The 288,358-nt window shown below is 37.9% G+C and overlaps 10 protein-coding genes and 2 pseudogenes across 16 annotated transcripts in view; 7 read left to right on the top strand and 5 right to left on the bottom strand.

Annotated features, from left to right (window-relative positions):
- The window catches only part of LOC308521132 (olfactory receptor 4K3-like), a 10,959-nt pseudogene extending 7,085 nt beyond the window's left edge, over positions 1-3,874 (bottom strand). The window contains exon 1 of the transcript in view: positions 3,818-3,874. The product of the transcript in view is annotated as an olfactory receptor 4K3-like (transcript). The remainder of the gene's footprint in view (positions 1-3,817) is intronic.
- A 4,414-nt stretch (positions 3,875-8,288) lies between these two features.
- On the top strand, positions 8,289-9,374 carry LOC308531329 (olfactory receptor 4K2; the record flags this gene model as incomplete). Its single annotated transcript, XM_081108296.1, has 1 exon — positions 8,289-9,374. Exon 1 carries the CDS (start codon positions 8,421-8,423, stop codon positions 9,372-9,374), a length of 954 nt encoding a protein of 317 aa, XP_080964422.1. The 5' UTR covers positions 8,289-8,420.
- An 18,679-nt stretch (positions 9,375-28,053) lies between these two features.
- Positions 28,054-28,992, top strand: LOC308531406 (olfactory receptor 4K1; the record flags this gene model as incomplete). Its single annotated transcript, XM_081108347.1, has 1 exon — positions 28,054-28,992. Exon 1 carries the CDS (start codon positions 28,060-28,062, stop codon positions 28,990-28,992), a length of 933 nt encoding a protein of 310 aa, XP_080964473.1. The 5' UTR covers positions 28,054-28,059.
- Positions 28,993-50,823: 21,831 nt separating this feature from the next.
- Positions 50,824-51,765, top strand: LOC308521048 (olfactory receptor 4Q2; the record flags this gene model as incomplete). Its single annotated transcript, XM_081093856.1, has 1 exon — positions 50,824-51,765. One exon carries the CDS (start codon positions 50,824-50,826, stop codon positions 51,763-51,765), a length of 942 nt encoding a protein of 313 aa, XP_080949982.1.
- A 14,530-nt stretch (positions 51,766-66,295) lies between these two features.
- On the top strand, positions 66,296-67,234 carry LOC308531383 (olfactory receptor 4L1-like; the record flags this gene model as incomplete). The annotated part of the gene is made up of 1 exon (XM_081108328.1): positions 66,296-67,234. The coding sequence occupies one exon, from the start codon at positions 66,296-66,298 to the stop codon at positions 67,232-67,234; it is 939 nt and encodes a 312-aa protein (XP_080964454.1).
- A 22,189-nt stretch (positions 67,235-89,423) lies between these two features.
- On the top strand, positions 89,424-120,747 carry LOC308520990 (uncharacterized protein; the record flags this gene model as incomplete). The annotated part of the gene is made up of 3 exons (XM_081093719.1): positions 89,424-90,342; positions 104,035-104,954; positions 119,836-120,747. 3 exons carry the CDS (start codon positions 89,424-89,426, stop codon positions 120,745-120,747), a joined length of 2,751 nt encoding a protein of 916 aa, XP_080949845.1.
- A 1,806-nt stretch (positions 120,748-122,553) lies between these two features.
- Positions 122,554-180,462, bottom strand: LOC308531476 (olfactory receptor 4F3/4F16/4F29; the record flags this gene model as incomplete). 2 transcript variants are annotated; one of them, XM_081108408.1, is made up of 2 exons in its annotated part: positions 122,554-123,405; positions 180,310-180,393. In XM_081108408.1, 2 exons carry the CDS (start codon positions 180,391-180,393, stop codon positions 122,554-122,556), a joined length of 936 nt encoding a protein of 311 aa, XP_080964534.1. The 2 variants fall into 2 exon arrangements, with proteins under 2 accessions (XP_080964534.1, XP_080964535.1); XM_081108409.1 differs by lacking the exon at positions 122,554-123,405 and having other exon boundaries at positions 179,455-180,462.
- Positions 151,760-152,689, top strand: LOC308531417 (olfactory receptor 4F17-like; the record flags this gene model as incomplete). Its single annotated transcript, XM_081108356.1, has 1 exon — positions 151,760-152,689. The coding sequence occupies one exon, from the start codon at positions 151,760-151,762 to the stop codon at positions 152,687-152,689; it is 930 nt and encodes a 309-aa protein (XP_080964482.1).
- A 22,988-nt stretch (positions 180,463-203,450) lies between the features above and the next one.
- LOC308531372 (olfactory receptor 4F6-like) lies at positions 203,451-204,389 on the bottom strand (the record flags this gene model as incomplete). Its single annotated transcript, XM_081108319.1, has 1 exon — positions 203,451-204,389. One exon carries the CDS (start codon positions 204,387-204,389, stop codon positions 203,451-203,453), a length of 939 nt encoding a protein of 312 aa, XP_080964445.1.
- Positions 204,390-214,995: 10,606 nt separating this feature from the next.
- LOC308520910 (endonuclease 8-like 2) lies at positions 214,996-216,629 on the top strand (annotated as a pseudogene). The gene is made up of 3 exons: positions 214,996-215,061; positions 215,643-215,829; positions 216,069-216,629. The product of its transcript is annotated as an endonuclease 8-like 2 (transcript).
- Positions 216,630-233,816: 17,187 nt separating this feature from the next.
- LOC308531322 (olfactory receptor 4F3/4F16/4F29-like) lies at positions 233,817-234,770 on the bottom strand (the record flags this gene model as incomplete). The annotated part of the gene is made up of 1 exon (XM_081108285.1): positions 233,817-234,770. The coding sequence occupies one exon, from the start codon at positions 234,768-234,770 to the stop codon at positions 233,817-233,819; it is 954 nt and encodes a 317-aa protein (XP_080964411.1).
- A 10,282-nt stretch (positions 234,771-245,052) lies between these two features.
- LOC308531450 (olfactory receptor 4F6-like) lies at positions 245,053-283,570 on the bottom strand (the record flags this gene model as incomplete). Of its 4 annotated transcripts, none has more annotated exons than XM_081108377.1 (2): positions 245,053-245,626; positions 265,863-266,227. In XM_081108377.1, the coding sequence occupies 2 exons, from the start codon at positions 266,225-266,227 to the stop codon at positions 245,053-245,055; spliced, it is 939 nt and encodes a 312-aa protein (XP_080964503.1). The 4 variants fall into 4 exon arrangements, with proteins under 4 accessions (XP_080964503.1, XP_080964505.1, XP_080964504.1 ...); XM_081108379.1 differs by lacking the exon at positions 245,053-245,626 and adding an exon at positions 283,243-283,570 and having other exon boundaries at positions 265,307-265,908; XM_081108378.1 differs by lacking the exon at positions 245,053-245,626 and adding an exon at positions 283,496-283,567 and having other exon boundaries at positions 265,307-266,155.
- Between the last annotated feature and the right edge of the window lie 4,788 nt (positions 283,571-288,358).

The raw sequence follows: 288,358 nt of genomic DNA, 5'->3' as shown, positions 1-288,358 counted from the left end.
TCACCGCCCCAGTGTCTGTGTCCATTGGTTATGATAATATGCATGCATACAAGTTCTTTGGTTGCTCTCTAACCCTTCCCTTCCCCTGCCATTTGTCTCTGGATCTATTCTTGTTCATCAAATTATGTTGATCATTATATCCCACATATGAGTGAGATAATGTGATATTTATCTTTCTCTGACTGGCTTATTACGCTTAGCATAATGCTCTCAAGTTCCATCCATGCTGTTGCAAATGGTAAAAGTTTCTTCATTTTTATAGTGGCAGAGTATTCCATTGTGTAGATGTGCCACAATTTTTTAATCCACTCATCAGCTAATGGGCACTTAGGCTGTTTCCAAATCTTCGCTATTGTAAATTGTGCTGCTATGAACATAGAGTTGCATATATCCTTTCTGATTGGTGTTTTGGTTTCTTGGAATATAGTCCTAGAAGTGGGATTACTGGATCGAATGGGAGTTCCATTTTTAACTTTTTGAGGAAACTCCATACTGTCTTCCATAGTGGCTGCACCAGTCTGCATTCCCACCAGCAGTGCACGAGGTTTCCTTTTTCTCCACATCCTCGCCAGCACTTGTTGTTTGTTGATTTGTTAATGATAGCCAGTCTGACAGGTGTGAGATGGTACCTCATTGTTGTTTTGATTTGCATCTCTCAGATGATTAGTGACCTTGATCATGTTTTCATATTCTTGGCCTTCTGTATGTCCTCTTTTGAAAAGTGTCTATTTAGGTCCTTTGCCCATTTTTTGATTGGATCATTTATCTTCCTCTTAAGTTGTATGAGTCCTCTGTAAAATTTGGAGATTAAATCTTTATCTGAAATATCATTTGCAAATATGTTCTCCCATGCAGCGGGCTTTCTTGTTGTTTTGTTGATGGTTTCTTTTGCTGTGCAGAAGCTTTTTAGTTTGATGTAGTCCCATTTGTTTATTTTCTCCTTAGTCTCCATTGCCCTAGGAGCTGTGTCTGTAAAGATATTGCTATGACATATGTCTGCTATTTTGCTGCCTATGGAGTCTTGTAAGATTTTTATGGGTTCCCGTCTTACATTTAAGTCCTTTAGTCATTTTGAGGGTTTTTTTGTGTGTATGGTGTAAATTGGTGATCTAGGTTCATTTTTTTTACATCTATCTGACCAAATTTCCCAGCACCATTTATTGAAGAGATTGTCTTGACTCCATTGTATGCTCTTGCCTTCTTTGTCAAATATTAATTGAGCATAATGGCTTGGGTAGATTTCTGGGTTCTCTGTTCTGTTCCATTAGTCTATATGTCTGTTCTTGTGCCAGTACTAGACAGTTTTGAGAACCGTGACTTGGTAATATAGCTTGATATCTGGTATTGTGATCCCTCCAACTTTGTTCTTCTTTCTCAGGATTGCTGTGGCTATTCAGAGAAATTATTCCAGATAGATTTTTGAAGAGTTTGTTCTAGATCTTTGAAGTATGCTGTGGGTATTTTAATGGGGATTGCATTAAATCTGTAGATTTCTTTGTGTAGTATGGACATTTTAATGATGTTGATTCTACCAATCCATGATGGTATGTTCTTCCATTTGTTTATGTCTTCCTCTATCTCTTTTTTCAATGTCCTGTAGTTTTCCAAGTACAGGTCTTTTACCTCTTTAGTTAAGTTTATTCCTAAGTATCTTAATTTTTTTGGTGTAGTGGTAAATGGGATTGTTTTTTTCGTTTCTCTTTCTGTGAGTTCATTATTGGTGTATAAAAAGGCCATATATTTCTGGGTGTTAATTTTGTATTCTGCTACATTGCCAAATTCATTTATTAGGTCTAGTAGTTTTTTGATGGAGTCTTTGAGTTTTTCTATGTATAGTATCATGTCATCTGCGAATAAGGACAGTTTTACTTCTTCTTTTCCAATTTGGATGCCTTTTATTTCTTCTTGTTTGATCACTATGGCTAGCACTTTCAGTACTATATTGAACAGGAGTGGTGAAAGTGGGCATCCCTGTCTTGTTCCTGTTCTCAGGGGAAATGAGTTTAGTTTTTGCCCATTGAGTATGATGTTGGCTGTAGGTTTGTCATATAAGGCTTTTAGTATGTTGAGGTATGATCTCTCTATTCTCACTTTGCTGAGAGTTTTTATCAAGAAAGGGTGCTGGATTTTGTCAAATGCTTTTTCTGCATCAATTGATATGAGCATGTGATTTTTGTCTCTCAGTTTGTTTATGTGATGTATCACATTTATTGATTTGTGGATATTGTACCATTCTTGCTCCTCGGAATAAATCCCACTTGGTCATGGTGTATGATCTTTCTAATGTATTGCTGAATCTGATTTGCCAGAATTTTGTTGAGGATTTTAGCATCTATGTTCATCAAGGATATTGGCCTGTAGTCCTCTTTTTTTTTGTGGTGTCTTTATCTGGTTTTGGAATTAGGGCAATGCTGGCTTCATAGAAAGAGCTTGGAAGTGTGCCTTCCTCTTGAATTTTTTTGGAATAGTCTGAGGAAGATAGGGTTTAGTTCTTCTTTGAATGCTTGGGAGAACTCCCCTGTAAAGCCGTCCAGAACAGGGCTTTTGTTTGTTGGAAGATTTTTGATCCCTGTTTCAATATCTTTGGTAGTTATTGGCCTATTCAGGTTTTTTTATTCTTCCTCATTGAGTTTTGGGAGCTTATATTTTTCTAATAATATGTCCATTTCATCTAGGCTGTCCATTTTTGTTGGAATAGAGTTTTCATAGTATTTTTCCATAATCCTTTCTATTTCTATGGGATCAGTTGCTACTTCACCTCTTTCATTTCTGATATTGTTTATTTGGGTCCTCTCTCTTTGCCTCTTAGTGAGCCTGGCTAGAGGTCTTCAATCTTGTTTATCCTTTCAAAGAACCAGCTCTTGGTTTTGTTGGTCATTTTGTTTGCTTGTTTGTTTGTTTGTTTTGGTCTCTATGTTGTTTATTTCCTCTCTGATCTTTATTATTTCCTTCCTTCGGCTTACACTGGGCTTTTCTTGCTCTCTTTCTAACTCTTAGAGTTGTAGGGTTAGATAATTTATTACCATTTTTGCTTGTTTTTTGAGATAGGCCTGTAGATCTGTGAACTTCCCTCTCAAGACTGCTTTCACTGTGTCCCATAAATTTTGGATTGTTGTGTTTTCATTGTCGTTTATTGCCATGATGTTTTTTATTTCTTCTTTGATCTCTTTGGTAACCAAATTTTCTTTATTTCTTTAAAGTTTTTAAAGGAGAGTGGCTCATTAATTTTATTACCTTGTTGATCTTGTATAACTGGGCAAGCCAAAAGCTTTCCTTCTAACATGACTTGCCTGACACGGGACCCCATTACTGAGGATTTAGTTGATGAGCCTTCCCACATCAGAGGTGGAGGATTGGGAAATACTTCCTCCAATGGAAGGACTTTAGGTATTACAGGCTCTACAGGCTCTGCTTTAGGAGGAGGGGGCAGTAGTAAATCCTCCTGGCATTCTATAGGCTTTTGATTCTCTATATGAAATGGGCATTGTGCAGCTCGAACAAGAGCCCACATAGTTCATGATGATAAGGGCACTCATTTCCCCTGGGCCTGATTTCTTTTTAAAGTCCTGCCCAGTTGTTCCCAGAGATTAAGGTCTAGTGTTCCAGCATCAGGGAACCAAGGATTATAAATTATAATAATTTTTAATAAGTTTTTAATTGTTCTTCTGTAATAGAGGCACTATCTGCTTTTAACAACTGTTCCAGCACTGTGATATATTGCTGCTGTACTGAAGACAACTATTGTCCCATTATGAAACCTTAGTTGAGAAAGGATTCCCTCGAACTTGGAAATCCCAAGCGGGCTCTAATGACTTACTTTGCAGTTACTTTCATTTTCTTCATCTTTGTTTTCGAGGATTCTTCTGCATTTCATTGCATTCCTGACTCCTCACACGGGGGCACTAGCTGCCGGAACTGACCAGGAGACCCGGAGTGACGGATGAATAGATTACTCTGACACACATTTCTGTGAAAGAGAGGCTAAGGGGCTGGTTGTCATTAGGCACCAAAAATAGTCTTGATTGCCTGTCTTGTTAGCCTTTTATTGTAACAACAGCTTGAACTAAAATTAATCTCTTAATCAGCAGGGTAAGTATCCTTGAGAAAGCATATGCTTCTATAAGGTTTGGTGTAGAAGACTAAACATAGAGATTCTAGCAAAACACCCGGGAGTCGGACTTGTTTGGAAAAGTCAAGGTAGGAGCTGCTGCCTTCTGCAAGTTTTCCCCAGAGACCCCTGACCTTTCAGAGAATCCTCCTTACAGACTTTCCAACCAAGTCCCATGCTTCCCCACAGAGTCTTTAGGGTTTTCTATGTACAATATCATGCTATCTGCGAATAGTGACAATTTTAATTCCTCCTTTCCAATTTAGATGCCTTTGATTTTTGCTTCCTACTTGATCACTGTGGCTAGGACTTCCAGTGCTATGTTGAGTAAGAGTGGTGAAAGCTGACATCCCTGTCTTGTTCCTTTTCTTTTAGTTTTTGTCTATTGAGTATGATATTGGCTATAGGTTTGTCATATATGGCCTTAATTATGTTGAGGTGTGATCCCTCTATTTCTGCTTTGCTGGGAGTTTTTATCAAAAATGGGTGCTGGATTTTATCAAATGCTTTTTCTTGCATCTGTTGATATGATCATGTGATTTTTATCCTTTATTTTGTTAATGTGATGTAACACATTTATTGATTTGCATATAATGTACCAATATTTTGCTAATATTTTGTTGAGGATTTTGGCATCTATTTTCATCAAGGATATTGGCTTATAATTATCTGTCTTTGTAGTTTCTTTATCTGGTTTTGGAGTCACGATAATGCTGGCTTTGTAAAAAAAGCTTGAAAGTGCTTCTTCCCCTTGGATTTTTTGAAATAGTTTGGGAACGGTAGGTGTTCTTTGAATGTTTAGTAAAACTCACGAGTGAAGCCATCCAGCCAGGACTTTTGTTTGTTGGCAGTTATTTATTTATTTTTTTAAATTACTGCTTTGATTTCATCAGTTGTTATAGGCCTATTCAGGTTTTCTGATTCTTCTTGATTCAGTTTTGGAAGTTTGTATTTTTCTAGGAATTTGTCCATTCATCCAGGTTATCCAGCTTGTTAGCATATAGTTGTTCATAGTATTTTCTTACAATCCTTTGAATTTCTATTGTGTCAACTGTTCTTTTGCCTCTTTAATTTCGTGTTTTATTTATTTGGGTCCTGTCTCTTTGTTTCTTGATGAGTCTGGATCAAGGTTTATCAATGTTGTTTATCTTTTCAAAGAACTAGCTTTTGGTTTCATTGATATTTTTTATATAATTTTTATTCTCTATGTTATTTATTTCCACTCTAATATTTATCATTTTCTTCCTTCTATTTATGCAAGGCTTTTCTTGTTCTCTTTCTAATTCTTTAATTGTAGGATTAGATTGCTATTTGACTTTTTTCTTGAGGCAGGCTTGTTTATGAACTTCCCTTTCAGGACTGCTTTTGCTGTGTCCCACAGATTTTGGGTTGCTGTGTGTTAATTTTTATTTTTTCCTAGGAAGTGTTTTTTTTTTCTTATTTCTTCCTTGATCTCATTGGTAATCCATTCATTGTTTAATAACATGGTACTTGCCCTCCATGAGTTTGAAAGTTTTTGAGTTTTTTAATTATAGTTGATTTCTAGTTTCATGCCATTGTGATCTGAGATGTTTGATATGATTTCAATCTTTTTGAATTTATTAAGGTTTATTTTATATTCTAATATATGGTCTATCTTTGAAAATGATCCACATGCTCTTGAGAAGAATAAACATTCTGCCACTTTTGGATGAAACATTCTGTATATATCATTAGATCAAACTGTTCTAGTGTGTCATTTAAGGTCATTGTTTCCTTGTTGAATTTTTTTTTTTTTTTGTCTGGAAGATCAAAAGTGATGTCAGTGGGATGTTAAACTTTCTGAAATTTTAATCTTATTAACTACATTCACATTACTAATACCTAAAGAGTCAATGTGAACTTCTTATACCTATTTAAAAATAATATATTGTCTTAACTTTTCTCTTCTCCAAACAATCTGTATCCTTACAAAATACCTATTTTACATCATCATAACCCTGCCTACAATCTTACAATGGGTCTTTGGTAACATTCACATCAAGTTATATTTTAGAGTAGCGTTCTTGTTCTTCTAACCTTCTAACTGAATAACTTACTCATGCAAAGAAGTTCCACTATTTTATTACATACATACATTTTTCCCTACCAATAAAAACTTTAGTTCTTTTTGCAGGTCAAGTTCATGACATTTGTCTTGCAAGAACACTTTCTGATTAAGCATATTATACATTTTTCTTTATCTAAAATCCAGTTCACTCATTGTCTCTGACAATTGATCAAACACTTGATTGATGTCACAATGTGAGTTTTTTTTTTTTACCAATTGTTTTATTTATAGGTACTCAATGTCTTCTAAGAAACTATAAATTCCTTGAAGCAGAAGTGAATGTTTCTGAATTTTATTCTCCACTGCCTCTAGAACAAGGTTAGATAACCAAGATAAATTTTTTTTATTTAATACTTCATGATGCTTCTTAAATGATGGCTTCCCAAACTTCTGTTCCCTGAATCACTCCGGTCCAGGTGAAAACAATCATTGTAAATTCCCATAAGACTCTTGAAATATCTTTCTGTTGTGAAACAAATAATATTATCTTTGTTGTTTAATAAATCCCATTGCAGGACTATTTCTTGGTCAATTCCCAAGTCCCTGGCAAATCCATTTTATCTACAGCTGCTAAATAACTAATGAGTCATCTAGGTCATTTATTTATATTTAAAATTGTCTCCTATATGTGCTCTGTCAGAGCCTGCTTAACACTCTGAATAATCTAAAACACTGATTCTGCTATAGATCTGGTAAGCAAAGATGTTTCACCAATGGTTTCTACTAAAAATTTTTGTGTGTCTGCCCTTCCTACTTCTATCTCCTAACCCTTATCCCATGGAGCTAAGATCAATATATAGCTTGCATGTGTTGGTATATATGAAAGGAGAATTCAAACAGGTGTGAGACTAAAGAGCTTGTTCCCATAAAACTTATGCTATATTTTCTAGGAGACAAAGTAAAATTTTAAGTCATAGAATTATAAATATTTGTAAAAGGAACAGATTTCTATTTTAACAAAACAAAAATTGAGAAGAAAAAACATTAAATGCCATTCCCTGGACTATATGGTTGGCTATATTGTAGTATAGTTGACAATAACAGTCTTCTTCTGCTGGATAAATGTCAGCAAAACTAATTTTTTCTGTATTTCTGTTCAGTTTCAGCCAGGAATCTTCTATCTGTGTATATATTAACATTTCTTCTCTGGAAACTTATGAGTTCTTGCAACTGTTTGAAGTCTTTCTGTAATGTTGCTTAAGAGCCTATATCATTTGTATGTGATATAATTTTTATATGTTCTTTTAATAAGGATATTGTTATGGATAAAATCTAAATAATTAAATGTGTGTGTTTAACACTTCATCAGCCCAGAGTAAGGGCTCACTTAATGTGTAAGTGATTCAGGATTGTATAAACAAATGGATGGGCACATATGTGGATAAGTAGATCTGTTCAAGATGATATTATCTCAATTTGATTGCCCATTAGTACCAGAAAAGAGTGTGATTTTCAGCACCTATGACTTAAATGGTATCACATTATGATCCCTAATACCCTAGAACTGTGATCAACAAACTGCGGCTCTCGAGCCACATGCGGCTCTTTGGCCCCTTGAATGTGGCTCTTCCTAAGCCTTAGGAGTACCCTAATTAAGTTAATAACAATGTACCTACCTATATAGTTTAAGTTTAAAAAATTTGGCTCTCAAAATAAATTTCAATCCTTGTACTATTGATATTTGGCTCTGTTGACTAATGAGTTTGCCGATCACTGCCCTTGAACAGTGGTTCTCAACCTTCCTAATGCCGTGACCCTTTAATACAGTTCCTCATGTTGTGGTGACCCCCAACCATAAAATTATTTTCATTGTTACTTCATAACTGTAATTTTGCTACTGTTATGAATTGTAATGTAAATATCTGATATGCAGGATGTGTTTTCATTGTTACAAATTGAACATAATTAAAGCAGAGTGATTAATCACAAAAAACAATATGTAATTATATATGTATTTTCCGATGGTCTTAGGCGACCCCTGTGAAAGGGTCGTTTGACCCCCAAAGGGGTCGTGACCCACAGGTTGAGAACCACTGCCCTAGAATTATCTTTCAAATCAATATACCAAATGAAGTTGGAAAGAATATTAAATATAAGTTTTCATAGAGGAAATAAAGCTATGAAAGTGAATTCTTGGAAATGTATATTTTGCTGCAATAGACTCATACTTTCTCTTGACTTTTTTTTTTTTTTACTACAGGCTTCCACCTATCATTCAGGACAATGGATGTGGCCAATAAATCTACTGTTTCTGAATTTGTTTTGCTGGGACTCTCTGATTCCTGGGAACTACAGATGTTTTTCTTCGTGGTGTTTTCATTGTTTTATGTGGCAACAATGGTGGGTAATAGCCTCATAGTCATCACAGTCATAGCTGACTCTCACCTACACTCTCCCATGTATGTCCTGCTTACCAACCTTTCCATCATTGATATGTCTCTTGCTTCCTTTGCCACCCCTAAGATGATTACAGACTACCTTACTGGACACAAAACCATCTCCTTTGATGGCTGCATCACTCAGATTTTTTTTCTACACCTTTTTACTGGTACAGAGATCATTTTACTTATGGCTATGTCCTTTGATAGATACATTGCAATATGTAAGCCTCTCCGCTATGCTTCAATCATAAGTCCCCAGGTATGTGTTGCCCTCGTGGTGGCTTCCTGGGTTGTGGGAGTCATGCATTCAATGAGTCAGGTCATATTTGCTCTCACTTTACCATTCTGTGGTCCCAATGATGTAGAGAGCTTTTTCTGTGACCTTCCTGTGGTGTTCCAGTTATCTTGTGTGGATACTTATGTCCTAGGACTCTTTATGATCTCAACAAGTGGCATAATTGCCTTGTCCTGCTTTATTCTTTTATTTAATTCTTATGTTATTGTCCTGGTTACCATCAAGAATCATTCTTCAAGAGGGTCATCTAAGGCTCTTTCTACATGCACAGCTCATTTCATTGTTGTCTTCATGTTCTTTGGGCCATGCATCTTCATCTATATGTGGCCACTAAGCAGTTTTTTAGTAGATAAGATCTTGTCTGTGTTTTATACCATCTTTACTCCCATTCTGAATCCAATAATCTATACATTAAGAAACCAAGAAGTGAAGACAGCCATGAGAAAATTGAAAAATAGACTTCTAAATTCCAACAAGGCAGCTCCTTTGCATTCTTTTTAGTTAACTTCTAGTTTGGTTATCTTTTAGTTTTAGCATCCTAGGCATTAAGTACCACAATTTGTGTATACACAGCATGTGCTATGCTCTTACTTCTTATTAAACCGTAATTGACAAAATTTGTGAAAGTACAAGGTAAGTTCATATTTAAATATGAATATTTTTAGAATACATTTTAAATTTTAGAAAAGCAAGTTGACAAAAGCAACTTCTTCTAGAAGCAAAGAATATTTATAAAAATGCTAAGAGTGCTCTGGCCAGAGTGACCCAGTTAGTTGGAGCATTATCCATACACCAAAAAGTCACAGGTTCAATTCCTAGTGGCCATATACCTAGGTTTCACATTCTGTCCCTGGTTGAAGTAACCACATTTTACAAGAGGCAATCAATCAATGTTTCTCTCTCACACCAATGTCCCACCTCTCTCTCTCTCTCTCTCTCTCTCTCTCTCTCTCTCTCTCCTCTCCTCTCCTCTCCTCTCCTCTCCTCTCCTCTCCTCTCCTCTCCTCTCCTCTCCTCTCCTCTCCCTACCTTCCTCTCTCTAAAATCAATAAACAGATCCTTGGGTGAGGATTAAAAAATGCCAAGAGTGACTTTTCCAATTAGGAAATTCAAGATTAATATCTTGTTCACTGATAAAAGGAAAGAAAATGAGAAGAGGAAGTATAGATTAAAAGGAAACTAGGAGCCCTGACTGGTTTGGCTCAGTGGATAGAGCGTCGGCCTGCAGACTGAAAGGTCCCAGGTTCGATTCCAGTCAAGGGCATGTACCTTGGTTGCGGGCACATCCCCAGTGGGGAGTGTGCAGGAGGCAGCTGGTCGATGTTTCTCTCTCATCGATGTTTCTAGCTCTCTATCCCTCTCCCTTCCTCTCTGTAAAAAATCAATAAAATATATATTTATTAAAAAAAAGGAAACTAGGAGATAACATTTACATAACACTAACAACTGAGTTACTCAGAGAATTGAGTAAAATTAGTAAATTTCTATATCTATAAGTCTTAGAAACTCAATACTGCCATAGGAGTAGCTTCTGACAAATTGTGATTTTCTACATATATCTCTGTTACTACTTAACATTTAAATCATTTTGTGATCTCTTCTATTAAAGAAAGTCCTTGCTTTATTTCATTACAAATGTTGATGAGTTTCAAAGGAAATGGTATAAGTAGAGGAATCTCCACCGCTCACTTTTAGTTAGCAAGGAAATAAACACAGCCATAACTCCTTCTAATAATGCAGAATGCATAAAGAGCCTGGAGATTTCAGCAAATCAGAAAATATTTTGAAATGAGTTTCAAAGCAGTACAATTTGTTTTATACAAAAACCATGGTTCCTTAATGTCTGGGAAGTTAAAGCTAGAATTAAATTACGAGATACCATTTATGATAATAAGTAAAATTATGGGGAGCCTATGCTTTCATTTAAAAGTATTATATTGCTTTACACTTTGGTTAAACCACATTTTAATTTTAATATTTGGATGCAATCAGGTTTTTTTGTTATTTTTGTTGTTTGTTATCATTTTAAATGCTAGGTTCAAGATTAGTTTTAAGGTACACAAGGTATTACTACCACCTGCTGTTTAGTACTGGAATTGCAAGCACTGAAGGTCAAATAATTGTGGATGCCTTGTTTCACAGATTATCTTCTTTAAATGATGGTAACCATTAAAGAATTAACTGTTATTTAGAATTTGGTAAGTTATATTGATAAAGTATGAGGTCCAGTATATTATACAACTCATATCCACAAGAGTGAGGACCTGTTTCAACCATAGTGTTTGATAAATATCAAATTGTTATTTTTTTCTGGCATTATTGAGTAAAAAGAGAAAACCAAGAAGTATATATGCACTAATTATCACTGATGAGAAAGAAGTTAAAGAAATTCCTTACTTTTCATTTTAAACTATATGAGAAAAAAAGTGTTTTTTCTTAATCAGTGTTTTTCTTTTCTTCATTAATGTGTTAAGCAAACAAGGAAACAACTTTACAGTTTAAAAGTTTTGACACTGTATTTCAAAACTAGTCATGTTTGACTGAACAGACCATCCAACCTCAGAGAGAAGGCAGGAGAGGGGGGTAAGAGATCAACCAAAGGACTTGTATGTATGCATATTAGCATAACCAATGGACATGGACACTGGGACAGCGGGGGCTTGTCCTGGGGAGCAGATGTGGCAAGGGGGGTCTTCAATCAAGGAAAAAGGAGACATATGTAATACTTTAAACAATAAAAAAAAAAACTAGTCGTGTTTGAAATTGTTGGGTAAAATGTCTACAGTATTAATTTGAGAATGAAAATCGTTGGGTAAAATGTCTACAGTATTAACTTGAGAATGAAATGTGTTTATATCCTCAAAATAAAAGTATAATTCTTCTGGAAATAGTGATATTAATGGACCAATTTAGGTTGTGTGTGTGGACTTTATCTTAATTTTAGTTACATGTGCAAAAATGTTCAAGATCATTTATGTAGAAATGTTGAACTGCTGTGTTATAAATCCCCCCAGTAATTATTTCAAATAACATTTATTTGAAAAGGAAATGTATTCTTTAATGAATTGAGGTATGTGGGTTTTTGTTTGTTTGTTTTGCAATATAAAACTGGAGTCTTTTTAAAGGGATATCATCAGTCTTCAGTGCTTGTGTGGAGATTTATAAAAGTCAAGGACATGTTTGCCAAAACCCTCAAAGGTATGACTGAACGGCAGACAACTCTGTGAAGCAAGTCAGCAATGAGACTGAGTGTTTAGATTCATAGTGAGGTGCTGTAGCTGAGAATGAAAAGGACCATGGACAGTCTTTGTAGCACTTCCATTTATAAAGCAAACTACCTACCAGCTTCGCCAATGGCTTAGGATGGAGAGTCAACACACAAGACAGCACCACATCTATATATATAAACGCCTAAGTGACGGTTACAACCAGAACAACTGGAACAACCAGTCGACCAGTCGCTATGACGTGAACTGACCACCAGGAGGCAGATGCTCAATGGTGGTCAGTGTGCTCCCACTGCCAACCTCCCATGGCCAGCCAACCTACCCTGTTCCCTCCCCCTGGCCGGGAAACCTCCTGCAGTCCCTCGCCCTTAATCCTCTCCCTATCCACCAGGCCCCGTCCAGCAGCCCGCAGGACCCGATAGGCCCTGATTGCTGGCCAGGCCTAGGGACCTCACCTGTGCATGAATTTCATGTACCAGGCCTCTAGTCTATATATATAAAAGCCTAACCAACTGCTACAACCAGTCGACCGAACAACTGGTTGACCAGATGCTATGATGTGCACTGACCACCAAGGGGCAGATGCTCAATGCAGGACCTGCTCCTTGGTGGTCAGTGAGCTCCCTGCTGTCTCTCTCTCCCCGGCCAGCCCCGATCAGCCCCCATTGAGACTGGGTAAGATGGCCCCAATCGCCAGCCAGGCAGAGGGCCCCCCCCCCCAACATGAATTTGTGCAACGGGCCTCTAGTTTTAAATAGACACCTAAAACTTACCTAATCAGGAGGTACAGATGGATGATTTTATCACTATGTCATCTCAACATGCTGCTGATCCTCTTACTAAGGATAAATGCAGTGACATGGCCATCGGCTACTTAAACTGCGGTAAAGATGGTGTTAATTGCCACCAGGGCATCTGAAGGTAGAATAATGTTTTGCAAAGCATGCCAGATGAACATACCAGGTAGAGGAAAGCTTTAAATGCTCTAAATTTCCAATAACACTATTGAAGGAGTATTGAGATACTAAGAATTTACAAAAAAAACTATGTTGATAAGCAACTTCAGCTTCTTTTAGATTTTTGGGAACCATGAAGTTTAGTAATGCCAAACCTATGAGCTTTTAAAAATTGTGAAAAACTGTCTTGTAAAATTAAGCAGAAGAATTGAAAAATCAGGAGTGGGGTGGGGGTGGGGCAGAGGGGACCAATGGGGAAATAAAGGGACATCTGTAATACTTTCGACAATAAAGATAAATTTTTTAAAAATCAGGTATTCATAAAAACAGATAAAATATCATTGTAATTATGTGATGGAATTATGTAAATACAATGGAAATAAAAACTATAAATGATGTATACTTCCAAAAATGTTTGAGGAAAAAAAATGTTATACGTTTCATATTCTCTTCTTTGCATGAGTTTCCCCCAGGATCATGGGATGGGCCCTCACAACCTTTTATTCATTATTTTAACTCTTTTTTCTTTTCTTACAGAAGTTCTCTCATAATTTATAAGTTTTAGGTTCTACAGAACCTCACCCCACACAGAGTGTAGTAAAATCTTAGGCCCATGTATCTTTTTACCAGTGTTTAATGCCAGTACTACAGATTATTAGTGGTGTAACTTGGTAAGACACTTAATGTCTCATAACGTGGAAAGGGAGATAATAATGATACTTATACCACAGAAAATCATATGAAGGACATAATATATATGTTTAATAAATATTGTTTTAATAGCATTCTGACCAACTCTGGACATCTTTGTTTAAGGGGGTTGATATTTTCCTAAGCTAACAATTGACATGTTTAATTTTAAAGGTAAATTTTTTAAAAAAATTTTTGTGAGTTTATTTGAGCCAAACTGTCTAAATATGCCCAGAAGCAGAACCTCAATAAAATGAGATAATGCTCCCTTAAAGGTAAATTTTTATTTTATAAATTTTAACTAGAGGCCCGGTGCCCAAAAATTTGTGCACTCAGGTGGTGGGGGGGGGGGGGGGGGAGACACCTCGGGAGATAATGACCTGCTCGTTTAGGCCTGCTCCTGGGTGGCAGAGTGCAGGCCCAATCCCTAGGTGCAGCCTCTGGTCGGGCTCAGAGCAGGGCCGATTGGGGAGTTGGGGCACTGCCCCCTGTCATGCACAGAGCAGGGAGGATTGGGAGGTTGCGATGCCACCCGCAGTCACGCTCAGGGTAGGGCCGATTGGGTGGTTGGGTCACCGCCCCCTGTCACACTCAAGGCAGGGTCGATGGGGAGTTTGCGGCGCCACCTCCTATCACACACAGAGCTGCTGGGCGATCATGGGGTTGGGGAGCTCCCCCCTATCAGGCACAGAGCAGGGCTTATCAGGGGGTTGGGGCGCCTTCCCCTGTCACGAACAGAGCCGCAGGGTGATCAGGGGGTGGGCGCTGCCCCCTCTCATGCTGATCCCAGTGCCGGGAGGCCTCACGGCTCCGCTGATCCCGGTGCTGGGAGGCATATTACCCTTTTACTATATAGGATAGAGGCCTGTTGCACGGGTGGGGGCCAGCTGGTTTGTCCTGAAGGGTGTCCTGGATCAGGGTGGGGGTCCCCACTGGGGTGCCTGGCCAGCCTGGATAAGGGGATGATGGCTGTTTGCAGCTGGTCACACACCCTTTAGGGTGGGTGTTCCCACTGGGGTGCCTGGCTAGTCTGGGTGAGGGGCTGAGGGCTGTTTTCAGGCTGGCACGTGACTGAAGCTCCCAACTGCTCCTTTTTTTCTTTTTTCTTTTTTTATTCTGGGCCAGCTTTAGCTCTGAGGCTTGGCTCCAGCTCTTAGGCCTCTGCTGCTGAAAGCAGGTATCTGGTTTGTTTAGGTTCTATAATCAAAACACTGTTTCAACTCCAGCTCTGAGATCCTGGTTGGCTGAAAGCAGGTTTCTGGGGTTTTGTTTATCTTCTATATTTGTAACAATGTTTCAAACTGCAAGCTCAAAGGCCGGCAGCAGCAGGCAGGGAACGTTGGCGTCCTCCGTCACTGAAGCAAGCAAGCCTCATGTTCGCTTCAAGCTGCCTGGCTGCCGGCCACCATCTTGGCTGGCAGTTAATTTGCATATCGCCCTGATTAGCCAATGGGAAGGGTAGCGGAGGTATGGCTAATTACCATGTTTCTCTTTTATTAGATAGGATAATAAAATGCTTTATTAATTGATGATTTTACAACTTTTTTGAATTAAAAATATGGTGTTTTCTCTGCTTTAAATGTATTCTACAACATGTGAAATGTATTCTTCTAATTAGACTCTCATTGGCAAAAAAAAATAAAAAGTATGTTTCTCTTAAATCCACCCTAATTATTTTGAAATGTATTTATTTGTTTTTTATTTTTTAATTATGTTTGACATACAATGTTATATTAGTTTTGAGTGTACAACATAGTGATTACACATTTATATAACTTAGGAAGTGATCATCCCAATAAGTCTAATACCCACCTTACACCAGACATAGTTATTATATTATTGACTGTATTCACTATGCACATTTACATCCCCATGACTATTTTATAACTGCCAATTTGTACTTCTTAATCTCTTCAACTTTTTCGCCCAGTTCCCCAACCTCCCTTCAGTCTGCAAACCATCAATTTGTTCTTCTGTTTGTTTCTGTTTGTTTATTTTCATTTTTAGATTCCACATATAAATGAAATCATATGGTATTTGGCTTTCTCTGTCTGACAAATATTTCACTTAGCATAGTCCATCCATGTTGTCACAAATGGCAATATTTCGCTTATTTTTATGGTCAAATAATATTTCATTGTATATATGTACCACTTCTTTATTCATCTGTCAATAAATTGTTTCCATATCTTGGCTATTGTAAATTATGCTGCAATGAGTATAAATATGCATATAACTTCTTTTTTAAATCGTTATTGTTGAAAATATTACATATGTCCCCATTTTGTTCCCATTGAACCCTTATAGCCCACCCCCACGCCACACCCCAGGCTTCCACCATCCCATTGTCTGTGTCAATGGGTTATGTATATATGCATACAAGGTTTTTGGTTGATCTCTTTCTACCATCCACCTACCCTGGCCTTTCCTCTGAGATTCAACAGTCTGTTCCATACTTGTATATCTTTGGATCTATTTTGTTCAACAGTATTTTGTTCATTAGATTCCACATATGAGTGAGATCATGCGATACTTGTCTTTCTCTACTGGTTTATTTCGCTTAGCAAAATACTCTCCAGGCCCCTCCATGCTGTCTCAAAGGGTAAGAGAGCCTTCTTTTTTCCCCCATTGTTTTTACTTTTTAATTTAATTTAATTTTATAAATCTTTATTGTTGAAAGTATTAAATATGTCCCCTCCCCGACATTGTGTTTTAAATTTCTTAAGATAAATACCCAGAAGTGGAATTGCTTGGTCATATGGTAGTTCTATATTTACTTTTCTGAGAAACCTCCATACTGTTTTACCAATTTACAGTTCCACCAATAGCAAATGAGGGTTCACTTTTTTCCACATCCTCGCCAACAGTTGTTTCTTGATTTATTTATTTATTTATTTATTTATTTATTTATTTATTTTATTTTTTTTACCAAACTGAAAAATTGACAAATGGACAATTCTGGTGGAAATGGATAACTGTTATTTTCCTTTTTGTATTTCATATACACATATATATGCTGGGGTCCAACCACAGCAGATCCAGGGGTCCCCAAAGGTGTGGACGGAGTCGGCAAAGAAGGAATGACACAGAGGCAGCGTTCAGTTGATCAGCATGGTTGGGTTCTCTTGCCTGGTTCTATTGCCAGGTTCTGTAGGTTCTCCAGCCAGGTTCGGTCACCAGGTTCTAGTCAGGTTCTCTTGCCATGTTCTATCCAGGTTCTGTAGCCAGGTTCTGTCTCTAGGTTCTTCAGCCAGGTTCTCTCGCTAGGTTCTGTCTCTAGGTTCTGTTGCCAGTTTCTGTCCAGGATCTTTTGCCATGTTCTCTCCAGCGAAGTTCTTCTGTCTCTAGGTTCTGTGTAGGTTCTGTCTTCTCTTGATTTATTGATAATAGACATTCTTACAGGTATGAGATGATATCTCATTGTTGTTTTAATTTACATTTCCCTGATGAATAGTCATATTGAGCATCTTTTCATATACCTATTGCCCATCTGTATGTCCTCTTTGGAGAAATATCTATTCAGGTCCTCTGCTCATATTTTAAAATCAGATTGTGTGTGTGTATTATTTTATATTTTTTGAGTGTTGAGCTGTACAAGTTTCTAATGTATTTGTATATTAATCCCTTATCAAATATATGATTGGTGAATATGTTCTCCCATTCAGTGTATTGTCTTTTTATTTTGTTGATGGTTTCTTTAGCTGGGCAAAAACTTTTTAGTTAAATATAGTCCCGAGAAACCAAGATGGCGGCATAGGTAAACACCGGAAATTGCTGCCTCATACAACCGCTTCAAAAATACAACTAAAAGACAAAACGGACATCATCCAGAACCACAGGAAGGCTGGATGAGCGGAAATTCTACAACTAGAAGGAAAGAGAAAAGCACACTGAGACTCAGAGGAGGTGCGGAAGTAAAGTGCAGAGGTACGGAGGCGCACGTGGCAAGGGCTGGTAACTGAGGACGCAATTATCTTTTTCAATCAGGAGGGAGTCTCAAGCTGCCAACTGCTCTGAACTCCAGTTCTGGGCGAGTCTCTGGGGACCCAGACTCATACGGGGAGAAACTGGACTGTCTGGCCACGGGGGGAACTCGAGAGCGGCTTTCTCTCAGAGGTGCTTGCAGCAATTACCGAGTCACTGAGACACGGGGCCTCTTAGGGTAGAACTGAGGATCAGCCATAGCTGTTTGCTCCACCCTGTTGATTCCCTGAGACCCCGCCCCACCCAAGCTCTGCACAGAGGCTTTTGCATATGAAAGGCCTGGACCTTTGCAATCTGAAAATTACCTAACAATCTGCAGCTGGGTCAGAGTGACCCAGAACTTCCAAAAGAAGGCCCAAGGCCCCACAGCAGCTTGCATTGCTTCACAGCTGGGCCTCATCTGGGCACCTCCAAAACCCAAACAAAGAAGAGGAACCTGCAGATCTCTCCGTAGCTCCTGCTGGGTAGCCTCAGGCAGAAGCTGAATTAGCACCTCCTTAGAGATCCAAGAGCCAGTGTACCCAGTGGTCAGAGTGGGACCATCCCGATTACAACTCCTCAGATCCATAAGGAACACACTCAGAGGGCAGACTCAGTGAGCACCAAAACCCCACTGAAGCAAGTCTTGCCCCAGAAGGGTGTCTTCAGCACAGAAGTTCTCCAGTAGACACAGCTGATTCTCACAGCCAATTGGCCTGGAGGTAAATTCCTCCCAGTGATACCTAGAACAATCAAGGCTTAACTACAACAAGACTGTGCACAAAGACCACAAAGGGGTGCACCAAGAGTGTCCACCTCAGGTAATTGGGGAGGCTGAGCCACTGGGCCCTATAGGACACCTAGCACAGAAAACCACTCTATCAACACAGGGAAGCATAAAAAATGCGAAGACAAAGAAACACTTCCAAACTGTTTCTATGAGGCCTGCATTTCCCTAATTCCAAAACCAGATAGACACTACAAAGGAAATTACAGGCCAATATCCCTGATGAACATAGATGCTAAAATCCTCAACAAATTCTAGCAAACTGGATCCAGCATTACATTAGAAAGATCATATACCATACCAAGTGGGATTTATTCCAGGGATGCAAGGCTGGTACAATATTCAAAAATCAATAAATGTGACACATCACAATAACAAATTGCAAGATAAAAATCACATGATCATAAAAATTGGTGCACAAAAAGCATTTGACAAAATCCAAGACCGTTTTTTTTAAATAAAAACTCTCAGCAAAGTGGGAATAGAGAGATGATATTTCAACATAATAAAAGCCATATATGACAAACCGGCAGCCAATATCATATTCTATTGACAAAAACTGAAACCATTTTCCCTAAGAACAGGAACAAGACAGGGATGTCCATTTTCACCATTCTTGTTCAACATAATAATGGAATTGCTACCCATAGTGATCAGACAAGAGGAAAAAATAAAAGGCATCTAAATTGGAAAGGAGAAAGTAAATCCATCAGTATTCACACATGACATGATATTGTACATAGAAAATCCTAAGGATTCCATAAAAAACGACTAGACTACTAGAATTAAATAATTTGGCAATGTAGCAGAATACAAAATTAACACTCAGAAATTGATGCCATCTTTATACACCAATAATGAACTAACAAGAAAAATCCCATTTACCATGAACAAAAAAAATTAAGATACTTAGGAATAAACTTAACAAAGTGGGTTAAAGACCTGTACTCAGAAAACTACAGTACAATGAAAATAGAGATAGAGGAAAATATAAACAAGTGGAAGAATATACCATGTACATGGATTGGTAGAATCAACATCATTAAAATGTCTATACTACCCAAAGCAAGATACAGATTCAATGCAATCCCTATAAAAATATCAATGGGCCCTAGCTGGTTTGGCTCAGTGGATAGAGCATCAACCTGGGGACTGAGGGGTCCCAGGTTCAATTCTGGTCAAGGGCATATGCCTATGTTGCAGGTTCAATCCCCAGTATGGGGTATACAGGAGACAACCAATCAATGATTCTCTCTCATCATGTTTCTATCTCTCTCTCTCTCTCCTTCTGCATTCCTCTGTGAAATTAATAAAAATATATAAAAAATAAAATATCAATTGCATATTTCACAGATCTAGAACAAACACTCCAAAAATTTATGTGGAATGAAAAAAGACCACAGAGAGCCACGGCAATTTTGAGAAAAAAGAATAAAGTTGGAGGAATCATAATGCCACGAATTAAGTTATACTACAAAGCCACTGTGTTCAAAATAGCTTAGTATTGGCACAAGAGCAGGTATATCAATCAATAGAACATAACAGAGACGCCAGAAATCAACCCAAGCCATTTTGCTCAATTAATATTTGAAAAAAGAGGCAAGAACATACAATGGAGTCAAGACAGTCTCTTCAATAAATGGTGCTGGGAATATTGGACAGGTACATGCAAAAAACTGATACTAGACCACCAAATTACACCATACAAGAAAATAAATAAACTAAATATAGATAAAATACTTAAATGTAAGTCATGAAACCATAAAAATCTTAGAAGAAATTATAGCCAGACATAATTCATAGCAATATCTCTATGGATACATCTCCTAGGGCAAAGGAAACTAAGGAGAAAATAAACAAATAGCTTCTGCACAGCAAAAGAAACCATCCACAAAATGAAAAGAGAGCCCACTGCATGGGAGAACATATTTGCCAACGATACATCCAGTAAGGGGTTAGTTTCCAAAATATATAGGGAACTTATACAACTTTAAAAAAGGAAGACAAACAATCCAATTTAAAAATGGGCAAAGGACCTAAATAGACACTTCTCCAAAGTGGACATACAGAAAGCCAAGAGACAGGAAAAAATGTTCAAAGTCACTAATCATCTTAGAGATGCAAATCAAAATGACAATGAGATATCATCTCACCCGTCAGAATGGCTGTCATTAAAAAATCAACAAATGAAAAGTGCTGGTGAGGATGTGGAGAAAAAGGAACCCTGGTGCACTGTTGGTAGGAATGCAGACTACTGCAGCCTCTGTGGAAAACAGTATGGAGTTTCCTCAGATATGAAAAATGGAACTCAGTGATTCCACCTCTAGGAATATATCTTAAGAAATCCAAAACACCAGTGAGAAAGAATATATGCACCCTTATGTTCATAGCAGCATTATTTATAAAGGTAAGATTTGGAAATAGCCCAAGTGCCCATCAGCAAATAAAAAAGCTATGGTAGATTTTTCCAAGATGGCGGCCGGCAGGACCACAGTGAGGGAGAGTGTGTGAGTGAGTGAAGGAGTAAAAGGAGAGTGTGAGTGAGTGAAGGAGTGTGTACATGTGTGGTGTATGTGTGAGTACATGGTGTGTACGAGTGTGTGTGTGTGTGCATGTGTGTGTGTGAATGAGGGACAGTTAGATCCTGCAGGAGTCTTAAAAGCTGGAAGACTGGGCTCTACAAGATGGGAGCCCTTGATACCACTGCAAGCACTCCCAGTGTGACTGGCTCTGGCACAGAAACCATACCACCTTGAAGGAGAGACTGTGACTAGGAGCCCAGCCTCAACACCACCCAGACTGGCCTCAGACACTATACCAAACACTACAGCCATTTTGGCCAAAGACCTGCTACCTTATCTGCAGACCCACAGACACTGGAAATCCAGCATCCCTGGCTACAGCTCCTGTGAGACCCAGAGTGTGCTCCCCTCCTTCCAACCTTGCTGCTTCAGCCACAGGCCCCATGTGACCTGGCATCTGGGCCCTTCAGTGAGTCTCAGAGTGCATGACTCTCCAGCCAAGGCTTCCACTTCAGACACAGGTCCTGTGTGACTCAGCGCCTGGACCTTTTGGTGAGAGCAAAAATGGGGAGACAAAGAAACAACCCCCAAATAAAAGAAAAGGAGGAATTTCCAGAAAAGGAACTAAATGAAATGGAGGGATGCAATAAGTCAAAAAAATAATTCAGAGTAAGGGTCATACAGTTCCTAAACCGGCTGGATGAGAAAATCAACAACTTATGTAAGAATCAAGAGGAATCAAAAATTATATAGCTACAGTAAAAAGCACAATGGAAGGTTTCAACAGTAGACTAGAAGAAGCAGAGGACTGAATTAGCCAGTTATAAGACAGGGCACTAAAATACACCCAATCTGAACAGCAATTGGAGAACAAAATTAGAAAGTAGGAGGAGAACCCAAGGGAGCTTTGGGACAATATGAAATAACATATGTATAATTGGGGTAGCAAAAGGACAATGCAATCTCTATTAAAATACTAACGGCATATTTCACAGACCTAGAACAAACTTTCCAGAAGTTCATATGGAATAATAAAAAAAAAAGACCCTGAATAGCTGCAGCAATCCTGAGAAAGAACAAAATTGGAGGGATCACAATACCAGATATCAAGCTATACTACAAAGCCACTGTTCTCAAAACTGCTTGGTACTGGCACAAGAACAGACATATAGATCAATGGAACAGAACAATGAACCCAGAAATCAACCGAAGCCATTATGCTCAATTAATATTTGACAAAGGAGGCAAGAGCATACAATGGAGTCAAGACAGTCTCTTCAATAAATGGTGCTGGGGAATTTGGTCAGATAAATGCAAAAAAAAATGAAACTAGACCACCAACTTACACCATACACAAAAATAAATTCAAAAGGACATAAATGTAAGACAGGAAACCATAAAAATATTAGAAGAAGCTATAGGCAGCAAAAGAGCAGACATTTGTCAAAGCAAAATCTTCACTGATACAGTCCCTAAGGCGATGGAAACTAAGGAGAAAATAAACAAATGAGACTACATCAAAATAAAATGCTTCTGCACAGCAAAAGAAATCATCAATAAAACAACAAGAAGCCCACTGCATGGGAGAACATATTTGCCAATGTTATATCTGATAAGGGTCTAATCTCCAAAATTTATAGGGAACTCATACATCTTAACAGAAGGAAGATGAACGATCTAATAAAAAAATGGGCAAAGGACCTAAATAGACATTTTTCGAAAGTGAACATACAGAAAGACAAGAGACATGAAAACATGCTCAAAGTCACTAAACATCTGAGAGATGCAAATCAAAACAAGGAGGTGCAATCTCACACCTGTCAGAATGGCCATCCTCAACAAATCAACAACTGACAAGTACTGGCAAGGATGTGAAGAAAAAGGAACCCCGTGCAGTGCTGGTAGGAATGCAGATTGGTGCAGCCACTGTGGAAAACAGTATGGCATTTCCTCAAGAAATTAAAAATGGAACACCCATTTGACCCAATAATCCCACTTCTAGGACTATATCCCAAGAAACCAGAAACACCAATTAAAAAGGATATATGCTCCCCTGTGTTCATAGCAGCACAATTTACAATAGCTAAGATTTGGAAACAGCCTAAGTGCCCAACAGCAGATGAGTGGATTAAAAAACTGCTACATCTACACAATGGAATACTATGCCACTATAAAAAAAAGAACTTTTACCATTTGCAACAGCATGGATGGAACTGGCGAGCATTATACTAAGCAAAATAAGCCAGTTGGAGAAAGATAAATATCACATGATCTCACTCATATGTGGGATATAATGATCAACATAATTTGATGAACAAGAATAGATCCAGAGACAAATGGCACGGGAGGTGAAGGGTTAGAGAGCAACCAAAGGACTTGTATGCATGCATAATATAACCAATGGACACAGACACTGGGGCAGTGAGGGCTTGCCCGGGGTGGGAACGGCTGGGTGGAGGGGGGGAGGGTCAAGTAAGGGAAAAGGTGGCATATTAAAACTTTAGACAATAAATAAAAATACATTCAAATGTTAAAAAAAATGAAATAAATAAATACATTAAAGTTTGAAGCAAAAAAACCCCACCAAAACGGTGGTACATCTACACAATGGAATACTACGCTGCTGTGAAAAAGAAATAACTCTTGCCATTTGCAACAGTATGGATGGATCTGGAGAGCATTATGCTAAGCAAAATAAGCCAGTCAGAGAAAGATAAATATCACATGATCTCACTCATTTGTGGAATATAATAAACAACATAAACTGATGAATAAAAATAGTCCCAGAGACAGTGACCTCAGAGGGAAAGCAGGAGGAGGTGAGAAATCAACCGAAGGACTTGTGTGCATACATATAAGCCTAACCAATGGACACAGACAGTAGGGGGGTGAGGTCATTTGCTGGGGGGTGGGAGTGCCGGGGAGAGGTCAATGGGGAAAAAGGCGACATATATAATAATTTAAACATTAAAGAATTAAAGAAAATAAAAACACTGGCAATGAAAAATAAATAAACTGATGAACAAAATAGATTCAGAGACATGGAAGCATGGGACAGAACGAATTTCAGAGGGTAGGTGGGGGAGGGTGGATGGGAGGGAGGGGAGTGATTAACGCAGGAACTTACACTCATACTAGAGGCCCTGTGCATGAAAATTCATGCACTGGAGAGGGGGTCCCTTCCCTCAGCCCAGCCTGCCCCCTCTCACAGTCCAGGAGCCCTCAGGGTGGGAGGCGACCTGGTGATCAAGGGAAGGCGATGCCCCCATACACCTCTACTGTTGCCACTGCCGGCAGCACAAGCCTCAGACGGTCCTGGTTACCTGAGCCTTGGGGGGCCCTGGTGGCTGGGCAGTCGCCATCCAAGGCTTGCCTGTGCCTTGGGCCGGCCCTGGGTGGCTGGGCAGCTGACATCCGAGGCTTGCCTGCACCTCAGGTGTTGGCTGGGCAGCTGCCATCTTGTGACTGTGGGTGCCGCCATCTTTGTGACAGCATGATGGTCAATTAGCATATTCCCTCTTTATTAGATAGGATATGCATAACCCATGGACACAGACAAAAGAGTGGTGAAGGCCTGGGAGAGGCAGATGCAGGGTGTAGGGGGCTCATGGGGAAAAAACAAACAAAGGGAACATTTGTAATACTTTCAACAATAAAAATAAAATTTTAAAAATATGCAATATCATTAATTCAGTTTAAGTCCCTTTTATACAATTTTTAACTCCTTCCTTTGTATTTTTCTTACGCTGTGCAGAATGTATACTACTCCTCTGGATATTTTAAAACTTTTCTTTAACAAATGTGCCTATATTTTTTAGGCTTATAAAAATGTGCACAATATAATTTTACCAATCTCCCATTTTTCCTTTGACATTATGTTTTTAATCTTACACACATATTCATATATAAAATTAATAATTTTAAACATGGAATGTATTCCATCAGTAAAATATTTTTCACTCTCAAATTTATAAATATTTTTTTAAGTATCTATCTCTTTCAAGCATATGCCATTGTTATATGAATATTTACTAGGAGATATAAATATACATAAGTGGTTAGAGAATTTTATTTTCAGTTTTCTTTTTTAAAGGTGACCATTTGAAAATTACATCTACATTACAACCTTTGGAAATCTAGAAAATTTATTACATAAAATACAGTTGAAAAGACTGTTGACATATTTTGAGGGAGAAATAGGAGATTTATTATGGAGAAAAAGTGAGAGCACCTTTAAAAATTTGAGGAATCATTATATTAAAATGAGAATAAATTTATTCTATTAAACCATAGATGGCAGAACTTGTTGAGCACTCTAACTAGATTCATCTGATTTGTGAAGTAGTGGGTTCTTTATGATTGGAAGTAAGCATCCTGAGGCTTTGATCATTTTGTAAGATTGTGTAATTGTTTTTATTGATAGGAATGTGGGTGCCAAAAAATTATTTCACTTACTGAGAATCTATGAAAATCAAATAATCGATTGTTCTCATATGTACCAACAAATTGGTTAAAAAAAAAAAACCACACACAACTTTTTTCTTGTCTATTTCTGGAAAAATTATTTTTAAAAATATAATTACTCTCACTGCAGTGTGACCTCAGATCTCTAAAGGGTGATTTCTCACTTCTCCAATGAAATTATTTGCTTGGAATGAGGATGGAAGACTTTATATTGCCTTCCCTTAGGAAATTGTAATTTGATGGTCACGGACAACAGGACCAGAGACCTCACTACCTCAGGGAACAACCTGAAGAGCTTGTTTCTGCACAGCTTAGTGCAGGGACCAAGGTAAAATGCATCAAGTCAAGAGTATATTGCAAATATTTCTGGTATGAAAACTCATAGCAGAAAGTGGGAAGCTTAGAAACAAACTGAAGGAGACCAAATTTGGAGAAAATAAGGAAGAATCGAAAGACTGGGAGAAATTACTAAAAGTAATATAAATGTAAGTATTATATATGCACATGACGATATTGTTTGAACTAGATATGATGGGTAAATTGCCTTCTAGATGCAAAATCAGAAACTAGAAGATAGCAAAAGAGAAAGTATTCTTGTCTCAGTCAAATTGGAAACTCCTTTTGGTTGAAGCGAATATCTGTTCTCCACTTCTCTGTCTATGTGACTCTCGCACTGCATTGGTTTAGGGCAGCCCTGATAAGAATAGGATCAGCATCTGACAAAGAAAGGGAAGTATGCTATAGGATTATCTCTTCCTTCTCTGCCCCTTTTATGCTTTCTAGTCAGGGAATACTTAGCCATCTGTTAAGCAAATATTTATTGACTATCAAAATTTGCCTGGACTAAAGAAGGAGCAGCTACACAAGGTAGTGTCATGGTCAACAAGGATATCCTTTATTGCTTTTTACTATTAGGCTTATAAGACAAAATAATAAAAATAAAAGTATGCTTGTTTATGGTTTGGGAGTTCTGTTGAGATACTTTATAGATGGATATTAATATAACATCACCTTCTAAGTATCAAAGTTGGTCTTACACCAGGAATAGGGAAATTCTCTTATGCTGTATTTTACAATTTAAAAACACTTCTATATTGAGGTACATTAACAATAAAAAAGTTAATGATTTATTAATGAAGAAGCTTCTGGATGCTCTGTGTATAGTCCAAGGAATTCTGAGTGACTTGTAAAAAATACATATTTTTTTGTAACATAACTACCTTTGTACTTTAAAGAATTTTTTTTTAAATCCTCACCTGAGGACATGCTTAGAGAGAGGAAGGGAGAGGAGAGAGAGAGAGAGAGAGAGAGAGAGAGAGAGAGAGAGAGAGAGAGAGAGAGAGAGAAAGGATCAAACACAAAACCAAGGTATATGATCTGACTGGGAAACAAACTGGCAACCTTTTGGTGCACAGGATGATGCTCAACCAACTGAGCAACTCCAGCAGCCAGGCACTGCCTCTGCACTTAGAAGTTTAGAGATAAAAATAGCTTTGGAGATAATTTAGTTCTATCTTCCAAGGTCAGTCATACAGCTATTGAAAAATATAGGGTGCATATCTTTAATCAGTATAAGGACAAATAAATGACTATCACACATTGTTGGGTATACAGGGCTAAAGCCAAAAATGTTTTCTGAAACATTGGAGGTTGCATAGGGATTTTTTCTGGGACCAAGTGGCCATATGGTGTCCAATGTGCTAAATAAAATTTCAAAAAACATTCAAGAGGCAACTTACACACTACTTAACTTTTCTCTTTTGAAAAGCCATCATGTGTTTAAAATGCATCATGTAAGGACTGCTTCTGAAAGGTGTTGCAGATTTTTATAAATCCAGGTGTGTCAGGAGTGTTTACAAGGAGACACCACTGCCCTTTCTTCCTAAACAAATTGCTTCTATTAAGTTCTTAGAACTATCAAGCACTTTATGATTCTTAATTTCAAGAACATTAATCTAGTCCACTTAGCCTTGCATTCAAGCCTAATTGCATCCACAATTTGCTCCTGAGCTACCATTCCCAACTTTACTGTCACTGCTCCTCAGCATGACCTCTTCCCCAGACAGGCCACTCAACTATAGTTCCCTGAGTATATCTTTCACATTTTCACCTTTGTATCTTTATTCTCATTATTCCCCCACCAGAGATAGCCTTTCCTTCAGGTTTGGCTAGCAAATTCCATACTTTTAAAAAGTTTTAACTTAAAATAATACCTACTCCATGACACCTTACTTTATCACTTCGGCATAATTTCTTCCATCTTGATAATATTTATGGTATTAATGTACCACTTACATTTGCTCATTTCCAATTTTATATTTTTATTTTTAACGTGTGTGTCTTATGTTCCTAGTTATGATAGGATCCATATCTAATCCTTTTTTTTCACACTATCCCTCTTTTCACAGCAGTTGGATGTTAAATATTAGTCAATTTTCTATACTACTTCATTAAATTAAATTGACTTTTAATTGAAAGCTGGTTATGTTTCTTTTGTATCTTTCCCAGATATAGTCGTAATCATTGTGTAATATTTCCCTGATGTTTTTTAAATTTAGGTAACTGTAGATTGGATACATGGCTCACTCAAATGAATCAGTGGTGTCTGAGTTTGTGCTCCTGGGACTCTCTAATTCTTGGGATCTTCAGCTTTTCTTTTTTGCCATCTTCTCTATGGTGTATGTGACATCAGTGCTGGGCAACCTCATGATTATTGTTATCATTTCCTCTGACTCCCATTTGAATTCTCCTATGTACTTCCTGCTCAGTAACCTTTCTTTTATTGATATCTGCCAATCTAACTTTGCAACCCCCAAGATGCTTGTGGACTTTTTTGTTGAGAAAAAGACTATCTCCTTCGAGGGTTGCATGGCGCAGATATTTCTTCTTCATAGTTTTGTTGGGAGTGAGATGATGTTGCTTGTAGCTATGGCATATGACAGATTTATAGCCATCTGTAAGCCCCTACACTATAGCACAATTATGAATCGGAGACTATGTATAATCTTTGTGTTTATTTCCTGGGCTGTGGGTATTCTTCATTCTGTGAGCCATTTGGCTTTTACAGTGGATCTGCCATTCTGTGGCCCAAATGAGGTAGACAGCTTCTTTTGTGACCTTCCCCTAGTGATAGAGCTGGCTTGCATGGATACTTATGAGATGGAAATTATGACACTAACTAACAGTGGCCTGATATCATTGGGCTGTTTCCTGGCTTTAATTATTTCCTACGTCATCATTTTGATCACTGTCTGGCGCCGGTCCTCCAGTGGGTCATCCAAGGCACTTTCTACATTAACAGCTCACATCATAGTGGTGATTCTTTTCTTCGGGCCTTGCATCTATTTCTATATATGGCCTTTCAGCAGACTTTCTGTGGATAAGTTCCTTTCGGTGTTCTACACTGTTTGTACGCCCATGTTGAACCCCATCATCTACTCTCTGAGGAATGAAGATGTTAAATCAGCCGTGCGAAGGTTGAGAAATCGTAACGTGAACTGGAAAAACTAGAGATCACCATGAAGGCATGTAATCCTGAATGAGAATGGAGAGCCTCCACTGGATCACAGCATCATGCCAATTACTGTTGCTAATGACATGGGTTATTGAGATATAGAATTGGACTTTTGTCCTAAGTGCAATGAAATTGCATAAAATCAGTTTTTGGTTTCATAGTATTTAAAGAGAATTTAAAGCAATTTTTTATAATTCTAATGTACAAATTCTCTTAAAATATTTAATAATTCCTTTAGATATTTTATAACAATTTAGAGTCTAATCTACATAAAATGCTACTTATGTTATTAACCTGTTATTATCTTCAATTGCAGTGATATTTTATACCTTGCAATCACACTGTTTAAGTAAATCGAGTTTCTAATATCTTCATTCAACTTAATCATAACATTTTAAGTATATTGACATAGTAGAAGAAATATTGTGTTTTACAACATGGACTTTACCTCATTGATACACATTTACTAGCTCATCTTTTCCTTTGTATTGAATATTTGGTTGCTATACATTTGGTTATATATAATTTTCCTTACTGCTACTCTGTTCCAATAAAAAAAGTTTTGTTTTCTTTTAGATTGATATTCATCTGTACTCATTATAAAACTTTTTCTAGCTATTTGTTGCTATCAGCGGCATATATATTTTTAAGTCTACTTATTTTAAAGTAGAATAATTTGTTACAATAAATTCTGTTATCCATAGAAAATTGCAAATATCTTTGAAATTGATTGCAAATATGGCAGGTGTTGAATAATTAAATTCAGAGAAAACATTAATTTTATATGTTTCTAAAACATACAAATGCACAAAGTGACAAAAAATTATTTGCAACTAAAGATCAAATCTGGAATCTATTTTCATATTTCTTGGAAAACAGAAAGAGAAGGCAAAATTCATGTACCTCTAATAATAAGAATTTTAAAATCTATTAATTGTTTTATTTGCTGGTCAAAAGTTTTACTATGTACTTCTTTCTGGATTTATATTATAAAAAAGGCCTTATAAAAGAGAGGCCAAATGTATTCTAACAATGCAAAAGAGACTTGCTCAACAGAAAATAGAAAGCCTGCATTCAGTACTCTCGATTCAGTTTTTAAATATACTACAAGACATATGTTAGTGCTATGTGCATAGGTATTAACTCTGCATGATAAGCCTTAGTGCAAGCTGAGTTTTAGATAATGACATACAGTCTGTTTGAACCATGATACTATTTGCTTAAATTTTCTTAGAACTTAGTTTTTAGGTCAACTTCATTTGTACAATGTCAAACATGATAATGATCTTTTAAATTTGAATACCTTTTATATATCTTTATGCAGTGCCAAAAATATTTTAATTATACAATAAAAATTAAAGCAGCCATGGTATTGTTGTTAGTATTTTTATTCCCTTTTAACTCTGTCCTGCCGGTAAAAATGGAGAGGTTGTAGTACCCTTGCAAAATTGAGTCATTTCACTTCTCTGATCCTCAAAATTCCATAATGAAGGAGAGGAGGGGCAGAGGAATAGGGGAAATGAAGGGAAGAGAGAGGAAAACAGCAGAAGAAAGAGGGGGGAAATTAGAATTTATGAGGGGCTGTTTAATTTGGTCAATTATTTGTCATGATTCTGATTCTTAATTTACCACTGTTCTATTTGGGTTTTTACTGATCAGACATAGCCATAACCTATCACATTAAGTTTGGCAAATATCCAAAAATCATAAAGTAAGAGAAGCTGATATATCTAACTATATAATTTTATTTTCTTTTTTCTGTCATGCATTTTTATTTTTAAATTAAGCTTATTGGGGTGAGAGTGATTAATAAAATTATGTAGGTATGAAATGTACAATTCTGTAATATATCATCTCTATATTGCATTGTGTGTTTACCACTTAAATTAAATCTCCTTCCACTATCATATAATTTTCCACAGAGGTTTCTATTTTTTATGTTTGTTTTTTGTTTTAAAGCCTATCACAAATAAAGTCAAAAGGAAAAATAGGTGAAAAGCAGTATTGTTCTTAGAGGTAACATCTTTAATTTGTCAAGAGCACTTACAAAACAATAAGTAAATTACCAAAAAAGCTAATAAAAAAACTATCAAAGTATATGAATAGGTAGTTTATTATTAATGTAATGCAAGTTACTCATCAATATATGAATAAATGCTAAAACTAACATATAAGAGAATGTAAGTATAAGTGCAGAGATTCCCTTGTTCTGTTGTATGATTGAAAAAGATCCAGATGAGGAGAACCAAGATGGCGGCATAGGGTAACGCCGGAGTTTGCTGCTTTGAACAACTACTTCAAAAGTGAAACCAAAAAAAGGAAGGGACATCACCCAGAACCACAGGAACGCTGGCTGAGTGGAAGTCCTACAACTAGGAGGAAAGAGAAACACATACAGACACTCAGAGGAGGCGCAGTGCTGAAGTCAAATTCTGAGGTGCGGAGTGCCCGGAGCGGGCTGGCGGCGGAGGGCGCGGTTGGCGTTTTCAATCGGGAGGGCGTCACAGACTCTGAGCTCCAGATACAGGTGAGTCTTTAGGGACCCAGACTCAAACGGGAGAAGCGGGACTGTCTGGCTTCGGTCAGAGCGAGTGCAGCTTTCTCTCGGAGGTGTGCAGCGGGGCTGGGACTCAGAGAGGCAGAGCCCCTGGGGACAGGACTGAGAGCCACCATAACTGCTCTCTCCGGCCCACCCTATTGATCCTGTGCTACTCGCCCCGCCCAAGCCCTGCACACAGGCATTTGCCAGATAGCCTCAGGCAAAGGCTAGATTAGCACCTCCCTAGAGGACAGAAGTTCAGACCACTAGGGGGTGCACCAAGGAAGCATAACAAAATGCGGAGACAAAGAAACAGGACAAAATTGTCAATGGAAGATATAGAGTTCAGAACCACACTTTTAAGGTCTCTTAAGAACTGTTTAGAAGCCGCCGATAAACTTAATGAGATCTACAAGAAAACTAATGAGACCCTCGATCTTATATTGGGGAACCAACTAGAAATTAAGCATACACGGACTGATATAACGAATATTATACAGACTCCCGACAGCAGACTAGAGGAGCGCAAGAATCAAGTCAATGATTTGAAATGCAAGGAAGCAAAAAACACCCAACCGGAAAAGCAAAATGAAAAAAGAATCCAAAAATGCGAGGATAGTGTAAGGAGCCTCTGGGACAGCTTCAAGCGTACCAACATCAGAATTATAGGGGTGCCAGAAGATGAGAGAGAGCAAGATATTGAAAACCTATTTGAAGAAATAATGACAGAAAACTTCCCCCACCTGGTGAAAGAAATGGACTTACAGGTCCAAGAAGCGCGGAGAACCCCAAACAAAAGGAATCCAAAGAGGACCACACCAAGACACATCATAATTAAAATGCCAAGAGCAAAAGATAAAGAGAGAATCTTAAAAACAGCAAGAGAAAGAAACTCAGTTACCTACAAGGGAATACCCATACGACTGTCAGCTGATTTCTCAACAGAAACTTTGCAGGCCAGAAGGGAGTGGCAAGAAATATTCAAAGTGATGAATGCCAAGAACCTACAACCAAGATTACTTTATCCAGCAAAGCTATCATTCAGAATTGAAGGTCAGATAAAGAGCTTCACAGATAAGGAAAAGCTAAAGGAGTTCATCACCACCAAACCAGGATTATATGAAATGCTGAAAGGTATCCTTTAAGAAGAGGAAGAGGAAGAAAAAGGTAAAGATACAAATTATGAACAACAAATATGCATCTATCAACAAGTGAATCTAAGAATCAAGTGAATAAATAATCTGATGAACAGAATGAACTGTTGATTATAATAGAATCAGGGACATAGAAAGGGAATGGACTGACTATTCTTGGGGGGAAGCGGGTGTGGGAGATGCGGGAAGAGACTGGAAAAAAAATCTTGCACCTATGGATGAGGACAGTGGGTGGGGACTGAAGGTGGAGGGTGGGGCGGGAACTGGGAGGAGGGGAGTTATGGGGGGGAAAAAAAGAGGAACAAATGTAATAAGCTGAACAATAAAGAATTAATTTAAAAAAAAAAAAAAGAAAAAGATCCAAAAGTCTGATAGTTTATTGTGCTGAAAAGGCTTTGATAAAACAGGAAACCCCAAAGATTGTTATTAAATCTCTAAAATTGTATAACTATATGAAGGAAATTTTTCAATATCATCAACATTTTAAAAATCTGAATTGGTAATTTACTTATAATATTTTATCTTACAGATATTCCCATGCATATGTAAAATAAAATATATGCATGCTATTTATTGCAAGCATCGCATTTAGGAACAAACTATGAATAATTATACAAAACCTAAATGTTTATTAATGTAGACACCTGAACTGTATTATTGGTATGTCCATTTAATAGAAAGCTGTGCAGCTATTAAGATTAATTAGTGATCATGTAAGGCTTTCATCAATTTACAAATAAAAGAAGTACTCCAGATTAAGGGAGGACTAGAGAATAGTTTATCATGGACTTTTGGGTTAGGAAGTGGTGTTAGAGATAATTTAAGCCAGACTCCTCATTCACTGAGGAAATTCAAGACCAGAAAAACAAATGATCTGTCCAAATATTTCCAAAAACTAGTGACACAGACAAGATTAATATACCTCAATCTTTCCTTCTACCAAGTTGCAAGGTTATGGAATTATAGACCTGTGTATGGGTTGCAGTTTTAGTAGGCATTTCATGAATATGGAGACTTTAATGGGACTATTCAAGTTGAGGAGGTATTATAATTATTAGACTCAATGATTTTTCTAACTATATTTAAATATTTCTGGAGAACAATTTTGTTGTAATTTGATGATGGGTTACTCTAGATATGCATCCTTTGATATTTGTGTAATAATTATTTAAAGATTTTTTCTCTTTATAACATAATAAATTGTGCTTTGATTTTATAGTCCAAGAAAATATACTCTCATAAGCTAATAGCTCTGATCCAGGTGGTGTTGTTTTCTTAAATACTCTTGGGCAAAGAATAAATCATTACTGATATTATTCCACTTAGTATGTATTCAATCACATCCTCTATATTGAGCAAAACAATGCTTTCTTTCTGATTTAGAATGATCCTAAATTAATAATGGTCACTTTTTGAATATCTAATAAGTGCCAATGACTTTCAGTTTTACATTTGACATTGCTCATAGTGGCATTGTATGGTAGGTAACATAGCTTATGCCATTTTATAGATGATGAAACAGAGAGGCTAAGTGAAAGTCAGTATTTTAATGCATTTTCTATTCATTAAAACATCACAAGTGAAAGCAGTCTTAGCATCTGAGAACTTGTTCTGAGATCAACAAAATTATAGCAGCAACCAGAAATGCATAAGTCAGAAAGAGTCTCTGAGAACTAAAACAAATATCATAAAGGTTAACCACTAAATCTCATATTCTTTAGTCCAGAGTGTTAGGGATGGCTGGAATTTCCAGGTAAAAATACTGGAAAAGAAACAACTACAAAGATATATAGGAACAGGAGGTCATAGGGGGCTCCTCTCAAGTATTTGACTACATATTCATCAGTGCATATGTGGGAGGAAGTTATCTGGAACCAGGGAAAGGACCAGCAGAAAAGAGATGGGCTAACAATCCTCTCACAGGCCAAGGGAAAGTTTATGTTTATGTTTCCTCTATCTAGAGTAGAGGATTTTTTGTGTTTTTTAAAAAATACATTTTATTTATATTTTACAGAGAGGAAGGGAGAGAGAGAGGGATATAGAATTAGAAACATCAATGAGAGAGAAACATCGATTCAGCTGCCTCCTGCACACTCCCTACTGGAGATATGCCCGCAACCAAGGTACATGCCCTTGACCAGAATCGAACCTGGGACCCTTCAGTCTGCAGTCCAAGGCTCTATCCACCGAGCCAAACCAGTTAGGGCTCCCAATTAGAGTTTTAGAAGTGTTTTGCTTTTGTAGTCCTGAAAGAATTGCCATAGACTAAAGACTAATCTGGATCTTCACAAACAAGGCTAAGAGAGAAGCCTGAACACTTCAAATGGATCCCAAGTAACTTCACTATTAAATCCAATAACATTTACAGGAATGAGTAGAGAAGGGAAAAAGGAACTAACATTGCAAAATTCACAGTGCATTCACAATGAAAAATTACAACATGCAAAATAGCAAAACGGTGTGACCTAAGCAGAAGATAATACAATCAATAAAAGGAGACTGAGGAATAACATATGCAATAAAATTATCAAGCAAGACTCTTGAAATAGCTAATAAATATGCTTCTTATGCTCAAGAAGGTAGAGACAAAGATGGATATGTTATGTAAAAGATGAAAAAAGATAAAACAGCCCTAAATAAAATTTCTAGAGAAGAAAATGGCAATGCCTGAATGCAAAATACACAGAAGAGATCGGACCCTGTACATTATTTGTGTTTCTTTTTTTCTGGATGATTATAACATGTTCTTATTTTGCTGATATTCAGCAACTAGGTTATGATGTGCTTGGGTGTGTTTCTCTCTTTTTTTTAAAAAAATCTTTTTATTGATTTCACAGAGAAAGGGAGAGAAAAAGAGAGATTGAAACACCAATGATGAGAGAGAATCATTGATTGGCTGCCTCTTGCATATCCCACAGCAGGGATGGAGCCTGCAACCTGGGCATGTGGCCTGACCAGGAATCGAACCCATGACCTCCTGGTTCATAAGTTGACTCTCAAACACTGAGCCATGCCATCCAGGTGGTGTGTTTCTCTTTAAATTACTTTGACTGGGTTAGTTGAACTTCTGAGATTTCTGGATTTATAATTTTTTTAATGTTTGGGAAATTATTGTGTATTTAGCAGTGTTGCTTAATAAAGTTTCATTTTCCCCAAATTGATTTATGATTCAATGCAATCCTACTAATATACTCAAGGAAATTGGCATGCTAATTATCCAACTTACATAGAAATGCAAAAAGACAAGAATAACCAACAGACTCTTGAAGGAAGACATACTGCCATATATTGAGACTTTTAATATTAATGTTGTATTAAAACTAGTATTAAGACTGTATATTAAGATTTAGTGGTATTGGTAAAAGAAGAGAGAAACATGCTAATGGAATCTAATTGAGAATTCGGGAACAAAAAGCATATATACAGTCATCTGGTTTACAAAAAGAGATGATAATCAGAGCAGGGGCAAAATGATGGTGTTTGGTCAAATTGTATATTTATATTTTTAAAAAACTTGGTTTTAACCTCACAGTTAACAAATATTAATTCCAGATTTTTATGTATATACTAGAGGCCTGGTGCATGACATTTGTCCCCCAGCCTAGCCTGCACCCTCTCACAATCTGGGAGCCCTCAGGGATGTCCGACTGCTGTGGAGGCAGGAGAGGCTCCTGTCACTGCTGCTGCATTCACCAGCTGTGAGTCCAGCTTCTGGCTGAGTGATGTTCCCCCTCTGGGAATACACTGACCACTAGGGGGCAGCTCCTTTATTGAGTGTCTGCACCCTGGTGGTCAGTGTGCATCATAGCAACCGGTCATTCTGCTGTTCAGTTGATTTGCATATTAGCCTTTTATTATATAGAATTTTGTATCAATTGTAAAAAATAAATATTTTAGACCATGGTATAGGACAGGGGTGGGCAAACTTTTTGACTCGAGGGCCCCAGTGGATTCTTAAACTGGACCGGAGGGCCAGAACAAAAGCATGGATGGAGTGTTTGTGTGAACTAATATAAATTCAAAGTAAACATCATTACATAAAAGGGTACGGTCTTTTTTTTCAATAGTTTTATTCATTTCAAACAGGCCGGATCTGGCCCACGGGCAGTAGTTTGCCCACGGCTGGTATAGGAGGATGTTTTTATGTTGCATAGAGAACATGAAATCCTAGTCAAGGATTTTTAAGATAGGAAGCAAATTACTTTAAATTTAAAAGAAGCATGACAAACCAGACTTTATTAAAGTACATCATCAATAGTCATTGAAAGACATTAAGAGAGTAAAATACAAATCATAATTTGGAAAAGGTATGTACTATGCATATATGCAACTTATCCTATCTAATAATAGACAAACATGGTAATTGACCATACTTTCGCTATGCCTCCCATTGGCTAATCAGTGTGATATGCAAATTAACCGCCAACAAAGATGGCGGCTAATTTGCATATGTAGGTGCCAAGCGACAGAGTGAAGCCCGCTGGCCCTGGGCAGAAGCAGTGAGCAAAGGCCGGCATGGCGAGCGAAGAGCAAAGCCCGCCGCACCGGCCCCGTCCCCAGGGCCCGAGCGGCGAGCAAAGAGCTAAGAGGGAAGCCATGCCAGCCTCCGCTCGCTGCTCCTGCCCAGGGCCTGTGGGCTTCACTCCGTCACGTGGAGCCTACATATGCAAATTAGCCATGGCGAAAAGTGAAGCCCACCACGCCAGCCCCTCCCGGCGAAGAGCGAAGACCTGGGTTCTGGGGGCTGGAGGAAAACTGATGCCAGCTACCAGGGGAGCAGCCTCTGAGGGGCCCCAGACTGCGAGAGGGCAAAGGCCAGGCTAAGGGACACACCGAGTAGAGTGCACAAATTTTTGTGCATCAGGCCTCTAGTATCTAGAATATTTTTATTAGCACATTGTATGCAGAAAACGTATTTATAGGTTTTATGTATTTATACGTTCTACCAGTGTAGTAGAGCGCGGGACACGTATTAATACGTTTTTATAGACTAGCGGTAGAATGCGGGTAACGTATAAATACGTAAACTAAAGTTATCGTAATTTTACTGAACGTTGCCATTTGCGCAAAAAATTAGCAAAAATGGCCCGCGCCACCTGTTAGCACGCGATAAAAGCTACCCGCAAACAATGTGTTAAATGAATACAAGTTAATTTTTAAAAAGCAGACTAATAAGAAAAATGGGCAAAAACTTGATCAGCTACTTTACAGAGGAAGATATTCAAATGCTAAATAGCCTATGAAAGTTTGCTTAATTTCATTAATAATTAGGGATATGATCACTGAAACTACAATGTGAAAGAAAGCATTACTATTCTGGGTATTAGTAAGAATGTAGAGCAACAGAAACTCTCAGACACTACTGTTGAAGGCATACATTTGTACAACCATTTTTGAAAACTGTTGTCAGTATCTACTAAAGTTGAACATACACATACTTTACCACACGCTAATTCTATTAATTCTTTCCTATTTACCCAATATATATAACAGATCCTTACTAAAAAGTACGTACAAAAATGTTTATAGTAGTCCCATTTTAGTAGTACCATACTGTAAACAAGCCATATACCCACTAATAATAAGATGAAGAAATAAATTGAGGTATAGCTATCTATATAAAAGCCTAAGCAACCGGTTGACCACTTGACTGCTTGACCGGTCCACCGGTAGCTATGATGCACTAAGACCACCAGGGGGCATTTGCTCAACACAGGACCTGCCCCCTGGTGGTCAATGTGTTCCCACAGTGGGAGCGCCACTCAGCTGACTGACAGGCACCAGAAGCAAGGCTCACAACTGTTCGCCGCAGCTGGAGACCACAGCAGAGCAGCAGCAAGCCTACCAAGCAGCGGTGGTGGCAGGCACAGTGGGATGAGCAGGAGCAGCAGGCAGGAGGGGCAGGCAGTGTTGGACTGCTGGTTTTGGCCGATCCTTGCAGGCCATGACGAGGGAGCCCACCCGTGCATGATTCCATGCACTGGGCCTCTAGTTAATAAAATAAAATACTATGTAGCAAAGAAAACAAAAGAACTATAATTGTACACAAAAACATGCATGGATATTGAGCAAAAAAATCAACCAAGGTAGTCACTGGTAGAAAGGCAAAAAGGAGTGCATGTCTGGTTTTCTGGAAATATTTTATCTTGACCTGTGAAATAGTCATGTGGATGTGTTTATGTTATAGTCTGAAAGGCTGAGGATGGTTCCTCAAAAGGTATCTATGTGCTAATCCCTGGAATATTCAGATATTACTATCTATTTGAAAAGATGGATCTTTGTAGATAGGAGTATATTAAAAATCTTGAAATGGAGAGATTATCCTGGATTATCCAAATAGGCCCCAAATTCAATCACATTTATTACTATAAAGTAGAGGCAGAGAAAGATTTAAAACATGCAGAAGAGAAGGTGATGCAAGAAGGAGCACAGAAAGATTAGAAATGTTGGCCTTGAAGATTGGCGTGATGTACCAGCAAGCCAAGGAATGCTGGCAGACAGAGAGCTGGAAGAGACAAGGTGTGGAAGCCCCTCTAGAGCCACTGGAAGGAGGGTGGCCCTGCTGACATTTTGATTTTGGCCCAGTGATACTGATTTTGGATTTCTGACCTCCAGAACTGTGAGACAATAAAAGTCCGCTGTTTTGAACCATCAAGTTTGTAATAATTTTTTACAGCAGCTATAGGAAATGAACATATATGGTAATTAATTAATCAAGCTATATACTTATGATTTACCAATTTTATGTGTATGCTACACCTCAGAATAGTTTAATAAAAATTAAAAGCATGAAGACTAGACTTAAGTAAAGCATGAATTTATTCAACAAACATTAATGAAATGCCTAATCTCTCATATCCTAGGCACTATACTTACTGGGAATACAATGAAGAGCAAGATGGGAAAGACCCCAGGCCTAGTGGGAAGGTCAGATTAAACAAATACTAACTATCAAGACTGAATTACTCTGATGGAGAATTAAGTGTTGGCAAATGGATGAGATGGAGTGAGTCAGAGACAACTAAATATCCACCAAATGTCATGCTTCCTCCTCTAGTTATCATTAGAAAAATGGCTGTCCAGTAGGGAATATAGTTCCCAGCCACATAGGGTCATGTGTCTTACACTTGCCAATAAAATGTAAAAACATCAAATAGTTTGAACAAGGTAATAAATACTTGAGTATGCCTTAATACTCTACTCTCCCCTGCCAAGTGAATACAGAAGATTCTGAGGCCCTAAGGGATGTTAGATCAAGAAGATGGAAGGGACCTGGGCTGCTTAATCATGTGTGGATGACCAGCAGAAACACCACTGTGCATAGTTACATAAGCATAAATGTAATTTCATAATTAAGTGTCTGGATTTTCATGATGTATTACAGAAGTTAGAGTTACCCAAACTAATACTAAAAGTAGGGAGAGTGAGAAGTCTGGGGAAAGAAAACAATTTTTGAAAGACTTTATAAGTCATATTAAAGAATCTGACTTTTTGAAAGGACAATCAATGGAAAGCCTTTGAAGTGTTTTTGATGCTTTGTTATTAAGCATTTAGAAAGATCAATCTGAATGATTAAGAAAATAGGTTAGAAATAGAAAACCTTAAAGACAAAGAGTTAAGCTGGAAATCTATTGCATCAATCTAGTGTAAGGTGATGTTGGGCTACCTGAAGATGAGGGCAGAATAGATAGAATTGAACAGATTCAAAGATATTTAAAGACTAGAGGCCCAGTGCACGAATTCGTGCACTAGTGGGGTCCCTCGGCCTGGCCTGTGGGATGGGGCCAAAACTGGCTCTCCGACATCCCTCGAGGGGTCCCAGATTGTGAGAGGGTGCAGGCCAGGCTGAGGGACCCCACTAGTGCACGAGTAGAGCCGGAGAGGGATGCGGGAGGTTGGCCAGCCAGAAGGGACCATGGGAGGGCTCCAGAGCATGTCCAGCCCATCTTGCTCAGTCCTGATCAGCTGAACCCCAGCAGCAAGCTAACCTAACGGTCAGAGCGTCTGCACCCTGGTGATCAGTGCACATCATAGTGAGCAGTTGAGCGGCCTTAGCATATCATTAGTATATTATACTTTGATTGGTTGAATGGATTACTGGACACTTAGCATATTAAGCTTTTATTATATAGGATAAGTACTATTGATTGGCTACATCAGAAGGTATGGGACAATAAAAATTGCCTCTCAGATTTCTTGGTTGGGGAACTAGCAGGAAGATACATACTCAAGAGCAGTTTATTCATTCATTTTCAACACATTCATTATGTGTCACATATGGGGAAGATGATGAATTCAGTATTGTACATAATGGCTTTGAAGTGGAGATGCTTAGTAGGTAATTGTATATACATGAGAGAGAAAACCTGCTATTTAAATTCATAACTATCTTTAGCACTTTCTTCTCACAAGCGAATAATATAATTCCTCTTGAGATCAGAGGCCTTTTTATTTTTAGTGAACTATCTCAGCAGGCCACTTTTTTTGCATGCTTTAGCAGATTGCTAAAACAAGAGACAAATAATAGTCGTTTTAATAGAATGAAGAGGTCCAAGATCAGATTAGAATAGGTCAAGAAGTGTATTAATTACAGTCACAGGAGGAAACTGAAAGTACATTCAGCAGAGCTTTTGAGCATAAGAAGCAACTATTTATAAAAATCTTGGAAGAATAATCTCCAGGTCCATTCACGTTGACACAAAGGGTAAGAGACCCTTCTTTTTTACAGCCACATAGTGTTCCATTGTGTAAATCCACTCATCTGCTGATGGGCCCCTGGGCTGTTTCCAGATCTTAGCTATTGTAAATAACACTGCTATACACATAGGGGTGCATATATCCTTTCTGGTTGGTGTTTCAGGATTCTTAGGATATATTCCTGAAATTGGGATCATTGGGTCAAGTGGCAGTTCATTTTAAGTTTTTTGGGAAACTCTATAACTGTTTTCCATAACGGCAGCACCAGTCTGCATTCCCACCAGCAGTGTACTAGGGTTTCCTTTTCTTGCCAGCACTTATTGTTGAATTATCCTGGCAGGTGTGAGGTGATACTTCATTATAGTTTCAAGCTAAGCAAAATAAGCCAGTCAGAGAAAGGCAAATATCACATGATCTAACTTATATGTGGAATCTAATAAACAAAATAAACTAACAAAAAATATAGGTCCAGAGGCCGGATTCATGGAACAGACTGACAGATATCAGAGGGGAGGGAGGATGTGAGGGGATAGAAAGAAATTAACCAAATAATTTATACACATACTAGAGGCCCGGTGCACAAAAATTTGTGCACTCGGGGGGAAAAAGGGTCCCTCAGCCCGGCCTGTGCCCTCTCGCAGTCTGGGACCCCTCGGGAGATAATGACCTGCTGGCTTAGGCCTGGTCCCGGGTGGCAGAGGGCAGGCCCAATCCCTAGGTGCAGCCCCTGGTCGGGCTCAGAGCAGGGCCGATTGGGGGGTTGGGGCACCGCCCCCTGTCACACTCAAGGCAGGGTCGATAGGGAGGTTGTGGCGCCACCCCTGTCACGCACAGAGCAGGGTCAATCAGGGGGTTGGGGAGCTTCCCCCTGTCATGCACAGAGCAGGGCCCATCAGGGGGTTGGGGAGCTCCCCCCTGTCACACACAGAGCAGGGCGGATCAGGGGGTTGGGGCACCGCCCTCTATCACCCACAGAGCAGGGCCGATCAGGGGGTTGGGGCACTGCCACTGTCACACTCAGGGCAGGGCCGATGGGGAGGTTATGGCTCTACCCCATCACACACAGAGTAGGGCCTGTGGGGGGAGGGGTGGTTGGGGCCCTGCCCTCTATCACCCACAGAGCAGGGCCGATCAGGGGGTTGGGGTGCTGCCACTGTCACACTCAGGGCAGGGCCAATGAGGAGGTTATGGCTCTACCCCATCACACACAGAGCAGGGCCTGTGTGTGTGTGTGTGGGGGGGGGGTGTTGGGGCACCGCACCCTCTCACACACAGAGCTGCAGGGCAATCAGGGGGTTGGGGAGCTCCCCCATATCATGCACAGAGCAGGGCTGATCAGGAGGTTGGGGAGCCTTCCCCTGTCACGAACAGAGCAGGGCAGATAGGGAGGTTGTGGACCCACCCCCTGTCACACACAGAGCCACAGGGCGATCAGGGGGTTTGGGCGCTGCCCCCTGTCACGCTGATCCTGGTGCTGGGAGGCATATTACCCTCTTACTATATAGGATAGAGGCCTGGTGCATGTGTGGAGGCCGGCTGGTTTGCCCTGAAGGGTGTCCTGGATCAGGGTGGGGGTCCCCACTGGGATGCCTGGCTAGCCTAGGTGAGGGGCTGAGGGCTGTTTGCAGCTGGTCACACACCCTTCAGGGTGGGGGTCCCCAGTGGGGTGCCTGGCCAGTCTGGGTGAGGGGCAGAGGGCTGTTTTCAGGCTGGCAGGTGACGGAAGCTCTCAACGGCTCCTGTTTTTCTTTTTTTTTATTCTGGGCCAGCTTTAGCTCTGAGGCTCCAGCTCTTAGGGCTCCGCTCCTGAAAGCAGGTATCTGGTTTGTTTGGGTTCTATAATTGAAACTCTGTATCAACTCCAGCTCTGAGATCCCAGCTTGCTGAAAGCTGGTTTCTGGGGTTTTGTTTAGCTTCTATATTTGTTACAATGTTTCTTAAACTGCAGGCTCAGAGGCTGGCAAGGCAGGCGGGGAACGTTGGAGTCCTCCGTCACTGAAGCAAGCAAGCCTCATGTTAGTTTCCAGCTGCCTGGCTGCCGGCTGCCATCTTGGCTGGCAGTTAATTTGCATATCTCGTTGATTAGCCAATGGGAAGGGTAGCGGCCGTACGCCAATTACCATGTTTCTCTTTTATTAGATAGGATATGCATAGCCCATGGACATGGACAATAGTGGGGTGAAGCTCTGGAGGGGAGGGAGGGCAGGGGCTGGGTAGAGAGGAGGCTGGTGAGAGAAAATCTGTAAGACTGTAAACAATAAATAAATAAATAAATAAATAAATAAATAAATAAATAAATAAATTCAGTCTTGGCAGAATTAAATGAGGCATTCCGGAACCAACAGCAGCATCAGGAACCTTATCATCCTTAGCCAGAAAGGACAAGAGAAGGGAATGATAATAGGTCAGAGCTGGAGCCACAAAGGGACTATAAGATATTGAGTAGCCAAGTCAGTAATTATGCCAGAATTTTAGGCATGTGGCAGGGACGAGAAGTAAAGAAATACCCAGACCTCTCTCTTTTTCTTCTCTCTAATCTCAATAGATGCAAAAAAAAAAAAAAAAAAAAAAGGAACCCAGATAATGTAGTTCTTGGTGGTCCTCCCGCAGGGTCACAGTATACACAAAGAGTACAAAATGGAGCAAATGTAGAAAAACAAAGCAGTAAGAGAAGCGGGCAGGGAAAATGGAGCAGGGACAGCTATGAGAGTATCTCTGCAAGAATTGTGAGCATAAATGGGAAGAGATAAGTCTGTGGTTGGAAGAAGGTACCCTAAGAAAGCAAGGTACTTAACAGAATAAATGGAAGGAATCTAGACCTTGGGTAATAGGACTGGTTTTAGATAGGAGAGAATGAGTTTACTCAGTACATACAGTTTCCTAAAAACCCATATAAAGAAGAAAATTCAAATGGCCTGTTTTGATGATGATCAAGGCCATTTTCTGCACTTTTCCTTTTCCATTGTATAGGCTCACGACGGTTAAATATCTTCATTAAACAACTGTGCAAGAAGGAATTTAACTTGGGGGAGTCTATTTTTATTCACTTTTATGCAAGTCTGGCATAAAAATTTAATTAAAGAAAGTTAAATCCTATTTTGCCACCAGGTTCTGGGATATGGACTGATTTCAATTGTTTTGTCTTAAAAGAAGGCAAGAGGAATAGGACATCTCTAAATCTTCATATTTCAAATATTTGGCTTTATTTTAGGAATTTTGGCTGAAATCTGACCATTAAAATTAACATATTTTATTACAGAAAACTTGTGTGAGACTTTTTTTGTACCTACATGCTTCAAAAAAGCCACAGTAAAATAGGATGGAGAAATGAAACAAGGAAATGTCAACTGAAATGGGAAGCTAATATTAACAGGTAGTTTATATTTCTGCTATTGCAATCTATATATTCCAGTTTTAAATAAATAATTCATTTGTTTATATTATTTAAGAAATAATTATGATAATCTGGAATAAAATAATAGACAATTTTATCTAATATATTTTGCTGCATGTCAAGCCACCTCAAAATTTGTTGTTTTAAAGCAACACTGATTTTATATACCTTCTATGGACTGGGCCAGAATATCTGCTCTCTGCTGAACTGCTTGATGAGCCTGGAAATTGGGGTATCATCAATTATTTCACCCATATATCTGGTGGTTGGCAGATAGGCAATAGGAATTAGCTATCAGCTAAGGCATCTCAGTTCTTTACATATGGCCTGCCATCTGTTTATACCAGCCCTTGAGTGCCAATCATTAAATCACTCCTGTATCTAGGAATTCAATACAGTATTATGTCAAGTGTTCTAAGAATCAGGAGGACAGGCCAAGGTGAATGCCTGAAGTAAACTTGAACACAAGAGGCTCCTAAGAAATAACACGCACGTTTGTGGTGGCTCCTCAAAACCAACTCGTTCCATTGTATAATTTTACCTGCAGCCTTTTCTGGTTTCTGATTCTATAATTGGCCTCTTCTGAAAATTCTGGAGTCATGGATTAGATATAATCTGTGATTATATGTCAATTGATTCTTTGGCCGGTTTTCTGGAGAATTGGAGATTTAAGCTATAGGGTGAGCCCTCGAATTTGGTTCCTGAAAGTTCAAATTATTTAGCACATGCCCTGACCTTATGTGTAAATGCTCAGATGGAATTCAAGGAGACCCTAGGTAATTTTCAAGTTAAGATTTAAGACATTCATATAAGCAATTGTGGATGATTATAAATCAGTAAAATAAAAGACACTCTCTCCCAAGACCTGAGTTAGATGTACAGGAAGAGTCTTTAAATGCTCATGCTTCTTTACATTTCACCTTTGATTTTTCTTATTCACTACATACTTTTTGGCTATTATTAACAAGGTAAGTAATAACAAGTGTTGGAGAGGCTGTGGAGAAAAGGGTTGCATCCTCTCATTCATTGCTGGTGGGAATGTAAAATGGTACAGCCGCTATGGAAACAGTATGGAGGAAAATTCAAAATAGAGTTATTATATGACCCAGAAATCCCTCCTCTGGGTATCTACATGAAAAATTTGAAAACATTTATTTACAAAGATATATGTTTACTGCAACATTATGTACAGTGGCCAAAACATAGAAACAATGTGTGCTTTGATAGATGATTAAATAAAGAAGAGGCGGTACATATATTATACAATGGAAAACTACTTAGCCATCAGAAAAGATGAAATATTACCATTAGCAAAAACGTAAGTAGATCGTGAGCCTATCATGCTAAGCGAAATAAGTCAGACAGAAAAAGTCAAGAACTGTATGGTTTCATTCATACGTGGGATATAACAACTGAAAGCAACAAATGAAAAACTAAGACAAACAAACAAAAACTCATAGACACAGACAATAGTGTGGTGGTTACCAGAGGGAAAGAGAAGGTGGGAAGGTAATAAAAGGTAAAGGGGGTCAAATATATGGTGATGGAAGGAGATTTGACTCAAATTGTAAATTTAGGCTAGGATTAAATATTTCAAATATTTGCATCCTGTATTATCCTTTAGGTCTAGAGAACCTCTATATATTAATAATCTATAATAATAAAAGTGTAATATGCTAATTAGACCAGACAGCTGAATGACCTCTGACTGCCATTCCAGATGTCCTTCCAGATGAAGCTGTGGCAGTGGGCCGAGGCAGAGGCAGTTAGGGGTTATCAGGCAGGCAGGTGAGTGGTTAGGGGTGATCAGGCAGGCAGAGTGTTTAGGGGTGATCAGGCAGGCAGGCAGAGGGGTTGAGGGCGATCAGGTAGGCAGGTGAGTGGTTAGGGGTGATCAGGCAGGCAGGGGAATGGTTAGGGGCAATCAGGCAGACAGGCAGGTGAGCAGTTAGGAGCCAGTGGTCCCAGATTGCGAGAGGGATGTACAACTGCTAGTTTAAACCAGCAGTCGGATATCCCCCGAGGTGTCCTGGGGCTGAGGGACCCCACCCCCCCCCCCCCGCACAAATTTTGTGCACTGGGCCTCTAGTAAAAACATAATAAACTATATAAAGTGACAACACAAGGATGACATTTCCAAAAGCAAAAATATGTAATTAATGAAGACTTGAAATGTTCATACATACTGCTGATGAGGCAAATGCAAGTTAGGATAACAAGCTATCATTTTTATCCATCACATTTGCAAAATTAAAACCAGATAACAGTACAAGTTGATATTACTCAGTGTTGGAAAGTGTGTGAAATAGCTGCACGTATATTGTTCATGGGAGTTTAATTAGTCTAGCTTTTGAAAGAAAAAAAATTGTTGACAACATTGTCTCAGAAATTTTACTTTCAGGCCTCAATTCCTTACAAATACTCAATAAGTGTCTAAAAAACTATGAGAAAATTCAAAAACGCTCATTATAGCATTATTTGTAATACTGATAAAATAATAAATGATCTACATGTCCACCAATAGAATATTTATTTCATTATAACATACCCATTTTTTAAAATAATATGTATCAATTAAAAAATATTTAGAGCTGTATGCAATTCATGGAAGTGTGCCTACTAAGGTCTCCCCCTTTTTGTCTCTTCTGTCTTCTCTCTTTCTCTATTCTTTCTTTTTTCCCCTCTCTCCTTTCGTTCTTTGCTCCTCCCCACACCCCGCACTGGTATGGAGGCGGCAGTGGAAGAAAGGGGCGATTTTCATTCTTACTTTACATATTTCTATAATTTAAAAAATAAAATAATATAAAATCTAAAGCTGAAAATTCTGATCAGAGAAGGCTCTTGATATGGAGAAAGTGGAACAAACAAAGGTGTTGGCAAGGCAACTGCAGCCAAATTTTCTTTAATGTTTCAGTATCTTTCCCATCAACCTCAGTCCTGGGAACACTTGCCTCTCAATGTAACCCAGCTGACATTATTGCAACTATCACATCTTTTATCTTTTTTCTGTCCATTGCCTCTTACCCTCATATCCCGCAATCACGCCAACACATATATTTCTATGTTGTGTAATTTCCGTCAAAAGGTTGTAATTAACATTTTAAAATAATTCCCTTTGTGATTTGACTGTGAGTACCTGAGTTTCTAAATCCCTAAACATCAAACTTGCCTAATGATGGCCAGTGTATCCATGGGGTTCCAACGAATTTATTTATCTTCTGGGTTCTGTTTTGTCTAGGATGGTTTTATAGTATTAGAGTGCCAGTATTCTGTGATTGCAGGACTTATGAATCTATACTCTACAGATAAAAGGTGTGTAAATTGACTTAAAATTTATTCTCCTGAAAGCCTTTCTTCATGCTTCTGTCATCTGTACTCATTTTTAGGACCAATATTAATTGTCATTGTGGTATTTTTCAGTGCAATATTATATTAATTATATGAATCAAACAAAGCATTTAGCATGATTTTTAAACTATATGACTAGCTCCCTCGCTGGTCTGGCTCAGTGGATAGAACATCGGCCTGCAGACTGAAGGGTCCCAGGTTTGATTCTGGTCAAGGGCACATGCTTGGGTTGTGGGCTCGATCCCCAGTGTGGGGCATGCAGGAGGCAGCCGATCAATGATTCTTTCTCATCATTGATGTTTCTATCTTTTATCTCTCTCTCTTTTCCTCTCTGAAATCAACAAAAATATATGAATATATATATCAGTACTTCACTGACACTTCCAAAAATACGGAATATTTAAAACTTCCTAAGCAAATACTCTCAAGGTTTTATTTTTATTATTATTTGCATAACTAATTCACTTCATTGTACTGATGGGGTAGTCATAATAATCTGGCCGGTCATAATAATCTGGCCACTCAGTATATATATATATATATATATATATATATATATATATATATATATGACTAGCTAAAGTTAACAGTGTTTACCTTTGATATTGGAAGAATAATTATTTTCTTTATGTTTTCCATGCTTCCAAATTTCAGCAGTAAGCACTCATTATTTTTGTAATCAGAAAAAAAATATGGCCGAAACCGGTTTGGCTCAGTGGATAGAGCATCGTCCTGCGGACTGAGGGGTCCCAGGTTCGATTCCGGTCAAGGGCATGTACCTGGGCTGCGGGCACATCCTCAGTGGGAGATGTGCAGGAGGCAGCTGATCGATGTTTCTCTCCCATCGATGTTTCTGGCTCTCTATCTCTCTCCATTCCTCTCTGTAAAAAAATCAATAAAATATATTTTAAAAAATAAAATAATAAAATACATCTTGCAAAACAAATCCATTGTTAAAAACTTGCTTCTGAAAATCTGGGTTTGATGTTATCTATACAGCAACTATTATCTAGATGTTTTCTAGACAGCAACTATTATTCTCAAAAAAAGTTGCATGGATTATAATTAAGGGTGATTTTTACCTGAAATATAGTAACTATAAGTAAATAATAGTTACATTGAAGAAAGAGAACAAATTTCAAATATTCATTTTTCATATAAAAATAAAATAGTAAGTCATAAGATAAGTGGATATGCATAACCACAGAAATTCACAGGTTTATATATTTATCATAAGTATAATTGAGTTTATTGCAGAAAATTAAAAACTATCAATAAGTAAAGAAGTCCCAATTGCCAAAGTCAAAATTTATAAGTTTTTATTGTCTTTAGTTTTAAATTACTATATCTTAATACTTCAAAATTTGCTCTGTATGTGTTAGAACTGTAAAACTTGAGTCAATAGCAGCTCTCATAAGTCTTCAAAAGACTATCATCCATTTAATTTAATGCAGTAGTTTCTTCTAGCCATTGCTCATATGAATGGGTAAAATACACATACACATACACACACACTCCCTGGATTGCTAATATTTATTTTACCACGGAGAAATAATTTACTTTTGGCAAATTTGATAGGATAGTCAAAAGAAAAAAATCACGTAAATGCATGAATAATTATTTTATGATTCTATTTAGTCATTAAAAGCATAACCTACGCCTATATGTTCACAGCTGACTTAAGAAGAGAAATGTATTGTAGACAATAATAATCTGGACAGAAATGTGTTATAGACGATAATAAGCTGGACAGGTATTTAGGAAAGTTAGGTAAGGGTCATTGAACTAGCAATAAGCCCAAAGTGGAATGTGGTCCTTTCTCCAGCCCTTTGCACAGGGCAGAGACCCACAAGAGTTATCTTGATAGAAAAGAGTGCAGGGTAATTATTGTAGCCTGATCATCTACATAGTGTGATTTGCTATCCCAAATACAACCTCTACAGAGCTTATGCCTATTTAGTCGAATCTTAAATTCTAACTTCAAGTTTTATTTTTTCTTAAGGTTTTGGGGGTTAAGGAGGTAAGAAGAGATTAACCAAATAACTTCTATGCATAGCCCATAGACACAGACAATAGTGTGGTGAAGGCCTGGGGTGTGGTAGGGGCTGAACAGAGGGAGGCAAATTGGGGGACATCTGTAATACTGTCAACAATATATATATATATATATTTAAATTATGCTAATATTGCCACATGAGACTTGCAATTACAGTTTATATTCTATTGGAGAAGATAACATTTTATTTTCATAATTTGTTGGTTCATTTTAAAATTTTAAATAAAAGCCTCACTTAAAATTTAATAATCTTAATATATACATATGTACATATGTTAATATAGTACATATGTATATATTACTATCTCAGGGAAATGTAACCTATGTTTAGAGACAATGTTAAAAAAGAAAAGTAAAATTGTGAATTATGGAAGAGAGATTCATCAAGTTGAAGCGAAAGGCTGGGACCAGGCAACTTCATGCTCTAAGAAAATCTTGGCTGTCTCAAAGTTGGAGCTGGTTGGAGAATATATTTTTATATTAGCTAAGGAGAGAATTTCTTCCAGCTAATCAAAATATTCTAGGGAAAAATATCTCTTGAAAATGAAAAGTTTCTTGTATTTTGTGTAAAACATCTCATCCATTTTTATTGCTAATGTCCCTTGTTTAATTTCTTGAATCTAGGTGGAGCCAGGTCAAATGGATGAAAACCAGACAGAAGTGGTGAGAGAATTTGCCCTGGCAGGCTTCTCACAGAAACCATCTATTGAGGCAGGGCTATTTGTACTATTCCTCTTCTTCTATGTGTCCACATGGATAGGCAATGTCCTCATCATGGTCACAGTGGCTTCTGATAACAATTTAAATTCATCACCCATGTATTTTCTTCTTGGCAACCTCTCTTTTCTGGACCTTTGCTATTCAACAGTAACTACTCCTAAGCTTCTGGCTGACTTGCTTGATAAAAACAAGCTCATTCTCTATGTCCAATGCATTGCGCAACTCTTTTTCCTGCATTTTGTAGGGGCAGCTGAGATGTTCCTGCTCACAGTGATGGCCTATGATCGCTACGTTGCCATTTGTCGCCCCCTGCACTATACCACAATCATGAGTCGAGGATTATGCTGTGTGTTGGTAGCTGCCTCCTGGATGGGAGGATTTGTGCACTCTACTGTCCAGACCATTCTCACTACCCGTTTGCCCTTTTGTGGGCCAAACCGGGTGGACAACTTCTTTTGTGATGTCCCCCCTGTCATCAAACTTGCCTGTGCAGACACATTTGTCATTGAATTACTAATGGTATCTAACAGTGGGTTGATCTCTACCAGCTCGTTTGTGGTGCTGATTTCTTCCTACACCGTTATCCTTGTCAAGATTCGCTCCAAGGAGGGAAGACAAAAGGCACTCTCGACTTGTGCCTCCCACCTCATGGTGGTAACACTCTTTTTCGGACCCTGTATTTTCATTTATGCTCGTCCCTTCTCCATTTTTTCTGTGGACAAAATGGTGTCTGTACTCTACAATGTTATCACCCCTATGCTGAATCCCCTCATCTACACCCTTCGGAACAAAGAGGTCAAGTCAGCCATGCGGAAGCTGTGGGGTAGGAGTGGGCTTCCTTGGAAAAAGCAGAGGCCCTAAGAATTTGAAGTGAGTTTCTGAAAGCAAAGAATCTGAGGTTAAAATGATTCATTCTGTATTAATGAGTTAGGAGATGAGAGCCTAGTTGTTCCGTTTTCTTTTGTAATACTTCTAGTTATGGCTTTATAAGTACATTAAACTCAGGAAAACTCCTTCCACATTGAATTTTCTTATCTCCTGCTTCCTTTTCTTCCCTGAAGCAAATCTGTTTTCTGTTTTTATCAGTCTGTGTTCTTTCATTCTATCCTTTCATTTGACCAAATTTTATTCTATTCTTTCTTTCTATTCAGTTTGCTATTACACAGTGGCACAAACTACCCTTTCCAAACTCTCACAGCTTTTTCTTTGCCTTGCCACAGTTTTTATTTTCTTCTTGAATTTTAAGCTTTCTAAAAATTAGATGTCTGAATAAAACTAGATGAATTGAATAAGGAATTTATATATGTTTTTATTCCCACAAAATATTTAAAGGGTATCAGTTAGATGAATTAGGGTGAATCAAATTTATATGGCTGTTGAATAATAAACTAGTGGGACACATTAGTTAGTTTTGTCACTTCTCCATACTGCTAACAGCCATGTAGTAGTATAATTGACAGATCAATCGCCTAATAGTGTGGGTTCAAGTACCCATCTGTGAGTTACAAGCCAATTGAATCTAGACAAATGAATGAAATTATTGGAACCATAATTTCCTTATCTGTAGTATTCACAAAATGATGCCTACCCCTCAGTGCTCTTTTGGAGGGTAAAAATTACAATAGATATGAATATATCTAGTTTGGTGCCTAGCTCATAACAGAGCTTTACTATTATTTATTTATTAAAGTTGTTTTTTTCAATGACAGACGATACAGATGGTGATATTTGAAACTGGTTGATTTGCTTTAGTGAAACAATGGCATGGTCTATAAGCAATTTGTGAAGGATGTTAGAAAGTGTATAAAAATGAGTCATGATATTTTTCCTGTATGAATTATTGAACACAATTTATATTCTGTCACCATTATCATAAAAAACAAATTCTCATTGACATAGGTTGTCTTCAGGGTTATAGTAAGACTAATTCATAAGCTTGTGTACTGCTTACTAAGATTTTATAATCAAGGGCAAGAAAATTAAATTAGCAGTCAAGTTTATGACAAACTAGACACAAATAAAATGTGAATGTAAAATACTAACGTACTATAAATTATTTGTATTGCTTTAGCTTTTTCTTAGTTGGTGGATTATAGAAGCCATTTCAGCAACTAATTTAGGTGATGAAGACAGAAGCCACAAATGTTAGGTAAATTCATTGAAAACTGAGGTTTTTTCTTTACTATCTTAATGTTCCCACCACTTTTTAAAATGCTTAAAATAAAATAAATATGTATTGAACAAATGAAGGAGCCCTTTATATATTCTCTGATCAATGTGGTAATGATTAGGAAAGAGATATTTCACAGCTGTTTTCTTTCCCCATACTTGGAAAGGTAACTTGTAAATATTTCATTGAGACTTAGAAAACATTTTGAGAGATATTACAGAAGCAAGAACAAATCAAAACACTTACTGATATACCACCACTGTTAGTGAAGTCAGATAGATATCTCAATATAAAGGAGATAATTAAGAAATTTAATTCATAATAAAGCAACTATTACTCATGTGCCTTCATCTATAGAGACTTGACTATGGAATCAGAGAAGCCTATATTTGAATTCTCAGTCAGTACTTTATTAACAATATTACCAACTGATGAGGTAATTGAGGATCAAAATTCAGCAGAATTGAGGCAACTAATCATAAATAAATAATCCAGTTGGTTTTTCACTAGAGATTAATATTGATGCTGGACATTTCCCACTAATCAATGATATATGAAAAAAGTAATACTTAGGAATTTTATAAAAATGATGCAACATTTTGGAGTAGAGGGAGAAGACAAATAGCCTGTAATATAAAATCATTATTCTTAGGAAATGTAAGAAATATAGAAACAGATATAAATATAAACTCTACAGGCTAAATGAAATATGTGTTTAAACACTTGTGCACTGCTGGTGGGAATGCAGACTGGTTCAGCCACTATGGAAGACAGTATGGAGTTTCCTCAAAAAACTAAAAATGGAACTCCCATTTGACCCTGTGATCCCACTTCTAGGAATATATCTCAAGAAACCAGAAACAACAATCAGAAAGGATATATGCACCCCTATGTTCATAGCAGCACAATTCACCATAGCTAGAACCTGGAAACAGCCTAAGTGCCCATCAGTAGATGAATGGATTAGAAAACTGTGGTACATCTACACGATGGAATACTATGCTGCTATAAAAAAGAAGGAACTCTTACCATTTGCAACAGCATGGATGGAACTAGAGAGCATTATGCTAAGTGAAATAAGCCAGTCAATGAAGGAAAAATACCACATGATCTCACTCACTCATGGATAATAGAGACCATTATAAACTTTTGAACAATAATAGATACAGAGGCAGAGCATCCTCAAACAGATTGTCAAACTGTAGCAGGAAGGCCGGGGAGGGGTGGGGGGCAGGAGGGAGGGGTGTAAGAGATCAACCAAAGGACTTGTATGCATGCATATAAGCATAACCAATGGACATAAGACACTGGGGGGTAGGGGAGGCCAGGGGATTGTCAAGGGCGGGGGAAAAAAAAGGGACACATATGTAATACCCTTTGTAAGACTGTAAGCAATAAAATAAAAAAAATAAAAATAAAATTTAAAAAAAGAAATAAATATCTCTAGAAATTCTCAAGAAAAAACAGACATATTAAAAAAGTATTACTTGCATATATATAAAAATACTAAAAATACTCAGAAATTGTTGATCATACTAGCAATTTTAAATTGCTTTTTTTTTATCCTTTTCGAAGGCTACTTTCATTTTTTTTTTTAGCAGATGAAACAATTTTATTTCACAGTTGTCTTTAAAACAAATGTTCTTCATATTAAAACATTAATACAGATAACTATACTTCCTAGAAAATGATTACATATACCCTCCTCCCCCCCAAAAAAAATCCCATTATATGGTTTCAGTGAAAATGCTTAGAATTCCAAACCACACATTTGGACTGATTCCTAAAACATACCATTCCACCACTGCAACTTTGGGTTCAAAGTATAGATTATTGTCATCAGCACATGTTCCTGCATTCTTACACCTTTGATAATACACATGTAGACTGGGGAATTATCATTTAAAGCTCCATTGCTTCATCAGCCTTTTCTGCAGGTTCATCAGCTGGTTGAATGGGCTGTGCCTTCCTCTGTAGCCTTCCTTCAAGACCTTCCAGGAATGGAGACATATCATCATCATCATCATAAGTCATCATCATAAATCGTAAACTCCAAATCATTTCTGTTGGTTTCTAGAATTCAAATTCAGCAGATCAATGACACAATCACATCATTTGCACCTTTAAAGGCTTCCTAGGTGGTTTTAATATAGGCAGTCTTCAAATTATATTTTGGAAACTCTGTATTTAACTTATCTTATTTCTAAATAAGAAAATGACTTTCATAAATGCTTCCCCAAATTTAAGGAAGTTCCTCTATTTGGAATCTATGACTTCCTGCAAAAGCCAATAGTTTGTGGAAAACAGAAACTGGCAGCTCCTCTCACTCAAGTCTCACTAACATATCAGGCTTTCAGATTGTTCAGTCCAGACAGCTAAACCCCAGGATTTCTGCACCTAAACAGATAGTGCAGTGGGCCACATCCATCTTCATGGATCTGGCCAAAGAAAGGTGGAGAGTTGAGAAGAAATTAGGGATGTGACATAAACCCACTGGGTAGATATAAAAAGTCAGAAACACCTTGTGGGATCTAACACCTATTTAGGCACTTATATATAACTGCTTCTATGTTAAACACTGCGGTGTGTGTGTGTGTGTGTGTGTGTGTGTGTGTGTGTGTGTGTTTACAGGACAAAATATAGAACCCTAGGAAATTGGGCACAAATTAATGTAATAAGGGAAGTTTTTCCTAACCATCAGAACTAATTAGGTTTCCCTCTCATGTGCTCTCAGAACATATCATGTTTACTTCTATTATAGTTCTCGCTGCATAGCATATTTTGTAATTTTATACCTGCTTTTATTCCACTAAACTGGGAATAAATACTCTTTTTGCACTCCTTGCTGGGTACAGAATCTGAAATATAGTAGGTCCTTAACAAACATTTGTTATTTGAATAAATAAGTGTATAAATAATATTAGTTATATTTTGAGGATAAAGTGGCTATGTCCAAAGTATATAAAGTAAATAATCAGTTTTACATGAATAAAAACTAAGTTATCCAAAAGCAGATATTTATTTCCTTTCAAGCTCTTTAAATGTTCACATATGTGGATGTGAATGAGCATAAAAATTGACTATGTCCAAACTCTATAAAATCAAAACACAATATTATCACAATAGTAAGCAAGTGAACTCATGACAAACTTATCTTAATGCAGAGTTCTTCTATGTCAGTGGTCAGCAAACCACGGCTCACAAGCCACATGCAGCTCTTTGGCCCCTTGAGTGTGGCTCTTCCACAAAATACCACATGCAGGTGCACACATACAGTGCAATTGAAACTTCATGGCCCATGCGCAGAAGTCGGTTTTCGGCCTGAGCAAGTCTATTTTGAAGAAGTGGTGTTAGAAGAAGTGGGGGGTGTCGGTCAGTCGGGCAACGGGAGACGCAGCGCAGGCGGGCCGCGGGATACGCAGTGCAGGGAATGCGCCCGTGATTCATGCAGGAGTTGAGTGAGCCAGTCAGTCAGCAGTCTCATGTGCAGTGGTTAGTGCTAGTCGCGTCCGCAAATCGTGCGCGGGTGACAAAAGTACCTACTCGAAGCATAAAGTTACCTGTATTTTTCCAACCAGCTGCAAATCCCACAGGTATTTTTGTCATCAATTTAAGAATTGCAATTCTTTTGTGTTGGTGGCTTTATTATTATAAAATGAAACTTTTTTTAGGTGCCCTGTTTGAGATGGCTACAAAGAAGAAGCAAAAAAGAAACCGGAAGACGAAAACAGTGAATTTAAAATTGAATGTACCTACCTATATAGTTTAAGTTTAAAAAATTTGGCTCTCAAAAGAAATTTCAATTGTTGTACTGTTGATATTTGGCTCTGTTGACTAATGAGTTTGCCGACGACTGCTCTATGTTAATTTAGTGTTTGTGCCCATTTGTGGAATTGCAGTCATAAGGGAAGTCAGAAGTACCTAGAAGTGTGCTTTCCCTGGTTGAAGACATTGCCCCAAATAACTAGAAGTTTCATCCAGCTGCTCAAGTAATCCAATCATTTCCCATTCCTATCCTTTGTTTTGATGTTTTACAATCAATGTTGAAGAACACTGCTTTCACTCCTTGACCATTAATTTAATTAATGTAAAATGTAACTTGTTTGTGATTCTCTTTTCAGGATCCAAAGAAATTTTTAAAAACTCATAGTTTTAAAAACTATGATTTCAACCTGTGGTACTCAAATACACTTTCTAAGATGATTCCCAAAGTAAGAAATAAACTCAGTAAAATACAGTGTTTGTTTAAAATCTACTGTGGTGAAAAAAATAAAAATAAAATCTATTATGGGTGAAAATAATCTATATAATAAAAGCTTAGGTGGTGTCACGCCCCTGTGCAACACCCTGTGCGACATCATCACAAGATGGCCACCACAAGATGGTCAGCAGAGGAGGGCATTTGTGGGTGATCAGGTCGGCAGGGGAGGGCAGTTGGGGGGGACCAGGCCTACAGGGGAGGGCAGTTATGGGCAACCAGGCTGGCAGGGGAGAGCAATTGGGGGTGATCAGGCAGGCAGGCAGAAGCGGTTAGGGGCAATCAGGCAGTCAGGGAGGTGAGCGGTTAGGAGCCAGCAGTCCGGATTGTGAGAGGGATGTCTGACTGCCAGTTTAGACCTGATCCCTTTGGGATCCCAAGAGGTCCCAGTTTGGAGAGGGTGCAGGCTGGGCTGAGGGACACATCCCCTGCATGAATTTTGTACACCAGGCCTCTAGTTAACAATAAGTAGTAACATTATAGCTTCAGTTTACACCATGAAATATTTAGCCATAAAGTATTTTCCCATATTAAAATTAACTTCTGTAATTTATTATAATTGGCATGCATTCATTTTTTAATAAAATGATTAAGCATAATGCACATTCAAAAAATATATATATACTTTTAAAATCAATGGGATCCTGAAATAGTGTTGTATTTGTTTGTTTTCTTCTCCTCTCAGGCTTTTAAAAGCAGAACAAAAATTCACAGGGTATTATTTACTCTCATGTTAGCTACCCTGTGCCAAATGTCTCATGTCTTACTGCCTATAAACTGATAGTTCTTCCTGTCTTGAGCTATAATTAGGAAATAAAATTTCACCTTTATATCATTTTTATATATACTTTTATTGATTTCAGAGAGAAAGGGAAAGGGAGAGAGAGAGAAATATCAATGATGAGAGAGAATCATTGATTGGCTGCCTCTTGCACACTCCACAGTGGGGATAGAGCCAACAGCCCGGGCATATGCCCTGACCAGGGATCAAACTGGGATCTCCTGGTTCATAGGTCTATGCTCAACCACTGAGCCACACTGGCGGGGCACTTTTATATCATTTTTTTTTTACAAAATAAGCTAATGAGGAAAAATCTTGTTTTAGAAAAAGAAAGAAAATTGCTGAGTTCATTCCAAGGTGTATGTGTGGTGTTTAATATACACTGAGTGGCCAGATTATTATGACCACCCCCATCAGTACTTCATTGGGCCACCTTTTGCCTTCAATACTGCATGATTCTTCTTGACATTGACTCCACGAGATGTTGAAAGGTGATGCAAGGAATCTGACACCATGCCTGATGAATAACACTGTCTAGTTCTGTGAGATTTGTTGGTTGTGAAACCAGCTGCCTGATGGCTCTTTTAACTTCATCCCACAAATGCTCAATTGGATTGAGATCTAGTGATTGTGGGGGCCACCTAAGCAAGGTAAAGTCTCCCTCATGTTCTTGAAACCATTCCTGCACAACATGAGCACCGGGGTATGGTGCATTGTGTTGTTGGGAGAAGCCATCTCCATTGGGATACACCAGCAACATGATAGGATGAACTTGATCAGCAACGATACTTAGGTATGTTGTGTTATTCAGACGTTGTTCCACATGAATTAAAGGGACCAAATCATGCCAGAAAAACATGCCCCAAACCATAACACTTCCCCTACCAGCTTGAAGGTTTGTACTCATGCATGTGGGGTGCATGCTTTCATGCTGTTTCCGCCAAATTCTCACTCTGCCATCTGCATGATGCAATTGGAAACATGATTCATCGGACCACATGACTTTTTATGTTGTTTTCCGCAGTGTTTGCATCAGTGCACTAGGGTTCCCTTTCTGCACATCCTCACCAGCACTTATTGATGGTAGTCACTCTGGCAAGTGTGAGGCTATATCTCATTGTGGTTTTAATTTGCATCTCTCTGATGATTAGTGACATTGAACATTTTTTGCATGTTTATTGGCCATCTGTATGTCCTCTTTGGAGAAGTGTCTATTCAGGTCCTTTGCCCATATTTTAATTGGGTTATTTGTCTTCCTGGTGTTGAGTTGTATAAGCTCTTTATTCATTTTGGAAATTAACCCCTTATCAGATGTATCATTGCTAAATATTTTATCCCATACAGTGGGTTCCCTTTTCATTTTGTGGATAATTTCCTTTGCTATGAGAAGCTCTTTAGTTTGATGTAGTCCCATCTGTTTATTTTTCCTTTGTTTCTTTTGCATTGGGAACTATATCAGCAAAGATATTGCTGCAAGAGATGTCTGAGATTTTACTGCCTATGTTTTCTCATCAACTGTAATGATTCATAATAAAAGCAATGTCTATGAAAAAAATCCACATCAATCCATGGGTTAAGTGGTGAATTTGGAATTTTAAAAATGTTTGGAGTTAAGTGACAGAGATGTCAACCAATTTAAAATTTATTCAGACATGCTTTCTTGCCAAGTTATTGAAATGCACTTTGAAGCCTGTGATGCAGAGTAACACCACCTTGTAAAATGAAACGTCATTATAATATTTTATAGTGAAAGGTGTAATGATTATGTTACTATTTTGTGCCATAAAGATAATCTCTGAAAATCTCATAGTTTTAGGTAAAGAAATAGAATATTGGGGACTAGATATTAGTTAGAAGAAATATTAATCATGCTCCATTAACCGTGATTGTTTTGTTCTGATTTAAGAAAGCACATTCTAGCGCAGCCACCATGGCTCAGTGGTTGTGAAGCATAGTAACCTCCATCTTGTGTAAAAACTGCTGTTTGAAATTTTAACCCTGCTATTTTGGCTTCTGTAAACGCTTGTTTGCTTAAATAATAGGGAAAAATAAGACTACTCCCCATTCCAGAGAGGCCATAAACCATGCATGCCCCAGACAGAGTTGTCAATGCTGGCGCCAGGCTAGGCCTTGAGATATGGTCTCATGGCCCAGTCCCAGCACATAGGACTTTTTTCTCAGAAGGTCTGGAAGTCTCATTCCCACTTTGGAGGCAAAGAGCTGAAAAAGGTATAAATAGAGAAGACTTCCACCATGTTGGGGCCCAGAATTTGACAGACATTCTACTCTGAGCCTGCTAGTGCTAGCATAATAATAAAAGACTCCAAACTATTTTGGCTTATTGATTAAGGCATCTTCTGATTTACAATATAACAGTTGCACATCGACCTGTGAACTGGGAGATCACGTGATTCACCATCAGGGTGCATGCCCCGGTGAGGGCTCCATCCCCAGTGTGGGTCATGCAGGAGGTAGCCAATCAATGATTCTCTTTCATCATTAATGTTTCTATCTCCCTCTCCCTTCCTCTCTGAAATCAATTTTTTTTAAAAGAAAAAGAAAGCACATTCTAATCTGGCTGGGAGTTATATGGGACCTGGGAGCTCACCTGGAAATGTGGCCCATTTTCCCCAAAAGAGAGCTGCCTATTATCATGGAAAGATTAACAACTTTGTTGTGGAAAGGAAACAATGGAGTCCCTGGATGCCACCCCGGCCCTTTGCAAACTCCCAGCCCACATTACCTATAATGTATAACCATTATATCCATTCTTATTCCTTTTGCCCATTTCCCCCTGTAATCTTTGTCCTTGTACCCCATATAAGCAGTTGGTTTATGGGGGGAGGGATAGAGAGCAGATTTTTGTGGATGACCTGCTGCTCTTTCATACTGCCAGCATTATTGGGATAACTATTCATCTATTATTCAACCCTGTCTCTGCTTAATTGGCTCAAATAGTGAAAGGTAGCCTTGACCCATTGGTTGTCTGATTTCAATAGCAGGATACCTAAATAAAACATTATTATTAATAATTTAGTGAGCATAAAACTGTTCATTGTACCATTAATGTATATCACATTTTAAATTACTTAACATATCTTAACTTTCTCTTTATAACTTCTAATTTCTGAATATGTTAATGTTGTACTTAAAATATGCTTTTAGTAATGAATCTATAACATATGCAGAACAATTGTTATATTGAGATGTTATGCTCAGAAAATTTTGGATATTATTCATCTAATAAATTACCCACAAAGTTGTCAGAAGGAGGGGAGATGATAGTTTGGGAGTCATGTGAGGGTAAGGAGGGGTCCATTAAATAAAAAATGTCTACACTTACTATAGTGCAATGAATCATCCAATATTCTCAGGCCTATTTTAATCATGCCGATGCTCAGAGACAACAGCAGCATATTACAGGGCCCAGAATTAAGTATAAAACTCTCTCCTGGTCATGCTCGGGCAGCAGCTTCAGTGTTTTAACAACTCCCACTGAAATTTGGATTCCCAGAGCTCCAACAGATATGCCTCCAAAGCGGTTCACATCTTTATAAAAGAGGCAGATCATAGTATGCAGAGTAGCATACAGTGCGCCGCAGGGTGTGAAAGGTAGATTTGCAATATTAAATAATCCTGTGAACATGTCGTGCCTCATACTATGCCTTTAGAACAGGTAAGAGAAAATATTCTAGAGAGTTAATTCATTAGGTGTTTAATGTACTGTAGATGCTGTTTTAATTAATTTTGTGTTTGCTGGAAGAAAAGGATGTGATTTTGAGATATGAAATCTTCTCACTGGGAGGTCACATACTATTTCACAATGAGCTATAACCAACAATTTTTATGAAAATTTAAAGAATATATGCTCTCAAAGTGACGTAGCAGAGTAAAATTTGACAGTAGGTGGTAAGTTATTAGGAATGATGAATAAATTTAAGAAAAGTAAATCCTGAGCATCCAGATAACTCATACCATCATCAAAAATAATGGAAAAGCTAGAAACTCATAATTATTTACAGAATAGGAATATTTTTCTCTTTATCAAGTTTCAGGTGTTGACAGAACATGTAAGTAAGCATATTAGAGAAGGAGCTGATGAGGGAGAATTAGTGACTAGAGCTAGATATTTGGAAAAATCTCTGTATAAAACTTACCATTAGACCATAAATGTAAATGTGATCTTAAATGAGTAAAGAGAGAGAAGTCCTTACAAGATGTTCAAATTTAGGGAAATGCAGGGAAATGTAAATTAATTCAGGACACTTATTATGAGTATTTTAACTAGTCGGGAAAGTATTAACAATACTGCTAAACAAAACCAGAGACTAGCAAGTTTCCTTAAACATAGGTGAGTAAAAAACATAAATTTAAATAGGGAACACTAAGAAACTTTAAAACTAGATTGGATGGGATTTGCAGTATGTTGTTGATTGCCTTCTACTGCAAGATATTTGAGTACAAGCTGCTGGACCGTTCTAGAAAGCTGAATTTAAAATGCTAAAGTAATATATCAAAAATAATGTTTTAAGGTTTTATTTTTTTATTATTATCATAGATTTTTTTTTCTAGCTCAAGCTCTGGTATGCATAAATAATTTTAACGTAAGAATAAGAGCAAAAGTAAAATAATAGTCCAAGTTTTATTGAATATAATTCACATGGTATAAAATTTACCTGTTTTAAGTACACATATTAATGATTATTACATTTGCATAGTTATCCAACTATTACTACAATCTTATTTTAAATAATTTTCATCATCACAGAAAGAAAAATCGTGCCCTCAATCCCCAACTCACTCAATCCCCAACTCACTCAATCCCCAACTCACTCAATCCCCAACTCACTCAATCCCCAACTCACTCAATCCCCAACTCACTCAATCCCCAACTCAAGGTGACCACCACTATACCTCTGTCTCTATGAATTTGTGTTACCAAGGCCAATACATGAAATTACACCACATGTGGTCTATTATGCCAGGCTTCTTTTACTGAGCATTATGTTTTTGAAGTCCATCTGTAACTTAGCATAACTATTTATAATTTTTTTAAAACCATAAAATCAAATAAACATCAAAATTGTATTGATTTTCTTAAATTGCCTATAATGAAAGAGGAAGGAAATAATGACTTGAATAAGTTGCTTGTATATTAATGCATGAACAAGAAGAAAAATGTTCATATCCAAGTACTTAATAAAACAAGTATTGGCTCATACCTTTCCTAAAAGAGATTTATATGGAAAATTCTCAGGATTGTAATCTTGGATTTTCATGAATGAGTCAAATTCAACACAAACCCTCTCGGCACTCATTCTGAGCCTGACCAAGAGCTTATACATGTATTATCTTGCTTATACTCACCACATCCCTTTGTGGTAGTCCTGTCTCTAAGACTTGTGAGGACTTACTTAATTATATGGATCTTAAATTTTTACTTACTAAATAAGGGGTGGAGAATAAATATTACTAATTTCATTCCTAACTCCAATATTATTATCCAAAGTGCATCACAAATCGAGTAAAAGTAATTACAATAAAATGTGCAATTAATTATTCAAGAGAAAGAAATTTTTCTTCCCTAATAGAATTTTTGTCTAAACTGTATGATTATTTCTTTCCTTCTATTTATATTGCCTTTGTATACTGATAGTATAAGAATAGGCATATAAAGTGTAGAACTAAAGAAATATTTTTAGAAATCTTACTTGACAAAGGAAGGAGAGGAGTAATACAAACAAATGCTGGGAAAGCCATCACATAAGTGAATGCCAGCTTTCCCTCCTAAGTAAAAGGGCACAATAAAATATTTCTTAATTAATTTATACTTAATTGTATTAATTATTGTTCTTAATCCTCACCCAAGAATATTTTTTACTTTGATATTTAGAGAGAATGGAAGGGAGGGAGTGAGGGAGAGAGGAGAAGTAGGAAGAGTAAGAGAGAAAGAGAGTAAGGGAGACATTGATCTGAGATACAAATTGATTGGTTGCCTCTCCTACATTCCCCGATTGCGGCCTGGTTCCCACCTGCAACCCGGGTAGGTGCCCTTGACCAGGAATTGACCCACAACTCTTTGGTGCTTGGGCCCATGCTCCAGCCAATGAGCCAAGTTTTTCTGTTGTTGTATCACGGGGCATAAAATTCCATGTAGCAAAGGTATGCATTCCCAAATTATAACTGGCATATTCATTCCATCTAATAGTTATCAAGACTTTCATTCCCTAATTATTGCAATCACTGTCACAAAAGTCTCAACATCAAAATTTCTGCTCACTCACATGATAATAATGTAGCACAACCCTTCAGAGAAGGCGTGGTGTGATGGCGGTCCTCTCTGTGCTCCCCCAGACCCACAGTCCATCATTCAGCATCCACTCCGCATACTCCTGAAGGGTGTCCTACGGGAACCACATCACCTTCATCTTTATTTTCCCTAATTTATAGGCATCATCTACTTGTTAAAGTATCTAAGTAAGAAAAGTAATTAAAGGAATTAAGTTTGGAGAATGGTGATACGATATTTTTGACAAGAGCCTGAGTAGAAATGAAAATAGGGTGAGAATTACAGGTTATTGGAGAAAAGAGAACAGACACTTCCTATGCATCTTTATGTCTTAATTCAGTCCCTTTTCTAAATACACCATTCTTTCTTTTCACTGCTTTTAATTATTTTCTTCCTATAAATTCTCACACGTTCTCTAAGCCTGTCCTTTTTGTTTATTGACCACGAGAATTGTTTTTACTTTTAAAATGTTTTGAAGATAATAACCTAAAGCCATATCTGAAGTGTCACTTGGAATTGCTCTCCATTATTTTAAAATTCATACATGTTCCAAACCCTTGTAATAAATTTAATACTTCCTTATATTTTTTATTGCTATTTTTGTTTGATAATTATGTCTCTCTAGATTATAAATTTTCTAGACCATAGGGCATCGATTTATTCTATATAAGAAGAAATAGTGAAGTTTAATTACAACATAGAGGGATTCAAATATACTTATTGAGTCATATCTCCTAAAGAATTCACATGGAACATATGAATTCAATAAATATGTAGTAATATAGTAACTTAACCATAAATACACATTTCTTTAATTTTGGAGGCAATGTGGTATATTAATATGAGCCCAGATTCTGATGTCAGACTGACTGGGCTTGATACCAGCTTTGATGCTTGTTAGCTGTGTACCCATGAGTAAAGCATTAAATACTTCTATGCCATAGTTTCCTAATGTGCAAAAATTAGGACAATAATAATACTTGGGATTGTTATGAGGCTCAAATGTGTTAATGTATGTGAAACAAAACAGATCTTAGCACACAAAATTCACCTAATGTTACTGATCTATTTTGATCATTCTAGATCCCATGAACAATGACTAAAAAGTTAGTATGATATATTACAATTAAAGACAATTTAGTATGATATATTACAACCTGGCAAAATCTATATGTTAGGATTGAATTCTTTCATTATATATTCCTAAAACACCACATATGTACACGTACACATATTACACACACTCTTCACTGAAAACAAGTTCAAAAATATCTGAGTCTGAGCCCTTGTTTCTCAGTATACTACACAACAGAAACTAAAAAGCAAAATTATTTTTAATGAATTCAAAGACTCATTTACATATATAAATTAGTTTCTAATTTTGTGTGTGTACACTTGTTTATTTTAGAATGATAGAATAACCTTAGCAAATTACTTCAAAGATATAGGACAATACAATTCCCTCAACTCCAAATCCTAATATCATTTATTGAGTACCATAAACTCAAAGGTTGACACATAAAAAAGATTATAATTAAAAAGGCAAAATAAATATTAATCTAGTTACTTATCTAATTTTTTCACATGAACACATTAGTGACAAAGTCATGATCAATTGATGAGTATTATTTGATAGAATACAGTAGAAAACAAAATTTCACTATTTCAAATGCTCTTTAATTACTAACTATAAGAATATTGTTACTAAGTGATGCGACCCATAAACTAATCTCTAATTAAAAATAGTGATGTGCTGATATATTTCAGATGCCCTCCAATCACCAACTATTATTCATTAACTAGAAATAGAAAAACATTGGTGCTCACTGTGGCTTAATTTTTTTTTAATTCTTTTTGTAGAAAGAACTTCTGGGACTTTTCTGATTTGAGTAAATGGATCTCAAAAATGAATCTGTAGTGACTGAGTTTATTTTACTAGGATTTTCTGGACAATGGGAACTTCAGATTTTCTTCTTTGTGACATTCTCCTTGGTCTACAGCGCTACTGCATTGGGAAACATTCTCATTATAGTCACAGTGACTTTTAGCGCCACCCTTCATTCTCCCATGTACTTCCTCCTTGGAAACCTCTCTTTTTTGGACATGTGTGTCTCCACTGTCACCACACCCAAGATGATCACAAACTTGCTCGCTGAACACAAGACCATCTCCGTATGGGGCTGCATGACCCAGATGTTCTTTATGCACTTCTTTGGGGGGGCTGAGATGACTCTTTTGATAGCCATGGCCTTTGACAGATACGTAGCCATATGTAAACCTCTGCATTACAGGACAATCATGAGCCATCGCTTGCTGAAGGGGTTTGTGATACTTTCGTGGATAATTGGGTTTATACACACCATGAGCCAGATGGTACTAATAGTGAATTTGCCTTTCTGTGGCCCCAATGTTGTAGACAATATATTTTGTGACCTTCCCCTTGTGATTAAGCTTGCTTGTATCCAAACATATACCCTGGAACTATTTGTCATTGCTGACAGTGGGCTGCTCTCACTTATCTGTTTCAGCCTCCTGCTTGTCTCCTACGCTGTCATCCTGGTCACTGTGTGGCAAAGGTCATCTGGAGGGCTCTCCAAGGCTCTGTCCACATTGTCTGCACATGTCATTGTAGTCACTCTGTTCTTTGGACCTTGTATCTTTATCTATGCCTGGCCATTCAATAGTTTTGCAGGCAATAAAATCCTTTCTGTATTTTACACTCTTATCACACCCTTCCTGAATCCGATTATTTATACCCTGAGAAACCAGAAAATGCAAGTGGCCATGAGAAAATTACGGTTCCTACTTGTTAGCTCTATGCAGAACTTCTAAATTTAAGCACAATACAATTAATAGTACTTTCAAATACTATGCTAAAAGAACTTGAATAGATTATACATAACACATGCTTTCACTATTCTTGTGTTAAAATCATAACCAGTAGAGAAAAAATTAATAATAAAATATTTTTGATGATCACAATGCAGTTATAGCATATAATGATAATTAGCAGCCTGCAGCAAAACAGGCATAAAATCATTGAGTACTTTTACCTAGGCATTCAATATATATTTACTAATAAAGAAATAAATATGACTAATTAGAGCTTTAGTCTTCTTATTTGGCAAGGTAATATGTCAAACTTTTGAGCAAAATAGATTCATGTCACAATTCTATATAACAAAAGCCCAGCAAATGAATGGCGGAACAACCAGTCACTATGTTGGGCACTGACCACCAGGGAGCAGATGCACAATGCAGGAGCTGCCTCTGGTGGTCAATGTGTTCCCACAGCAGGAGAAGCCGCTCAGGGGGCGGGTTCAAAATGTCTTGGCTAACCAGAATGAGTGGCTGCTCCCGCAGCAGGCCCCCCAGTGCACAAATCCCGTGCACTGGGCCTCAAGTTTCATTTTAAACAAAGATGAATGCTAAGCAAGAAGAATCCCAGAGTTCCCATTTACCTAAATATATTCTAATTATATTAATTGAGAACTTAATTTGCATCTCATGCTCTAATGTGGAATCGTGGTAAACAAGATTTCTTCTTTTTAAAAATTTTCTTTATTGTTGAAAGCATTACAGATGTTCCTCTTTTTCCTCCCAATTGACCCCCTTCCTTCCTACTCCTGCCCCCTTTCTAGGCCTTCACCACTCTATTATCTGTGTCCATGGGCTAATCATATATGCATATAAATTATTAGGTTGATCTCTTCCCTCTCCACCACATTCCCTCTGAGGATCCTCAGTGTGTTGCCTGCTTTCATGCCTCTGAATCTATTTTGTTTGTCGGTTTATTATGTTCATTAGATTCTACATATAAGTGAGATCATGTGATACTTGTCTTTCTGTGACTGGCTTGTTTCACTTAGTGTAATACTCTCCTAGTACCTCCATGCTGCCTTAGAGAGTAACAGATCCTTCTTTTTACAGCTGCATAGTATTGCATGGTGTAAATGTACCACAGTGTTTTTATCCACTCATCTACTGATGGACACTTGGACTAATTTTAGACCTCAGCCACTATAAATTGCACTGCTCTGAACATAGGGTGCATACATTCTTTCTGATTGGTGTTTTGGGTTTCTTAGGATATATTCCTAGAAGTGGGATCACTAGGAATATGGCAGTTCCATTTTAAATATTTTTAGGAAACTCTACATTTTTTTGCATATTGGCTATATCAGTCTGTATTCCAACCCGGTAGTGTACTGGGATTCCCTTTTCCACATCCTTCCCTGCCTTTATCATTTGTTGATTTATTGATGGTAGTTATTCTATTTAAGTCTCATGCCTATTTTTTATTGGGTTATCTGCCTTCCTATGTTGAGTTGTATATATTTTGGCTATTAACCCCTCATCAGCTGTATCATTGACAAATATGTTCTCCCATACAGTGGTTTTCCTTTTCATTTTGATGCTGGCTTATTTTGCTGTGCAGAAGCTTTTGATTTATGGAGTCCCATTTGTTTCTTTTTTTCTTTGTTTCTTTTTCCCTCAGCATTGTATCAGTGAACATTTTGCTACATGAGATATCTGATATTTTGCTGCCTATGTTTTCTTAAAGGATTTTTATAGTTTTTCAGCTTACATTTATCCATTGTGAGTTTATTCTTATGTATGGTGTAAGTCAGTGGTCTAGTTTCATTTTTCATGCAAACACCATTTATTGAAGAGACTGTCTTTCCTCCATTATATGCTCTTGCTTCCTTTGTCAAATGTTAATTGAGCATAGTGGCTTGGGTTGATTTCTGCATTCTCTGTTCTGTTCCATTGATCTCTATGCCTCCTCTTGTGCTAGTACCAGGCTAAGGTTTATTCTTGTTATGATGATTTGCTTCATTCTTCAGCACTAAGGTGACTTTTGTTTTAAGAACTTGAAGGCTGGTTTTGAATTATGATTTAATTAACTTATTTATTATTAAATTGAGTTATTATTGAACTGACTTCTCCTTACCTAGAAATGGAAAAATAATTGACTTCTCCATAGGCTCAAACATCCATCTAATTAAACAAAGAGAATGAACAAAAGGAAAAATAAGTGCATACATATAAATAATAAAATTTTGGGCTCTGCCTTTGTCTTTTTACCTAATATCACATCTCCATATATAAGCAAGATAGACTACTATTTATTTTGTCACCCTGTATTTCACTTAACTAGGATTAAATTCCACTGTCTGACAGAATTATCAAACACCAGTGTATATAACTACAGAGAAATTGGACTTAAAATTTTTTGCCTACCCTGGTGTGGCTCAGCGGTTGATCATCGATCCAGGAACCAAGTGGTCATGGGTTTGATTCCCAGTCCAGGTTACGCGCTCAATCCCCAGTAGTGGGCATTCAGGAGGTAGCCAGTCAATGATTCTTTCTCATCATTAATGTTTCTATCTCCCTCTCCCTTCCTCTCTGCCATCAATAAAAATATATTTTAAAAATGTTTCCAACTTGCACTAAACATGAACAACATAATTTTAGAGTAATGAAATCTTACTAATTTCACAATTACATATGGATTTAGGAACTTAAAATAGAAGAAGGAGAAGGAAACTTTTCGAATGCTAAAAGTAGTAAACCAGCCTGAATCATGTAGGACATGACAGGAATAGAAATGTTGATAATAATTTGCTATCGATTGAATAATAATCAACCATATAAAGAGTTAAGAAACTCCATAAGCATTAACATGGAAAATTCCCCAAGATACATGGAAAGTTAAAAATAAGGTGCAAGGTATTGTGTATGATATTGTTAAACAAAATCTTAACTTCCATGGCTGAAAGTCTTTTTATTTTTTAATTTTATTTTTCTTATTGACATTATTACAGATGTCCCTATTTCCCCCGCCTTTGTCCACCTCCACCGAACCCCAACTCCCCCTTTCCTCTGGTTATCAGCACACTGTTGCCTGTGTCTAGGATTTATAGATGGACAATAGACATTATGAAAAAAATGCTCAACATCACTAATCATCAGAGAGATGAAAATTAAAACCACAATGAGATATTACCTCACACCTGCCAGAATGATTACCAGCAATAAATCAACAAACAATTGCTGGCAAAGCCTTTTTAAAAGAAAGGATTTATTGGGCCATGAAGGACCAGGTCCTGGGACATGAAGTCTAAACCAGAAGCAGCAGCAGTAGGTAGAAAAGGCAATGTGTCCATTGTGAAAGAGTTGAGGAGCACTTCAAATTTTTTATTGATTGACTGATTTTGAGAGAAAGAGAGGGAGAGAGAGAGAGAGAAATCAATTTGTTGTTCCACTTATTCATGCATTCATGTTTTTATATGTGCCCTGACTAGGAATCAAACCACAACCTTGGTGTATCAGGATGACGCTTAACCCACTGAACAACCTGACCAGGGCGGAGGAGTGCTTTTTATACATTATGTTTTGGAGAGGAAACATGTAAATTGCTTTGAAAGAATTTATATTTGCTACAGATGAGGAGATGGGATAAGGTAAAGTGTGGTCAGTTCTATAATGGAAACACCGTCTGTAAGGAAGGAATATTTATTACTTTTGATTGGTTACAGGCAACAGTCCTGAAAATTTATGCAAATGCAGTATGCAGTGGTGGTCTATTGGTGGGCCACTAGACTCCTGGATGTTGATTCAAAGCTCCAACACCCATTCAGGAATGTGAGCAGTCTTTTTTGTCAGCTGGCCCTCAGTAATTAACAGGCTAACTGCTCACTCTCTCTCTCTCTCACTCTCTCTCTCTCATTCTCCAGGTGCTGTAATTTAATTTAGAACATAGACTTTTTTCTTGTCAATATGATTTAAAGGTATGTTCAAATGGTGGGGAAAGAATGTACATAAAAATTTACCTATAACTCTGAGTGGTGGACATACAGTGCAATATACAGATCTTGTAATATAGAAATCCACTCCTGAAGCCTATATATTCATGTTGACCAAAGTCACCCCAATCAATTTAATAAATAAAAATAATAATTAAAAAATTTACTTACATAGTCATAGTTTTGAAATTTATGCATTAAAATATAGGCAAAAAATAATAAGCTAGACTCTAAATATGGTAGCAAAGTCCAAAAACAAAAAAAGGAAAATATCTCATTTTATGAGTTTCACTTATATGCAGGAAAAATACCATTTAAGAGAAAATAGTTAGTATTGAAGAATGAATTATACATTTTTATTTTATACACCAAATGTTTAGAATGGAAGATGGTGGGAAGCACACATATTGCTTGTAAGCAATCAACCATAAAGTTTGTTTTGTTTCTGTTTTTAGAAATGATGACAAGATAGGCATGGGATATAATTGAGGAGCAATGAACATGAGGACAAGTGGAAGGAGTGAAAAACTTTCAGAGTGGAAGAACATGATTAAATGATAGGGAGAGGAAAGACAAAATGATAGAGCTAGATTTAAAGAAAACAAAACAAATAGAGAAAGAAAATTAGGGGACTATAAGAGACAATAAATCAACAGGGAAAATATAACCAAACAAACATAAAAATAAATTAGTAAAATATAGGCTTATTGATGAGTGAAAGGGAAGAGGAAAAATTAGAAAGGACACATGAAGAAATGTTTCACAGAAATGAAGAAATGTACTCCTTGGGTCTCATCTAAACACCTGGTTCCAGGAGCTGGTCTGACCACTGTTTGTACTCCAGGTATGCACAGTGTTGCCTGAAAATGTTTTTGTCTCCATCCTAAGAATAAGGAGAGCCCATTTCTCTCACCTTTCTACTCCTCTACTGTATCATTATTGCCAGAGTCAGATGAATCTCTGAATTAGCTTAAACGGCAAGGAAAATTAGAGATGTAGTATCAAGGATTTTAATTTCTGTTTCAGCCTTTTCTGACAACACTTTTCCCACTAATTTTATAAAAATTGTATATTTTAGTCTGAAGAGGTATATAATTTGTCAACTTTTTAAAAGAAACACTTTATTTTACCTAGAAAAATTCTCTCTATGACAACCACCATTTCAGAATCACAGGTACAGAAGGTGAGCATGGGAGGTGGAAAGAAAATAAATCAAATATGTTAGGTAGTATGGAATCCCATTGGTTAGATAGGAGTGGAAAAAACAGGTGAAAGATAGGGAAGAATGCAAGAGCCTATAACCTTCAATTGCAAAGCCCTTCAAAAATCCTCTGACATCTTAGAGATATTATTAAACACAAATACACCATGAAATACCAGTCTGAATGAGCTTATAGAATTCACAAGAAGAGGGCTCTTGACTATCATTTTGAGTGTGTTTTTATAGGCAGATAATGGAACAATGTTGAGAAAAATGGCTGTCTCAATGGAGAAAAGAAGTAAACAGAGGCCTAATTGGAGAGCTAATAAAATATTTTTTAATTAAAATTTAGTGTAGGGTTCATTCCCCCCCCCCACCCCCGCCTTGTGTGTGTGTGCGCACGCACGTGCCTGTAGTGTTTATATTCATATCTGTTGATATGTTGAGGTATAACTTTCATAAGTTCCTCTGGTTGCTAGTAGTAGTACATGGGAACATATATTAACCACTCTATTCAGAACTAGGGATAGTTAATGTAGATACTTTTAATGTTTTCTAAAAGTTGTAACTTTAACAATGCACTGTACAGACTTACTGATGTTTTTTTCTTTAAATTTATTTCTCTTCCTTCTCACTCTCAGCCTTCTCTTTTTCTTTACTTTCTAAATACTAACTCAGTAACATTTTCTGTCAAAGATTTCCCTCCTCTTTTCACCCCATGTTCCACAGAACTTACTTAAAACAACTGCACTATTTATTAAATAGTATGGGGAACATTGGTATACATTATATTGTATTTTTCTGTAGATTATCAATTTGCAAACTTTAAGAACATTTCATACCCATAACAAAAAATATTTTGAGTACATACCTGATATATATGCATACCTACTTATAAAGTATATATATATATATATCATTATAACTAATATATATTATGAATATTTAAAAAGAATAAAATTAAAATACCCTGATTTGCATGTATGTGATTAACAATATACATGTAATAAATATTTATAAAACTAGAGGCCCGGTGCACAAAAATTTGTGCACTCAGGGGATGGGGGGTTCCTCAGACCGGCCTGTGCCCTCTCATAGTCTGGAACCCCTCAGGGGATGTCCACCTGCTGGCTTAGGCCTGCTAACTGGGGGATCAGACCTAAGCTGGCAGTGAGACATCCCTGTGGAAGCCCAGGAGCCCTTGGGGGATGTCCACTTGCCAGCGGGGTGCAGGCCTAAGCAGCAGTCGGACATCCTTAGCACTGGTGAGGAGGCAGGAGAGGCTCCGGCCACGACCATTCTGCTGGCAGCCATCAGCCTGGCTTGTGGCTGAGTAGAGCTCCCCCTGTGGGAGCGCACTGATCACCAGGGGGAAACTCCTGCATTGAGTATCTGCCCCCTCGTGGTCAGTGTGTGTCATAGTGACCAGTCATTCCCAGTCGTTTTGCTGTTAGGGTCAATTTTCATATTAACCTTTTATTATATAGGATAGAGGCCTGGTGCATGAGTGGGGGCTGGCTGGTTTGCTCTGAAGGGTGTCCCGGATTAGGGTGGGTGTCCCTCTGGGGTGCCTGGCCAGCGTGGGTGAGGGGCTGATGGCTGTTTGCAGGCTGGCCAAGCTCTGCATCAGGGACCTTCACCCCATGGGGTTGTGGCCAGCCTGGATGAGGGGCTGAGGGCTGTTTTCAGGATGGCCACAGCTGCTTCAGGGTCGGGGGGGTCCCGCTGGGGTGCCTGGCCAGCCTGGGTGAGGGGTTGATGGCCTTTTTCAGGCTGGCCATGCCCCCAGGCGACCCAAGCTCCCTGACTCTTTTTTTTTTCCTGGGATTTATTTATCTTCTATAATTGAATCTTTGTAGCCACTGCCATCTTTGTGATTGAGTGACAGAGTGCTGGTTAATTTGCATATTACTATTTTATTAGATAGGATACTATTTTCTTTCAACCCATCAGTGGATAATCATGTGGCCCTTCTGGAATTAGCTCCCAACTAAACAGACTGAGCCTTAAATGTGAATTTTTCCCCACAATAACTAGTGTTCTATTTTTCAGACATGGTTCAACTTCTAATTCTAAGCTCTATAAAGAAGTGATTTTAGACTAGTAATATTATTTTTAGTTATTTAAATACACAAAAATCATCAATTAATAAAGCTGTGTAAATAATTTCTGTATTTGTTCAAACTAAACAGTAAACACCTGCATTCTTCTATTACTGGTCAATATAATGAAAAATATCTCATTCTAGACTTAAATAATGTAACCACAGTCATCTTAGTTTTCTTTTCTTTGAAAGGAATGGATTAAACAACAGGTCCTTTATTGTTACTTTCACTTTTTTTATTCTATAATTTTTATGATTTGAGATAATTAATTTAATATTTTTATACTGAAAAATTTTATATTATACTAAATGGTTTGTTGAAAGACTCTCCCTTGGGTACCATACTGCGACTCAGAGAAAGAAGATTTGGAGTACAGAATAACTGATTGAGATTCAGATAGTGACCATTAAGCTGCATGAACAAGTTATGAAATGGTTACACGGTGGTACTTAACCAGGGATACAGATAGGTTATTACCTCTAAGTTAGGTGAAAAGTAGAGTATTTGTTGGGATCCTGATGATCAGTTTCAAGTTAGGGTAATACAAGGATACCAGAAGAAGGGCAATAAGAGTATTACAAAGAGAACACAGAGAGCAAAGCAAAGAGTTAGCTGGCAGAAACTTGGAATTCAGAGGAAATACTTAGTAAAAATTTTGAGTTAATGAATGTGGGTTGTATTTTCCAAGAAACTGGCTAGTTTCATTTTTTCGTAACACCATTTATTAAAGAGACAGTTTTGACTCCATTGTATGCTCTTGCCTCCTTTGTCAAATATTAATTGAGCATAATGGCTTGGGTCAATTTCTGGGTTCTCTATTCTGTTCCATTGGTCTATATGTATGTTCTTGTGCCAGTACCAGTACCTCTTTGGGTGTCTGGTTATGTAGCTCTCTCTCTCCTGCATTGACTTAAAGGTACAAAATACAACACAGCAAGGCACAATGCACAAGGCACTGAACACAAATGTATTCACGATACTAATAACCCCAAATAAAGGTGACCACCAAAGAAAAGAGAATTTGGGGATTAAAAAAAAGAGTTCAAAAATGATATTGAGAAAAGGAAAAAAAGTAAGAGAGAAAAGAAAGAGAATAAGAAAGAAGTGGGGAAAAACTATTTATATGGGGAGAAAACTCCAATAGAACAACTAATAAAAAACAATGCAGGGGAGAAACCAAGATGGCAGCATAGGTAAACACTGGAGTTTGCTGACTCAAACAACCACTTCAAAAATACAACTAAAAGACGGAACGGACATCATCCAGAACCACAGGAAGGCTGGCTGAGTGGAAATTCCACAGCTAGAAGGAAAGAGAAAAGCATACCGAGACTCAGAGGGGGTGCAGTGCAGAAGTAAAATACTAAGGCGCAGAGGTGCATGCGGAGCTGGCTGGCGACTGAGGGCACGGTTGTCGTTTTCAATCGGGAGGGAGTCTCAGGCTCTGAGCTCCAGTTCCGGGCGAGTCTCTAGGGACCCAGATTCATATGGGAGAAGCGGGACTGTCTGGCATCGATCGGAACTCGAGGGCAGCTTTCTTGGAAGGGCTGGCAGCGATTACCTGGACATTGAGAAGCAGAGCCTCTGAGAGCAGCCATAACTGCTAGCCCACCCTGTTGATCCCATGGGACCCACACCGCCCAAGCCCTGCAGGGAGGCTTTTGCTGGATAGCCTAAGGCAGAAGCTAGATTAGCACCTCCCTTGAGATCCAGGAGCCAGGAAACCCAGAGGTCAGAGTGGGAACATCCAGTTTGAAGCTCCATGGAACCATAAAGGACACAATCGGGGGCAGACTCAGTGAGCACCAAAGCCCCATTGAAGCAAGTCTTGCCCCAGAGGGGTGTCTCCAGCACAGAAGTTCTCCCACTGCAGACACAGCTGATTCTCCCAGCCAATTGGCCGGGAGGTCAAATCCTCCCAGTGATAACTACAACAATAAAGGCTTAACTACAACAAGACTATGCACAAAGACCACAAGGGGTACACCAAGAGTGTCCTCCTTAGGTAATTGAGGAGGCTGAACCACTGGGCCCTAGAGGACACTCAGCACAGAAAACCACTTTATCAACACAGGTAAGCAAAAAAAATTCAGAGACAAAGAAAAAGGACACAAATGACAGAAATGGAGGAAAGCAAACTACTGGATATAGAGTTCAAAACCACACTTTTAAGGTTTTTCAAGAATTTTCTAGAAACTGGTGATAAACTTAATGAGATCTACAAGAAATCTAATGAGACCCTCGAGGTTGTGATAAAGGACCAACTAGAAATTAAGCATACACTGACTGAAATAAAGAATATTATACAGACTCCCAACGGCAGACTAGAGGATTGCAAGAATCAAGTCAACGATTTGAAATATGAAGAAGCAAAAAACACCCAACCAGAAAAGCAAAATGAAAAAAGAATCTGAAAATATGAAGATAGTGTAAGGAGCCTCTGGGACAGCTTCAAGCGTACTAACATCCGAATTATAGTGGTGCCAGAAGAAGAGAGAGAGCAAGATATTGAAAACCTATTTGAAGAAATAATGACAGAAAACTTCCCCTACCTGGTGAAAAAAATAGACTTACAAGTCCAGGAAGTGCAGAGAACCCCAAACAAAAGGAATCCAAAGAGGACCACACCAAGACACATCATCATTAAAATGCCAAGAGCAAAAGACAAAGAGAGAATATTAAAAGCATCAAGAGAAAGAAACTCAGTTACCTACAAGGGAGTACCCATACGACTGTCAGCTGATTTCTCAACAGAAACTTTGCAGGCCAGAAGGGAGTGGCAAGAAATATTCAAAGTGATGAATACCAAGAACCTACAACCAAGACTACTTTACCCAGCAAAGCTATCATTCAGAATTGAAGGCCAGATAAAGAGCTTCACAGATAAGAAAAAGCTAAAGGAGTTCATCACCACCAAACCAGTATTATATGAAATGCTGAAAGGTATCCTTTAAGAAGAGGAAGAAGTAGAAAAAGGTAAAGATACAAATTATGAACAACAAATACACATCTATCAACAAGTGAATCTAAAAATCAAGGGAATAAATAATCTGATGAACAGTATGAACTGATGATTGTAATAGAATCAGGGACATAGAAAGGGAATGGACTGACTATTCTTGGGGGGGAGGGGTGCCAGAAGAAGAGAGAGAGCAAGATATTGAAAACCTATTTGAAGAAATAATGACAGAAAACTTCCCCTACCTGGTGAAAGAAATAGACTTACAAGTTCAGGAAGCGCAGAGAACCCCAAACAAAAGGAATCCAAAGAGGACCACACCAAGACACATCATCATTAAAATGCCAAGAGCAAAAGACAAAGAGAGAATCTTAAAAGAAGCAAGAGAAAGAAACTCAGTTACCTACAAGGGAATACCCATACAACTGTCAGCGGATTTCTCAACAGAAACTTTGCATGCCAGAAGAGAGTGGCAAGAAATATTCAAAGTGATGAATGGCAAGAACCTACAACCAAGATTACTTTATCCAGCAAAGCTATCATTCAGAATTGAAGGTCAGACAAAGAGCTTCACAGACAAGGAAAAGCTAAAGGAGTTCATCACCACCAAACCAGTATTATATGAAATGCTGAAAGGTATCCTTTAAGAAGAGGAAGAAGAAGAAAAAGGTAAAGATACAAATTATGAACAACAAATACACATCTATCAACAAGTGAACCTGAAAATCAAGTGAATAATCTGATGAACAGAATGAACTGGTAATTATCATAGAATCAGGGGCATAGAAAGGGAGTGGACTGGCTATTCTTGGGGGGGAAAGGGGTGAGGGGGATGCGGGAAGAGACTGGACAAAAATCGTGCACCTATGGATGAGGACAGTGGATGGGGAGTGAGGCAGGAGGGTGGGGTGGGAACTGGGTGGAGGGGAGTTATGGGGGGAAAAGAGGAACAAATGTAATAATCTGAACAATAAAGATTTAATTAATAAAAAAAAAACAATGCAAACAACTAATACCCAGATATGAATGCAAACTACAAATAACAACTAATATCAAGTGAGGAGAGGAAAAACAGAAGCAAAAAAAAAAGAGAGAGAGAAACAATCACACAAACAAAACAAAAAAAACCCCATTCTAATCAACAATCAAACTAACAACAATAGGACAGAGAGAAAGAAGGGTAAAACAAAACAAAAAATAAATAAATAAAAACAACAACTAAAAAAAGCAACAACAAAAAAGTGAAGAGAGAAAAATTTGGATAGTTGAAGGAAGAGAACAGAGAAGTGTGTATGGACTGGGAGCAGGGGATCGGAAATTAGATGTATAACTATAATGAATTTTTAACAGGGGGTAAAAAGAAGGAATAGGGAAAATCTAAAGCAGGAATGGGGTAAGGAAAGCAGGACCACAGAAGGGGAAAAGTGAAGAAGAGAGTGTTGGCATAAAGGTAAAGATGAGATAGAGTAAAATGATGCTAATGGAAAAATGATAATAGAATGTAGAACACTAATTCCAAAATAAAATAAAATAAAATAAAAGAGGAAAATAAAATGAAACTTTTAAAAAAGGTAAAATAGTAGTAGCAATAATACTGATTACAAATAAAAAGTGTAATAATTAAAAGGGTAAAATCAATTGAGAAAAAAAGAAAAAAAATTTAGTTTCTTAAGTAAAAGATAAAAAATAAAAATGTGCAGGGGTGAAGGTCATTCACTTTCCCTACTGTTCTGTTTGGCATGCCTGTTTGCTCTTAGGTAGTCAGGACAGTACTGAAGTTCCCTGCATTCCACAGCTCCTCTGTGTCTCAAGCCACAATCTTGTTTTCAAGCAGGCTGTATTTCTTTGTTACTCAGCCTGCCTGTGGTTGTATTTCCACAAGAGTCAGTTTGTGATTCAACCCCTGGGTGGCAGTGTTTCTGTTTTGACATCTGGGGCTAGAAGTCCTCTCTACCCAGTATTTAGAATTTGTTTACAAATACTGGTTTGGGGGTATGGACTGCCTCAGAGCTGGTTTTCTGATCGTTCCTCCCCACTCTGATCCCCAGGTTTCACAAAAACAACTTTCCCCTGCAGTCTCTGAGAGTGTTTTTAATTGGGTGATCCTATGTACTAGGCTTAGTAATCAAAAGCAAGGATTTAAAGAGAAAAAAAGAGCCAGATTAAGTGCGTGAACTTGCAACTTTTTCCGCCCCTGCACTGAGCATGACTCTGCTCATGTCTCTGTGCAAGTCTTTTTCCCCTGGCACAGAGCAGCCGGTTTCCTGATAAAAGCATAATATGCCTTTTTGTGCCCAGTCCAGCTATAGGCTGATTTCTAGAGTTCCCTTCTTCCAGCAGCCCTGTGCACCCCCTTCCACATTTGCAGATTATGCTGGCCCCTACGTGTGTAGATTTTGTGGGCACAGACTTCCTCTGAACCTCCAGATTCCACTGAGCACGTTTCTCCCTTCAGCCTGGACCACAGACTTCACCTTTCTCTGGGCAAAATCTGACCTTTCCCTTAGAAGGTGCACAGTTCGTCCGAGTCTGTGTATTCGCGCTGCTTGAGACCGGGTGTTTGTGGGTTCGCAACTGGTCCCTGGGTGTTGTGGTTGTAATGTCCTAGGGGGTATCCGATTCTTCCCAATTAAAGGTAAGGCTAGGCTTCTGATCACAGCCACTCTCCCCTTCAAGATGGCACAGTATCTGCAGCGGAGCTGGTTGCTCCAGGAGAGATTTCTGCAGCAGTGGAGGCTGCCGGGTCAGGGGAGCCTGGTCCAGCAGTCCCCATCAGTCCCTTGGAATATAGATGTCCCTCACTCACAAATGGACACTCCCTGCACATCCACACACTCCCCTTTCGTTCTCTCACTCATACATTATCTTGCAGTCTGCCTTCCTGTCAGCAGCCATCTTTGATCCCTTTCCACAGCTTTTTTTATCCATTCACCTACTGATGGGCACTTTGGCTGTTGACAGATCTTAGCTATCTATAATAATAAAAGCATAATATGCTAATTAGACCGGACAGCCAAATGACCTTCCGGACGTCATTCCAGATGTCTTTCCAGACAAAGCTGCGGTGATGGGGCCAAGGCAGAGGTGGTTAAGGGCGAATTCAGGCAACAAGGCAAATGGTTAGGGGTGATCAGGCAGGCAGGCAGAGGCAGTTACAGATGATCAGGCAAGCAGGCAGAGGTGGATAGGGGTGAGCAGGCAGGCAGAGTGGTTAGGGGCCACCAGGCAGACAAGCAGAGTGGTTAGGGGCGATCAGGCAGGCAGGCAGAGGGGTTAGGGGTGTTCAGAAAGGTAGGCTGGACAGCGGTTATAAGCCAGCAGTCTCAGATTGAGAGAGGAAAGTCCGGCAGCCAGACATCCCCTGAGGGGTCCCGGATTGCAAGGGGGTGCAGGCTAGGCTAAGGGACCCTCCCAACCCCTCTGCCCCTGCCACCCCCCCCCCCATGCAAGAATTTCATGCATCGGGCCTCTAGTTGTAAATAACACTGCTATGAACATAGGGGTGCAGATATTTTTTCGAGTTGGTGTTTCAGGATTCTTAGGCTATATTCCCAGAAGTAGGATTACTGAGTCAAAAGGCTGCTCCATTTTTAATTTCTTGAGGAAACTTCATATTGTTTTCTGCAGTGTTTGCATCAGTGCACTAGGGTTCCCTTTCTGCACATCCTCACCAGCACTTATTGATGGTAGTCATTCTGGCAAGTGTGAGGCTATATCTCATTGTGGTTTTAATTTGCATCTCTCTGATGATTAGTGACATTGAACATTTTTTGCATGTTTATTGGCCATCTGTATGTCCTCTTTGGAGAAGTGTCTATTCAGGTCCTTTGCCCATATTTTAATTGGGTTATTTGTCTTCCTGGTGTTGAGTTGTATAAGTTCTTTATTCATTTTGGAAATTAACCCCTTATCAGATGTATTATTGCCAAATATTTTATCCCATACAGTGGGTTCCCTTTTCATTTTGTGGATAATTTCCTTTGCTATGAGAAGCTTTTCAGTTTGATGTAGTCCCATCTGTTTATTTTTTCCTTTGTTTCTTTTGCATTGGGAACTATATCAGCAAAGATATTGCTGCAAGAGATGTCTGAGATTTTACTGCCTATGTTTTCTCATCAACTGTAATGATTCATAATAAAAGCAATGTCTATGAAAAATATCCACATCAATCTATGATTTAAGTGGTGAATTTGACTGGAATTTTAAAAAGGTTTGGAGGCGTTAAGTGGCAGAGATGTCAACCAATTTAAAATTTATTCAGACATGCTTTCTTGCCGTTATTGAAATGCACTTTGAAGCCTGTGATGCAAAGTGCACCAGAGCAACACCTTGTAAAATGAAAATTCATGCACTGGAGGGTGGTCCCTCAGCCAGGCCTGCCCCCTCTCACAATCCGGGAGCCCTCAGGGGCGGGATGCAACCTGGCAATCAGGGGAAGGTGATGCCTTCATCACACCTCTGCTGCTGCCACTGCTGTCAGCACAAGCCTCGGCTGACCCTGGCTACCTGAGCCTCGGGCGGCCCTGGGTGGCTGGACAGCTGCCATTGGTGGCTTGCCTGCACCTTGGGCTGTCCCTGGGCGGCTGGGGGGTTTGAGGGGACTGGGTGCCTCTGGAGGCAGGCACACAGAGTGGTTAGACCCTTTTGGGGGTGGGTCCGGCCGTGTCACGCACCTGCTGCCCTGGCAGGGCTGAGGGGACTGGGTGCCACTATCTTGTGGCTCTGGGCACCGTCATCTTGGAGGGTGTGGCAGTCAATTAGCATATTCCCTCCTTATTAGACAGGATTTTATAGTGAAAGGTGTAATGATTATGAAACTATTTTGTGCCATATAGATATTCTTTGAAAATCTCATATATTAGGAGCAGAAATAGAATATTGGGGACTAGATATTAGTTATAAGAAATATTACTAAGGAATATTAATCATGCCCTGTTAACTATGCTTGCTTTGTTCTGATTTAAGAAAGCACATTCTAGCTCAGTGTGTGCTCAGTGGTCGCACATCGATCTATGAATTGGGAGATCACGTGATTCCCCGGCAGGCGGGGAAGAGGCAGCTCGGCTCCTCCTCCTCTCCCTAATCCCGTGCCTTTCTAACCATGGGCCTCACTGGGAACTTAACTTTCTTTGTTAAACAAGGGAATTCTGGACAACAATTGCCTGACCTCTGCAAACCCAGCGGGAGAACACGTCAGGAGCCGGGCTGCCCCCGCCCACCCAGGGCCAGGCAGTGACTGTGCACAAGCACACACCTTTCTTCCCGCGGAAGATGGACGGCTGCTCAGAGAACTCTGTGGAACAGCAGGGATCCGCTGAGCAGTTCCCAGGCATCTGGCGACGAGTCGCCTGCGAAGAGGGTCCTGGAGGAGGGTGTCTCTGCCACAGGCGCTCCTGGCCAACCCCTCTGACACCCCCAATGGCATGGTTTCCCACGGAATCCGCAACGCAGGATGAGACCTGCATTTCCTCACCACCGAGCTCTCTGAGAAACTAAGAGGCTTCCAAAGCTGTGACTGTGAGCGCTTCACGCAAACCCACACGACCGCCTCCCCAGCCAGCACCCTGCGCCTGCTATCACCCAGGGGTCTTCCATGTTCCGTTCACCCAAACCTATGACAGCTCTCCTCCATCGCTGCGAGCTTAGGGGACCGTGACGGAAGAAGGCACCATGACTGCTCCAGGGACGCAACAGTGGGGCGACTCAGGGTGCAGAGAACTGGCCGCATTCCCAATGCCCGGATCTGGTTACTGCACGGGATCAAGGCTCCAACTCCCTAGTCTGTGCCTTCCCTGTAAGCTGCACACAGCCCTGACGCGCAGCACACTCCTGGGCAGTACAGAGTAGATGCATGAAAGCCCCCAGCCCAGGAACGAGCCAGTATCAGGCAGCTGGTCATGAACTGGCCACTGCAGGAATGGCTCTGCTGGCCGTCCCCACACTCAAATGCGTGCCGAGGTCCTGACCCTATGGTTTGGTTCACTCCTCTTCCTCCAGAGACCCGAACTTGTGTGTGTGTGTGTGTGTGTATAATCATTTGAAGAAAGAATGACTCAAAAATTTCCAAATTTGGCAAAATATAGTAAAAAATATAAACCCACAGATCAAACAAGCTCAGTGAATAGCAAGCACAGGACATAAAGAAAGCTACATCAAGACACATAAAGATCACATTGCTCAACACCAATGATGAAAATAAATATCTTTTGAGTAGTCAGAAGAAAAGATACACTCTATACACAGGAATAAACATAAGGATTACAAAAGATTTCTCATCAGAAACAGTGTAAGGGAGAAGATAGTAGAGCAACATCATTAAAGTACTCACCAGGGGGGGAAAAATCCTCTCAATTTATAATTCTAGACTGAGTGAAAATATTTTTTAAAATAGTTAAAATATATTTTTCATATATAAAAGATGGAATTTTTTTTTATCACCAGCAGATCTGTCGTGTAAGAAATCTTAAAAGAAGTCCTGAAAGCAGAAATAAAATTTTGCCAGATAGAAATAATGATCTATGCCAAGAAATGGAAAACACCAAAGACAGTAAACGCATGGGAAAAAATATAATAAAAGTTTCTTATTATTTAAATATATTTAAAGATAATTAACTATTTAAACAAATAATAATGTCATGTCAGTTTTATAACATCTGTGAAAGTAAAATACATGACACCAATAGCACAAATAATGCCCAGGGAAAATGAAATTTTGTTACAGTGAAGTTTCTATACAAGATGTGGAGTGGTATAATATCCACTTGAAGATAGACCGTGACAAGTTAATATCGAATATCGTGCAATGGGCCACTATTAGTGTAAGCATTATATCCATCCTTATTCCTTTTGCCCATTTCCCCCTGTAATCTTTGTCCTTGTACCCCATATAAGCAGATGATTTATGGGGGAGAGGTAGAGAGCAGATTTTTGTGGATGACCTGCTGCTCTTTCATACTGCCAGCATTATTGGGATAACCATTCATCTATTATTCCACCCTGTCTCTGCTTAATTGGCTCAGATAGTGAAAGGTAGCCCTGAACCATTGGTTTTCTGGTTTCAATAGCAGGATATCTAAATAAAAAAATTATTAATAATAATTTAGTGAGCATAAAACTGTTATGGTACCATTAATGTACATCACATTTTAAATTATTTAATATATCTTAAATTTCTCTTTATAATTTCTAATTTCTGAATATGTTAATGTTGTACATAATATATGCTTTTAGTAATGAATCTATAACATATGTAGAACAATTGTTATATTGAGGATGCTTACACTTATAGTGCAATGAATCACCCAATACTCTCATGACTATTTTAATCATGCCGATGCTCACAGACAACAGCAGCATATTACAGGGCCTGAAATTAAGTATAAACCTCTCTCCTGGTCATGCTCGGGCAGCAGCTTCAGTGTTTTAACAACTCCCACTGAAATTTGGATTCCCAGAGTGCCAACAGCTATGCCTCCAAAGTGGTTCACATCTTTATGAAAGAGGCAGATCACAGTGTGCAGAGTTTTATACAGAGTGCCACAGAATTGAAAGGTAGATTTTCATATTAAATAATCCTATGAACATGCCGTGCCTCATACTATGCCTTTAGAACAGGTAAGAGAAAATATTCTAGAGAGTTAATTCATTAGATGTTTAATGTACTGAAGATGCTGTTTTAATTAATTTTGTGTTTGGTGAAAGGAAAGGATGTGACATTGAGATATTAAATCCTCTCATGGGAGGTTACATAACTATTTCACAATGAGCTATAACCAACAATTTTTATGAAAATTTAAAGGATATATGCTCTCAAAGTGACGTAGCAGAGTAAAATTTGACAGTGGGTGGTAAGTTATTAGGAATGATGAATAAATTTAAGAAAAGTAAATCCTGAGCATCCAGATAACTCATACCATCATCAAAAATAATGGAAAAGCTAGAAACTCATAATTATTTACAGAATAGGAATATTTTTCTCTTTATCAAGTTTCAGGTGTTGACAGAACATGTAAGTAAGCATATTAGAGAAGGAGCTGATGAGGGAGAATTAGTGACTAGAGCTAGATATTTGGAAAAATCTCTGTATAAAACTTACCATTAGACCATAAATGTAAATGTGATCTTAAATGAGTAAAGAGAGAGAAGTCCTTACAAGATGTTCAAATTTAGGGAAATGCAGGGAAATGTAAATTAATTCAGGACATTTATTATGAGTATTTTAAATAGTTTGGAAATTACTAACAATACTGCTAAACAAAACCAGAGAATAGAAAGTTTCCTGATACATAAGGCAGTAAAAAACATAAATACAAATAGGGGACACTATGAAACTTTAAAACTAGATTGGATGGGACTTGCAGTATGTCATTGGTTGTCTTCTACTGCAAGATATTTGAGTACAAGCTGCTGGATAGTTCTAGAAAGCTGAATTTAAAATGCTAAAGTAATATATTAAAAATAATTTTAACAAGAATAAGAGCAAAAGTAAAATAATAGTTTACGTTTTATTGAATATAATTCACATGGTATAAAATTCACCTGTTTTAAGTACACATTTTAATGATTATTACATTTGCAAAGCTATCCAACTATACTACAATCTTATTTTAAATAATTTTCATCATCACAGAAAGAAAAATAATTCCCATTTGCACTCAATCCCCAACTCAAGGTGACCACCACTATACCTCTGTCTCTATGAATTTGTGTTACCAAGGCACTTCATATAAATGAAATTACACTACATGTGGTCTATTATGTCAGGTTTCTTTTACTTAGCATTATGTTTTTAAAGTCCACTGTTACTTAGCATAACTATTTATAATTTTTCAAAAGCATAAATCAATAATGATTGAAATTATATTTATTTTCTTAAAATGCCTATAATGAAAGATGAAGAAAATAATTACCTGAAAAAGTTATTTGTATATAAATATATTTTATATTATATTAATGCATGAGCAAGAGCAAAAATATTCATATCCAAGTATTTAATAAAACAAGCATTGGCTCATTCCTTTCCTAAAAGAGATTTATGTGGAAAATTCTCAGGATTGTAATCTTGGATTTACATGAATGACCCAGATTCAACACAAACCCTCTCAGCACTCATTCTGAGCCTGACCAAGAGTTTATACATGTATCATCTGCCTAATACTCACCACATCCCTTTGGGGTAGTCCTGACTCTAAGACTTGTGAGGATTTACTTAATTATGTGGATCTTAAATTTTTGCTAACTAAATAATGGGTGGAGAATAAATATTACTAATTTCATTCCTAACTCTAATATTATTATCCAAAGTGCACCACAAATCGAGTAAAAGTAATTACAATAAACTGTGCAATTAGTTATTCAAAAGAAAGAAATTTTTCTTCTCTAATAGAATTTTTGTCTAAAATGTATGATTATTTCTTTCCTTCTATTTATATTGCCTTTGTATGCTCACTATATAAGAATAGGCATATAAAGTGTAGAACTAAAGAAATATTTTCAGAAAGCTTGCTTGAGAAAGGAAGGAGAGGAATAAGAGAAACAAATTAGGTGAGGGCCATTCCATAAATGAATGCCAGCTTTTCCTCCTAGGTAAAAGGGCACAATAAAATATTTCTTAATCAATTTATGCTTGATTGTATTAAGTGTTGTTGTTGTTAATACTCAGCTGAGAATATTTTTTACATTGATTTTTAAGAGAGTGGAAGAGAGGGAGTGAGGGAGAGAGGAGGAGGAAGAAGAGGAGGAGAGAAAGAGAGACATTGAGGTGAGATTCAAATTGCTTGGTTGCCTCCCCTACATTCCCAGATAGGGGCCTGGTTCCCACCTGCAACCCAGGTAGGTGCCCTTGACCAGGAATTGAACCCTCAACCTTCGGTGCTTGGGCCCATGCTCCTGGCACTGAGCCAAGGTTTTCTGTTGTTGTACCACGGGGCATAAAATTCCATGTAGCAAAGGTATGCATTCCCAAATTATAACTGGCATATTCATTCCATCTAATAGTTATCAAGACTTTCATTCCCTAATTATTGCAATCACTGTCACAAAAGTCTCAACAGCAAAATTTCTGCTCACTCACATGATAATAATGTAGCACAACCCTTCAGAGAAGGAAGGCATGGTGTGATGGCGGTCCTCTCTGTGCTCCCCCAGACCCACAGTCCATCATTCAGCATCCACTCCGCATACTCCTGAAGGTTGACCTATGGGAACTACATCACCTTCATCTTTATTTTCCCTAATTTATAGGCATCATCTGTTTCTTAAAGTATCTAAGTAAGGAAAGTAATTAAAGGAATTAAGTTTGGAGAATGGTGATAGGATATTTTTGACAAGAGCCTGAGTAGAAATGAAAATAGGGTGAAAATTGCAGGTTATTGGAGAAAAGAGAACAGACACTTCCTATGCATCTTTATGTCTTAATTCAGTCCCTTTTCTAAATACACCATTCTTTCTTTTCACTGCTTTTAATTATTTTCTTCCTATAAATTCTCACACATTCTCTAAGCCTGTCCTTTTTGTTTATTGACCATGAGAATTGTTTTTACTTTTAAAATGTTTTGAAGATAATAACCTAAAGCCATATCTGAAGTGTCACTTGGAATTGCTCTCCATTATTTTAAAATTCATACATTTTACATACACCCAGTACTAAATTTAATACTTTCTTATATGGTTTCTTGCTATTTTTGTTTGATAATTATGTCTCTCTAGATTATAAACTTTCTAGACCATAGGGCACCGATTTATTCTGTATAAGAGAAAAATAGAGCAGTTACTTACAACCTAGAGGGATTCCAATATACTTTGAATCATATCTCCTAAAGAATTCACATGGAACATATGAATTCAATAAATATGTAGTAATATAATAACAACCAAAAAATACATATTTCTTTAATTTTGGAGGCAATGTGGTATATTAGTATGAGCCCAGATTCGGATATTTGAGGGGGTTGATACTAGCTTTGATCCTTGTTAGTTGTGTACCCATGAGTAAGTCATTAAATATTTCTATGCCATAGTTTCCTAATATGCAAATTTAGGATAATAATAATATTTGGGATTGTTATGAGGCTCAAATGTGTTAATGTATGTGAAACAAAACAGATCTTAGCACACAAAAATCACCTAATGTTACTGATCAATTTTGATCACTCTAGATCCCATAAACAATGTCTAAAAAGTTGAGTAAGACAATTTAGTATGATATATTACAACTTGGCAAAATCTATAGGTTAGGATTGAATTATTTCATTATTTATTCCTAAAACACCACATATACACACTTACACATAATACACACACTCCTCACTGAAAACAAACTCAAAAATATCTGAGTCTGAGCCCTTGTTTCTCAGTATACTACACAAGAGAAACTAAAAAGCAAAATTATTTTTAATGAATTCAAAGACTCATTTACATATATAAATTAGTTTCTAATTTTGTGTGTGTACACTTGTTTATTTTAGAATGATAGAATAACCTTTGAAAATTATTTCAAGATATAGGACAATACAGTTCCCTCATCTCCAAATCCTAATATCATTTATTGAGGAAACATAATCTCAAAGGGTGACACATATATGAGATTATAGTAAAAATTCAAAATAAATATTAATCTAGTTACTTATCTAATATTTTCACGTGAACACATTAGTGATAAAGTCATGATCAATTGGTGAGTATTAATTGATAAATACAGTAGAAAACAAAATTTCACTATTTCAAATGCTCTTTAATTAGTAACTATAAGAATATTGTTACTAAGTGATATGACACAAAAACCAATCTCTAATTATAAATAGTTATGTGCTGATACATTTCAGATGCTCTCCTATCACCAACTATTATTCATTAACTAGAAATAGAAAAACATTGGTGCTCACTGTGGCTTAATTTTTCTTTATTCTTTTTGTAGAAAGAACTTCTGGGACTTTTCTGATTTGAGTAAATGGATCTCAAAAATGAATCTGTAGTGACTGAGTTTATTTTACTAGGATTTTCTGGACAATGGGAACTTCAGATTTTCTTCTTTGTGACATTCTCCTTGGTCTACAGTGCTACTGCATTGGGAAACATTCTCATTATAGTCACAGTGACTTTTAGCGCCACCCTTCATTCTCCCATGTACTTCCTCCTTGGAAACCTCTCTTTCTTGGACATGTGTCTCTCCACTGTCACCACACCCAAGATGATCACAGATTTGCTCGCTGAACACAAGACCATCTCCATATGGGGCTGCATGACCCAGATGTTCTTTATGCACTTCTTTGGGGGTGCTGAGATGACTCTTTTGATAGCCATGGCCTTTGACAGATACGTAGCCATATGTAAACCTCTGCACTACAGGACAATCATGAGCCATCGCTTGCTGAAGGGGTTTGTGATACTTTCGTGGATAATTGGGTTTATACACACCATGAGCCAGATGGTACTAATAGTGAATTTGCCTTTCTGTGGCCCCAATGTTGTAGACAATATATTTTGTGACCTTCCCCTTGTGATTAAGCTTGCTTGTATCCAAACATATACCCTGGAACTATTTGTCATTGCTGACAGTGGGCTGCTCTCACTTATCTGTTTCAGCCTCCTGCTTGTCTCCTACGCTGTCATCCTGGTCACTGTGTGGCAAAGGTCATCTGGAGGGCTATCCAAGGCTCTGTCCACATTGTCTGCACATGTCATTGTAGTCACTCTGTTCTTTGGACCTTGTATCTTTATCTATGCCTGGCCATTCAATAGTTTTGCAGGCAATAAAATCCTTTCTGTATTTTACACTCTTATCACACCCTTCCTGAATCCGATTATTTATACCCTGAGAAACCAGAAAATGCAAGTGGCCATGAGAAAATTACGGTTCCTACTTGTTAGCTCTATGCAGAACTTCTAAATTTAAGCACAATACAATTAACAGTACTTTCAAATACTATGCTAAAAGAACTTGAATAGATTATACATAACACATGCTTTCACTCTTCTAGTGTTAAAATCATAACCAGTAGAGAAAAAATTAATAATAAAATATTTTTGATGATCACAATGCAGTTATAGCATACAATAATAATTAGCAGCCTGCAGCAAACAGACATAAAATCATTGACTAGTTTTACATAGGCATTCAATGTATATACTTACTAATAAAGAAATAAATGTGACTAATTAGAGCTTTAGTCTTCTTATTTGACAAGGTAATATGTCAAACTTTTGAGCAAAATAGATTCATGTCACAATGCTATATAACAAAAGTCCAGCAAGTGAATGGCAGAACGACCAGTCGCTATAATGGGCACTGACCTCTAGGGGAAGATTCTCAATGCAGGAGCTCCCTCTGATGGTCAGTGTGCTCCCACAGCAGGAGCAGCCGCTCAGAGGGTGGGTCCCCAGCGGCTTGGCTAACCAGGATGAGTGGCTGCTCCTGCAGCGGGCCCCACCAGTGCACAAATCCCGTGCACTGGGCCTCTAGTTTCATTTTAAACAAAGATGAATGCCAAGCAAGAAGAATCCCAGAGTTTCCATTTACCTAAAAATATTCTAATTATATTAATTGAGAACTTAATTTGCATCTCATGTTCTAATGTGGAATTGTAGTAGACAAGATTTCTTCTTTTTATAAATTTTTCTTTATTGTTGAAAACATTACAGATGTCCTTCTTTTTCCTCCCCATTGACCTCCTTCCTTCCCACTCCTGCCCCCTTTTTAGGCCTTCACCCCACTATTGTCTGTGTCCATGGGCTAATCATATATGCATATAAACTATTAGGTTGATCTCTTCCCTCTCCCACCACATTCCCTCTGAGGATCCTCAGTGTGTTGCCTGCTTCCGTGACTCTGAATCTATTTTGTTTGTCAGTTTATTATGTTCATTAGATTCCACATATAAGTGAGATCATGTGATACTTGTCTTTCTGTGACTGGCTTGTTTCACTTAGTGCAATACTCTCCTAGTACCTCCATGCTGCCTTAGAGAGTAACAGATCCTTCTTTTTACAGCTGCATAGTATTCCATGGTGTAAATGTACCACAGTGTTTTTATCCACTCATCTACTGATGGACACTTGGACTATTTTCAGATCTTAGCCACTATAAATTGCACTGTTCTGAACATAGGGTGCATATATTCTTTCTGATTATTGTTTTGGGTTTCTTAGGATATATTCCTAGAAGTGGGATCACTAGGAATATGGCAGTTGCATTTTAAATATTTTTAGGAAACTCTACATTGTTTTGCATAGTGGCTGAACCAATTTTCATTCCACCAATAGTGTACTAGGATTCCCTTTCTCCACATCCTTGTCAGCACTTATCATTTGTTGATCTATTGATGGTAGTCATTCTAGCAGGTGTGAGGCAGTACCTCATTGTTATTTTAATTTGCATCTCTCTGATGATTAGTGACTTTGGGCATTTTTTCATGTCTCTTGGCCATTTGTATGTCCTCTTCAGAGAAGTGTCTATTTAGGTCTCCTGCCTATTTTTATTGGGTTATCTGCCTTCCTATTGTTGAGTTGTATATATTTTGGCTATTAACCCCTCATCAGCTGTATCATTGACAAATATGTTCTCCCATACAGTGGTTTTCCTTTTCATTTTGATGCTGGCTTATTTTGCCGTGCAGAAGCTTTTGATTTATGTAGTCCCATTTGTTTCCTTTTTTTCTTTGTTTCTTTTGCCCTCAGCATTGTATCAGTGAACATTTTGGTACATGAGATATCTGATATTTTGCTGCCTATGTTTTCTTCAAGGATTTTTCTAGTTTTTCAGCTTACGTTTATCCATTTTGAGTCTATTCTTGTGTATGGTGTAAGTCGGTGGTCTAGTTTCATTTTTCATGCAAACACCATTTACTGAAGAGACTGTTTTTACTGCATTGTATGCTCTTGCTTCTTTTGTCAAATATTAATTGAGCATAGTGGCTTGGGTTGATTTCTGCATTCTCTGTTCTGTTCCATTGATCTATATGCCTCCTCTTGTGTTAGTACCAGGCTAAGGTTTATTCTTGTTACGATGATTTGCTTCATTCTTCAGCACTAAGGTGACTTTTGTTTTAAGAACTTGAAGGCTGGTTTTGAGTTATGATTTAATTAACTTATTTATTATTAAATTGAGTTATTATTGAACTGACTTCTCTTTACCTAGAAATGGGAAAACAATTGACTTCTCCATAGGCTCAAACATCCATCTAATTAAACAAAGAGAAAGAAAAAAAAGGAAAAATTAATGCATACATCTAAATAATAAAATATAGGGTTCTACTTTTGTCTTTTTACCTAATATCATATTTCCATATATAAACAAGATAGACTCCTATTTATTTTGTCACCCTGTATTTCACATAACTAGGATTAAAGTCCACTTTCTGATAGAATTTTCAAACACCAGTATATATAACTACAGAGAAATTGGTCTTAAATTTTTTTGCTTGGCCGGGTGTGTTACAGCAGTTGATCATCAACCCAGGAACCAAGAGGTCACCAGTGTGATTCCCAATTCAGGTTGTAGGCTCAATCCCCAGTAGTGGCCATGCAGGAGGCAGTTAATCAATGATTCTTACTCACCATTAATGTTTCTATCTCCCTCTCCCTTCCTCTCTGAAATCAATAAAAATAAATTTTAAAAATGTTTCCAACTTGCACTAAATAAGAACCACATAATTTTAGAGTAATGAAATATTACTAATTTGAAAATAACATATGGATTTAGGAACTTAAAATAGAAGAAAGAGAAGGAAACTTTTGGAATGCTAGAAAGTAGTAAGCCAGCCTGAATAATGGAGGCCATGACTGGGGAAGAGGTGTTGATAATAATTTATTATTGATTGAATAATAATCAACCATATAAAAAGTTAAGAAACTCAGTAAACATTAACATGGAAAATTCCCCAAGATGTATGGAAAGTTAAAAATAAGGTGCAAGATATTTCCCCCTCCTTTGTCCACCTCCACCAAACCCCAACTCCCCCTTTCCTCTGGTTATCAGCACACTGTTATCTGTGTCTAGGATTTATAGATGCACAATAGACATTATGAAAAAATGCTCAACATCACTAATTATCAGAGACATGAAAATTAAAACCACAATGAGATATTACCTCACACCTGACAGAATGACTACCAGCAATAAATCAACAAACAATTGCTGGCAAAGCATTTTTTAAAAGAAAGGATTTATTGGGCCATATAGGACCAGGTCCTGGGACATGAAGTCTAAACCAGAAGCAGCAGCAGTAGGTAGAAAAGGCAATGTGTCCATTGTCAAAGAGTTGAAGAGCACTTCAAATTTTCTATTTAAAGAGAGAGAGGGAGAAAGAGAGATCAGTTTGTTGTTCCACTTGTTCATGCATTCATTTTTTTGTATGTGCCCTGACTAGGAATCAAACCACAACCTTGGTGTATCAGGATGACGCTCTAACCCAATGAACAACCTGACCAGGGCGGAGGAGTGCTTTTTATACATTATGTTTTGGGGAGGAAACATGTAAATTGCTTTGAAAGAATTTATATTTGCTACAGATGAGGAGATGGGATAAGGTAAAGTGTGGTCAGTTCTATAATGGAAACACCGTCTGTAAGGAAGGAATATTTATTACTTTTGATTGGTTACAGGCAACAGTCCTGAAAATTTATGCAAATGCAGGATGCAGTGGCGGTCTATTGGTGGGCCACTAGACTCCTGGATGTTGATTGAAAGCTCCAACACCCATTCAGGAATGTGAGCAGTCTTTTTGTCAGCTGGCCCTCAGTAATTAACAGGCTAACTGCTCTCTCTCTCTCTCTCTCATTCTCCAGCTGTTGTAATTTAATTTAGAACACAGACTTTTTTTTGTCAATATGATTTAAAGGTATGTTCAAATGGTGGGGAAAGAATGTACATAAAAATTTACTTATAACTCTGGGTGGTGGACATACAGTGCAATATGCAGATCTTATAACATAGAAACTCACACCTGAAGCCTATGTTCATGTTGGCCGAAGTCACCCCAATCAATTTAACAAATAGAAGTTAATAATTAAAAAATTTACTCACATAATCATAGTTTTGAAATTTATGCATTCTATTGATAATTTCCTCTCTTAAAACATGGGTATTGGATGGGAGACTATGATGGGAAGATTTCTCACTGAATATACAGGGTGTTCCCAAAACACTTTAGCAGTGATAGCTCAATTTTGAAAATGAAATATATTTTCATAAACAATGCCTTTATAATTATTCAAAGTGTGTGTATACATTTGGACGGGCACTCTATATTTTTTACTTTTATTTTTTATTAAATTTATTGGGGTGATATTGATAAATAACATTATACAGGTTTCAAGTGTACAACTCTATCATTCATCATCTGCATATTGAATCATGTGTTCACCACCCAAAGTCAAGTCTCCTTCACAAGAAATTGATCATTTCTTCTCTTGAATCATGAGTAATAGATGGGAGACTAGGCTGGGAGGATTTCTCACTGAATATCTAGATGATAGATAGATAGATAGATAGATAGATAGATAGATAGATAGATAGATAATAGATAGTAAATAGATAGATGATAGATGATAGATAGATGATATTCTTTTTCACTTTAAAAAAATGTTTAACTATGAAAATATATTTCCTATAAAAATTAGATGTATATTTAAAACAGCATGGTTTGTTCTATCATCTTATCTTGTCTGAGTCATTTCCAGCTCGTTCCTCACTCATGGTTATTGTTTTTGCTCTTCTTCTTGCCTGGAATACCTCTCTGTGGTATCCCATAGCTACATTTGTTTGGTTATTCAGACCTCAGCTTAAATGTCACCTCCCCAGAGAGCATTTTTCTAATAATAAAAAAGAATGCCCTTCTTGTGTCCATTTATTCTCCAAAATATCACTGTTATAGTAATTTATTCCCTGGCAATTTTTTGCCCATTTTCTTTGTTGACTGGCTCCTTTCACTAGAATGTAAAATCCCTGAAACCAAGAACCTTAACTATCATAATCAGTGCCAAATTGCTCACCCACCTATTCAGTAGGTCTTCCAAAGAATAAATATTCAAACTTTTGTGAAATGAAGAGAATTTATGGACAGAGACAACAGTGTGGTGGTTGTGGGGATGGATGGAGGTGGTAGAGGATAAGGCATTATGGGAAAAATAGAATTAAATTTAATTAAAAAACAAAAGTAAAAAGAATAAAAAACAGAAATACATGAGTGGGCAAAAGTAGGTTTACAGTTTTTAATATGTAAAATAACAGAACAAATAAATAATAATACAAGAACAAACTCTGTTTCACATACTCACAACTGTAAACTACTTTTGCCAACCTCTGTACATTTCCGATTTTTCAGATTGGGAATCATCTGAGGAAGCATGTAACATTTTCCCAAGAAATAACCCTCATGGGTGGGGCCAGAACTATAATCTTGCCTTTTGAGTTCCATTCTTGTGATATTTTCACTATTACTGGATGTCTTGCTTAATAAACTAGCATGGGTCAATCTGAGCTCCACCCATTAAAACACAGACGTCTTTCTTCTTAATGTTATGCAATTGCCTAAGATGAAAAAGGTTTCTCGGCAGAGAGTAGAGGGCTACTGTTGACTAGTAGTTAGATCTCATTACTTTTAATGAATTATAAAGCATTATGGTGTGGTAAATTATGAGAAGTGAGATCCCTGAGAAGTCTGTAATTATATAAAACACAACAAACACAAAACAATAAACTTTCACATAAACAAAATGACATATGTTCGAAGTTATTTATTTGCAGCACAGATTATAATAGGAATAAAAACTACAATACCATTATCGCCATCTCTTTACTTCTTTCTTCCACTTTCCCACATCTTCCACTGCATTACTGTCTGAACTGGACATAGATTTGAATAAAAGTATACTTGATAGTATATTGTATTTCTTTTGTGAAAGCTGTTTGTTACTTTAATTTTAATGTGACTCATATTTATTCCATTTTTCTTTTTAATGTATAAAAACTGAATGAAATGGATTTTTGTATAATTAAATAATTTTCCCTTGGCAATATTTTTTAATTTAGAACAGAAAGGTCTTCATTTTGCTATAGCAGAACACAGAACTAACATATTCAGAAAGTGAATGATTATGAATAGCAAGATCATACCAGAGTAATTTTTCTGTTCTTTGAGAGGGCACAGCCTTAGAGAGTTTATAACAGGGGTCCTCAAACTTTTTAAACAGGGGGCCAGTTCACTGTCCCTCAGACCGTTGGAGGGCCGGGCTATAGTTTAAAAAAAAAAATGAACAAATTCCTATGCACACTGAACATATCTTATTTTGAAGTAAAAAAATAAAACGGGAACAAATACAATATCTGTATTTGCATGTGACCCGCGGGCCGTAGTTTGAGGACCCCTGGTTTATAAGAAAGCATGAAGTTCTTTTACTCAGGAAGAATTATTCCTGAAAGGTATTTTTGAGAATAACATATTCTTTCTCTTGCTAACATTTCTGCACCAAAAATATGCAGATCTAAACATACTTACCATTAACTTAATCTCACTACTTTAACTTCTTAAATATCAATGACTTCTCATCATTTATATGAATCTATACATATAAAAGCCTAAGCGACCAGCCAACCATTTGACCAGCCTACCATCCAGTAGTTATGATGTGCAATGACCACCAGGGGGCAGACGCTCAATGCAGGATCGGAAACCACAGGCATGGAAACATGGAACAGACTGATGAATCTCAAAGGGAAGGGGGGAGGGGGAAGCGTGGAAGAGATTAACCAAAGATCTTATATGCATACTAGTGGCCTGGTGCATGGATTCATGCACCAGTGAAGTCCCTTAGCCTGGCCTGTGCCCTCTCACAATCTGGGATACCTCAGGGGATGTTGGAGAGCTGGTTTCTGCCTGATCCCCACAGGCCAGGCTGAGGGACCTGCACTTGGGCCTTTATATAGAGAGACTAGAGGCGTGGTGCACAGATTTGTGCACCAATGGGGTCCTTTGGCTTGGCCTGCACCCTCTAGCAATCCAGGACCCCTTGGGGGATGTTGGAGAGCTGGTTTGGGCCCAATCCCTGCAGGCCAGGCCGAGGGACCCCACCGGTGCATGAATCTGTGCACTGGGCATCTAGTTATTTAATAAGATCACTGTCACTGATAAAATGTCAAAATAAAGCCCTAACCGGTTTGGCTCAGCGGATAGAGCGTCGGTCTGCGGACTCAAGGGTCCCAGGTTCGATTCCGGTCAAGGGCATGTACCTGGGTTGCGAGCACATCCCCAGTAGGGAGTGTGCAGGAGGCAGCTGATCGATGTTTCTCTCTCATCGATGTTTCTAACTCTGTATCCCTCTCCTTTCCTCTCTGTAAAAAATCAATAAAATATATTTAAAAAAAAAAAATGTCAAAATAAAGATTCTAACATGACCCAGTAAGGTCTTAGCTGACCTATGTTTTGAATATTTAATCCTTAAAATTTTCTAACTTTAATTGACATTCTAATAATTACCATTGGAAAGACTCTGCAGGCTTAAGGTTGCTGTAAAACCCCAAGGCATATTCTCTATTGCATCACAAATTAGTAAATTTCATAATTTATGATTACCCACCATGAGAATATATATTTAAAGAAGAATTCTGGAATAATCAGTTAATCTTTTTATCAGAAGAAAGAAGAGCTTAGCTATTTGATTGAGAGGAGCAAGGTGAAATTTTTGGTCATTGTTTGGATTTCTTTTTTTTTCTGAGAAGAAGAAGAAATAGAACAAAATTCATACTATTTGTCTGGGACATCTGCTTTAAAATGCATGAGGATAGGATAATGCTGCAGAAACAGAGAAAGGGTAAGATCAAATTCACACATAGAGCACTTTCTTTTCTGCTTATCAAATACACCACCTGTCAAGTCTTCCTGATGCTTAGTATTATTTTAAAGGGCCTAAAATATTTCACTATTATAAAAAATGGCAATAACTTTCGAAGATTCACCATTTGTATTTAAATTTGGGTATCACACAAATGACTGATTTCCCCCTCTCGCCCTCCATGAAAAATCAGAGATAAAGTGGAGGAGGAAATCAGGATTCGCAAGTCAGAAGGAGTAGGCTGAGTTCCAGAAACAAACCTCACTAACTTTATAAGTTGGCAAACCCGTTGGTCCCCATACTCAACTGTCATAAGTTTCTTGCATATGGTTCTATTATACACCAATATAAGGCTCAGAGTTAGGGATCTTAAAACAAGACAATTCAGAAACCTTAGCTGAATTAGATAAGAAAACTTTACATGGACCCTTCCTTGAACCTCCACAAGTTCCTATCCTGAAGTGTCCCATTTAAGCAGTCACCATCTCCTCTGGGATTAACTGCAGAGCAGTGACAAAAGATCTAGTGACATAGTGTCTACTTAGCATTTTTTTTCTAGAATTTATTTAATCACTGAATGTTTTCTTAGTCTATTTTAAGTAGATGTGAATTGACTACTAATCACCTAATTTGATCTTTATATTAATGCTGTGAAGTAAAAAGAATGAATATATTATTTCTCCTGCATAGACTTAAAAATCAGGTTTCAAAGGACTAAATGACGTTTAAGTTTATAGTTTCCAAATTGTAGAATAATTCCCAAACCAATGCTCTTCCTATAATATTCATGATACTGTCTAAAACCTTTAAGTATGAAAGAACTATAGAGGTTTCCATCATCTAATTTATCTATCCCATTTATTTGATAAGTAATTGTCTGGGTGACGATTTGTGCAATTGAATGAAATTTTATATAATTTTCAACTCTAGTATCAATTAAATATTTTTTATGTTCTTCAGCCTGATCCACATTTTTAAAAACTTGTAGGAATGGGTAACAGTATATTTTAACAACTTAACTCAGCCTACCCCTTCTGAATTGTGAATTCTGATTTCCTCCTCCATTTTATTTCTGATTTATCATGGGGGAAAATCAGTGTGTGATACCCAATTTAAATACAAATAGTGAATCTTCCAAAGTTATTGCCATTTTCATTTTTTATAATAGTGCAATTAAATATTTTAGTGCAATTAACTATTATTTATATATTTTAACAACTTAAAATATAGAAATAAATACACTATCAGAAAAGACATTATCACTTTCAAACTTTTATTAACTGTATCCCTGTTAGCAGGAATGATATTAAGGAGATTAATTTTAAAGCACAAAGATAAGTGACTTTGTTTTTATCAGAATGAGTTAGAAATAGACACTATACGTGAGAGAATTAGAAGTCACTAACGTGAGGTTGAGAATGAGCACATTTCAAGGGTGTTAATATTCAAGAGGAAAGGCTTAACACTGACGTGCAGGTTAAAATTTTTCAATCTGCCGAAAAATCCATTGGGATGGACCACTTAAGAAGCACCTACAATGCTCAGTCCACTATGGAATGATAAAAGCAATCTATTGTCTCAGAATTAATGGAAAGACAGGCATTGAACATAATGAGGTAGAATACATGTAGAGAACACAGTGAAAAAGACTTAAGACTGAAAGAATGTAGGTGAATGAGAGAAAGAAGAAAGCGATAAGGAAGAGAGCAATAAAGAAGGAAAAGCCAGGGATAAAATAAGTGAGAGAAATTGCAAGAAAAAAATAAAAGAATAAAATAAAAAATAAAAGAAACTAAAGCACATGTAAAAAGAATAATTAAAAAAAACTGAGTGTGTTGTTGGGGAGGTGGAGGCATTGGAAAAAAAATTAAAAAGAGAAAGAACTCATGGACATGGACAGCAGTGTCATGCTTGCAGGGAGCAGGGGGTGGGTGGCGGTGGAAGAGGGTATAGGGGGGATAAATAGTGATGGACAAAAATAAAGAGAAAAATAATTAAATTAAAAAGAAAAAAACTGAGTGTCTGAAGGTAAAATTATCAGGAAGATAATAGGAAAAGGTGAAAAATACAATAAAAAGAAACAAAAGGAAATGAATGGGGAAAGATGAAAGGATGAGATGACGCTACATTGGTGATCAGGTCTCCAAACATCCGCTCCAGGGGTTGGTCTGCTAGCAGCTGGAATCCTGGCAAGCTCAGTGCAGCCTGCAGAAGCTGGGTGTCTGCACTCTGACATCGGCACCCTTTCTACCTGTGCATCTTGGATGTCAGATGTGTGTTTGTATCAGTTGAAATAACAAAGAAGGTTAGAGATGAAACGTTCAAGTTTCTATCTTGCCTACACTAACAATACGTCTTTGCCTCATCTGACTAGAACAAAAAACTTGTTCCTAAAAACTCCGTTGCTTTTGTCCCCTCCCCCCCAACCCTCCCCACCCCCGCCTCCCGCCGTCCAGGAATTCCTTTTGCACAGAGTAAAGTCCACCTGAGGCATATCTGTCCTCAACCACTGTGATGAGCACAATTTGAGAATCACCAGAGCAGAATGTACATAAATGAGAATGGGAGGAGGAAAGTGGAGTAAAGACGTTTGTGGTAAGCAATTCCACCTGTTCATAACAGACAGCATATAGACATGGATGATAGAAAATAAAAACAAAGGAGGATTGGGAGACTAACTCTCAGAGAGTCACCTGGGTCTGGAATTGTCAACCCAAAGAAGCACGAAATAACTGAAAACCCGGAATGCATCAAACTTCAGAAAAGGTAATGGGAACTATTGACTTACCTTCTTATGAGCAGGTTTCTGTAGGCAGATTGAGGAATGAATATGGAAGCCAATAATTGTCTAGGACTGGATAAAAGACGGAAGGACGTTCCTAAGCTAATGTGAAGGACTCCAAAGATATTTTTTTCTATTCCAATTTGCTTCAAATCACTATGTGTGTGCTTACATGTATGAATATGTATTTGTATGCACAAATATGTGCCCATGTGTTATAAATTCCTGTTCCATAACATTTGGCTGCTGGTTACAAAGATTACTAATCACATAGGACAAACGTTCTGATGTTTAGGTGTGCCTAGAACACCAGTGTATTGCTTAAATTTCCCATGAGTTCTCCATTGACTTTCTAAGCCTGACTTTTCTTTATTCTTTTCTTCTTTCCTCTCTTCCTAGATTCTCTTTCTAGGGATGCTAACTATCATTTCTGTCAAATTTCAATTGGGAATTTTTCCCTCGATGATCTTCCCCGCCCCCCACCACACACACACACACACACACACACACACACGCAATAGTACTTTTTTTCTCTTTTTATCCCCAAGAAAAACTATTTTAAATATAATAATGTTACATGCAATAAACATTAATATTTCAAGAAAACAAGATTTTAAATATAATAATATTACCAAAACTGTACTAACATAGTATAATATCACAAAAGTTTTAGGAAATATTAAAAATATGCAAATAACAGGATTACTTCTATTATATTCTACTTTTAAAAAAGATTTATTAAGATATGATCAATATAACATAAATTCTACCATTTAAAAAGTACAGTTCAATGGTTTTAAGTGTTTTCATAGAGTTATGTAAGTATCAACATGACATAATTTTAGAACATCTTCATCACCTAAAAAGAAACCTCATACTCATTAGCCGTCCCTCCCACATTCTACTTTTAGCCCTAGGCAGCCACTCCTCTATTTTTTTGTCTCTACAGATTTGCCTTGTTCAAACATTTAGCATAAATTGAATTATACAATATGTGGTTCTTTGTGACTGACTTCATTAATAAAGCATAATATTTAGAGGTTTATCCATGTTGTAGCATGTATCAGTACTTCACTCCTTTTTATTGCTAAATTGTAATACACTGTATCCATTGTACTTTAGAAATACAAGTATTACATGTAATTAAAAATCAGGGAAATGTTGTATGTCACATTATATTATTTTATTATAATTAGAAATTTTTCACTTTTAAAATGATTCCTACAGTCAAACATGCCCAGATATCACAATACAACATATGCATATCTTATATAATAAAATGCTAATATGCAGATTGACCGAACGGTGGAATGATCGGTCACTATCACGTGCACTGCATTGAGGGGGCATACACTCAATGCAGGAGCTGCCCCCTGGTGGTCAGTGTGCTCCCACAGGGAGAACACCACTCAGCCAGAAGCCAGGCTCACGGCTGACAAGCATGGTGGCGGTGGCAGGAGCCTCTCCCTTCTCAGCGGCAGCTCTAAGGGCTCCCTGACTGCGAGAGGGCACAGGCCAGGCTGAGGGATTCCCCCACCCCCGAGTGCACAAATTTTGTGCACCAGGCCTCCAGTTTATTTGTAAAATGTTTCAACAATTGTAGTAATATAAAAAGTATAAGACAATCACAAATATAAAACATTGTAAATGCATATTTATAATAATACATAGAGAAAGTCTACTATTTTTATGCACCTTCGTTTATTATCTTGTGAATCTCCTGGGGTGAACACAAGCAACCCCTTTGGAGGCCACTACATAGACTAAACCTTACATCTGAATGTCTCCAACATGAATAGAGTTCTTATTTAAGCTAGATTATTCCCCCCAAATGGGATATACTTACACAAGCAATATCATGGTTAATTATTTAAGTACTTAAATAAAACAATACCAGTTGATGGGACACTAACAATTTCTTAATCAATTTAAACTAAGGAAAACATGCCATTTTTTCTACAATTTTTTAATGAGAATTGAGAAGAAAACTCATTGCAAATTGAAGAATCTTAACTGCAATTGCTTTATTTTTCTCATCTGCCAAGTGAGTATATTAGACTATATGTGATATATGGCCAATTCCAGCTCTAGTGTGCTTTGATTTTTATTAGAGATAGCAAAAATATTTTACATATTGTAATAATGTTATATTATATAAAAATATTTTTGTGAAGGATCATTTGGCTATCATTATGAGATCTGAGGAAGAAGTGGGCTATGGATATATAGTGAGCAAATGAGACTGGATTAGTGTTAAGATTTAAGAACAGTGTGGAGCAGATGCAGGATTGGGACTCTACCAGGGGTGTAATGGGAGGATACCTTTAAGTTTTGTAAAATGTAGATATCTTGCTTGAGATCCTGGTGACCAGCTTGGATTAAGGGTGCATAAGAGTACCAAAGAAGCACAATGTAATAAGAACTATTAAGGCACAAATCCAGAAAAAGAAAAGCATATAGCTGCCAGCTGGGAACTAGGCATTCGGCAGGAACTGACGGAAAGAAGCACCTGCAAAAACATTTTGCTCTGTTGGAATAAAGACAGAGGACCAAAATCCAGCAACTAATCTAAACATTGCAGGTAGTAATATAACCACTAGCAGTAACAACAACAAAATCTGATCATTTTGATAATGGTTAAGTTTTGCTTTAATCAGGAAATTTTTAATATACCTCAAGCATAGTAGCCCAGAGTCCTAAGGGAGCACAGTTATATAGATGCACTTAAATGGGAACAATAGTGTGGTCATAAGAACAGTGTCTAGGGGAATCCGGAAAATGAAGGGTAGAAAGGTTGACTCAAAACATATGAGAGTTATGAGGCATAAGCTGTTTTCAGCTAGGGAATGATGGATGTGGTAAATATTGTTTTTATTTGGAGAAGAGCTCTGGAACAGATGAAAAGAAGGTTATAACAATATTTTTTTGCTTTGTTATTCTGTAGATTGAGGAGCTATGGAGAGCGAAAACAGCACAGTGGTGACAGAATTCATCCTCCTTGGTCTGACCCAGTCTCAAGATGCTCAACTCTTGGTCTTTGTGCTAGTTTTAATTTTCTACCTCATCATCCTCCCTGGAAATTTCCTCATCATTCTCACCATCAGATCAGACCCTGGCCTCACAGCCCCCCTCTACTTCTTCCTGGGCAACTTGGCATTCCTGGATGCATCCTACTCCTTCATTGTGGCTCCCAGGATGCTGGTGGACTTCCTCTCTGAGAAGAAGGTAATCTCCTACAGGGGCTGCATCACTCAGCTCTTCTTCTTGCACTTCCTTGGAGCAGGAGAGATGTTTCTTCTTGTTGTGATGGCCTTTGACCGCTACATGGCCATCTGCCGTCCTTTACACTATTCAACTGTTATGAACCCCCGAGCCTGCTATGCCTTGCTGTTGGCTCTGTGGCTAGGAGGCTTTACTCATTCCATCGTACAAGTGGCCCTTATTCTCCGCTTGCCCTTCTGTGGCCCAAACCAGCTGGATAACTTTTTCTGCGATGTGCCGCAGGTCATCAAGCTGGCCTGCGCGGACACCTTTGTGGTGGAGCTCCTGATGGTCTCCAACAGTGGCCTGCTCACCCTCCTGTGCTTCCTGGGCCTCCTGGCCTCCTACGCAGTCATCCTGTGCCATGTAAAGGGGCGCTCCTCTGAAGGGAAGAGCAAGGCTTTCTCCACATGCACCACACACATTATCATCGTGTTTCTCATGTTTGGACCTGCCATCTTCATCTACACTCGCCCCTTCAGAGCCTTCCCAGCTGACAAAGTGGTCTCCCTCTTTCACACAGTGATCTTTCCTTTGATGAATCCTGTGATCTATACCCTACGCAATCAGGAAGTGAAAGCTTCCATGAGGAGGTTGCTGAGTCAGCACGTGGTTTTCTGAACGGAACAAAAGAATGAGAAAAGAGAAAAGGTCCAGTTTGATTCATTAAATAATGTATTCATTATGCACTGAATCAGTCAACCATGTAGCAAATATTGTGCTCATTAAGCACTTCCAATTTCCAGGCACTATTATAGTTGTATGAATAAGACAGGTAAGATTCGCAATCTCCTATGGTTACATTCAAGTACATAAAGACAGATTAAACTGTTCAATTTAAAAAGAAAACACCATAATATTAAAATGAGATAGTGCTCTGAAACAAATCAAAAGCAATGCTATGATAGAGTTTGACTGGAAATGATAGTTACTTTACTTTTGGTTGTTAATCAAGGTCTTGAGTGGTATTTAACTGATATCCAGAAGACTTGAAAGAAACATTCATGCAATTACCTGGAGACAGAAATATCTGGGCAGAGATGATGACCAGTACAAGTACACAAAGATCTTATGAGCGTGGTACATTTGAAGACCATAAAGAGATATAGAGTAGCTGTAATGCAGTTAATGAATGTGAAAGTGGCAAGAAATGAAATTGGAGAAGTTGGTATAGACAAAATCTTGTGTTTTAGGTGATGGTAAGAATTTCAATTTATTCAAATTTTAAAGCGAAACCATTAAAAGACATTAAGCAAAAATCACTACCTAATGTTTCCTATTTGACTTAGGCAACAACCTGAAGATTCTGAATAAAGGGATATATGTAGCAAAATATCTTTAAGTAGAAAGTATCATGCCATTAAGTACTTTTTTATGGACACTTAAAGGTCCAGTAACTTTTTCCTAATTTAGTGGAGAGAGCAAAGGAAGGCTGTTATTAGTCCATGGGACACTGTTATTAAACTATTTAACTTTCTATTTTAAAGTTTTGGAGAATTTTGTGGTTATTCCTAATAATTACTTTTAAATACTAGAGAGGAATTTGAGTTTACTCAAAAATCTTTTCACCCTGAATGCAATGATGATAAGGATTTGGTGTGACAGTCATTATTTGGTTACACATAACTAAATCACTCTAGTTATTTTTAAAATTGGAATAATATTAGGCATTTACAAAATCATGAAAATACCATCAAAGAGTAGCCTTTGATGTGGCAACCAATAGCAAACCTCAAGAGATAACCAACAAATTGGTATACATAGGGAGTTACTGTTCACATAGCAATTTTGGAGCTAAGAAACACAGAAGTCCTTTTTTTGTTCCTGCTAGTTCCAGGGTCACAGCACCTGAAAATACTCCAGAGCTGCTTTAGTACCACTAGATATCCCCATAAAAATGGAAGCCTTGCATTCTGTTATCTTTATGCCCACGTCCATTATTCCTAAATTTAAATCTCACATAAGTGAATCAGAACTCCTGAGAATACATCAGGGTTCAAGTTTAATCCTAGAGGCCTGTGGATGAGCCAGAGATAGACTGAGTCTTACGAAGGCTGCAAATCAGCTAAATCCAAAGTCTGTCTGGACTGAGCAGAGTGTCTCAACCTTGGCATTATGGACATTTTGGGCCATACAATTCTGTGCTGTGGGAGGTTTTCCTGTGCACTATAGAATGCTTAGAGCAATCCTGACTTCCATTGACTAGCTGTCACTAGAATCTCCTCCGCTGTAACACCAAAAGTATCCCTACATTTTGCAGTCCTCTAGAGGGCAAACTTGCCCCCGCTGAGACACACTGGATTAAGAGAATGAACCTCTGCTATATAGATCTAGTAGTGAGAGGAATGAACTATCTTTTGGGGAAGCCTATATACCTTTAAAATGTTAATGATATGTCCATAATTTAATAGAAAATCGCTAGAAATAGCAAAAGATAGATATATGTTATCAAAAAATAAGAGAAAAATAACTAAAATATAAGCACACGTTATCCTGACTATGAAAGCAAATAAAAATAACATTATAATTACAATAATCAGTGTGTTCCAAATAATAGAAGAAAAAATGTAGTAGATAGGTTAAAAAAAGAATTTGAACAGAGAGTTGGAATCCATAGAAAGAATTCAATGAAAATTCTAGAGCAGAAAAAAATCTAAATTCATTAGATGAGTTTAAAATTAGATTAAACACAGGAGACAACTAAAGAATGAACTGGAACTTAAGTCAATAGAAAATGATAAAATTGAAATGTAAAAATGGAAAATACAGAAAAGGACATTAGAGATATGTGAGAGAGAATGAAAATGTCTTATAGATATACAATTGAAGTCCAAGTAGTCTAGGGAAAAGAGGGAATGGAAGAAATGCAATATTTGAAAAGATAATCATAAAGAACATTTACAAATTGATAAAAGACATAAATCCATTGGTTGATCCCTTCCCCCCTCCAACTTCCTCTGCCTTCCCTTCGAGGTTTGACAGTCTGTTCTATGTATCTGTGTCTCTGGGTCTATTTTTGTTCATCAGTTTATGTTGATGATTAGATTCCACATATGAGTGAGATCATGTGATATTTATCTTTCTCTGACTGGCTTAAATGCATAACCCAAGGACACAGACAGTGTGTGGTGAAGGCTTCAGGTGAGAGGAGGGTGGGAGAGGGGAATGGGGGGAAAAGGAATATATGTAATAAATACTTTCAACAATAAAGATTTATTTTTAAAAAATACATAAATCCACATATACAAACACTCTGTGTACCACAAGCAGAATAAAGAACAATAAAACACACAAACACATCAATGTAAGAAAGATAGAGGAAAATCTCTGCTCTAATTAGCATATTATCCTTTTATTAGATTGTTTTAAATTCTCTTTATACTTCATTTTATATACAGCAGACTTCCCACCTCTGACTCCTTGAATAGCATAATTTATTCAAGGCCATTTTATTATAACACTAGAGGCCCAGTGCATGAAATCCTGTATGGGTAGGGTCCCTAGGCCTAGCCTGCAATCAGGGCCATCTTCCCCCCACTCGCCAGTCCCCAGTCCTGCCCGCTACCCCCCACTCCAGTTCCCCATGGTTCCCCGTTCACCTGATCAGAGTCTGTGGGCCAGGGGGTGGGAGGGCAGAGGGACCAAGAGGTGGTCAATGCACCTCATAGCAACTGGTCAAGCAGTCATTCTGGTCATTATGCCTCTATTAATCTGTATATTAATAGAGGCTCGGTGCACGAAATTCATGCACAGCGGGGGGGGGGGGTGGCGTCCCTCAGCCTGGCCTGCACCCTCTCCAATCCGGGACCCCTCAGGGGATGTCTAACTGCGGGGATTGGGCCTAAACCGACGGTTGGACATCCCTCTCGCAATCCAGGACCGCTGGCTCCTAACCTCTCACCTGCCTGCCTGATTGCTCTTAACCTCTCTGCCTGCTGGCCTGATTGATCCTAACTGCTCTCCCCTGCCGGCCTGATTGCTCCTTGTGCAGCGTCAGCACAGCCAGGTTCAGTGAGCTTGAGAAGAGGCAGTGAAGGATTAAGAAAAGACAGACAAGAGAAGAAAGCTGGGGCTGGGTGGGATGCTGCTCTCTCTGATGGAGATGCAGTGCCACAGCCTGCAAGCCTAGTCTTTATTTTATAGCCAGATTCCATGAGGCAAAATAAGGTCGTGGTTACAACTTTCTTGTGGGTTTCAAATCTACTCAATTACATGCACCTGATCAAGCTTTTTTTACTTGGTGCACCTCCAGCAGCTTATATTTCTTAGCCACATGGGACCACAGGTTCAGACCATAACCTGCCCAAACACTGTAGCTGCTCTCCACAGCCCCAAACTATTCTTTCCTTCCAGCCTGATCGCCCCTAACCGCCTCTGCCTCAGCCCCCGCCACCATGACTTTGTCCGGAAGACATCTGGAAGGATGTCAGAAGATGTCTGGTCTAATTAGAATATTGCCCTTTTATTAGTATAGATTGTGAGTAAAAAAATAGATTCTGGGCCCAATCCACTGTCTGTGTAGAGCTTGCACATTCTATTCTCCTCACATCCACATGGGTTTTCTCTGGGCACTCCAGTTTCCTCGCGCATCCTTTTAAGTGAGTATGGGTGTGGGTGTGCCCTCTGAGTGAACCCTTTTACATTGCAGTTGTAGTTTATGGCCCAGAAGTGCTCTAGCTTAGCAAATGTTTCATGTGTACTTGAGAAGAATGTATATTCTACTGTTGTTAGATGAAGTGGTTTATAAATGTTAATCAGATCAAATTGACTGATGCTTTTGTTGAGTTCAATGATGTCCTTACAAATTTTCTGCCTGCTGAAAACAGAGTGTTGAAGTCTCCAACTATACTAATGACTTGGTCTATTTCTCTTTGGAGTTATATCAGTTTTGACTCATATATTTTCAGGCTCTATTGTTAGGTGCATACACATTAAGGAATGTTGTCTTCTTGGAGAATGAATGTCTTCTCTCGGTTTTTCTCTATCCTTAACTGTTGAAGGATAATGTTACACAACATAAAAATCTAGGTGGATTTTTTTAACACTAAATATTTTACTCTACTTTCTTTCTAGTACATGGTTTATGACAAGAAATCTGATGTAATTCTTATCCTTGTTCCTCTATAAGTAATATGATTTATTTCTCTCTAGAGTCTATCAAGACTTATTTTCTCTTTTCTTTAGTTTGATCTTGAATATAATCTGTTCTGGTGTAGATTTTTGTTATCCTGGTTGGTGTTCTTAGAGCTTTCTGGAACTGTGATTTTTTCTGAAGTTCCACTTGTTTTACATCTGTTTGTACTTGAAGATCTAGGTCTCAACTGTTAAGAGGCTTCTCTGAGTTGCAAATCCAAACTATTCCCTTTATAAATCTCTCACACATTATATACATTTTCTTCCACAAAAGTTATTTATAGCTTTCAATTATTTATGTATTTACATAAATATTTGTCTGATATAGGGTCAAATTTTAAGTTCTGGTCAACCTAGTTGGTTTAGTCAAACTACTATTCCATTAGTAGACCACAGTTGTGTACATTGTAGGCAAATCACGTAAACATTTTCTCTACTCAGTGAACTAAAAATGTACATTCATATTGGTTTTTCCTTCTTCCCTCACTCATCTCCCTTGCTCTCTCTCTCCCCTGCTTCCAGAGATCCCCTTCTCACATAAACTGACTACACATAATTCTTTAACTCACGCTCCTCTTTGGGACAGGAAACTTAAATAAGACAGGAGCCAGAGGTGGGAAGTCCAAGGTGAAGTGCTGGTGAGAGACAAAACAATGTTTTAACATGCCTGAGAGAAACTGAGGGACCTATAGAAGCAACCACATTGGGCCCTTGGCCATGTAGCAGAGTCAAAGGCCGTCATTGTTCTGGATACTCCACCTAGAAAGAAGGCAAAAGTGTGTATCTGGTGTGATGTATAAACCAAATCTAGTATAATATTATCACCATTTAACAGATTACACATTATTTTGTTTGTGCTATTTTGTTTAGATACTGTCCAGAGAGATAAAAAAAAAATAAAGAAAGAAAAAAATGAAATCAACACTAAGTAATAATACAAAGAATAATTTTATTATTTTTTTTTAATATTTTTTATTGATTAAGATATTACATATGTGTACCCTCTACCCCCCCTCTCCCCGCTCACCCCCTCACCCCCCCGTTGTCCGTGTCCATTGGTTAGGCCTATATGCTTGCATATAAGTCCTTTGGTTGATCTTTCCCCCTTGCCCCCACCCTCCCCTACCTTCCCTCCAAGGCCCGACAGTCCAATCAATGCCTCTCCGTCTCTGGATCAGTCCTTGTTCATCAGTTTATGTTGTTCATTATATTCCACAAATAAGTGAGATCTTGTGGTATTTATCCGCTCTCCAGTTCCATCCATGCTGTGGCAAATGGTAAGAGTTCCTTTTTCTTCTTCCTCTTCTTAAAGAATACCTTTCAGCTTTTCATATAATGCTGGTTTGGTGGTGATGAACTCCTTTAGCTTATTCTTATCCGTGAAGCTCTTTATCTGACCTTCCATTCTGAATGATAGCTTTGCTGGATAAAGTAATCTTGGTTGCAGGTTCTTGCTATTCATCTCTTTGAATATTTCTTGCCACTCTCTTCTGGCCTGCATGGTTTCTGTTGAGAAATCAGCTGACAGTCGGATGGGTACTCCCTTGTAGGTAACTGACTGTCTTTCTCTTGCTGCTTTTAAGATTCTCTCTTTGTCTTTTGCTCTTGGCATTTTAATTATGATGTGTCTTGGTGTGGTCCTCTTTGGATTCCTTTTGTTTGGGGTTCTCTGCGCTTCCTGGACTTGTAAGTCCATTTCTTTCACCAGGTGGGGGAAGTTTTCTGTCATTATTTCTTCAAAAAGGTTTTCAATATCTTGCCCTCTCTCTCCTTCTGGTACCCCTATAATTCTGATGTTGGTACGCTTGAAGTTGTCCCAGAGGTTCCTTACACTATCTTCATATTTTTTGAATCTCTTTTCTTTTTTCTTTTTCGGTTGGGTATTTTTTGTTTCTTTGCATTTCAAATCTTTGACTTGATTCTTGGGATCCTCTTGTCTGCTGTTGGAGCTCTGTAAAGTATTCTTTATTTCAGTCAGTGTATGCATAATTTCTAATTGGTCCTTTTTCATGACCTCCATGGTCTCACCATACTCCTTGAGGGATTCATTAAATTTATCGGCGGTTTCCATAAAATTCTTAACAAACCTTATAAACGTGGCCTTGAACTCTATATCCAGTCGTCTGGCCTCCTCCGTTTCTGCCAATTGTGACCTGTTTCTTTGTCTCCGCATTTTGGCTGCTTCCCTGTGTTGATAGAGTGGCCTGCGCGCCAGGTGTCCTGTAGGGCCCAGTGGCTCAGCCTCCCCAGTTACCCGGGGTGGACACTCTTGGTGCACTCTTGGTGCCTCACTTGTTGTAGGATCACTGGGAGGAATTGACCTCCAGGCCAATTGGCTGTGGGAAGCAGCTGTGTCTGAAGTGGGAGAATGGTCCCCCTCTGACCACTGGGTACAGTGGCTCCTGGATCTAAGGAGGTGCTAATTCAGCCCCTGCCTGAGGCCACACAGCAGGAACTATGAAGAGGCTCAGCTGTGAAGCAATGCAAGCCGCTGCGGGGCCTTGGGCCTTCTCTTGGAAGTTCCGGGTCTGGCTGGCCCGGCTGCAGTTAGGTAATTATCAGGTTGCAGAGTTCTGGGGCATTCACATGCAAAAGCCTCTGCCGCAGCCCGGGTGGGGCGGGGTCTCAGGGAGGCAAAAGGCCGGAGAAAGAAGCTATGGCTGATTCTCCGCCCCCGGAGTCGCGCGTCTCAGTGTCCCGGCAATGGCTGCAAGCACCTCCGAGGGAAATCTGCCCCCAAGTTCGCCCGCTGCCGCCTGAGAGAGCAGCCTCTGCCCGTATGAGACCTGGGTCCCCAGAGACTTCCCGGAACCGGAGATCAGAGCAGTCGGGAGCTTGTGATTCAAAAAGACAGCCGCGTCCTCAGGTGCCACCCCCTTTCCGCGCGCGCGAGCCGCCGCCGTACCTCTGCACTCAGCCTCCGCAGCTCCTCTGGCTCTCAGTGTGCTTTTCTTTTCTTCTAGTTGTAGAAATTACACTCAGCCAGCCTTCCTGTTGTTTTGGACGATGTTTGCTCCGTCCTTTGGGCTAATTTTCAATTGTTGTGGGAGGCGACTATTTCCCGGTGTTTATCTATGCCGCCATCTTAGTTTCTCCTCAATTTTATTATTTATTTATTTATTTTTAATGGTAAGCAAGACTTTTTATTCAAGACTATAGCAATAGGGGAATGAAATTGGACTTGGTTCTGAATACAGCAAAGACAGTGGGGATTTATTTATAGGAGCAGGGTGAGGGATGAATGGATGGAAAATTACTAAGAGGAGACATCAAGGGTAGGAAGATTCTTGCTAAGCTGACCTAACAGAATTTTTTCTTGTTGTGCATTGGTTTAATATGATTTCACATCCACTTGTTTATGACTTCAATAAAACTGTTTTAAACTGCTTGTTTATGACATAGACCAAAAAAAAGTTGCTTTGAAATAAAAATGAAGTTGTGTCAGCATGACATCATTCTATTTCTGTTGTCAATAATAAGCAGGCAGCAGACCAGCTGCTGAGAAGCCCTGTTGGGGGCTTACTAATAAGGATCATACGGAGAAGCAACTATGGCAAGGGGACATTTAGACTATAAATAATGAGAGATCATGAAGACTATTTGAAAGTTTCAGTTTGGGTAAGGCGACTCTTCACTAACCTAAAAGCTCTCTAAATGATACTGTTAAAATTACATGGTTATTATTTAACAGGAAAGGACTAAAGGGGAGACTAGATAATATAGGCATGCCATTTATACAGCTTTGCCAGGAAACTGCAGTTAATATTCTCCAAGTCTTTTCCCTGGAGATTCCTGGGGGAAGAGACTGGACAGTAGACACATGCCCAGTAAGGTCTGGGTGATGTGGAAAGGTGCTTACCTATCAGTCACACCAGGGAGTGAGTCAGTGGCCAGAATATGTGTGGACACTGCAAGGGCGTGAAACCTGAATATTTAAACTGCTGGATAGAGAAGTGCACTCTCTTGACTCTTGGCCTGCTAGCTCCCTTGGGACTCCTGTTACAGGGGGCACAATTCCCTGCATTTGCCCATGTAGCTTGCGGCCATCGTTTTACATACTAAAATACATGAGGCTCAGAGTTTATAACTTGATTGAGTTCCCATAGTTCATCAGTGACAGACCCAAGTCTCAGACTATAGCTGCCTAGCTTCAAAGCCTGGGCTTTTTGTTTCACATCACTCACTATCCTCTTTCATGCACTATGCTGATAGGGTTTCCACTATTAGAAATTACATTCCTTTACCCCTACATCTCTGTAGAGTCTACCTATTATTCAATCAAATTGGTCCTGTCCTTGTTGATCCTTTAATCCTCTGTATATTATAGCTCTCAACTGTATACTAACTTTTGCTGCTCAATGTTTTATTTCTTAATCTTAATTTACCAACCTAATAGTACATTCTTTAAGGTAAGGAATACGTGTTGTATGTGTTTCTATCTAGCAGTTCTTCTAAAACAGAGTCCTATGTCAGCTTCTCCCCTGAGCAGACTGCCAGAAGAAAGATGCAGAGCAACCAGGCAGTGATATCCAATTTTTTAAAAATCATTTTCCTTTGAAAACAGCAGGTTGAAGAAATCATAACTTTATAGATCTCTAGGTTCCATAACTGCCTGGGAAGAAGTTGAAGGTAGGGATAAAACAGAAAGTACCATTTCTTAAGTCTAAGAAGAGATCATCAAAATACTGCTGTTGAAAATGTGGGAAGAGAAATACATTCAATACTCCATCACTCAATTCTTTTCTCCTCATTACCCTTGCAAAATAATTTTTAGCTCATAGATGTCTTGGCCTTATTTAAAATTATATTCATGACACTAGCCTACTACTTTTTACACCATCAGTCTGGGAGAGGATCCAGACCAACATTCAAAAAGTCTATCTATTACCTTATTTAAAGGTTTATTTTCCCCCAATGATGACTTAACTCCAAATTATAATTCTTATTTAGTTGGTGGTCTTAGAGTAGCCCTTTCTACTATAATTCAGCATCCTGGTTTGAGACATGGATGTTTAACTATCTTTCTCAGCCAATTACTAACAATCCCTCTGACATATACATATGTAAGTCTTTTTAAGATGGTAACTCATTTTAATTTGCATATCTCAAATGATTAGTGACTTTGAACATTTTTTCATATGTCTCTTGGCCTTTTGTATGTCCCCTTTGGACAAGGGTCTGTTTAGATCCTTTGTCCATTTTTTAATTGGATTGTTTGTCTTCCTTTTGTTAAGTTGTATGAATTCCTTATATATTTTGGAAGTTAACCCCTTATCAGATGTATCATTGACAATTATGTTCTCCCAGGCAGTGGGTTCTCTTTTCACTTTGTTGATGGCTCTTCTTGCTGTGCAGAAGCATTTTACTTTGATGTAGTCCCATTTGTTTATTTTCTTTTTAGTTTCCTTTGCCCTAGGAGCTGTATCTATAAACATAGTGCTATGAAATATGTCTCAGATTTTACTGCCTATGGCTTCTTCTAAGATTTTTATGGTTTCATGACTTACATTTAAGTTACATTTAAGTCTTTTATCCATTTTGAATTTGTCCTTGTGTATGATGTCAGTTGGTGGTCTAGTTTCATTTTTTTGCATATATCTATCCAATTTTCCCAACACCATTTATTGAAGAGACTGTCTTGCCTCTATTATATGTTCTTGCCTCCTTTGTCAAATGTTAATTGAGCATCATGGCTTGGGTCAATTTCCGGGGTCTCTGTTCTGTTCCATTGATCTACATGCCTGTTCTTGTGGAGAGCACTTTTAAAAGGTGTCTACTTTTCAACAAAAAATAAGGTGTGTTTTAAATATATTTTATCTTAATTTTTTTATTTCTCTAAAGGCAGCCATTATTGTTAAATGAATGTATTTAAGCATACATTTATTTTAAATAATCTGCAAGTTAAATTAACCTTCTATATGCTATATACTCAATAGCAAACAAGACTCCTCCAACTATATATGTGGACACATGCTTTTTGGAAAAGTAAATGCATATAAATTATGTAAATGCATTGAAAGGAAATGGAAACAATAGCAACCAAAATGTGGGCAAATTATTTTTTTCAGTGAAAAGAAAGTAGTAAAAAAGGGAAAATAGAGTCAGACCATAATATTTCCTTCTCAAACCTATAAGGTGTTGTCATCTTAAAACACTGAATTTACATAATACTTTGTACAAGTATTACAAATAATAGCTAGGTTTCTATCATTGTTTTGTTATTTAGAAGAATATGAATAGTGCTGCTTTTTACTAAATGTTAAACCTAGAACATTGCTCAAGTAAACACAGAAATTTTTGAAACTACAAAATATTTTCTACTCTTCATGAAAACCCTACAAAACCAGCAATTCAAGGCACCATTGGAGTATATCAGTGACTGGCTCATTTCTCTCTGCTAGTCATCTCCTGCCTACTCATCCAAGTCAGCTGAATTCTGCTGGGACTAGAAATAACAACTGATTTCTGAAATAATGTTCTTCTTGAAAAAAAGTAACTGAAGAAATATTTTAAAACTGTGTTTAAATTTCATCATTAGAACTTATATAATTGTACTCACCAAGTCTATCTTTGACCATGGGCACACTTTCAGGTAATACTATTAATTCAGAGAAACTCAGAAATTAAAAGGTCCCAAAAGAGCATAGCATGACTAGCTTGAACGTTTCCTATCCCAGAGGCTACTCTCTATAGTGAATATATGCCTCACACTCCCACGATCACTGGTCACAACAGAAAATGGATTGTTTTGCTGAAATAAGACTTTGTTTCAGATTCTAGTTAGAATATGAACAATGCTTTATCCATGGGAAAAAATGTGGTGAATTATGGTGTCTCGGGTAAGAAAATATAATTTATACTCTGTAAATTTCTTAATTTCTCCCTTAATTACCTTCCCCTGTCACACTGAAAACAACTTCAAAATGTTTTAATACCATATATCCATACATATTAATTAGGATGGAAGTTGTGCATACATTGCTTCATAGATACCAGAAATATCAAAGGTTTTTTGTTTCTCTCAGCTACATCCTGGTACTTCTGGACTTCCTATAGCATCCAAAGATATGTCTTCTATACAGTCACATAGTGCCTTCAATGCCCTCGTTGAGGAAGTTTTCATATTCTCACAGCACCACAATCATCAGGTTCCACAATTTTCATGGGTTAAGTAACTCTTCCAGGCACAGATATGTACTATAATTAAAAGAAAGTTCCAACATGGAGAAAACTGATTATTAATGATTTAGCTCAGAAAGAAGCCTAGTAGAAAACATGGAGGAAAATATCTCGAAAGCTATTAACAGTCAATAGTTACCATGGAAATGGAATGAATGCTCTTGGAACAGCAGGAGATATAGAATGCTATCACAGAAGGAGAAGGGCTAAAGTCAGAGAGTACTGGGTGTGCATCCCTGTCATGCTATCAGCCCTGAGACTTCTAACAGGTTGCACTGAGAACCAACCCAGAATAGTAAGACATACTTCATGGGGTTATTGTGAAGATTAATTTAGACAATATAAGTGAAAGTTTCTAGCACATAGGATGCATTCAGAGAGAGACAGAGAAACACACAGAGAGATAGAGAGACTTAGTTTGGGCATGATCCTGAAACTAGCAGCTCCAAAAGGAAAACTGAAAATTTTTTCACATTTTTTTTCTTTTTTTCTTCTTTTAAGTTTTGATTCTCTTTGGTGAGTTCTGCTTTCAAGTCTTTTGATTCTACACATACTCTTGGAAACTGAAGATTTATCTCTCCCACCTAGAACATGCTTGAAAATTTATTATAACGGTATTATTAATATGGATATTAACATAATTATTTTAGCAGTAATATTTTACTTTAGTAACTCAACTAAAACAATATTAACAATTTTTAAAGCCAGTATTAGGTAAAAAAGAAGAAATAGACTTTTACTTCTTTGATATAATCTATAGCACCTTGGGTCTTTTTCTTTTCTTTTCTTTTCTTTTCTTTTCTTTTCTTTTTTTTTCATCTAAAGAGCCCAGAAGGGATGAGTGTGCAGTAAGAAAATATTCTATAAATTCTTGTTGGCCATATTAGAACAAATTAAAAGCTTCTTGTACACTTAGCACTTTCTAATTTTGTTTTTATTTCATCCTTGATATCTGATAATCATGTGCTAAATTAAAAAAAATCAATAAAAATTTCAATTATAGACAACAGTGAGGGTAAGTCCAGACTAAATTAGAGGAAACCCTGAAGCAATTAGTGCCAAGAAAAATAACAGAATTATTATAGATACAGAGAATATATTTCATACAACTATTGGTTATTTATATTTCTTCTTATGTCAATGCTTTTTCATAGAACATTAATTCTTAAGGAGCATCTTTTTTCTTGACTCATAGAAATCATATTTCTTCTTAACAAACTAAACTCTTCCCTAAACCAACACTCTTTCCTAATTCTAATAGGTTCTCTGTTAACTGTGTTTGGCCATTTACCTTTTGTTGACAAAATGAGTATGATTGCTATTGTGAGTGATTAAAAATGTTTGTATAGCTCTGAGTTATATAGAAAAAAATTTAAAGCTATATAGCTGTTCCCAACTTTGATAGAGGGCTAGGAACACCATCAAGAACTTAGTAATGGCTGTTAGAGATAATTGATCTATATGGCAAAGGCTGAGATCCAAATATTTGTAAACGAAGGAAGAGGAGGAGGAGAAGAAAAGAGGAGAAGAAAAATTGGGAGGAGAGAGAAAAATGTTTAAAAGAGACATATATAAATTTACTTTTCAGCTTAATAGGAATTTTAGATCTTTTTAAAGTAATTTAAATAGCAAAAATAACTCTTTTAGAGACAAACTTAAACTTTCTCTAACTTGTGATAAGAATTCTAATTAATTTGTGTATGTAATTTACTCTGCCAAAGATTGTTTGGGAGAACATGTATTTCAAAAATCATGATAAAGCATATGATACTGAATGAAAGTAGCTTCCTATGGACATGTTGAGAATGGAAGAATTTACCTAACTCTAAAATTACAGCCAGATCCTCAGGACCCAAGGACCCTCTCATATGTAACACAAAAATAATCTTTCAAGAACGTGACGCAGTCTCTCTCCCAGTGTTCATCACAGCTTTTGGATCACTTTAGACATTGCCGAGAATTCCAGATTTTAGTTTCTCAGAAGCTATCTTGTTTCAAATGAAAAACTTAACACCAGATTCTGTACTCTGTAGTCCTTATTAATCTCTAGCAAAATAAGCTTTCAAACATATTTTAGAGTTCGATATTCAAGACTCAACTTCAGGACTCAATTGTGGCGGAGGTATACTTCAGGCTTTGAGTAATTTCTTGCAGGTTACAAAAGATTTGAGTTTTATGAACAGAGAATATTTATTCCAGATGCTCATGATTTATCCTTTCTTTGTGCCTAGAACATTTATTCTTTCACCTTCTCCTTGATTTATCTGCTTCTCTACTTAGTTAACTCTGTGAAAAAGTTTCGTCTCTTTGGCAAGACTAGTATTAATATCTCTTTTTTAACTGATTGATTCGTGTATTTAAGCATTAATAAAAAATCATTAACCTTTAGTCATGTGCTAAATATTATTTCAATTTTTCAAATTTACATATAAAAACTATTTTTCTAGCATATATCCGCTACGCAAAATATCATTTTATTAAAAAGTTGTTTTATCTCAGGTCCACAGTATTGAATTGATTATAATCCTTGATTCAAAACATATTCTCACCATTTTTCCATGCCCATGTTGTATTTGTCTATTTACTAAAAAAATTGCACCGATGAAAACATGACTTAATACAAGAGCTAAACAATTGATAATAACATACAACTGCGATGTGTTCATCCTCATGCTCACCCTCAGCTTTCCCACACTTGAGGTTACTTACATTTTAGCATCTTCTCTTTTTGTACATAGTTTTATCATTTATACAGTTCCTGCAAAGTATAGTTATTTTTCTATTTGTTTTTTACCTTATTAAAATGATGCTGAATGGATCTGCTTTGGATTTTTTCCCCTTTATTATTATATCTTACCAAGATATAACTATATCAGTATATAAGCTGTATTTTATTTGTCACAATAATATTGCATTGTCCAGCCTACGGGTATTATTATAAATTTCTCCTTATATACATATGCAAGAGTTTATCTGGGGTATTTAAATGGAATGAAACGGCTAGGTCGTAGAATGTGTGAATGTTGAAGTATATAAGATAAGGCGCAAAGTGATTATATCAGTATACCCTCCTGTTAATAATGTATAAAAGATCCTCTTCTCCTGATTCACATACTGTTTACTCAAAAGTTGAATTTCATGTTTTTTCTTCAGATGAATTTAAAACAAACTGGACTAAATGGAAGAAGTTAACCAGTCTGTGGTGTCAGAGTTTATTTTCCTTGGGCTATGTAACTCATGTGAGCTACAGGCCTTCCTCCTAGTGATATTTGCTTCACTTTATTTGATCACCATTTTAGGCAACATCTTCATTGTGCTCCTAATTATCACTGACCGTCATCTGCACTCCCCTATGTACTTCCTGTTAGCCAATCTTTCATTCATTGATTTCTGCCTTTCCTCAGTCACCACCCCTAAAATGATCACAGACTTTCTCAAGGAAAACAAGACCATCTCCTTTGGAGGCTGCATGTGTCAGATTTTCTTTGGACATTTCTTTGGAGGGGGTGAGATGGTGCTGCTTGTGTCAATGGCCTACGACCGTTATGTGGCCATCTGTAAGCCACTTCGTTACTCCAGCATCATGAACAGACGCATGTGCATTCTGTTAGTGATGACATCATGGATCGTTGGCTTTGTGCATTCAATAAGCCAACTAGCTATGATTATAAAGCTCCCCTTCTGTGGACCCAGGGAATTGGATAGCTTTTTTTGTGATATTCCATTGGTAATAAAGCTAGCCTGCATGGATACCTATGTTCTAGAAATGTTGATAAATGCTGACAGTGGGGTACTGGCAACCATCTGCTTCACACAGTTGCTGATATCTTACTCTTATATTCTGTTTACTGTCTGCCTTCACGCTAAGGATGGAGCATCCAAGGCGCTCTCCACCTGTACTGCCCATATCACAGTGGTGGTGCTGTTCTTTGGGCCTTGCATCTTCATCTACCTGTGGCCACTCAGCATCACCTGGGTGGACAAGTTTCTCGCTGTATTTTATGCGGTCATTACACCTCTCCTAAATCCAGCTATTTACACTCTAAGAAACAAAGAGATTAGAAATGCCATTAAGAGACTACAATGTTAGCATGTGGATTTCTGTGATATTTCGGGTCTTACAATATCAGAATGTCCACTGTAAGATCCCTAAATTAGCCACTCTTGCCCTGTTATGTGGGACTGGGAAACATTCCCCAATTCTCTTATAGTCCACAATCATTTATTGATCGTTGAATGCAAAATGATTTGGGAAATTTGGCCAGTCTTTATAATTATGATTTTGGTTGTGCTCAAGGATAAATTGAAGTTAATAACAATGTTAATGTTATTATTACTGTTGGTGTTGTTACTTCAACACCCACCACATATCTTGAAATTCTTTATTATGCTAAGCATTTTCTTGAGCAAGGAATTTCACATAGATCTTCTCTAAATTTTTGTCAATATGTCAGTGCATTGAATATTGCTATATTTGTTCATTAATGGATAAATTTATTTCTCAATTAGTTAACATTCTAACTACCTATCTGAAAAGATGGTATAAAGGTAATCATTATTCATTTTACATCACATTCAGATAAAAATTGAATTATAACTATAATCTGGATAGAATGCTGTTCCCTCAACTTCATGTTTTAGTAATTTGTGAAAACTATGTAATTGTCTGTGGAAGATATACATTAAATAGAATGATGGGTATACTAACAACCTTTAAGTAGTTTGCTACTTCTCTTTATATTTATAAATGGATGAAAGGGTTTAATATCTACACCAATAAAAGTTACAATAAACTATTTGTTTAAGTCATTGTAGTGTTCAGGTGCCCTGTACATAATAAGCAACTAGATTATGTACAATATTTGTGAATTGTTCATTACTACATATAACAAAACTTTTAAGAATTCTTCCTACACCTTGCCTCAAAAAGATATACATGTTTATATCCCCTCATTTGAAATTCATGGCACCAGATGTATTTCAAATTTCATATTGCCTTTTAGAGATAACATGGTCCTGCTAACTTAGATAGAGTCTGAGGCATAGACCCTTAAATAAAACAATCACTATTTCTGCAAATATATGTATATGTGTGTGTGTGTATACACACGCACACACACACACACACACTCACACACACACACGGTGTCCCCAAAAATTTATGCACACTTTAACAGCTGACAGCTCAATTTTGAGAAAAAGAAATTATTTTAATAAATACTGCCTTTCTAATTATTCAAAGTGTATGTATACCTTTTTTGCAGACACCCTATATTTATCTGTTCTGATTTTTAAATTTTCCTAATTTCTGTACATCAGTTTAGATAATACCTATTGACTTGTCTGAATCTACTGATCCTTTCTTCTGCTGTGTCCAGTCTGTTTTTTGAGCTTACTTGAATTCATAATTTCATATGTTTCCTTTTCAGTTGTAAAATATCACTTGGTCCTTTCTTTAAACCTCTCTCACACATTTTTTATGTTTCAGAAAAATATATAATTTGATTATTCATATCCTGGGTTTGATTCAGAGGAAAGTTGCACATTTCATAGTTTCCTCAAAAGTTTGAGTATATTAGCTCTAAGTTAATTCACTTGAATCCAGGAAGGCTAATGTCTGAGGTCATACTCTCAGCAGATTCTAAGTCTTTAATCTATACTTTTTCATTAACTTCCCATAAACATTTTTTTGGACTTTAATCCAGTTGCCAAACAAGTTGTTTAAAAAACAGATGCTGTGATAATTGAATGTAACAGCATCATAAATTATCTATTGTGAATATTACAGAGTGGTGCCTTTGGAAAAAAACAGCCCCAAATTTTATAGTTATTTAAGCATTTGTATTACTTGAAGTTGCTTGAAAATTTACAAAGTCATTTATGGCGTATGAGTTATTTAGATCTTCCTCAAACTCAGGAGTTGACTAATTAGTCTCCTCATTGCCATCTTCATATCCTTGTTCCTCAATGTGTAGATAATAGGATTCAGAATGGGTGTAATCAGAAAGTCCAAAACAGGAAGAAACTTATTCACTGCCACTGTGGGCAATGGCCATATGTAAACAAAGATGCATGGTCCAAAGAACAAAACCACCACAGTGATATGAGCTGAGAGAGTAGAAAGAGCCTTAGACAAACCACCTAAAGAGTGTTTCCATACAGTGGCCAGGATGAAGATATAGGAGATAATCAACAAGAATAAGGTGGCCAAGGAAATAAACCCAGTGTTGCCGGTAACGATGGATTCCATTCTGTAGGTGTCTGTGCAAGCGAGTTTGATAAACCAAGGAAGGTCACAGTAAAAGCTATCTATCTCATTAGGACCACAGAAAGGCAAATGAACAACAAAAGCTATCTGAACCCCTGAGTGAATGAAGCCTATAACCCAAGCACCAGAAACAAACAAAATGCACATTTGTGGGCTCATGACAGTCAGGTAGTGGAGGGGCTTACATATGGCCACATATCTATCGAAGGCCATGGCAATGAGCAGCACCATCTCAGATCCCCCCAGGGTGTGAAGGACAAACATCTGGATGACACATCCCTGGAAGGTTATGGTTTTGTGCCCAGAGTATAAATCAGATATCATCTTAGGAACTGCTAAAGTTGAAAGACAGAAATCAATCAATGAGAGGTTGGCTAAAAAGAAGTACATGGGGGAATGTAAACGACAGTCGAAAGTCACTGTAAGCACAACAAGGAGGTTTCCTAGAACAATTGTTACATAAAACACTGTAGAGAAGGCCAGGAGGAAATGCTGCACTGGTTTGTAGGTAGAAAGTCCCAGGAACACAAATTGAGACACTTCAGAATAATTTGCTTTATTCATTGACTTTGTGTTACCTGAAAAACAAATAAAAATAATTATAAAAGAATGCACCAGAGATATTGAAAGAAGAGTTGTTACTGGGTTTTAAATTCTGATATTAAAGAGAAATCTTCACTACCCATCACGAAAATCCTTTGAAAAGTCATACAATAGTTTATTAATTTAACATGTATTCACTGAGCAACTACCCGGAAGGCCTTCTAGATACTTGCATTGTGCCACATTCTAGAATAAAACAAACACCCTATCTTTCTGTAGTTTGTAGTCTAGTTGTGAAGCTAGGCATTAAATAACTAATTGTATAATTAGATGATAATAATAACTTCAAGTAATGCAAATGCTTAAATAATTATATAAAATTTGGGGCGTTTTCTAAAGGCACCACTTTATAATATTTAGAATAGATAATTTATTATGAGGTTACATTCAATTATCACAGTATAGTGGGGCCTTGACTTACGAGTGTCCCAACTAACGAGTTTTTTGAGATACCAGCTGTCTCAAGGCCGATTTTTTGCTTTGAGTTGACAGAGTAATTTGAGTTAACGAGCTCGGTCTCGGAATGAATTAAACTCATAGGTCAAGGCTCCACTGTATCTCTTTTATAAACAAGTTGTCTAGCAAATGAATTAAAGTCCCAGAACTTATTGGGGACTAACTTAAAGGTAGTAACTTATTTGGAAAAAAAAACACACACACAAAGGGCTATGCAAACTATAAGAAGTTAAATAAGTGAAGAAGGATAGAAAGAGTAATCTATCCAGGGGAAAGGCCATGGGAACTATTCTGAAACATGAAGAAACAGATCAATTTGGAATAAATAAAAGACCTGTAAGGGTCTGATCAAAGTAGAATCAAATAAGGTGTGTGAAGAATTTGGTCTATATCTTAGAAGTGTTAGAAAGCAATTAAGGCAGAACAATGAAATAATCATATTGTTGCTTTAAAAAGGTTAGAGTAACTGAAAAATAAAGAATGTGATAGAGGGATCAGAGGAAAGAGTGAGAGACCAATTAGAAGACTGTCAAGGGATCACATTAAATAAGTACAGAAAGGATAAACTTGTCAATAAATGGTGTTGGCACAACTTACCAAACTTGGAAAAAATAGGTTGAATTCCTTCCTTTACAACAGTAACTAAAGTAAATTTTAATGGATTCTGTATAACAAAAGGCTAATATGCAAATAGATCAAACAGTGGAACGACCAGTCGCTCTGATGTGCACTGACCACCAGGGGCAGACGCTCAATGCAGAAGCTGCCCCCTGGTGATCAGTGCACTCCTACAGGGGGAGCGCTGCTCAGCCGGAGGCCGGGCTCACGGCTGATGAGCGCAGTGCTAAGGATGTCAGTCGGACATCCCCTGAGGGCTCCCTGACTGTGAGAGAGCACAGGCCAAGCTGAGGCTCCCCCCCCCACCACCACCACCAGTGCACAAATTTCATGCACTGGGCCTCTAGTATTTAAATAAAAATAAAAGAAATAGGAAATATGAACTTATTTTTAGATACTCCTTTGTAGGAGAAAACTCTTTCTAAGCATATCCTAACATGTGCAAATCATGCATGAAAACACTGACATTTTCAGATTCAAAATTTAAATCTTCTATATAATTTTTTAAAAGAAAAAATTAAAGGTGGGAAAATAGTTGTTAAATATAATGATAAGCCAAATTTAAAATGAACAAACACAAAGACTTGGACCAAATAAGAAATCTAAATAGTCAACGTCTGAAGAACAGAGTCACTGTTAAAGAAATGTAAATAAAACAATATAGAATTACTATATTGAGTTAAAAATTAATAATATGAGTGAGTGAGGCTGTGAAGAAAGAGACTCTCTCATACTATAGGATTCAGAGTACACATATCATACAACTTTTCCATAATACAATTTGAAAACATATATATCAAATATTTAAAACTTCCCTTATGATTAAAGACTCCCATTAAGTTTTTCTTAATGTATAACAAAAAATGAGCTAAAATATTTAGCTATTATGGCAAATGTTATACAATTACTTATAAAAAGGAAAAATTTGAATGTAACCTAAATTAAATTAATGAGGAACTGTTACAATAATACATTCAACTGGGATATATACATAAGCTTATATGTAGAATTTCTTATGCATGATTGGTGAGAGTGAGAATTAATAATGTTTATTAGAATTTAAAATGTTTAAATCTATGCAATAACAAGCATACAGGGGCTCCTAACACTAAACGAAGGATTAAATTCATGGAGAAAATATTATAAGCAAAAGGAAATCCCAGTTTAATTACACAGTGTTGATATATATTTTCATATGTTCATCATCCTATTATTCTATAACAATAGCAAATAGTTATAAATAACCAAATGAATACAGACTTTTAAATCAAATTATAATGTAGCTATATCATCAGCTATTATGTAGCTATTAAAAATAAGAGTATAGTTCTACATAACAGAGACCTAACTGTGAAAAATATCACTTTAGTATGATTCTGTGCATATACCCATAAAACATCTTAAAAGCCTAACTTTTGCCCAGCTGGTGTGGTTCAGTGGTTGAGTGCCAACCTATGAACCAGGAGGCCACAGTTAGATTCCCTGTCAGGGCATATGCCCAGGTTGCAGGCTTGATCCCCAGTAGGGGTTGTGCAGGAGGCAGCCAATCAATGATTCTCTCTCATCATTTTTGTTTCTCTCTCTCCCTCTGCCTTCCTCTCTGAAATCAATTTTAAAAATTAAAATGCCCAGTTTTTAAGAATTATTAACATAGTAAAATGTGATTGATTATACATGATTTGAACTTCTTCCTAAAATCCTTATTTCTGCATTATAGATGCTTTTACAAATAATCAACACTTGTTAATAAAGATTATGGATCTTTTAAAATACAAATGTGAAAATTTGATATGTTGCAGGATGTTAAATGAAATAGTAAAGTGAAATGAAATTTTACTAGTAGATGAATTATAACTTCTATATTTTTAACACCATCTTTTTCTAGAGAGGTGTGTGTGTGTGTGTGTGTGTGTGTGTGTGTGTGTGTGTAAGGATAGAGATGGGGGGAAAGAGGAAAGGGGAGAGAAGTGACAGAGTAAAAACAGGAGAAAAGAGAAATAAGCAATTCAGAGAGTAAAAGAAAAAGAAGTCTCGCACAGAGACTTCTGTGAGAGTTGCAGTCCTACTTAAACTCCTTCGAGTTTACTCCTTCACAAAGTTTAGGCTCCTTCAAAGAGGTGATTATCTATCCTCTGTCTATTCCTAGCCTCACATCTAGATTTCCACTATCCCCACAAAATATCCTTCAACTTTCTTGAACTGCTTGGATAACCCTGTTTTTGTTAAATGTTTGCTTGCTTACTTGCTTGTGTGCCTGCAAACTGAACTGAATGCTTTTAGTTCTGCTGTTTCTCACATCTAAATACAATTCATGCATCACTTCCTCAAGTACAGCTTCCTCTTTCTTCCAACTGCAATTTACTTTATTTCTTTATTTTCTCATGTTATGGTGTACAAGCATAATACTTGTGATGCTACTTTATAATTGACTAGAGGTCCAGTGCACAAAAATTTGTGCACTCAGGGGGGGTCCCTCAGCCTGGCCTGTGCCCTCTCACAGTCTGGGACCCCTCAGAGGATGTCCACCTGCTGGCTTAGGCTTGCTCCCTAGGGGATCGAGCTTAAGCTGGCAGTCAGACATCCCTCTGGCAGCCTGGGAGCCCTCAGGGGATGTCCACTTGCCAGCGGGGAGCAAGCCTAAGCTGCAGTCAGACATCCTTAGTGCAGCTGAGGAGGCAGGAGAGGCTCCCGCCACCACCGCTGTGCTGGCAGCCGTCAGCCTGGCTTGTGGTTGAGCAGAGCTCCCCCTGTGGGAGCGCACTGACCACCAGGGGGCAGCTCCTGCATTGAGCGTCTGCCGCCTGGTGGTCAGTGTGTGTCATAGTGACCAGTCATTCCCAGTTGTTCTGCTGTTAGGGTCAATTTGCATATTACCCTTTTATTATATAGGATATTTGACCATTCTGTATGTCACTCCGAACATATCTTTGAGTTCTCTAAGGATAGATAGTATCTCATTAACAAATTCTGGCCCATAGTAAGTGTTTAATTAATATTTATGAGTAATGATGGATAATCTTACGATAATAGTTTCTTGGTATGTAAGATTCATCATATAGTTTTCATCCTGTCCATAGAATAACTAACTATATTATCAATAAAAAAATTTGTTTTAGCCATTCTGACCAGTCTGAGGTGATATCTCATTGTGGTTTTAATTTGCATTTCTCTGATGATTAGTGATGTTGAGCATCTTTTCATATGTTGTTTAGCCATCTGTATGTTCTCTTTGGAGAAGGGTCTATGCAGGTCCTTTGCCTATTTTTTAATTGGATCATTTATTTTCTTAGTGTTGAGTTGTATAAGTTCTTTTTTTTTTTCATTGTTGAGGCTATTACAGATGTCTCCCATTATCCCCGCTTTGCTTACCTCCACCCAGCCCCTGCCTCCCCTTTCCCTGGCCTTCGGCACACTGTTGTCTGTCTCCATTGGCTATGCATATATATATATATATATATATATATATATATATATATATATTCTTTGGCTAATCTCTTCAATTTATTTTATTCAGTCTTTTATAAATTTTGGAAATTAATCCTTTATCAGATGTAGCATTGGTGAATATATTCTCCCATTCAGTGGGTTGTCTTTTCATTTTGTTGGTGGTTTCCTTTGCTGTGCAAAACCTTTTTGTTTGATGCAGTCTCATTTGTTTATTCTTGCCTTTGCAACATCATGGGTGGACCTGGGGAGTATTGTGCTAAATGAAATAAGCCAGTCAGAGAAAGACAAATACCATATTTCACTTATGTGTGTAATGTAATGAACAAAATAAACTAACAAATAAAATAGGAACAGACTCATTGATACAGAGAACAGATGCACAGCTGTCAAGGGGAGGTAGTTGGGGGACTGGGTGAAAAGGTGAAGGGATTAAGCAAACACATATGCACACACAGACACAAATAAAGGTATGGTGATTGCCAGAGGGAAAGGGAGGTGGGGGGAAGTGAAAGAGGGCAAAAGGGGGATAAATGGTAGTGAAAAGAGACTTAACTTTGGGTGGTGAGTTCACAATGCAATATACAGATGATGCGTTAGAATTGCACGCTTGAAACCTATGTAGTTTTATTGACAAGTTTCAACTCCAATAAATTCAATAAAAATCGTTTTAAGCATCTGGCAGTGTGAATTAATCCCTCACAACCTCCCTGTCACTTTATCCTAAGCCAATAGAGTTACTCCAACAAATTTAAGAGTGGTTCAATTAATTAAAACAAATTGATAGAAGAGGCTTCATCTAGCACCATTTTCCACAGAATAACATGCATAAGCAAGTTAGAAAAGATAGACCTAAAAAGTGTACAGTCCTGTTGGAACCCACGTGCTTAGGAGGCTGCTATCCTCAGGGTTATTGTCTAAATTTATGTCATTGAGAGGATGGGATATACAGAAAGTTTGGCTGGTTCCCAACAGTCTCTCCAAACACTCCACTGTCTAAGCAAGTTCTGCTTTATTGGCTAAATATGTTTCTAAATATGTATGTCTTAATTATTTCTTATGAAACACACTACATTATTTTTTAAATTCCTCCATAATTTTAATTCCTTTGGTCCATTCATCTCTGAAACCTATCAGTTCATGGAACTTCCCAGACCTCACTACACTCCTCACTGTAGCTCAGCGCTACATTACTTGATTCTAATGAATCTTTCAATTCTCATTATATGAATCAGGAGCTAGAAATGGCAGCAGCAGCAGAAGCTCTTTGAATGCCATGGTGATATTCCTCAGTCACCATCAATATACTAAGTACTTTCCTTCATTTTTTAAACTATCTCCGGAACTGTGGGTATATCTTCCATGTTCTTCTGTTAATAAATACAATTATCTCAGTGCATACTTCTCTTGTAAGTTATTTATACTGATGGTTATTTCTACATGTGAGAATTTCTCTCCAATAAAAAACAAAATAGTAGAAAAGTAAATAGGAATGATCACTATTTTATAATATTCATTACTTCTTTTCTACTAATCTTAATTAGTTCAAGGTGATCAAATGTTTATACACAATCTTTTGTCTTTGATTCCTTAGATGAGCCTTCCCTTTGTTATTATTCTTTTACCTTTTTAATACAGGTTAGAAATAATTGAAACAAATATGATACTTTTCAACTTTGCACTCCCCCCAAATTTCTGAAATTAACTTTGGCATGCTTATATTAATTGGTATTTATGGCATTCAACCAAATAAAACAGTCTCCTGGAAAATTATTTTTTAATGTCAGTTTACATATTTATTTTAAATTCCTTCCTCCAAATACTTTGAAGTATTGTCAAATATATTAATAAGGATTTTTATCTGATGACTTTATTTTAATATCACTAAACTCGATGAGCTACTCAATAATACCCAAATATTTTTTCATGCTCTTGAAGAAATATTACAAGTATTAAATAAATGTTTACCAACATGTCTAATGTCTGTCCAATGGAAAAAAATCAAAGTATGAAAATTCTAGAGTAAATATGCATATTGAATTTAGGGTTTGGGCCAGAGGAACCAAAGTTTCTGTTCATTCCTCTCATTAATTCTATGGGAACAGGAAGGAATAAAACAATATTACAAAGATCACAGTGTAATCTTGGCAGAGGAAGAAGAATCACAGAAAGCTGCTCTCATTTCTGTCTTCTCCACATTCCCCTACTGATTTATTCTCACTGGTCCTGACTATGTCCAACAAGATTCTGTGACCGGCCTTCTACAAACCAATCCCTCTGTGAAAGTATAGATACTTCTCTAGTAATTTTGAATCCACTAATTTGTAAACTTCAAATTACTTTCCCTACACCTGAATGTCGAAACTTCTAAGGCACTGAAGTATGATTAACTTATCTAAAAAGTATATTTCTATCCAGAGAAATTCATACCATAAAACATTTTTATTTCCTTAGGCATATTCACTAAACCTGAAATGATAGAATATTACCCCACTTCACTCCTTCCCCACTCCTATACTGCTCCTCCAAAAGCATGAGAGCCAGAATACCTCCACGGTCACACTAAGATTTTCCTATAGTTTCAAGAACAATATAATAACAAGTTTGAAGTAAAAAAAATTCAGTGTTCTATAAAATACACTTCAATAGATATAAAAAAAACAATAAATTTAACCCAAAAGTATGGAACATAGAAGGGAAAAAAACAGTTCCTGTCTTAATCAGTTTTCAAAACCATCTAGGCACGGTCCAAAACAGTGCACCTAATAATCAGCTGTCCAAGTCATTCTCATCCTTCCTGGAACATGCTATAATCCAGACACAAAAATCTTCCCTTAAATCAGGGCATAAACTGCACATATAGAACCACCTATGTAGCCTGAAACAAATTTTGATTCTCTCCTGCTAAAATTTAGCACCTAGGAGGTATTCAATGTTTGTTGAATTGAAAAAGTGAGATAAAATTCTTATAATTCTGGAATTTCAGCAGACTGCCAATGTTAGTTTTATCTTATTCACTTACCTGAGCACAAAAAGAAGAAATATTTCAGAAAGCAATATCTTTTGATACTCATGTATGATTTTTTAAATCTTTCCATTTTGATGCCCTGTGCTTACTTTGGGGACATAACTAGAGTAAGAGCTACTTCATCAATTCTCAATGATCACCTGACTCTTTGGTGACCTAACAGTTCTCAATCCATTCATCTTGGGAATTTAGCCTTGGCATCCCCATGGCCTGAAGAAAAATGGAATATTAAAAGTTTGATACAGAATAAAATTAAATTAAAGGAAAACAAAATAATATTTGTGCAACCTAGCAGACCTGAGGGATCCTTTAAAGAAGAACCAATATTTCCTGGTATTAGAATGTCTATAAGTTACATTTAAAACTAATATCAGTGAACAGAGAATAGTTCTTAACACATTGAATAAGTATAGTTTAAAATTCTATTGTGAAGCATATTCACAATGAAAAGGCTTAAGTGAGAAACTTCACTTGAATTTCCATTTTTTAAATATATTTTCATTGATTTCAGGCAGGAAGAGAGAGAAAGAGAGAGAGAGAGAGAGAGAGAGAGAGAGAGAGAGAGAGAGAGAAACATCAATAATGAGAGAGAATTATTGATTGGCTGCCTTCTGCACTTCCTCTACTAAGGATCAAGTCCGCAACCTGGGCATGTGCCCTTGACTGGAATCAAACCCAGGACCTTTTGGTCCCAGGCTGACACTCTACCAACAGAGCCAAACCAACCAGGGTGAATTTCCATTTTAATGAAGCTAAGTCTCAGGTAAAATAAGTAACTTGACCAATGCCACTCTGTTCATTGTGGAGCTAAGATTCAAATCCAGATCTGTCTGATTTCCAAGACCATGTAGTTCACTGTACTGTACTGTGCTGTCTCCTTTTCCTGTCATTGTTATAGCACATGAACAGGGGTTCACAGGTTTATGTAGTTTTTAAATTTCATAATCAATATGACAACTATTTCATATCACATAATAAGGCAATGAAGCAAAAGAGCAGTTTTTTAAATTAATAAGTTAAAAATGATAACATACAGCTCAGCCTATGTGGTTCAGAGGTTGAGTGTCGACCTATGAACCAAGAGGTCACGGTTCAAATCCAGGTCAAGGCACATGCCTGGGTTGCAGGCTCAATCCCCAATTGATCAATTACTCTCTCTCATCTTTAATGTTTCTCTCTCTCTCTCCCTCTCTCTCCCTCTCTCAAATCAATAAAAACATATTTTTTTAAAAAAAATGATAACCTCCCTAGCTGGTTTGCCTCAGTGGATAAGCGTCGGCCTGCGGACTGAAGGGTTCCAGGTTCAGTTCTGAGGGCACATGCCAGGGTTGCAGGCTTGATCCCCAATAGGGGGTGTGCAAGAGGCAGCCAATCAATGATTCTGTCTCATCATTGATTTTTCTCTCTCTCTCTCCCTCTCCCTTCTTCTCTGAATTCAATAAAAAAATATTTTTTTAAAAATTTTTAACTTATAGCACATGATTTACTTAATATTAGTAACAGGACAGAGACAAGAACTCACATGACCCTAAGATTCTGCCCTAACCCCAGATATACTAAATGCCTGGAATGCTGCTCAAAAGAGAAATCTAAACGAACACTAAATTCAGTCTCACACAACTTAATCATGGGCATTCAAATCTATAAAAGAATTCCTTTTAAACACATAGTTTCAACTGAAATAAATATGCAAATATAAGTGTTGTTACTGAGGTTGCTATTAATCATTAGCTGTTTACTAAATGTTATACCAAGTTCTTCATGAAGCCTAATCTGATAAATGTTGTAAGTTAATTGTTTAAAAATTGCACAGGCCCAGAGAAGGTACAAAGGTAAGTTTAACTTTATTATTTTTTATTTATTTTTATTGTGGCAAGTATTACAGATGTCTCTTTTTCTCCACCATGGGCCCCCCTTCTTCCTGGTCTGACCCCCTACTCAGGCCTTCACCACACTATTATCTATGTTCATGGGTTATGCATATAAGTTCTTTAGTTAATCTCTTCCTACCCACCCGTTCCCTCTGAGATTCATCAGTCTGTTGCATGCTTCCATGTACACTTACACAATGGAATACTATGCAGCTATAAAAAAAATAAGGATCTATTACCCTTTGAGACATGGAGAGACCTGGAAATTATTATGCTAAGTGAAAGAAACCAGTCAGAGAAAGACAAATTAATATGTGGAATCTAATGAACAAAAGTCTAGTGACTTTTTAAATAATACTTACCCAAATCAAATGACCACATAAGTAATTAATAATAGAAATTAGTCCCTCAAAAATTATGGAAATCTGTCTAAAAATGTAATTAATTAATAAAATTGTCATGAATAAAGGAACAGACTGTACATATATCAGCTTTCAAGAAATTATTATTTTGGTTAGAGAATGAGCTCTCTGTCACTGGAAGAATTAAAACAAAAATGAATAATCAATATGATAGAATTGCTATAGGATTAAATTAGATAATTTCTAGTCTTTTCATACAGAAGAGTTTATGAGTCTTTAATATAACTTCCCCCTTTGAAGTTTAATTTGTAATATATGTTAAATGGTAAAACCAGTAGTTGAAAAGTAAAATAGTTTACCCATTATCTATTACTGTCGAGCTACAAAATACATTTCAACAATCACTGATTTAAATATTACTTTAATAGAATTGTACACTTGAAATCTAACCAATGTCGCATTAAATGAATTGGCACAATCTTATAATCCAACCACTTAATACTATAAGAAACAAAGGAGAAATGAAAGACCTGTGCCGTGCCAGCACAGCCAAGGGTTCAGTGAGCCTGAGGCGGGGAGATGAAGGATTAAAGAAAAGACAGACAAAGAGAATATAGCTGGGGCTTGGTGGATCTCCTGTGCCTGAATGAGGCCATAGAGAAGGATCCAGCCAGCAAGCTGTCTTTATTTTATAGTCAGAGAAAAATAAGGTAGTGGTCAACATAATTACAATGCTCTTGTGAGTTTCACTTGTTTTGGCAGCACTTGCTGCATCTCCCACAGGCCATTAGTTACCATTAATTATCTAGGGGGCGGCTCTAAGGTCAAGATTAATTATGCTAAGAGGGCTCTGCCCTCTAAGCTGGGACTTGTTTGTGGCTCTGCCACAGGTCAATTCGAGGCTTTAACTCTAGAGCTGCTCCCTACAAAAACCTAGTCAATAAACCAATCATTTAATTTCTTAATATGCCTCTCACCCAGTTTGCTGTATGACCTCAGCTATCTTATGGATACAAAAAAAGTCATTGATTTTCAGTGCACAGCATTTTTCTTATTGTAAAAATGTGTTACAATTTACAAGCTCTGTACCTGTCAGAAGTCTCCTTTAGTGTGTTTTTGTTGTAATTACAAGGTAATTGATTCCTTTTATAAGATCATTACATTCTTTATAAGTTTATCATTCCTACATAGTTTCAAACTGGCTAATTCTGATTGTTGTTCAACCTTGAATGAGTCTATTATACCTGAGCCAGACAGTGGTAGAAATACTGGGCAAGGAAGACCTGTAAAAGCAGGAAGGTAAGAAAATCATGAGTGTATAGCTGTATGGGTTTTCAAAAATTAAAACAGGCAACCAACACCCAAGAAAATAAACAGAACATTACTAGCTATCCAGAAATACTTTATTGCATTATAAAAGTTTTTATTGTTTTTCAAGTTTCAGAAAATTCATATACTTCCTCAAACTCTCCTATAAAGCAGCATCCTTTCCCAGAACATATCTCTTATTGGTCTTTCACTTAATAACTATAAAACTTAAGAAAGTCACTTACCCTCTTTTTGCCTATTTTCTTTACTGTAAATGGATCTAAGTGTCATGATAATTATATGTTATGGTGCCTGAAAAGTGCACTGCAGCACCCAAGCAAGTAAATACGCATTGAATCTTTATGTTCTCTGACTGAGATGGTTATGAACTCGAGATTCAGAGCACAAAATTGCAAATAGAACAAATAAATTTATTTAAATGTTTTCAAATCTAAAAATTAATGAGATAAACAAAACTTCTAGGGAGAGAAAATGAGATAATTAAATATGGAGGAGACTAGCAGGGAAAGTAAGGAGCAAGAGAAAAGAAAGAAATGAGGATTTAATAATAGTCTTTCACATTCAATTCATTTAAATTTCAAACTGAAAACAAAAAGAAGATAAAGAAAAATCTCTAATAAAGAAAAACACTCATCACTATTGATAGGAACAGCAATGGAAGGATGCACTCACAAGAATGATAGTTGTTACCTCCAAGAATAAAAGAGCTTGCAAGAGGTCAGATGAAGAGGGCCTTTAATATTTGTTCCAAATACATATAATTAATTGTTTGAAATCTTATTAATTAGACTGTTTTCATATGTTATTTTTTAATAAATCAGTGAATTTAAAAATATCTCATTCAGCAATGAGGACAGGAGACAAGGAAAGATAGGATGCCAATAGAGGCTGTGTTGATTGGTATCCTACTACTGTGGCCAGCTGGGGTGCCCTCTAAGAAAATGTATAGTGTCTATAAATTATAGTTGTACCACCTGAGAGAGAAGAAAGCCATATATTTTTGTATTGGTGTAGCTCTGGGGCATTAAGTTCATGCAAGTTTCAGGCTTCTGAACATAATTGGTTGAGCACTTTTGATATCCAAAGAAGTCCTCAGGTAAAAGTCTCTGGAGCTCAATATTGTCAAGAGGTCAGTTCTTCCAAATTGAGTTATTGATTCAACTCCATCCCAACAAGGTATTTTAAGGAGGTTGACAAACTGGTTCTTGTGTTTATACTGAGAGGCAAAAGATTCAGAATGGCCAACACGATATTGAAGGAAAACTTGGAGGACTGGTATTACCTGGCTTCAAGACTTACTATAAAGCTATAATAATCAGGACAGTGCATTATTGCCAAAATTTTAAAAATAGGCAAATACAATGTTATCACCAATAAGGGTTTAATCTCCAACATTTACAGGGAACTCATACAACTTAACAAAAGGAAGATAAACAACCCAATCAAAAAATGGACAATGGACCTACATAGATACTTTTCGAAAGAAGACAGAAGAAAGGCCAAGAGACATATGAAAACATGCTCAAAGTCACTAATCATCCGAGAGATGCAAATCAAAACGAAACGAGGTACCACCTCACACCTGTGAGAATGGCTATCATCGACAAATCAACAAATGACAAGTGCTGGCGAGAAAAAGGAACCCTTGTGCACTTCTGGTGGGAATGCAGACTGGTGCACCCACTGTGGAGAACAGTATGGAGTTTCCTCAAAAAACTAAAAATGGAACTCCCATTTGACCCAGTAATCCCACTTCTAGAAATATATCCCAAGAAATTAGAAACACCAATCATAAAGGATATATGCACCCCTATGTTCATAGCACCACAATTCACCATAGCTAAGATTTGGAAGCAGCCTAAGTGCCCATCAGTAGATGAGTGGATTAAAAAACAGTGGTACATCTACACAATGGAATACTACACTGCAGTAAAAAAGAATGAGTCCTTACCATTTGCAACAGCATGAATGGAACTGGGGAGCATTATGCTAAGTGAAATAAGCCAGTCAGAGAAAGATAAATATCACATGATCTCACTCATTTATGGAATATAATGAACAATATAAACTGATGAACAAAAACAGATCCAAAGACAGAGAAACATTGATCAGACTGTCAAACCTCAGAGGTAAGGTAGGGGAGGGTGGGTAATGGGGAGAGATCAACCAAAGGACTTATATGCAAGCATATAGGCCTAACCAATAGACACAGACAACAGGGGGGTGAGGGCATGAGTGGGTGGGCATGGGGGGGGGCAATGTGGGGATAAGGACACATATATAATAACTTAATCAATAAAGAAATTTTAAAAAATAAATAAAAATAAGCAAATAGATCAATGAAGCAGAATAGAGAGCCTAGAAAGAGGCCCCCAATAATATAGTCAACTGATTTTACAAAGGAGCAAGGCAATACAATGGAGCAAAAATAATTTCTTCAACAAATGGTATTGGAACAACTGGACATCCATATGCAAGTGAATCTAGATATAGATCTTATACCCTTCATAAAAGTTAACTCAAAATGAAACATAGACCTAAATATAAAGTGAAAATCTCCAAAACTCCCAGAAGATAACATAGGAAAAACTTAGATGATCTTGTTGTGGTGATGTCTTTTTAGATAGAATACCGATGATGTGATCTATGAAATAAATAATTGATAAGCTGGACTTTATTAAAATTAAAAATGTCTGCTCTGCAAAACAACATCAAGAGAATAAGAATACAAGCCACAAACTAGGAGAAAAATATTTGCAAAATACCAATCAGAATAAGGACTATTATTCAAAATATACAAAGAAATCTTAAAACTCAACAATATGAAAATAAATAGTTTATTTTAAAAGGACTGAACAGACAGTATGTTGGTTACCAGAGGGAAAGGGCCATGGGGTGGCACTGAAGTCCTTCTTAATGCAATAAGGCAAGTCAAATAAGGGGGTCAAATATATGGCGATGGAAGAACATTTAACTTTGGATGGTAGGCACACAGTGCAATATACAGATGAAGTACCATAGAATTGTACATTTGAAACCTATATAATTTTATTAACCAATGTCAAATCAATACATATAATGAAGGAAAAAACAAGACCCAGATCCAAAGTTTAAATCTTGGATACAATCCTCAAAAATAACTTTTGTGAATCCTTAAAATGCTGCACCTTAAAACCACATCCCAAATCCTGGATCAGAGAGACAGATTTTAGTCTTGCCTCCTGTCTTCTTGCCAATTGATGGGTAAGTAAAGCTTCTTTCTTTTCTCAAAAAACAAACAAACAAACAAAAAAACAACAACAAAAAACAAGGGCAAAAGACCTTAACAGACTTCTCACCATAAAAGATGTACAGATAGAAAATAAGTATGTGAAAAGATGGTCCACATCATATGTGAGCAGGGAATTGCAAATTAAAAAAACAATGAGATACCACTACACACCAATTAGAATGGCCAAATCTGGAACAATGACAACACCAAATGCTGACAGCGATGCTGAGCAACAGGAACTTTCTTAAAATAATTCTTTATTATTGAAAGTATTGCACATGTCCCCTTTTTTCCACCATTGACTCCCGTTCCCGCCCACTACCCCATATGTTCCCCACCCTATTGTCTGTATCCATTGGTGATATGCACAAGGTCTTTGGTTGATTACCTTCCATGTCTCTGGATCCACTCCATTCATCAGTTGATATTATTCATTGGTTTCCACATATGAATGAGATCATGTGATACTTGCCTTTCTCTGACTGACTTATTTCACTTAGCATGATACTCTTCAAGTCCCTCCATGCTGTCTCAGAGGGTAATAAATCCTTCTCTATTTTACCACTGCATAGTATTCCATGTATAAATGTACCACAGTTTTTCTATCCACTCATCTACTGATGGGCACTGGGCTGTTTCCAGATCTTAACTAATGTAAATTGTGCTGCTATGATCATAGGAGTGCATACATTATTTCTTATTGGTGTTTTGGGTTTCTTAGGTTATATTCCTAGAAGTGGGATCAGTGGGTCAAATGGCAGTTCCATATTTAATTTTTCAAAGAAACTCCATACTGTTTTCCATAATGGCTGCACCAGTCTGCATTCCCACCAGCAATGTACTAGGGTTTCCTTTTCTCCACAGCCTTGCCAGCACTTGTCATTTGTTGATTTGTTGATAGTAGCCGTTCTGATGGGTGTGAGGTGATACCTCATTGTCATTTTAATATGCATCTCTCTGATGATCAGTGACTTTGAGCGTTTTTTCATATGTCTCTTGGCCATCTGTATGTCCACTTCAGAAAAATGTCTATTTAGGTCTTTTGCCCATTTTTTAATTGGACTGTTTGTCTTCCTTTTGTTAAGTTGCATGAGTTTTTATATATTTTGGATATTAACCCCTTATCAGATGTATCATTGCCAAACATGTTCTCCCAAACAATAGGTTCCCTTTTTGTTTTGTTGGTGGTTTCTCTTACTGTGCAGAAGCTTATTTTGATTTTTATTTGTTTATTTTCTCATTAGTTTCCTTTGCCCTAGGAAATATATCTGTAAACATATTGCTATGATTTTGCTAGGAGATATATCTGTAAACACATTGCTATGATTTTGCTAGGGCATGAGTGGGAGGGCATGGGGGGCAATGTGGGGATAAGGACACATATATAATAACTTAATCAATAAAGAAATTTTAAAAAATAAATAAAAATAAGCAAATAGATCAATGAAGCAGAATAGAGAGCCTAGAAAGAGGCCCCCATTAATATAGTCAACTGATTTTACAAAGGAGCAAGCTACCTGTGGTTTCTTCTAGAATTTTTATGGTTTCCTGATTTATATTTGTCTTTTATCCATGTTGAATTTATTCTTGTGTATGGTGTAAGTTGGTGGTCTAGTTTCATTTTTTTGCATGTATCTGTCCAATTTTCCCAAAACCATTAATTAAAGACACTTTATTGAAGTTGTACAAAACTTTTTCATGTATTTGTTTCTACTGCTCTATAAGTAAAATCTGCTCAATTAAAAGTAATGCCTATGTTATTTTGTCCTGTGCTTCTCTAAGAACGTTTCCAATAAGATCTTCCATTTTCTTCGTATAAATAAAGCAATAATACTTTTTTTCTAATGCTTTGGTATTCCCCTGGATAGGAATTTCTTCTTTACTTAATTATTGCTAACCATGCTCTCCATCAGATACTCTATTGGGCTTCTGCAACACCAAAACCTCCTGATTTTCCTCCTACTCTGGGGGGAATACTTTCCTCCTACTTTTTGGAGTTTTCTTCATCTGCTCAACTACACTTAGTATTCCTCACAATTCCATATGTGGCCTATTCTCACTCTATGTTCTGTCTCTAGGTGACATCCATTCCCACGGGTCTCTTTAATTACTGTCTAAGAACTAGGTGCTCTCAAAGTTAAGGTACTATTCCTTGAGTTCCTAATCCACAAATCTAACTGCCCACTTACATAAATGCTTCACAGGCATCTCCCACTCAATAAGTCTAAAACTAAGCTAATCATCTCCTCCTCAAAACTGATCTTTTTTAAGAGTACTCAGTCACAATAAATGGCACCAATATTTATTCAGTTGCTCTGAAAGTAATAATGGAGTCCTTCCCCCTTAGCCCCCAATATTCAATCAATCAGCAAGTCCTATTAATTTCACATTCTAAACACCTCTTAAATATGTCCTCTTATTTTCATCTACAATAGCATCATTATTTTCTAAGGTTTCACAAGTCATTTTAGGAATCAAATATTAAATCATCTATACAGTCTTCCAACTTCAAATCTTGTTTGTCTTAATTCTCATTATCTACATTTTAGTAATATATATTTAAAAATATAAGCTAAGTGTGGGATTATTTTGCTTAAACCCTTCACATACTTGCCCCTGTCCTTAAATTAAAATACTAACTCCTTTTCAAGGTTTATCATGCCATCCAAGACGTGGCTCCCATTCCCCTCTCCAAACTCAGAGAATATGCTCTCTCCTTGCAATTCCAGAGCCAATCTTATTTTCTTTTACCTGGAAACTTCATATTCTCTCATCTCTGAGTCTTTGCACTGGCTAATAATTCTGCCTAAAACTTTTGTTCTGTATGCTTCATCTACATTTTACCAGGAAAGACTTCCCAGAATCCAGGTCCAGGAGAGGTCCTTTCATTGTATATTATTACAGCACTCCCTATGATCACTTTGTAACACTAATCACACCCATAATTTCTTATTCAGTGTATCTCCCGCATTACATTCTAAGTTCCATGTGAGGAGGGGTATGTCCCTCAGGTTTACGGCTATAACATCAATAACAGTATAGAAAATGTTCAATAAATATTTATCATTAAATAAATGAATAAACTCAACAAAGAGTAAAAACATTAGCAAAAGGCATAATTTATTGAATAATATCTGAGCATTCTCCTTACATTTAATCAAAGGTCGTATCATTAAAGGACTTCCTTCCCTTTATTTGTTCTTTTCTCAATTTCCTCTGCCTGTGTCTCCTTAATCCTCTGCAATAAAATCTACTGATGAGCTACTATTGCAGGCTTAGGCTCATTCGAATTTTGAGCCAATCTCAGTTGAGGCAGCCTGTAAATCCCTGATCTCAGCCTTTTCTGATATTCCTAGGTCTCCGGAACTCTAAATTACAACTTCTCCTCCTCTGTTGGCCCAGGAGCTTTCTCCACTGCTGAGAAAACCCATGATCCATGCCCCAGGAGATCGCCCTGAAATCACAGCATGCTCTGCGCCTGGTTTGCCAACTCCCTAGGATTTTGTTTCTGCTTCTCCCTCATTCATCTTAATAAGCTGTTCTGCCTGGAACTCCAGTCTCCCACACAGGCATATCAGGACAGCAGTACACTGGTATGGTAAAATAATTTATGGGGATCTGTACGGTTCACTGTGTTGCAGAAAAGCTCTCTGGGAGTGCAACAAGAAAATCTTCCCAATAATCTCAGAGCATTTGTACTTCTTCTAAGCAACTAAATTGTTTTACCTTACATATGTACACTATGCTTCATGTAACTTACCACGCATCCCTATTTGTTTTTTAAACATTTTTTTCATATTATCTCCAGTTTTTATCCTTGCTTATAAATTTTTGGAGTATCACTATTTTTAAAAAATTAATTTGATATCAAACATTATTCTGATGGTATTCTAGAGAAGATAATTTTCCCTTGTTTCTGAACAAGATAATGAAATACAACTTTAAACAAATAGAACTCTAAGTAAAGTAGAGCTTTGAAAATTTGAGGCCCCCATGATAACCTAAAGACCACATTCTTTGTATCTGTACATCAAAGATAAAGCCAGGTTTCTCCAGAGAGATCCACTAGGCTTGCCTCAGTAACTTGTCATGGGTCCTTTAAATGATTATCTCCCTCTCAGATAAATATGCTCCTGTTACAGGCAATTAAAAATAACTCCCTATGCTTTTTATTTTATGTTTGTATCCATTTTCCCATGGTCTTTTAAGAAATTGATCCAATAAAATATAAATTTTTCTTGTTTCCAGGCAATTCAGAAAAAATAAAGGGTAAATACTTTCAAGAAGACCTTCATCCCCGACAGTCAAAAGTTTGAGAGCACAGGTAGACGTTCATAGGTAATCATTTGCTATAATTGATAATAGAAAAATGATTAGTTTGTTCTCCTGTTATCATTGATAAAAAATTATCTTAACATATAAGAGTATTTAGATTTATTTCTTCAATTTTCATTCATAGTACTATGAGTAAAGGTATGTCTGTCCACTCAAGATATATTTTCTTTCACACCCTTATCTCAGTCATTCAAAGAAATTCATATCCCAATATTACCCACCCTAGAAAGAGATTATTTTATACTAGCCAACACATTACTAAAACTTTACCTCTCCCCCTCTGTTTCATCACCAGACAATTCTTTTTTTTTCTCATTGCTATCAATTTTATTTTACCTTTTAAGTCTCTATATAAGTCCCACACTTCACATTTCAGATAGTAATAAATAATACTCAAGTGATTTTCTGATTTTTTTCTAAACTCATGCTTTTCTACATACCTTTTAACTTCAAAATTAAATCTGGTAAGCAGAAAATCATATTTCTTCTCAATATAGTCAATCTTTTTAAAATTAAATTTATTAAGCTGAAATTGGTTAATAAAATTATATAGGTTTTAAGTGTACAATTCTATGATACATCATCTATATATTGATTGTGTGCCCACCACCCAAAGTCAAATGTTCTTCCATCACCATATATTTGGCCCCTTTACCCTTTACCATTTCTCACCCCCTTTCCTCTCATAACTACCATACTGTTTCCTGTGTCTATGATTTCAATTTTACTTTAGAATACTAGTTATTAACTTCTCCACCCTTCTCTTTTAGGATTGTTTTCTAGAATGGAGATATTAAAGTTGAGTATAAAACTATTGGCTTTACAACCATCTGAAAATTCACTGAATTAATAAGAGAGATAAATAATGGATAAATAGGGGGGAAAGTACTAAATAAGAATAAAATCCTACGCACTCATGGCTAAACAAGTCATTTCAACTTTTGGCATTCAATTTTCTCATCCATAAACCATATGTGTGGAGGGCACCAAGCAATTCTTTCAATATTTTTTCTCTTGGGGAAATCAATGTGATTCAAAGATTTAGTCCCCAAGAGAAACTATTAATGGGCTTGCTTGTCTCTATGGCAGCAGTGGGTCACTCTCCTTACCACTAATTAGCTTTTTTCCATTATAAAGAATCTCATATAGAGCTTTGTCTTGGGTGGGAAAGGTATTAGTTACAGAAATGAAGACTAAGCTCTCTGAATTTCTCTTCTAAAAATGTACATCTTGTGACTGAACAGGCAGGTAGGAAAGATGCTTTTAAATTACAAAACTGCCTCTGTCATGTTTTCTTCCCTCTCTCCATTCCCCTCAACTCCCCTTTAATTTCTACTCTTCTATAAATTATTGTGTCAGAAATTTTCTCCTTTTTGAAATGTGTTTTCCTTTTATTCTATGCCATCTCTCCTATTCAAAAAAATCAATTATTGAATCGCATTGTCTTGTAAAATTAATTCTGCACACACAAAGACATTTTTGATATTTTCAATTTATCTCCTTAATGTAAAGATTTTTCAAGATTCACATTTCTGACATTTGTGCTCTCCAACTAATTTTATCTTTATTTTTCATTGTGTAAAACAGCCATTCCCACCCTATCTGAGGGCCAAATTCTGTTTTAAATCAGAGGGGAAAAGATCTCAATCCTTGACCTACAGGATTTCGATGTGGTTCCCTCTCCTTCAGTATTACTGTCCTCCACAGTTGAAGGCTCCAGCCGATGCCCAAAAATATTCTGGCCCCATGCCAGGGTATGGTACAGAGGAGCTGGTGACTATAAGTTCTGAAATGGAACTATTCAGGATTGGACAGGTTGTTAGAAGAATAGGTAAGAGAACAGGGAAGAGCAATATTTAATGAAAAAGAAATGGTGTTTTTATCAATAGAAGACCAATTTTATTTTAAATTAAATAGGAACTCGGGGATAGATTGGGCCCTTCGAATTAAGTTATAGTGGTCCTATCAAATACAAATAATTCTAACTTTTGTTGAGGAAGACCATTGGATTGGAAGTTAGGCTGACTTTCAGTTCTGGCTCTGTGAACATATTACTATAAACACATAACTAGCCATTTAACCTCACTGGGTTGTCTAGTTGTAGAACGAAGTAACTTTGAGTTCATCTCAAAGTTCTTTCCCACTGCTATGCAAACCTATAATTTTGATCATCTTTTTTTAAAAATACTTATCTACATTTTCTGTTTAAAGATGTGTCTTCCCAGGTCCTGAATAACTACAAAATTTATATCTCCAACAGGAGAGATGGCAAGCTCTATCAGGACCTAGCTTCGGAAGTACTCCTGAGTGCCTCACAAAGTCACCAGTGTTTCCCAAGAAGGTGGAGAAACCCAGCTCTCTCAGGTCATCAGGACTTCTTCAACAATGATACATATTAATTTCAGATGTTTATAACAGAAAGAGTGGGTGGGACTTTCTTCACTTATCTAAGTACTCATATATATAACTGGATTATTACCAGGAAGTACAAGCTTATAGAGAAAATATTACTAAATTCAATTTATCTATATATTTGTGAGGGCTACTATTTTTGTTTCTTATATGGACAATTTTATATCTACTTCTAGAAAATTCATTCAACAAATATTTCTATGTGTTAGACACTGTTTAAGGTTATATACTGTTGGACAAAGCCTAAAAGGTCTCTGAATTATAAACTTTAATGTAGGTAAAATACTGTCTGGAGGCTAAAGGGATGTTTTTAATCAATTACTTCCTAATATTTTAGAGGTGACTCATCTATCAGTTAGGTGAACCATTATGTTCAACTACCCAATTTCATGATGAGAGTCCTGAGCTTAGTTGAATAGGATAAAGCAATTGATCTTAAGCAGTCAACATGATTCTTTTTTTTCCCCAACATAATTCTTCATCTTCAACTTTATTTCTCCAAAGACACTGAATTGTATGGTGAGCTTAGGAAGTCACCAAACATCTCCTGCTTTGCCTTGAAATCTTTACTAGATTTCATTCCCAATGGCCAACCCTGATCAAAGTGAAGCAAGGGAAATGCTTTGTCAGTTACCTGGATGGACTGCCCCAAGAAATTTCAACTTCATGATAGTTTTATACAAAGTCCAAGTTTAATCAGGATCCTTTACTTATTACTTAGCTATATCTCCCCGCTCCCCTTAGTAATCTCATCTATGAGTCAATTTTTGGCAGTTTATGAAAATGGCTAATTGGATGAGAAAAGTGTGAGGCTTTACTTCCTCAGTTGGTTTGTCTTTTAACAACTAGTCAATCTTGTTCTCAAAAATCCTTACTAAGCCATTTCTTCAACTCTCTGTATTCTTTGGTGGTTTTATAAAAACAAACTAATATAAATATATGTGAACTGAAATATATTTAAAAATCTAAAATTATTTTTTAATATTTTTTTAATTTTTCAATTAGAGTTGTGTACAGTATAGATTCAGGTGCACAACCCAGTGATTAGACATTTATATAACTTACAAAGTGATAATCCTGGTAGATCTAGTACCATCTGACACGATACACAGTTATAATCCTAGAGGCCCAGTGCACAAAATCGTACGTGGGTAGGGTCCCTAGGCCTAGCCTATGATCAGAGCCATCTTCTGCCCACTCATCAGTCCCCAGTCCCACCCTGCCGCCACCCACCCACGTCTCCGTGGTTCCCCATTCACCATGCTAATGATCAGAGCCTGCGGGCAGGAGGTTGAGGGGAGAAGCAGGGACCAAGAGGTGGTCAGTGCACCTCATAGTGATTGGTCGAGCAGTTGTTCTGGTCGTTATGCCTTTATGGTTGCTGAGCTTTCATTATATAGGATTGCTAGAAGCCTGATGCACAAAATTCATGCAAGGGGCTTGGCCCCCACTGCCACGGCTGTTTCTGCCTCGGCCCTCGCAGCCCCAGCTTCTTCCGGAAGGTCATCCAGATGGACATCTGGTCTAATTAGCATATTACACTTGTATTATTATAGATTGACTATGTTCCCTATTCTGTACTTTTCATCTCCATAACTATTCTGTCCCTGCTAATTTATACTTCTTAACACCTTCACCTTTTTCACCCATCTCCCCAACCATCCTCCCATCTTGCAACCATCAAAATGTTCTTTGAATCTTATATGACTATATCTGTTCTACTTATTCCTATTTATTTTGTTTTTTTTAGATTCCACATATAAGTGAAATCATATAGCATTTGTCTTTTTCTGACTTGTTTCACTCAGCACAATCTATGTCATTGCAGCTGGCAAGATTTCATTCTTTTTTATGGCTGTCATATTTCATTGAATATATATATATATATATATATATATATATATATATATATATATATCACTTTATTCTTTCATCTATTGATGGACACCTAGGTTGCTCCCATATCTAGGATATTATAAACAATGCTGTAATGAAATTTATCTTTATATGTTTCAATTTAGTGTTTGGGTTTCTTTGAATAAATACTCAGAAATGGAGTTGCTGGGTTCTTCTTTGCCTCTTGTTACAGCCTTTATTTTAAAGTCTGGTGTAAGTATTGCTACCCCAGTTTTTCTGTTTGTTTCCATTTTTATAAAATATCTTTTTCTATACCTTTATTTTTAATTGGTGTGTCTCTTTTAATCTAAAAGTAGATTATTTTATTTTTTAACATATTTGTATTGATTTCAGAGAGGAAGAGAGAGAGAGCTAGAAACATCAATGATGAGAGAGAATCATTCATTGGCTGCCTCTTGCACATCCTTTACTGGGGATAGAGCCTGCAACCCAGCATGTGCCCTTAACCGCAATCAAACTTGGGACCCTTCAGTCCACAGGCCAACGCTCTATCCACTGAGCCAAACCTGCTAGGGCAGTATATTTTTTTAAGCTCTAAAATATCAAAGTCAACTACCATTATTTAAAAATTTGGACTATGCAATTGGTTTACTTTCACTGTACTTAATACTATAAATAAAAAATTCCTAATGCTATTTATTATAAACTTCTATTAACACTTATTTTAATAACTATATTACATTCCATCATGTACATATGTTATAATAGATTTAAACCAAATGTTTGGCATTTAAGTTGTTCAAAGTTTTACCACTATAAAGTATGATAAAAAATTTTGTGCCAAAAACTTTTTTCTGTGCAAATAGAATTTCATATGAGGTATTATTGAACCAAATGGTATGGATTCAAGATTCTTGACACATGACTTCAAATTTTTTTAATGTTTGAATCATTCTATACTACCTCTTGCAATGTATAATGGAGACTATTTCACTGAGACATTGACAGTTTTGATAATAATAATTGTAAAACTATTTTCTAATTTAATAAGAATTTTCTAATTTAAAAGGAAGAAATAAAAATATATATAGAAACATACATGAATAGTTTACATTTCTGAATTCCTTCATCATTTGTCACTCATCTATTAGGTTTTATTAAGTGGTTTGAACTCTTTATTATGTTATGAAAATATTAACCTTTAGTCTCTATACAGCATTTTACATTCAAATGTGGGTAGATTGTGTGTTGGTGTTTGATTTTTGGGTTTCTTTGGGGGGGGTGAATTTTTTTCTTTTATAAATTAATCTTTATTGTTATATTACAGATGTGCTCTTCTATTTCCCCATTGACCTCTGGCCCACCCCCCTCCCAAGCCCCAGGCCTTCACCACCCTATATAGTCTGTGTCCATAGGTTATGCATATATGCATATAAATTCTTTGGTTAATCTCTCCCCACCACCCCACAACCCCTGCCTTCCCTCTGGGGGTAATTTCTTTTAAGTTTATATGAGAAACAGCCTTCAGGGGTGGTTTAACTTTTATTAGACATTTTTATACTCATTTCTAATTGTAATTTTATTTTATTATTCTTGGTATGTTTTTAAAGCACGTTTATATGCTCATATACACGCTCCCAATTTTCTGGGATTCAATATTTTTTTGTTTTTAATATTTATTATTTACATTCACCTGAATTCTTAGTTTATTTTTTTGCATTCTTTTCCAACTTTTTTAAATGCCTGATTAGTTCATGTACTTACATAAATTAGAAAATGTAAAGCAATAGATTGCTTCTAAGTGGAGCTTTGATCAGACCACATTAATTTTTTATACCTAGGCCCCCTTTATTTTGAAAATAGTTTGCAATCAATTAAAGTATTTGTTACTAACCAACTTTATTCTCCTTTTTTCTTTTTTTTTTGCTTTTTTTAAAACTCTTTCTTAATTGAATTTGTAGGGGTGGAATTGGTTAAAAATTATGTAGGTTTTAGGTGTACAATTGTATAATCTATAATACATCACCTGTATATTATATTGTGTGTTTCTCTCTCCCTCCCCCTAAGTCATCGCCTTCCATCACCATTTATTCCACTTTATCCTTTTCTTCCTCCCCCTACTCAACTTTTCCTCTCGTAATCTCCATACTGTTGTCTATGTCTATAAGTGTTTGTGGGGTTTTTTTGGGTAATCCTTTCATCTTTTCACCTAGCCTCTATAATCCCCATCCCCTCTGACAACTGACAGTCTATTCTCTGCTTCTCTGAGTCTGTTTCTATTTTGTTTGTTAGCTTATTTTGTTTATTAGATTCCATATACAAGTGAAATCCTATGGTACTTGTCTTTCTCTGACTGAGCGATTTCACTAAGCATAGTACTCTCCAGGTCCATCCATACTGTCCCAATGGTAAGATTTCTTTTTTTTTTTTAATATCCTAGTAGTATTTCTTTGTGTAAATATACCACAGCTTTTTTTGTTGTTGCTGTTGTTAGCACTGTCGTAGATGTCCCCAATTCTCCCCTCTATTACCCACCTCCATCCAGTCGTCCCCCCATGACCTTCACCACACTGTAGTCTGTGTTCATGGGCCAGACATATATGTTCTTTGACTCTTCACCTTCTTTCATGAGTTCCCCCCACCATCCTCCCCGCTGCCATCTGTCAGTCTATTACATGTATCCATGCCTCTCGTTCTATTTTGCTCATCAGTTTATTTTGTTTATTAGATTCCACATATAAGTATTTGTCTTTCTCTGACTGGCTTATTTCACTTAACATAAAAATTTCCAGGTTCATCAACGCTGTCACAAAAGGTAAGAGTTCTTTCGTTTTTACAGCCACTTTTCAGTTGTGTAAATGTACCACAGCTTTTTTATCCACTCATCTATTGATGGGCAATTGGGCTGTTTCCAGATCTTGGCTATTGTAAATAACGCTGCTATAAATATAGGTGTGTATATACTCTTTCTGATTAGTGTTTCAGGATTTTTAAGATATATTCCTTGAAGTGGGATTGCTGGGTCAAATGGCAGTTCCAGTTTTAATTTTTAGAGGAAACTTCATACTGTTTTCCACAGTGGCTGCACCAGTCTGCATTCCCACCAGCAGTACCCAAGGGTTCTGTTTTCCATATCCTTGCCAACACTTGTTCGTTGGTTTATTGATGATAACCATTCTGACAGGTGTGAGGTAATATCTCATTGTGGTTTTAATTTGCACTTATCTGATGAATAGTGATGTTGAGCATCTTTTTATATGTCTATAAGCCATCTGTATATCCTCTTTGAAGAAGTAGCTATTCAGGTCTTTTGTCCAATTCTTGATTGATTGTATGTCTGTTTGGTGTTTTTATAATTTCTTTATAAATTTTGGTTATTAACCCCTTATCAAATGTATCACTGGCAAATACGGTCTCTCATTCAGTGGGTTGTCTTTTTGTTTTGTTCATGGTTTCCTTTGCTCTGCAAAACCTTTTTAGTTTGATGTAGTCACATTTGTTTATTTTGTTGTTGTTGATTTGCTTGCTTGAGGAGATATATCAGAAAAAAATATTACTACAAGGGATGTCAGAGATTTTACTGCCTATGTTTTCTTCCAAGATTGTTATGGTATAGAGTCTTACATTTAAGTCTTTAATCCATTTTGAGTTTATTCTTGTGTATGGTGTATGAAGGTAGTCTAGTTTCATTTTTTTGCACATATCTGTCCTATTTTCCCATCATTTATTTTTACCCCATTGTATGTTCTTGGCTCCTTTGTCAAGTACTAAGTGACCATAAAAGTGTGGGTTTATTTCTGTGCTCTCTTTTCTATTCCAATAATCTAAATGTCTGTTTTTATGCCAGTACCAAGCTGTTTTAATTATGATGGCCTTAAGTTATAGTTTGATATCAGGTAGTGCGATACCTCCAACTTTGTTCTTCTTTCTCAAGATTGCTGTGGTTATTCTGGATCTTTTATGATTCCATATAAATTTTTTAAATATTAGTTCTAGTTCTGTGAAAAACACCATTGTTAATTCTTCCTATCCATGAACATGGTATATACTTCCACTTATTTGTATCTTCTTCAGTTTCTTTCTTTGGTGTCTTATAATTTTCCAAGTATAGGTGCTTTACCTTCTTGGTTAAATTTATTCCTAGGTATGTTATTATTTTGGATGTAATTATAAATGAGATTGTTTTCTTAGATTTCCTTTCTGATAGTTCATTATTGGTATATAAAATGTAACTGATTTCTGGATATTTATTTTGTATCCAGCTACTTTACTAAATTCATTTATTAGTTCTAGTAGTTTTTTTGGTGCGGCTAGTGAATCTCTTTTGATTGGGGGGGCACCAATCAGATTCACATGAAAGTGGAAGGAATGGACCCTGACTTAAAGCCACACAACTCAGTCACTGACCCCCCCTTAGTCTGCCCAAACGTCAACATCCTAACCCAGGCAGCTGACTCCTCAGCAGGGCACAAGTTCCATTGGTTGAGTGACTGAGAGTACAGAAGGTAGGTTATTACATTCCCCCAGGCTGATGTCATACGGAAGAGAGTGCTCTACCTAAGAAAGATGGAGTCTACAGTATAGGACAGGGACTTGGCACAGAGCCTCTCCACAGAACCACAAACCAAATCTCCCCTCACACAACTCTAGTCCACTCACCCTCTTTCCCCCAGAGCCCAGGGTGAATGAACAAGATTTTTTATGAGCTGGCCCTTTAAAAGAGTGCCTGTGTCTCTAGATAACTCTCATCTCTCCCTGGCAGACAGAATCCCCACTGATTTTCACAGTCAGATATATGGGCACCTCTTCCAGGCTCTGGTGCTCTGGGCTGAGGAGTCCAGTTTGGGGTTAAGATCCCATACTTGTCACGAGGAACCTTTGCAGCTGAGATATCCCTCCAGAATCTCAGTGGCTGCCCGTGGGAGCTGTGGGAGCATGGCCAGCCATTTTCATGTCTCTGCCCTTCCTACCAATCTTGATGTGGCTCCTTCTATAAATTCTTGGTTATAAAACTTCTCTTCAGCTAGTATTCAGTTGGTTATTCAGGTTGATTGCTCTACATTTATAATTCCAGTTTTGTCCTGGTAGGAGGTGAGTGTAACGTCTACCTACTCCACTGCCATCTTGGATCCCCTTACTAATCATTTTAAATTATCAACATTTAACAATATTTTTTCAGTACCTAAAAGCTAATTCCTTTTTCCTTTTCTTTCAGGTCACTTCAGAGTCTTTCCTTCTTTATGATTCGATGGACCAAGTAAATGGCTCTGTGGTAACAGAATTTGTATTACTGGGACTTGCACAATCTTTGGGAATGCAGTCTTTTCTTTTTCTTTTCTTTACTTTATTCTATGTGGGAATTATCCTGGGAAACCTCTTCATCGTGTTCACAGTGATTTTTGATTCTCACTTACACTCCCCCATGTATATTCTGCTGGCTAACCTATCACTCATTGACCTGGGCCTTTCATCTACCACAGTTCCTAGGATGATATCTGATCTTTTCAGTGACTGTAAAATCATTTCCTTCCACAACTGCATGGTACAAATGTTCTTTATTCATGTCATGGGAGGAGTGGAGATGGTGTTGCTAATAGCTATGGCATATGACAGGTACACTGCAATCTGCAAACCTCTCCACTATCTAACTATTATGAGTCCCCAAATGTGTGTACTTTTAATAGTGGCTGCTTGGACCATTGGAATGATTCATGCAGTGTTTCAGTTTGTTTTTGTCATAAATTTACCTTTCTGTGGCCCTAATAATGTGGGGAGCTTTTATTGTGATTTTCCCAGGGTAATTAAACTTGCATGCATGGACACTTACAGACTAGAATTTGTGGTCATTGCCAACAGTGGCTTCATATCTATGGGAACCTTCTTTTTCTTAATTATATCATACATCTTTATTCTGGTCACTGTCAGAAAACATTCTTCAAAGGATTTGTCTAAAGCATTCTTCACTTTGTCAGCTCACATCACTGTAGTGGTTTTGTTTTTCATTCCATGCATGTTTCTCTACGTGTGGCCTTTCCCAACCAAGTCATTGGATACATTTTTTTCCATTGTGGACTTTGTTGTCACTCCTGTCTTAAATCCTGCCATCTATACTTTAAGGAACAGAGATATGAAAGTGGCAATGAGAAGGCTGAGTGGAAAAGTTATAAGTTCTAGGTAGATGACGTGACACACTTCATTGATAAGAGTATAAGATGAATATCATGGACCAAAAGGACCCTCGTGATTACCATAAACACTATGGAATGTGTACAATTTCATTATTGCCTTTGAAAAACAGAATTCTATCAAAAAAGAAGTATTAAATCAAAGAATTTCATTCTTAGATAGAGATGAAATAGTTTTTAGTTATAAAAAATAGTGTTATGGCCTGTCCAGCATGGTTCAGTGGTTGAGCATCGACCTATGAACCAGAAGGTCATGGTTCAATTCCTGGTCAGGGCATATGCCTGTGGGGGGCATGCAGGAGGCAGCCAATCAATGATTCTCATCATGGATGTTTCTCTCTCTCTCCTTCTCCCTTCCTCTCTGAAATCAATAAAAAACTATTTTTTAAAACAGTGTTATATATTTCAATCTAACCTACAAAACTAAATTATAGTTACTATCAATGACTATATTCAATTTTCAATGTGTATATAAATATATACATGTACATACATATGATTTCTCTTTTTCACTATGTTTATAGTGATAAAATGTATCACTGGAAATCAGTTACTATTTCTTACAGAAATTATATGGATCCAATGGGTAAAATATGAGTTTATATAAACCAGCAGATATTAAAGTCAAGGTAGAAATAATTCTCATCCTAATTATACTTTAAGTTAGATAAATAGGAAAGAAAAAGTATGTTACAACTCTTAAGAATTTTTTTCAATCTTTGTCAATGTGTTTTGGACAATGTTATTTTACAAATAGACTCTATATTTTGCATTATGCAAAATTTGCCTGTGCTCCATTTTTTCCAACAGCAAATTACCTTTGCAGTCCTCCTTCTACCGTCTCCTGATTCATTCTCTTAAAGTATCTGCAATTCTGAACATATTTGAAAGAACTTATTACCTAGAGGAAAGTACCCCACTGAGATCTCAGCTTATTTACTAGTAATGTGCCTGTTCTTAAGCTAGGTGCTTAGGACAAAGAAGGCGACTCTCATTTTTCAGGTAAAACCTGGAAAGTTTAGTGCTCAATGAGCACAATTGAGAGATCACTTGGATGTATTTCTATGACTGGTTAAAGCAACATTAACTGTGACAACTTGGTTCAGTCTAACTTGTGCATGGTAATTAAAGATGTCCAATAAAATGATTAATGATACGAACTGAGTCTTTATTATTGATCAAGGTATTTCTCCTATGTGTTTTCTCCAAAATTGGTCATCAATATAGCTTATAGGTTATAAGCTATTCCCTCTTTATAAAATCTAAAGCATTATTATTCTTTGTCTTGTTAACCTATCTATATGTTAATTTTATGTTTATCTTAGTTGTTTTACTATGGTTCTTTAAAAAATTCACCTTTAGACTCAGTGAAGCAGCAAAAAATATCTAAATGAACCAAGAAATTGTAACAATAGCCCTTAGCTCAAGAAGATTATTTTGAGAATCCTCTTTTTAAATTATAAGAATTAGTCTCAGTACTTAAATTTCAGGCTAGCTATTTCCAGATCTCTTCACTTACCTTTGGTGACTTTCATAAATCACCAAATGACAAAATGGTAAGAAATGACACCTATTTGGGGACATTTCTTTCACATAAAGATAAAAATCATACTCAGAGTTGTAGAAATTTTTGGAAAGCTTTTTATACAGTGAACTCGTTTTTTAAACAGGCCCAGAGATTTTGAATGGCATGTTCAAGTTTACACAGTGAATTTGAAGAGGAGTAAAAGGTGCTTAAGGCAAAAATATAGCAGTCTAACGGTTTTTTAATCTATTCAGTCACTCTGTGTCTTTTTTTTAACATTTGAAATTCTTTAATATTTGCTTCATCTTATTAAAATGAAAAATTTTAATTTTTACAGATAAAGTAAATTTCAATTTAGTGACATACCCTGTGTCATTGTACTGCCCCACTCCTTTCCTATATATCAGATCTTAGCCCTGGTCAGAAACAGCCTCTATTTGAAATCCAATCCATTTTTATGGTTATAAACACAAACACACAGCACATAATTATTTCCAAGAATGATGCATAAGCCAGTCAATGAAGGAAAAATACCACATGATCTCACTCATTCATGGATAATAGAGACCATTATAAACTTTTGAACAATAATAGATACAGAGGCAGAGCTGCCTCAAACAGATTGTCAAACTGCAGCGGGAAGGCCGGGGAGAGTTGGGGGACAGGAGGTAGGGGGGTAAGAGATCAACCAATGGACTTGTATGCATGCATATAAGCATAACCAATGGACATAAGACACTGGGGGATAGGGGAGGCTAGGGGACTGTCTAGGGCGGGGGGGGGGGGGGGGAAATGGACACATATGTAATACCCTTTGTATTACTTTAAGCAATAAAAAATAAAAAATAGATAGATAAAAAAAAAGAATAGGAACAAATACAGACTATATTAGGAAATTAGGAAATGAACAGAAGACAGGCATAGAAATATATATTCTATAAAATATAAATACAATTAAACTCAATACAAATAAAAGAAACATTTTTATTAAAAAATCAAACCTTGGAGTATGTTGCAATCTTTATTGCCACCAAAATGTAATTTTTGTTCATAATTATAGACATAATCTGGGACCTTGCTCCCTAAAGTTTGCCACAATACTTAAAATTAAAGTTTTCTTCAGAATGAAAACTTTTTATTTCTGCTGGAAAAAATTATCATTTTAGACAATCTTATAAGCTAAAAGCAGCTGTATTGTATGTAGTACTTTCTAATTGTAATGTAGTACTTTCTAATGGCTACCATTAACTATATGTGACTATTGAGCACTTGACATTGGCTATGAACGAGGATGTTTTATGATGGCAGAGCTAATCCATACTTGCTAATACATTGCATGTGTAATATGAGAGAAAATGTTTCTAAAATATGAATCCAATATTTTGGACTAGAGATTGGAAGGGTGGAATTACAATTCACCAAGATGGGTTGTGGGGTGGAGAGAAGGGTGTAGTAAAGATGAAGCGTCAGTCTGGAATATTATGTGTGAGGTGACACTAATACATTAAAGTTGAGCTGTTAACGTCATGGATGGAACTGGAGAGCATTATGCTAAGTGAAATAAGCCAGTCAATGAAGGAAAAATACCACATGATCTCACTCATTCATGGATAATAGAGACCATTATAAACCTTTGAACAATAATAGATACAGAGGCAGAGCTGCCTCAAACAGATTGTCAAACTGCAGCGGGAAGGCCGGGGAGGGTTGGGGGGCAGGAGGTAGGTTGGGTAAGAGATCAACTAAAGGACTTGTATGCATGCATATAAGCATAACCAATGGACATAAGACACTGGGGGATAGGGGAGGCTAGGGGACTATCTAGGGCAGGGGGGAAAAATGGACACATATGTAATACCCTTTGTAATACTTTAAGCAATAAAAAAAACAAAAACAAATTAACATTTTGATTGTGTGCATTAGTTTTACATTTATACAAATGTAATCACTATGGACATGTTGTATTGCATTCAGAATATGTGTTAATAACTAGCCCTATATAATCATTAAGATAATTTTCCTATTACCTCATATATATATATACTAGGGGCCTGGTGCACAAAATTCATGCACTGGAGGGGTCCCTCAGCCCAGCCTGCCCCCTTTCACATACTGGGAGGCCTCAGGGGATGTCCTACTGATGGCATAGGCCCACTCCATGCTCCCCTTGGAGCCAGCTCCACCCCTGCCCCCTCCGATCGCCGGCTCTGCCCCTCAGCTCCCCTCCCCCACTTCCTCCACCACCTTCCTGGACAATAGGCCTGGACACTTCAGCGGCAGGGCTGAGGGGACTGAGCACCACCATCTTGAGGCTATGGGTGCCACCATCTTTGTGACAGAGTGATGGTTAATTTGCTTATTACTCTTTTATTAGATAGGGTACTACTATATTATACTTAACAACATTATATTTAATTATATTTGATTCAGCGCTTAGGCCTTATTTTTTCTCTCTTTAGAGTATTCTTGTAATAAACATTCTAGTGCATCAGTGCTAGAAATTGTGCATGTGTATGTGTATTTTTTACGTACATATTCTTATTGTTGAATCATATTTCTATTTCAATAAATATTAACATTTGTTCTTCAAATGTTTTACTATTTTCTATGCCCACCCAAAATTCTAAACATTATTACATATGGTCTAAGTATATTTTTAATTGACCATATTTCCTTTAATTTTGCTTATAATTTTTGTTGTGGTTTTTTACTATAAAATTTATTAGGGTAACATTGGTTCTTTTGATTGAATAATTTAATTCTTTTACATTGAGTAGGTGAGGACTAATTATTGCCATTTTAGTCAATGTTTTCTGACTATATAGTTTTGTTCCATTTCTTCCTCTTATGCTGTCTTCCTTTGTGACTTGATGATTTGATTTTTTGTCATGTTTTGCTTCGATTTATTTCCCTTCAAATTTTGTATATCTATTAAACAATATATTCCTTCTTCCAAGTGCACATGGAACATTTACAGAATTTGATCATTCATTGATTCTCAAAGAAAACATCAGTGTCACAAAGTAGAAATATTACAAAAAGTATTTAATAAAACTATAAGTTGAAAATAAATTTGAGAAACAAAAGACTCATCAACCTTGAAATTTGGAAGCCTGCTTTCAATACTAGGATTAAAGTGAATATACAGAAAAATAGATGTAAATTTTCTGAATAGTGATAACAGAGCAGTACATATCAATATATCTGAGGTACAGTTAAAGTAGTAATCAGAGGAAAACCTGTAGCCTTAAACACATTTATTAATTAAAAAGAAAGAATTAAAGAAATGAATTAAATTGCCTCAACATTTTAAAAGGAAACAAAAAAAGTAAATAAAAAAAAACTACAAGGAAAATAACAAGATAGCAATAGTCATTAATAAAATAAAGAAAAAGTACATCAATACCAAAAGTTTTATTTTGTTTAAATCTACAAAATGGGCAATTATAATTTCATCAAGGTTAAGAAAAATATAAAGAATAAAAACAGATAATCTATAATAATAAAAGCATAATATGCTAATTAGATGGGACATCCTTCCAGATGTCTTTCCAGATGTCCTTTCAGATGACCTTCCAGACAAAGCCAGGGCTGCAAGGGAAGCCCGGGTCTGAGTGCCTGACAGCAGCCAAAGGAATGCCCGGGTCCCAGATGCCAGAGGAAAGCTGGTGCCAGCAGCCAGGGGAAGAAAGGCCTACTCTTGCATGAATTTTGTGCATCAGGCCTCTAGTAAATTATAAAAGGATATAATTATATAAAAAGTCATTTAAAACAATTTTGTATACACTGTACAAATAAATTTGAAAGCTATATGAAATAAATAATTTCTAGGAAAATGCATTTCACCACTACTCACTCCAGTAGAAATGTAATACTTAAAAAGACCAATTTCCATAGAAAATATACAGAAATTTAACAGGGAATTATAACACACATCTCAAGTTTAACTGGTTCACAAAGTAACCTAACAAAGCTTTAGAAATCAAATAGTTTCAATAAAAATAAATTGTTTCCAAGAAATGAAATAACTTCTAAATTATTTTCATAAGGCAAGTGCAAACATTGAACCCAGATTAAATACAAATAGTACAAAAAATTATAGACCAATATCATCCATGAAAATTGAGGCAAAAATTCTAAATAAAAGATTAGTTATTAGACACCATTTCTCATACCATGCATAAGAATAGATTGCATTAGGTCTGAAATCCAATTGTGAAACATGAAGATACACAGTAGAAATAAGAATTGATGTCCCAAAATCCCTGAATGCAAGGGAAAATTTTCAGTGACACTAAACCATGATGTGATTTTTTTTAAAGTGGTAAATTAAAACAATAACACACAATGACAAGCTTTTGCAATCCAAAATGTTGTTTTAAAAAATAGATGGAAATTCAAGACAGATTGGGAGCAAATATTTACAACATGTCACAGATTAGACTAATGTTATCTACACTAATAAAAGACAAAGATGCTAATTGACTGTACCTTCACTATGCCCAAGCCACGCTCACCAGCCAATCAGAGTGACTACATGCAAATTAATCCAACCAAGATGGCTGCCAGCAGCCACGGAGCTGGAGCAAGCAGGAGGTTTGGTTGCCCCAGTGATGGAGGAAGCCAAGCTTCCCACCTGCTCTGGCCAGCTGTGGTGCCGGGAGCCGGTCCATCCTTGCTGTTTCAAGGGACCTGGCATATATGGCATACTGTTCTTAATATGTTTGCTCACCTTCTTGGCACTATGTGTTTTAACCAAGGTCTCCTCTCTGAGAAAGGTTGTTTCCCCAGGTAGGGATTTTCCCCTGAAGTTAGGGAGGGAATAAAACCCCTCAACTAAGTGCCAGGCGGGTAATTAATCACTTTAACTACGAACAATCATGCTTAAGCTACATAATCTTTACTCCCTGGAATGGAGATAAGAAACGCCCTAACCTTTGTAATAGAGATTGATAGGATTGAATCAACTGGTATAAATACAGATGTAACAAGACAGCAAGAGACAGAACTTAGAAGAGAGAACCTACACAGAACCTACACAGAACCTAGAGACAGAAGAACTTCGCTGGAGAGAACATGGCAAAAGATCCTGGACAGAAACTGGCCACAGAACCTAGAGACAGAACCTAGAGACAGAACCTGGCTGAAGAACCTAGAGACAGAACCTGGCTACAGAACCTGGATAGAACATGGCAAGAGAACCTGACTAGAACCTGGTAACAGAACTTGGTTAGAGAACCTAGCCAGAACCTGGCTGAAGAACCTGGCTACAGAATCTGGTGACTGAACCTGGCTGGAGAACCTAGAGAACCTGGCTGGAGAACCTAGCAAGAGAACATGGACACAGAACCTGCCTGGAGATCCTGGCTAGATCCTGGCTAGAGATCCTGGCTAGGCTGCTGATCAACTGAATGCTGTCTCCGTGTCATTCCTTCTTCGCCGACTCCGTCCACACCTTTAGGGACCCCTGGACCTGCTGGGGCAGGACCCCAGCACTGTGGTCTCTGCAAAAGGCAACAAAGTTTCAATTATAGAAGCTAAATAAATCCCAGATACCTGCTTCCAGCCAGCCTACACTGGGAGCTTGGGTGGCTGGGGGCTGTGGCCAGCCTGCAAACAGCCATCAGCCCCTCACCCAGAATGGCCACACCCTCACGGGGTGAGGGTCCCTGCTTGGGGGCTTGGCTAGCCAGCAAACAGCCATCAGCCCCTCACTCAGGCTGGACAGGGACCCCAGCAGGATCCTACACCCTAATAGGGTGTGGCCAGCATGAAAACAGCCCTCAGCCCCTCACCCAGGCCAGCCAGGCACCCCAGTGGGGACCCCTACCCTGATGGGGCTGTGGCCAGCCTGAAAACAGCCATCAGCCCCTCACCCGGGCTGGCCAGGCACCCAAGTGGGGACCCCCACCCTTAAGGGGCTGTGGCTAGTGTGCAAACAGCCATCAGCCCCTCACCCGGGCTGGCCAGGCACCCAAGTGGGGACCCCCACCCTGAAGGGGCTGTGGCCAGCCTGTAAAGAGCCATCAGCCCCTCACCAAGGCTGGCCAGGCACCCCAGCGGGGACCCCTACCCTGAAGGGGGTCTGACCAGTCTGAAACAGCCATCAGCTCCTCACACAGGCTGGCCAGGCACCCCAGGGATGACCCCCCACTGAAGGGGCTGTAGCCAGTCTGCAAACAGCCATCAGCCCCTCACCCAGGCTGGCCACACCCTCATGGGGTAAGAGTCCCCACTGCAGGGCTTGGCCAGCCTGCAAGCAACCACCGGCCACTCACCCAGGCTAGCCAGGCACCCCACTAGGAACCCCCTCCCTGAAGGGGCTGTAGCCAGCCTGAAAACGGCCCTCAGCCCCTCACCTGGGCTGGCCAGGCACCCAAGTGGGGACCCCCACCCTGAAGGGGGTGTGACCAGTCTGAAAACAGCCATCAGCCCCTCACCCAGGCTGGCCACACCCTCATGGGGTAAGAGTCCCCACTGCAGGGTTTGGCCAGCCTGCAAGCAACCACCGGCCACTCACCCAGGCTAGCCAGGCACCCCAGTAGGAACCCCCTCCCTGAAGGGGCTGTGGCCAGCCTGAAAACGGCCCTCAGCCCCTCACTCATGCTGGCCAGGCACCCCAGCAGGGACCCCCACCCTGAAGGGGGTGTGACCAGTCTGAAAACAGCCATCAGTCCCTCACCCAGGCTGGCCAGGCACCCCAGCAGGACCCCCACCCTGATCTGGGACACTCTTCAGGGCAAACCAGCCAGGCCCCACCCATGCACCAGGCCTCTATCCTATATAATAAAAGGGTAATATGCAAATTGACCCTAACAGCAGAGCAACTGGGAATCACTGGTCACTATATCACACACTGACCACCAGGGGGCAGATGCTCAATGCAGGAGCTGCCCCCTGGTGGTCAGTGCGCTCCCACACAGGGAGCTCTGCTCAGCCACAAGCTAGGCTGACTGCTGCCAGTACAGCGGTGATGGTGGGAGCCTCTCCCACCTCCTCAGCAGCACTAAGGATGTCTGACTGCAGCTAGGCCTGCTCCCCACTGGCAAGTGGACATCCCCCGAGGGCTACCAGGCTGCCAGAGGGATGTCTGACTGCCAGCTTAGGCCCGTTCCCCAGGGGAGCAGGCCTAAGCCAGCAGGTGGTCATTCCCCGAGGGGTCTCAGATTGCAAGAGGGCACAGGCCGGGCTGAGGGACCCTCCCGAGTGCACAAATTTTTGTGCACCGGCCCTCTAGTTATTACATAAATAACTCTTACAATTGAAAGAGGAAGACCAAACACCTGGTAAATATAAAATGAACAAGGATTGATGTTGGGGCAAATTTCAGAATAAGTAGATCCAAGGATTCATTGCTCTATAGAAACACTGACAAGTCAAGCAAAAGCTATCAGAATCAACTTTGTCAAAACTAGGGAAAATAGTCAAAGGCTTATAGCAACCAAGTGAATGATGAATAAAATAAAATGCAACTTAAAATGGTAGGATAACTTTGTAGCTTTTTTTTTTCTTGCCATTTCCCTAGACCCCTCCCTATGTCAGCATCAGTCTCTAAGATAGTGGCTCTGAGAGAATTGTGTTTGTTTGTTCTAACCTGTCTGAGGGCCACCTGAAGAACTTTGTTTTACCTAAATCAAAATTCACTGGAGGTGGAAAAGGGGCAGGCATCCTTCAAAAACACTGTAAGGCAAATGAATAACAGAGCCACCTGGGACAAAAGATTATAATTGAAGCAAACTATGCCTACCTGAATGCCTGTGAAGAAAAAGTGGGCAGAGTTCTTTTGGGAAATGAAGTTATTCAAAACTGCTCATTTACACTTGCTGCTGATTTTTCCACCAAGAGGTTGAGTAGTGCAATGGGCTCACACAGTGCCGACCCAAAGGATTGTGGGTGATGCTATACCTGAAGTCATCGTAGAAAAGACATCTTGGGACTTGGGATGGGCAAGGCTTTGGAAATAGGCTGATTTGAATTCATGGTATAAAACTTTAGCATAATGGTAGTTGTCCAAGTTTATTTCAGCTCATAACGTAAATTATTTCAAATAAATGCTTAATCATTTTGCATGGAAAATTGATAGTGATACTAGTCTACAATTCTTTGCAGTTTTGCTTTCTTGGGGAAATTATAAACTAGGCACTAGGCAGTTTTTAAGCACTTTTAGTACAATGAGAAGTGATTTTTTGGAAATAGGTGATTTTCTAGCTTGTGAACTTGGCATCTTTGCCAGGTTAGTTTCGGCAGATTTCATGTGTCTTCTCCCTTTCCCCCATTTTTTTTACATAAATCAAATCATTTGGTAGAGGTGGAATTTAAGTGGTTGTCCATTTTGCTTTGCATGTGCAGTCTGCCACTGTGCCCATTCAATGTTTGATGCATAATTGGACATTGAATCAATAAATGTAAATAGAACTTCTGATCTATAATGCTTTTATACAAAGTTTATCTTAATAATAAACATTTTGTTCTTTTAAAAATCCTGCTGATTTATAGTGGGGAATTGAGAAAGCCATATGCGTGCCCAGGCAGGGCACACACTCAGAAAATGCCGTAGAAGATCATAAGCTTTCACCTCTGGCTGATTTATAGGCTCATTCTAGCAGAAAGTAAAGGCTAATGCCAAGTTATATAAGGCCTAGGTATTAAGGAGTGACCAAGCACATAACTATCCAGCAAAGACTGGAAGAAGGGTTTTTTTATATTTTTCCCTCTGTCTTTCTTCTTATTATTTTTTCTTTTTTGGTTCTTGGTGTTCAAGAAAAATCTCTTTCCAAAATCACTAGCTGAACACATGCTAAAGGAATAGAGATTTCAGATACTCAACATAACAAAGAATACAGAAACTACAAAAATACTTTAAAAGAAATTAAACAAACATAAAATCTTGAGGAGAAGAATCTTATTTCCAGAATTTCAACTTTATAATGTTCAAAATTTCCATTTTAAAAATTTAAGCAGCATGCAAATAAAAAAAATAAAATATAGCCTATGCACAGAAAAAATAAACAGAAATAAACAGATACTATCCTTGAGAAAGTACAGACATTGGGTTTACTGAACAAAAACTGTGTTAAAATAGCTCAGAGAGCTAAAGAAAAGCAATAGAACAATAGGGAACAAATTGAGAATAGCAGTAAAGTTGAAATTATAAAAAGGAGCCAAACTTAATTTTTAAAAGCACAATTACTGAAGCAAAAGATCCTGGAAGAACTGGACATCCATATTCAAAAGAATGAACTTGAACCGCCACCTCACACCATAAACAACATTTAATCCAACTTCAATAACTTCAACATAAGTGCTAAAACCACAAAACTCTGAGATGAAAATATAGGAATAAATCATGGCCTTGTATTGGTAATGAGTTCCTAGATATGACACCAAAAGCTCAAACAACAAAAGAAAAAATAAATTGGACTTTATGAAAACTAAATTTTTTTATAACAAGGACATTATCAAGGAAATGAAAAGACAACCTAGACATCATAAAAATATTTATTAATCATATATCTGAAAAGGCTCTAGCATCTATATTTATTTATTTATTTATTTTAAATATATTTTATTGATTTTTTTACAGAGAGAAAGGGAGAGAGATAGAGAGCTAGAAACATCGATGAGAGAGAAACATCGATCAGCTGCCTCCTGCACATCTCCTACTGGGGATGTGCCCGCAACCCAGATACATGCCCTTGACCTGAATCGAACATGGTACCTTTCAGTCCGCAGGCGGACGCTCTATACACTGAGCCAAACCGGTTTCGGCATATATTTAAAAATTTACAATGGAGCAACAAAAAGACTAAAAACAACAAGAAGAAATAAACTACAACAATTAAACATGGGGAACAATGAATAAACATTTTTTCAAAAAAGATAAACAAATGGCCAAGAAGCACATGAAAAGATGCTCAACATTATAGCTATTAGGGAAATCACATCAAAACCACAAAATACCACTTCATAATCAACGTAAGGCCATTATCTTTTTTAGAAAAAGGAAATCTGTCGGTGTTGGTTAAGATGTGGAGAAATCAGAAACCTCATACACTGCTTGTGGGTATGTAAAGTGGTACAACCACTTTGGAAAGCATTTTTACTGTTTTCAAAATGTTAAAAATAGATTTAGCAAATGATTCAGCAATTTCAATCCTAGGTATATACCTACAAGGATTGAAGACAAGTACTTAGACAAAAATTATATAGATGTGTTCATAGCAGCACTTTTCACAATAGCCAAAATATCCAAACATCTGTCAACAAATGAATGGGTAAACAACTTGTGGTATATTTATACCATGGACTATTACTCAACCATAAAAAGAAATAACATGCTATACATGCTACAATGTGGATGAACTTCAGAAATATGCTGAAAGAAGCCAAATACAAAAGGGTACCCATTGTATGATTCCACTTACATGAAATATCCATATTAGGTAAATCTATAAACACAAAAGGCAAATTGGTAGTTTTCAGGGCCTGACAGGGATGCAGAATGGGGAGTAACTGCTTAATAGTATGTGGTTTACTTTTGGGGTGATGAAAATGTTTTGTAACTAGAGAGAGGGTGGTTGTGCAACATTGTGAATGTACTAAATGCCACTGAATTATTCACTTTAAAATTATAAATTTTACATTATGTATATTTGACCTCATTTTTTAAAGGACAAAAGATATAAACACTCTGAAACAGATTTAAAAAATCTCTTAACCATATAAAAATATTAGATTTCATCAACAATAAGATAATGACAAGCTAAAACCACAATGAGATACCATTTCTCCCATATCAGGTTGGCAAAAACACTAAAATTCTTGCCAAGACTGTGGAGAAACCTAGTGTTCAAGTGGGAATGCAAAAGAGTTCAATTTGCACCCTAACTGATTTTGCTCAGTGGGTAGAGCATAGTCCCGTGGACTGAAGCATCCCAGGTTCAATTCCAGTGAAGAGCATATGCCTCAATTGAAGGCTCGATCCCCTGGCCTGGTCGAGACATGTGTGAGAGGCAACCAATCGATATGTTTCTCTCACATTGATGTTTCTCTCTGTGTGTGTCTATTCCCCCTCCCTTCCACTCTCTCTAAAAGTCAATGGAAAAATATCCTTGGGTGAGGATTAACAACAACAACAACAACAACATAATAACTCAACTCCTATAGAAGGGAATTTGGCAATATCTAACAAAACTATGTATGCATCAATCTTTAACTCAACAATCCCACTGTTGGGACCTGGAGACACACCACCAAAGATACAAATATATATATAGTATTATTGTGATTGCAAAATATTAGACACTACATAAGTGTGCAAATATTGGAGATATAGGTTTAATACATACAAATACTGCATATGTATTTGACTTGATGTCTGCCAAGTCAAACGAAAAAAAAATGGCCAACACAAACTATAGTGTTTTGGGATGCACATTTGGAATATAAAGCTGTAAAAATATGCAAGGAAGTTTTTACAATAACGGAATCATGATTTTGAGGAGAAAGGTGGTTGTGATTTGGATAAGTCACAGAGAAGATTTCTGGGATGGTATCATTTACATAGTTCTATACAATGACTTGAGTGATGACTACTTTATAAAATTGATTATACTATAAAATTTTGTGTATTATGTTTTATTTTGCAATTTAAAATAATAAATAAAATTAAAGCCAAAGTATGGTGAACTAGGTACAGTAAAAGACCTCCAACCTTGTCATTCTTGTCTGGAAACCTACATTCAACTGCCATTAGTAGAGACTAACCCTATCAGTATGAATATATTTTTAAAACTGAAACACAATGAACAAGGGAAATTTGGCTCCTCTGCCTTAGGGAATAAGGTGACTGCATCTTCAGGAAGCCAGAACAACTTAGAAAGTTCCTTTCTGTTGCATAATTCTCCCCTGTGCAAAGAGTTACACAAAATGCTGCCAATGTAAAGGCAGTTAATTAACAGCACTAATTATGCTTGGGTAGTGACCAAGTGGAATTGCAGAGACTTGGTATTGCCAGCCAGAAATCAGTCCATTATGGGAATTGTCTCTTAGAATCATTTTGGCTTTCCCAGGGTAACTAAGGGGAAAAGTGGTTAATGGGTCACTTGGGGGGGTGACATCTCTTTCTGTAAATTACCATTTCCTTCCCCTACTACACTTTTTTTGGCCATAAAGCCAAAAGACAGCCCTGCGTAACAAGGAAAGCAAATAATAGCTGAATAAGAATAATTGGGAGGAAAATCTTGTGTCAATTGCAATATTACAATATTCCTGAGCCTTTGAATAATGCTATCTTCTATAATAAATTAAGGAGGTTCTGGCAGATCAAGCTCATTCTATATAGGCCAGATTTGCATCTAAGTTTGCAGTCAACCAAACAAAGCAAACTATTACAGTCACTACCAGCCATCTGAACTAACATATTGAACACAAAATCATTGTTTAGTGCCATAATATCATTAAATGTGGCCCAATCCAATATTATATTCCTTCCATCTAGCCCAACACCCTTAGAATTCATTCCCATACATGTTCTAGATTTCTGTTTATATAAATATGTAAAATCTTGCAATTCTTTTGATGTGTACTCCATCTTCTCATGAATCCTACTTTGTCCCTGACTCATGGTAAATTTCTGGGACTTAAAACTGGTTATAAGACTAGGAGCAATGTGAATAGGTGAGGGCAGAAACTGAGGATTAACAGTAGTCCCATGTATGGCAACCTATTCAGGGAAGGTCGTTAGTTTCTTCAGGTAAGTGGAGACAAATCTCATCAGATACAGAAAGAAAAGATGTCTCCACCAGTAGAAAGGATTGGAAGAATTTAGAGATTCAAGTTTCTTAGTTTTATTGGAATCTGCCCATATTCCTCCATTTTTATTTTACTTCTCAATCAATCCCATACCTTTAATTTAAGAGATGGTGTGATGTTGTGAACTCAGCTTGCCTTGTAATTCAGCAATACACATACTAGAATTTTCCCTGTAGAAGACCTTATGCAGCAGTTACATATGACAACAGTTTCTTTTAGGGGAGTTATAGAGGCTTTCTGGCCCCTTGCTTGATCTCAAGATGGGAATTTGCACTGACATGGTCTACATTTGGTATCAGGGTAATGCTTGTAAAATTAGTTTGGGACTGTTGACTTCTCTTCAATTTTTAAAAAGGTGTTTGAAAAGGATTTACATTAATTCTTTTTTAAATATCTGGGTAGAATTGACCAGTAAATCCATTTAGACCTGGACTTTTCTTTGTTGGAAAGTATTTGATTACTAACCTTCTCATTCATTATTTCATTCAGATGTCACATTTATTCACAATTCAGAGTTCATAGATCATATGTTTCTAAGAGTTTGCCCATTTGTTCTAAGTTATCCAATTTGTTGGCATATAATTTTCTTATTTTTTTTACTTTAAAGTTTTTTAGTTTTTAATTATAGTTGTCATTCAATATTATATTAGTTTCAAGTGTATAACCCAGTTTTTAGACATTATATAACTAAGTGATCATCCCAAAAAAATCATGTGCCCATCTGACATCATACATTGTTATTATAATACTAGAGGCCCTGTGCATGAACTTCGTGCAGGGCGGGGAGGGGTGTCCCCTCAGCCCAGCCTGCACCCTCTCCAATCTGGGACCCCTCAAGGAATGTCCAACTGCCTCTCACAATCCGGGACTGCTGGCTCCTAACTGCTCGCCTGCCTGCCTGATTGCCCCTAACCCAGCCGTGGGCAAACTACGGCCCGCGGGCCGGATCCGGCCAGTTTGAAATGAATAAAACTATTGAAAAAAAAGACCGTACCCTTTTATGTAATGATGTTTACTTTGAATTTATATTAGTTCACACAAACACTCCATCCATGCTTTTGTTCCGGCCCTCCGGTCCAGTTTAAGAACCCATTGTGGCCCTCGAGTCAAAAAGTTTGCCCACCCCTGCCCTAACCCCTCTGCCTACCTGCCTGCCTGATTGCCCCTAACCACCTCTGCCTGCCTTATCACCCTTAACCACCTCTGCCTGCCTGCCTAATCACCCCTAACTGCTCCCCTACCAGCCTGATTGCCCCTAACTGCTCCCCTGCTGGCCTGATCTCCCCTAACCACCTCAGCCTTGCCCCACACCTGGGACCCAGGATTCCCTCCTCTGGCTAGTTGCAGGCACCTGGGACCCAGGCTTCCCTCCCTCTGGCCAGCCACAGGCACCCAGGATCTGGGCTGGCTTCACCCAGGCCGGCCACAGCTGCAGGGGACAGTGGGCGGGCGGCTTCGCCTGGGCCGCAGCCACAGGCGCCTGGGACCTTGGGGCAGGCGGCTTGGCCCTCTCCTGGGCCGCAGCCACAGGCACTGTTGCCTGGGACCATGGGATGAGTGACTTGTCCCTCTCCCGGGCTGCAGGCACAGGCGTTGGCACCCAGGACCATGGGGCGGCAGCTTGTTCCTCTCCCAGGCCACAGGTGCAGGTGCAGCCTTTGGCACAGGGGACTGAGGGGTGAGCAGCTTGTCCCTCTCCCAGGCCACAAGTGCAGATGTAGCCGCTGGCACCTGGGACCACAGGGCTGGTGACTTGTCCCTCTCCCGGGCCACAGCCCCAGCTGCTGGCACCTGAGACTGCAGAGTGGGTGGCTTGCCTGTCTCCCAGGCTGCAGGCGCTGGGCATGCAGCTTGTCCCTCTCCTGGGCTGCAGGCACAGGCGCAGCCACTGGCACCCGGGACCATGGGACAGGTGGCTTGTCCCTCTCCTGGGCTGAAGGATCGCTGGTCCCCATTCCTCTCTCGCGAGCTCATTTGTGCCTGGTTGATCCCCATTCCTCTCTCCCCAGTGTTGAGTGTCTGAGCTTGACGGCATGAGGGCGTGGTGACCATTTGCATATTAGCTCTTTATTATATATGATTATTGACCATTTCCTATGCTGTACCTTACATCCCTTTAACTATTCTGTAACTACCAATTTGCACTTCTAAATTTCTTCATATTTTTCAACCATCCCCCACACGCCCTTTCATCTGCCAACCCTCAGCTTCTTCTCTGTCACTATTTGTCTGTTTATTTTATTTTTTACATCCATTTGTTGACAGATATGTATTTATTGCCAAATTATTATTCATATTTTTAATTATTTCTCTTCTTCTTAAAGAAGACCCTTTAACATTCATTGTAATACTGGTTTGGTGTGATGAACTCCTCTAATTTTTCTTGTCTGGGAATCTCTTTATATGTCCTTCCATTCTAAATTATAGCTTTGATGGGTAGAGTACTCTTGGTTGTAGGTCCTTGCTTTAATCACCTTCAATATTTCTTTCCAGTACCTCCTGACCTGCAGTGTTTTTGTTTAGACATCAGCTGACAGTCTTATGGGAGCTCCCTTGTAGGTACTAATTGCTTTGCTCTTAATGCTTTTAAGATTCTCTGTCTTTAATCTTTGGCATTTTAATTATGCTGTGCCTTGATGTGGGCCTCCTTGGGTTCATTTTGTTTGGGACTCTGTGCTTCCTGGCATTGTGTGTCTTTTTTCTTCACCAAGTTAAGGAAGTTTTCAGTCATTATTTCTTCAAATAGATTATCAAGCCCTTGCTCTCTTCTCCTTCTGGTACCACTATGATGTAGATATTGTTATCCTTCATGTTGTCCCAAAGATTCCTTAATCAATCCTCATTCCTTTTCATTCTTTTTTTATTTTCCTGCTCTGATTTTATGTCTTCCAAATTACTGATTCAGTCCTCCACTTCATCTAACCTACTGTTTATTCCTTCCAGTGTAATCTTGATATCAGATATTGTATTTTTTTATTTTTGACTGGTCTTTTTTATAGTTTCTATGTTCTTTTTCATGCTGTTATAGTTCTCACTAAGTTTCTTGATCAACCTTATAATCATTACTTTGAACTCTATATCTGATAAATTGCTTGCCTCCATTTCATTTAGTTCTTTTTCTAGAGATTCTCTTTTTTTTCATTTGTTTGTTGTTGTTGTTGTTGTTGTTTTTCTCCCCATCTTGGCTGCCTGTTTGTGTTTGTTTCTATGTTTTAGATAAATCTACTATGACTCCTAGCTGTCATGGGGTGGCCTTAAATAGTAGGTGTCCTGTGGGTTCCATTGGCACTGATTCCTTGATCACCTGATGACAAGGGTACCTGTGTCTCTAGCAGATTCTGGTCTTTTTCTGGTCTCTTTCTTGGTGCTCCAGTAATGTTCCTTGTGTGGGTTATGTAGGCCTTCTTATTATAATTGAATCTTTTTTTGTTTTGTTTTGTTGTTTTGATTTTTGTTGCTGTTTTTAATCCTCATCCAAGGATAATTTTTCCCATTGATTTTTAGAGAGAGTGGAAGGGAGAGGGAAAGACAGAGAGAAATACTTATGGGAGAGAAAAACATCGATTGATTGCCTCCTGCACAGGTTCTGACCAGGGCCGGGGCTGGGGAGGAAGCTGCAACTGAAATGCTCTATCCACTAAGTCAAACCAGCTAGGGCTGTAATTGAGTCTTGTTTGCTATTGGTGCATTCCTGTGTAGGATTGACCCTCAGACTGGCTAACTGTGAGCCTCAAAACCAACAATAGTAAGTGAACTGCTGAGCAGGTGCTAACCACACAGAGCAGAATTTACCTCAGCAGAGTTAGGTGTCTGCTGAGATCTCCCTTTGGATATTCTGCTTGTGAAGCTTATTGCATCCTGCACTGATATTGTCTGAAGCTGGTCACTGGGTGTGTTGGTTCTGGACATTTTCAGAGGGACTCTGATGCAGGCCAATGTCAGACACTGTCTGTGCCTGGCCCTGGGCAACCTGTTGGGAGCTACAAGTGATCCACAGTTTGTGGCTGCCTCTGCAGGGCTTGGATGCATGTGGGAAAAACCAAACTGTGCACCAAGTTTGGCTTTTACCAATACCAGCACCAGCTCCAGGAAGGCAGGTCAGCAAAAGTTCCTAGGCATCCAGAGATCTGCCAGCACCTGCCTCTGCCTGCCAGCTGCCTGTTAGGTTCAGTTACTATAAGAGCCTCTACTGGAGTTGAGAGAATGGAGCTAGTGAATCTCCCATGATGGGGAGGTGCCAGACAGGCTTCAGGGAAGGTGGTGAATGTGGCTCCCGCCACATCCCACATAAGTCAATCTGTCCTGGATTTTACTTCAACCTCAGCAAGGCAGAGCCACTAGTAATCAGGTATTTGAGGCCTCCAGAGACCAAAGGATGGGTCTGCAAAAAACCAGGAGGGTAGTTCTATCAATCTCCAGTGAGGGGGGAAGCACCATTCAGATTCATGGGAAATTGGGGGGAATGGCCCCCACCCCAAAGCCAGACAACTTGGTCACTGACATACCCTGAGTTTGCCCAGACCTCTACACACTAGCCAAGGTAGCTAGTAGCTACCAAGGTAGCTGGTAGACTCCCAGCAGGGCCTAAGCTTTGCAGGGTGGGATGACAAAGAGTCCAGAGGGTGGGGCTATTGCTTTGCCCCAGGCTGATGCCACATAAAAGGGAGTGTTCCATCCAAAAAAGAGGGCATCTGTGGTATGGGAGAATGACTCAGCACCAGGATCCTGGTGGCTGTCCTCCCAGGTCTCTAGTTTGCTCTTTCTTTCCTCCACCAGAGCCCAGGGTGAGTGTCTGCAAAAGAAAATTTTGTGCACTTGCCCTTTAAAAGGGTACCTGTGTCTCTAGCAGATTCTGGTCTCTTTCTGGTACACAGAAACCCTGCTGCTTTTCATAGCCGAATATTATTGGGCACCTCTTCCTGGCTCTGGTACTATGGCTGGGAGCCCAGCTTGGGGTTTAGGCTCCACACTTAAAAGGGGAAACGCCCTCAGCTGAGATATCCATCCAGAACCTCAGTAATAGCCAGTGGGAGTAGGGCCAGTCCTTTATGCATCTCCATCTTCCCTACCAGTCTCAATGTGCCTTCTTCTGTAAATCCTTGGTTATCAGACTCCTCTTCAGCTAGTCTTCAGTTGGTTATTCAGGACGATTGTTGTTATTCCAATTTGGTCCTGGAAGAAGGTGAGTGTATCTTCCACCTATTCTGCCACCATCTTGAAATCCCCTGGATATTGATTTTCTTTCCTAGATATGGGAAGTTTTCAGCCATGATCTCTTTAAATAGGGTTTATTTCCTTCTCTTCTCTTCTTTCTCTTCTCTTTCTGGATCTACTCTAATACATATATTCATTATCTTGTTGGTGTGTCATATTCCTTTAAGGTGTTTTTTTCATTCTATTTCATTCTTTTATCCTTTTGCTCCTCTGACAGGTATAAATTCAAATGGCTTGTCATCAGGTTCATTAATTCTTTCTCTTTTTTTTTTGACAAATTCTTCTTTTGAACCCCCTATAGTAAACTTCACAGTTCAATTATTGTATTCTTCACCTCCAGTATTTTTATTTGGTTCTCTTTCCTATCATATCTATTTCTTTTGTTGATATTCTTGTTTTTGTTTTTGTTTCAAATGTTGCTTTCCTGATTTTATTTAGTTGCTTATCATGTTCTCTTATAACTCAATGCTCTTATTAAAGATGATTATTTTTAATTATTTTTCAGATAATTCACAGATCTCCATTTCTTTTAGATTGGTTCCTAGAGATTTTGTTTCCTCCTTGGGTTGTGTCATATTTCATTCTTTTTTTATTATTATTATTATTAGTTAAGGTATTACAAATGTGTCCTCATCCCCCCCCCTTTAACCCCCAACCTCCCCCACACACACAAACTCATGCTCCCATCCCCCCGTTGTCCATGTCCATTGGTTTGGCTTATATACATGTATACAAGTCCTTCTGTTGATCTCTTCCCCTTACCCCCGCCCTCCCCTACTTTCCTTCTGGGGATTGATAGCCTGATCGCTGTTTCTCAGTCTTTGGGTCTGTCCTTTTTCATCAGTCTATGTTGTTCTCTATAATCCACAAATGAGTGAGATCATGTGGTATTTATCTTTCTCTGACTGGCTTATTTCACTTAGCATAATGCTCTCCAGTTCCATCCATGCTGTTGCAAAAGGCAAGAGTTCCTTTTTTTTTTACCGCAGCATAGTATTCCATTGTGTATATGTACCACAGTTTTCTAATCCACTCATCTGCTGATGGGCACTTAGGCTGTTTCCAAATCTTAGCTATGGTGAATTGTGCTGATATGAACATAGGGGTGCATATATCCTTTCTAATTGGCGTTTCTGGTTTCTTGGGATATATTCCTAGGAGTGGGATCACAGGGTCAAATGGGAGTTCCATTTTTAGTCTTCTGAGGTAGCTCCATACTGTTCTCCACAGTGGCTGCACCAGTCTGCATTCCCACCAGCAGTGCAGAAGGGTTCCTTTTTCTCCACATCCTTTCCAACACTTGTTGTTTGTTGATTTGTTGATGATAGCCATTCTGACAGGTGTGAGATGATAACGCATTGTCGTTTTGATTTGCATCTCTCGTATAATTAGTGACTTTGAGCAGGTTTTCATATGTCTTTCTGCCTTCTGTATGTCCTCTTTCGAAAAGTGTCTATCTAGGTCCGTTGCCCATTTTTTTATTGGATTGTTTATCTTCCTTTTGTTAAGTTTCATGAGATCCCTGTATATGTTGGAAATTAAACCCTTATCGGTGGTATCATTGGTAAATATGTTCTCCCATGTAGTGGGTCTTCTTGTTGTTTTTTTGATGGTTTCCTTTGCTGTGCAAAAGCTTTTTATTTTGATGTAGTCCCATTTGTTTATTTTCTCTTTAGTTTCCATTGCCCTAGGAGCATTATCAGAGAAGAAATTTCTTCGGCATATGTTTGCGATTTCGCTGCCTGTGGATTCCTCTAGTATTTTTATGGTTTCCCGTCTTACGTTTAAGTCTTTTATCCATTTTGAGTTTATTTTTGTGTATGGTGTGAGTTGGTGATCTAGTTTCGTCCTTTTGCATGTATCTGTCCAATTTTCCCGACACCATTTATTGAAAAGACTGTCTTGACTCCATTGAATGCTCTTGCCTCCTTTGTCGAATATTAATTGGGTTTAGTGGTTTGGGTCTATTTCTGGGGTCTCTATTCTATTCCATTGATCTATATGTCTGTTCTTGTGCCAGTACCAAGCTGTTTTAAGAACAGTGGCTTTGTAATACAGTTTGATATCTGGTATTGAGATCCCACCTACTTTGTGTTTTCTCAGGATTGCTGCAGCTATTCAGGGTCTTTTTTTATTCCAGATGAATTTTTGGAACGTTCGTTCTAGATTTGTGAAATATGCCTTTGGTAATTTAATGGGGATTGCATTGAATCTATAAATTGCTTTGGGTAGTATGGACATTTTGATGATGTTGATTCTACCAATCCATGAACACGGTATATTCTTCCATCTGTTTATGTCTTCCTCTATCTCTTTTTTCAGTGTCCTGTAGTTTTCAGCATATAAGTCTTTTACCTCCTTAGTTAAGTTTATTCCTAGGTATTTTAATTTTTTTGGTGCAATGGTAAATGGGATTGCTTCTGTAGTTTCACTTTCTGTAAGTTCACTATTGGTGTAAAGAAATGCCATGGATTTCTTAGCATTAATTTTGTATCCTGCTACATTGCCGAATTCATTTATTAAGTCTAATAATTTTTTGATGGAGTCTTTAGGGTTCTGTATGTACAGTATCATGTCATCTGCAAATAAGGACAGTTTTACTTCTTCTTTTCCAATCTGGATGCCTTTTATTTCTTCTTCGTGTCTGATCGCAATGGCTAGTACTTCCAGTACTATGTTGAACAGGAGTGGTGAGAGGGGGCATCCCTGTCTTGTTCCTGTTTTTAGGGGGAATGGTTTTAGTTTTTGCCCATTGATTATGATGTTGGCTGTGGGTTTGTCATATATGGCTTTTATTATGTTGAGGTATGATGCCTCAATTCCTATCTTGCTGTGAGTTTTTATCAAGAAAGGGTGTTGGATTTTGTCAAATGCTTTTTCCGCATCAATTGATATGACTGTGTGGTTTTTTTCTCTCAATTTGTTTATGTGATGTATCACGTTTATTGATTTGCGGATATTGTACCATCCTTGCATCCCTGGGATAAATCCTACTTGGTCATGGTGTATGATCTTTTTGATGTACTGCTGGATCCGATTTGCTAGGATTTTGTTGAGGATTTTGGCATCTATGTTCATGAGGGATATTGGCCTATAATTCTCTTTCATTGTATTGTCTTTATCTGGTTTTGGGATTAGGGTGATGTTGGCTTCATAGAATGAGCTGGGAAGTGTTCCTTCCTCTTGGATCTTTCGACATACTCTGAGGAGGATAGGTTTTAGGTCTTCCTTGAATGTTTGGTAAAACTCCCCTGTGAAGCCATCTGGCCCCGGGCTTTTGTTTGCTGGAAGCTTTTTGATTATTGCTTCGATTTCCTCCATAGTTATTGGCCTATTGAGATTTTTAGATTCTTCCTGGTTAAGTTTTGGAAGGTTGTATTTATCTAGGAATATGTCCATTTCCTCCAGGTTGTCTAGTGTGTTGGAGTAGAGTTGTTCATAGTATTTTCTAACAATCCTTTGTATTTCTATGGGGTCATATTTCATTCTTTATGTTCCTTGTAGGTTTGCTTTTTTTGTCTGTGTATTTAAATAATCAACTTCCTCTTCAAGTCTTTATAAACTGGTTTTGACCAGGAGAGACCTTCACTGGTCAACAGTGCTCAATATGAAGCGAGATCCCTCACAGTGTGTGCTTTAAGGCTGGAACAAGACCCTCTAAATTCTTTCTTGCCTTCCTGGAAAAAAGGCCTTGGTTCTGTGCTTTTTGTCAATCTTGCAGAACAGTGCCAACTATAAGAGGATACATACTTCTTTACTTTGTTGCTAGCTACCAGAAGACGGCTTTTCCATTTTTTTTAGCAAGTATGAGCAAGAACTTGGCTTCACAGAGGGCACTCTGAATTTCTGGGGATTAGGCCCCTTCTGCTTCCTTCCCTTCTTCCTGGAAATAAACCTCAGTTCTGTGTTTATTTCCAGTCTCACAGAACAGCACCAGCTGTAAACAGTTGCCCTTCCCTTTCCTATGTTCTTAGCTGTGTCAGGGAACCAGGCTCTGCAAACTTTCAGTGTTAAATATGAGGTGAGATTAAAAACCTGCTCTCTTATAGGCCATAAGACAAGTCTTCATAAACTTTTATAATCCTCACCCAAGGACCCACTTTGATTATAGAGAGAGAAACATCAATGTGAGAAAGAAACATCAATCAATTGCCTTCTTGTAAGCACCCTGACTGGGATTGAATCCACAGCCTTTCAGTGTATGGGACGACACTCCAACCAACTGAGACACACTGGCCAGGGCAAGTCTTCATAAATTTAAAACTATTCAAATCATACAAAGTAGGTTATGGACTACTAGAGGCCCGGTGCACAAAAATTTGTGCACTCGGGGGGGAGGGGGGTCCCTCAGCCCAGCCTGTGCCTTCTCGCAGTCTGGGACCCCTCGGGAGATAACGACCTGCTGGCTTAGACCTGCTCCCGGGTGGCAGAGGGCAGGCCCAATCCCTAGGTGCAGCCCCTGGTCAGGCTCAGAGCAGGGCCGATTGGGGAGTTGGGGCACCGCCCCCTGTCATACACAGAGCAGGGCGATCGGGAGGTTGTGATTCCACCCTCAGTCACGCTCAGGGTAGGGCCGATTGGGGGGTTGGGGCACCATCCCCTGTCACACTCAAGGCAGGGTCGATGGGGAGGTTGCGGCACCACACCCTGTCATGCACAGGGCAGGGCCAATCAGGGGGTTGGGGCATTTCCCCCTGTCACTCACAGAGTAGGGGCCATCAGGGGGGTTGGGGCGCTGCACCCTATCACACACAGAGCAGGGCCGATCAGGAGGTTGGGGCACTGCACCCTGTCACGCTGATCCCTGTGCCTGGAAGCCTCGCGGCTCCGCTGATCCCAGTGCTGGGAGGCATATTAACCTTTTACTACATAGGGTAGAGGCCTGGTGCATGGGTGGGTGCTGGCTGGTTTGCCCTGAAGGGTGTCCTGGATCAGGGTGGGGGTCCCCACTGGGGTGCCTGGCCAGTCTGGGTGAGGAGCTGAGGGCTGTTTTCAGACTGGGGGTGACTGAAGCTCCCAACCGCTCCTTTTTTTCTTTTTTTTCTTTTTTATTCTGGGCTACCTTTAGCTTTGAGGCTTGGCTCCAGCTCTTAGGCCTCCGCTGCTGAAAGTAGGTTTCTGGCCTTTGCTTACAATGTTGTGATCCTGCTGGCTGAAGCCTGGCAGGTTTCTGGCGTTTTGTTTAGCTTCTATGTTTGTTACATAGTTGCTTGCAGCTCAGAGGCCTGCAGCGGCAGGCGGGGAACGTTGGAGTCCTCCGTCACTGAAGCAAGCAAGCCTCATGTTAGTTTCAAACTGCCTGGCTGCCGTCTGCCATCTTGGCTGGCAGCTAATTTGCATATCTCCCTGATTAGCCAGTGGGAAGGGTAGCAGTCGTACGCCAATTACCATGTTTCTCTTTTATTAGATAGGATAGTGAAAATGTATTAGAATCAATAACAAAATACCTGTAAATTTTTCATTGAAATTTTAACCTATATGTTTAAAACTTTTTTAAATTAGAAAATATATTAAACTGAATTATAAGAAAACAAGATATAAAATTTTGTGATGCAGTTAAATCAGTGCTTAAGGGGAAATTAAAACAACTAAATGCCTATATTTATAAAAATAAAAGGTCTTAAATGAACAATCATAGTTTCTACCTAAATAAACTAAGTAAAAGGCAAATTAAACATGAAGAAAAAATAATATAAATATAAAGATTACAAGCAGAAATTAATGAAATAGAAAACAAAAGAAACAGAGATAATAAATAAAACAAAAACCTGGTTCTCTGAGAAAATAGAAAAGTTGAAAAACGCTAGCCAAGCTGATAAGATAAAAAACAAAAAAGACACAAACAACAATATTCAGAATGAGAGAGAAAGGAAAATACCACACATCTTACAGATATTTAGAAAGATAATAAGGGAATATTGGGAACAACCTATTCCAATAAATTTAACAATATAGATAAATGTACTAATTTATTGGGATACTCAAAATATATAAAAATTGAATTTATATGAAAACCTTCCCACAGAGAAAATTCCAGGCCTAGATGACTTCACTGGTAAATTTTACCAAATGTTTAAGAAAGAAATCATAGCAATTCTATAAAACTCTTGCAGTAATTTTAAAATAAGAAAATACATTTTAAAACTAAAAGTAATAAATAAGTACAAGAAAAACAAAAAACTTATAGACACAGGCAACAGTATAGTGATTACCAGAGGGGAAAAGGGTGGGAGGGTAGTAAAAGTAAAGGGGATCAGACATATGGTGAGAGAAGATAATTTGACTTTGGATTATGGGCACACAATGCAATATATTGATCATGTGTTATAGAAATGTACACTTTAAGTGTATATAATCTTATTAACCAATATCACCTTGATAAGCTTAATTTTTAAAAAGACCAGCGTTACCCTGATACTAAACCAAAAAAGGCATTTTACAAAATCCAACGTTTATTCTTGGTTTTAAAACCATTCAACAAACTGAGTAGAATGGAACTTCCTCAACTTGATAAAGGGTATCTATGAAAAACCTGTAACTATATTTATATTTAAATATATTTATAGTATATTTATATTTAAAGATAAAAAACTGAATGTTTTTCTCATAAGAATAGGAATAAGTCAAGCATGTTCACTCTAACCACTTCTATTCAGCATTGTACCTTTTGACCTAGCAAGTACAATAAGGCAACAAAAATGAATGAAATCAACACATTAGAATAAAAGGAGTAAAATGTTTTTATTCACTGAGAACATGATCATCTCTAGAGAAAATCTTAATCTAAAAAAAAACCTCATAGAAGTAATAAGTCTTCAGGCTTCAATGTCAATCAATAAGCAAAAACAATCTATTGTATTTATGTATATTAGTAATAAACAATTACAAATTAAACAAAAATATACTTTTTAAAACAGTATCAAAAATTTAAATACTTAAGGATAAATCTCAAAAAAGATATATAACACCTATTCACTGAAAACTGTATAACATATCTGAAAAAAATTTTAATGGGATTTACATAGATATACTGTTTTTATGGCTCACTCTTTCCTGGGAATAAATACATTCATCAGTTAAAAATTATGTTAAAGGTTTGATAACATTCAAATCAATATGTGGTGCCTCAAACTTCCTTAATCTAAAATATCAAACATAGAAACAAAAGGCTATACCATGGTTAGTAAAAAGGACTTATCATGTCACTTAAGAGATCTTTCTGTAAATCACTAAATTTTTGCAAGCTCTCTTCATTGCCTCCTTCATATCTTTATTCCTGAATGTGTAGATGACTGGATTCAGAAAAGGCGTGAGAACTGCATCAAAAATAGCAAGAAACTTGTCCATCTGTGAATTGGGGTGTGGCCAGGTATAAACAAACATGGTTGGGCCAAAGAACAAAAGGACCACAGTGATGTGAGCTGACAAAGTGGAGAAGGCCTTGGATGATCCCCCGGAAGAATGTTTCCAAACAGTAAACATGATGAAGATATAGGAAATAAGGAGTATACAGAAGGAACCAACACAGATAAACCCACTGTTGACAGTGACCATGAACTGCAATCTGTAGGTATCTGTGCAGGCCAGTCTGAGGAGCCGAGGAAGGTCACAGTAAAAGCTGTCCAATACATTAGGACCACAGAAGGGCAGATTAACAATAAATGCTAGTTGGAACAACGAGTGACTGACACCAAGGGCCCAGGCAGCAGCTGTAAACAAAATGCACACTCGTGGGCTCATGATGGTCAGGTAGTGGAGAGGCTTACATATGGCCACATATCTGTCAAAGGCCATGGCAATGAGCAGCACCATCTCCACACCACCAATGACATGGATGAAGAAGATCTGAGCAATGCAGCCTCCAAAAGAGATGACTTTATGCTTTCTGAAAAGGTCATAAATCATCTTTGGTGAGGTGACAGAGCAGGCTCCTAAGTCAATGAAGGAAAGACTGGCCAATAGGAAGTACATGGGGGAGTGTAAATGAGGATCAGTGGCCACAGAAAATACAATGAGGATGTTTCCAGTCATGCTTGCCACATAGAGCACAGAGGAAGACACCAGGAGCAGAAGCTGGATCTCCCATGAATGGGTGAGTCCCAGAAACACAAACTCAGACACAACTGAGTGATTCCCTTCATCCATAGATCCACCCAACTGGGATGTGGCTGAAATTATGAGAACTAAGAAAATGAGGAGGAATATGTGATTATGGAGATGATGACATGTCAAAGAATTTCAATGTTCTCATTATACATGAGAAGTATACAGTTATCCAGTTCCTCAAATATACAAAACGAAAAATAAAAGTCAACATAATATCACAACATGTGAGCTGCAACATACTTTAAACCTATCTCTAATACTCTCACTGTAATGTTCAGTTCTCCAATTAACAGATTAAGCAAGAACAAAAGATTCATGAGTGCTCGTGACATTCATCACCTGTTTAAATCACTTCTGATATTGACTATTCCTCATTTCCAACATATTCCATCTTGCTTTTATGTATATTCTCATTATCCTCTTCTTTTTCCAGTTTGTTCTCACAATCCGCTGACAGAAAGCAGGGAGAAGAGGAAAGCATGATTAACTGAAGGGCTGTCACCTGGAGTGAAAGGTTCCTGAGACATGAGTTGAGACTGAGTTAGGATAGACTGTAGATCAGCGGTTCTCAACCTATGGGTCGCGACCCCTTTGGCGGTCGAATGACCCTTTCACAGGGGTCGCTTAAGACCATCCTGCATATCAGATATTTACATTACGATTCATAAAAGTAGCAACATTACAGTTATGAAGTAGCAACAAAAATAATTTTGTGGTTGGGTCACAACATGAGGAACTGTATTTAAAGGGCCGGAAGGTTGAGAACCTCTGCTATAGATTGAAACTAAATGAAGAGACTGGGGTTTGTGAAACTGGAGAGCCTCTAAGTATAGTAGAACAGGACAAGTATGTGGATCTTGATAAAATATAGAACCAGCGCTATTTTCCATCATACTTTATCATGTTCAAGCTATCCTGGGTGTCTCCAATTTCCACACAGTTTTTCATAACTACAAAGCCCTAAGCTGGCCTCAACACTCTGCAAGGCTTTCATAAGGAGCCTATGCCTCCTAATGATGCAAGGCTTTCTCCAGGCCTAATCAATGTGCATTTGGTTTATTTCATCAGAGTTTAGCCAAGGCACGTGCCTAACTTAGCCACTAAAAATACAAAGTAGCGCTGCAGCTTTTTTCTGTCCATACAAACCTGGGTATTAAGGACCAGCACGCAGGATAGCTGAGATATGGAATTTTAATTCATCAGTGATACCCTTTGGTGACACCCTTATGTCCACTGGCATCCCCCCAACCCTTTAAAATTCTGAGTACTGCCTGCATGGTAACCTTCAGATATTTTATATTATCCTGCTTACTTTGACTGAAATACATTCTGATATTTTATCTTCAAGAGATTTTGTATTTTATACTTTTGATTTATGATTACAAACATAAGAGAAATATCAAACACTAATGAGACACATATTAGGAGGGCAGATTAGCTTTCTTCTTGATCTGAACCATAAAATACAAAATGTAACACTGGAGATTTAGTCCTTTAATATGTATTATATTTATATGTGATGTGAAGGGTAGGCAGAAAACAGTGTTATGTTTCTCCGTATTCAGTGCCCACCTCAATCATTCCCTATAGTAGAGAGTAGTTCCTGAAAACACTTAATACAGGTTAATCATTTTAGGAGTCAATAAAATACACTAGAACAAGTATACTGACATCCTTCATTTTTACAGCTACAACTCCACAAAGGGCCCTATGACTGATGCCCTCATTCATCCCAGACCATAAAACTCATAGAGGCTGTCACTGTGTCCTGACCCCAATTCTGGGTCACCATCACTGGCATGAATCTCTATAGTCTCACCTACACATGGTAATTACACTGTCACCTCTGGAGCTAATAGTCCACAGTCTCAAGTACACACTTTCTATTATCAAAACCTGGGCCCTGGAGTGGGGGGAAGGCAGGGAACAGCCACATGTGCTGCTCATCAGGGCAGGGAGAGTCTGCCAGGAGAAGACTGATGAGATGAATACGCATGGAGACATGATGGAGACACTGGGGAGAGACCCAGGAAACTCAGTGATTGTTAAAAAAGACCCAATGCCTTGGTGAGAAAAAAGCACATGTCCACTTTGTGATGAGAAGAAATTCTCATGGAATTATATAAAGACCTTGCTGTCCAGTTGGTCATCATTCAGGTGGAACACATGAGACCCAACAAAGTAAACTGAACTCCTCAGATTCACACAATTGTCAGAATTGGGCACCAACAGTTAGGTCTCTTGATTCCTATTCCAGAAAGACAAATGCTAGAGAAAATAAGTAAAAAAGAGAAAAATGGGAAACAGTGATTTTTCCTGGTTAAAACACAAACTAACCAGTGACATTTACACAAAGTGTCCATTACTAATACTAAACTATATAGCAGGCTAACAACAAATAAATGTAAAATGTGTGCCCAATTAAGGATTATTTGACCGATAAAATAAATGGTTAATTGTATTTAGGAAAGTGATTATTCATTGATAGTGTAATTTGTGTACTGATTCTTATTTTGCTGTAATTGGTCACTACAACTGTTAAAAAACTCAAGGTGAGCCCTGGCCCATGTGCTCAGTTGGCTGAGTGTTGTACCATGCACCAAAAGGATGCCAGTTCAATTCCCCATCAGAGCACATGACCGGTTGTGGGCTCGATCCACAGTAGGGAGATGCAGGAGGCAGCCAATCAATGTTTCTATCTCTCTCCCTCTCCCTTCCTCTCTGTCTAAAATCAATAAAAACATATTTTAAAAAACTTAAGGTGATGTTTCTAAGGAGCCCATTCTTTTGGTCTTTCTAAATTTTATTAAGCCCAAAAGTCAATTAAAATCCCAAACACTTCTTGTAGGTTCTATTGAAAAATTTCTTTCATACTGATTTGTTTGGGGTTTTTTTTGCTAACTCCTGTAAGTCAAAGAACCAATAAAACAGTTGAAAATACATGAATTGCACACAGAAAAAATACAATCTAATGTGGTATATAATATACTTAAAGTGAATAGTAAGATTAATATTAGTGAGGGGGTTTTTGCTGGGGAGGGGCGGTGATAGAAGATAACTCATGTCAGCAACAGCAGGTAGGGAAGGCCAGGGGCACAGATATTGATTTGGCCCTTTAAGGATTAGAGAGAACTGAATAGGAAAAAAGGAAGAAATATACAATGTGAAGAAAATACCTTGAATTATATAATAAGAAGTTGACCTTTAATATTACCTATCATTATTCATATGTATATAGCCCATATTATATACCTATAGAAAGTCAGTAGAAAGTTCTTGATTGAGAGGTTAGATTAATAATCCCAACCAGCCCTAGCCAGTTTGGCTCAGTGCATACAGCGTTGGCCTGTGGACCGAAGGGTCCCAGGTTCGATTCTGGTCAAGGTCACGATCAAGGTCATGTACCTAGGTTGCAAGCTCCTCCTTGGCCCCGGAGCATGCAGGAGGCAACCAATCTATGTGTTTCTCTCACAATGATATTTCTCTCTGTCTTCTCCTCTCTCTTCCACTCTCTCTGAAAGTTAATGGAAAAAATATCCTAGGGTGAGAATTTAAAAAATAAATAAGTAAATAACCCCAGCCTGTAGTAAGGCATGCCTTCAGGTCAGTGATCTTTATTATTCTTGATCCTATTCTTTCTCAGTCACATTTTCCAATAGTTTTAAACAGGCATAAGGGAAAATTCCTCATTGAAAACTTTATAGAAGCCATGATTAATAGTCTCCCAGTGAGAAGGCACCTAAGGCTTCACAACATATTTCTTGCCGGGGATTAGAAAGCATTTAATCTCTAAACCTAGAGCCAGCACTCAACTTATTTTTCTAAAGTCTAAGGAATAATCTCATATGCAGGGGGAAAAAATAAAATGGAGAAAAGATAAAAAATGAAGATTGAAAATATGGGAAAGATAGGGAAAGGGGTAATTAGAGAAGACATGCACAATATAAAGGAAATGAACATCCAGAGAAAAGAGCTGAGAAGGTTCAGGTAATATGAAATATGGTAGCCTCTGTTTCTGAGAACCCAGGTAAGTTAAAGAGAACATCAATCTCTCACCTTTAATTCGGGGCTGCTCCTGTCTTTGACACTGGGTTCATTTAAGGAAGGAGACAAAAAGCAGATGCTTCCAATACGTGCCCTCTAAAACTCACAGAGTTTCTGTGAAAACCACACATGGCAATGAAAAAAAGATTGCTTGTTATGTTTCACAATGATATACATATGTAATTTACTGTGAAGATTTTAACTCTTAGTATGATTTAAGGAGTCTAGTATATACCAAGCAGGAGAAGGAGGTATACAGGACAACAGACAACAGGCACATGAAATCCTCCCTGGTGTGTGTTTTCTGTGTGTTCTGCCATTCCAGAAGGGTTCTCTGTCCAATAAGCTTCTGTGACTGAACGTCACAGTACAGTTATTTCCAAAGGTATGTGGTTCTTCATGGTGGAGTTATCACACGGCTATATGATCACATTCAAAAGTCCAGAAATCATTTCCAAATTTTCATTCCTATTTCTTTAACCCTAAAAAAACAAAAATTCACAGATTGCCTTTCAAACACTATACCAGAATGGTTAAAGCTTCGACTTTGACATTGGCCAGGCTTGTTTTTGAATCCAGGCTCCATCATTCACTTGCTATGTGATTACAACCAAGTTACTTGACCTCTCTGGGCTTCAGATTTCTCATTACTAACATGGAGATAATAATACCTCACTTGCAGGGTGTTTGAGAAATAAACGATATAATAAATGTAAACATTCCTAACCATTCCTAGCACATAGGCTGGCACAATAAATGGTATCTATTATGTATTGAAAGCCATCTGTACGAGCGACTTTCAAGTATAGAAAATTATTCCTCAAATTCAGATTCTGCCATTATTCTCAAGTATTGAAACTAGACCTAAATTTAGGTAAAGCTTTCATAACTACAACTGCACCCAATCACTTGAGTATATTTCCCAAATGAAAATTTTGCTCCTGGTGGAGACACTACTGAAAGGCTGCCTGAGGGATGCAGGGGGAGGCTTTGCACTCTGATGAGGCTGTGCCCCTTCCACCGCTGCTGTCCCCACAGTCCAATGCCATAGACTTCAATTCCCACATGAAGAACATTCAATTAATTTTTATGACCACATCATATTACACTGGATATTTCATTTGTCCTTCAGGATAAATGAGAGGGGAAAAATGAAGAAAGGGCAAAGCTAGGTGCTTCAAGAGATTACTGAAGGTTACTATTCATATTGCAAATCTGTGTTGATCTGCCAAGGCAAGAAAGACAAACTATACAATACCAGCTGCTCAGGATAATAGACTTTTCTCCCTAACTGCCTTTTTCATGAGATGTATAAATTATTTAGTTTTTACCTCCACTTTAATTGTGTATGTGGAAAAAGAAGAGGAATTTTAGGCACATTATAAAGTCAGATGACTCTTCAAGCCCAAAGTTTTCAGTTATGTTCTACTCCTATTCTTACCTTCTCACTTATTCACTTTGTTAATTTAAAATGAATTTATTTGTAAGGCCTTAGACCATAAAACTCCTAGAAGAAAACTTGAAGTAAACTATCTAAAGAAGTCATTTTCAGCAGGTGGTAAAATATGGAAAACAGATACATTCAGTGTTCAGTGGGTTAATGACAAAGAATGCAGATTATCTACAACATAGATATTGTTTTGTAGAACGGAAGAAAATAATATGAGAAATATGGTAGAGATTAGTTTGTGCCTAACATTGAGACCTAATCTAGATATTTAAGAATTATTAAACATAGGGAGTCAATAAATAAGAGGGTACAAAGAGCCAACAAATCAGGCAGAATAATCACAGAGGTCAGAGGACAACCAGCAGTGTCCAGAGAAGCCAAAAGAGAAGAGTGTATCAAGAATGAAGGAGGAAATGGGTTAAGCAAAAAAAGAGAGAAAAAAACTCATAGACACAGACAACATTACAATGGTTACCAGAGGGAAAGGGCAGTGGGGGAAAGTAGAAGAGGGTAAAGGGGGTGGAAAGATAAGAGTGACAGAAAGATTTGACTTTGGGTGGTAAACACACAATACAATATACAGATGGCGTATTATAGAGTCACACACCTGAAACCTATATCATTTAATTAACCAATGTCATCCCAATAAATTCAATAAAAATATTAAAAAAGAAAACTTCCAAGCTTCTAATGATGGCTTTATCTTTCTGGTGACCAGCCCCACTTCAGGAGCTCACCCACCAAGACTCATCTCATTAGAACCAGAGATGCTCCTATCACCCAGGAATATCTAAGGGATTTAGGAGCCCTGTGTTGGGAAGCAGGTTCAAAAACCAAACATTAGAACAAAAGATGCTCCTTGTGCCATTATCACTTAGGAATTTATAAGGGTTCTCAGAACTCTGTGCAAAGAACCAGGGACTGAGGCATATATATACATTATATATATATATATCTCACAACTCCATACCTATCAGAATGGCCAAAATTCAAAACACTGACAACACCAAATACTAGCAAGGATGTGGAGCAACAGGAGCAGAAAACTAGTAGGAATGAAAAAATGGTACAGCCACTTTGTAAGACAGTTTGGCAGGTTCTTACAAAACTAAATATACTCTCGGCTGGGGAGGGTTGGAGGCGGGGGGGGGGCGGGTAAGAGATCAACCGAAGGACTTGTGTGCATGCATAAAAGCATAAGCGATGGACAGAAGAGACTGGGGGGTAGGGGAGGCCAGGGGAAGGTCAAGGGGAGAAAAAAAAGGAGACATACGTAATACTCTTTGTAATACTTCAAGCAATAAAACAAAATTTTTTAAAAAACTAAATATACTCTCACCATAAGATTCAGCAGTCATGTTTCTTAGTATTTACTCAAATGGGTTGAAAACTTTTGTCCAAATAAAAACCTGCACGTGGATATTTATAGCAGCTTTATGCATAATTGCCAAAACTTAGAAGTAACCAAAATGTTTTTAATAGGTGAGTGGATAAATAAACTGGCACATGCAAATAATAGAATATAATTCTGAGTCAAAAAGAAATGAGCTATGAAGCCATGAAAAGACATAGAGAAAACTTAAATGCATATTAGTAAGTGAAAGAAGTCAATTTGAAAAGACTATATACTGTATGATTCTAACTATATGACATTTGGGCAAAGGCAAAACTATGGAGACAGACAAAAGATTAGTGGTTGCCAGGAGTTAGAGGGGAAGAAGGGATGAGCAAATAGAGCATAGAAAACTTTGAAGGAATAAAACTAATCCATATGACACTACAATGGTGGATACAGGTCATTATTCATTTGTCAAACCCCATAAAATGTACAACACAGAGAGTGAATCCTAATGCAAACTATAAACTTGGTGATAATTATGTGCCAGTGTAGGTTCATCAATTATAACAAATGTACTACTCTGGTGGAGGATGTGTGTGTGTGTGTGTGTGTGTGTGTGTGTGTGTGTGTGTGTGTATAAACAGGGGTATATGAAAACTATCTGTACCTTCTGCCCAATTTTGATCTGAACCTAAAAGTGCTCTAAAGAATAAAGTTTATTGATTAAATTTTTAAAAAGAATGAAGGAGGTAAACAGAGGAGAAAGGGAGGAAATACAGTAATTTTGTGACTGAAGAAAGTAAGAGGAAATATATAAGAGAGCAGAAATAGAAGTTGAGGTAGCAATTTACATAAATTTTCCACTTTGTAAATGGGCAGTTGGGACCTGGTATATCATAGACACATATTATACATATCAAATTGTTTCATTAAGCCCTAACCGGTTTGGCTCAGTGGATAGAGCGTCGGCCTGTGGACTGAAGGGTCCTGGGTTCGATTCTGGTCAAGGGCATTTACCTTGGTTGCAGGCACATCCCCAGTGGGGGGTGTGCAGGAGGCAGCTGATCGATGTTTCTCTCTCATCGATGTTTCTAACTCTCTATCCCTCTCCCTTCCTCACTGTTAAAAAAAAATCAATAAAATAAAAAAAATTGTTTCATTAATGAATGAATAATATGATAGGGCTGCCAAAGAATGAATTAATGAAAAGTCCCCATTAGAGGCTGGATGACAAAATTTTCAGAGGACCTACATGACACTGTTGTAACCCACACCAGTAATGCTCAACAGCTTGAAGTCAGTCAAAAAGAGCTGCAAACATTAGGGTGATGAAGGTTGAGAAGTAGAATGGAAGGTGAGGCAGAAGATTACCAAAGGACTAAAGGTTTCTAGGTATTGGATAGACTAACCGGGTGGCCAGGCTGACTATAAACCACAGGCTGAAAGAAGGGCACGTGAAATCAAAAAAATAAAAATAAAAAGAGAGATCAAACAGTTGGGAAATTTGGAAAAGAGGACAAATAATCATAGCTACACTCTGAGTCTTCCCTGAGATTCTTCTACAATTTTATTCTTTTCTTTGAGAGCAAAATGTACACTTTCCCCCACTCAGACCCCCAACTGACCACTAGAAGAATTCTCGTTCATGAGCTGGATTCCTGCTCCATCCTTCTTCCCTGGTGCCAGCAGCAACCTGCCACATAGAAAGCTGACATCACAGTGAGTTAAGAAAAGCTTAGTTTTGCATGCCTGGAGCATAATAACCTTGGTTAGCTGATTTATTCACTATAGGTTTTATTTCGGTCCCTCTTACCTACCTATTTTGCCAGGGAACTAAGAGAATAGCATCAGTTAAGATTCAGAAAGATATAGTTCTTCCAAAATCAACTGGATCCTATGCAGGATCATTACAGACAAACACAAAAGGCTTTATAAAACAATCAGAGCATCAGCTAATTACAGCCCCAGGGGGTAATGACCAAAGGATGCTGCAGAGATCTGAGACTGAGCTCAGAGATCTGATCACTTGGCCTGGGGAATCATGGCCTCTGGTCGTTTAGGTTTTCCCAGTGTAGCAAGCAGGGACGTTTTTAATGAGGAGAAAGAAAGGCATTTGGTTTTCTTATGACAAAGAGTTCTTTTGGCATTTTTACAACTATATTTTGAATTTATTAGGGTGACATTAGTTAATAAAATTATATAGGTTTCAGGTGTATAATTCTATCATATAAGTGGTAGGCACACAATACAATCTATGGAGCTATTTTATGATGACTAAAAGTGAATTCCAGAGTACCAATTAGAAATTGTCTCGTAAATTTTTTAATCATTTAATTATTTCTATGATGATTATCACAATAATATTCAACTTAACCATAGAGTATATTAAAAAGTATAAAGAATAAAACCATACAATATTCCATGAAAAAAGTACAGAGAATATATATGGAAATGAGATCTAAATTGACTTCAAAAATAACATTTTTATACATATTCTACTGAATCCTCACCTCCACACGTGAAGCAAGTGTTGTTATTCCATATAATCTCAGAAGAATTATTTTTCATTCAAAATTATGCAGATATTGAAAGGTTGGACTACATATGAATTTAGGAATTTCTCAATTTTTTCTTTTTTGGCTTTTAATTTCTTTATTGATTAAGGTATTACATATGTGTCCTTATCCCCCCATTACCCCCCCCCCACTCATGCCCTCACCCCCCTGTTGTCTGTGTCCACTGGTTAGGCTTATATGCATGCATACAAGTCCTTTGGTTGATCTCTTCCCCTTACCCCCACCCTCCCCTACCTTCCTTCTGAGGTTTGACGTTCTGATTGATGATTCTCTGTCTCTGGATCTGTTTTTGTTCATCAGTTTATGTTGTTTATTATATTCCATAAATGAGTGAGATCATGTGAGACTAGCTGAGCAGAAGTCCTACAACTAAAGGTATAAAGAAGAAACCAGGTCAGGAATGACAGGAGGAATAGAGACACTAACTGCACTGGCCTCACACCCAGATGTGGCAGTTAAGAATTCAAGAGGGACATCTCAACTGCAGAGGTCCCCCTAAGGAGCAAGGGGTCCTATCCCAGCCCCATGCCAGGCTCCCCAGTCTAGAGCATCAGTGCTGGGAAGAGTAGCCCACAAAACATCCGGCTGTGAAAACCAACAGGGATTCTATCTATCTGGATGAGGCAAAAGGCTGCTGACAACCAAGACATACTCTTAAATGGATCACACACAGACTCCCACTTGCAGGCACTCACCTGGGCTCTGGTGGAGGGACAATGGCTCAGAAGGCTCCAGAGACATACAAGGAGAAATTGAGTTATGTGGCTTGAGGGCAAGGACTCAAGGGACAAGTTGCCAATATCCCTGTGTTGAGCTCTACTTTGTGGTAGTCAGCAGGTGGTTGCTATCCTTCCTATGTTCAGCCCTCCTCCAACACAGCCAAATCTGAATCTGCATTAACTTCATTTGCTCCACCCTGACAATTCCCTGAGACCCCACCCTATCTAACTTGTCTACCAACCAAGGCTCTTTGGGTGGCAGGCAGCCAGCCTTGGCCTGTGCTATTGTCCTACTTAAAAAACTCTTGAGGAGTTCTGGTCAAACTTGCAGGGACGTCAGAGACATTCATGGAGAAACAGTTGTGTGGCTCCAGAACAAGTAAGTGCTGGAGGGACAGCCACCATCTTTCTTATGTTGAGCCCTCCCCCCACACAGTCAAATCTGAATCTACATTAACTTGGTAAATCCAACTAGCTCCACTGTGAGGATTTCCTAAGACCCTACCCCACCTCAAATATCCACAGGCCCAGGCAGGTGATGGCTGGCCTCAGTGTACACTCTGAATTTTTCTGAGCGGCCTCAGGCTCAGCATTGGTGCCAAATATGAATCTGCACTGACCTGGTAAACACTACTCACCCAAACCTGGTGACTCCCTGTAACCATGCCTCACCTAACCCATTTACTGCCCAAGGTTCTTTCAGCAGCTTAGCCTTTGGGGCAGCCAAGAGGCAGTGATAGGTCTTGGGGTGCCTTGTGCCTTTTACTGACCTACTCTAGGTCCTGTACTGGTGGCAGCCAGAGTTGGTTCACAGTGTGGACTCTACCAGGCACATCCAAGTCCACTGTAGGCAGCGACCAACCACAAAGTAATTAGGATTACTTTGTAGCTCCTAATAGGTAGCCCTGGGCCAGAAAGAGGCAGCACCTGACAGAGCCCATTCCAAGCGTCCCCATAGCAAACACACCTGGTGGCAGGTTTCAGACCACAATAAAGGACCATGTGATTAGCTCCACATGCAGTACACCCAAAGGGTGGTCTCAGCAGGCATCAGACCCCACTGGGGTAAATTCCATTCCATGGGATCAATACCTGCTGTAGTTATGGCCAGTCCTCAACAGCCAATTTCTCTGAGAGTCAATACCACCCACTGACATGCCAAAAGCAATGAAAACTCATTACAACAGAAGTGTACACAAGATTCATACAAGGAATACTCCTAGAATACCCAGACCAGGTTCAGGGAGACCTGCACCACTGGGCCTCACAGCACACCTACTACATAAAGCCACTTTGGCAAAACTAAGAGATGTGGTAAATCTGGCTAATTATAAAAACAAACAGAGAGGCAGCCATAATTAAAAGATAAAAAAAAATATGTTCCAAATGAAAGAAAGAAAAACAAACAGGAGAAATCTTCAGAAAAAGAACTAAGTGAAATGGAGGCAAGCAAGCTACCAAATACATACCTCAAAAATACCAGTTATAAGGATATTAAAAAAACTTGTGAGAACTTCAACAACAAAAATAATAAGCATAGCCCTGACCGGTTTGGCTCAGTGGATAGAGCGTTGGCCTGCGGACTGAAGGGTCCCAGGTTTGATTCCGGTCAAGGGCATATACCTTGGTTGCAGGCACATCCCCAGTAGGGAGTGTGCAGGAGGCAGCTGATCGATGTTTCTCTCTCATTGATGTTTCTAACTCTCCATCCCTCTCCCTTCATCTCTGTAAAAAATCAATAAAATATATTTTTTTAAAAAATAAAATAATAATAAGCATAAAATATAACAGAAACCATAAATAAAACCCAGTTGGAAATGAAAAGTACAATAACTGAAATGAAGAATACACTAGAAGAAATCAGCAGATTAACAAAAGCAAAGATACAATGAGCAATTTTGAAGACAAGATAGCAGAAAATACCCTATAGGAACACCAAAACAAAACAAACAAACAAACAAAAAACAAGAATTTTTAAAACTGAGGATAGTTTAAGGGACTTCTAGGACAACTTTGAGTGTACCAACATTCAAATCATGTGTATGAAATATAGCAAGGAATCAAAAACGTATGTAAAAAACTAATGACAGAAAACTTTCCTAACCTGATAAGGGAAATAGACATACAAGTCCAGGAACAAGATGAACCCAAAGAGGCCCACAGCAAGGCACATCATAATTAAAATTACAATGGTTAAATACAAAGAGAAAATCTTAAAAGCAGCAAGAGAATTGCAGTAGGTTACTTACAAGAGAGCTCCCATAAGACTATCAGCTGATTTCTCAAAGGAAACTTCACAGGCAAAAGGGGATTCACACAAAATATTCAAACTGATGAAAACCAAGCACCTATGAACCAAAATTACTCTACCCAGTAAGGCTATCATTTAAAATTGAAGGAGAGATAAAGAACTTTCCAAACAAGAAAAAGCAAAGTAACTCATCACCACCAAACCAGTTTTACAAGAAATATTAAAGGGACAAGAAGAAGAAAATAGAAGGAGAAGGAGAAGGAGAAGGAGAAGGAGAAGGAGAAGGAGAAGGCATGAAAAAAAAAAGAAGAAAAAGAAAAGAAAAGAAAAGCCATCATGACTCAGTGGTTGAATGTTGACCTATGAACCAGGAAATCATGGTTCAATTCCTGGTAAGGGCACATGCCTGGGTTGCGGGCTCACTCCCCAGTGTGGGGCATGCAGGAGGCAGCTGATTGACGATTCTCTCTCATCATTGATGTTTCTATCTTTCTCTCCCTTCCTCTCTGAAATCAATAAAAATATATTTTTTAAAATAAAAGAAAAAAATAATAAAATTGAAATAACTACATTCCTATCAATAAGCACTTTAAATGTAAATTGATTAAATGCTCCAATCAAAAGATATAGTGTACTTGAAGGAATAACAAAGCAAGACCCATACAAATGCTGTCTACAAAAGACCCCTTTCAGAAGGAAAGACACACAGAGACTAAAAGTAAAGGTATCTTAAAAGATATTCATGCAAACAGAAATGAAAAAAAGCTGAAATAGCATTACATATATCAGACTATAGACTTTAAAACAAAGGTGATAATAAGAGCCGAAGAAAGATATTACATAGTGATAAAGGAATTAATACAAAAAAGAGAATATAACCCTTATAAACATTCATGCACAGATCATAGAAACACCTAAATATATAAAGCAAATCTTGATGGACATAAAGGGAGAGACTGACAGTAATGCAGTCATAGTAGGAGCGTTTAACACCCCACCGACATCAATGATTTTCCAAACAGAAAATCAACAAGAAAACAGTAACCTTAAATAGCACACCAGATTAGATGGATTTAATTGATATCTTCAGAGCATTTCACCCCAACACAACTGAATATACATTCTTTTCAAGTGTACATGGAACGTTTTCTAGAGTAGATCATTTGTTAGAACATAAAACAAGTCTCAGTAACTTTAAGAAGATTAAAATTATATCAAGCATCGTCTCTGAGCATAATAGTATAAAGCTAAATATCAATCACAAGAAAAAAACTGAAAAACATAAAGACATGTAGGCTAAGTAACATGTCAATAAATAATGAGTGGGTTGACAATGAGATCAAGGAAGAAATCAACAGATACCTTGAGACAAATGAATTAAAAACACAAAAGCCTGAAATCTATGGCACACAGCAAAAGCAGTCCTAAGAGGTAAATTCATAGCACTACAGGCCTACCTCAAGAAACAAGAAAAATCTATAATAATAAAGCATAATATGCTAATTAGACCAGTCGTTCTTCCAGATGAAGCCAGGGCTGGGAGGGAGACCAGGGTCCCGGGTGCCTGCGGGCAGCCAAAGGAAACCCCAGGTCATGGGTGCCAGAGGGAAGCTGGTGACAGCAGCCAGGGGAAGGAAGGCCTGCTCTTGCATGAATTTCGTGCATTGGGCCTCTAGTCTCAAATAAATAAACTAACCTTACCCCTAAAGGAATTCGAAAAACAACAACACACAAAGCCCAAAGTGAGTAGAAAGAAAATAGTAAAATCAATGCAGAGAAAAAAGAATACTCTTAAAAAGCAATACAAAAGATTAATGAAACCAAGAGCTGGTTCTTTGACATGATAGATAAGATTTATAAACCTTTAAACAGACTCATCAAGAAAAAAATAGAGAGGAACCAAATAAATAACATCAGAAATGAAACAGGAAAAGTAACAACTGTTACCACAGAAAAACAAAGAATTGCAAGAAAATACTACAATTATATGCCAGTAAATTAAATAATGGAGAAATTTCTAGAAACATTCAATCTTCCAAGATTAAAACAAGAAGAAATAAAAAGAAATAAAAAAACTCCCAACAAACAAAGGTCCTGGAATTAATATCTATCTTTCTCAAAATATTCAAGAGAAGTGAAGGCTCCCATTCTCATTTTATGAAGTCATCATTGCCCTAATTCCAAAACCAAACAAAGACATAACAAAAAAGAGAAATTAATATTCCTGGTGAACATAGATGTAAAAATTATCAACAAAATATGAAACCAAATTCAGCAATACAATTAAAAAGTTCATACACCATGATCAAGCGGGATTTATTTCAGGGGTGCAAGATTAGTTCAATACCCATAAATCAATTAACATTATACATCACATAAACAAATTGAAGAATAAAAATCATATTATCATATCAATACATACAGAAAAAGCATTTGACAAAATTCAGCATCCATTTATGATTAAACAAAAACTCTCAGCCAAGTGGGAATAGAGGGAACATGCCTCAACATAATAGAGGCAATATATGACAAACCCACAGCCAACATCATTTTCAACAGGTATTTTCCTTAAGTATTCCTAAAAGTATTTTCCTTAAGATCAGATACAAGACAAGGTTGTCCACTTTCACCATTTTTATTCAACACAGTATTAGAAGTCTGAACCACAGCAATTACACAAGAAAAAGAAATAAAGGGCATCCGAATTGGAAAGGAAGGAGTAAAACTGTCATTATTTGGATATGACATGATACTGTATAGAAAGAACCCTAAAGATTCCACCAAAAACTACTAGAACTGATCAATGAATTCAGTAAAGTAGCAATAAAATATTAATATTCAGAAATCAGTTGCATTTTTATACACCAATAGTTAACTATCAGAAAGAGAAATTAAGGAAACAATCCCATTTGCAATTGCATCAAAAAAAAATACCTAGGATTAAACTTAACCAAGGATGTAAAAGACCTGGACTCAAAAAATTAATTACACAATATTAACTTCTCCTTGAAAGATAATTGTATGAATGCAACAAAGCTAGACTGAATGTTTAATGAACTTGCAAGGTTTGTTTTTTAAAAAGTCTGAATGGCTTTTGTCATTTAGGATAATTGATAGATTTTGAGTACACAGTACTAGATATTAAAGGTCTTAAAACTAATTGAATTGTATTATCACAAACATTAAAATAATTAACTTGAGGGTTTCAGATTTGTTGTGTTAAAAAAATAAAAACATATTGATTGATAACTACTGTCAGTAAAAGATAGGACTCCTTTATCTCAAAAACAGACTCAAATTTTTAGTATTAAGAAATCAAATAAAAATAAGAAACAAAAACTGAAGTGCAATCACCAACTAGAAGAAAATGTCTAGCCTCCTTTGAATCTTGATTTGAAGCTACTGCCACTATGGTTTCTGATCTGAGAAAATAAAAGAAATAGCCACCCACCCTCCTACTATTTCTGAGGTAAAGATGAATTTTAAAATTCACATTACAAGTATTCACATTAAAGGTTTTCACATTTTAGAACTTTTTATAGTAAGTAGTTTTGTTTATAAAACCAGGAAAAAAATGGTATAATTTTTTACATTCTCAGTTTAGAAATTTTCTAAATAAAATGTTCTACAGCATTCACTAGTAAATTTAAGAGTTTTTATACAGAAATTTCCTCCTCAAATAGAGAAATTTGATATGATATTCATAAACCATATTTTTTAGTTACTGTAGAGAGGGAGAACACAAGAATTCCAAACTAGCACTTAATTAGGACAAAGTGGGTTTGGGGTGAAGAAGAAAATCTACACTAATAAAAGAGAAACATGGTAATTGGCGTACAACCGCTACCCTTTTCATTGGCTAATCAGCGAGATATGCAAATTAACTGTCAGCCAAGATGGCGGCCGGCAGCCAGGCACCTTGAAACTAACATGAGGCTTGCTTGCCTCAGTGACGGAGGAAACCAACGTTCCTCGCCTGCGGCTGCAGGCCTCTGAGCTTGCAGTTTAAGAAACATTGTAACAAATACCATGGGACTTCAGCCAGCAGGATCGCAACATTGTATGCAAAGGCCAGAAACCTACTTTCAGGAGAGGTGGCCTAAGAGCTGGAGCCAAGCCTCAAGCTAAAGCTGGCCCAGAATAAAAAAAGAAACAAAAAAAGAAAAAAAGGAGCCTTTGGGAGTTCAGTCACCCCCAGCCTAAAAACAGCCCTCATCCCTCACCCAGACTGGCCAGGCACCCCAGTGGGGACCCCCACCCTGAAGGGTGTGTGACCAGCTGCAAACAGCCATCATCCCCTCACCCAGACTGGCCAGGCACCCCAGTGGGGACCCCCACCCTGATCCAGGACACCCTTCAGGGCAAACCAGCTGGCCCCACTCATGCACCAGGCCTCTACCCTATATAGTAAAAGGATAATATGCCTCCCAGCACCGGGATCAGAGGAGCCGAGAGGCCTCCCGGCGCTGGGATCAGCATGACAGGGGGCAGCACCCAAACACCCTGATCGGCCCTGCTCTGTGTGTGACAGGGTGAGGCACCCCAAGCCCCCCACCCCCCGGGCTCTGCTCTGTTTGTGACGGGGTAGAGCTATAACCTCCCCATCGGCCCTGCCCTGAGTGTGAGAGTGGCAGCGCCCCAACTCCCTGATCGGCCCTGCTCTGTGGGTGATAGAGGGCAGCGCCCCAACCCCCTGATCGGCCCTGCTCTGTGGGTGATAGAGGGCAACGCCCCAACCCCCTGATCGGCCCTGCTCTGTGGGTGATAGAGGGCAGCGCCCCAACCCCCTGATCGGCCCTGCTCTGTGGGTGATAGAGGGTGGCGCCCCAACCCCCCCCGCCCCCCCCACAGGCCCTGCTCTGTGTGTGACGGGCTAGAACCATAACCTCCCCATCAGCCCTGCCCTGAGTGTGACAGTGGCGGCGCCCCAACCCCCTGATCGGCCCTGCTCTGTGGGTGATAGAGGGCGGTGCCCCAACTCCCCTATCGGACCTACTCTGTGAGTGACAGGAGGGAGCTCCCCAACCCCCTGATGGGCCCTGCTCTGTGCATGACAGGGTACGGAGCCCCAACCCCCCTGATGGGCCCTGCTCTGTGCGTGACAGGGGGTCGCACCGCAACCTCCCCATCGACCCTGCCTTGAGTGTGACAGGGGGTGGTGCCCCAACCCCCCAATCGGCCCTGCTCTGAGCCCGACCAGGCGCTACACCTAGGGATTGGGCCTGCCCTCTGCCACCTGGGAGCAGGCCTAAGCCAGCAGGTCGTTATGTCCCGAGGAGTCCCAGACTGCTAGAGGGCACAGGCCGGGCTGAGGGACCCCCCCTTCCCCCCGAGTGCACAAATTTTTGTGCACCAGGCCTCTAGTGTTATATAAATCACAAGATATTCCCTGGTTGTTGTTACACAACTGATGGAAATGATTGTTCCAGTTCTCAGTCTTGCATAATTGATGACTGTGCTCTGACCAAACCAGAGGATCAAAAAAGTAGCCTCATTCCTGATCTACATCACTGTCAGGATCTCTAGATGGCATCGTTGTCACAGTAACAGTAGTTTTGCGTTCATTTAGAGACTGATCTCCATACTCCTTTTGTCAAACGATGAGCTGGTGAATCATATGGTATGACAGTAACTGTACAGCAGCATTTAAAGGTTTGGAAGTTGCTTTCTTTTTCAATGCAAAACCATAGTAATGATTAAACATTACAGAATGTGTCAGAGACATAATTTAAAATTACAAACTGAGGCTAAAATAATGTGTCCCTGGATCTATTAACCCCACCTGGCTAGCCAGGTAAACGCTCTTCTTCAGTTTAGAGATGAATTGTTCCATCTTGCTCCTATATTTATCCAAGTGTAACAAAAAGTGTTGGCAATAACAGGCATAACACACTTGGCTAGCTAATAGAAAATCAAAAGCTATTATCACATAGGCTAAAATATGTAGACTTATTTATTGAGCCTCAAGAGTTGTCAGAATCACTACAGCTTTGGTTAAGGTTAGTACAAATTTCTGCACACATATTTCAATTAATAATCCTACTCTAGGAATCTCCTTTTGGGTGGTGCCACAAAAAGTGAATCAGTGATCCCTCTAGGAAATTGTCCAGGTTTGGGGTCATACAGGTTTTTGGGGGGAGAATGAGGAAAAGATGCTCATACCTGTTGATGATAAGACTGAGTGTATTACATGAGCTCCTTGTAGCATTTGGCCATATCTGCTTGCAACAAGATGGAGTCCGAGATCAGATGATATTATACACATTAGGTGGATGAATAGATAGGTAGATAGATGGGTGCATAGATACATAGATACATTTAAATATATAGAAACCATACATATGTAAATTCTATGTTAGGTTTTGATATGTGTATGTAACATTTTAACTGGAGTAGCACTCATAAGGATTGCCAGTGCAGGGACTGGAGAAAGTTGTTTTTCAACATTTTACATCAGATATTTTACTTCAGGTGGGCCAGTAGGAGGAGCACTGTGATAAAGCAACACTTGAGCAGGGACCTTAAAAGAGGGAAAGTGTGAGCTAAGTAGGTGTACCTGGTGTTGTGGGCAGAGGACACATGCCAGTCCTGCTGTTTACTGGAAGGAGACGGGTGACTTGGAGGTGTGTGGATTCCTGCGCAGGAATCTGACAATAATAGGGAACTAGAAGTGCCGGACCTGAGGCTCAGGGAGAGGGAACCTGACACCTGACTACAAAGCTGTGAAGCTACATGATACTAGAGCCTGGTAGAGGTCAGAGTCAAGGGTACAGCAGCAATATGACAGGACAGAACCTTGTCCCCTCCCTGATCATGGCTGGTAGGAGGCAGGGTTCCTTGAAAAAATGTTCATATTATAACATCTAGCAAAAAAAATCAAGGCTGAAAAATATATATTCATAAATTCTCATTTTTAAAAATGCTCTATTTTTATTTTAAAAAGTGAAGGTGACAGTTTTAAAAAGATCAAATTATATTCTTAGAAGAAAAACAACATAATGATAAAAAAAAAAAAAAATCCAGCCTCTGGCCCAGCCAGGGTGGCTCAGTGGTTGAGCATCAACCTATGAACCAGAAGGTTATGGTTCAATTCCCAGTCAGGGCACATGCTAGGGTTCTGGGCTCAAACCCCAGTGTGGGGTGTGCAGGAGGCAGCCTATCAGTGATTCTTTCTCATCATTGATGTTTCTATCTCCCTCTTCCTTCCTCTCTGAAATCAATAAAAATATATATTTTTTAAAAAATCCAGCCTCTGGAACCAAAATTAAACTCAAATATACCATTAGACAAGTTATTTAACATCTGTGTGCTCCATCTCCCAATCTGTAAAATGGGATGATAATAGTATCTATCTCAAGGATTGCTATGAGAATTAAATGAATTAAACAGGTAAAGCTAAGAGCAGTGCCTGTATGTACTCTGTAAATATTTGCCATTATTATTTTTACCAATGAACTAAAAAAGGAAGTAAAGAATTAAATCTTCAATTTGACAGGTGACATAAAGCAATAAAAGTACATACAACAATCCTATGAAAAGACAAGATAATTGAGATATATCATATTTCCAGGGGGTGAGGAGAGTACCAGGGAGAAGACAAGGTTAATATGTATTAGAAGATAAAACAAATTTTATTTTTAAGCTGACAGACTCTAAGCAAATGGTAATAGCCCAGGAAAGGAACCCAAGCTAATTTTTAAGTGGATAAAGCCCTTTCAAATATCATCTGACTTAGTCATAACCATAATCTGTGAGTTGTATTGCAGCTTTTGAAGAAACTGAAATTCAGAGAGGTTAAGTAATTTGTGTAAGATAGCACAGCAAGTAAGTTAGTGCTGTTCGAACAAGAATCTCTGAATTTTAACTGCAAATTTTGAGTGAGGCTATACTGCCTTTTATTTTAGACAAAGACTATGATATTTGGGGGGAATAGGGAAATCTCTTCGTTGGCCATCCCAAATCTGGCATGCTTCCTGTTTTTGTAAATAAAGTTTTATGGAACTCAGCAATGTCTATTCACGTATGTGCTGTCTATGGCTATTTCAATGCTACAACAATGGAATTGAGTGGTTGCAAAGGAGATCATACAACCTACAAAAACAAAACAATATGGCCATTTACAGAAAAAGTTTGCTAACACCTGATTTATTTGACTAAAAATAAAGTCAAGAACATTCTTGAACATATAGAACAAAGTATGAAAGCAAGATTTGTGAATTAGAATGTGTAAGTAACCCCAGATCTAAAGATGATTGCTACTTTTTGCATATAACCAAAAGGCTGAAATTACAAAGCAGAACAAGTGAAAAGGGAGATATGGAATACAAACAGATAATGAAACATGGTTTTAACAAATGTACCAAAAATAGGGCAGAGTACCTTGAAAAAAATAGTATGGTTCTTCTGAAAAATACTTATTTACATCATAATTTAACATATGTGAAAGGTATTATTGGCACAGTAATTTGGGAACTGAAACAGAAGGGTTAATATGATCTTTGACTTCTATACCTACCATATAAAAGTCTCTCTGTCTTGTCAGGAAAGAATGTCACCCATTCTTCAGTTAAAAACAAAATACAGGAGAATATGGTGCTGAAGGGCCATGTACCCTCAATGATGTATCGCAGAAAACGGTCCTGGTTCCAGTTCAAGATGGCACCTAAGAGGCCCCTAAACTCACCTTCTCCCTCAAACATACCAAATCTACAGTTACATTTGGATCAAATTCCTCTGGGAAAAAAAAAAACTGGCTAAGTGACTCCTACACATGGAGCCAAGGAGAGCAGGTTGGAGAGGCTAGAACACAATCTCGTCATAAACCCCGCACCAGGCACAGGGACCCGTAGTTGGGAAGAACCTAAAACCTGGAGCTGCTCCCTGAGGAGCAAAGGGTTTGAACCCTACAACAGGCACCCCAACTTTTAAGGCCTTCACCAATGACAATCCCCCAAGACATCGAGCTAGAAAACTAACAGGGCTGTCATCCACAAGACCATCAAGGCTATAATAATCTGAGAAACTGCTTTTCAGGTGCAGAACTCACTTGCCCCAGGGCCCAGTGTGAAAATGGTGGTCAAGGGCTATCTGGACCTGGTGTGGGAGAAGCTCCTTTGTTTTTTGCCTGCCTTGGAGCATGAGCCTGAGGGTCAGGCATGTGACGTGGCACACATTTGAGGATCTGCTGGAGCGCTCTCCAGAAAGAGACTGGCCAGTGCCATCATCTCACTCTCCCTATGCAGAGCTCTAAAGCAATGCTTTTCAACCCATATGCCCCAAGAATGTTTAAAACATCCAATACCTAACTATTTAGTCAGGGGCACTGACCTCTTTTCCCTTAGATTGTCAAATTAAAGAAATGACAACAGCCAACACAATAGCTGTCTAGTGTGAATGAATCAAAATTTACCTATTTATTTTTATCAGTTCTGCCTAAAATATAAAATATATTTTGGAGTGCTGCAGCATTTTAGTAGTTTATGTGCCACGAGATGAAAATGGTTAAAAATCACTGCTCTAGAGCGTTAGTATCTCCCCAAGGGGAACTTTTACATGGGTGTCTGGTGCCCTGGTCTTCGTGGCTGCCATCCAGAGGATGTCTCTTGAACACCTGGCCCTGGTGGCCAGGGAGGCCGTGGTTCCTGGGTCCCAAAAGACTATAAAAATTGGAGAGACAGTTCTTGGCAGGACTACCACCCCCCCAGTGCACAGCACAGACATCAGACTGAAACACAGCCCAGTCTTTCTGTGAAACAGGCCCATTTGTCTGTACTGGAGCTTTGGCCTGAGGGGAAAGCTTTAGGTTGGCCCCCATATAGGGGCCTAGGGACAGACCTGCTCTCAGAGAATAGAGGCAAGTGCACACCATCTTTGTATTCTCCCTCTCCTTCACAGAACTCATCATTATCTCCCAAATAGGAGCTTATATATGCGTTTGAAACCCCAATTTTTGTAACTGCTATCCAGGGGATTGCCTGGCACTGGTGGTTAGCGGGACTTATGTTTGTAAATATATATAGTCTCACAGACTATATAATTGCTACCTGAAGATCTGGCTTTCAATCATCCTGAATCTTGCTGCTGACCAAGATCCTCTCCTTGAGACACTGACAGGTCTTGGCACACCCTCAACTACTGGGAGCCATTAAAAATAAAATGGGCTGACCCTGGCCAGTATGTCTCAGTAGTTAGAGTGTTGGCCCACACACTGAAGGGTCATGGGTTCAATTCCCAGTCAAGTGCATGTACCTCAGTTGTGAGTTTATTCCCCAGCCCCAGTTGGGGAGTGTGGGAGGCAATCAATTGATGTGGCTCTCTCACATCAATATTTCTCTCTTTCTCTCTTTGCCCCTCCCTTCTTCCTTCCCTTCCACTTTCTTTGAAAATCAATTTTAAAAATATGCTCCATAGGGGTTAACAAAATAAATAAATGAAATGAAATTAGAAAGTGTGAGAGATAACCAAGAGTTAGGGCAGGGTTGAACAATAAGGTTTATCTCCTCTATGAAGCCACTTTTTCAAGACTGAGAGCAATGGCTGCTTTATCTAATGCATGGAAACCACCACAGGCAGTCAGCAAAATGAAGGCTCAAAAGAATATGTTTCAAACAAAAGAACAAGATCTAAGAAAGATGGTTCATTCTCCATGAAGGTTGGCTATTAGGGACATAAAATTTATGAAGAGTCACTTGGAAATTTTGTGTTTCAATAAAGCCACTTAGTGATTTTTTCTAAAACCCACAACCTGACTGAACACTCTCCTTATTGCCATCATCAGCTCTCTGTTCCTGAATGTGTAAATGACTGGGTTTAGAAATGGAGTTAAAACTGCATCAAATATGGCTAGAAATTTATCCAGATGTGTTGAAGGCAAGGGCCACACATAGAAAAAAATCAATGGAGCAAAGAATAAAACCACCACAATAACATGAGCTGACAGTGTACAAAGAGCCTTGGATGAGCAACCTGAGGAGTGTTTCTGAAGAGTGACCAGGAGGAAGACGTAAGAGAGAATGAGCAAGAAGAAAGCACCCAAGGAAATGAACCCACTATTAGCAGTGACCATGAACTCCAACTTATAGGTGTCTGTGCAAGCAAGTTTGATGAGCCGGGGTATGTCACAGTAAAAGCTGTCTACTACATTAGGCCCACAGAAGGGCAAGTTTACCACAAACGCCAACTGGGCCGAAGAGTGAATGAGACCAATAGTCCAGGAAACCACTAAAATCAAAATGCACAGTCGTGGGCTCATGATGGTCAGGTAGTGGAGAGGCCTACAGATGGCCATATATCTGTCAAAGGCCATGGAGATGAGCAGCACCATCTCAGTACCTCCGACAGCATGGCTAAAGAAAATCTGAGCTAAACAACCCCCAAAGGAGATGACTTTCTGCTTCCTGAAAAGATCACAAATCATCTTGGGAGCTGCAATGGAACAAAATATCATGTCAATTATGGAGAGGTTGGCTAATAGAAAATACATGGGGGCGTGTAAGTAAGGGTCGAAGGTCACAGTGACCACTATGAGGAGGTTTCCCATCATACTGGACACGTAGAAAAGACAAGAAAAGCAAAAAAGAAGAAGCTGGATCTCCCAGGAGTTGGAGAGTCCCAGGAACACAAACTCAGACACCACAGAATGATTGGCTCTATACATTGACTCATTTGGTAGGTGCACTCTCCTGTTACCTAAAGGAAGAAAATGACACAACTCAAATTAATACTATTATATTAATACCCTGTGGGAAAGTGTATAAATTTTGGAAATCAAATATTACCTGAGCATTTCACAAAAATCTAATAATATTCTGTTGGCCACTGTTGCTGTCATTACATATGACAGTAACTGAGTTGTCAGGTGGTCTTGCTAGCACAAGGAATGGTGAGCGATCTGGTGGACTGGTACCCACGGATGCACCTGATGAAACCATAAACAAAGGGCATTCAATATTAAATTGCTTTATCAGTTTGGTCACTGTTAACTATCCTCTCCCTCACATATTGGATAGGCAAAAGAGGACTATTCCATGACAAAGAGACTTGTAAGATCCTGTGAGTCTGATTTTGCTCCTCAAGCAAAATTATCCTATTTTAATTTCCAAAAATATAATTAATTCTTTAATATCCAAATCAAATGGTACCTTATGTCTAAGTTAACCCATGACCCACCTATACATCTACGTTTATTTACTGTATTTAGAGTTGGCCACATGTCTATTTCCTCAAATGATTATAAACTACTCAAGGTTATAAATCATTGTACCTTTAAATTTTTAATCCCATACAGTATCTTGCAAATATTAGGTAGTGAAAGAAATCTTTTAAATAAATGATGAGTTACATCAGAGGAATGGCAGTGTGAGAGATCCCCTTGGCCTGTTGCCTAGAAACTTCAACAAGTTTATCAACTATAACTCAACGAATATCAACAAAAAATTCCCTGCTCAATATAGAAGCACACCTGACAGACCCGTGCATTGAAGCATTTAATGGTGAGCAACTGCGAATAAATGAGGAGGCAACAAGGGAGAAGAGCCCAAACAACCACAGATGCAACCCAGCAGCTTGACCCAGAGAGGGGAGGAAGCGGTTGGTAGCAGGCTCTTCCGTGGGTCTGGAGCAGTGGTCGGCAAACTGCGGCTCTTTGGCCCCTTGAGTGTGGCTCCTCCTAAGCCTTAAGAGTACCCTAATTAAGTTAATAACAATATACCTACCTATATAGTTTAAGTTTAAAAAATTTGACTCTCAAAAAGAAATTTCAGTTGTTGTACTGTTGATATTTGGCTCTGTTGACTAATGAGTTTGCCGACCACTGGTCTGGAGGAACAGAGAGTCAAGCTGGGCTCTCCAGCAGGCAAGCAGTGCAAATAGTGGCTGAGTCAGTAGAGAGGGCAAGGACACAGCAGAGGGATGGTGCCACAACTGTCTGCTGTTGGGCAATGATGTTTCAGACAAAGAAATGGAGCCACGGAGCTCTGCCACACCTTGAACTCCCAAAACTCATGTCCAGTTGCCCTTGGTATTAGGTCGAGGAGCACATTATCTGCAAACCAAAAGCTATTGCAATAGAATTGTGGTTTCCCTCTATGATTGATTCCCAGGTGGGGCACACTGGGAGGACCCCATGGAGGTCCAGGGTCATCATTATAATGGGGACAAAACAAACCCCCCCCCCCACCCCCTACCCCCCAAGCAGCACAACTGTACTTTCTGAAGAAAGTCAACGAGGCCAGCTCTGGGAGGTCACAAAGGTAAAAATCTTGTGATTCTGTGCCACCTACTGGAAAATAGTAGAACAACCTCTTCAGAGAAAACTGGTTGAGAAAGGTCAGCAATGCAATAGATGCCTAAACAGAGGAGACCCGCAAATATCACGAATAGCCATGGTAATGAGGAAACTCAGAAAGAAAATGAAAACTCTCCAGAAAGCTAGTTGGAACACATGGAAATATGTATGTAAATGACCAAGAATTCAAGATTGCAGTTCTGAAAATACTCAGTGAGATGTGAGAAAATAGATCGGCAATTCAAGGCACTCAGAAAACAAATTAATGAACAAAATGAATATTTTACCAAAGAGATTGAAGTTTTTAAAAAGAACAAATCAAATCCTGGAAATGAAACATGCAATTAAGGACATTAGCAATGAACTACTGACCTATATACTGAAAACTACAAAGCATTATTAAAAGAGATTGAAAATATAAATAATAAAATGGGAAAATATCTTGTATTCATGGATTGGAAGAATCAACATAGTTAAAATGACCATATTACCCAAAGTAATATACAGACAATGCAATTCCCATTAAAATCCTAATGTCATTCTTTAAAGAAATAGAAAAAAAATAAGATTTGTATGAAACCACAAAAAATCCCTAATAACTATAACAATCCTGAGGGGAAAAAAACATAGCTGAGGGTATCACACTTCAAATTCTATTCCAGAGCTATGATAATCAAAACAGCAAGGTAATGGCAAAAAGACACACATATCTACGAAACATAATTGAGAGTCCAGATATAAAACCACATGTATATGGGCTGATAATTTTTAACAAAGGAGCCAAGAGACACACCATATAGTAAAGAGACTGTCTTCAGCCTGGCTGATGTGACTCAGTGGTTGAGTGTTGACCTATGAACCAGGAGGTCACAGTTGGATTCCTGGTCAGGCACATGATCGCCAGTAGGGGGCATGTAGGAGACAGCTGATTGATGATTATCTCTTATCATTGATGTTTCTATCTTTCCCTCTCCCTGCCTCTCTCTGAAATCAATAAAAACATATTTTTTTTAAAAAAAGAAAGCCTCTTCAATAAATGGTGTTGCTAAAATTGGAAGGACACATGAAAACAAATGAAATTGGATTATAGCTTGTCCCCTTGTACAGAAATTAACTCAAAATGGATCAAAGACCTAAATATAAGATCAGAAACAATAAATTGCATAGAATACAGCATAGGTACTAAACTTATAGACCTTGGTCATAGAGAACATTTTATGAAGTTGACTCCAAAGGCAAGGGAAGTAAAGGCAAAAATAAATGAATGGGAGTATATCAAACTAAAAAGCTTCTGCACCGCAAAAGAAACTGACAACTAAACAAAGAGGCAGGATTGAATGAGATATTTGTGAACAATAGCTCTGACAAAGGCTTACTATCCAAAATACATAAAGAACTCATAAAACTCAACACAAAACAAACAACTCAATTAAAAAATGGGTAGAGGTGCTATAAAAAAGAAGGAACTTTTACCATTTTCAGCAGCATGGATGGAACTGGAGAGCATTGTGTGAAGCAAAATAAGCCAGCTGGAGAAAGATAAATATCACATGATCTCACTCATATGTGGGATATAATGATCAACCTAATTTGATGAACAAGAATAGATCCAGAGAAAAATGGTAGGGGAGGGGAGGTTAGAGAGCAACCAAAGGACTTGTATGCATGCATATTAGCATAACCAATGGACACAGACCCTGAGGCAGTGGATGCTTGCCCAGGGTGGGAATGTGGGGGGGAGGGGGGGCAGAGGTCAAGTGGGGTAAAGAAGACATATGTAAAACTTTAGACAATAAAAAAAAATGGACAGAGGACCTGAATAGACACCTCTCTGAAGAAGACATACAAATACCCACAAATATCCAACAGATATATGAAAAGATGTTCAAACTCACTAGCAATTAGAGAATGCAAATCAAAACTGCAGTGAGATACCACCTCAAGCCTGTTAGAGTGGCTATTATCAACAAGGCAAGTAATAACAAGTTCTAGAGAGGTTGTGGAGAAAAGGGAACCCTCATTCACTGCTGGTGGGAATGTAGACTGGTATAGCCACTCTGGAAAACAGTCTGGCAATTCCTCCAAAAATTAAGAATAGAGCTACCATGTGACCTAGCAATCCCTCTCCTGCATATATACCCCCCAAAAAACTTGTAAATATGTAATCTCAAAGATATATGCACCCCTACGTTCACAGCAGCATTATTCACAGTGGCCAAGTCATGGAGACAACTGAAGTGTCCTTTTATAGATGATTAGATAAAGAATACTACTCAGCTATAAGAAAGGATGAAATATTGCCATTTACAACAACATGAACAGACCTTGAGAATATTATGTAAATGAAATAAGTCTAAGAAAAACTAAGAACCATGCAGTTTTACTCATATGTGGGATATAAAACTGAAACTCATGGACACAAACAGCAGTGTTGCGGTTGCCAGAGGGTAAGGAGTTGGGGTAAAGGGGGCCTAATATATGGCCGGAGACCAATTCCAGCATGACAGCAGGGCTGCATCTGGGAATGGCTGAAGACATTTCCCCAAACCTGAATAGGATACATTAAATTGATACTTGGTTGCCAGACAGCTAAAAGGCATCTTCATCTACATGTTATTGCCTCCTACTGGCCACACACCTGGACAGCTGTAGGCTAATTCCCCCATTCTGACAATGTTTCTCTATACCCTTTGAAGTGTACATCTCTGCCTCACCTCAGGACAAGTTGTGTTAATAAAAAGCATGGGGTCCTGGGGAAGAGGAGAACCTAAGGCCTTAGACTTAAGACCTTAGATCTTAGCTCCTTTAGCTAAGCTCCTCTGACCCCCAAATGCCTTTCAAAATTATATCTCATCTCCGGACTCTTTATTAGTCTCTGGATTCCTATGTCATCTACTCACAGCCCTTTCCAGATTCCTGAACATTTCTTGGTGCTGGGACAAGAACCCCGGCATATATGGTGACTAAAAATGAGTTGACTTGGATGATGGGCAATATATAGATCTTGTAACATAGAAATTTACACCTGAAACCTGTTTGATCCTATTAACAATGTCACCACAATAAATTTAATAATAAATAAGTAAATAAATAAATAAATAATAATTGGACTGATTCAACTCAATTACTGTCAGGTCCTATTAACTCATTTCCTTCAATAAACATTTATCAAACACCTTCTATGTGCTAGGAAATAGTCTAAGGCTAAGCACTACCAATAGAGCCAAGAACAAAAGTACCTATCCTCTTGGATTTACATTTTGGCAGGAAAAAAAGATAATTAAAAATTAAATACATAGATAGATATATAGATGTCAGTTGATAATTTCACTATGGATAAAAATAGGCAAAGGAGGGGAATAGGGCAGTATGGGGAGTGCTTTTATAATAGAATTGATGAGAAATTTTTGCTGGTAGATTGATCAGAACACTAAAGAAGGTGAATGAGCAAACCATGAAGTTTTGGGGGTGAGGATATTCCAGGTAGAGATGACAACAAAATAAAAGCTCTCAGGTGTGAATTCACTTGATCTTTAACCTGAGTTTTTGGGAGATGAAGCAAGGGGAGTGGTATGTGTAGTAGGGCCTTATGAGCCATAGGACTCTGGTAATTATTCTGAATGAGATAAGCAATTGGAGTTTGAACAGAACAACAAAATCTGCCGTACACTGTTAAGAGATCACTCTGGCTGCTTTATTGTTAATACACTTAAAACTCTCAAGGATATAACCAGGATTATTTTTGCAATAATCCAAGCAAGAAATGATGGTGACTTAGAGGAGGGTGATAAAGGTAGAGGTAATGCGATGTTATATTCTGGATGTATTGAGATGATGCATGGTGACATTTTCAGGGTTATAAATTACCCTCACATTTAGAGATTGTAAAATAGTTCACATCATGCAGAGCTTTAATAGGAAAATAAAAGAATTATGAAAGGTACTAATACAGTAAATGTACATTTGGTCACCAAATTTAGTAAGAACTCTAGAGTAAGGAGGCACCTGAAGCTTTAAAATGGGAGTCTGTGGGAAATAAAAAGAAATCATCTCTAACACAGAAAGTAGAAAGCTACGGGACTCAATAGTGCAAATAGTAGTACCAGCTAAAATGTTGTTATAACCCAGTAGGAATTATTATGTGAAGATAACAAAATATTCTCTATTTAAATTTTTTTGAAGCTAAGTCGTTGACCTCTCAATACAACCTCACCAAAACACATCCAAAATTGCAAATAAAGAGCAAAATACTAGAGCTAAGTATATATTAGTTTCTATATTTAGCCAGAAAAAAATACCAACTCAGTACTGACCTGCATGTACCAAAAGACAAAATGTCTCTCTGTTATGGTTGGCTACCCTGGCCAACTTACCAATGGCAGGCCAGATTGCACTTGGGCAAAGATGCAGATGTAGCTCCTAAAGCATACTTCAGCCACTTCTACAGTGAATGGCGGATGCTACAAGGAAGACGCTCTCCTTCTGTGTCATATGCATTTATTCTGCCAAGACATCTAGAACTGTGATAGAAAACTATGTGTACTCCACTGAACACCCACAAAGATGAACATTGCAATATTACAAGCAAGTGTCAGCTGTACCACTATTTAAGAAGTTTCTTCTGCATATCTAAAACGTTAGGCAGAGAAAAATTTAATCCTCCTTAGCCTCTCTTTATAGGTTTATAACTAGGGTAAATTAAAAGTGAGAAATATTTATCTCTGAAAGAGCTAAGAATTGTCAATACTATAGTAAAACTCTGCTGTCATTGACACCTACTAATTATCAAAACTTCAGCAAAAAGACAATTGCAAATTCCTTCCACTCCTACTCATGGCCAATAGATAAAGATTTCTTATAATCAAAGTTTTATAGGACCAAGTGAGGAGCAGGAAAGCATTTAAGCAATAGATGATTCCTTGAATACTAGAACATAGAGAACCATGGCATTCCATCAACACTCTCCAAAACCTGAAGGAAGATATGCTTCAATCTAGAATTTAAGAGAAAACAGCATTGGAGCATCAATAAGTGAAATGATGTAAGCAAAGGAAATGTAACGGTAAGGACCTATATTATCTGCTGTATGAGCAAAGCAGTACAAATGTCTCACACCCAGTAAGATTTAATGGAACGTTGTTTAACTGTTGCCAACCTTTGTTTATGCATAAACTACTAATATATGAGTAATAATAACCTCATTTTAAAAGTAATCAAAAATTTTATTACAGAAGCATGCATACGCCTCCCCCCAAAATTATTTTTGTTGAGGTGATTGCATATTCCAGTTCTTTGCATCCTGATCTGCATACCAGCTCATTTTTAATATTTTATATTTAATAACTACTTTCTTTAAAAGAGAATTTGTATTAAATATCTCTACAAGTCATTTCAACAGAAACTACATGGTAGAAAAAACAACAATAAAGTCTAATTAACTATTTTGGCTGGATAATTTACCTGGATGAGTATCTGTCACATGAAATACCAAAACAAATCAATCATGAATTGTGATGAATAGTTTTCTGATATGTATTATGTTCTTTTGGGATTGAACCAAGAACTGCTTTGCAGAAGTATATTAGCAATGACCAGAGGTAGGAGCAAAGACGGAATATATCCAAAATATATCCCCAATATGTGCACCTTTCTTATAAGACTTATCAAAATGCATGGAAATAGGACCTTTTCAATTTCTCTCAGTAAGCCAGTGGTCTTATTGAGGATGCTTGTGGCATGTCTGGGGACACTTGGCAATGTCTGGAAACATTTTTGGTTATCACACTGGGAGGGTCAGGATTGTTACTGGAATCTAATGTGTAGAGGTCAAGGATGCTATTGAACATTCTACGTTGCCCAGGATAAAAGTATAGCCCCCAACAACAAAGTAGTATCTAACCCCAAATGTCAATAGTGCCAAGGCTGAGAAGCCCTGCATTAAACTATATGTTTCTCCAGGGAAAAGTCAAAGTCTTTCATATTATTCTATTCCTCCAGGTTCCCCAGCACCATTCCTGTCATACAGTGTGCCTCTAATTAGTGTTTGTTGGAGGGGTGAATGAGTAAGTGGATGGATGGATGCATGCATGAATGGATGGATGGATGGATGGATGGATGGATGACTGGGTTAAGAGAGGGAAGAATTGCCAAAACCGGTTTGGCTCAGTGGATAGAGCGTCGGCCTGCAGACTGGGGGGTCCCGGGTTCGATTCCGGTCAAGGGCATGTACCTGGGTTGCGGGCACATCCCCAGTGGGAGATGTGCAGGAGGCGGCCGATCGATGTTTCTCTCTCATTGATGTTTCTAACTCTCTATCTCTCTCCCTTCCTCTCTGTAAAAAAATCAATAAAATATATTTTAAAAAAAAGAGAGAGAGAAGAATGATGAATAAATGGACAGACAAAAGATAGGTAAGAATAAAACAAAGGAAGAAATATTTCTAAACAATTGCTAACAAGTCATTTTTATAAGCATTATGAGCTAATAATGACCACACTTCATAAAATTGTAAACTTTATGGAAGAATTCATTATCTATACACACACACACACACACACACACACACACACCATATACCTAATGTACTCCCTAATTTGGTAGTTAGAATTAGACTTTTTCTAGGCACTCACGTGATACATCTTGGAAGCAATATACTAATGTCCTCAGTCTTAAGCAATAAGAAATTACAGCTCTTTCACATCCTTATGTAAATTACTTTTTCTTATCACTTTTTGGGAGTAGTAGCTAACACAAATATAGGTATTTAAGCCACTGGGATTTTAGATAGTATAAAAAGCCAAATAAATTTGGAACAGTATAATAAGCCTAAAGGGGATGCATCAAAGTTTTGGATAAAGAAACAAGAAAAATATGAAGTCTAAAAATGGGCCCGATAATCTAAAAAGGGAAAGAAAGCAAAGCAAAAACCTGAATACCAGAACACATTAACATGTATATGGTTTGCATCTTCAGGGTTCCAAAAACAAAAGTGACTCCTGGTTGAATACACAAAACTAGATGAAGGCATTTACCAGCCCCCTGAAAGAGTGATATGAGCCAATTTTTGCTCCAAGTAGATTGAGTATGTTCTACAAGAACATTGAATCTTTTGTTCTCCAGGACTTTCATTTACCACCAAACTTTTCTTAATTAAAGGCCATGAAAGTTATAATGATTCTAACATTTACTCTAAACATCATCATTTCTTTTTCAGACTTACATGGATTTGGTCAGTCCCCCAGGAGAGATTCTCCTTTATTTTCAATTTTATAGTTGAAGAAAATAGAGAGAATTAGTGTGCTACTAATAAACCTACAGAAATAAACCAGTAAATATGTAAATGAATTTCTGGCCTGGCATATATAATACACCAGTTGGCATATCTAAATCATGAATAAAATATACTATTTGAGAATTCAGTACCTCTGTTTAGCCATTCTTATGCTTTATCACTCTAGAGTCCAAAACGTTTTTCCTGCTTCCAACTGAACTCTTTAGTTCTTTATTTTAAGTCTATATCCACCTGTCTGTTGCTCTGTGAAAGTAAAATAAAGATATTATTAAGAACTCTTTTAACTAAATCCTTACAGTACTTGATTGAATTAAGTAACCACATTTGTCCCTTTCTTCTTATGATCAATTTCCATATTCCTAGATTCCTAAATTTGTTATTTTCTTCTAACTTAATTTGGCATTGTGGTGGCCAAAAGTAGATATGAAGGAAAAAACAACTAAATTCCCAACAAATAAAGATTTTTTTTCTATATAACAGTCAAAAATGACGGTAGATATGTCAATAGACATGCAGGTGGGGTCAAGTACATTCTCAGGAAGACACTTTACCAGTCAATCCTTCTCCAAACTCTGTGTGTATCATTTGGTTCTGGTCTCAAGAAATACCTGAAGTGAATTTCTTCCTTGTTTAGCTTCTCTATAAATACAGAAATAAAATAGAGTAAGTGGTCTTAATTTCTAACTTCTGTGAATTATTAATTTCCCTTCAGTCCAATAAAAAAAAGTTAATGAGATAAAAAGTAAGTAACTCTTTTTCTAAGTCATCATTTGAAACACCAAATCCCTTGCCTATGCTAAAGGCATTGCACTGTGCTGATCCTGACTCTCCTCCGTAGCTTTGGTTTTACCCTGGAAACCTGAGACACACTTCTAGCACCAAGTAAAAGTAAAAGTCAGTTATTTGCTTTTCTCAACAATTGTATAGCTCCTTAAATGCTCCCTAATGTGATCTGTTCCTTTTCCCTACATTATAACCTACCTAACCACACCAAAATTTAATTGATATCTGCAAATGAAGATTCTATCATTAACACTATTTTTCTGAAACTGAACTGAATATAACAATTCAAAATTTTTTCCTGTTGTTATCTTGACTTTTCATCTTTCCACCTACCTGTTCTTAGACCACAGCATCTTCAGAGAACTAGAATACATTGATAACTGAGCTTCTGCTTATACCAATACTATTATATAAAAAGTTGAAAATTTTTTAAAAGGCAATTAATTGACAGCACTGGAGAATAGTAATCCAGTGCTGCTGCACAGACTGGATTTGCTAACTTAGCTCAGGTGGTCAAGGGAATTGTCCCTGGAACCCAGTCAGTTTGGTAAGAACCACTGAAAGGAAAATCTTGTAATGAGTCACTGGAGATGAAACAAAACGGAGACTGGATGTTTTAAGAGCATCTCCTTTGACAATTTTACCTTTCAATTCTAGATTCACTTACTGGTGGTTTAAAATGAGGCAGAATACCTGGGGAGTGTGAAGACATTTAAACAAAGTCATGTGGATTTTACTATAAATTTCAATAAGGTTAAGCACACATAAGCTGAAGACGCAGGAGAAATTGCTTAAGCATCTTTCACATTTATAAACAATGGCATGGGTGAAAATAACAGGGTGAATTGTTATTCATGTTGGGTGTCAAGGTAACTGAGATCTCAGGGGTGAGGAGGAGCCAGCATGGAAGACAAAGAGGCATTGAGAATGCTTCTAGGAAAAGGAACAGCAGATCAGGCCTGGAGGCAGGTAGGAGTTGTGCATTTTTTACCCTTCAAAACCTGCTCAAAGCTCTCCTTTTCCAGAAACCTCCTAGGATTGACCCCAGTGCATATCGATTCTTCCATATCTTTTTGGCATTTTCAGGACCCCCATCCAAGAAAACCCAGCAATAAAATGTGCATAAAAATAAAACCAATGAAATATTACTTTATTTTTTAAATGATACCTTTACATTGAATAGATGCTTACAAAAAAATGAAACTAGGCCACCTTCTTATACCACTTACAAAAATAAACTCAAAATAATGAAAGACTTAAATATAAGACTCAAAACCATAAATATTCTAGAAGAAAACATAGGCAGTAAAATCTCAGACATTTCTTGTAGCAATATTTTTTTCTGGCACATCTCCTCAAGCAAGGGAAACAAAAGAAAAAAATAAATAAATGGGACTACATCAAACTAAAAAGTTTTTGCAAAGAAAGTCATCAACAAAATTAAAAGACAATCCACTGAATGGGAGAACATATTCACCAATTATATACCTGATAAGGAGCTAATATCTAATTTTATTAAGAACTTATGCTATTTGCCTCACTATGAGCAGGAAGCTGCTTGCAGGCCTCACCTGGGGCTGCGGCCCGGAGCCAGGATACCAGAAGGGCCATCTGTGAGGAAGTTTCACCATTTGGTCTCCCTCTTTGTGGGGTAGCAGGTGGTCAATACAGGGGACAGCAGTAAGAAGCTAAACCCTGCCAGCTTCCAGTCCCTGTGGATCCAGGACACACAGGTCCATGGAAAGAAATTATTCCTTAGATTTGATCCAAATGAAGAAACCAGGTCTGGCAACAACCCACTGCCAGAACCTCTATGAAAAGGAGAGAGGAAGGAAGAGGTTGGGGACCAAAAGCAGACCTTGGGCCTTGCCAGCAAGGAAATCTCAGACCAGTCCTCCCATTCCCACAGTGGAGTTAATGGTTCAGAGTGTTTGGGGGGAGACAGCTCTGCAAGAGGTGCTGAGAAGTGGCTGTAGGGTTGGTCCTGCACTTTGGTGGTGGCGGCTTCCCGGCATTTTATAATTTTCAGATGTCTTGCAGCCCAGTGCTCCAACTCACCTCTGACATCTTGTCTGAAAAGTCCCATCAAGGACAAGCCTTGGAAGCTCTGGGCCAGGAGAAACCTGTCTGATATTCACTGTTGGACCAAAGATACTTCTCAGGCTTAGGGAACATCATTAAGAATGAAGCCTTGTACAGAGCTGGGATCCATCCCCTTTCTCTCGGTTCACTCCTCAGACCTCAGCAACTTGAGATCCTTGTGGATCACTTGGTGGAATTCAGTACAGGCTGGCTTCAGGGTAAGTTCCAGGGAAGACAGAATCACACACAGATCTACCAGAAAGAGCAGTGCCCTGCTGGGCATCAGGTCAGGAAGGAGGCCTTTGGCCCTCCAGGTGGCTTCCAGAGGCTCACCTGGTGGTGCCCACAGTGCCATCATAGGCTGCCACCCAATGAGCCAGAGCAAGTCCAGCTTTCCTAAGGCACTCGGGCCCCTTCTTCACAAAACGTTGCCCTTCAGGGACCATGATGCCTGAGTATAGAGAAATGAGATGTGGGCAAGGATTTGGACTAGAGGCAGGAATTAGAGGAGAGGTTGGGTCAGGAGGATATCAGTCCTGTTGATATTCATCTCACTGAAGTTATGTCTAAAGCAGAGTTTTCACAGGGTTAGATTATTTTTTTCAAGTGTTGGTTAATTCTTCCTATCTAATTCTGCCATTGTGAAAGATAATAAAAGTTATGTTGACATTAAGAGAAAAGCCTCCCAGAACAACAGTAGGGTAATGAAAATATGTCTGTGAAAATAGCTGTGCCCCAACATGGCTGTTTGTTTTGTTTTTGGTTTTGAAACGTTGGTTAGTTTTAAAGCCCTCCATTTGAGAATCAGGAACATGGAATTGTCTTTCTTCATCCCCTGGAGAGATCCAAGGATGAGGATGGAGTAGCACAAGGTTCATGCTCAGTTTCAGCCTCTTACCTGGGTCCTTTCTCATGGAATGGAGATACCAGGAGAAGGGGTGGGGGTGACCCAGGAGCTGGATACCTTTCTGGTGTACCCTGCGGGCTTCAGAACAGACCAATTTGTTTCCTCCTAAGGTGATATATTTGTGACCATTGCTATGTGAAACCAGCAGGAATCGAAGGTTGTAGAGACACAGTATAAAGGTGTTAGCAACAGCTGAAAGAAATTGAATAAAGACATCTAAATAAAGCTCTTTGTTTACTCATACTATTCAACACCAAAAGAACAAAAAATCCAATTAAAAATGGGCACGGTGGCCATGCAGGCCTGCCTAGCAGGCCTATGACTTTGATTCTCAGCGCACTCATATGGGGACTATGATACTTGGCGCATGCGCAAGGGGACTATGATTCTCAGCATATGCGAGGACTATGATACTTGGCACACACACATGTGCCCCCCCCACTGATACAAGGCAGCTGAACCAAGCACCAGTAACTCTGATTCTTAGCACATGCACACAGGGAAACTAGGTGCACACAGGCTGAGACTCTGATTCTCGGCACATGCGCAAGGTCCCTGCTGACCCGAGGTGGACGCACCAAGCACCCATGACTCTGATACTTGGTGCACGCATACCCAGGGGGCTGCTGCTGACACCCAGCAGCCACACCACCACCTGCTAGTAGGCCGACTCTCAGCATGCATGGCTCCCACCTACCCAAGGTAGCAATGCATCTTGGTGCCTGAGCTCTTCAGTGACCCTTGGGTTGCATGACACTCCCAATGCGCCTGGCTCAGGCCCCAACAACTTGGCACTTGGACTTTTTGTGATAGCAAAATTAGGGAGGCAACAAAACAATCCCCAAAGGCAGAAAAGGAGAACTCACCAAGGAAGGAACTAAATTAAATGGAGGCATGCAATATGTCAGAAAAAAAATCATAGTAATAGTCACACAGTTCATAAACCAGATGGATGAGAAAATCAGCAACCTATACAAAACTAAGGAGGAAATCAAAAGTGATATAGCTACAATCAAAAACATGATGGAAGGTTCAACAATAGACTAGGAGAAGCAGAAGACCGAATTAGTGAGTTAGAAGATAAGGTAAAAAAAACAAGCCCAATCTGAACAGCAATTGAAGAAAAAAATTAAAATGCAGGAGGAGAGTGTAAGGGAACTTTGGGACAACATGAAATAAAACAACATCTGCATAATAGGACAAGAAAGACAAGAAGAGCAGCAAGGATTAGAGAACCTATTTGAAGAAATAATGACATAAAACTTTCCTGATATGAGGGAGAAAAAAGTCACACATACACAGGGAGTCCCAAACAAGATGAACCCAAAGAGACCCACCCAAGACACATTGCAATTTTAATGGCAAATGTTAACAACAAAGAGAGAATCTTAAAGACTGCAAGAGAGAAACAGAGTCACCTACAAATTATCTTCCATTAGATTATCAAATGATTTCTCAACAGAAACATATCAAGCTAGAAGGGAATGAAATGAAGTATACAAAGTGATGCAAAGCAAAGGACTGAATCCAAGAATACTCTACCCAGGAAGACCATCAATCAAAATTGAAGGGGAAATCAGGAGCTGCGCAGACAAAAAAAAGGCTAAGGGAGTTTATCACTACCAAGCCAACAATACACGAAATGCTAAAGGGAATGCTGCAAAAAGAAGAAATAGAAAGGGAGGAAGGAAAACAGGCATAAAGAATATAAATGGCTACAAAACAAGTACCTAATAATAACAACATTAAATGAAAATGGACTATATGCTCCATCAAAAGACATTGAGTGATTGAATGGATAAGAAAATATGACCCATATATATGCTGTCTATAAGAGACCCACCTCAGAACAAGGGACTCACACAGACTGAAAATGAAGGGATAGAAAAATATTTTTCAGGCAAAGGAAATTTAAAAAAAAAAAAAAAGCCTGGGGTAGCAATATTTATATCTGACAAAATAGACCTCAAAGTGAAGGCCATTACAAGAGACAAGGAAGGCCACTTCATAATTCTAAAGGGATCAATACAACAAGAGGATATAACTCTGGTAAAAACATATGCACCCATAAAGGAGCAGCCAAATACATTTTAAAAAAATCTTCTGGAACATATAGGGGAGAGATTGACAGCAATACAATCATAGTAGTAGACTTTAATACTCCATTAACATCACTGGATAAATCCTCTAGACAAAAAAAAGTCAGCAAAGAAACAGCAATTCTAAACAACTCGTTAGTCCAGATGGACTTAATCAACATCTTCAGAACATTTCACCCAAAGCTAAAGAATATACATTCTTCTCAAGTGCACTTGGGACATTTTCAAACATAGGCCACATACTGGGATACAAGCAAAGTCTCTCCAAATTCAAGAAGATTGAAATCATATGAAGCATCTTCTTAGATCACAATGGCATAATACTAAAAATAAACTACAATATAAACAACCACAAAAATTCACACACTTGGAGGTTAAACAGCATGCTATTAAACAATGTTTGGGTTACCAAAGAGATCAAAGAAGAAATAAAAAGCATTCTGGAAACCAATGACAATGACAACACAACAATCCAAAATCGATGGGACACAGAGAAAGCAGTCCTGAGAGGGAAGTTCTAGATTACAGACCTACCTCAAAAAACAACAAAAACTGGTAATAAAGCATCTAACTCTGCAACTTGAAGAATTAGAAAAAACCAGCAATTAGAAAAGCCCAGAGTCAGCAGAAGGAAGGAAGTATTAAAGATCAGAGCAGAAATAAATGACATAGAGACCAAAAACAGAATACAAAAGATCAATGAAACCAAGAGCTGGTTCTTTGAAAAGATGAACAAGATTGATGTACCTCTAGCCAAGCTCACCAAGAAGCAAAGAGAGAGGACCCAAATAACAAAATCAGAAATGAAAGAGACAAAATAACAACAGAACACACAGAAATACAAAGAATCATAAAGAAAAATACTATGAGCAACTTTATTCCAACAAACTGGTCAACCTAGAAGAAATGGACATAATCCTAGAAAAATAGGACCTTCCAAAACTCAAACAGGAAGAATCAAAAAATCTGAATAGGCTGATAACTGTGGATGAAATTGAAGTGGTAATCAAAAAACTTCCAACAAACAAAAGTCCTGGACCAGATGGCTTCACAGGAAAGTTTTATCAAACATTCAAAGATGAACTGAAACCTATCCTTCTCAGACTATTCCAAAAAATTCAAGAGGAAGGAACACTTCCAAGCTCTTTCTATGAAGCCAGCATTACCCTAATCCCAAAACCAGATAAAGACAAGACAAAGAAAGAGAATTACAGGCCAATATCCCTGATGAACATAGATGCCAAAATTCTCAACAAGATTCTAGGAACTACAATCCAGCATTACATTACAAAGATCATACACCATGACCAAGTGGGATTTATTTAGGGGATGCAAGGATGGTACAATATCTGCAAATAAATAAATGTGAAACATCACATAAACAAACTGAGAGATAAAAACCATATAATCATATCAATTGAAGCAGAAAAAGTATTTGACAAAATCCAACACCCCTTCCTGATAAAAACTCTCAGCAAAGTGGGAATAGAGGCATCATACCTCAACATAATAAAAGCCATAATGACAAACCTACAGCCAACATCATACTCAATGGGCAAAAACTAACACCATTTCCCCTAAGAACAGGAACAAGACAGGGATACCCACTCTCACAACTTCTGTTTGACATAGTACTAGAAGTACCAGCCATAGTGATCAGACAAGAAGAAAGAGCCCTAACCTTTATGGCTCAGTAAATAGAGCATCGGCCTGCAGACTGAAGGGGTGTGGGTTTGATTCTGGTCAAGGGCATGTACCTTGATTGCAGGCACATCCCCAGGAGGGGGTGTGCAAGAGGCAGCTGATCGATGTTTCTCTCTCATCGATGTTTCTAACTCTCTATCTCTCTCCCTTCCTCTCTGTAAAAAATCAATAAAATATATTTTTTTAAAAAGAAAGAAAAGGCATCCAAATTGGAAAAGAAGCAGTAAAAGTGTCATTATTCACAGATGACATGATATTGTACATAGAAAACCCTAAAGATTCCATCAAAAACCTATTAAAATTAATAAGTGAATTTGGCAATGTAGTAGGATACAAAATTAACACTCAAAAATCTATGGCTTTCTTATACACAAACAATGAACTCACAGAAAGAGAATCTAAAAACACAATCCCAATTACCATAGAAACAAAAAAAATTAAGATACCTAGGAATATATTTAAACAAAGAGGTAAAGGACCTGTACTCAGAAAATTACAGTATGCTGAAAAAAGAGATAGAGGGAGACATAAACAAATGGAAGAATATACCATGTTCATGGATTGGTAGACTCAATATCATTAAAATGTCCATACTACCAAAATCAATCTATAAATTAAATGCAATCCCTATTAAAATACCAATGGTATACTTCGAAGACCTAGTACGAACTCCAAAAATTCACCTGGAATAAAATAAAGACCCCAAATAGCTGCACCAATCTTGAGAAAAAAGAACAAAGTGAGAGGGATTATAATACAAGATATCAAGCTATGCTACAAAGCCACTATTCTCAAAACTGCCTGGAACTGGCACAAGAACAAACATATAGACCAATGGAAAAGAACTGAGAACCCAGAGATCAACCCAAGCCATTACGATCAATTAATATTTGACAAAGGAGGCACGAGCATACAATGGAGTCAGGACAGTCTCTTCAAATGGTTTTGGGAAAATGGAATAGATACATTAAAAAATGAAACTAGACCACAAACTTACACCATATACAAAATTAAATTCAAAATGGATAAAGGACTTAAACGTAAGATGAGAAACCATGAAAATCTTAGAAAGAGCCAAAGGCAGCAAAGTAGCAGACATTTGTCATAGCAATACCTTTACCGATACCGCTCATAGGGCAATAGAAACTAAGGAGAAAATAAACAAATGGGACTACATCAAAATAAAAGGCTTTTGCACAGCAAAAGAAACATCAACAAAACAACAAGAAAGCCCACTGCATGGGAGAACATATTTGCCAATGTTATCTCTGATAAGGGTTTAATCTCCAAAATTTATAGGGAACTTATACAACTTAACAAAAGGAAGATAAGAAATCCACTTAAAAAATGGGCAAAGGACCTAAATAGAAGCTTTTCAAAAGAGGACATACAGGAGGCCAAGAGACATATGAAAACATGCTCAAAGTCACTAATCATCCAAGAGATGCAAATCAAAACAACAATGAGGTACCTTCTCACACCTGTCAAAATCGCTATCATCAACAAATCAACAAAAGACAAGTGCTGGAGAGAATGTGGAGAAAAAGGAACCCTCTTGCACTGCTGGTGGGAATGCAGACTGGTGCATCCACTGTGGAAAACAATATAGCATTTCCTCAAAAAATTAAAAATGGAACTTCCATTTGACTCAGTAATACCACTTCTAGGAATATATCCCAAGAAATCAGAAACACCAATCAGAAAGGATATATGCACCTGTATGCTCAAAGCAGCACAATTTACAATAGATAAAATTTGGAAACAGCGTAAGTGCCCTTCAGCAGATGAGTGGATTAGAAAACTGTGGTACATCTACACAATGGAATACTATGCTGCTGTAAAAAAAAAAAAAAAAAAAAAAAAAAAAAAAAAAAAGACCAGCCTGGATGGACTGGAGAGCATTATGCTAGGTGAAATAAGCTAGTCAGAGAAAGATAAATATCACATGATCTCACTCATTTGTGAGTGGAATATAATGAACATCATAAATTGATGAACAAAAATAGATACAGAGGCAAAGAAGCATCGAACAAACTGTCAAACTACAGCAGGAAGGTAGGGGAAGGTTGGGGTGTGGGGTGATCAGCCAAAGGTCTTGTATGCATGCATATGAGCATTTCCAATGAACACAGATACTAGGGCGGTGAGGACATGTGCCGGGGAGGGGGGGGGGAGCAACGGTAGGCCAATGGGGGGAAAAGGAGACATATGTACTATTATTTGTAATACTTTAAACAATAATATAAATAAATAAATAAATAAATAAATAAATAAATAAATAAAACCTGTCTGGGTGTGAAGAAAAAAAAAAAGAACGTGGCCAAGCCAGTGTGACTTAGTGGTTGAGCTAAATAAATAAATAAGTAAATAAATAAATAAATAAACAAACAAACAAATAAATAAATAAATAAATCCTATATAGTAAAAGGGTAATATGCAAATTGACCTTAACAGCAGAACAACTGGGAATGACTGGTCACTATGACACACACTGACCACCAGGGGCAGACACTTAATGCAGGAGCTGCCCCCTGGTGGTCAGTGCACTCCCACATGGGAGGAGCTCTGCTCAGCCACAAGCCAGGCTGACAACTGACAGTACAGCGGTGGTGGTGGGAGCCTCTCTTGCCACCTCAGCAGCGTTAAGGATGTCCAACTGCATCTTAGGTCTGCTCCGCGCTGGCAAGTGGACATCCCCCAATAGCTCCTGGGCTGCCAGAGGGATGTCTGACTGCCAGCTTAAGCTCAATCCCCTGGGAGCGGGCCTAAGCCAGCAGGTAGTCATCACCCAAGGGGTCCCAGACTGCTAGAGGGTGCAGGCCAGGCTGAGGGAACCCCTCTGCCTCCCCCCCAAGTGCACAAATTTTTGTGCACCTGGCCTCTAGTAAATAAATAAATATAAAAATGGGCAGATGAACTGAAAAGATATTTCACCAAAGAGGACATACAGAATGCCAATCAATAAACATATAAAAAGATGCTCAATATCAGTAATTGCCAGAGAAATGCAAATTAAAACCACAATGAGATATCACCTCATTCGTGTTAAAATGGCTATCATCCACAAATGACAAGTGTTAGCGAGGATGTGGAGAAAAGAGAACATTCATACACAGTTGGTGGGAATGCAGACTGGTATAGCCACTATGAAAAATAGTATGGAGTTTCCTCAAAAAAGTAAAAATGGATCTGTCTTATGACCCAGTAATTCCACTTCTGGGGATTTATCCAAAGAAACCCAAAATGCTAATTCAAAAGAATATATGCACCCCTATGTTCATTGCAGCATTATTTTAAATAGCCACGATATGAAAGTAACTCAAGTGCCCATCAGCAGATGGGTATATTTTAAAAGCTGTGGTACAAAAAATGAATGAATTAATTAAAAAGTGTGGTACATATCTGTCCAATTTTCCCAACACCATTTATTGAAGAGACTATCTTGGCTCCATCGTATGTTCTTGCATCCTTTGTCAAATATTAATTGAGCATATTGGTTCGGGCCGATTTCTGGGCTCTCTATTCTATTCTATTGATCTATATGCCTGTTCTTGTGCCAGTACCAGGCAGTTTTGAGAACAGTGGCTTTGTAATACAGCTTGATATCTGGTATTGAGATCCCACCTACTTTGTTCTTTCTCAGGATTGCTGCAGCTATTCGGGGTCTTTTTTTATTCCAGATGAATTTTTGGAGAGTTCGTTCTACATCTGTGAAGTATGCTGTTGGTATTTTAATGGGAAGTGCGCTGAATTTATAGATTGCTTTGGGTAGTATGGACATTTTAATGATGTTGATTCTACCAATCCATGAACACGGTATGTTCTTCCATCTGTTTATGTCTCCCTCTATCTCTTTTTTCAATGTCCTGTAGTTTTCTGAGAAGAGGTCTTATACCTCTTTAGTTAAGTTTATTCCTAGGTAGCTTAATTTTTTTTGGTGCGATGGTAAATGGTATTGTTTTTATAATCTCTCTTTTTGAAAGTTCACTATTGGTGTATAGAAATGCCTCAAATTTCTTGGGGTTAATTTTATATCCTGCTACATTGCCAAATTCATGTATTAAGTCTAGTAGCTTTTTGATGGAGTCTCTAGAGTTTTGTATGTATAATATCATGTCATCTGCAAATAAGAACAGTTTTACTTCCTCTTTTCCAATTTGGAAGCCTTTTATTTCTTCTTCTTGCCTAATTGAAATGGATAACACTTCCAGTACTATGTTGAACAGGAGTGGTGAGAGTGGGCATCCTTGTCTTGTTCCTGTTCTTAGGGGAAATGGAAAATTGGACAGATATATTCAAGAAAATGAAACTAGGCCACCAACTTACACCATACACAAAAATAAACTCAAGATGGATAAAGGACTTAAATGTACGACAGGAAACCATAAAAATTCTAGAAGAATCCAAAGGCAACAAAATCTCAGACATATGCCGAAGCAATTTCTTCACTGATACAGCTCCTAGGGCACTTGAAACTAAAGAGAATATGAACAAATGGGACTACATCAAAATAAAAAGCTTCTGCACAGCAAAAGAAACCATCAACAAAACAACAAGAAAACCCACTGTGTGGGAAAACATATTTGCCAATGTCATATCTGATAAGGGACTAATCTCCAAAATTTATAGGGAACTCATACAACTTAACAAAAGGAAGATAAACAACCCAATCAAAAAATGGACAAAGGACCTAAATAGACACTTTTCAAAAGAGGACATTCAGAAAGCCAAGAGACATATGAAAACATGCTCAAAGTCACTAATCATCTGAGAGATTCAAATCAAAACAATGAGGTACCATCTCACACCTGTCAGACTGGCTATCATCAACAAATCAACAAACGACGAGTGCTCGAGAGGATGTGGAGAAAAAGGAACACTTGTGCACTGCTGGTGGGAATGCAGACTGGTGCAGCCGCTATGGAAGACAGTATGGAGCTTCCTCAAAAAACTAAAAATGGAACTCCCATTTGACCCTGTGATCCCACTTCTAGAAATATATCCCAAGAAACCAGAAATACCAATCAGAAAGGATATATGCACCCCTATGTTCATAGCAGCACAATTCACCATAGCTAAGATCTGGAAACAGCCTAAGTGCCCATCAGTAGATGAATGGATTAGAAAACTGTGGTACATCTACACGATGGAATACTATGCTGCTCTAAAATGGATGGAACTCTTACCATTTGCAACAGCATGGATGGAACTGGAGAGCATTATGCTAAGTGAAATAAGCCAGTCAATGAAGGAAAAATACCACATGATCTCACTCATTCATGGATAATAGAGACCATTATAAACTTTTGAACAATAATAGATACAGAGGCAGAGCTGCCTCAAACAGATTGTCAAACTGCAGGGGGAAGGCCGGGGCGGGTTGGGGGGCAGGAGGGAGGGGGGTAAGAGATCAACCGAAGGACTTGTATGCATGCATATAAGCATAACCAATGGACATAAGACACTGGGGCGTAGGGGAGGCCAGGGGACTGTTAAGGGGGAGGGGGGGAAGGACACATATGTAATACCCTTTGTAATACTTTAAGCAATAAAAAAAATTAAAAAATTTTTAAAAAGTGTGGTACATATATACAATGAATATAATTCAGTCATTAAAATAATAATGAAATCTTACTATTTCTTACAGCATGAATGGATCTTGAGCAGTGATGGCAAACCTTTTGAGCTCGGCATGTTAGCATTTTGAAAAACCCTAACTTAACTCTGGTGCCGTATCATATATAGAAATTTTTTGATATTTTCAACCATAGTAAAACAAAGATTTATATTTTTGATATTTATTTTATATATTTAAATGCCATTAAACAAAGAAAAATCAACCAAAAAAATGAGTTCACGTGTCACCTCTGACACGTGTGTCATAGGTTCGCCATCACTGACCTAGAGGATATTATGCTCAGTGAAATAAGCCAGTCAGAGGAAGACAAATACTATATGATTTCACTTACATGTGGAATCTAAAGAACAAAATAAATAAATAAGCAAAATTTAAGCAGGCTCATAGACACAGAAAGTGAACTGATGGTTGCCAGAGGGGTGGGAGTTTAGGGGAATGCATGAAAGAGTGAAGGTACAAATTGATAATTACAAAATAGTCATGAGAATATAAGTAAAGCATAGAAAATATAGCCAATAATCTATAGATATGAAACCCTAATATATAAATAGACCTAACGGCGGAACAACTGAACAACCGGTCCCTATGATGTGCACTGGCCACTAGGGGCCACATGTGGAACATGGCAGGCGTTGGCAGCAGGCAGCAGAGTTTGGAACGTGGTGGGCATTGGCTGCGGAGGGATGGTGGAGCAGGTGAGCTGGGGCAGCAGATCAAGGTGGGGCGCCAGGCGCTGTCATCGGGGCAAGCCTCTGGTGGCTCCTGTAAATTCTTTGCTACTGCAGTCCCACCTGGCACTTGCACCCACTACTGGTGCTGGCCCCAATCACTCCAAACTGTCAGCGGATGGGAGCAGGGCCAGCGCCATCAGCACGTGAGAGCGGCAGCCATGACAGTGGGGCTACTGGCAGAGAGGGGACAGGGAGCTGTGGCCAGAGGGGCCGGACGGGGATGGGGCGGATGGGCTGAGACCTGCCCCTGTGCCCACCACAACCTCACAGCCCACAGTTCCATTCAAGGTGCACAAATTCGTGCACTGACTCCTAGTATTGTAATAACTATGTATGTCAGTTGTGGTACTGGACATATCAAGAGGAACACTATTATGTAAAGCATATAATTGTCTAACCACTAAGCTGTAAACCTACAACCAATACAAAATAAAATTAAAAGAAAAATAAATAAAAATCACTGTAATAAATCATCTAACTCTACAACTCAAATAACTAGAAAGAGAGCAACAAGAAAAGCCCAGAGTCAGCAGAAGGAAGGAGATAATAAAGATCAGAACAGAAATGAATGACATAGAGACAAAAAAAAAAACAATACAAAAGATCAATGAAACCAAGAGCTGGTTCTTTGAAAGGATAAACAAAATTGATGAACCTCTAGCAAGGCTTACCAAGAAGCAAAGAGAGAGGACCCAAATGAACAAAATCAGAAATGAAAGAGGCGAAATAACAACAGACCCCATAGAAATACAAACGTTTGTTTAAAAATACTATGAACAACTCTATTCTAACAAACTAGACAATCTGGAGGAAATGTACATATTTCTAGAAAAATACAACCTTCCAAAACTTAATCAGGAAAATTCTAAAAATCTCAATAGTCTGATAACTATGAAAGAAATTGAAGCAGTCATGAAAAAGCTTCCAGCAAACAAAAGCCCAGGACCAGACAGCTTCATAGGGGAGTTTTACCAAACATTCAAGGAAGAACTAAAACCTATCCTCCTCAGACTACTACAAAAAATTCACGAGGAAGGAACACTTCCAAGCTCATTCTATGAAGCCAGCATCATCCTAATACCAAAACCAGGTAAAGACAACACAATGAAAGAGAATTACAGGCCAATATCCCTCATGAACACAGATGCCAAAATCCTCAACAAAATTCTAGCAAATCAGATCCAGCAATACATCAGAAAGATTATACACCATGACCAAGTAGGATTTATCCCAGGGATGCAAGGATGGTACAATATCCGCAAATCAATAAATGTGATACATCACATAAACAAATTGTGATACATCACATAAAAATCACATAGTCATAGAAGCACAGAGAGTCCCAAACAAGATGAACCCAAAAAGACCCACACCAAGACACATCATAATTATCATGTTTTCATCTCTCTTTCCCTCTCCCTTCTTCTCTGAAATCAATAAAAACACATTTAAAAAAACAAATAAAAAATTTTAAATGCTCAAAGTCAATAACATCTGAGAGATGTAAATCAAAATGACAATGAGGTACCATCTCACACCTCTCAGAATGGCTATAATCAACAAATCAACAAACGACAAGTGTTGGCAAGAATGTGGAAAAAAGGGAACCCTCATAAACTGCTGGTGGGAATGCAGACTGGTGCAGCCACTGTGGAGAACAGTATGGAGTTTCCTCAAAAAATTAAAAATGGAACTCCCAATTGACCCAGTGATTCCACTTTTAGGTATATATCCCCCCAAAAATCAGAAAGAACTTATGCACCCCTATATTCATAGCAGTGCAATTTATAATAGCTAAGATTTGGAAATAGCCTAAGTGCCCATCAGCAGATGAGTGGATTAAAAAATAGTGGCACATCTACACAATGGAATACGATGCTGCTGTAAAAAAGAAAGAACTCTTACCATTTGCCACAGCATGGATGGAACTGGAGAGCATTATGCTAAGTGAAATAAGCCAGTCAGATAAAGATAAGTATCACATGATCTCACTCATTTGTGGAATATAATGAGCAACATTAACTGATGAATAAAAATAGATCCACAGACACAAAATCATTGAACAAATTGTCCAACCTCAGAGGAAGGCAGGGGAGGGTGAGCTGAGCGTAGGGGGGAGTTGTTAAGATATCAACCAAAAAACTTTTATGCATATAAGCATAACCAATTGACACAGACAATGGAGGAGGGGTGAAAGCCAGGGCTGGATGGTGGGGGCAGCCTGGGAGATGACATTGGGGGTAAAAGGGGACATATGTAATACTTTCAACAATAAAGAATTTTTTTAAAATTCATCAAACTGTACATTAAAAATATTAAATAATAAATGGAATGAATACAGAAAATCTAATTTACAATTGTGTAAAGCATTTTTATAAACAAAAGGTAATCTATTTTTTCCCTCTCATTTGTCTCTTATAAGATCTGAAGTGGTTACTGTGCCTCAGCCCATTTATAAAACACTGGCACAAGTCAGAATTATGGAATTGATAAAATCAAGAAGTCTTGAGAGACACTTACAGGGGCATCCAGTGCGTCTTAAAAACTGATTCCATCAAAACTTGATTGGATCCACCTTGTTGGTTCCCTCATTCGTGAGTCAAATGAGTGACACATGATCATTTTATATTAGCCTTGTTTTTAATTTTTAAAAATTATACTTTGACTACTCTGAAGGTCCCACCAAGATATCCAAGTAGACTCACTTTCTAGAGCCAGTAGTAAACTATTTCCCAAGGAATGCAACTCATGGATGTTTAAAGCCAAGCATGACTCTTCTTGGTTCCCATAATGAAACATCACTAAGACTTTACCTCATTGACACCCTGATCTACATTTTGTTTTTCTGCTTGGTTGGTTTTCTGTTTTATGTGTTTGTTTCTGTTCTTGGCCAACTTTTTTCCAATCCTGGTTTGCCCAGGTCTAGGTTATTCCTCATTAGTCACAACTGAGATTGTTCATTTTGTTTTGTGATCTAATCATTGTTAATCTCTCTGTGGTGGGACCTATTCTCTATCAGATGACAGATTATAGACATTTTGGTTTGTTAGTTGGCTTTTGTGGGGTTTTTTCAGTCTTTTTGTCTGTTTCCATTTTTCAATCTGTTTGTCTTGTTTCCATTAGAAATAGAGATCCAGTGTGAGATTTTGTGTATCTATCTATACTTTTTAAATTTTGTAAATCTGAGTCTTGATCTGTAGCTGAAGTTCTATAACTAACCCTAGTATTTATGTGTATAAGTGTGAAATATTTTCCTAATTCAAATACATATTAATAAATTAAATATAGAGCCTCTTAAAGGAGTTCTGTTAGCATTGCTTTATGGGGATTAGTAAGTAATGACTTGAATCTAATATTCCCCAAATTTCCAAAACATAACGGAAACTGAATTACCACTGTTTTATATATGCCATCTTTTTCAGAGAAAAAATTCTCATATAAATTATGGCTCACAGCATTTTTATATGAGAATTCAAATAATCAAAATTAATTTTTGGACAACTGAATGGTTTGGTAACATTTTTAATAAAATAGCCATGGGTCTTCTCCCTGATCTTATCAGAAAGGCATATAAAGCAAGCATTTAAAATTACCAAAAATATGTAAAATTATGTGCTCAATCAACTGTAATTATAATTCTGACAGTTTTATAGTGAGTCCACTGAAATATAACTTCTAAGATCCTTAGCTATTTTAAGATTTTGGTTTAGTATTAATAAAGTACTTTGTGAAAGTTTGTTGGATAATCTATAATAATAAAAGTACAATATGCTAATTAAACCAGATGTCCTTCCCGATGACCATCCAGACAAAGCCGGGGCTGCAAGGGAAGCCCAGGCCCCAGGTGCCTGAGGGAAGCCGGTGACGGCAGCTGGGGGAGGAAAGGCCTACTCTTACACAAATTTCATGCATCGGGCCTCTAGTTTTTAAATAAGATGGAGTATGAAAACATTGGTCATTATGTGTGTGTGTGTGTGTGTGTGTGTGTGTGTCTTTACTTATACCCTTATAGAATGTCTATATCATTGGCTCATGTTAGTAAAGTGTTCCTTTTTGCTACTTTAAGCATAATGTTTACTGCCTTTAAGAATGCATAAATAGGATGTTGGTGGCAGTATGGGGTTATATTTCTGAGTGTTCCTGAACTTTGTTAGTCTACTGAAATCATTATGACAGACAATTCTCAATTATTCACCTTTAGGTTGACCAAACTTTAGTCAGGTTCCTCTGAGCCCTCTTGTCCACTAGGCCTCAACCTGGGGCCAATACTTGCTGGACTGGATAGCTCACTTTTAGCAAGAATATTACTAAATCAGTTTAGAGAAAAACCTCTCTTTTAATATCAAGTAAAATTTCTAAACCCTTACCCTTGATATCTGATCTCTTGGCCTGCCTCAGCAAGAATCATGTCAATTTAACAAGTGTTTTCCCTATGCTTAATGTCTCCTCTTAGTAATTTCCCATCCACCAACACACCCTTTCAATCTGCTCTTTGGGTATAAATTCCCACTGTCCTAATTGTATTTGGAATTGAGCCAGTTCTATACTGAGGTCTCTTTTCTCCTGTTACAGTAGTTCTTAATTAAAATCCATTTTTACCGCTTAACTACTATCAGAGTACTGTCTGTGAAATAAAAGTTAGTTACTTTAGTTAAAGTCATAAAGTGGATTATTGAGACTGTTCTAAAAGTAATTATAACCAAAAATTAAGGTTGACTATGCAAAGTAATAAGATATGATTTTGTTTATCAAGAGGAAAAGGAGGATAGCTTTATCTTAACATAAAATGTCTGGTTATTCCAGCATCTGAAAGAGGATAGTAAAAAACAAAACCCAATGAAGATAGAAAGCTATAGAATGCTCAGAAAGTAAATTCTGTTTGCCTTAGTATCTGAAAACAAATAATGATATATGTTAATATTTTGGCAATATTTGCAAAGCTTGGCTTTGATGTGTTTCTTTTTAAAAAGTCAGAAATGCTTTACCACAAAACACTATATTGAAGAAAAGACTGAAACTGGGTTTTCTCTCTGTTATAATGACATGACAAATTTATCTTGGTGTAATCTTAGGTAGTAAATGCTATTCTTTATTTTCTGTGTAATCTTCCAAGTTAGCAGAGATTCTTTAGTTTACCAAAATTATTTGTTGTGTCTTATGCTGACTATATTCTCCATTATTTTAAAAGTATAGTTAATTGCCTAGGAAAGAGCTAAAGTTCCTCTACTGTTTATTTTAAATATATTTGCACTCTGGTCAATAGGTAGCTATGCTACAACCATCTTTTTCTCTACACTACTGTTATAGGTTGATTTGTGTCCACCAAATAAATATGTTAAAATCCTTATCCCCAATACCTATGAATGTGACCATACTTGGAAATATAGTCTTACAGTATATGCAGATGTAATCAATTTAAAATTAAGTCATACTGGATTAAGATGGATTGGAATACATTTCTCTATGTTCTGAAGACCTTAAAGGAGTATGCCCTTTTGTGTGTTTCCAAAAAAAATATTTCATATAAACATTATTCGTTAGAAATTTGGAGTCAAGATTATTAAAATTGTTGGTTGCCGGGGTCCAACCCCAGCAGGTCCAGGGGTTCCCAAAGGTGTAGACGGAGTCGGCGAAGAAGGAATGACACGGAGACAGCATTCAGTTGATCAGCTGCCTAGCCAGGATCTCCAGTCAAGTTCTGGTCTGGATCTCCAGAGAGGTTCTGCTCTGGATCTCCAGCGAAGTTCTGGTTAGGATCTCCAGCCAGGTTCTGTGTCCATGTTCTCTTGCTAGGTTCTCCAGATTCTCCAGCCAGGTTCTGTAGCCATGTTCCCTCGCTAGGTTCTCCAGCCAGATTCTGTCCAGGTTCTCCAGCCAGGTTCAGTCACCAGGTTCTAGTCAGGTTCTCTTGCCAATTTCTGTAGTCAGGTTCAGTCCAGGATCTTTTGCCATGTTCTCTCCAGCGAAGTTCTTCTGTCTCTAGAGAACGTTCTGTGTAGGTTCTGTGCCAATTTCTGTCTCTCTCCATTCTGTCTTCTTACATCTGTATTTATACCAGTTGATTCCAATCCTATCAATCTCTATTACAAAGGTTAGGGCGTTTCTTATCTCCATTCCAGGGAGTAAGGATTATGTAGCTTAAGCATGATTGTTCGTAGTTAAAGTGATTAATTACCCACCTGGCATTTAGTTAAGGGGTTTTATTCCCTCCCTAACTTCAGGGGAAAATCCCTACCTGGGGAAACAACCTTTCTCAGAGACCTTGGTTAAAACACATAGTGCCAAGAAGGTGAGCAAACATATTAAGAACAGTATGCCATATATGCCAGGTCCCTTGAAACAGCAAGCATGGACCAGCTCCCGGCAGTTGGTTTACAAATACTTTATGTAACTCTCCCCTTTCAAAAATGAATGTCCCTCCCTTCTGAGTGAGAAACAAAATAGATTCTATATCGGTGTATATAATAAAATTAAAGAAGAACAAACAAGATCTTCTCTCTGAGTTTGACCATCAATGATAAATATCAACAATCAATGAGGGCTCTTCAGAATACAGGCATAACTTAAGAGATCTTCCTGTAATTCACCAGCTGTCTGCATACTCTCCCCATTGCTACTTTCATTTCTTGATTCCTGAATGTGTAAATGATAGGATTCAAGAAAGGAGTGAGAACTGCATCAAAGATGGCCAAAAACTTATCCAGATGTATGGAGGGAGATGGCCACGTATAGAAAAATATCAAAGGACCAAAGAACAGGACTACCACTGTGATGTGAGCTGACAGTGTGGACAGAGCCTTGGATGAACCAGCTGAAGAGTGTTTCTTAACAGTGAAAATGATGATGATATAGGAAATGATCAGCATGGAGAAGGAGCCAACAGAGATGAATCCACTGTTAGCTGTGACCATGATCTCTAGTTGGTAGGTATCTGTGCAGGCAAGTTTGATGAACTGAGGAAGGTCACAGTAAAAGCTATCCAGAACATTAGGACCACAGAAGGGTAATTTTACCACAAATGCCAATTGAACCATGGAGTGGATAAGGCCAGTCATCCAGGCAGCCATTAAAAAGAAAATGCACATTCTTGGGCTCATGATGGTTAGGTAGTGGAGAGGTTTACATATGGCAACGTATCTGTCAAAGGCCATGGCTATGAGCAGCACCATCTCCACACCACCAATGACATGGATGAAAAAGATTTGAGTGATGCAGCCACTAAAGGAAATGACTTTACGCTTTCTGAAAAGATCATAAATCATCTTGGGAGAAGTGACGGAAGAAACTCCCAGGTCAATGAAGGAGAGGTTGGCCAGCAGAAAGTACATGGGGGAGTGTAAGTGAGGGTCATGAATCACAGTGAGCATAATGAGGGTGTTTCCCATGATGCTTGCCACATAAAATGTGAAGGAGAGCACAAAGAGGAAAAGTTGGATCTCCCAGGAATCCGTGAGTCCCAGGAACACAAACTCTGACACTGCAGAGTGATTCGCTCCATCTGTTGGCTCTGTCGGCATTGCTACCTGAAAATGTAAATTGTAATAGTTATGTAATAAATTAAGAGGGAGATCAAAGTTATGAAAGCCTTTATCTACACTAGCATTAAAACTGACAGAATATGCCCAGGGCCTCTAAAATGTGACCACAGAGAAATTGGTGGCTTTCATGTGGAGTTGTTCTCTACTACAAAGTTGTTTCTGCATTTAATACCCTCTGTTTCTTCCCAGTATTGATGCCATAATATTAGTCATGACATAAGATGGTCAACATTAATAACAGGAATTCAGTCTCAAATATTTTTATTTTTTGCTTCAAAACCAATATCTGGCCCCAGTCACATAACTAGTTACTATTGCAATCCCGTCCAAGCCTATAAACCTTTATCTGACAGACCCTTCTCCTTTTCCTCCCCAGTCTCCACCTCTGAGAACATATTCATCTTAAATATTACTTAATTGTTTACCATACCTACGATGTCTTGCATTATTATTATTACTAATATTTATTGCTACTAGTATAACCACCAGGTTTTCTCTGCATTTAATACCCCTCTGCTTCCTCCCAGGGTAAACACTATGATGTTCTTCATGAGACACAAGATTGATCAACATGGATAATAGGAATGAATTCAACCCCAAATCCTTTTGATTTTTGGTTCAAGACTAATAATATTGTGGCTGCAGTCACATAAAACTCTTTACCACTTTTCAACTATTTCATCCATTTCTAAGACCACCAGCCTTATTCTGACAAACAGATCCTTCCTCCTGACTCCCTACCTCTGGGACATATTTATCATCAAGGTTCATTAAATTTTAATCATATCTGTGAGGTATTGTGTTATATTATCAGCATTTATTTTACTATCCCTTGTATTTTAGTAAACTGAGTACAATTCTAACTCCCCAACCACACTGTAAGCTTCTTGAAGGTGGAAATTGCAACTTAATCATATTTGGATTCACTGAAGCAATGAAAAAGTGGTCCACACAGAGGTACAAGTCCATGAATTGTCTGTTGCCAGTTTGCATCATATTAGGACAATTTTTACATCAGAACAAAATTCAAGTGTATGATTTTGTATTTACTAAAGTATCAACCCATGAAGGATTGGGGGCAAAAAACTAATTTTTCACCAAAGATAGTTCAAGAAGCACTGCCCTAGAGTACTTACCACATGATCTGACAAGCTTAAAACTATGAAGGGCATCATGGTGTAGTGAAAAGCATTTTGTTCAAAGCTCTATGGAAGGACTTGTCATATTATTTTGTAATTTTAGTTTTATTTGGAGAAGCAACATAGCATAGTGAAAAGAATATGGACTTTGGATTCAGAAAACCAAGATTTATACTATGATTCAGCCACTAACAAGCAAATTTGAATTCTTGAAATTCAGTTTATCTTGGAATTGCAATTAATATTAACTTCTCAGAGCAAGTTGTAGGAATAAAATAAAGTTTTGTAATTGTGTATTTAATGCATAGATATTAATTTGTAAATAATCAGTAAATTTTTATTTTACTTATCTTTCTTTCATTTGTCCATTATAGTGCTTAACACAGAGATAAATGAATAAGAAAATAAAATGGTGTTGGCCAGAAAAATTCCATATTGAAAAGATATTTCAATAATATATTATGATTATCTTCTATACATAATAATAGATTATAACATTCATACTCTTTTAGTGTTCAAAATAAAAACCATCCTATATTGATTAAATATATTTCTCTCAAAAAATCACTGTATTTATTTGTAGTACTTACTACAAATGTAATTCATTGGGGGTTTTTTGTTTATTCTCCCTTTTTTTCTTTTTTTTAAATGAAATGTATTGGAGTGACATTGGTTAATCAAATTATATAGGTTTCAAGTATACAATTCTGTGATACATCATCTGTATATTGCATGTGCGTTCACCACCCAAAGTCAAATCTTCTTCCATTATTATATATTTAACCACCTTTACCCTTTACTATTCCCACACCCCTTTCCCTCTGGTAACCACCATACTGTTGTTTGTGTCGATGAGTTTTTGTTTGTCTGTCTTATTTATTCATTTGTTGCTTTCTAGTTTATATGCCACATATGAGTAAAATAATGTTGTTCTTTTTTAAATTTCTTTATTGATTAAGGTATTACATATGTGTCCTCATCCCACCATAACCCCCTGCTGTTTAGGAACTATGCAATCATGTAACCCATACTCACTAATTATACAATTAGTCATATTTCCATGTATTTTAAATCACCCAAGTGCATCCTCTTTTATCTTTCAGATATCTATTTCCTGAAATATTTACATATGCTTATTATGTACTTGGTATGACTCTAAGTTTTGGGATACATTCAATAACAAGACAGATGTATTCCTTAATTTTATGGGAGTTGAAGTCTCATCAGAAGATAGAACAAATAAAGGCAAGAACAGCAGTTGTTCTTGACTTGTTATTGAATGTGTCCCAAAACTTAGAGTCATACCAAGTACATAATAAGCATATGTAAATATTTCAGGAAATAGATAGCTGAAAGATAAAAGAGGATGTATTTGGGTGATTTAAAATACATGGAAATATGACTAATTGTATAATTAGTGCGCATGGGTTACATGATTGCATAGTTCCTAAACAACAGAGTTAAATAAAAAATAAGGGATAATAAAAGTGGAAAAAAAATAAGTCAGTCAGAGAAAAACTAATACCATATGATTTCACTTATTTGCAGAATCTAAAGTACAAAATAAATGAATAAGCAAAATTGAAACAGATTCATAGATACAGAGAACTGATTGTTGCCAGAGGGTAGGGACATTGAGGGACTGGGTGAAAGGGTGAAGGGATAAAGAAGTACAAATTGGTAGTTACAGAATAGTCACAGGAATATAAAATACAGCATAGGAAATATCATCAATAATATTGTAATAGCTATGTATGATGCCGGGTGGATACTGAAATATCTTGTGGGAACACTTTGTGAAGTATATGATTGTCTAACCACTATCCTGTACACCTGAAACTAATACAAAATAATATTAAATATAAATCATTGAAAAATAATTTTTTAAGTGAAGAAGTTTTAGGAAAAAAGAAAAAATGAGTGAGATTAAAAGGAAAATTTAATAAAGATGAAGAAATTGTGCCAAAGGCTCTTATGAGAGTTTTTCTATAAGCTTTTATCAGCTATGCACATGGGGCAGGAATGTATTTGGTTTTGGGCCTGCAAACTGAAAGGTCCCAGGTTTGATTCTGGTCAAGGGCACATGCCTGGGTTCTGGGCTCAATCCCCAGTGTGGGACTTGCAGGAGGCATCCGATCCATGATTCTCTCTCATCATGGATTCTCTCTCTCTTCTTCCTTCCTCTCTGAAATCAATAAAAATATATTTTTAAAAAATAATAATAAGTAAATAATTCTGTGTTCTTTTCAAAAAACCTTTTATGTACATAAATACAACAAATTAATCACTCTAGCTTTCTGTTTGCAAGATTCAACAAACTCAACACCTTTTATATTATCTTTGAGGATCTCTTTCTCACTTTTTCCCTTCCATCCAAAAAAATTAATATAAAATTAATATAAAACACTCTAAATCATAAAAGATTGAGGAAACTAGTTCAATATCTTGGTAGTTTATTTTTTAATTTTCCACACCATATTTTAAAATTATATGACATTGGAAATTATTTATTCAGTTTTGTATTATTTTGATCTCCACGTCCTTTATTTCTATTGAAATTTCTATAAAATCTTTTTCCATCTTATAAACTTGACAAGTTCCTAATAAATTTGCTTCCCTTTTCACAGAAGATGATCAGTTTATACCCATCTCTTTTGAAAATTTAATAGAGAGAAAAATACAGTCACCCTTTTTAATACTTTAATGTATCATCAATTTTTCTTGCCTGTTTATCCAGTGGCACAGGATGAGAATCATTTCCTTAGTCAGCATCGAGAACAGAGTGATTAGTTGCAACCTATGCTGAATCCAAACTTATTACAAAACCATTTGACTTTTTCTAATGTCTTTCACATTACTCGAGGAACAATTTAATTCTAACTAAATGCCAAGGTCAGTTAATCTTTTCCAAGATGTCAATAAACTTTTCAAAATTATTCTTTTGTACTGTCCAGTTTTATATCCTGACACTAACTACTTTGCTTTAGGATAACTTTCAAGCACTTGAGTATATGGCTCATACTAGGTATATGGCTCATACTAGTATTCATAGCAATTCCAAAGACAAAATTATGTCCAAACTAAAGCTATTGTTAAATTTATTTTCATCCTTCCATTTTACCTGTATGAAGAGAACAGCATCTTCCAGGAGTCTGAGATTTTCCTGTGTTCTCTAACACAAAGTGCCATATAAAATCCTGCCATAACAACAAGTGAAGCTTATTACAGCTCAAGAGGACAGTGACCAAGTGATACTGCAAAAGAGTTAGTCTAGAAAGAGCTTATGGATCAAGAGACTTTGCCCCTAGAGAACAATTTGGTTTGACCAAAGCAACCAAAAGATCTAAAAATTAATAATAAGACATCAGAAAGGAAGAAGGAAACAAGAGTGGAATATTTTTGCTTAAAATCTTAATGTTATTTTGTTGGAAATTTTATAAATATTGGTAGTTACCCATTAGAATTAATTTCTGAAAATTGGTAAATATTAACTCAAAAAATTAACTATAATCATCTTGATCATCTCCAAAAAAGCCAATGTGCTTAATATTTAGTATAGTTTAAATAGTAGAAGAATGTACACAAGATTTCATTTTTATACAATCATATTTTCAGTAATTATGGATGTGCATGAAGATTTAGCTATACAGAAATTTATTCCAATGAATAGTGTTTAGAATTGAATGAAACAACGGAAACATATATCAACTGATGATAAATTAGTCATAATACATCAATACAGTCAAATTCTCTGAAGCCACTGGAAATCAAGTTCAAACTCTATATAGTACAAAACATACTGTTGAATGAAATTCTGGGTAGAAAATAGCATATTTATTATGTTATTGTTGATATAAATAAATATCCATATCTGAACAAGTAGACAATAAAACTTTTTGATAAGTACTTCAGGACAGTGAAATTGTTAGTTGGGAAAACATGCATTTTGACTTTCAATTTTGTATACTTGTGTCAGTCCAGTTCCTGCTGGGACAAAAAGGACTGGCACACTTAAGTAATTGGGAAAGAGCTTAATAAAGGCACAAAGTCAGTTGGAGAGGGGATAAGTGGAACTGAAGAGGCAAACGGAAGCTGTGCTTTTCTCTCTGCATCCACCCTTGTCTTTCATCCCAGGGACAAATAGGGCAGGTAAGATAATATCACAACAGAAGAAATTGAGCATCATAGAATAATTAGCTATTAAATTATTGCAGAGCGATCTAAACCCAAAATGTTACCATCCACCAGTGTACGTCTTACGAATTATGTAAGGGAAAAAGGGGGAAAAAATTATAATTAATATAAAACATAAATATCAAAATCTCCTTTTGTATAGCTGGTCATGAGACCTAATTTGATAAAAATTTTCCTCATTTCATCTTATCTTCTATCAGTACTTAGGCTGGACAGGTACTGTACCTGGTGGAATGAACAAAACTTTATTCCTGTAGATTATTAGCCTTGAAATGATCCTTTGATTAATGGAATGCCACTATTTTCCACTGGGCAAAGGAGTATTAAGAAGCACTCCAATAAAGCCCCTGAATTCTGAACTTGTCCCCATTGTGGAATAGAATTCAGATTTCCCCCTGATAATTGGGATCTGTCAACCCAACAATAAATACTGTTCTTAGACCCAAATAAGAGAATTCCCTGTCCTGGTGTTTGTCCTACAAAAGACCCTAAATTGGCCCTTCTGTGGGGAGCAAGGGACTTGGTTGGAATGTCTGTAAGGAGGATTCTCCAAAAGGTCAGGGGCCTCTGAGGGGACCTTGCCTAAGGCGACAGCCCCTACCTTGACTTTTCCAAACAAGACCGATCCCCCGGGTGTTTTGCTAGAATCTCTGTTTAGTCTTTAAAGACCTGACCTTTTAGAAACATATACTTTCTCAAGGATATCTACCCTGCTGATTGTAACTAGAGGTTAATTGAGTTCAAGCTCTTGTTACAATAAAAAGCCAATGAGGCAGGCGAACAGGACTACTTTTAGTACTAAAGTAAAACAGTCCCTTAGCCCTCTCTTTCATCGAAACATGTGTCAGAACAATCTGTTCATCTGTCGCCCAGGGTCTGCTGATCAGCCCCGGCACCTTCCCAGACATACCTTTCACCATGGTGTGAAGATTTCAAGGAACTAAAGAGACATGTCTACCTGGAGCTTATACCCATCCTTCTAGATCAGGACTGGTTCCTAAAATCCAGGAAGTTTTTTTCAAATTTCTTTGGGAGCTTCTCCAATTCCACAAACCTGGCTTTCCAGGATTTGCTATATATATGTATACATAGTTATCATATAATTATCTTATATAATAAAGAGCTAATATGGTAATTAGACCAGGCGGTGGAACGACCTTCCGGAATGACCAGTGGGTGGGGAGCAGGGCAGTGGTACCACAGGCAGCTGACACCCTCTTTGGGCAATCAATGTGGAGGGGGGAGCCTCTGCTATCTATTGCCCTGCAGAGGGAGGCAGCCGGGGCTGCGAGAGCCGAGCCCTTTGCATGAATTTCATTCATCAAGCCTCTAGTCCTATATAATAAAAGGCTAATATGCAAATCAACTGAACAGCGGAACGACTGGTCACTATGACACCCACTGACCACCAAGGGGCAGATGCTCAATGCAGGAGCTGACCCCTGGTGGTCAGTGCACACCCACAGGGGAGCACCGCTCAGCCAGAAGCCAGGCTCATGGCTGGCAAGTACAGCAGCGGTGGCAGGAGACTCTCCCGCCTCCACAGCAGCACTAAGGACCCCTCAGGGGATGTCTGACTGCTGGCTTAGGGGAATGGTCATCCCCTGAGGGGTCCCGGACTGCGAGAGGGTGCAGGCCAGGCTGAGGGCCCCCAACCCAGTGCACGAATGTTGTGTAACAGGCCTCTAGTCATATATATCAACATAGATGGATAGAACATACTGTATCAAAGTTTTGTTATTTTGATTTATAACTTTCAAATATTTCAACATATAGCTAGTAGACTTCCTTTATAAATTTACTTTTTCTTTATTGATTTTAAAGAAGAGGAAGAGAGAAAGAGACATGCATGTGAGAGAGATACACCGATTGGTTGCCTCCTGTACATGCCCCAATGGGGGATGGAACCTACAACCTAGGTATATGCTCTGAGGAATTGAACCCACAACCTTCTGGGGCACAGAACAATAACTCCAACCAACTGAGCCGCACTGGCTAGGGCGTGGACTTCCATTTTTTTGCCTCAGTTCCCACAAGTGTCAAAGTCAGGTACTTTCCTCTCTGGTTCACAAGGGCCCCAAAGTGGTCAAAGACAAGACTCAGCTGTGTTCTCTTTTAAAACATTCTGCCCTGGGATACTGGATCTCCAATCCTAACAAACCAAAGTTCACAAGAAGAATACGAAGCATGAATTTCACCCATAAATTATTTAGTCTTATTGTTAGAGTGACTTTTTCTACTTGGCTTCATCTATTACAGCTTTAAGACATCCTATATAATAAAAAGCTAATGTGAAAATGGTCATCACACCCTCGCACCCTCACGCACTCACACCTTTGCACCTTCATGCCGGGGCCGGGGCCTGGGGACCTGAGGCTGCACCCACAGCCCCAGGGCTAGGGCGAGGGGACCAGAGGCTGTGCCCCCCACCCGGTGGGGCTTGATGGGGCGGGGGCAGGCCGGGTTTGGGTCTCGTGTGATTTCGAGGCGCACACGAGTGGGCTGGGACTTGACTCTGGGTCCCGTGGCATGCCCAGATTCTGACAGGAGGAAGATTTTCATATAGATTTTACTAATTTTCTTTCATCTCTGACACTTCTGTCATAGAGAAAGGGCAAATATAAATATTAAAATATTTCCTCTAATTCATTAATTCCCTTTTAATGTGCATGAGGGGAAATTCATGCTGTTGATTTTATGCAGAGATGCCAACTATGCTACTATGGCCACTTTTAGTGCCAGTTAAGCAGTTTTAGAACAGCTGGGGAAAGAAGCTGATTGACATCCATGGGGATAGGTATTTTTGTTCCTGTACAGTGAGTGAATAACCTCTAATAGGATTTCACATGGTCATGAATACTGTCGTTTTCTGTGCTTTTCTGAGAAGTCCACCTACATACCTCTTCCCAGAACACCAATGTTTTATGAGTTTATTCTTTCTTAGGCTCTGAACAACTAAACAAACCGTTAGTCCTGCTTACAAATTGGTAAGATTTGTGCCACAAGCCATCTTTCCTTCCAAAGAAAGTGTACAATGAAAGGTATTCCCTGAGTTTCTTTCCACTAGAAGGGTTTTCCTTCACCATTATTCTTCAAGGCAATCTCTGAGAAAAGTTTAATGCAATGGCCATACATACAGCATAACATCATAACTGTAAACAAACCAGGCTGTAGTCTCTCCTCCATTTGGGAGTGATGAGGTCCCCATTTGTGTGGAAAGCTAACAAATAGAAATTGTTCTCAATTAAATGAGTTATTCTATTATTGATTATCAGAGATCCATAGTGTGGGAGTTAGGATAACAGATCCTGAATCCAAACTCTAACACTTTGAGCCAGGCTTATTACTCAATAGATCTTGAGGACCTTTTTTTATTTAATTTATTGGAGTGATATTATTATATTAATATTATTATATTATAAGTATTGAGTGTACAAATGAGCTTGGGAATCTTCCCTCCTCTTGAATTTTTTGGACTATTTTGAGGATAGGTGTTAATTCTTCTTTAAATGTTTGGTAAAATTCACCTGTGAAGCGATCCAGTCCAGGACTTTGCTTGTTGGAAGGTTTTTTTATTACTGCTTCAGATTCATTAGTTGTAATCTGTCTATTCAGATTTTCTGATTCTTTCTGATTCAGTTTTGGAAGATTGTGACTTTGAGAGCATTTAACAACTGTAAATGGGGATAAAGAGGATATCTGCTTCATAAAATTCAAGGTAAAATGCTAGACTTAGACTGCACGATTTCTGGGTAAAGAAAACCTGCACACATATTTTATAAATCTTTTCTATTTGTTGAAATATTTTACATTTATTTCTCTGGGAGAAGCACAATGATCTCAGTGTGACTTACTAAAGCAGAATACACAATTCATCAATCACATTGTTTCCCATCAAAAAAAAAGGAACATCATTAATTGTAAATATTCAGGAGGAACTTCAGGCCTACAACATATAACTTAAGATCTCTCTGAACACCACTGTAGACAAAAAATACTGATAATAATGAATTTTAAGCATTTTTAATAATTAAAGCAATGGTTTAAAATTCATTTTTGGTAGGCCCTGCGCAAGGAAATGTATGTTAGCAGTAGAAATTAGGGAAGGATTTAGAATTGATAAAGAAGTGCTAAATGCTAATGGGAATTTGATAGGAAGAAGGAATACAAATGGGAGGTGTAAAGATCTCTTTTCAAATATACCTATAAGAAAAAGTTAAAAGAGTGAAATATGAGCAGAAATTTAAATATAATATTGACTTGAAGGGCAAGGGAACTGACCTAGGAACCAGAGACAGTTTCTGGTGCCTGACTATCTCCGGTGATATCTGGCTGTGTGTCTCTGGAAAAATTCCAGTCACCCTTCAATTCCTTGGTTTTAGCATGTACAACTGAGGGGATTAGAACAACTGATGTTGGTTACTAATTCTAGCTTTAAATTCAAGATTCTAATACAGAATTAACAATTTCCCATACTGACAGATAAAGGAGCCTGATAAGGAGGCAAAATATCTTGGTACTGGGGAAATAAGAAGTAGCAGATTAGGAAAAAAAGAAAATTAAAATCAAAACAGTTACGTAGTAAATAGAAGAAAATAATACGAATGCATATTCCATCTATCAATAGAATAATCTGTCTAAAATAGAAAAAAGATAACCTATTATTTGCTCAATTACATGGCACTTTCTTAGACCATGTAAGTTACAAAAGACATGATTTGGTCTTTAACACTTTGATGTACAGAGTGTCAAAGAATAGCATCATTTCTAATTTAATGATGAGATAGATATCGTAATTTAAAAGATACTAGATCTCTAGGCATATAACATGGCCTAAGTCTTGAGTATTTCTCTGAAATTGCATAATATTTTCTCTGCATCCAGCATGAGGGAGAATCTATAGTTCCATATCATCAAAACCAATTCATTTATGAAATCTTCCTGTAATGCACAAGACGACGACACAATCTCTTCATTGCCATTTTCATTTCTTTGTTCCTGAATGTATAGATGACTGGATTCAGAAAAGGAGTGATAAATGCATCAAAAATAGCAAGATATTTGTCCAGGTGTGATGTGGGAGAAGGCCATGTGTAGAAAAACATCAGCGGCCCAAAGAACAAAACCACCACAATGATATGAGCTGACAAAGTGGAGAGGGCCTTGTATGAACCACCTGAAGAGTGCTTCCAAACAGTGAACAGAATAAATATGTAGGAAATGACCAGCAAGACAAAAGATCCCACAGAAATAAGCCCACTATTGACAGTAACCATGAACTTCAGTTCTAGTGTATTTGTGCAGGCAAGTCTGAGGAGCCGAGGAAGGTCACAGTAAAAACTGTCCAATACATTCGGGCCACAAAAAGGCAAATCTACCACAAAAACTAATTGAATAAATGAATGGATAAAGCCAACAATCCAGGAAGTGACTAAAAAGTATAGACACGTTCTTGGACTCATGATAGTCAGGTAGTGGAGAGGCTTACATATAGCCACATATCTATCAAAGGCCATAGTGATGAGCAGTACCATCTCAGCGGCCCCAACAGCATGAGTGAAGAAGATCTGAGTAATACATCCACAAAAGGAGATGGCTTTGTGCTTCTTGAAAATATCATAAATCATTTTAGGGGCTGTGATTGAGCAAAAAAACATATCAATGACTGAGAGGTTAGCCAGGAGGAAATACATAGAGGAGTGCAGATGAGCATCGAAGGTTATAGTGAACACAATGACAAGGTTTCCCATCATGCCAGCCAAGTAGAACAAACAGGAGAAGACAAAAAGGGGAAACTGAATCTCCCATGAATTGGTGAGTCCCAGGAACACAAACTCTGATACTGTGGAGTGATTCAGTCCATCCATTGTCTCAAGCACCAAGGTCAATGTTCATGTAATCTAAAAGGAAGAAAATGGAAAAAAAAATGGATAGCCAAGTTTTGGTGTTCAATAAAGAAAGTCTTCAATCCATGAAAACAATCATAATATTAACATCTCACACAACCAAATGATCTTCACTACATGAACACTGGACTTCTACTTAGAGGAGTCAGCTGGTTCCCACATGACATTATGATTTTCAAAACTATTATTACTAGTTTAATTACATTTCTGGATATATTTTACTTTTTCTTTCTTTAGGATTACATGCATATTTTATATCCTCCTGTCCAATGTGTTCTACTTCAATAACATAAAAGTTATCTTCAAATACTTTTGACTATGATTTCTTATAAATTAATAGTATTTCAGCCATTCATATCTCCACCTAACAATTTTTTATGCACAGCATATAGCTTCCAAAGTCTCTCTTTTGTTACTTATATTGTTCTATTAGACTTTTAAATTTTTTTATCTTTCAACTTTTAAGATTTCTCTCATTCTATTCTCCAAAGCACAGATTCAAATTCTCAATGTCCCAGCTCTAATGTTTTCTCATCTGTGAAAATTTCCAAATCTGTGCATTTCTATACTCCCTCTGCACTGTTAGCATTTATTTTGCTCTGCTTCTCATTATTATATAAATTTCCATCTCTCAAATTAAAGTATAGCTTCTTGAGTACAGGAACTATGTTTGGTTCACAGAAGCAGTCTCACCTACATCACAATCACCAGTAGTGACTAATATAGTCATTTAATGAGTCCTTCGCACTTATTGAATGAAGAAAAAAATTAATGGACTGAAGAATGACTCTGGAGACAAGAAAGTGAATTATAATTCAGTAAGGTTCATATTAACAGTATTTTTTGTGTTATCAATCAGGAATTATCACAGGATACCAAGCCTCATTCCTGTAACTATTTATACAAAGTAATATTAGCACAAGAAAATTCTATCATCGAAAGAAATATGAGGTCCCAAATATTAATTTAAAAATTTTGAATAAAGGACCTTTCAGATACATTTCAAATACATTTCAAAATGGGGGGACTCATTTATTTTATAAATAATACTCACTTTTTCAAAAAATCTCAATTTCTCACATAAAATATGTGATGCGCTGAGACAATCTCCTCCTCTAGTGTGTACACACACACGGACACACACACACACACACAAACACACACATTGGATCACAAAAGATAAGAACTCTACCACATAAAAGTTGTCTCTTTTCTTTCTCAAAATACATTTTGAATGGGTAAAAGAATGACAGAAATTTAAAAAATAAACTGGGTAAAAAGAGCTAGGCAGTGTCTGTGTCTGTGAGAGAGGAGGATGATTGATATAAAATCCAGGAAAAAAACAAAAAACTAAAGGACATTAGATAGATTTTAGTATGGGGAAGTAAAGACAAAATTACAATTTTTAGGGATAAAGAACTACCAGCGAAAAGCCATCAGAGGTCCACTTTCAATGGGATGTTCCTTATTTAGTACAACATTTATGTTTCGTTAGTGAAATAATCAATATAGAAAAAAATATAAGAAGTGACCTGCTCATTATCACTAAGGTAATCGGTGAGACTTTATACCAGAATCAAGAACCCTAACTCCCATTAAAAGTTATTTTTATTAAATAGCTTTTGTTTCAGTTTCCTATTTCTGCTGTAACAAATTACCAGCAATGGTGGCTTTAAAAACACAAATGTATTACCTCACAGTTCTGGAGATGAAAAAGCCAAAATGGGTCTTCCAAGTTTGCCTGTATTCTTTGGCTCAGGAGCCCTTCCTCTCTCTTCAAAGTACATCACTCTAACTTCTGCCTCCATTGGAGTGCATCACTGCAATAGCCTCTCTGGCTCTGACTCCTACCCTTCTCTTATAAGGACCCTTGCTATGACACTGGGCTAAACCAGATAATCCAGGATAATTTTCTCATCTCAAAAATCTTAATCACATCTGCAATGTCCCTTTTGCCAGATAAGGTGATATATTCACATGCCCAGGAATTAAGGCATGGACATCTTTGGGGGCCATTATTCTGTACACCACAACTTTCTTACATATGAGAAAAAGGAAAATATTAAAACTGATCAATGACTCTGACATAGGGAATTTCAAATAGCCTATCAGGAAGGTGAAAGATATCAGAGAAAGGACAGATATGAAACGTCCTGACTTTTTCCCTGAAACTACATTTAAGTGGCTTCTGACTCCAACTACACCGAGACCAAGCCTGAACAACTAATGTCCGCCAATGAAAGAAGCCTATGATAATCATCCAATCAATATGGTCTTGGACAACTAGTTACACCAGGTGTATAACTGACTCCTGAATGGTTCTCTAGATAATTTTTGTTCATTAACTTAATAAATATTTTGAGTGCCCAGAATGCCAGGCATCATTTCAGGCATTTGGAGACATAACATTGACAAGAATTCTTGCCTTTCAAGTAATCCATATTCATGACAGAAAATGCAATTTTGGCCTATTAGATGCAGCTCTTCCTCTCTAAAAAGGTTAATAACACTTGAAGATATGCTGTAATTCATTAGTTAATTTTTCAGTACCTGAATTCAGAGAAACAAGCAGTAGCCAAGATACACTTCCTCCAAAGAAGGGGATTCAGCTTCATAGGACCCCTTTTCTAACTCACTAAATTTTAATAATTCTAACTTCTTAATTTTGTTTCTCCAACCCTAAGAATAGTAGCTGTTTCCTACAGTTGTTACCTTTTTAAAAATATACTAGAGGCCTGGTGCATGCAATTCCTGCATGGGGGGAGGGGCCTCACTCAGGCCAGCTTGAACTCTCTCCAATTCGGAACCCCTCAGGGGATGTCCGACTACAGGTTTAGGCCTGATTGGGCCTACACCAGCAATCGGACATCCCTTTCAGAATCTGGGATGGCTGGCTCCTTAACCGCTCACCTGCCTACCAATTTGATCCCCCTAACTGCTCTCCCATGTCAGCCTGATTGCCCCTAACTGCCTCTGTCTTGGCCTTGCCACCATGTCTTTGTCCGGAAGGACATCCAGAAGGTCATCTGGAATATGTCTGGTCTAATTAGCATATTACCCTTTTATTAGTATAGACAGTCATCTTTACATGCTTTTAAATACCAAGTTAACAACTGGTATTTAACAGTATTTAACTGGTATTTAACTGGTATTTAACAACTGGTTCACCTTTTTTATTTAAGTACTAGAGACGTGATGCACGAAATTCATGCAAGAGTAGGCCTTCCTTCCCCCAGCTGTCGGCACTGACTTCCCTCTGGCACCTGGGACCCAGGCTTCCCTCGCAGCCCTGGCTTCATCCAGAAGGTCATCTGGTCTAATTAGCATATTATGCTTTTATTATTATAGATAGTAGTTATATATTAGTTACATTAGTTTCAGATATACAATATAGTGACTCAATATTTTTATACCTTAAATGTGTTCACCCCACTAATGTTATAATCATCTGTCACTGTGCATATTTACCACAATATTATTGACTATATTCCTTTTCACCTTTCTCACCCACCACCCCTGATCCTCTGGTAATCATCTCTTCAGCCTATGTTTCTATTCATCTGTTTTCTTTTGTTTTGTTTGTTCACTCATTTTTGTGTGTTTTTTAGATTTCATATAAAAGTGGAACAATATGATATTTATCTTTGACGTATTTCACTATCATAATTATCTGAACTAATTGAAAAGCAGCTCAAAATCGATGGTGGGAGAAAGATTTCATGGCTTTTTCACTCACTCAGACAATAAATACATACATTGCATCTATAAAGTGCCTAGCAACAAATACATACGTGGCATCTATAAATGCTAAGCCTTAGAGATAATATAAAGATGTGGAAGAAAGGAATGAAGAAATTGAACATATATAAAGTGAGACTGTAAGGTTATCAGGACAATTTTAAGAGTTGTATAAACTGGTTTATGACTATAACCAAATCTCTGTGTCATGAACTATGAACTAATTAATCAAACTGTCTCTAAAAATAGGCAGAAAAATTAAGCAAAAATATTACTAAGGGAAGAAATGCTTCTAACCAAGTTTTTTAAGGCTCCCATTAACAAACTATAACAATGAGAATATATTATGAAGTAAAATATAAGTGGTGCTTCTTCTACATTGAAATTTGAATAGGAAAAATTAACAAACAAGAACAGCAAAAGAAACAGTGGTAAATTTGACTGTTAATGAATTTATAAGAAATAGAGTTAGCAAAATTAGAAGAAGATTTATGAGGTCATTTAGAAAAACAATATGAGATTTTGTATGACTGAATCCAACCAGAAGGCAAGAAAGACACTTTTTTTAAATGTTAAGTACATTTTTAAAATCAAAAAAAAATTCATAGAAAGATGAGAAAAAGGGAAAGCAAAGCAAAATTGGATTGCAGGATGCAGCAGATGAGCAAGGTCCGTTAAATGAAAAATTATGACAAAGAGGAAGAAATGGGAGAATGGGAGCTTGTTCAGATTTGTAATCTTAAAAGCCCCAGGACCCAAAATTATTTTGTATTGCACCTAGCATTAGGATTTCTTTCTTTTAGGTTAACATACTGAATTCCCTAGTTTTACTTACCAATTGCTAAGGGAAGGGTGCTCCATTAAGCTGTTACAAACAAGTCACTAGATGGTGTTCCTTAGCTCAGATCTTATTCAGGCAAGAAATGAACATTTTTGACAACAAAGATATTAGTGACCCATTTTAAACCTGATTCATTACCCAAAAAGGATTAGCTTGGATAGGTTGCTGCAGAAGACAGATAAAGAGCAGATGAACTCAGCGGGAGAGAAGCAGAACCCAGGAATAAGAGCTAAAGCTGAGAACAGGAGAAATGGGGTCAGAGACAAAATGTACCTACTTTACAATCCCTTAAAAAGCAAAGAAGACAAAATAATATCAATAGAAAATATCAGCAGATCCAAAATCTTATCCATTTTCTGTCTTCAAGTCTTAAAATTTCTTAGCTATCTATTAGCTCAGAGTTATATATAATCTCTGAATGGCTTCTAGTGAGAGATGCTAGGTTCTGGGTGCTTGATCACTTTGAAGTATCCCAGACCCTCCATGTCTCCTAAGATCATTGCCATTATTAGATTTTTCATGTTGAGTTTTCTAGTTCTGATCTACCTGTTACTCTCAAGAATTATAATGACATGAATTATAGCCATCACTTATTTAGACTACTTAAAAGATCATATATAACAAATGCAGATTCTTAATGAAATGATGATTTAAATATCTTCAGCTATATGGAATTAGAATTGGGAAGCCTCTTAGAATAGAGTCATAGTGATGTCACATTTTAAAATTGGGGGGGTGGGAGTGACAGAGAGAAAGAAGTTCATTATCCCCAATTAATAAAATAATTTTGGCTGGAAAAGATTTAAAAATATATTCTGACCCAATTCCTTTGTCTTGTTTCTCCATCCAGGATGTAAGTTGTTTGTTGTTGTTGTTGTTGTTGTTGGGGGTTTTTTTTATCAGTTTATAAGGTTTGAGAATTCATTTTCTTCCTTGGTTTTCTGCTTTTTAATAACATAACTAGAGGCCCGGTGCACGAACTAATACACAGGTGGGGTCCCTCTGGGTGGCCTGTGGGGATTGGGCCAAAACCCACAGTCCAACACCACCTGTAGCTCCTATCTGCTGCTCCCGCTCACCCTGGCCCCACTGCGCTTGTGCCCAATCAGTCCCAATTGGGAGAGGCTCACACTGCCACAGCAGTGCTCAGCAGCCATGAGCCCTGCATCTGGCACCCTCCCAAGGGGAGTGGCATGCAGGATCAGACAGAAATCAGCTCTTCAATATCCCCCGAGGGGTCCCAGATTGGGAGAGGGCACAGGCCAGGCCAAGGGACCCTACTGGTGCACGATCAGAGGGGTCCAGAGCATGTCCAGTCCATATTGCTCAGTCCCCATAGGCCAGGCCCCAGCAGCAAGCTAACCTAACAGTCAGAGTATGTGCCCTGCAGTGGTCAATGCACATCACAGTGACTGGATGACCAGTTGACTGTCTGCCTCCTGGTGGTCAGTGCATGTCATAGCGAGCAGTTGAGCGGCCTTAGCATATCATTAGCATATTATGCTTTGATTGGTTGAACAGTTGACCAGTCACCGGACACTTAGCATATTAGGCTTTTATTATATAGGATAGCACAAATGTTCTTCATTACAAAAGGAAAATTTTTCTTCTTTCAATTAAGCCAATATCCATTTAATTCTTTCTCTGTGAATATAAAGGTGTCAGTAAACCTCACAGAAAAATGTTTAATGTCTTTGAACTTGGTGAAGTCAAATAAGGATCATTCATCTGTACCCTCTAGATCTATTCACCTCAATTCCTTTAGCCTGTCCTCATAGGATTTACCTTTTATCTCTTTATCTTTGTCACTCTGTCCAATCACTCCCACTTAACCACCAAACATTTCATGATAGTGACCTACAAAATTTTCTTATAAATGTTTGAAAACGTAAATAAAAAACAGAAAGATTGATTGCTGACTGTTAAACATCATACATTTACATTTTTTCCTCTGTTCCTTCATCACCTGGTTTTAACTGACACTGTATTATTTTAAGGTGAGATATTTAGATCTTTTTCTTTTAACCAAGTTTTCAAGCACTCTTTCTCCACGTTGATTCTATGAAGTTGGGGTTTTATTTTTTTTTAACTTTACTTATTACTACTACCTAATGAACTTTCTCCTCTTCATTTCTTAGTTATCTAAAGATAGAAGCGAAGCAGAAAACAAACTTGTTATGAGATAACACACATTTGTCTTCACTTTCAATACTAATAACTGTCTCTAAAGATGTCTGGGTCCAGATAACAAATCAATCTACATCCTAGTCCTGGCTACAGTGTGAACTCCAGACTCTGCAATGTATCTTCAGTCAAACCTTTGAATCTCCGGGTCATTTCCAAGTCCTAGATAAAAATTAGGTTAATTCTTGCTCTCCATATCTACAACCACTCATATTTATTCTCCTGTTGTGCTCATCATGTCACTACCACCACCATCTGTTCTTCTTGCCTTCAGGTCAAAGCTTAATTGATACAAACAAAAAACAAAATGTTACCTGAGTTTTTCTTATGTTGAAGTTTATCTAATTAAATATCTCCTTCTTGTTGTCAACTTCACCCCATCCTTCCCTTGTAGCTATTCACGGATCATTATCTCAAGAGGTATTCAAAATGTTTTCATACATGGAAAAAATAGCTAATTGACTGCACAGGAGGATAGTGACCAAATAAGGCTATGGTGACCTGGGGTTGCAAAACTAACATCAATTAGTCAAGGAAATTGTCTCCTAAAACTGTATTTGTTGTGATTAAAGCAACAACTGGGAAAGCTGATAATGAATCTCAAGAGGGATGAATGACATTGGACTCTACAAAACTCAATCTCTGTCCTTTTTAGTTTTTGCCACATTAAATCCTATTACAATGAAAGAAAGCATCCCTTTGTCATTTGGTAATATTTACTTTCCAAGAGATAAAAATTACATGAAGCAGCCTTATAAATACTAATTTTCTCTATACATAAATAATCTAGGCAAGTGAAAGAATAAACTATAAAAAGTAATTTAAAATAGTTTATAATGTGATTTTTATAAATAATAAATTACCATATTGAAATAAGCACTTTGAAAATATGGGCTTTTGTCTAATTCATATTTGTGTTTTCCAAAGCAACTTGTACAGTTTCCTGAAATGAAGGAGACCTATTATACATTTGTTGAGCTTAACAAAAGAATTCAGTCACTGAAATAATTCCCTTGTCCCTTACTGTGCTTATCATTCGGAGGCAGTAATAATATGAATAAGGAGGTTCACTTTAAAATATTAAGAGGGAGTAACAAGATTTGAATCTCTGTCTTTTTTAGCCTCAGATGCATAAGAAAGATTGGGGTAATCATATTACTCCATAGCAAATAGGATCCAGCAGTACATCAGAAAGATCATACACCATGACCAAGTAGGTTTACCCCGGGGATTCAAGGATGATACAATATCCACAAATCAATAAACGTGATACATCACGTAAACAAATTGAGAGAGAAAAACCACATAGTCATATCAATTGGTGCAGAAAAAGCATTTGACAAAATCCAACACCCATTTTTGATAAAAACTCTCAACAAGGTGGGAATAGAAGGATCATACCTCAACATAATAAAAGCCATATATGGCAAACCCACAGCCAACATCATACTCAATGGGAAAAAACTAAAATCATTTCCCTTAAGAACAGGAACAAGACAGGGATCCCCACTTTCACCACTCCTGTTTGACATAGTACTGGAAGTATTAGCCATTGAGATTAGATGAGAAGAAGAAATAAAAGGCATCCAAATTGGAAAAGAAGAAGTAAAACTGTCCTTATTCGCAGATGACATGATATTGTACATAAAAAACCCTAAAGACTCCATCAAAAAACTATTAGACTTAATAAAAGAATTCGGCAATGTAGAAGGATACAAAATCAACACCAAGAAATCTATGGCATTTTCATACACCAATAGTGACCTTACAGAAACAGAGACTAAAAAAGCAATCCCATTTACCATCACACACAAAAAATTAAGATACATGGGAATAAACCTAACTAAACAGGTAAAAGACCTATACTCAGAAACTACAGGACATTGAAAAAAAAGAGATAGAGGAAGACATAAACAGGTGGAAGAACATACCATGTTCATGGGTTGGTAGACTCGACATCATTAAAATGTCCATACTACTCAAAGCAATCTATAAATTCAATGCACTTCCCATTAAAATACCAACAACATATTTCACAGACCTAGAATGAACTCTCCAAAAATTCATCTGGAATAAAAAAAGACCCTGAATAGCTGCAGTGATCCTGAGAAAGAACAAAGTAGGTGGGATCTCAATACCTGATATCAAGCTGTATTAAAAAGCCACGGCTCTCAAAACTGCCTGGTACTGGCACAAAAACAGACATATAGATCAATGGAATAGAATAGAGGATCCAGAAATTGACCCAAACCAATATGCTCAATTAATATTTGACAAAGGAGGCAAGAACATACAATGGAGTCAAGACAGTCTCTTCAATAAATGGTGTTGGGAAAATTGGACAGATATATGCAAAAAAATGAAACTAGACCACCAACTTACACCATACACAAAAATAAACTCAAAATGGATAAAGAACTTAAATGTAAGATGGGAAAGCATAAAAATACTAGAGAAATCCAAAGGCAACAAAATCTCAGACATATGCTGAACTAATTTCTTCACCAATACAGCTCGTAGAGCATTGGAAACTAAAGAGAAAATAAACAAATGGGACCACATCAAAATAAAAAGCTTCTGCACAGAAAAAGAAACCATCAACAAAACAACAAGAAAGCCCACTGCGTGGGAGAACATATTCGCCAATGTTATTACTGATAAGGGTTTAATCTCCAAAATTTATAGGGAACTCATACAACTTAACAAAAGGAAGATAAACAATCCAATCAAAAAATGGGCAAAGGACCTAAATAGACACTTTTCAAAAGAGGACATTCAGAAAGCCAAGGGATATATGAAAACATGCTCAAAGTCACTAATCATCCGAGAGATGCAAATCAAAACAACAATGAGGTACCATCTCACACCTGTCAGAATGGCTGTCATCTACAAATCAACAAACGACAAGTGCTAGAGAGGATGTGGAAAAAAGGGAACACTCGTGCACTGCTGGTGGGAATGCAGACTGGTGCAGCCACTATGGAAGACAGTATGGAATTTCCTCAAAAAGTTAAAAATGGAACTCTCATTTGACCCAGTGATCCCACTTCTAAGAATATATCCCAAGAAACCAGAAACACCAATCAGAAAGGATATATGCATCCCTATGTTCATAGCAGCACAATTTACCATAGCGAAGATCTGGAAACAGCCTGAGTGCCCATCAGCAGATGAATGGATTAGAAAACTGTGGTACATCTACACAATGGAATACTATGCTGCTGTAAAAAAGAAGGAATTCTTACCATTTGCAACAGCATGGATAGAACTGGAGAGCATTATGCTGAAATAAGCCAGTCAATGAAAGAAAAATACCACATGATCTCACTCATTTATGGATAATAAAGACCAATATAAACTGATGAACAATAATAGATGCAGAGGCAGAGCAGCATCGAACAGACTATTGAACTACAGCGGGAAGGCTGGGGAGGATTGAGAGGTAGGAGGAGAGGTAAGAGATCAACCGAAGGACTTGTATGCATGTATATAAGCATAACCAATGAACATAAGACACTGGGGGGTAGGGGAGGCTGGTGGAATGTCATGGGGGGGAAAAAAGGAGACATATGTAATACTCTTTGTAACACTTTAAGCAATAAAAAAAAGAAAGAAACAAAAACATGACCAATATGTTTTCTGTCTACAAGAGGCCCACCTCAGAACAAAGGAGTCACACAGACTGATAGTGAAGGAACAGAAAAAAATTTTTCAGGTAAATGGAAATGAGAAAAAAACTGGGGTAGCAATACTTATATTGGGCAAAATAGACCTCAAAGTGAAGGCCATAACAAGAGATAAGGAGGGTCACTTCATAATACTAAAGGAAGCAATTCAACAAGAGGATATAACTCTGGTAAACATATATGCCCCCAATACAGGAACATCCACATACATAAAAAAACTTCTGAGTGATATCAAGGGAGAGAACTACAGCAATACAATCATAGTATGGGACTTTAATACCCCATTGACACTACTGGATAAATCCTCTAAACAAAAAATCAGCAAGAAACATCAATCATAAATGACTCAGATGGACTTAACTGATATCTTCAGAACATTTCACCCCATAGCTACAGAGGATACATTATTCTCAAGTGCACATGGGACATTTTCAAAGATAGACAACACATTTTAACACATGCAAAGTCTTTTCAAATTCAAGAAGATAGAAATCACATCAAGCATCTTCTAAGTCACAATGGCATAAAATTAGAAATCAACTACAATAAAAACAATGAAAAAAAAATCAAACACTTGGAGGCTCAATAGCATGCTATTAAACAATGATTGGGTTACCAAAGAGATCAAAGAAGAAATAAAAAGCATTCTGGAAACCAATGACAATGACAAGACAACAATCCAAAATCTATGGGACACAGAGAAAGCAGTCCTGAGAGGGAAGTTCATAGCTCTACAGGCTTAACTCAAAAAAACAAGAAAAAATGGTAATAAATTATCTAGCCCTACAACTTAAAGAATTAGAAAGAAAGCAACAAGAAAAGCCCAGAGTATGCACAAGGAAGGAAATAATAAAGATCAGAGAGAAATAAACAACATACAGACCAAAACACAAAACAAAAAAAAAAACAGAAGACCAATGAAACCAAGAGCTGGTTCTTTTTTTATTATAATTGATTAAGGTATTACATATGTATCCTTTTCCCGCCATTGCCCCCCATCCCCCACCCACTCATACCCTCACCCCTTGGTATCTGTGTCCATTGGTTAGACTTATATGTATGCATACAAGTCCTTTGGTTGATCTCTCCCCCTTTTCCCCACCCTCCTCTACCTTCCCTCTGAGGTGTGATGGTCTGATCGATGCTTCTCTGCCTCTGGATCTGTTTTTGTTCATCCGTTTATGTTGTTCATTATATTCCACAAATGAGTGAGATCACGTGATATTTATCTTTCTCTGACTGGCTTATTTCGCTTAGCATAATGCTCTCCAGTTCCATCCATGCTGTTGCAAATGGCAAGAGTGCCTTCTTTTTTACCACAGCATGGTATTCCATTGTGTAGATGTAACATAGTTTTTTAATCCACTCATCTGCTGATGGGCACTTAGGCTGTTTCCAAATCTTAGCTATAGTAAATTGTGCTGCTATGAACATAGGGGTGCTTATATCCCTTCTGATTGGTATTTCTGGTTTCTTGGGATATAGTCCTAGAAGTGGGATCACTGGGTCAAATGGGAGTTCCATTTTTAGTTTTTTGAGGAAACTCCATACTGTTCTCCACAGTGGCTGCACCAGTCTGCATTCCCACCAACAGCACACGAGGGTTCCTTTTTCTCTGCATCCTCACCAGCACTTGTCATTTGTTGATTTGTTGATGATAGCCATTCTGACAGGTCTGAGATGGTACTGCATTGTCATTTTGATTGGCATCTCTCGAATGATTAGGGACTTTGAGCATGTTTTCATATGGCTCTTGGCCTTCCTATGTCCTCTTTCGAAAAGTATCTATTTACCTGCGTTGCCCATTTTTTGATTGGGTTGTGTATCTTTCTTTTGTTTTGTTTGTGTGTGTGTGTGTGTGTGTGTGTGTGTGTGTTTGTGTTTGTTTTTGTTTTTGTTTTGTTTTTTAAATTTTAGAGAACATTTATTAAACCTGGGGACAGTGAAACAAGCAAGGCCTGGGGGAAGGTCGAAGAGAGGACGCCCGTCCAGGGAAGTGGGATTACAGCAGAGTCTGGACCTCCAGAGAGCCGAGTTTAAGGGGAGAGCATTCCAGGGGCAAAGGAGCGCTCCTCGGTAGAGTCTGGGAAACGGCCTGGTTCTCCAGGTGGCAGGTGGAGTCGGTAGGACTAGGACGATGGCCCCACCCACGCCCTGCGCAGCGGGTTCGGGTTTGGTACCTAGCGGTTCCGGAACGCGGATAGCCACAGGGAGGCACCTGTATCTTTCTTTTGTTAAGTTGTATGAGTTCTCTGTAAATGTTGGAGATTAAAGCCTTATCAGTTATAAAATTGGCAATATGTTCTCCCATGCAGTGGGCTTTCTTGTTGTTTTGTTGACGGTTTCTTTTGCTGTACAGAAGATTTTTATTTTTATGTAGTCCCATTTGTTTATATTCTCTTTAGTTTCCATTGCCCAAGATGCTGTATCGGTGAAGATATTGCTTTGGCATATGTCAGAGATTTTGCTGCCTATGGATTCCTGTAATATTTTTATGGTTTCCCATCTTATGTTTAAGTTCTTTATCCATTTTGAGTTTATTTTTGTGTATGGTGTAAGTTGGTGGTCTAGTTTCATTTCTTTGCATGTATCTGTTCAATTTTCCCAACACCATTTACTGAAGAGGCTGTCTTGACTCCATTGTATGTTCTTGCCTCCTTTGTCAAATATTAATTGAGCATAGTGGTTTGGATCAATTTCTGGGTTCTCTATTTTATTCTATTGGTCTATATGTATGTTCCTGTGCCAGTACCAGGAAGTTTTGAGAACAGTGGCTTTGTAACACAGCTTGATATCTGGTATTGAGATCCCTCCTACTTTGTTCTTCTTTCTCAAGATTGCTGCAGCTATTCAGGGTCTTTTTTTTATTCCAGATGAATTCTTTGAGAGTTCGTTCTAGGTCTGTGAAATATGCTGTTGGTATTTTAATGGGGAGTGCATTAAATCTGTAGATTGCTTTGGGTAGTATGGACATTTTAATTATGTTGATTCTACCAATCCATGAACATGGTATGTTCTTCCATCTGTTTATGTCTTCCTCTATCTCTTTTTTTCAGTATCCTGTAGTTTTCTGAGTACAGGTCTTTTACCTCCTTGGTTAAGTTTATTCCTAGTTATCTTAATTTTTTTGGTGCAATGGTAAATGGGATTGGTTTTTTTTATCTCTTTCTTTAAGTTCACTATTGGTATATAAAAATGCCATATATTTCTGGGAATTAATTTTGTATCCTGCTACATTGCCAAATTCATTTATTAATTCTAATAATTTTTAGATTGATGAAACTCTAGCCAGGCTCACCAAGAAACAAAGAGAAAGGACCCAAATAAAATCAGAAATGAAAGAGGTGAAGTAACAACCAACCCCACAGAAATACAAAGAATCGTGAAAAAAAAAAAAAAAGAAAGAAAGAAAGAAAAAATACTACAAACAACTCTACTTCAACAAACTGGACAACCTTGACAAAATTGACATATTCCTAGAGATATATGACCTTCCAAAACTCAATCAGGTAAAATAAAAAAACCTGAATAGGCCAATAAATACTGATGAAATTGAAAGAGTAATCAAAAAACTTCCAGCAAATAAAACCCCTGGACTGGATGGTTTCACAGGGGAGTTTTACCAAACACTCAAATAAGAACTAAAACCAATCTTCCTCAGATTATTCCAAAAAATTCAAGAGGAAGGAACACTTTCAAGCTCTTTCTATGAAGCCAGCATTACCCTAATCCCAAAATCAGATAAAGACACCACAAAAAAAGAGAACTCCAGGCCAATATCCCTGATGAACATAGATGCTAAAATCCTCAACAAAATTCTAGCAAATCAGATCTAGCATTACATTAGAAAGATCATACACCATGACCAAGTGGGATATGTTCCGGGGATGCAAGGCTGGTACAATATCTGCAAATTAATAAACACAATACATCACATAAACAAATTGAGAGACAAAAATCACATAATCATATCAATTGATGCAGAAAAAGCATTTGACAGAATCCAACACTGCTTCCTGATAAAAACTCTCAGCAAAGTGGTGCCGGGGTCCAACCCCAGCAGGTCCAGGGGTTCCCAAAGGCGTAGACAGAGTCGGCGAAGAAGGAAGGACACGGAGACAGTGTTCAGTTGATCAGCAGCCTAGCCAGGATCTCCAGCCAAGTTCTGGTCTGGATCTCCAGAGAGGTTCTGGTTAGAATCTCCAGCCAGGTTCTGTGTCCATGTTCTCTTGCTACATTCTCCAGTTTCTCCAGCCAGGTTCTGCAGCCATGTTCCCTCGCTAGGTTCTCCAGCCAGGTTCTGTCGCCATGTTCCCTCGCTAGGTTTTCCAGTCAGGTTCTGTCCAGGTTCTTCAGCCAGGTTCAGTCACCAGGTTCTAGTCAGGTTCTCTTGCCATGTTCTATCCAGGTTCTGTAGCCAGGTTCTGTCTCTAGGTTCTTCAGCCAGGTTCTCTCACTAGGTTCTGTCTCTAGGTTCTGTGGCCAGTTTCTGTCCAGGATCTTTTGCCATGTTCTCTCGCTAGGTTCTGTCTCTAGGTTCTGTCTCCAGCTTCTGTCCAGGATCTTTTGCCATGTTCTCTCCAGCGAAGTTCTTCTGTCTCTAGGTTCTGTGTGTAGGTTCTGTGTGTAGGTTCTGTGTGTAGGTTCTGTATAGGTTCTGTCTTCTAAGTTCTGTCTTCTAAGTTCTATCTTCTTACATCTGTATTTATACCAGTTGATTCCAATCCTATCAATCTCTATTCCAAAGGTTAGGGCGTTTCTTATCTCCATTCCAGGGAGTAAAGATTATGTAGCTTAAGCATGATCGTTCGTAGTTAAAGTGATTAATTACCCACCTGGCACTTAGTTAAGAGGTTTTATTCCCTCCCTAACTTCAGGGGAAAATCCCTACCTGGGGAAACCACCTTTCTCAGAGACCTTGGTTAAAACACATAGTGCCAAGAAGGTGAGCAAACATATTAAGAACAGTATGCCATATATGCCAGGTCCCTTGAAACAGCAAGCATGGACCGGCTCCCGGCAAAGTGGGAATAGAGGCATCATACCTCAACATAATAAAAGCCATATATGACAAACCTACAGCCAACATCATACTCAATGGTCATAAACTAAAACCATTTCACCTAAGAACAGGCACAAGACAGGGATCCCCACTCTCACCACTCCTGTTCGACATAGTACTGGAAGTGCTAGCTATAGCGATCAGACAAGAAGAAGAAATAAAAGGCATCCAAGTGGAAAAGAAGAAGTAAAAATGTCATTATTCACAGATGACATGATATTTTACATAGAAAACCCTAAAAACTCCATAAAAGAAACTACGAAACTTAATAAATTAATTCAGCAATGAAGCAGGATACAAAATTAACACCCAGAAATCTATGGCTTTTTTTATACACCAATAGTGAACTCACAGAAAGAGAAACTAAAAAAATAATCCCATTTACCATTGCAACAAAAAAATTAAGATACCTAGGAATAAACTTAATCAAGGAGGTAAAGGACTTGTACTCAGAAAATTACAGGACACTGAAAAAAGAAACAGAGGAAGACATAAATAAATGGAAGAATATACAATGTTTATGGATTGGTAGAATCAACATCATTAAAATGTCCATACTACCCAAATCAATCTACAGATTCACTGCAATCCCCCATTAAAATACTAATGGCATATTTCAAAGACAGAATAAACTCTCCAAATATTCACCTGGAATAAAAAAAGACCCTGAGCCCTGACCAGTTTGGCTCAGTGGATAGAGCATCGGCCATGCTGACTGTAAGGTACCAGGTTCAATTCCAATCAAGGGCATGTACCTTTGTTGCTGGCACAACCCCAGTAGGAAGTGTGCAGGAGGCAGCTGATCGATGTTTCTTTCTCATCGATGTTTATAACTCTCTATCCTTCTCCCTTCCTCTTTGTAAAAAATCAATAATATATATACATTTTTAAAAAGACCCTGAATAGCTGCAATCTTGAGAAAGAAGAACAAAGTAGGAGAGATCTCAATACCAGATATCAAGTTATATTACCAAGCAGGTTCTCAAAACTGCCTGGTACTGACACAAGAACAGACATATAGACCAATCGAACAGAATAGAGAACCCAGAGATTGACTCAAGCCATTATGCTGAATTAATATTTGACAAAGGAGGCAAGAACATACAATGGAGTCGAGACAGTCTCTTCAATAAATGGTATTGGGAAAATTGAACAGATACATGCAAAAAAATGAAACTAGACCACCAACTTACATCATACACAAAAATAAACTCAAAATAGATAAAGGACTTAAACATAAGACGGGAAACCATAAAAATCTTCAAAGAAGCCTTAGGCAGCAAAATAGCAGACGTATGTCATAGCAATATATTTATCAATACAGCTCCTATGGCAATAGAAACTAAAGAGAAAATAAACAAATGGAACTACATCAAAATAAAAAGCTTCTGTACAGCAAAAGGAACCATCAACTAAACAACAAAACCCATTGCATGGAAGAACATATTTGCCAATGTTATCACTGATAAGGCTTTGATTTCCAAAATTTATTGTTTAAATTTAAGAAAGATAAACAATACAATCAAAAAAATGGGCAAAGGACCTAAATTGACACTTTTCTAAAGAGGCCATACAACATCTACACAATAGAATACTACGATGATGTAAAAAAGAAGGAATTCTTACCATTTGCAACAGCATGGATGTAACTGAAGAGTTTCATGCTAAGTGAGATAAGCCCGTCAGAGAAAGATAAATATCACATGATCTCACTCATTTGTGGAATATAATGAACAACATAAACTGATGAACAAAAATAGAACCAGAGTCATAGAAGCATCGAACAGACTGCCCAACCTATGAGGGAAGGTGGGGGGTGAGGGGGTAAGAGATCAACCAAAGGACTTATATTCATGCATACAAGCATAACCAATGGACACTGACAGTAGGGGGATGAGGGCATGTGCTGAGGGGTGAGACTGGCCAGGGAGAGGACAATGGGGGGGGGGGGGGGAGATTCATGTAATATTTTAAACAAAATATTTTAACTTAATAATTTAAGTTAAAAATAATATAAATAAAATGACAGAAGACAGCAAAAAAAACAGGAGTCCGTCAACCTAGATTCTAGATGTGGATCTTCTCTATATTCCTTTTATGACCTTCAGCTAATTGGTTAATTTTTCCAGTACCTAAGATTTCATAAAATAGGGAAACTCTATAAGATTATTTATAATTTACTTTAAAGTTCAAAAATTGTATGATCCCAATAGAATTTTAATAGTTTTCTAAGTAACTGCATACACTATAGCTATTATCTTTCAGCTTTGATGCAGGAGCTGAGGCTCTGCAAAGTAATTCTTTTTTGCCACTCTGCCATTAAAGGGCACTAGAGGAAGATTTCAAGGTTAGAAGAGGAAGAAGCACTTATTGCTCCTTTCTTTTTTTTTTTTTTTTTTTTTTTTGGTAATTTATTTATTTATTTTTTTTTTTTTAATTTTTTTATTGCTTAAAGTATTACAAAGGGTATTACATATGTGTCCATTTTATCCCCCCGCCCTAGACAGTCCCCCAGCCTCCCCTATCCCCCAGTGTCTTATGTCCATTGGTTATGCTTATACGCATGCATACAAGTCCTTTAGTTGATCTCTTACCCCCCTCCCTCCTGCCCCCCAACCCTCCCCGGCCTTCCCACTGCAGTTTGACAATCTGTTTGAGGCAGCTCTGCCTCTGAATCTATTATTGTTCAAAAGTTTATAATGGTCTCTATTATCCATGAATGAGTGAGATCATGTGGTATGTTTCCTTCATTGACTGGCTTATTTCACTTATATTGCTCCTTTCTATTCGCTGCCTCTGGCCTCCTCTTCTGCTCACTGTGCCTGTGGGCATCATCCATCATCCACACTTGTCGCCTCAGCAAACTTGGTTTCTTTCCAAGGCAGCAGCTGTTTTCCAACCTTAGAGAAACTTGGCTCATCACACCCTCCTCAGGAACACGTGTTAGCCAATGGCCCCCCCTTCCTCGGGGGTTGTGCCCCTGCCCCACAAGCCCTCCTCTACGCTCAGAGGCACTAACACCAGCCAAGCAGCATCCACTCCTCAGGTATTTGAGCTTCAGTTCCACCGGTCCTTCCCCCAAGCTTTGATAGTTTTTTTGTTTGTAAGTTTTAATAATTCTAAACTCTTCTCTAGAGTAAAAGCTGCTTCCTACAAATGCTATGTCTGTGATATTTTAGATTTCATTCTTTTCAAATACTTTTAAAGTTAACAACTTTATACTTAATTAACAATTCTTTGTATCAAACTTTTGTGTTCAAAAAACTAACATGGTTTCTGTCTCCTCCCTGGACCCTGAAAAAGCCAGCTTAGCAATCAAACTGAGGGACACTAAATAATAATGAACTGGAAATACAGAACATAAAGCATCTGTATAGTAAGATAAATCCAATGACATAAAAAATTAACATTTATTTTGAAAGTAAGATAGACCATTTAAATGGGGAAAATAGAACATGGACAATAAGCCATATGTTGACTTTTAAAAAGTGTTATTTAACATTTATATTTATTCTATTGCCACTAAAGAGAGGTCAGACCATTGGTAAAAGAGCCACAACCTGTAGTCTTAGGTCTCTTATATAAGCAGAGCCCAGAACACCACAATTCAATTTGGAGAAGAAAAAAAAATACAGGACACAACACATACTAGTAGATGGTGACATTCTGTTTAAATGTAACATACCTTATTTAGTTCATATCCATCTGAAATTCTAGTGTACTTTGCCTTTTTATACATCCTCAGTATATTTAAGAAACTTTAATTCATAACTGAATGCATAGTCTCCTCATTGCCACCTTCATCTCTTTATTCCTAAAAGTATAGATGACTGGATTTAGAAAAGGGGTGATAACTGCATCAAAGATGGCCAGGAACTTATCCAGGTGTGATGTGGGAAACGGCCACATGTAGAAGAAGATTAATGGCCCAAAGAACAAAACAACCACAGTGACATGAGCTGACAGAGTGGCGAGGGCCTTGGACATACTGCTACCTGAAGATTTTTTCTGAACAGTCACCAAAATAAAGATGTAAGAGATGATCAAAATTAAAAAGGAAACCACAGAAATAAATCCACTGTTGGCAGTAACCATGAATTCCAATGTGTAAGTCTCTATGCAAGCAAGTTTGATAAATCGAGGAAGGTCACAAAAAAAGCTGTCTAATTCATTAGGGCCACAGAAAGGCAGGTTTACAACAAAAGCCAATTGAGTCACTGAATGAATAAGGCCAATAATCCAGGAAGTGACTAGAAGCAAAATGCACCTTTGTGGGTTCATGATGGCCAGGTAGTGGAGGGGCTTACATATGGCAACGTATCTATCAAAGGCCATGGCGATAAGCAGAACCATCTCTGTACCCCCAACTGCATGGATAAAGAAGATCTGAGCTACACAGCCCGCAAAAGAGATGGTTTTACGCTTTCTTAAAAGATCATAAATCATTTTAGGAGCTGTGGACGAGCAAAACATCAAGTCAATGATGGAAAGGTTGGCCAACAGGAAGTACATGGGGGACTGTAAATGAGGGTCAGAGATCACAGCTAGCACAATGAGGAGGTTTCCCATCAGGCTTGCCACATAGAACACAATGGAAAAGAGGAAGAGGAAAAGCTGGATCTCCCTTGAACTGGAGAGTCCCAGGAACACAAACTCAGACACCATAGAGTCATTGGCTTTGTCCATTGCCTCTCTCTGTCAGCAGTGACAACGCTCATGAAACCTGAAAGAGGAGAGTAAAGAGACATTTGTTTAGGGAATATGGCACTGACCTTACTTAATCTTGGGCAATTAATAGTTTACAGAAAACTAGACAGAGGCTGATGTATGCCTTTGGAGACCATTTCAGTCACAACACAACCCATATTCCTTTGTTTTATATTTCATTGCCAAAATAGATTGTACAGAGTAAGAATCCTTTTACTTATTTGAATGGGTAGTTCTGTTGTATTTCTAAATGTCATTATTTCATATTTATATATCACATATGACCATAAATTAAAGGCTTTTTGTAAATTATTTAATTATCTGTGCATATAAAAGCAGTCGTCTGGTCGCTATCTTGCGCACTGACCACCAGGGGACAGATGCTCAACACAGGAGCTGCCCTCTGGTGGTCAATGTGTTCCCACAGCCAACCTCCTGCATTCCCTCCCCCTGGCTGGCTGGCCCTCATCAGCCAATCTCACTGGCCAAACCGAGGGACCACACCCATGCACAAATTCATGCACCAGGCCTCTAGTATGAAATAATTAAGTGACTGAGTTTCATAATTTGAACATCTCTCAGTATATTAATACCATATCTATGATTGCATTGTCAAGTTCTTTCAAAATCCATATAAACAATTTTTAAGACCTGAGTTGTAAATTTCTGATCTCTGAAAATTAGGAAGACAAGATGAGTTATTTAGAGGAAGAAGGAAAGAAAGAAGTAAAGGATGCCAGTGCATGGCCCCACCATTTTAGAGAGGGAGGATAAGTTCAAGAGAAAGTGACACTGTGGGTTCTGTGGAGGAGATTCTGACTAGATAGAGAGAGGAAAAGATGTGGGACAAGAGTGACAATGATAAGTCATAAATCCCAAGTAGAAGAAAAGAATAAGAGTGAAAATATCAATGGTTTTACACATGCTTCTCTTTACCTATATATAAAATACTTAACCTTGTTCTGAATTAAATAAATGCATACCAACATAGCAAGACACTAGTTTTTTCTTAAAATTTTGGCAGAGATTTAAACATTTGAAAAAAATTCAGGGTTTGAGGGGAAATGTGGAAACAGGTAGTCTCATAACCAGTGAGGGGAAAGTAAACTGATAAAACATTTACCACTCATGGATATGGACAACAGTATGATGATTGCCAGAGGGGAGAAAGAGAAAGGGGAGGTGGAGAAGGGTTTAGGAGGGATAAATGGTGATGGGCAGCAACTTGACTTGGGGTGGTGAACACACAATAAAGTGTGAAGATGATGGGTTGTAGACTGAAATCTGTAGAATTTTGTTAACCAACATCACCCCAATAAATTCAATAAAAAGGAAAAAAAATATTCCCATCAACTTTTTCAAGAAGGTACTTTAATTATCCCTGATTTATGAAAAAAGAAACTGCAGCATAGGGGAACTAAGTAACTTGTCCAAGGTTCTACAACCAGTACATGGCAGTACACCAGGTTTGCTTAACTTCAAAAGACAGCTTTAGTGCATGCCATCACAACTTTGTGATGCTTCTCAGTGTTTTGTAGAATAGAGCACTGTTGGTTAGCAGGTCTCTCACACCAAGTTACCTGATAAGCCTTCAACCTGTTTCCCAAGTGACTGATCTATTCATCCAATTGGGGGCAGGATAAAAGGGGTCAATGGGGGGGAAAAATGGGGGACATATGTAATACTTTCAACAATAAAGATTTTTTTAAAAGAAGGAAAAAGTATTCCATAGAATTCCTGGATCCCCTCAATATTTCCTCTGGCCTTCTTTGAGAGTCAGAAACAATTATCCACAGCTTAGTCATAAATTTGTATTTTTACCTCAGTCTCCTCTTCCAAGAAAAGTGACAGCAAGATGTATCACATGAGGTTCAGCCACTCAAAAGCAGTGGGGAAAGTTTTTTTTCCCCCACTGTCCTTTGAGGTCACTTCTTGGTGACCTTTCCTCTTTCATGTCACAGAATCTACTTACAAGTGGTACCAAACCTTTGTATGGAGCCATCACTGAATTCTCTTTTCCCATAGGGCTTCTATTTGATTGGGCCTTCCATTCTTCTCTGAATTCTCCTCTATTTCTACTTTTTTCTCATTCTTTTCTCCCAGCCACATAGATTTTCATGCTTTTCTTCAAATACACCATGCATGCATGCTACTGCCTTAACAACCTCTGTTTTGGTTGTTTCCTCTGTCTGAAATGCTTCAAATCCCTATAGCCACATGACTAACACTCTCCCGTCCTTCAAGCTTCCTCTTTAGTCTCACATTCACAAGGAGTCCTAGCTCCTCCCAGCCCCGCCCAACTCCTAATCCACCTTATCTTGCTCTACTTTATTTACTCTTTTCTACAGTACTTATCACTTTCTTATATGTTATAAAATTTACTTGATTATTTTTAATTTTAAAAAATAAAATAAAACATTTACTAATTTTGCAATACCTTTCCAAAATTGTATATACTCTTATGCTTTGACTCAGCTATTCTACTTTTAGGGAGAAATTTCAGCATATATACAGTATGTGGGCACATGAACAACGTGGACAAATAAAAGACATAGAGATGTTTGCTGAAGCATTATTGCCTATAAGAGCAAAAACCTGAAAATAACTTAAACGTGTAGTGATAGAGGACTATTTCAATAATTTCTCTTAGACACAGCCATTTATAGTGCTGAAGTAGACCTAATTGTACATATACAGGATAGAGAGGAGGAAATGGGGGAGTATCATACTCATTCCTTCTGGCTTTTTAAATTATATAAATAAATTACAAATATAATATTACATAAGTAAAACAATAAATGGATAGAAAATGCCTAGGTTGACACAGCAAAAGAAACACACACATTAAGTACAATTATCTCTAAAGACTGGGGCTGAGAAAATTGTGCAGGAAAAGGAATCTTTTACTTTTCACTTTATGCTCTAACCTACTATCTTATTTTTTCAGAGTATATATCAATTTTACTTAGAACATAGATCAATGTGTGTGGATCTGAAAAATTACACAATTTGTATCTTTAGAGATTCAAAGCTCCCAAAAATATAATCATAGGTATCTCCCAAATTATAACACAGATCAAAGCTACTCCTCTAAGATATTCACTAATAATTTTGTTATTCCACTCCTCCCTATATCTCACACTCTAAGCTAAACTACTTCCTCTTCCCTGGACATGCACTCATATGTTATTTACTCTTCCTTCATATACACTTTCAAATAGTGTGGCTCATGGCTCCCCTCCACATCCTTCGCTTTGCCAGCAATGCCCTTGCCTTCATTACATCTCTCATTCCTCCTATTCTTCAACAGCCTACTGTGCAGAACTCCTTCCTCTATGAAGTCTCCTTGATACCTTTACTTTTACATATGCTAAATGAAGATAAATTTTTATATATTGTGGTAACCAAGCCAAAACCCAAGTAGTAGTAGTAGTAGTAGTAATAATAATAATAATAATAATAATAATAATTCATTAATGGTTTAGCAAAGACCACTATTTAATTCCCTGTCACTGTAAAATATTTTAAATATATCTTTATAATGGCATTTTTAGACTTTATCTTGATAATGGTATAAACAATATTCACATTAATAAAAAGCAACGCCGCTTGGAATCACTTAAGTTTCTTTCACAGGGATTTTTACCAGCAACCTCTCCACTGATGCAATTTGTCCAAACAAATGATTGCATTCTAAATTACCTTCCTGGAAGCTGAAAGTTATTCCATCAGCTTCTGATTTCCACTCAATGCCAAACACTTTTTAATTTTCACACAAAATCTTATTTTATCTTCCCCCAAAATTCATTATTTTTTATGTATCATATCTGCAGATTGTACAGTTAGATAATTCCTACTGTTGGTAAAAAGTTGGAAAACAGGATTGTACACTCATTGTTGTGACAAATGCTTCCTAGCCAGTCTTTCGTGTTCCGTCTATCCTGAAAACTTGAGGAGCCATACTCTGTGCCAGTCTCCATAAACATCTTCCCTTTTAAACAAAGTCAGAATAATAGTTTAAATCTGATCTTTTCAGTGAAGAACAAAGTGAAACTCTTCACTTAAGTCACTACTGCAAAAGGAAAATAGGTTATCAATGGGAATCAGCAACTAAGTTCCAGTATGCCTTTGCTGGATCCTGAATCCCACTACCCTGTTAACATGGAGCATTGACTTCTGCCCACACTCCCACCATGAACCATAAGATGTAAGGATTGAGAGATAACTTAGAGGGCATCTAGTGTACAGTTGACTCCCTTCTCTTTTCATGTCTGCTCATCCTTGTGCTAACCAACACAAATAGGAATCAAATTATAAATAATATGAGCTTACCACCAATTCAAACAAGGCTGACAATTCTAAAGTACTTTTTAAAGTATCTCAATGTTTGTTGTCACTCAGATAAAGATTTGTAATTATCTACTTCCTAACCTTAGTCTCAAATTATTAACAAGGTTGAGTTTAAATTGGAATTGATGAAAAGTAATGAATTTTTTAAAGAAATCTTCAATCTGATCACCCTAAATTTTCTCCACTAGTTTGTTCTTCTCCATATGAGTTCAAAGAGCTCTGGACACTTCAGAATAGTAGAAAGATGTACAGGAATGGTCACTGGAGTTGCATCAATGCAGCTGCTATCAATGCAGCAAGTCTAGTAGGAGCCTGTTGCTGCTAGGATCTGAATGAAACTTTGCTAGTAACTGTAAAATCCTTTTATTTTAGAGTTAAGAAAACCAAAGTACAGAGAGGATACATGGATTTTCTTACACTAAGGAACAAGGTGATGATGGAAAACCCAGAATTAAGGTTTGACCATTGACTTCTCCAGTCAATTCAGGCAATTTCCTCTACTCTGTGCTCCTTTTGCTGTGATGGTCTAAGCTTTTCATCCAGTCTGTGGCCCAGGAAATCAAAATATATCAAAGCTGGTTTCTTCAGAATTGTCCAAAATTCTTCACATTTTATTCCCGCTGAGTTCAAATTTTCTGCTCCTACTTTATTCTCTACCTGGAGACCAACACTCAAGACATCTGTGAACATGTTACTAGAATGACTCTTCCAATACAGAACATGAAGTCATGACTCTATTTATCCTGCTGTCTTCTATATTTTGGTTGTGAGTTTATCTGCTTCAATCTCCATGTTGAATAACAGAGTTGATTCACTTCTTCTGGTTGATTAGATACCCCTTCTCACTGCTCTGTGTTTCTACTTAAAGCTCTGATCTCCATCAAAAGCAGTTTCCATCCTTTTAACCTACCTGGACAAATGGAGCTAGAACAGAGAATACAGGGCTCTTGCTTTTGAAATGTTATTATCACCTGGCATAAAAAGCCATGTGTACTACCTCCTTGGCAAGAAAAGCAGCTAATTAGCAACACTTGAAAGTTACTAACTGCTGCTGTACAGACTTAGGATTGACATCCTGAGTGCATTTAGCTAAGGGAGTTGTTTCCTGGGACCACAGAAATTTGGCCACAACAACCAAAGGGAAAAGCTGATAATGGGTCACTTGAGGAAGAGGACAGGAGACTAGGGACATTTTTGTGATATTACCAATTCTTTTTATCTTTTTACTGCTTGTTTTTCTTAGTTGTGAAGGAAGAAACTCTGTAAGAATGAAAATATATACCTTTTTAAAAAGTGAAAATGATGTTTATCATCTTCATAGGAAGGAAGGGAGGGAGAGCAAGAGGGAGAAAAAGATAACTCAATAGTTAGCCATTCATAAAATAGCAAAAAATGCATGTTCAATAAAAACTCTGACTGAGGCTATAAAGGCCTGTTACATTATTTTCAGTATTATTGGTTATGTTTAAATTTTTCTTTTATAATTTTAAAAAAGAGGGCTTTAATGTGGCATGTAGAATATTCTCCATGTCCCATTAGAAAGGATAAATATATTAAAGAAAATAATATATACAGATGACCCAACAACAGTTAGTTAGTTCTTTTGTGTATGTGTGATGTGAAGAGATGAAGAAGGTGCTATGATAGCAGCACAAGGGGCTGAATTCAAAATGCTAATGAAGCTGGAATGAAACAAATCACTAATGATTTAATCTCTCATAGATCAGCTTCTTAAAAAGAAACAACAGAATGAAAAACCCTCTTTGTTCATATTTTATCTTTACACCCGGCAGGCGTGATTCAGTGGTTGAGTGTTGACCTATGAACCAGGAGATCATGGTTCAATTCCCAGTCAGATCACATGCCTGGGTTGCGGGCTCCATCCCCAGTGTGCCCTGATTGGACTCCATCCCTGGACTCCATTCTCTCATCATTGATGTTTCTATCTCTCTCTCCCTCTCCCTTCCTCTCTAAAAACAATAAAAATATTTTTTTAGTATGCAGAGAGTCAGTGAAAGGAACATTGATGAACTATAATTATACAGAGTACTCTATATTAATTATCTATTGCTGTCCCACAAAATAGCTTAAATCAATAACATTTTACTTGTTCATGACTGCAATTAGGGCTAAGCTCAGCTTGGCTTTCCTATGTGGCATCAGTTATCTGGCAGCTTGACTGGGGTTGGAGGATAAGATGGCCTCATTCACGTCTGGGGCCTTCATGCTACCTAATGGCTACACTGCTCTCCCGAGGGGCTTTTATCAATCAGAAGCCTCTTTTTCCATCACCATCATTCGGTAGTCTTGCTGAAGCTTCCTTAGAGGGTCTTGGGGAACACTACAACAAGGCAAAGGCAGAAGCTGCAAAGCAACCTATGCCAAATGCTGGAATTAATGTAACATCATCTTTTCCACATTCCATTGGTTAAAGCAAAGAGCAAGATCAAGCCAATTTGAGGTTGGGGAAATAGACTCTACCTCTTAGCAGGAGAAGGCGCAAAATATTATAGCTATGTTTTTCAACCAATTAGAGACTGCATAACTACCCATTGTGAGTTGTTGATTGACTAAATCTCAGTTAGAAACTTTAATATAGGGACCTGATTCTCTTATCTGCCTCTTAACCAGTGTGTAAACAAGGCTGCTTTTTCCTCCTGATTTTCATGGAGGAGGATTGCATGACACACCTTAGTCCCCTTCTGGGTGCCTCATGTTCTCTCGGCATCCTAGGCAGATCTAAGTAAGAGAGAAGAAAGCTTTGTCCTCAAGTGTTTACAAGCATCTGGGTTTCTTAAGCTACTTCAAACACATTCATAATTCATCCTGGCTGTTTAAATAGCCATGGTTAGAGAAGGCAAATCTGTGTGTCAGCATATCAGAGCATCCTGGTTGAGTTCACCATTGTATTGATCCACATGAGCTCCTTTAGCTTCCCATAGAAGAGACTCGGCTCTTAATACTACTTTCTAATTAATAGAGAAACCAAAGGTGCTTTGTCTCCATGACAAAAAAAAAAAAATGAAATAAAGTGCAGAACTAAACTAATTCAAATTCTATTCCTACTTTCAAGACTGCCTCCTTATCATTATAATTCCCCTTTTTGTATCTCAGTCTTGGATACCAATGAACAAAAATTAAACGTAATTTCATTTTCTGACTGCATATTGTTTTTCTTCTCATTTGTATTGATTCTTGCTCGTTAAGCTCAATGGAAGATGCTTCTGTTGTACAAGATAGCATTTAATTGATTTTCATACAAAACAATCCTGTCACCAGAAACATCTATTTAATACTGGACTTTGGGGAATTTAACATTGTACAGCAATATTCCTAAGCTATTTTGATATTTGCCACCAACCCACTCATTTGAAGACATAACATTTGAGTTTTTCCAAAGAGTTAACCACATTCGACCTTTCCCTGGTTTAAACTAGTATTACTTCATACACACACAAAAAAACCTATAAAAATGTTATTATTGTGGGAGATATGACTAATTGACACACAGGAGATTATTGAACAAATGATATTGCAATCTTGATATTGCCCATATGAGTTCATTAATCCATGGGAATTGTCACCCAAAATCTTGGCAGACCAAAAGAGGAAATTATTAATGAGTCACAAAAGGGAGAAAAGTTTCTCTTTCACATGGATGCTTCTCTCTCTCTTTCTCTCTCTCTCTGTCCCTTTCTCCCTCTCTAAAAATTAATAAAAACATATCCCTAGGTGAGGATTTAAAAAAAAAATGGAAGGGCTGGCTGGTGTGACTCACTGGTTGAGCATCATCCCATGCACCAGGAGGTTGCCTGTTCCATTCAGATCAGGACACATGCCTGGGTTTCAGTCTTGATCCCCAGTAGAGGCATGCAGGAGGCAACCGATAGATGTTTCTCTCTCATCAATATTTCTCTCTCTCCCTATCCCTTCCTCTCTCTGAAATCAATAAAAAACATTAAAATATTTTTAAGAAAAATGATTTCAAATTTTTTTCAAATAATTTCATATTTAACACCGGCTGGTGTTATTCAATGGTTAGAGCATGGGCCCAAGCACCTAAGGGTCTCTGGTTCATTTCCCAGTCAAGGGCAAATACCAGTCGGGACAAGTTAGGGAGGCAACCAATCAATGTGTGACTCTCACATAGATGTTTCTCTGTTTCTCTCTCTCTCTCTCTCTCTCTCTCTCTCTCTCTCTCTCTTTCTCTCTCTCTCTCTTTTCCACTCTATCTAAAATCAATAGGAAAATATCCTTGGGTGAGGATTAACCAAAAAAAAAGTAGGAAAAAGATCTAAATATTTTTTGATAAAAAGCACTTTATTTTTACTTAATTGAAATATTTATTTCATGAATGAGGTTAAAGAAGGATCTCCAAGGAACATATAAATATGCACTTTCTGCCCTCACTGGTTTGGCTCAGTGGCTAGAGCATCAGCCTGCGAAGTGAAGGGTCCCAGGTTCGATTCTGGTCAAGGGCATATACCTTGGTTGCGGGCACATCCCCAGTAGGTAGTGTGCAGGAGGCAGCTGACCGATGTTTCTCTCTCGTCGATGTTTCTAACTCTCTATCCTTCTCCCTTCCTCTCTGTAAAAAATCAATAAAATATATTAAAAAATAAAATAAATAAATAAATACATATGCACTTTCTTATATTTGTATCAAACTCAACTCCACCAAGCACTTTGACGGGTAAATAGGACACTTCATAGAAATCCTGTGTGTGCATGTGTGTGTGAATTATTTGTAAGACTATTCTATTCTACAATAAAAACCTAGTACATTCATAATACCCGTGAAACTGTTTAGCTACAGAATCTATTGCATGATCCACAGCTTCACAAACAATACCTTTAATTCAGAAACAGCTATGGTGTACTGGACTTGGTTATGGTTCAGAAATCAGAAGACTTAAATTCTATTGAAATGTGGTCAGTAACTCACTCTGTAACTTCAAATAACTCATTTTATACCTGGATAGTGTTGTTTCCTCATCCATAAGATCAGCAGGCTATACAAAAATGATTTCCACAGTCCCTTCCAATTCCAAAGCTCCCTATGTTGCATATAGCTGTAGTATCCTCATTGATTTGTGGGAGAGAGGAAGAGAGTACCAAAAGGGGAGATAAACATCAAAGAAAAAGACATAAGGTCAATTTTTGCACATATGACAGCAAAGGTAAGAAAATTCAGAAAATAATACAATTCAATCTTGGCAATTTTTACTAATAATGGAAGTAATAAATATAAATTGTAAGAAATAATATATTTGTTTGACGTGTAGGGGAGGAAAAAACAAAACACTTTTTGCATGATGTACATTTCTATAATTTCCTGACTAACCTTGATGGCTCATAGTCATAAAGAAGAAAAAAAGCTTACACATACAGCCCTGCCAGTGTGGCTCAGTGGTTGAGTGTCAACCAACAAACCAAGAGGTCACAGTTTTATCCCCAGTCAGAGTGCATGCCTGGGTTGCAGGCTCCATCCCTAGTAGGGGGCCTGTAGAAGGCCGCCAATCAATGACTCTCTCTCATCATTGATGTTTCTATCTTTCCTTCTCCCTTCCTCTCTGAAGTCCAAGAACACAGACAATAGGGTGGTGAAGGCCTGGGTGGGGGGCAGGGGCAAGTTGGGAGAGGTTAATGGGGGAAGGAGGGACATATGCAATGCTTTCAACAATAAAGATGAAAAAATAATAATAATAAAATAAATTAAATTAATAAAAATATATTATTTTAAAAGCTTACTCATACAAAGGGGTAAAAATTAGCTGATGAGAAAAGAAAATCCTGCTAACCTAAAACAGTTCCATTTGCTCACTGACATGAGTTAGATGAAATGGCCACAAAGAGTTAGAGCAGGAAAAATATACATTTTCTAAAGAGGCAGCAGCTAAGAAAGTAGATTTTTAAAATGCTATTTAAAAATCTCATTATAGCCCTAGCTGGTTTGGCTCAGTGGAAAGAGCATCAACCAATGGACTGAAGGGTCCTGGGTTCAATGCCGGTGAAGGGCACGTAAATCAGTTGCAGGCTCGATCCCCGGCTGGTCAGGGCAGGTGTGGAAGACAACCAGTCAATGTGTCTCTCTCACATTGATGTTTCTGTCTTTCTGTCTCTCCCCTTGCCTTCCACTCTCTCTAAAACCAATGGAAAAATACCACAGATGGGGATTAACCCAAATAAATACATAATACATACATACATACATACATACATACATGCATGCATAAACTCATTAGAAAAAAGAGAGAGAGAGAGAGAGAGAGAGAGAGAGAGAGAGAGAGAGAGAGAGAGAGAGAGAAAGGAATATGAGCCTGGGCAGAGTGTCGGTCTGTAGCAACTTGGGCAATATGCCTCTGTAGAGAACATCATTCTGCCTTTTCTTTTTAAGATCTATATCCTTAGGCTTTGCTTTTTTTTCAAAATGAAGATTTAATTTGTGGTGTAACAATTTCCCATGAATAATCAAAATCACGAGATTTAAGCATGAGCAGCAGAAATATGAGTGAAGGTGACCACGTCTCGCCGGTTCAGCCATCCTTAGACTTTTCTGTCCTTCCTTCTGTCCCTATTTCCTTTTCTATTCCTTTTTTTCCCAGTCACCATTTATCCCCTCTATGCCCTCTTCCACCTCCATCCACCCCTTCTCCTCCTCCCCAGCAATCACCACACTGCTGTCCATCTCCATCAGTTCTTTTTTTTTTCTTTTGCAAAATCCTTCCAGCCCCTAACTCTCCCCACCAGAGCTGTCTGCCTGCTCTCTATCTATGAGTCTGTGTCTATTTTGCTTTGGTAGTTCAATTTGTTCATTAAATTCCACATATGAGAGAAATTTCATGGTACTTGTCTTTCTCTGACTGGCTGGACCACCTTCTTACCCCACACACAAGAATAAATTCAAAAAGGATTAAATGTTAGACTCAAAATCATAAAAAAAATCCTAGATGAAAACAGGCAGTAAAATCTTGGACATTTCTGCAATATTTTTTCTGATATATTTCCTCAGGCAAGAAAACCAAAAGAAAAAATAAACAAATGGGACTACATCAAACTGAAGAGTTTTGCACAGAAAATGAAACCATCAACAAAATTAAAAGACCACCCACTGAATGGGAGCACATACTCACCAATGATACATCTGATAAAGGATTAATTTCCAAAATGTCTAAAGAACTTATAAAACTCAACACCAAAAGAAAAATCCAATTGAAAAAATAGGCAAAGGATCTGAATAGATACTTCTCCAAAGAGAACATAGAGCTGGCCAATAGACAGATGAAAAGATGCTCAATGTCATTAATCATCAAGAAATGAAAATTAAAACCACAATGAAATATCACCTCACACCTGTCAGAATGGCTGTCATCAATAAATCAACAAACAATAAGTGTTCAAGAGGATGTGAAGAAAAGGGATCCTCATGCACTGTTGCTGGGAATGCAGAATGGTCCAACCATAATGGAAAACAGTATGGAGTTTCCTCAAAAAATGAAAAATGGAACTGCCTTATAACCCAGTGATTCCACTTCTGGGAATTTATCTAAAGAAACACAAAACACTGCTTTGAACAAATATATGTAACCCTATGTTCACTGCAGCATTATTTATAATAGCCAATATTTGGAAGCAATAGATGAGTGGATTAAAAAGCTGTGATACATTTACATAATGGAATACTACTCTGCCGTGAAAAGGAAGAAAATTTTACCCTTTGAAACAGGATTGGTGGACCTGAAGAACAACAGTATGCGAGGTGAAATAAGCCAGTCATTCTGCCTTATTACCCTCCTCCAATCCAGGATCAGACAGAACCTTCCACTACAAGCAATGACAGCAGTTACCCCCAAGCAAGGCATATTTAAAAACTACTCATTTGGAACTCTTAAGATAAATTTTCACCACAAAAATAAAAGAGCCTAAGAAATAAAAAGAGAGAGAGGAGGGTTGGGGGAGAACAAGAGGTGGAATGAGGGTAAAAGGGTACAGAGAACAATATATTAAAGCAAATTAAAATTTTGTAGTAGGAAAGAGTATAAAATTACCACAAATAGCTGTGCTTTTAAAACTATAAAACGCTAAATAAATGCTAAAAAAAAATTAAAAGAAAACTATTTTAAATTTTAAAAATTAACTATTAAAAAAGCCAACACAAGATCTAAACAATTGGGGGAAAAAACACATGAAAACAAATGGCAGGGAAAAGGCTCCATAAAAATATTGCCATAGAGCAAATGAACCAAAAATCACGACCAAATATTTAACCATGAATTTTGTTTAATTTACTGGATCGATCAACTTTAGAAGAGATATATAGATTAAAAATCTCAAAAAGATAAACTAGGAAAAAGAGATTAAATATGAACAGACACATCTCAAGAAAGAAGTAAAAGAAAAAAGTATTCACCACAGATATTAAGGTAAAATTGGAAAGAGTCCAGAGGAAAGCAGACACTGCTGACACAAATAGGAGAGAGCTAAAGAAAGGGATACGAACCAAATGAAATGGAAATGAATTAAAAAGATTAAAAGGTGTAGGAAGAAGATATAGATATGAAAGATTCAATACACACACAATTTGGGTCCCAAAGTGGAAAATGCAATGGAACGGAACACATCTTTAAGGCTAACACATAAGAAAACTTTCCAGAAATAAAAGAACTGACTTTCAGATTGAAAGAGTATCCTATCCAAAAAACAAACAAAAGCCTCTGACACAGAATGTTCTACATAAAATATAACATTTGACAAAACACAACATATTTTCTTTTTTTAATATATTTTTATTGATTTCAGAGAGGAAGGGAGAGGGAGGAAAAGATAGAATCATCAACGATGAGAGAGAGTCATTGATCGGCTGCCTCCTGCGCACCCCACACTAGGGATTGAGCCCCCAATCTGGGCATATGCCCTGACCAGGATCAAACCATGACTTCCTGATTCATAGGTGGATGCTCAACCACTGAGCTATGCCAGCCGGGCCAACACATTTTTCTTGATGAAAATTCTTAGCAAACCAGATGACCTAAAATGTAGGGATAAAAAGCTAATAAGCTTGAAACTTATAAATAAATCAAGTAAAATTTGAATATATATGGATTTGAATGAAAATGAAAACATTCAGATTGTTGTCTATATCTTTAAACAAAATCCTCCTCATTCAAGACAATTAGTAATATGAAACAAAAGCCTTAAAGATACAGTTACTCTTCACCCAGTAATTACATATCTAAGGTTTTATCCAAAGAAAATAATCAGAAAAGTACACAAAGCATCTTTGTGTCAGTAAAATTTTATAACTAACTATATACACACTAAAGGAAAGCTATTTAAAAAATATATGGTACAAACTTAGAGTTATAAAATAAGTCCTTGGGATGTAATATACAGCATGGTGACTATAATTAATACTGTATTATACATTTGAAAGTTGCTAAGAGAATATATCTTTAAGTTCTCATCATGCACATGGAATATAGTCAATAATATCATATCAACTATGTATAGGTCCAGGTGGGTACTTGAAATATCAGGGGAGCCACTCTGTAAAGTACATCATTGTCTAACCACTATGCTGTACATCTGAAACTAATACAGAATAATGTCGAATATAAACTGTAGTTGAATATACTATTGAATATAAATTGTAATTTTAAAATAAAAAAATTTTTTTAACGTAAGTATTGTGGTGTTAGATATCAACTAGATTATTGTGACCATTTTGCAAAATATACAAATATTAAATCATTATGTTGTACACCTGAAACTAATATATTACTAGAGGCCTGGTGCACACGGTCCCTTGGCTGGCCTGCGGGATCAGGCCAAAACTGGCTCTCTGATATCCCCCAAGGGGTCCTGGATTGTGAGAGGGCACAGGCCAGGCCGAGGGACCCCCCGGGTGCACAATTGGGTCCAGGGAGGGACACGGGAGGTTGGCCAGCTGGGGAGTGACCACAGGAGGGATCCAGGGCATGTCTGGCCCATCTTGCTCAGTCCCGATCAGCCAGACCCCAGCAGCAAGCTAACCTACTGGTCGGAGCGTCTGCCCCTGGTGGTCAGTACACATCATAGCGACTGGTGGACCAGTTGACTGTCTGCCTCATGGTGGTCAGTGCATGTCATAGTGAGTGGTTGAGCGGCCTTAGCATATCATTAACATATTACACTTTGATTGGTTGAACCGACAACTGGATAACCGGATGACCGGACACTTAGCATATTAGGCTTTTATTATGTAGGATATGTCAATTATATCTCAATTTTAAAAATGGGATGAAAATTTTTAATACATGAAAAAATAACTGCAAAAAAGGAGTGACAACACATCTTTCCTCAAGCTTGAGACAATTTGATCTTTTACCTGAGGTTCACTGGCAAGTCTGTGCAGGGCAGAGAGTAAAGACTTGTCAGAAATATTAATTTCAGCCTTTAGCATTGTTCTTCCCATCCTTTACTAACAATCTATTGTTGCAGATGATCACTTGGACTTTTAAGAATGGTTAGCCAGTTTCATAACAAGTGAACTAACCTACACATGAATAATAATACCTTCACTTAACATTTACCTATTCATTTGGTAACCCAGAAAGAACGGTGAGATACTCTATAAAGTTCTGAATAGTTATTTATACTCTTTTGAACAGTGTATTTTTTTTTATTGATTTTTTTTACAGAGAGGAAGGGGGAGGGATAGAGAGCTAGAAACATCGATGAGAGAGAAACATCGATCAGCCGCCTCCTGCACATCTCCCACTGGGGATGTGCCCACAACCCAGGTACATGCCCTTGACCGGAATCGAACCTGGGACCTTTCAGTCCGCAGGCCGACACTCTATCCACTGAACCAAACTGTTTTCGGCTGAACAGTGTATTTTTTAAATAATTGTATATCAGCACATGAAAAGTTTAATACATTTCTTCACTATAGCTTTATATCCATTTATAGACAGTTTTTTGTTTTGTTTTATTTTAATATAATTTTAATTTTTATTGATTTCAGAGAGGAAGAGAGAAGAAGAGATAGAAGCATCAATGATGAGAAAGAATTATTGATTGGCTGCCTCCCGCATACTCCCTACTGGGGATTGAGCCCTCAACCCAGGCTTGTGCCATGACCGGGAATCAAACCAGTGACCTCTTGGTTCATGGTTGACACGACACTGGATGGACTATAGATAGTTTTGTAATAAATTTTCTTTTGTAATATCTACACTTTTTTGCTTTTTATTTAGTTATAAAACTGGTCCACATGATATAGAAATATTTTACATTTTTATTCATTTATTCATAAACCAGTACCACCCCTTTTTAGCTTCAAAATATTCAATCTATTTATAATATTTGAGTCACATAATTTTCTTTGCCATATAAAAATAATGACTATTGTTTAGGAAACAATTGGAGTGAAACATAATTACCATACACACCTTCTGATCTCAGAACATTTGATTAATAATAGTAAAGTTTCCTGAGTTGTCACTCTTTGATTTACCCCAAATTTCACCTTTCAATTATAATTCTAAAACCTTAGTGTTAACTAAGTCTGAGCATGGATGGGCATATCCAGAAGTTAGAAGCCTTAAAGTTTCAAAGCTACCTGGGTAATTATCTTCATGTTGTTTATTCCACCTGGTATATAGACACCGAGTAATTCAAAGAGCATGAATATTGGTACATGTGTAGATTAGAAGAGATATGTCTCTGAGAATTACTACCAAAAATAAGACAATTTACATTCCCGGAAAATGTGCCCAAAATGTGAGATTGCAGCTTTAACCAAAGTCTTCAATAATAAAGGACACTACGTTCCAAAGCTGAAGTCACTCGTCCTCAACATTTTTAGGATCCTTCGAAAAGGATCCCTGTGAAAAACTGACAAGATCAGAACAGAGTCCTTGAGGAGATATTTCACAATGGATATTGAAATCATTTGCTAAATTAAAAAGATCTATGAAAAGTTTAATTAAAGAGATTCATTTCCAAGTGCTATAGTCAAGATGAATCTGAATTTCTTGAATTATGCATGAAGGAACACTTCCTGAAACTTAAAACCTTACCAAACAGTCTCCTCATTGCCACCTTCATCTCCTTATTTCTAAATGTATAGATAATAGGATTCATAAAAGGAGTGATAAGGGCATCAAAAATGGCTAAAAATTTATCTATGGGTAAGGTAGGGAATGGCCACACATAGACAATAATACAAGGACCAAAGAAAAAGACCACCACAGTGATGTGAGCTGAGAGAGTGGAGAGGGCTTTGGATGAGCCCCCTGAGGTGTGCTTGCGAACTGTGACCAGGATGAAGATGTAAGATATAACCAAGATAAAGAAGGTGCCCATGGAAATGAAACCACTGTTGGCAGTGACCAGAAACTCCAATCTATAAGTGTCTGTACATGCAAGTTTGATGAACCGAGGAAAATCGCAATAAAAGCTATCCATTTTGTTGGGACCACAAAAGGGTAAGTTTACAACAAAAGCCAGTTGAGCCACAGAGTGGATGAGTCCAATGGTCCAAGCAACAGCCAAAAGAGAAATGCACATTCTTAGGCTCATGATGGTCAGGTAGTGGAGGGGTTTACAGATAGCAATGTATCGGTCATAGGCCATGACTATAAGCAGCACCATCTCTGCACCCCCAACAGTGTGAATAAAGAACATCTGAGTAATGCACCCTTTCAAAGAGATGACTTTATGTTTTCTGAAAATGTCATAAACCATCTTTGGGGTTGCGATGCTAGAAACACCTGTGTCAATAAGGGAGAGATTTGCCAGCAAAAAGTACATGGGGGAATGTAAGTGATGGTCTGAGATAATTGTCAGCACAATGAGAAGGTTTCCTAGCATACTTGCTATATAAAATATTGTGAAAAGCAGAAAAAGAAGAATCTGAATCTCCCAGGAACTGGTGAGTCCCAGCAACAAAAATTCAGACACCACCGAGTAATTTCCTCCATCCATCAACTTGGTGTGCTAGGCTGATCCTGAAGTTACCTGGAAAGCATAAGAGAGAGGTGACATAATATTTTTAAGATGGAAAGGAAGTCCTGGCTATGGAGTTACACAAATGTCAAAAAACTAAAGATCACCTTGTCATTGTACACAGCTACTTCGAGTTTATGTCATTCAAGAATCACAGAGCCAGCACCAGACATTTTCCCATGTCTAGATCTTTGGTATCATTTAATCATTTGCCTCAAGTTTAGTTTGGGTGTCAGTGGATAAAGAAGACAGGAAAATGTAGACAAAGGCACCTAAGAATTTAAGGAGAGGTACATCAAGAAATACAGAGACTTATACTTACTAATTTCTACACTCATATATGCCACAGAATGGAAATATGTGCAAAAAGGCACAGAGAACTATCTGAGGAGGTGCTCTATTTTATTCTTTAATGCCTAATATTCGCAGTGTAAATGTTCACTTGTTTCTAGTTTTGTTTTTGTTTGGTTGGTTTTTGTTGGTGGTTTGTTTTTTTGTTTGTTTGTGGGGTTGTGTTTTTGTTTTTGTTGTTTTTTTTTGGAGGGGGGGGGGGGTTTGACCCCTACAGACAATGCTGCAAACAATTAATGCTTTTGTTTCTGTGTCATGGATTCCCAAGAGTAGTATCGCTGGATTAAAGTACATAAATATTTGTATATGTTTTTATTGATCTTTTAAAGAGAGAGAAAGGGAGAGGGATATAGAGATAGAAACATCTCTGAAAGAGGAACATCATTAATTGGTTGCCTCCTGCATGCCCCCTAGTGGGGATTGAGCTCGCAACCCCGGGCATGTGCCCAGACTGGGAATCGAACTGGTGACTTCTTGGTTCCTGGGTTGATGCTCAACTGCTGAGCCACACCAGCCAGGCAAAAGTACATATATTTTTAATTTTAGTAGTTCTGCCTGATTGACTTCAAAAAAGTCTGTAACCACACATATTTCAGCAAGAATAAATGTTAACACTTTTTAAAATTGCTGCCAGTATATTGTGTGTAAAATGATAGTTCGTTGTTGCTCTAATTTTCATTTCCCTGACAGCCAATACATTTGAACAAGTTGGTTGTTTTGTTTTTGTTTTTGCATTTTGGGTTTGCTCTGTGAATTTCCTATTCATTTCTTTTCTTATTTCCTATTCTGCTTTTCCTTATCAAATTGTAGGAGTTCTTTTTATACTATAGATTTTAAGCTTTTGTCATTTGTTATATATTTTCTCTAAATCAATTATCTATTAATTTTGTTCATGGTTTCTTTTGCTATACTCAAGTTTTTCATTGGTATGTGATTAAATCCAGCTATTACTTATTTTATAGCTACTGATTTTAGTCTTAGTTAAGATTACCCTTGCTCCTGGACCATACATGTATACCCTTAGATTTTCTTTCAACATTTTGTTATTTTTTGCTTTTTATTTAGAACTGTGCTCTATTGTTTCTTGTATGTTTTAGAATATAAGTCCACTTTTTATTTCTTTTGGGTGAATAGAATTGTAATGGCACTGTGTGTTAAATGGCCTGTTCTTCCCCACTTAATTTAAATACCATTTTTTATATGATAAATTCTTAGATATTTTGGGATCTGTTTCTGGATTCTTTATTCTACTTCCACTGATATATTTATCTATTTCTGTATAAATATTTGGGTGCTTCACAATAGTGGCTTTATCACTATATCTGATAAAGCAAATCTCTTTTTCACTGTTCTTATACCTTGTTTCATACCTTTTGGCTGGTCTTGAGCATATATTATTACACATACATTTTAAGATCAGTTTATCCAATCCTCCAAAAAATTTCATTGGATTCTGATTTGAAATGCATTAAATGTATATACTAACTTAGAATGAAGTAGCATTATTATGATGATGTCTTCCCATTCAAGAATAATACATTCATCCATTTGTTAAAACCTCATTTCATGTCCTTCAGTAAGATTTTTCCCTTTGTTCATATATGTTATATGCCTCTCTGTTTAAATTATTCCCATGTATTTTATATAGTTTCTTTGACATTGTGAATGTAATTCCCTTCCTCATCTCCATTTCTAGATTCTTCTTGCTAAAATGGGGAGGCTACATTCTGCTATTGTGTAAAATCGTTTTTCACTAAAATGTGCTGGGTTTTCTGGGCTTGCAATAATGTCAACAAGAAAAGAAGACGAGGAACCAAGATGGCGGCATAGGTTAACGCCGGAGTTTGCTGCTTTGAACAACTACTTCAAAAGTGAAACTAAAAGACAGAAGGGACATCACCCAGAACCACAGGAACGCTGGCTGAGTGGAAGTCCTACAACTAGGAGGAAAGAGAAATGCATACGGACACTCAGAGGAGGCGCAGTGCTGAAGTCAAATTCTGAGGTGCGGAGTGCCCGGAGCAGGCTGGTGGTGGAGGGCACGGTTGGCGTTTTCAATCGGGAGGGAGTCGCAGACTCTGAGCTCCAGATCCGGGCGAGTCTTTAGGGACCCAGACTCAAACGGGAGAAGCGGGACTGTCTGGCTTCGGTCAGAGCGAGTGCAGCTTTCTCTCCGAGCTTTGCAGCGGGTGCTGGGACTCAGAGAGGCAGAGCCCCTGGGGACAGGACTGAGAGCCGCCATAACTGCTGTCTCCGGCCCACCCTGTTGATCCTGTGTGACCCGCCCTGCCCAAGCCCTGCACAGAGGCATTTGCCAGATAGCCTCAGGCAAAGGCTAGATTAGCACCTCCCTAGAGGACAGAAGTTCGCTCACTGCTGACACAGCTGATTCTCATAGCCACTTGGCCTGGAGGTTAAACCCTCCCTGGAATTAGCTACAACAATCAAGATTTAACTATAGGACTGCGAACAAAGACCACTAGGGGGTGCACCAAGGAAGCATAACAAAATGCGGAGACAAAGAAACAGGACAAAATTGTCAATGGAAGATATAGAGTTCAGAACCACACTTTTAAGGTCTCTCAAGAACTGTTTAGAAGCCGCCGATAAACTTAATGAGATCTATAAGAAAACTAATGAGACCCTCGATGTTATATTGGGGAACCAACTAGAAATTAAGCATACACGGACTGAAATAACGAATATTATACAGACTCCCGACAGCGGACCAGAGGAGCGCAAGAATCAAGTCAATGATTTGAAATGCGAGGAAGCAAAAAAACACCCAACCGGAAAAGCAAAATGAAAAAAGAATCCAAAAATGCGAGGATAGTGTAAGGAGCCTCTGGGACAGCTTCAGGTGTACCAACATCAGAATTATAGGGGTGCCAGAAGATGAGAGAGAGCAAGATATTGAAAACCTATTTGAAGAAATAATGACAGAAAACTTCCCCCACCTGGTGAAAGAAATGGACTTACAGGTCCAAGAAGCGCGGAGAACCCCAAACAAAAGGAATCCAAAGAGGACCACACCAAGACACATCATAATTAAAATGCCAAGAACAAAAGACAAAGAGAGAATCTTAAAAACAGCAAGAGAAAGAAACTCAGTTACCTACAAGGGAATACCCATACGACTGTCAGCTGATTTCTCAACAGAAACTTTGCAGGCCAGAAGGGAGTGGCAAGAAATATTCAAAGTGATGAATACCAAGAACCTACAACCAAGATTACTTTATCCAGCAAAGCTATCATTCAGAATTGAAGGTCAGATAAAGAGCTTCACAGATAAGGAAAAGCTAAAGGAGTTCATCACCACCAAACCAGGATTATATGAAATGCTGAAAGGTATCCTTTAAGAAGAGGAAGAGGAAGAAAAAGGTAAAGATACAAATTATGAACAACAAATATGCATCTATCAACAAGTGAATCTAAGAATCAAGTGAATAAATAATCCGATGAACAGAATGAACTGGTGATTATAATAGAATCAGGGACATAGAAAGGGAGTAGACTGACTATTCTTGGTGGGGAAAGGGGTGTGGGAGATGTGGGAAGAGACTGGACAAAAATCGTGCACCTATGGATGAGGACAGTGGGTGGGGAGTGAGGGCGGAGGGTGGGGCGGGAACTGGGAGGGGGGAGTTATGGGGGGGGGGGGGGAAAGAGGAACAAATACAATAATCTGAACAATAAAGATTTAATTAAAAAATAAAAAAATTAAAAAAAGAAAAGAAAAATATAACTTGTTCATGTTTAATTTTTGTTGGTTTGGTTAAGATGGTGTTCATTTAATCAGCCCAATGATTAACACAGAAGTCCTGTTATACTTTTCTTTTCTTTTCTTTTTGCTGTTGTTAATTGTCCCTTTTCCCGTGACAAATGTCTCTACTCCTATTTTAAAATAATATGCCAACTATTTTCCTGACCAATAAGTTTTATTTCTTTCCTGCTTTCCCTTACACTAGGTAAGATTAGACCTTCAAAATATTTTTCTCCCTCTTCATCTCACCTCCTCTTTTCATTTTAATTAAATTAGTTCATTTTCTTTCTGGAACTTCTATTTATCATATTATGCCTCCTGAAATTTACCCTCCCTATTTTCTTTCCCTTCATGATTTCAACTTTCCAATCTAAAATTTGAATTTCAAGAATAACCATCCTCTATTTAAATTCAGTTCACTTCCAACGGATCTTGTTTATATTGCTCATGAATCCCTTTACATGTTATTATTATTTTGTATTGAAAATAACATCTGCTTCTTCCAGCAGACCTGTGTCCAATATCAGTCTAATATCACATATAATGTTCTTTATGGATATAAATTATTTGAGATGAACCTTCAGAAATAATCTATATCAACCATCTGATTCCAAGATTCATGTAATATGTCCAGTCTTGTCTGGTACTTTTTTTCC

This window comes from Myotis nattereri, assembly GCF_964212035.1.
Source record: "Myotis nattereri genome assembly, chromosome: 1".
Classification (NCBI taxonomy): domain Eukaryota; kingdom Metazoa; phylum Chordata; class Mammalia; order Chiroptera; family Vespertilionidae; genus Myotis; species Myotis nattereri.
The sequence above is the reverse complement of the archived record's forward strand: the minus strand, read 5'-3'. Positions and strand labels throughout refer to the sequence as shown.